The sequence below is a fragment of the Vigna angularis genome, chromosome 2 (genome assembly GCF_016808095.1).
Source record: "Vigna angularis cultivar LongXiaoDou No.4 chromosome 2, ASM1680809v1, whole genome shotgun sequence".
NCBI lineage: Eukaryota > Viridiplantae > Streptophyta > Magnoliopsida > Fabales > Fabaceae > Vigna > Vigna angularis.
The window spans coordinates 42,665,101-42,931,586 of NC_068971.1; the positions used below are offsets into that span (position 1 = coordinate 42,665,101).

Here is a 266,486-nt window from a genome sequence, read left to right on the forward strand (position 1 = left end):
TCAAGTTGATCAAATATTTGCTTAAACCGAGCCAATTGTTTCTCCTTCCCTTTAGCAGATGGGATTTTTGGGTAAGGAAGTTGTTTCACTATCTCCTTCTCTTTTTGGTTTTTCTCTTTTTCAGTTTTTTTATTTTCTTCTTCTCTTTCAACAATCTCTTCTTCTACTTCATTTTCTTTTTGATTTTCTTCTTCTGGCTTTTCTTCTTCTTCTTCTTTTCTTCCAACCACTTTCCCACTTCTAGTGAATATGACATTACATTCTTCCTTGGGATTGACTTGCGTATTTGCAGTAAATTGTCCACCTTGTTGGTTTGCTAATTGCTTGGCCAATTGACCAACTTGTACTTCCAGATTCTTTATAGATGCATCAGTGTTTTTCTGGTTTTGGATGGACTGCTGTATGAACATTTGCAAGGTATCTTCTAGCTTTGAAGTCCGATCATTTTGAGGTTGATAATGCTGAGCAGGTTGATACGGATTTTTACTGCTAGAAGCTTCTTGATTTTGTCTCCACCCTTGATTGGAAGGATTAGGGAAATGATTGTTGAAGAAGTGTTGTCGTCCTTGATTTCCCATATAGTTGACTTCTTCATGTTGTGAACTACTAGGACTTTGACAATGGCCATTGGGGTGGTTATCTCCACAGAAATCACATCTCATTACTTGATGATGTGGTTGAGGTTGAGCTTGCATTGCTTGTAACTGCTGAGGAAGCTTGGCCATATGTTGAGTCAGGAGCTCCATTTGTTGGGCCAGAATCTTATTTTGTGCAAGTAAAGCATCCTGGGCACTCAGTTCATACACTCCTCTCCTCTGTGCTGGAATTCTCCCATGTTGGCTCCTCAAATCAGTGGAAGCCATATTTTCTATCACAGCAATGGCTTCATCAGCAGTCTTAAAAAGTACTGAACCACCAAAGGATGCGTCTAATATCATCTTTGTATGAGGTTGCAAACCATTACAGAAAGTTTGCACTTGCATTTCTAGACTGAATCCATGGCTGGGACACTTTCTCAATAAAGACTTGAATCTTTCCCAGGCTTCACATAGTGGTTCCTCTACTCCTTGTACAAAAGTAGCAATGGCAGCCTTCACCTCTGTGCTCTTTGATGGTGGAAAGAAGCGTGCTAGAAATTTGTATTCGACATCCTCCCAGCTCGTAAGACTTTGATTAGGCTGTGACTGGAGCCAAGCCTTTGCTTTGCCATTCAGCGAGAATGGGAAGAGTCTCATGTATAATGCTTCTTCATCCTCCCCTTGTACACCCATAGTGCCACACAACTCATAGAAGGTGACCAAATGCGCATGAGGGTCTTCATTGTCCAGGCCAGAAAATTGGTTTGAACTAATGAGCTGGAGTAGAGCAGGCTTCATTTCTGCCAGCTTGTCACTCATAGTGGGCCTCACAATGCTTGAGAAATTTCTCGGGCTTGTGTAAGTGATTGAGTCCCCTATGGTTCTCCTTGGAGGTGGTCCTGCGCCAGCCATCCCGTTCACAGAAGAAGAATCAAAAGACTCTATGTCTTGATTGTTGAAATAAGATGAAGATTCAAGAGCCGCTTGTGCTGCTAGAGCTTTTCGTTTCCTAGTGTCACTATTGTTCCTTCTAGCTGCTTTCTCAATCTCAGGATCTACAAGGAGTGGTTCAGATGACACAGTCCTCCTTGTACGGATGTTTCCCTGCATACACTAGAAAACAACCAAACTCCTGCGCCACAAGTTAGCCCAAAAATAAAGATAATAATTACAACAAAATAGAAAATTATACACAAAAAGATAAAGTCTAAAACGGTTAAAAATCACACAAAAGTCTAGTTTAACACGGGTCCCCGGCAGCGGCGCCAAAAACTTGTTGTGACTTTGGCAAGTGTACCAAATCGTTCAAGTAATAAAACCGGTAAGACCGGATATCGTTTCCCAAGAGACTCGTGTCCTAGACAATCGTATAATATCTAACTAATTTAGACTAAAGAATGATTCCATGTTTTTGTGGTTTTAGTGCAATTAAATTAAAGATAAAACATGAAGTGTAAAAATGATCTTTGATAATGCAAACACTTAGGAAATGCAAGATTAGAAATGATATGGAATGGTATTGTTGGGGATATGATTTCACCTACTTCACTCTTATGTATAGAAAATCACTTCCTCTTCATTAATTAGCCAATGTCAATCTTCTAATTTACTCAAACCCAATCCCTTGGTAGAGAGAGCCTAGACTTACTTCTTAAACTCCAATCCCTTGGAAAACCTAACAAGTTCATCTGCTTTAAGAATTGAGATTCAAGACAACCAAAGGTCCTAGTTCTATCCCTAGATACAATTTCCTTTAGGTGTTTAATCCAGTTCTAGATTCACCCAATATTTCCCAATATCAAGCAAACCCTAAAATCATGAAATGGTTGAATCAATCATACAAGCTTTAAGCAAAGGAATTAAACACTAACAATTAATCAAAGAGGCATATAATCATTCAAAACAACTGTAATTTACATAAGAGATCCGTGGTTACATCAATCCCCAACAATAATGAAACTAGCTCTCCATGAATGGAGAGCTTGATCTTACAACAAAGGTGGAAATGGAAGAAGGAGGAGGACCCAAGGATGAAGAAGGGCTGTTCCCACAGCTCCTAGCTCGCCTCTGGACGCTCCAATTGAGAGAATTTGTGTCTGGGATGCCAAAGATGCAAACCCCTTCGCGTTCCAGAACTAAATAAGCTGTTTCTGCCAGATCAGCAAAAGTGGCGCCCGGCGGCCCGACAGACAGGCGCCAGGCGCGCTCTCGGTCAGCATTGTCACGCCCGGCGCCGCCTAGGTCAGTAGGCGCCCGGCGTGACTCTCTGCAGCAGCCTGGGTTCTTCATCTTTTCAGCTACTCTTCTCTCTTTTCTTGGGTTTTGGCAATGTTCTTTGGTGAGTATCTTCTCCCAGCTTCTTTGAATGGGGATTAGCCATCAAATGGGCTAATTACAACTTATAATGTAATCACATACAAATACAAGAAATTGAGTTAAACAAGACTAAAAGTAAAGGAAGAGTTGACAAATTCCATCAATTTGATGTTGGATAATGAAGTAAAATTGGTCATTATCAAGTACTGCGAGCGGGGTATTACTGGCCAACGATCGACCATGATTGTGAAACGTTCGTTAAGAAGTGTATATCTTGCCAGGCACACGACAATGATTTCCGAGTCCCCCCCGAAGAGTTGCATGGCATTGTCTTACCATGTTCGTTCGCCCAATGGGGAATGGATATAGTCGGGCCATTACTGATTGCGAAAGCTCAAAGTAAGTTCCTTCTGGTGGCGATCGATTACTTCACGAAATGGATAGAGGTTGAGGCATTAGCGGTCATAAGCGCTCAACGTGTACAAAAATTTATCTGGCACTTGATATGCCGATTCAGTTTGCCCCAGAAAATCGTCACTGATAACGACTAGCAATTCATCAAGAAGAAAATGGAAGATTTCCTCAAGAGCCTAGGAATCAAACATGTCACCAGCTCGGTGGAACACCCACAAACAAATGGACAGGCTGAAACTGCCTACAAAGCTATACTCACAGAATTGAAAAAGCGACTCGGTGAAGCTAAAAGCTTATGGGCAGAGGAGCTACCCGAAGTACTATGGGCATACAGATGCACCCCGCACGGATCTACTGGAGAAACTCCATTTAACACCCATACCTTTAAATGTCTGGAATAATCGCTCTTCCTCCAATGATATCAGCTGCTTACCTTCCTGTAACTTGTTCACACTGCTTCCACTGGTGTAATGCGCTCTCCTCAATAGAAGTGGGAGGGGTACCTGCAAAGATACTCCGATGCTAAAGTCAGATATGAGTTGTGGAACCTCAGTTCTTAAACAAGTGATCTTTTTCTCACAATATGGTTTTTTTAGTCTTAGAGCAAAACGTACCTTTTTTCCTTGGTCTCTGTTGTATTTAACATAAACAAAATGTAAAACAAACTGATTACCTTAAAATCCGGTTAGTTGTCGTGATACACGTTATTCTTAAAATCCGGTTAGTTGTCCACATAATCTACGTTATTAACGTTAGATATTTTTGATTATTTCCTCTTCTGGACTATTGGTCCAATTACTTAAAACTTAAAAGTCATAAATGAGATATTTTTATTAACTAGTACAAGTTTAATAAATTAAGTTAGGAAACCTTTTAAATTATTCATGTTAAAGAAGCTCAACATCATCTTCACGACTCTTAGAGAGCAGTTATTATTTCAAAAAAATTAAAATAGTGAAAGAAAATTTATTTAATATTTAAAATTTTAAAAAAATCCACTATTTAATAATAATAATATAATGTAATGTAATAATTAAAAATAACAACGTAATTCTGTCAATAATAATAACATATCTAAATTATTTAATAATTACATAATTAATAAACGAATAAGTAAAAGAGCAATGCTATTTATTATGAATATTACTAAATCCTAAATAATAATTTTATTTATTTTGAATCATTGTTATTTATATTTTTTACTATTTGTTATTTTTTATTTTTATATATTTATTAGAAATTATTTTACTATTATTTATATGATTGGTGTTTATTATATTTTATTACAAATCATTTTACTATTATTTATTATGTATATTTATATTATTTATTGCTGACACCTATTTTCATCTCTCGATTTTATGTTACCACCTATCATTACAATAATAAATTATATTATAATTCATACAAAAGTTATTTGTTCATTCCATTGGCTATGTATTCTTTCTAGTTTCGAATAAGACCTTTTTTTTCTTCTATGTAATTTATAAAAATTTAAACTAATTTTTATACATATAAGTTAACTTCAAAAATAATCATTAAACTAATTTTAAAATCCAATTTAAAAACATTAAATATATATATATATATTATTGATAACGAAATAAAACATCCATGTGATGATTAATTAGATAAATACAAAAAAATGTTCTGCCAAGGTTCTTGTAATAGAAGGAAAGGCCATAGAGTGAGCAAGTTAATGAAGGAATGTGTGCCAGAACTTAAATAAATTTGAAAAAGAAGGATTAGATGTCATTAAGCTATTTAATTAACCAATAAAGTCTAATAAATATGTATTGGGACGCATCTTCCTTCATTCTAATTCTTTTCGGGGTAATTTGGATGGCCCACGTGCCTTTATAAATGTATTTATTAGAATAATAAATTTATATTGAAATTGATGTAAAAAAATATCTTTTTCAAATGAGAATTGGTTCACTATTCTAACTTGTAGTTTACTTAACAAAAAAAATCGTTGAAATCTAATCTCAATTAATTTTTTATAAAGTTTTAAATAGAGCTCATTTTTGTACTTTAACGTTCAAACAACACCTTGAAAATCCAAGTGTAATTTATTTGGTAACACTTGAAATGAAAAAGAAACATTTAAAATAAATATAAATACAAATAAAACATACAAACAATACAATTAAGTCTTACTCTATACATCTAAAATATTCCACTGTTAAATATAAGCTATGAAATAAGGAACACTATGAAGCAATTTGCGTTGAAATGTTGGAAAAAAGAGAGTCAGAAACAACTCAATCTCCTAGCTACACTTACGTCCAGTTCCAAATTTGCCAAACCATTTATTTTGTATCAGCAATTTGATTTTTGTATCAGGTTATCTTTGCAAAAGTAATTAGCAAAGTCTAAAGGCAAATTCTGCCCAGAATATAAAAAATTAACATAAAAAATAAAATGAATCCAGTAAAATTAATTTAAATTTTAATAAATAATATAATCTATTATAATTTAATTATATTTAAATCAATATTTTTATATTATATAATTTTATTAAATAAAATATATAATATATAATTTAATACAATTATTTATTATAATTTATTTATTAATTTTATTAATTTCTTAAGAAAATAAACTTATAATATTTAATAAAGTAATATGCAATACATTCTATAAAATTTCAAACATAACAAAAAACACGGAGTCTACAAAATGTGAAAATATTAAATTAATTTTAATAAAAACACGGAGTCTACAAAATGTGAAAATATTAAATTAATTTTAATAAAGTAGGTTTAATGTCTTAATAGGTCCCTATTTTTGTTTCAAATTTGAAATAGGTCCCTGTTATATTTGAAGTCTCAATTAGATCCTTATTTTTGTTAATTTGATGCAAATAAATCCTTTCCGTCAATTTCAGAAAAAGGCGTTAAGGAGTGCGTGACGTGGCGTTTGTGAATTCAATTTTTTAAGGTTTAATGTCTCAATAGATCCCTATTTTCGTCCCAAATTTGAAATAGGTTCCTGTTATATTTGAAATAGGTCCCAAAATAGGTTCCAAATTTTGATGTGGCTTGTGTGAATTCATTTGTTTTACTCTCATTTCTTATTAGAATAACTAAAAAGAATAATTAAAAAGAAGTCTTTCTAATAAAATAAAATATTGTATTAAAATGGTGAGATTCCAATTTAACATATTTACACTAATAAGTGAACTATTATAAATTAGGTATTAAGTAATAACAAACCACGTAAATATATAATATGTATTTAGTCTCCATGAAACTTATGATACTTTTCTTAGAATTTATATATTTTTTAACAATCTATACAATACAAAACTATATATTTATGCAACAATTATATTTTAACTATATAGTTCAAAACATTTTTAGTAAAAATAAACCTAATGATCCAATTAAAGTAGGTTTATAAGACACCAATTATTTTGGTGTCATTATAATTTAATTCTGTGAATTGGAAAACTAGGGTTTATATGGTTCTAGTTAGATAATTATATGATTCATGAACCAATCGATTGAAGTAGGTTGCTTGTATCTATGTAAATTTTCTACACTTATACGTGTTTCTAATTTCGCTCACTTGAGGGATTAATATTTATAATTACGATTAAAGGGTTTAATGTCTAGAAAATTAAAGTTAAACTTAGAGATTAAATGTTAATCCCTCACAAATAAGAAGGGTTTAAAAGAAAAACATATTAAATTTCGAGAGATTGACAACCCACAGTGATACTTACACAATCCAATTTTTTAATATAATCATTGTATGACTAATTTCATAATTTTTTATTTAATAATTTAATTTATATTTTTATTAAATATCTCAATTCAATACTTTAAAAGATAGTTATTTGTGTAGATCACGTTTTTCTCAATAGTGGTATCATAACCCAAGTTCGGGTCTGGTGATCGAGCTCAAACGAGTATGTCCCTCCATGATCAGGTGAGCCATGCAGGTGGCCAGTGGCAGATGGCCAGATAAATCATGAGAGGTGGAGAGCAAGATATGTTCAGTGTTGACCATGGTGTGCCCATGGTGTACTCGAGGATTAAAAAAAACTTTCGCAATAGAGGATGGTGGAGAACCATAGTCCTTTGTTTGAGAGAGGATGTTGGAATACAAACAAAGTCACACATCAGATAAAAAAAGAGTTGAATATGAATTAAACAGAAAAACTCAAAAATTTTCAATTCTTACTTTATTATTATTCTGATATAAAAAAATAATTAAGCAATCATACTCTTACAAAGCATACATTACGAGTTATGACCTGTGCACATGATTACTTCTTCTAACTAACCCTTGCTTAGTTATTAAAATACCCTATTTTATATTAAAGTCCAATGGGGTTTACAATGTAAATATGCATTTGTATATGGGTTGTTGATAAATAAAAGAAAAATGTTTTTTATCCCCTTATTTGATTTATTTAATGTAATTCGTACAAGCTATTTTCTTAAATTTCGGTCAACAATATTTGATACCGGAACATTATATTTAATAAGACTTCAGTTTTTTAAACATATTTATTATTTGTCAACATATGAAAATATTATTAAAAATAAAAAATAAAGATAAACCGAAGAGTAAGATTCTGAGAGAAGGGAAGGAAAGTTGAACCTAACATATGTTTGTTTGGGATGTGTAGAAACTAAGTTCTTCTACCTTTCAAGAAGATATGGATCAAAACCAATGACAATGTTGATATGGATCAAATGTGTAGAATACAAATTTTATTATAGATGGAAATTTGTATTTTGAACTTTCTTAGTTTATCATGAAGTTATATAAATTAAAATAAATGAATTAATACATAAATAGTCGTGCAATACATTAAGTGTTTGATGAAATAATTTAGAAAGATAATTTGTTTATTTGAAGAATTTAAATTTTTTTCACACTAAAATGATTTATTTGGATAAATTAATTAAAAATAAATTTAAATTTAATAAATTTTAGAAGGTATTTCAAATAAATAAAATAGAAGAATTTCAAATACTTTCAAAAGTATAAGAAATTTAAAATTCTACTCATTTTCTCTCTTTTTTAGGTTGAAAGCTTAGTCGAGTTAAGTCGAATTGAAGGTTCAATTGAGTTGGTTTGGACCAAAGAGTTAATAGAGTTGACCTCGAACGAAAGTTGAATTAATTTGGTTCAGACTAAGTTTAAGATGAATTGACTCAAGTCGAAAGTTAAGTTGTGTCGATCGATCTTGACTAAATGTCGAGTCGAAAATTGAGCTTAGTCAATAAAAATAGAAGGTCGAGCCGAAATGACTTGCGTTGAAAGTCAAGTTGAAATAATCCAGGTCGAAAGTTGAATTGAGTCGATTTGGTCTAAACTGAAGATTAAAAACAATTAACCATAGTTAAAGATCAAAATAAATTAATTTAGACTAAAGGTCAAACATAGATCGAATTTTCTAAAATAAATTTAAACTTACACTTGTGTGGTTTTAGATCATAATTCAAATTAATTTAATTTGAGTTCAAAAATAAAGTTAAGTTTGCTTTAAAATAAGAATTAAATTCTTTTATAAGGAAAATTGAAATATAAAATATTTTAATTACTTCATATATATATATATATAATTATTTAAAAAATGAGAAAAAAAAATCAATTATAAGTTATTCAAATATTATATTTCAATTTCATGGGTGATATTCCTCCTCCAAACTCATAATAAGACAAATTGGAATTTCTTGAAGTCTAGGATTGTTTCTAGTGTCCTTTTGTCATTAATTTTCTCCTTTTATTTGTTTAAAACGTCAAACTTTATCATCATAACTTACATAAGGTGGTTGGAAATGTCAAATTTAAATTTGTATATCGACAACAATAACCATCTAATGACGTTTTAGAATAGTTAAAATAAAATTTGATAAATTTATTACACATGATATTAGACTGAAAGTGTAAAATCATTTATGTCTTTAAATATATATTAATATTACCATTTTAGCTCATTTTTTTTCCTGAAATAACATGATTGACAAGTTATTTTTCAAGAAATAACTCGAAACTTTTTATTGATATTTTAATTTACAGAGGTTCATGCAGTTTAATAGTAACTACTTAATAACTTAACTGATAATAATATTAAAATAATTAATCTGTTTAGACTAATTGATAATAATATTTAAATAACTTAATTGATACAATTTTAATTCCAAGACAAGATAATACAGAAAGCCATGTTTATTTCCTGCACAAATCACTATCATTGTAACCAAAAGATGAAGGCCTCATTCTTAATTAACGTCTTTGGAAATTAAGCAACTTAATTGCAATGGCAAAGATGCATGCAAAAGTTACTGCAAATACTATTAGTACAGCTGAAACCACTCCCAAAAACTCATGCCTAAAACCAAAGTACTTTCTCAAAAAGTCTTCCACTGTTGTACTTTTACCACTAAAATCAATAGTTCCTTGAATATCTCCATACTGTGATGCCACCAACCCATACAAAGTCCAAGCTACTGGATTTCCCCAATAGTACCATCTCCACCACACAGGAATCCTCTGTTCATCCATGCCCCCAAAACAACAAACATAAAGTTAATCTTGCTTAGGAAACTTAGTAACAACTCAAGAGTAGTAAGACAGACAAATAAGCATAACATGTTTTTTTAAATCACGGGACATGATAAATCACTAGAGACAGTTCATCCAGAAGTAATTGAAGTGTTATGCAATGTCCTGACATGAAAACATATCTGATACATCACACAATGAGAAATATCAGAGTGATATATCAAAGAACACGTTCTATCTTTAGTTGAAATTTGTATTAGGTGAGTCTGACATTATTTAATTCACATACTCGTGATTTTGTGATTTCAATCAGTGTATATAGAGTGTATTAGAGAGTGTTTAATAGCACTCTTCATGTCTCAAGGTTGTAAAGCAAATGTAAGAAACTGCATCAAACATCAAAGGAAGTTAAAGCTTACTGGCCGTGGGATTATGAATCCTGCGAAGAGATTCCACACTTCATAGATTCCAGTAGAAAATATAATCGCAATGATGGGGTTTGGGGTCAATGCAGCAGACATCATGCCATAATAGGTAAAGTAGAGGAAGGTGAGGTACATGAAGAAAAGGTACCAGAAAAATTTAGCTACAGTCCACTCAAAACCGATCATTGCGTACACTATAAGGCTATAAACCACACTTTGTACAAGAACATGAGGCAGTTCGATTACAACCTGCAAGAAAATATTATGATCAGAAAAGTTAGACCCTGAAATAAATTTTTACATCATTACATGCAAGGAAGTTAAAAGGTCAAATCTCTAATAAACAGCAAGTGTTTGCCTGAGCAAAAGCATATGCCAAAGCTGAATACATTCCAGCAGCTTTTTCCCTATAAAAAACAGTTCTTTCAACAGCCACCAACGGTTGTGATGAAAAAGCATTCTTAACACCAAGAAGGAGGACAGCAGAATACATGGATCCCATGGCATTGAAAAGATCTTGTTGCTTTTTGCTGCAACAGACATGGAAATACACCTTTAGAAAGAGCTACAGAAATATCTAACATGAGTTTGAGGCAACAAAATTTCCTATTTTTCCGTTTGATGACTTCATCTCACATTTTGGAGCCAAGGTCCCAATAAATGCTCCCAAACAACAAGGCCAAAGCGATTGTGTAGAGAATTCTTTGGGCAGTGTATTGATTATTGCGCCAGTAAGACAAATGTTGTTTCCATAAGCAAGCCATGCATTGAGTAATGATGGACCTTGAGTACTTTCTAGGAAAATGAAGGTCCTTTGAACCAGTGACTGGAGTACTCAATTCTTTGATCATTTCCTTGTTTTTCCTGAAAATATGCCACATGACAGTTTACCTCATTAACCTCTCTGTACTTTGAACAACTTACAATAATATTATAGCTCTAGTAGCATATTATTTTCATTTTCTAGAGTTTGATTAGACTTCAACGAATTCAATATACCTGTATAACTCTGAATTTTTATACACTTCAGCAAAATCAATCCCCATTTCCATTTCTGTTGCTGAAGTTGTGACTTCCAACATCCACGTTGCTGGATTGTAGCCATCCTCAATCCTAGTGACCCCTTTAATTTCCTTCATGAGAAATTTGTTCACAACAGTGAAATTTTTACTAAGACAGGTCTGAAGCAAAACATGCAGTTTAGTTTTCTTAACGTTTTACCTCAAAGTAACTGATTAAATTAGAAGAATGATGTCCAAGTGGCCCCACATATATTTCTTGCCCTCCTCGCTTCATAAGAAAAAGCTGCATGTAGTTGACACAAACAAGTTAGAAACTTCTTAATAGAATAACGATGCCAGTCACAGTTTTTTACTCTGCTTATTTTACCTCATCAAAAGATTCAAATATATCAATGCTAGGCTGATGGATTGTGCAGACAACGGTTCTTCCAGTGTCCACTATGTTTCTAACTGCTCTTATGACAATAGCAGCAGCTCTTGCATCTAGCCCAGAAGTTGGCTCATCCATGAATATGATAGAAGGATTAGCCACTAGCTCAACAGCAATAGTCAATCTTTTGCGTTGCTCGGTTGATAGACCGTTAACACCTGGCAATCCAACAATTGCATGCTTTAGAGAGTTCAGCTCCACAAGTCCAATGACTTCCTCAATGAACATCTGCCACCAACCATTGGTCATTTCAAAACTTAGTAACTTATAAGACATTTAAATGATGTTTTTGTAACACTGCAAGTGACACAGTAGTATATGTGAAATGTGCAAGAAATAGCTGAGAGGGAGACCTTGCATGGAATCAGGTAACTTGTACAGGATAACCTCACACCGAAAGTTATGACTATTAATTGGTAAAGCAAATGTTCATGTTGTGATAATAAATTACTTGTCCTCGTTAGATGAACTACTAAACTGGGATTAAGGTACTAACCTTCCTGGTTTCTGAATTGGTTTCTGCTGATAATCGAAGCCATGCTGAATAGAGCAAAGATTCATATACTGTGACATGGGGAGAGTGGATATCATTTTGTTCACAGTATCCAGAAATTCTTGCAAAGGTTTCTTGCTTCTTTGGATAGCCAGAAATTGTGATGTTCCCACCAATATAACCCCCGGTCTTTCTTCCAGCTAGTACATCCATCAGAGTTGTTTTGCCAGCACCAGTGGAACCCATTAATGCTGTGAGAACTCCTGGTCGGAAAGCGCCACTGACACCCTTCAAAAGCTCCAGCCTATCCTCAAGAACACCCTGATTCTTCATTTCCTGCAAATTTAGTTAATAATTCTCAGAAATCTTAATAATGCTCAGAAAGCTTAAAACAAGTTTTTTTTTTTTTTCCTTTACTCATTTATCTACATTACCTGTGGCATGTCAACAGAATATGTTACATCATCAAAGGTGATGGAATATGATTCAAACGGAAGAACCATTCCTCTTCTCTCAGCTTCTTTTCTTCTGGACGAAGAACTAGTAGAAATGCTTCCACCATCCCGTGGATTGCTTTGAGATTCCTCTGATTTAACAGCTTGATGCTGCTCTATTGCTGATAACCAATTTGTGACAGTATTAGTACACGAAAATTAAGCTTTCTTTCTGGGTTACAAAACATTTCGAAGGTGAAGAAGCTCACGGTTCAAGTAAGTGAGAGCGAGGATGTAAGCGATATTGAACACTACGGCATATCCAAACAGTGCCCCAACACCAATCCAATACCACTTCGGCTCAGTGAAGAACCCGCGAGATTTCAGAACTTCAACTCCTAATGGTGTAGTTGAGTTCGGTAGAACCTTTCATATGAAATATGTCCATACATTAGATTATCTAAACAAGGCAAGCACAAAATGTATACAAAGACTAATTCAGAGAAAAGCTTACATGTCTCCACCTCTTACCAAGGAACTCATTATTTACTAGGGCATTTTGTCCATACATCATAGGTGACGACCAAAAGCCCCATAGCCACCATTTTTTCACATTGTCTATAGAATGCAAACAAAGACAACAAAAGTAATAGTGTTATTGTAATGAAAAAAAGAAGAAGAAAGACTTCTTTTTGTATTAATGTTATGGTACCTTTTGACAAGACGAAGCCACTCATAGCAATGAGAATGGACAATAGATATGACCCAATGGTGAAACCTACTGTCAGTTCCCTACCAACTGCTCCTATAAACCGGAATAAGGATGAAGCCATCTGGCTAACAACTAACAGAAGAAGGAACTGCCTGAAGAGTCTGCTTAAGTAGAGATATATATACATGTCATTTCTCACTGAATAGTATTTTAACATGAGAGAAGGGGGGAGAGGGAAATAGTACAAAAACACGGTTCTTTTACCTTCCAACATATGGATCAAAACCAATAACATAGTAGGTGAGGAACACCCAGATTCCCACTTGCGCAATAGTCACGGGGATTTTCAGGATCCATCCAGGAAGAACATATATCCATGAAGGGAAGAAGAGAAGGTCCCTTTGCTTGTAAAAAACCGGAAGCTTAGAAATTGTCACGGTAAGATCAGTAAACCCATCTATCAAAGTTATGAGAAGGACATAGAACAATGCACCCACATATATACCACCATCAGTCACTGAATCATGGTGAATCTCAGTCCGAAAAAGAACAGTCATTGCAATAAAGGCCACTGTAGCAGTCTAAAAGATGTAGTAAAAGGTATTAGTAATGGAAATTATCACATAATGTCCTTGGACACGAAACATTGACATGAAAAGTTGCAAAGATCAAACCTACACGGCAAAGTTCGAAGATGTGAAGAAATGAATTACGCTTCATGAGTAAATATTCTCTTGACAAGCAAGCTTTAAACAGTTCCCACTTTCCTAACCCATAATTTTCGGTTGCCAAAGCTGCAGGGTGGCTTTTCGACTTGTCAAATTGAGTATCAAGTTCATTAGCCAGGCTTCTCGCAACATGAAATGATTGAAATGCCTCTACAAACTCTTTGGTTGTGACGAATCTGTAAGGCTCGTCTCTTTGTACCCAATATTGCTCCTGATCTTTCCTTGATGTTACCTTAAAGTAATAAATTTGTACATGTGAGAATCAAATAAAATTGCTATTAGTCTATGACGTTGAACATGTACTTATACTTTTTACCGCGTAGAAAGAAGTTAAACCACACTTACTTCTTGCAAAAAGTCTGCAACACCTTTCCTCTCAGGACATTTGAAACCCACAGAAGCGAAAAATTCAAGAACATGTTCACGGGGACCCTGATACACAATTTGCCCATCAGAGAGTAGAATAATGTCATCAAAAAGATTGTAAGTCTCTGGTGCTGGTTGTAAGAGTGAAACAACAGCAGTGCCTTTGAGAGAATGGATATAGTGCTTGAGTGAATTCACAACTTGAAAAGTTGTTGAACTATCCAAACCAGTAGATATTTCATCCATGAATAGAGCCTTTGCTGGTCCAACCAGAATCTCCCCTGTATTTACAGATATATATTTCGTGAAGATATTTGCACCACAGATTGCTTGAGTTAATTAGATATGATAAACTTCAAAATATGAAGCCAAAATAGTTTTACCTGTTGTAACACGTTTTCTTTGTCCTCCAGATATACCTCTTAACATTTCATTTCCCACAACAGTATCAGCACAGACCTCCAGTCCAAGAATCTGAAATATAAAGCAAATCAAACTGGGATTTAACTCAAAATGGCTTTAGAGTTATAAGAGAACGCTTGAGTACAGAAATTTTACCCTTAGAATATAATCTGTAATAAAATTTGCTTTCTGACCTTCGGTTGCTACAGCCTGAGCATTACAAAGTCAAAAGTTCAACCACTAAATTATCAATCATTCCATTTAGTTTTAAGAAATAGACATAAATAGATGGTTCACTCAAGTTCAACACAAATAAAAAAGAAAAGCTGGTGTGTAACAGATTTGTTCATAGTATCTGTATCCCCAAAAGGAAAATCCATTGCTTAATGAGCAGAAATAGAATTCCAAAATTTTAGTACATATGTTATTACTATTAAAAAGCACACATTTCTCTTCCATTGGTTTGAAAGCTTGTCATTCCGTCTGTTAAAACAGTATGAAAGGAAGTTCAAGGGAATCAAGCCAAATGGGTAAAACATATCTTTGATAGAAAATTATCTCTGTGTTAGTGTTACCTTCATATAGACATCTATATCATGATCAGGTGTAATATTTGCTTCTTTTTCTCTTCTGGACACCTCTGTTAGCAAATCTGCATAGATGGGAAATAATTTTGGTTAAAACTTGATTTTCTTATGAAATTTTTGCATATGATTTCGAAATTGTAGTGTGGGCTAACCATAACGAGGTCCAACTCCTTGGACTCGTGCTGAAAAGGCCATGGTTTCTCGGACTGTCATTTCTCCAGTATGAAGATCATTTTGACTGACATAAGCAGCAGTTCGTTGGGGTACAAACTCATTTATCCCATGGCCATTATAAGTCACCTTTCCATTGAACTGATCAAGAAGTTATAACTTGTTAGCCAAAAAAACAAATGGAAAATACGAGCACACGCATGACGCCATCAAAATATACCCTCAACCTTAAGTTTTGAATCAAGTCTTCCAGCCAAGGCCAACAGGAGAGTGGTCTTCCCAGAACTTGGAGGGCCCAACAGCAATGTCATTCTGGAGAAAAGAAAACAGTGACATGTTGTTTAAGATTGTTGTGTTGTCTTCCAAATAGTTAGAGAGATTTATAAATATGATTCGATACATTGGATAGAAAGACATGATATGATTTGATACAAAATGTTTTCATCATTAGATATCAAGTTTTGTTTCTTATTATAGTACTTCTTCATTATAAATAGGAATATTTGTGTGTACTATCCCTTGTGACCTGTTTCTGTCTGTAATCGTTTCAACACAAATGAAATGTAACATAATACAAGTATTTTCAAGGTTAGTTGTTAATTACCTGGCAGGCCTTATTATTCCACTAACATCCTGGATAATGTTTATATGCTGTTTTCTACTTGGGAGCAGATGTAGGAAGTTCAATAGCCCCTTTAAAAGCCAACAGAAGTAAACTGCATATGAAAATCTACTTGAAAGAGGTTAATACTGTTAATTAAGATCGGTATTGCTACACTTACCTCCACTTTGTTAACCATGTAGTTAGTGAGAGTTGGCACAGCTCTACTACCAACATGAACTTCTGCTCCAACGTTCATGCCCTCAAATCGGACCTCTATTGTAGGAATGGCAATTCCAACTCTGACACCATCCATTCCAAAAATGAAGTCATCAATAGTGCATTCTAAAAGCATTCAGTTAAACGTGTTTTATATTGTGTAATGATGACAATGAGATTTTAATCTGATGACAATAAGACCTGATGCAAACAATCCAAACCCCATTATTACACAGACTCTAGTGTGTTGCACTTACCTATCAATGCGTTCCCTGAGCTTGAGCATGAACTTCTCATTGTCCTCTTCAGCAACTCTGACAAGTCTTTCAAGCAAACCTCTCCTTTCTTGCAAGCCCAGTTGATGAACATCAATCTCATTGGCAACCCCTTGAGGTGAAGTCAGAAAGCCTGTCCTCAAACGTGCCATGGTAGGAAGTTTCTGAATGGCAGCCCATTTAAGAGCCTCTTCATCATCTTCCTGGTGGAAAGAGGTGCCAAACATTTCCACACCACTGTTCCTCCAAACTGATACACTCCCAATCCTCAAACTACTCCTAGTACTGCCTGCTCGGAGACTACTTCCTGCTTTCACACTACCCTCTTCCTCCATTTTCAAAAAACAATCCAAAGTTCCAGCCTTCAAGAATCAAAGAGCACAGAAAAAAGCCAATGCAGATTTCTCTCAATGTTTAACTCATGGTAACTGGACAAGGTTCTTACTCTGTGTTTAGTTTAATGTAAGACGAGATGATGATGTTGATGATGATGATGATGTGATATTTAAACATGTATATGAAGGATAGTGACAACCACATGGGCGGCTTAGGAGCAACGTTGTCACTGATGACGGGCACAGAGGAATTTCAAGTTCGCCACTATATCATCTGCTTCCTGTAATTCAGCTTTACTACTTCATTGGATTAAACAAAAGATTACGGGTGATATCATCAATTACGAGTCTTTTTGCAATATTTTAAGTAAATATTTTCTTACACTATCTTATATAACTAAAACATGGAAAGAAAATCAGAATGAATCCAAGTAAGACTTTGGATTTGGTTGACACATTTAGTAAAAATGAAAAATTTAAGGAACATATAAACCATGTTAACACTTCAATTAAACCATGTTAATATTTTTTTTCTTGTTCTTTCCTTTATTTAACTTCTAACCGGTTCTTTTGAAGATTTCTCTATTATCAATTTATCGTTTATGTGATAGACGATCTTCAATGAATTTGTTTGAGCTAGTCTACATCAGCAATAATTGCTCTATCAAACTCATTTTTCTTTCCTCAAATCTGAATAGGTTTTCTTCCCATTCTATTTACAATCACATCATTATTGCTATTATTCTTACTCCTCTCACAAGACTTAGTTTGTTTTCTTTCAAAATTCTTGTTCCTTTTTCCTTCGTTACACGATACCAACAGCAAATTTAATGTCACCATATAAAATAATGATTTATCTTTCCAAATTTTAAGATTGTAATATTGTCTAGCTTCTTCCATATACATCCAATAAGCAAGCATCACCTTTTAAGGTATTACTCCCCTACTTACAACCTCAGTCACTACACTCCATCGATTCTCCATAAACAAATAAGCATGGTGACTTCATTGCTTACCCTCCCACAAAAAAAAAAAAAAAACTAAAACAGATACGCAGCCACTAAATTACTATTACTATTTTTTTTTTTGTTTGTTACTTGATTGAAATTCGAAGAAAAATATATTTAACTTTCTTGTTGGTGTTGTGGACCTTTGCTTTGCTACTGCATTTTCCCATTTTGTGAACAAGAAGGGGCAAAAGACAAAAAAAGAGGGTGACGTTATTATATCTAATATCTAATTTGGGTCCATATATAGTATGTTAAATTTTTGGATTTTAATGGGACAAATTATTTCGATAAAAACTTAATCGAAAATTATCAACTTTATGAGACATTTCAAATTTAATTAAAAATTTAATTTTTTAATGAAAACATACCATGATACTATCCAACTAAAAAAATGTTTTTTTTTCAATATAATTATAATATGTGAAAAAATCACTTTCTTTGATTTCTCTTCCTTTACTAGTTTTGATATAAATTAAGTTAATAACAATAATCCTTACATGCTTAGCTTTGGTGTTTTATGGGTTGGTTTAATAGCTTTGTTATTATTATCGGTATAAGGAGTCTCCCATACATTCAAACTACTTGTATGATATTTGCGGAAGATACTTTGATGCTAAAGTTAGTAGGTGAACAAGCGAAAAAGCATTAGCTGCGATGATGCATGTGTTGTTCATGTATCCGGAAGCCTAAGGAGGTTGAGATTTTCAGGTCGCATAATCGAGGCCAGATGGATAGAACCTGAAAGCCAAAAGAGATTGTTGTGACTGTACGGTCTAGATTGAACGACTGAAGCAGGACAGGGAGACATTGAAGCCTAAAAAAGGTCATTAAGATTGCATGGTCGAGATTGAGCAGGCGGAACGTTGAAGCCTAAAGTTTGAAATGTTGAGACCGCACAATCAAGCCACACGGCCGAAACATTGAAGCAACTATTGAGATCGCATGGTCAAGACAAAACGACTGAGGCCAAACAAAGAAAATAGGTTAAGAGCGAAAAAGGTTGTGTGGTTGAGGTTGAACAAAGTCAAGAGATTGAGGTCGAAGGAGGCCATGCGATTGAAGTTGAACAAAGTTAAGAGGCAAAGGTCGAATGATTGGCCAACTGACTTCTTCCATTATACTGCTCATATGGTTTCTTATGGTTATAATGGGAATCAGAGAGACACTTGCTCGAATCCACTATAGGCGCCAAAATGTTTCAGGATGGGTCGAGCAAGTCTTTGTCAGATGGCTGAACTCCAAGTGATCTTCACGTCAACTAGCTAGTTTCCAACTGGTCACTTACAAATTAAAGTGTTGTTCGACTTGAGGAGCCTTTTGTGTGTCTAAATTGCTTGGATGGTACTATAAAAGGTACTCCATGCTAAAGCAATAGGTGACTAAGCGAAAAACATTAGCTACAATGATGTATATGTTGTGTTGTATTTGAAAGTTGTACCTTAAACTTTTATTTATAGTACTTGTCATGCGCTTTTACCTTTTTTTTACTTAACCACAACCAATTATATTTTAATCAGCAATAGTAGGTTGATTCATCATTAACCTTCGTGTTAATTTGACTTTCATTTGTAATCTTGTCGACCATGTCATTCGACCAAGGTGATCTCTCAAATGATGATTGACAAAAAATAATCGCTCAAAGGATGGTCGGTCAAAAGTAATAAATCCAAAATGGTTGACCAAGGATGATTAACCTAGATAAATCAACCAAAATTTATTAGTCTAAATAGATCAAACAAAATAATCGAACTCAAAGTAGTCCATTAATGGTAACTGAAACATATACAATACACTAGTATTACACTAGTATTTTAGCTTTATTAAATCATACTTATAATAATAATGATGATGTAAGGATGAAGTTATAGATCAAATTTATTAATTATTTATAATTGTGTTTAGATATAATTTAAGGAGAGTGACTTCATATGAGTGTTATTAGATTTAATTAATCAAAATGAAATCTATTATCTTGTTTCTTGAAAATAGAAAATAATAATTTAAACTAAATAAAGAAGTTAAATACTATTTATGTATAATAATTATTTTAAAAAAATATGTCTAAATGTCAAGAGTACAAGAGAATTTTTCAAAATAAAAAATCAATTAAATGAAGGGTATCTAAAATAAGGTAAAATTATTTGAATTGCTTATAATAATTAATCTAAAATAAATATATAATTTTAAATTTCTTGTCCGTATAAGATGGCTAACAATTCATTAAAATTAAACTTTTTTTTTTCTTATACAAAATGTTGTAGATTGGATAAAGGCTTGATTGTGTAATAAAAATTGGAGGGTTACTCCCTACACCACCTACATTACTTTCTACACCACCATATTTTTTTAAAATTTTAAAACTATCTTTTATATTATAAAATATCCTATATGTCGAAGAAAACAAAATGGGACGTTTTACTTCCTATACCCCTACAAATTCTTGATGCACGTCCTAATTTTCAAAATAACCCTTATACCTTTTACAAGAGTGACTTTTAGATTATCTGTTTTGGAAATTGTCTGCTATAAACATTTTGAAATTTTCAGAATATGATTAAAATGAAATTTCTATAATGAAGTTTTTAGAATAAGATTTTCTGAACGAGATTTTCATAACATATGAGACCCATTTAATAAAAAAATTTAGAACAAAATTTCCTTTCTATAACACGTGAAATATAATACTTTTCAAATCAAGTTGTTACAATAGGGGTGCGATTAGTAATGATGCGTTGTAGAAAAATAGAAGGACCAATAATAAAGTATATGAAAAAAATAGAGAATGAAACGTAGCAGTAGTAGAATTTTGTGTTGGTTTTTGTAGTGTGGGGAGAATGGAGGAGGAGGGTGACATATACGATGGTGCTAGAGCTCAGTTTCCTCTGTCGTTCGGGAAGCAATCGAAGCCTCAAACGCCTCTGGAATCCATCCACAATGCGACACGTCGTTCAACTTCCACTTCCAAAACCACCAACCAGCTTCCCTCTCTGTCCTCCTCTTCCAGGGAATGGCTCAATTCCCTCCGTCCTTCCAAAACCCCTATCCCACTGCCGCCTACCGATCACGACGATGCCCCTCTCGTGGGACCTCCTCCGCCTCCGCCCTCAGCTTCCCACGACGACGACGGGGACGGCGACATGATTGGCCCGCCCCCGCCGCCACCTAACGCGTCGGAGTCCGAAGATGATTCGGATGAAGACGAAGTAGGGACCCGCTTCCGGATTCCCCTTAGTAACGAAATTGTTCTCAAGGGCCATACCAAGGTATTGCTTCCTGAAATCAATGAAAAACGATATATATTTTTATTTCTGATTCCCAAACTCTAGGTTTTTGAATGCTAGCTTTGTTAGTCTCTAGAATTTCAATTCTTGGGCGCTTACCTTTATTTTAAGTCTTACGATAATCCATTGAAACCCCAAGGGTTCGCGAATATCGTGAATTACTTTAGCTTTTAGCTTAGCTATAAGTCGTGGTTTGGCTGCAATTAATTGTTCTTTTTTTAACGAGTGGGGCATGCTGGAAAGTATCAGCGCTGCAGCTACTGTAAACTATAAAGAGACTATGAAGAAGGTCAGATTGCTACTAGAAATAATTCATATTTTTTCATTGACTCCTTACTAGAACCCTAAATTAAATAGCTAGGTATTGGATAACAACCCTGTCAATGTCATCAACTTCTTTAGGGATTTATAATTAAAATTAAAATTGAAATACATAATATGCTAGGCCCATCCAATTTGATTTTTTCACCATTTAGGTTTATAGGCAGGTTTTCCCCTTCCTAGGCCAATCGTTTCAGGACACAACAACTATGTACTGAATTCGAACTAAGGTTTTAAATGACGTTTTGCAGCTGTGTCTGACGTATGTGACCAAAGTGGCCTAAATTGCAGTCATGGAGACTTGAAAAACCTTTAACCTTGATTATGCAACTGAAATTGTAGTCGTGTATCATTTTTAACAATTTGACTAGAACCCTAGAAGACAGGCCTCGGCTACCTAAATGAGCACCTGCTGCAGGTTCTCCAAATCTGAAAGTGATAGGAAAGGAAACCAGTTGTATATGAGAGTAATTTGTTAATGATAATTCCTGGGAAATATTAACAGGTTGTGTCAGCTCTTGCTGTGGATCATACGGGATCAAGAGTGCTTTCTGGAAGCTATGACTATACAGTACGAATGTATGACTTTCAAGGAATGAATGCTCGATTGGAATCTTTTCGTCAGCTGGAGCCATTTGAAGGTCATCAAGTTCGCAATTTAAGCTGGAGTCCGACTGCTGATCGCTTTTTGTGCGTCACTGGATCAGCTCAAGCAAAGGTAGGGATGGCATCACTTTCTGCTAATTTTTTGTGTTTGTCTGTGATCCTGCATTAATTCTGCCTTTTGTCCTACCACAGATTTATGACCGAGATGGGCTTACTTTGGGAGAGTTTGTGAAGGGAGACATGTATATTCGTGATTTAAAGAATACCAAGGGCCACATATCTGGATTGACATGCGGAGAGTGGCATCCAAAAACTAAAGAGACCATTTTAACATCATCAGAAGATGGCTCACTACGCATATGGGATGTTAATGACTTCAAAAGTCAGAAGCAGGTTTAGGAATTTTACCAGTCTTCTTCCATTGTAAATGTTTTCATTGGAGTAGCTTCATGCACTGTGATTTTGTTTGTACTTTTAATCACTTTAGGGGAAAAAGAGCCTTTTGAACATATATGGGGGGCTACTTGTATTTTCTTGAAATAAAACTTTAGCCTTCATACAGAAAAGTCGCTGAAAGCATCTCTCGCTTCTGGCATTACTTGTACCATTACTGACTGTTATTTTGCATGTGGTTTTGAGGAAATCATCGGCATTGTCTTAAAATCCTTTCTTCTGCCAGTGGAGTAAAGAGCCTTTCAAACATATATGGGGGGCTACTTGGATTTTCTTGAAATAAAACGTTGGCCTTCATACAGAAAAGTTGCTGAAGGCATCTCTTACTTGCTTCTCGTGTTACTTGTACTATTATTGACTTCTATTTTGCATGTGGTTATAAGGAAATCATCGGCATTGTCTTAAAATCCTTTCTTCTGCTCTGTTCTTGGTAAAGATGGGAAAAAATTATTGAAATTTTGATAAATTTATGCTTTTTTTTACAATTTTCTGATATTATTGAAGTTTTGTTGTTATCATTCAATGGTTAGGTCATTAAACCAAAGCTCGCAAGACCTGGAAGAGTTCCTGTAACCACATGTGCATGGGATCGTGATGGTAAATGCATTGCTGGTGGTATAGGAGATGGTTCGATCCAGGTATCATTTTTTTACTCTGATGTTACCAAGCAAGAAAGTCAATAGATGCTGATTTTAAGCTTACGCGGAAACAGTGTTAACAGTTAGTTTTCTCCTGAACGGTCATTAATTTTAACAGATTTGGAATATTAAGCCTGGTTGGGGGAGTAGGCCAGATCTACACATTGAAAAAGGACATGAAGATGATATTAGTGGTCTGAAATTTTCTAGTGATGGGAGAATCTTATTGTCAAGGAGTTTTGATGGTTCATTGAAGGTAAATAAAAGATCACATATCTGAAATCTTCTTAAAGGTTGTTGCTATTTTCTTTTAGGCATGCAGTACATCTGACGATCCTGACTATCTATTAATCAATGAATTATGTCTCAGGTTTGGGATCTACGCAAAATAAAAGAACCATTAAAGGTATTTGAGGATCTGCCAAATCACTATGGACAAACAAATATTTCCTTCAGTCCCGATGAGCAACTCTTTTTGACTGGAACATCTGTGGAAAGGGAGAGCTCGACAGGAGGTTTATTGTGCTTCTTCGATAGATTAAACCTTGAGCTTGTTTCAAGAGTTGGCATATCATCCACTTGCAGTGTTGTTCAGTGTTATTGGCATCCTAAACTGAATCAGGTAACTCAATATCACAGTTGTGTTAACAATTTTCTGTTATCGTCTTGCATTCTCTGAACTATATCTGTTTCTCGTGCTTATTACTTGTATCTGAACTATATCTTGTATAGATACTTGCAACTACTGGTGATAAAAGTCAAGGAGGGACTCACGTACTATATGATCCAACCCTAAGTGAGAGAGGAGCTCTTGTATGTGTTGCACGTGCACCAAGGAAAAAATCAATTGATGACTTTGAGGCAAAACCTGTCATTCACAATCCTCATGCTTTACCACTATTTAGAGATCAGCCAAGCCGAAAGCGACAGCGAGAGAAAGTGCTGAAGGATCCATTGAAGTCCCATAAACCTGAATTACCAATTACAGGTCCTGGATTTGGTGGACGAGTTGGTACTAGTCAAGGAAGCTTACTGACCCAGTATCTTCTAAAGGTGTGTTTGTATTTTTGAACACTTTTGTCTAATTTTTCTTGACTTCCGAGTTTTCATGCTTTAGATGAGAAAGTAGAATGTACTTACATTTAATGTAATTATTACAGAAAGGGGGCATGATTAAGGAGACATGGATGGAGGAAGATCCAAGGGAAGCTATCCTGAAATATGCTGATGCTGCAGCGAAGGATCCAAAATTCATTGCTCCAGCATACGCAGAAACCCAACCTGAGCCAGTTTTTGCCAAGTCAGATTCTGAGGATGAAGATAAATGATTAGTTATGTAGTTAGTGTATTACAAGGTTAACACACGATGGTAGGAAGAGTGTAATTTAGTTCGTGAGGTGGAGAGCCTACCTTTTCGGACTAATTCATGAAAGCGTCTGGAATGATGCTTCTGAAATAGTTAGCTCTCCAATGCTTTTAGTAATTTTATTGGGGAAAGGGGTTTTCATGTTTGTACATTAGTCATTTGTAAACTTGATTTTTGCAAACTATTAACATGCTACACTTACAAATTATAGATATTATGATATATTTCTAGTCTTCCAGATAACGAGTTTTGCCTTTTTATCAGAAACCATCTTGTCAATTTCACAAATGTTGAAAGTGGTTTCTAATGTCTAATTGGGAGGTTTAGATTGGTGTTACTAAATTCATTTATTTTCAGGTTTGTATTGTGTATACGAAGAGTGGTTCTCTATGCACCAAAAAATTGCAATTTTAACTTTCTGATACAGGAAGAGAATCTTTGACCAAATTTTTTTATTCTGATTCTTCTCTCATCTCTTCTTTCTTTAAACCCACGAAACCCTAGTGGCAGTCACGCAGCCACACTCCCTCTTCTCTTCCACGCCTCACTTGCACTGATTTCCCTATGTTGTCGTTGCACTTGTCCCCTTATGCCAATGGTGGTTGTTCTTTGCGCTCTTGTTTTGGTGGTCCAGTACTATCTTTCATTTTTCTCGGTGCACCTATTCTTTTTCGTCGTTCATGTAGAGGTCCTCGTTGTCCTGTTTTCGTTTGTGCTTCAAATGTATTGAATAATACATAGAGAGAATGTGTTTGTGCTTTTGATTGAAATATATTGAATAATGCATAAAGAGAATTCGTAGGAGGGTATGTTTGGAGTTGATCGTGAAAAGGAAAATGAAAACGCTGCGTTGAAACCTTCGTTGACGTTTGAAGACTGTCACGACCTTAATCAGTTTACGAAAGCTGATTAAATTTTCGTCGACTTTCAAAAGCTGGTTAACGCTTCATCAACATTCAAAATATGTTTATATTTTCTTTTTAATTTTTTATTTTTAGTTTTTTTATTATACATTTTGCTGGTTCTTTTAAATTTTGCAATTGTTTTTATTTGTTTTTTTTAATGTATGATTTTTTTTTAATTGCTTGTTTTATATTTTGTTGATTTTTCTATTAATGTTATTTTTGTTGGTTTTTAATTTTGTAATTTTATATATTTTAGTTAAAAGATATTGCTAAACTAAGATGTACATTTATCTATCGTGGTGATAATTCATCATAGAATGAAACAAGAAGAAGACCTACGACATCAGTTGACGAACTTAAGAAGTTGATGTTGATGTTATTGAGAAACATTTTATTACTGAAGAACAACATAAGTATGTTATTGAATAGGAGGATGTTGCTCAACAAAAAGATGAAGTAGATGGATTTTCAGGAGATCCATAAGAAACATTGACTCATTATACGTAGCATGTTTCATTTTCCTTCTAACAAGGTCATGTTAGTATACAACTTTAATTCGTCCTGAATTAGTTGCATTTTTTGTATGTATATATTTTTGTTGTTGTTATGTAGGATCAAGGGGAGATCAAGCATGAGAAAAAAATTAATAAATTTGACTTATATATCATGAGGCAATTGAACCTTTTGTTATTAATTCTTGTATAATGTTATTGGTTACCTTAATATCTTAAAAAGGATTAAAACAAATTTTAAAACTCACATCAATACGTAAACTTACACAATTGATAACAACTTGTATTTTTTAACTAAGTGATGAATGACTCTCAAATTATATTACTTCCAATGATAAATAATTTGTATCAATAATTTATGTTAAATTCACAATTACCATGTATTAGGAATAGTATAATTTTGTTTTCTCTTCACTTACTCAATATTTGTAGACTAAATTTTTTTTTTCTCAATTTTAGAAAATTTACTAGTGATTCCAAGCAAGCATTTAACCTAATTAGTAAATAGTCATCATGTGTTAGAAATTATTTATTCCCTGACAAATGTGTTCAATCCTTCCATATAAAGATGACTCTAGTTTAGAATTTTAATCATGGAGGAAAAGATCGAAATTAATAATCATTTTAAAATTCAAATTTTAGATATGAGGAAATTGAGCTTAAATTCAAATTTACTTATCATAAACTAAAAACATATGATGATAAAAAAAACTGAAAACATATACTTTACTTTTTCTTTAATACTATATACGCACTTAATTATTGCTTGAGTCAATCTTATATAACCATACTTACATTTATTAGTTAGTGAACCTGCGTGATGCATAAATTTTTAATAATATTGATTGAAAATTTTGTCAAATTAATTATAGTAAATAATAGAAGATGTCATTTTTCTTTCTTTGATGTAATGTTTACTTTAATGTGAACTACGGTTACTTATACGTTATAAGTTACAATATAATTATAATATGATCATTAATTTTAAATTAATAATGAAGATATTTTTCTTTCCCGCAAAACCATCACTATTCAGTGCCAAAAAATCAACTTGGTTTTGTTTCAATTTTTCGAAAACAATTTGTTTGCTTTGCTACAAGATGTCAGTTTTAGAAAATGAATGAGAAAAAGAGAACGTGCAACTAAGAATAAATAAAGGGTAATTTGAGAAAAAAAAGATAAATAAAAATAAATTTTCAGTCATCATTCATTAAAAAATACAAAAGAAAATTTATCAATACAAATATATTTCCTGTTGTTATAACATGTTATGTTCTTTCACCCTAGATTCTGTCCCTTCATTTATATAACATGCTGTCCCCTCCAATTATTTAGTTAGGCACACATCACTTAGAGCTTGAGAATCTATCATTATCAAGCCTCCATTGAACTTAGTCTGTCTCAATAATTACTTTAACATAAATAGGTTAAATAAAACATCACATCAAATAGGATTAATTTTCACAAGATATGTATCTTTAAGACCGAATAATTCTGAAAAATAAATAAATAATTATTGAATAGTTGCATTATTTATTGTGAAATTATTATGAAACTTGAGCCAACAACGAACAAATAAATGTTTTCAGTAAGTTACATTTAGATTGTACAAAAGTTTTTGAGAAGTTAATATAAGAGAATTTCACAAATTAGTTTATCTATGAAAGTTTATTGTTTTTCATTTTATAAAGGAAAATTTTACATGAATTCACTTGACACCTAATAGGAAAATAACATTTTAAAATTTGTAGTAGATTTTTCCTAAATTATTTTATATTTTAAAATAAAAATATGATAATTGGTGTTGGATAAGTGCTCATTAGAATGTGGGGTGCGTGTAGCACCACCACCCTTTTTATAAAGTTACAGAAAAAACCCATCTAAACTAAAGATCAATGAACTGCTACAAGTTGACAATATTGTTGACGAATAAAAGACGATGTTGAACTTTTCTCTACATTTTATAGAAACATATCACATTATTCAACATAGAGATTTGTCCACGTTGTTTCCTAACATGGTAAAATGTTGGATTTTCATGATTTGATCTTATCAAGAATTGCTTTGAGCGTATCAACAGTCAAGGGTTTTGTGTAGTACTCATCTAGTCCTGCTTCCATGAATTGTTGTACATTCTCTGCACCACGTGATGATGATGACACACCCACAATCATGTCACGAATTCCCATTGAACGAAGTTGCTTTGTTGCCTGATCAATAAGAACAAGCAGCAACAAAATCTAAGTATAACTTATACATGCATGCATGCACGACCAGATATCCATGTTGTGAAATTAGTTAACTTCGTACCTCAATTCCATTCATGACAGGCATGTCTTTATCCATGAGAATTAGGTCAAAACTTTCACCATTGCAGTAAAGGTCCACTGCTTTTTTCCCATTTTCCACTGAAGCAAGATTTTCCACCCCAACCTTTTTCAACAGCGCTTGATGAGTCATTCGGTTGACTCTGTCATCATCCACAACAAGTGCTTTCAATTGAGAACTTGAGTTCTTAGGTTTCATTGTATATATGCCTTTGTTACTTTCTCCCTGAACAAGAAAAAAAACATATATTTCAGCTCACGATCAGCAAAGAAGAAGATTTACAATACCTATGTATAACCTAGTACTACAAAATACACTATGCAGCACGCATAACCACAGACTAAACACCATAAGAATGTAAGAACCGTGTATATTTTCATCATCCCAACGCGTAAATATAATATCCTACCTGCTGTATACCAGTGACTTGGTTTCAGATCACTTCACAAGATATAAATATTCCAAGTATCATAGATGAAAACTGTGAAATTGTGCATGAATATGCATCTGCTAAATACATATTATGAAGATTTCAAGATGATGTGTGGGAGTAAATTGACCTGCACCAGAAATATCTTCTCACGATCTTGAAACTAGAGCAACAATGAGTAGGAGAGGAATGACTTAGGAGTAAAAATGAGTTTCAAGAAAGATATGGCAGAGCAAGAATGAGAGCGAAGAAACTATCAATGTGTGAATATAAAGCAAGTTTGTTTGAGTGTTATGCCTATTTATGGCTATCCCATGTAGTTAATATTCACACGTACACAAGATTCGGATTTTGTGCAGATTCTGAAAATCTGAGGATGTTTTTTTTTTTTTTTTTTTCTGTTTTAGCAAATAAAAGGAGACAATAAGACAAGGCTTAAACAGAAAAAATAAAAAGTCAAATTTCTAAATTAAGTTGAAAATATGTTTTCTTGCTCAAATATATCAGATTACATTAGTCTCCCGGTCTATTCGTTAAAGAAAAATCAGCAGCCTAAGACCAAGTTCTTTGAAACATGGTTGATTAAGTTGATTAAACACGCATTATTAAAGTAAATTGACACATAATTCACTGTTTTAGTATCAATTCAGAAGGAAGATTGGTTTCACAGTTGGCAATTAGTAAAGACAGATTTATGCAACAGCAATCATGAAAATTGGCTCACCTTTTCAACAGAATAAGATTTGGAAACTCAATTACAAAAACAAGAGTTGTGGAATATTGGACTTTGATGATGAATGAAAGAATAATAATGACATGTTTAGACTGCATCACTGTTACACGTATATGAACGAGTCAGCTTCATCTTATTCCATGCTCCCAAATACTGTCCAAGGGAAACCCTCTGTAAGACAGAAATACAAGGTCCATTGCACCGAATATAGAATTTTCATACCAGAAATACACACTGAATGAGGAATAATCTACGTCTTTACGTACGTAATCGACAAAGAGGATATTCTCCAAAGTGTGGCATGACCAATTTTTTCATGGGGTGGACCTCATGGTTTTTCAGCATATCCTGTCACTTAGCAAGGGAGTAATCTCGATCATGTAACAAAAAGTGGTTTTCTCTTTTTTCGAGGAGCACACATTACCACTTTGATTTTACAGGTTCCACCTAAAGCTATCAAATTCCGACACTGACATCTTCAATAGCTCGTAAATAATTGTGTTTGGATTTGGACTGCGACCATGAATAGGATTCTTGGACATCATTGGCTTCTAAAAATAATAATTATAATTGAAAGTAATATTAGAATGATTTTTTAGTAAAGTTAAAAATAATGATAGGATAATATACATTTAACACATGTTATTCTTACATAAATAAAATGGTAGTAAAAGATTAAATTTTGTATTTTTTTCATAAAAAGAAGTAAGTAAAAAGGAAGAATAGGTTAGCTTAAGAATACATTATGAATTGGAAACATGGACCCTACTGATCCATAACATTTTGTGTGTGTATATATATATATATATATATATATGAGTACAGCTTTGAGAGTTCTATTTACAGCTCACAAAGCATGTATCACATTGAGTGAAAAGTCATATATATTTTAACTGGTCATATAGAATATTTAATGTGCTGATATCTTGACTGGGTAAACTACAGATTACATGTGCAAAGTTGTTTAGTTAGGCACATATTGACCCAGTTTGAGAATCTATATCATTATTGAACCTGCATTGAACTTAGACCCTCTATTACAGAATAATTTGATTATACCCTTGAAATCTTATCCATGTAGAAAAGGAGAAAAGAACATATCATATTAATTAATTTTGACACTATATTTATGTTTAAGAACCCAGCATAGCTAGCTATGTGATTATTAAATGATCACTGTATTATTATGCAATTACTGTGAAACTTGACCCAATTAATAGATCAAACACCCAAAAACTATACAGTTGAAAACACATCAAAATCAGTTACATCTCGATCTAAAAGTTAGTTGGAACTTCGAAACAGAAAGCAGAATTGAATAAGGAACCCTTTGCAAGATTGATCAAGAATAACAAGTCATTTTGGAATTTTCTCCTTATTTTTGTACATACAAAACTTCTCTGTGTTCACAGTACTAACAAAAACTGACATTGTTTACTTACACTGCATCCATTACACAAAGTTTGGATTTTTCATGACTTAATCTTCTCAAGAATTTCACCAAGAATTTTAACAGTCAAGGGTTTTGTGTAGAAGCCATTCAGCCCTGCTTCAACAAATTCTTTTACATATATCTGATTAGAGGTTGATGACGACACACCAAAGATCTTGCAACTAACGCCCATTGAACGAAGTGTCCTTGTTGCCTGTGTAAAAGTTTCATCACACACACATGCACGTGCATCTCACTAAATAAATGTTTCATTACCACACACCAAACATTCAATAATATAAACAAAACCTAATCAAGAGAGTGTTTTGAATTCCCTACCCAGGAATCTGTCATGAAAATAATATTTACGTACCTCAGTTCCATTCATGACTGGCATGTCCTTGTCCATGAGAATCAGGTCAAAACTTTGACCATTGTTGTGAAGTTCAACTGCTTCTTTGCCATTTTCCACAGCAACGTGATCTTTTACCCCAACTCTGTCCAACAGCATTTTGTGAGTCAGTCGAACAACCTTATCATCATCTACAATAAGAACTTTTAATTGGGTCCCTGAGTTGTCAGATTTTGTTGCGTGTTTGTCTTTGTCTCTGCGTTCATCTTCCATGACTTGCACGTCCTTTCACCGCTTGATGTACCCAAAAATATTTCTTTAAAAGGAAAGTAAAAAGACAAGTATTTTAATGTCTCACTCGAACAAGAAAGAATTAATTAAGCTAATTAAACATGTGCACATTTGAATTCATGATTAAGCATCAGAAACACTACTCAGATGAAACTCTGTTAATTCTAAACCTCTGCAATGGATGAATATTAAAATATGTATGAAAGATTGTGATGACGTTGGAGTAACACTGACCTGCACCTGAAATCTTTATCGAGATTTTGAGGCTAGAGCATCATAATTTGGTAGGAGACGGAAAATGATGAATTACAAGAAATGATATGATACATTTTCAAGATAAACGGGACGCGCGTTATAGCAAAAATGGGTTCTAATTAAACTGAAGAAACTGGATGATGCCTCCGGATAAAATGAGACAAACGTAATTTCATTTTTTTAACACTAAGTAACCAAGTGATAGGACAATATTATAACCATATAATCAGAGAAAAATTAACCGACACAAACTCAGTTTAAAAAATATAAAAAATTTCAAAATTAATTACTTCCAAAAACGAGACAAAGGTGAGAGAAGACAAAGAAGAAAAATATACTCAATTTAAAAGAAAAACATAATGTATTTCTAAATAACTTTTTCAGATCTTACCACAATAAATTTTCTCACATCTACCAAAATTTTTATTTTCTCATATAATGAATCATATGATAATTAAAATTGTTATAATAGGATAATGGATTAACCTTTTGTTGAAGTGTGATTAGTTATATATTAGTGACTCTTTATAAACAAGAAATGGTCCTTAGGATATTAGAAACAAATGAAAAACTTACCATGTTGCTAATACTATAGAATTAAAAAAATATAAAATTACATGTGTATTTTAGATAACTGTTTATTAGTGTATATATATATATATATATAGGTTTTGATTTAACCTATAATCGAAACTTATATCACTATACCTAAAATAAAATATTTTAAAATAATAGAGACATTTTTTTAAATTATTAAAAACTTTTAAACTTTTGATTATTAGACTGTCCCAATTCTGTTCCTATATAAATTTCAATTTTAGAAACAATAAATATTTTTAAAAAGAATGATATATATTTTAAATTATTATAAATTTATAGGTTCGTTATTAAACCCGAGACATATTAGACGAAGTCAAAAACATCCTTTTACAACAGTGCTAAAACTTCGTTTGACACAAACAAATTAACAGAACTTGATTAGGAAGATTAATTTTAAAATTTGATAACCAAACTATATTAAAGTTTAAAATAATGACGAATTTTAACTTCACCACAAAGTTTAAAAAATAAAAACATAAATCTTACATAAATTTAAAAATAAATCTAAATAATTATAAAAGTTAAAAAAATTCCTGAGTTATCTAAAATATTATAATACAACCACTGTTATTAGAAGTCGTGAATCAAACCTAGAAATACACCATGTCACTTGTTGTATTCATAAAAAATCAATATAAACTCTTCTATAGCACACTTCCAAATGCTACATTGTATATTCCAAATGCTACATTGTATAACTCATATATAAGGTATTCTACTCATTCCACTAAACTTATCTTCCAAACTGGCATAGAAAAACAACTAATTATTTCTATCGATCTCTCCTAAAATTATAAGAGTAATGGATTCCAATTAAATTTGTACTACAAATGGAAAATCATGGATGGGCATTATAACATTGGATCAAGAGAACTTTTTTTTTTAACTTGCCATGTTTAATGAATAGCATAGTTGTAACAAAATAAAATACTACCAACAATAATTTTGTATGTAATGTGTTTGATGATGCAAACCTATTGAACAGAGAAACACAAACACAAACATATAAATACCCGAAACTGATTATACATTACTGTCTTGGAAAAGGGTATATCGGTGATTCAGACAGTAGCTATGTAGCATTGATCCATAATAGTTTAGTATTTTACCGTCTGTATAGTGAGGAAGCACATAAGGTGTTTCTATGCAGTGACTCGAGAGAATATTATTGTTTTCTATTTAAAAACAGATCAAACAGTTGCTTCAAATACCGGATTCCTTCCATTCTTTTCGTTATACTCATATGCCATTCCTCCATGGCTGGTTAAATCCAACCCCGCCATCTCCTCATCATGTGATATCCTCAGCAGGTCCAGTTTCAACAGCACAAAGAACACTGTTCCCATTGTGACACTCACCCAAGCAATGATGGACAAAATCTGAACAACATGTGCAGCCAACAACCTTGCACCTCCTCCCATGAACAACCCATAAGGTCTACTAGGTAGCCCTGGATAAACCTCATTCACATACTCCTTCTTAGCAAACAAAGCAGTGAAGATAATCCCCCATGTGCCACACCCGCCATGAAGTTGTGCAGCTTCAAGAGGGTCATCATACTTCAACTTCTCAGCAAGCATGTTGAAACCAATCAGCACCCAAGCAGCTACAAACCCACATATGATCGCCGCCCAAGGATCCACCACTGCACACCCTCCAGTAACAGCAGCAAACCCTCCAAGCAAACCATTGCACACATCAGTCACATTCCAATGTCCCGTTTGCATACGTTTCGCAAACAGTGTTGTCAGTGCTGCTGAACATCCAGCAAGAGTTGTGGTCACTGCAGTTCTCCCAACAGCACTCCATTGTCCATAATAAGAACCACTCTCTCCATAAGCCTTCAAAATATTCAGAAACGAACCAGGGTTGAAACCATACCAACCAAACCACAACAAGAACGTCCCCAAAATAACCAACGTTCCACTGTGTCCTTTCATTGGCACAGCCTTTCCACTATGATCAAACCTCCCAATTCTAGGGCCTTCAATCACAGCACCCCATAACCCAGCAACAGCACCAACCAAATGAACAACACCAGACCCAGCAAAATCAATAACCCCTGATCCAAACAACAAACCCTCCCCTCTCGCAGCACTACCCCACCCATCAGAACACCAAAACCAATGCGCCACAATAGGGTACACCAAACCAGTCAAAACCGACGAGTAAATCAAATAAGCCACAAACTGTGTTCTCTCCGCGATGGAACCACTTGTAATCCCCGCAGCAGCAATGGCAAAAGCCCATTGAAAGAGAAAGTACCCGTAGTCAAAACCCGACGACGGAATCTTATCGAGACCAAAGAAGTGTTTCCCAATGAAACCGTTGGAAGGGGTGCCAAAAGCAAAGGCAAAGCCAAACACGTAGAAGAAGATGCCACCGGTGGCGGCATCCAGGACATTCGTCAGCATAATGTTCATGGTGTTCTTGGCACGTACAGAACCAGCACAAAGCATGGCAAAGCCAAGTTGCATGGCGAATACAAGGTAAGCAGAGAAGAGAAGAAAAGTGTTGTCAACAGCATAAGTGGTGTCCACAAACTTGTTTGAAATAGCCTCAAAACGGCCGCAGATGTATTCTGCAGCAGCGGTGGCGTTGGCGCCGCCGCCAAGAAGAGGGTGGAGGTCGGTGGCAGAACAAGTGTAAGCAGCCATGATGGTGCTAATGGCGGTGTTGGAAACACCCTTTGATTTATATAACAATAAAACAACAATAGGGTTTGCTGTCAAGGTAGTTGTTTTATGTGGACCGGGTCGTTGGTGGTTTTGTTTTGTTTTGTTGTTTGGACAAGAAACGTTAATTGTGGCCTTAATTTCTCTCGCGTATTAGGGTTACCATTTCACACGTGTAAATTTCAACTGCTCAAGCTTATTTTGAGTTCCCTGTTGACATTAATTCCTATATAAATCTTCAATATGTTGTTTTTGCTTTTGAAGTTTAGTATATTTTCAAAACTATAAACTGTGTTTTCAGTTTGAATTCAGTTTTTGTCTTTGTTTTTAAAGAATGACTGTAAAAAAAATGAATAAAATGAGTTAACCAATATATTTTATCTCACTTCTAAAAAAACTGACCTACTAACATAAAAATAATTACATGTAATAAAAGATAATTAAACCTGTTAAAAATTAGAACAAATAATATTGTTTTTAAAATAACATGAACCTTGACAACAAAATAAATAGGAATCATAAAAATTGTAAAACTAATTAGAACAAGTGTTTGACCACAATAATAAATTTAATTAATGATAAAAAAATACATTTTGACAGCCATAATAAATTTAATTAATGAAAAAAGCACACATAGTAAAAGTATTGAAAAATATCATACGATTTCTGAACCACGCATAGGATAAAATGCAAGTAAACTTTCACAATACTACAACAGCTTACTAAAAAAATATGAAAAGAAATAGTTCTTAATTTAAAATTAATTTTATAAATCTAAATGGCACTTATCAGTTTTTAACGCGTTTTGTTTTTCTAAAGGAATCAAAATAATGTTCTAAAAATATATAATACTAAATTGAAAATTTTAAAACTTAATACATTAAAACGCGGAAATAGAACGTAATGAAGGACTAAAAATAATAGTTTTCTAAATTCATTTTTCATATTCTAACTTTTGGTTTTAAAATAAACTTCTTTAAGAAAAACCTATCATATTAAAGTTAGTTTAGAGATAAATTTATATGGTAGCTATTGGTTATAATACAAGTTTGAACTCTGTCTTAATTCTCTTTCGATATAGTTTTTAAGTGATCTACGTGAAAGGTTTTAAACATATCTTTAAAAACATTTAAAACTTAAAAATATTAAAATAACTAAAATAAAAATAAGTTATTAGTGTAAGATTATCTTTTGGTTTTAAAAAACAGTTCTCTTCTTCTAATTTTTAGTTTCAAAGCTTTAAAATTCTTCTATCATATTAAAATTAGTTTTAAGTGTGTTTGTGTGTGAGAAAAATAAAGGTGTGAATTAATCCCATGGTTCATACGTAAGTTCTAATGCATCTTTGAATAAGTATTGTTTTTATAGGGCCAACAAATGACAAGGTAAATAAAAAACCATACCGTAAAGCTCTTTCATAAAGTCGACTAAATTAAGGTCAAAGTAGGATTTGTCTTTTCAAAAGACTTTAATTATCTCTTTAAAACAATACCTTAACTTTGGATCAAAGGTTGAGATGGACCAGTCTGAATTGAAAATCGAGATAGATTGGCCCTCGTGGAAAGTTGAGGTGGGTCGACTCTGATCTAAGATCAAGAAGGATCAACCCAAGTTCAAGGTTGAAATGACCTACCCTAGGTCGAGACAAATCGGTTTTAGCCTAATATCAAGACAGGTTGTTATGGACCAAAAGTCGAAACAAGTCTTTCCGAGTCGAAAGTCGGGATAGGTAGTCCCATGTCAAAGGACAAGATGGGTCGACCGCTTAAAAGGTCAAAACTGGTCAATCTGGGTCGAAGGTTGGGATGTGTTATCCCTAACTGAAGGTCGAGACAAGTCATCCTAAACTAAAAGTTGAGACGGATAATTTCATATTGAAGGTCGAGACAGATTGTTCCTAATCCAATGAGATGGACCAAATTAACATCTATACGAGATAATGGCTAGTTTCGATATATAAAACTAAAACTCTATGTTATTAACATGTTTCAATAGTTTTTGAGTGATAAATATTAAAAGTTAAAACAAAACTTTTTAAAAAGTCCTAAAGATTAGATTCAATAACCAAGTTTAACAAACGAGTGATTACTTTTCTAATTAAAAACATTAATATAGATATATCAAAAGAACTAACTCAACTTATTTATAACCTATAAAGAAAGACTTTTTTTCTTTTCAACCATCTTTATAATTTCTTCTTACGTTTTCGTAAATTTGGGATGAGTAGATAGGATTGTGAATGCAATTCAAAAATGTATTTTGAGTTGCATGACCTAAAAATCTTGAAATATATTACATATTATTATTATGTAATCTATAAATGTATTATAGATTATATAATATGAAATATATTTACAAATTTGGTTAGTGCACAAAAGCATAATATATATTATAATAACATTAGTGCAGTTTTGAATTTTAAACTCACGTTATATGTTTCGGTTGTATAGGAAATGAAACATATAAGATGTGATGACAATTTTAAAATTTTTGACGAACTTATAAACTCTGATCTGTTGACTTAATTGAAGTTTATTTGTTTATATGTTTTAGTTGGTCAACAATCGGGACCTATAAGTTTGTGGAAATTTAAAAAATGTCATTTTTTTTTTAATTATTTTAATTTCACGTGGAGTCATAGGATTTGATTTCTAGATAACTGAGACCACAAATCCCATATGCGTGGTTTTTCTCCTTGCACAAGTCTCCTGCCGATCATCTTAGATAATTAATAGATTGGTAAGAGTATCAATGTTATAAATTTTCTTTGTTATAAAAGTGTATAGTAAAACATTCCTTTTTTTATAGTTTAATTGTTGGGCATAACATGTTGTTAGGAAAATCAACAACCAAGGCGGAAAAACTTGCATGATTGTCCCACTTAAGATTGAAACTGTAAAATAATTCTAGAGGGCTTGATTGATCCCTCTCACAATCTTCTATTTATAAGAATAAATTGATACACAAATACATGATAAATAGGGTAACCCTAGACACAATATAATCATGATAAATAGGGTAATCCTAGACATAATATAATCATGATAAATAGGGTAACCCTTGACACACTATAATGATGATAAAATAGGATAAATATCCTAACACTCCCCCTCAAGCTGGAGCATACAAATTGTATGTACCAAGCTTGGAACAAATAAACTCAATCCGAGGACCCCTTAATGACTTGGTCAATACATCTGCGAGTTGATCGTTTGACCCAATAAACTCAGTACATATTTCTTTGGTCAACAACTTTTCACGAACAAAATGACAATCAATTTCTATATGTTTAGTCCTCTCGTGAAACACTGGATTTGATGCAATGTGGAGAGCAGCTTGATTGTCGCAATACATCTTCATAGTATGGATGTCACAAAATTTAACCTCTTGAAGGAATTGTTTCACCCATATAAGTTCACATGTTAGTGATGCCATTGCCCTATACTCGGCTTCCGCGGTTGATCGAGCTACTACATTCTGTTTCTTACTTTTCCATGAAATAATGTTTCCTCCCAGAAAAACACAATATCCTGTTGTAGACCGTCTATCAATAGGTGAACCTGCCCAATCTGCATCACAATACCCAGAGACATGAATGCTTCCTTTATCTTCATATAACAATCCTTGCCCGGGAGCCTTCTTTACATACCTTAGAATGCGAATGAGAGCATTCCAATGGTCAATACATGGAGCCTGCATGAACTGACTAACCACTCCAACTGCAAAGGATAGATCTGGCCTTGTAATAGTGAGATAAATCAGTTTGCCAACTAGCCTCCTATACCTCTCTGGATCGGAGAATAATTCACCTTCTTCTGTCCTTAATTTCTGGTTTGGGTCCATGGGACTGTCTACCGGTCTACAATCAATCATGCCTGTTTCTTGTAATATATCAAGAGCATACTTCCTTTGGGAGATTACAACTCCATCTTTTGATTGCGCTACTTCAATGCCTAAGAAATATTTGAGACTTCCAAGATCCTTGGTTTGAAAATGTCTACACAAGTACTCTTTTAGTTGAGATATTCCAACAACATCATTTCCTGTAATGACAATATCATCAACATATACTATTAAGTAAACACATTTCCCGAGAGAAGAATGACAATAAAAAACTGAATGGTCTGCTTCACTGCGTTTTAGCCCAAATTTTTGAACAATGGAGCTAAACTTTCCAAACCAAGCACGTGGGGATTGCTTGAGGCCATATAGAGATCGATGCAATTTGCATACCATACCAGACTCCCCCTGAGCAACAAACCCTGGAGGTTGCTCCATATAAACTTCTTCCTCAAGATCACCATGTAGGAAGGCATTCTTGATATCCAATTGATGAAGTGGCCAGTGACGAATGGCTGCCATGGCAAAGAAGAGACGAATAGTAGTCATCTTGGCTACAGGAGAGAAAGTGTCACAATAATCAAGACCATAAACCTGAGTGTAACCTTTTGCAACAAGCCGAGCTTTAAGCCGATCAATTTCACCATCAGGGCCAACTTTAACTGCATACACCCATCGACAACCAACCGCCTTTTTTCCTGGGGGAAGGGGCACCAGCTCCCAAGTATTACTGTGGTCAAGAGCCTGCATTTCTGCAATCATAGCTTGTCGCCATCCAGGATGATCAAGTGCTTCTTTCACATTCTTGGGTATAACAATAGAGGACACTGAGGATAAAAGAGAAAAATAGGAGGGCGACAATCGATGATAGCTTAGAAAATTATAAATGGGATGAGGGTTCCGAGTGGAACGAGTACCTTTTCTGAGGGCAATAGGCCATGCTGAATCATTTGCACCAGGAGGCGTGGGAGGAGGTGACGAGGGAGAAGAATCTGAAGTAGGAGATTCACCATTGTCTTGGGGAGGTGGACTATCCATTGGGGCCCTGTGTGGGATGATCTCAGTATGTGGAGAAACAGGTGTAGAAGGATTGTGATCATGACTGGGAATGACAGAGACAGTGGAGCTATTTGACTCAACCATTGGAATAGGAAGGACCTGCTGGAGGATAGAAACATCCTGAACAGATGGAGAGAAGTAAGGAGTCTGTTCAAAGAATGTGACATTGGCAGACATGTAATACTTCTTAGTTTCAGGAGAGTAACACCGATATCCTTTTTGAAGTCGAGAATAGCCTAAGAAGACACATTTGAGAGCGCGAGCGGAGAGTTTGTCTAGACCTGGAGACATGTCATGAACAAAACATACACAGCCAAACACTCGGGGAGATGTATGAAAGAGAGGATCATTAGGAAACAAAATGGAGAAAGGGACTTTATTATCAAGAGAGGAGGAGGGCATCCTATTAATAAGATAACATGCAGTTAAGATGGCATCCCCCCAGTGATGGACAGGAATATGGGCACCAAGCAAAAGGGTACGAGCAGTTTCAACCAAGTGTCTATTTTTTCGTTCTGCTATACCATTTTGCTGTGGTGTATGAGGACAAGTAGACTGATGTAAGATACCATGGGAACTCAAGATGGCAGAAAAGGATGATGAAAAATACTCTTTGGCATTATCACTTCTTAATATTTTGATTACTTGACCAAATTGATTCTTGATTTCATTCAAAAAGGATGTAAAGATAGCTAACAATTCAGAACGATTTTTCATAAGATAAACCCAAGTACATCTTGAATATTCATCAATAAAGGTAACAAAATAGCTATAACCAAAGGAGGAGATACGACTAGGTCCCCATATATCAGAATGGATGATGGAAAAACTAGAATTACATATTGATTGAGACCTTTTATGAAAGGAAGATCTAACATGTTTTCCTAATTGACATGACTCACATTCTAAGGTTTGGAGACCACTAAGTTCAGGACACATCTTTTTTAATTTGGACAAATGAGGATGGCCAAGTCGATCATGTAGCACTTTAGGATTAAGAGCAGCAACACAAGACACCCTTGGACGAGATCCAAAATGGTATAATCCGCCAGCTTCATATCCTTCTCCAATCTGTCTCCCCGAACCACGCTCCTGTATAACAAAAGATTTATGATCAAAGGTTATTGAACAATTTAACATTTTAGTCAACTGGCTTAAGGAAATTAAATTAAAAGGACAATTAGGGACAAAAAGGACTGAGTTGAGATTGAGGGAGGGAGACAAAGAAACATGACCGACTCCTTTGGAAGAAGTTTTAGATCCATTTGCAAGGGTTATGAAATGAGGTTTTTCTCGAAAGGAAATAGATGAGAACAAAGAGGTATTACCAGAAATGTGATCAGAAGCACCTGAGTCAATTACCCATGAATTTTGACATTCCATAGATTGAGAAACGCAGGCTGTTGATGTATTGGGAGATTGAGATGGTTGTGCCAAGCTGTTAGACTTTAACCTTAAATACTCTTGATATTCATCCTCAGAAAACATAGAAGTAGAGGTTTCAGTTTTCAAAGTGGAAGTTTCAGTCTTCGAAATATTGGCGGTTTTGGAAGGGAAACCATGTAAGGAGTAACAATTCTCTTGAGTATGACCCATCCTTTTACAATATGTGCATTGAGTACGTCCCCGACCTCCTCGTCCTCCTCCTCTAGTGCCACGTCCTCCTCTTCCTCGTGTGGCAACCATGACAGATGGTTCCACTAGTTCATGCGCTTCTTGAGTTTGAGATACCGGGACACGCAGAAGGCGAGTGGTCAATGTTTCCATAGAGGGGACCTCATGACTAGTTAGAAGTTGATCTCTGAGATGATCAAAATCGGGATGTAGGGCACGAAGGATCAACACCATGTAGAATTTGTCTAGTTTCTTTTTTATATCCTCTAATGGATCTACTTCCAAAAACATCCTAAGTTCTTCGACAGCAGATTGGGCTTCAGTCATGAAGGACACCATATCATGGTCTGCCATTTTAAGAGATGCAAGTTTATTCGTAGTGTCATAGAGACGTTGAATATCGTTGGCATAAATGCTTTGGGCTTTCTTCCAAAAGGAGTGACAAGTTTTGAAAGCCCTCAAAGATACAAAAAGTTTGGGTTCCACTGATTGCCATAACAGGGCACACAACTGGAAATCTGCTTGTTTCCACTGATCAGCTTTTTCAGTAGGCACATGGCTTCCATCTCGCTCAAGGTGGTCATAATGCCCTTGGCCAAGGAACCACATTTCAACGGCAGCAGACCATGATAGATAATTTTTTCCATTTAGCTTCTCGGAGGTAATTGATGGACTTCCAGAGAAGGAAAGAGTACTGCCAGACGCCATTTCTGAAGAAGACGAATAGTACTAACGAAGAACAAGAAAACCCTAAGGGTTTAAACGAAGGAAACTTTGACAGTGATGGACGACGGTGGCCGGCAATGGCGGGCGGTGGCCGGCGGTGACGGTGGCCGGACGGTGGCCGGACGGTGGCCGGAGACGGTGGCCGGACGGTGGCCGGCGACGGCCGACGGTGGCCGACGGTTGACGGTGGCCGGCGGCGGGCAGCGGCGGGCGACAAAGAACTGTGGCGCCGGACAAATATATATTACGAGACAGAAACCAGAGCGGGATCGACCCGCTCTGATACCAACTTAAGATTGAAACTGTAAAATAATTCTAGAGGGCTTGATTGATCCCTCTCACAATCTTCTATTTATAAGAATAAATTGATACACAAATACATGATAAATAGGGTAACCCTAGACACAATATAATCATGATAAATAGGGTAATCCTAGACATAATATAATCATGATAAATAGGGTAACCCTTGACACACTATAATGATGATAAAATAGGATAAATATCCTAACAGTCCCTTCAGGTTTTGTAATTTGATCCATATATTTATAATTGTTTGATTCTTTTTCTTCTTCATTGTTTACAATTGTGCTAATATATTATAGTGTAATAAACAAATTGACGTATATAAATATGGATGGCTCATATAACAATTAATTAGAAAACTGGAATAATTGCATTAAATCAAATCTTTACAACTTTGTCTCTATATATACTAATTGAAATGATTGTCTTGTAAAAATTCAATAATCATACACCAATTATTAAAAAATTCATAAAGTATAGTAGGATAATTGTGCAAAATATATAATATAAACATTCAACGTATTTACTTGTTATAAGAATAATATATTATTATATAACAGTATTTTGACTGATTTCGGTTGTGATAAATATAATTTACTATTTATATGTTAGTTCCGAGATACCAAATACGCCCAAGAAAAAACGAAGACCAGTACAAGAATAACAAAGACATGGCTGGACAATTTTCTTATAAACTTAAAACAATTTTAAAAAAAATTAACTTCTTCCTAATTAAAATTATTTTATATATATATATATATATATATAGTATATCGAACTCTATCAGTTATATATCTAGAATTAGGAAGATCTAAGCTACTCTGTTTTTTTTCTATATTATGAGTACATTGACTTAAACATTGAAGTATAATTATTTCACTCCTAAGAATTCGGTCAAGTCAAAGTCAAAGTTCAATTTCCAAGAACTTCATCTAAATAATTCACTCCTAAGAATTAGTACAAAACACGTTCTGTTTTCCTTATTAATTATAGTAGTTTTTTAAAAACTATTTTACGTTACTATTGGGAATATAAATTGATTATCAAAATCTATAATATTAATTTTAGTTATAACATAATGTATATAAATATATTTATTTATTGTGAATTTTAATTATGTAAATCAACATTTATCCTGAAAAATACTAGTATATAAGAAAGTATAAAGTTTTTAAAAGATTAACGGTATATTTGAGTAAACCATTATTCAGTCATTGAAAGTGGAACTTACTGTTATATCCGTTTCTAAAATGAAAAATAAATCTAAAAAATGTCAACTTTGTCATTTAGTTCTTAAATTTTGATATTATCTCTCACAACACAACATATTTTTCAAAAGTGAAATGTTTGATGGAGACATACTTTTCAAAATTATATTAGCATAATAGGTGGATTTTCCTTTCAGGGATTTATTTAGAAATTTCTTTATTTTTACAGTGGTGTGATAGTAGGCACGGCCTTGAGCCATTAGAAGCAAATTAAATTAAAACAATTAATAACAATAATAATGATGATGTTGGTAATTTTTATGAACCTGAGAGGATATATTTGCACAGTCAACACTCCTAGGCTGCGTTTTTTAATATTATTTTTTATCTTTTCTTGCATTGGAAGGTAAAAAGAAAAAGATCTTTTATTTGAAGCACATGCATAATGGCCACAAAACTTGGTCCGATGAATTAAATAAAGTTGGGTTGCGTTCTTGGAATCAAATGGAGCAGTGTAGGATGATGCATGGTTAATGCAAGTTGAGGACCATGTTCGTCAATATATATATTCTCCTACGTTGTTGTGTTATCTGTTTTTATAACATGACACGAATAGTTTTTGTTTTAGTTTTCCATTCTCTCTTTTTTGTTTGTTCTAACTTCAAACAAAGGTTCATCCTCCACTCACTTAACCTTCTCCTTCCATTTCTATATTTGGCAACTCTTCTCTCTTCCCCCTCTCTCTCGCTTTGTTCCGTCAAGGACAAGGACCGAGCCTCAGGAGCCACGAAAAACAGGTACATCATCTGTCTTTGCCTCACCAAAACAACATGCAATGTTTTGAATGTCCCTGCATTTACTCACTGTTGTTTCCGTTACAAGTAATGTATGCATTCAAGGGTTATTCTTTCTGATTTCCCTCTTTCCTTCTCGGCATTCTCTTGCCATTAATGAGAATATTGATAACTCCGTCATTAATGAGAATATTGTTCTTTGGCTTAGAACCAGGTTGGTGCCCATTATTATTCGGGTGGAAAAATTTAAAACTTTGAGATTTTGAAAAGGGAAAAAGGTGGAATCTACCTGCCCAGAAGAATTATATGATTCTTTGATCATTAAATCGCGTAAAAAAACGCTTTTGGAGGGAGAAAGGAGGATCCCTGAAATAGTTTTGGTGATAATTTCCATCTGGGGTCTTCTCATCGGAATGAGTATGTGGTAGAATCGTGAAATTCGGTGGAATGATTCAAAAGGGTGGTTGTAGAGCAATGGAGTGGAGGCTGCAATTGATTGGTGAACTGAAAATTGAGAGCATGAGGTAGGTGCCTATCAACATGGACTCAAAAGGAGATGCTGAACCTCAGGAGGAGAGGCCTTCATCACCAATGAGGGTCCTGCAGCATTTTTCTGGGGGCGCATTCAAAGTTGCTGGGGAAGCATTGCATATGTCACCAATGGGGCCTGGTGGGCATAGACGTTGTCAAAGTGAGCTTGGTAGCAGAGGAGTTGAACGTAATAACAGCTTGCAGAAATTAAAATCTCACGTGAACAAGGCTTGGCGCTGGGGTGGCAAATCCCGCGAAGATGCCCTCGCGAATTTCAACCCCGAGGTCATGGCAAACCAGAAACGGCAGTGGTATCAGCTTCATCCTAAAAGTCTGGTATTCATTTTTTTTAGAATCCCTTCATGTGCTATATTTACTTTTGAAAGTATTCCTTGCTTCACTGATCCGAAAATGTTAATGGAATTTAATATATTTATGCTCTACATTGTACAGTACAGTAGTACATTGCTTTCAATGATGATAAATGTCAACAACTCATGGTGATTCATGTTTTGCCTCTGTAGAAAATCATTTTCCACCTTTCAATTACTTGTTCTTTATTGTTTTATCAACAAAATATACTACATTTACATGACTTCTTTATCATCTATGAAGTTTAACAACCTGTTTTCAAAATTATAAATTTTCTGCATTCAATATTTTAACATCACCGAATGGAATTGGTAGCAGTTGTTTCTGTATCTTAGTCCAGTCCTGTCGGAAGGAACTTTGAGCACGAGCTTTGAGGGTTTTAATATTTCTTACATATGTATAATTAACCATACCTATACTGGTATTTGAGTAATTGGTATGCTGTTAATGCTAAAAGTTATTTTGAAGGTTCTTCATGTAGACTGGGAACATTAACAATGATGCATTTTTGCACTAAATTTTAGGAGGTGACCTTTGTGTACCACGCACATATTTATCAGAAATGTAAGCTTATCATTTTGTTGAAGTAAGTCAATGTGAATATTACTGTAGGATTGTGTAAATAATAAGGAGCCGACATCGCTCTTTGAACATTTTGTGATTGTGGGGCTGCATCCAGATGCTAATTTGGAAGCCGTGGAGCATTCATTTGCAAGAAGGAAAAAGTGGGAAAAGGATAAGGGGAAACCTGAATTTCGAGATTGCAGAAAGTCTCAGCAGCAAAAAGTAATAGAACCAACTTTGGAACCTCAGGTTTGGTAGATATCAATATCTTTTTAATACATTCATTTGATACAGCTTGTTAACCTACTAGACGGGATCAACTACATGGGTCACACAATGGCATTAAGCTTGATAAAAAAAACCTACGAATATTTTTATCATGAGAGCCTTTTAACAAGTACATTTGACTGAAAATGAAGTTTTATCAGAGGAAAAGAAAGGAAGTACAATTAAAAGGAGGATAAGTTATCTCCGAAAACAGAGAAAATTTAAGGAAACATAGAATAAAAGAGATAATTGGCTGTCCAGTCTCTGCATATAAGAAACAGAATATTTCAATTGCCATTTCTCTGTTATTCTTCTTTGATAAATTTTTAAAATTAAATTCTTGAGTGTTATAGGCTAATACACGTTGTGAATATCTGGTGTCTCGGTCTCCTATGAATATAAAAGGAACTTCACAACATTTATGAAAGATGTTTTGGAATATTATATTTGTATTTTGAGGGTGAATGGGAATTATTTGAGTCTACAATGTGCTCCTACCATACAAATAATTGATCATGAAACTTCCTAGCAAGCAAACTTCAACCTATTCCTCCTTATTTATATTTACAATTTAGTCTATTGCTATGGATCTATGCGTTCTTTGTTGCTCTCATACCTTTTTGCAAACACGCAGTTATTGTTCAAATATCCTCCTGCAAAGAAGCTAACATTGCGTATGAAGGATTTAGCTCCCTTTTGCTTTCCTGAAGGTGTTAAGGTCTGTTTGATGCTATTTTATATGCTCAGAGTTGTCAAAGTCTTTTTTCATTTTAACTGCTGCCTTACAAATTGTTCTCTATTTCTTTCTAATGTTTGCATTTGGAGCTTCTACCATCATTGCATGTTTCTCTTTCCCTTTCCTTGATGTGTAAATTGTTTGATTTCTTAATGAATAAATATTTTGATTTATCTTGAAGTAAGAAATTTCTGTTCTCTTCTTTATCATTGAATTGCAGAATATATGAACATAATTTTTATCACTCTGGCAGATGACACAGTAAGAGCAGCTTTGAATGTAGTTGCTTATCCAATGTTATGATGATATGACAAGAAATAAGAAATTTTTAGATGCAGTTGCCTTTACAAGCAAGATTAATTAACAAATTAAACGTTGAAAAGTGAGGTCAGAGGAGGGAGAAACTAAGAAACAGTATATGCAATAAAGTTGTTCTAAGTGTATGGAATCTAGCAAAATTTTACTATACGGACATACATTTTAGTTTATTCAGATTAACTGATGTTCGTGCCTTTAATTGTTGAGATTTCTTAGTTGCAAATAATAAGTTGTCCATCTTTTATTTTTCTAGAATTTTACACTTTTGCAAGGATAAAAGTAACAGTTTTTTATAAACAATAGGTCTAGTTAAGTAATAAAATCTGCTTTCCCGCAAACTGTTTCATTTGTAAAGTGTTGATTTACAGGCATGGTTGTTGGAGAGGACTCCATCTCTTAGTGAACTAAACGAACTTGTCTATGGACAGGTATGAATGCCTAATCAATCTTGTAGTTCTTTTTTCATGAAAAAACATGTTTTTTCTTTTTGACAAGCTAGTTAAAGCAATATGTCATCTACTGTGTTAGATAACATAATTCATTCTAAGCATAACTTAATACTTGGTATAGATACTGTGACATGCATGTGTAGCAAACTATTGTCTTTCATTTTTGTGTCAAAGAAGCATTGACTAAATCCAATTTTCATTGTATTATTAACCTTCCATTGAGCCCTTATCAGCTTTGCAACCAAAGATAATATAATTTTCTTTTTGCTTTTATCCTCCACAGGAACATTTAGGAAAAGATGATCTTTCATTCGTCTTTGCTGTCAAGGTAATTTTTGTATTGATATTATATATCAAATTTAATTTGTTACCTTTAATGGTTAATGATTGTTCTATTGAATTTTTATTTGACTTACCTGTACTCTGGCTGACCTGTGCTAGATTAGATTATGCAGGATTCTGTATATGTGTACAGTTTCTGCATATTGTTATTTTCAATTTCATTTTTGAGAATTGTTGAGTGAGCCACAGGGGGACGGGGTAAATATCTTACAGTATATATTTTCCCTTAGCTACTCAGTATTTCGTTCTTTAGATAAAACTTCAGATGTGTCTATCAATTAACTCAACTCGACAGTTCAGAACATTTGTTGTTAAAGTGATTCCTAGTGTTATTGCTCAAAGCTGCAAGTGAGAACAGTAGAACCAAAAATAAATTTTAATTTTTAGCATAGTCCCTTATGAACAAACAAATAGAGCATAAAGCATGGATTATACATAAACTTACTGCATACTGTTAGGGGCTGGCGAGTTTACGAGAGAAGAAGATATAGGAGAGAGAGAGGAGGGGTCCGTACGGTAGAGGACAGCGACCGAACGGTTGAAAGGGGGGAGCACGAGGGCCGAACGGCTGAAAGTGGGGAGCACGATGGCCGAACGGTAGGAGAAAGAGAAAAAGGGCTGAGCGAGTGGGGCGACGACGAGCGTCCTAAGCAAGTGGAAGCAACAACGAGCGTCCTAATGGCCGAACGATACGAGGAAGAGAAAAAGAGGGCTGAGCGAGTGGGGGGACGACGAGCGTCCTAAGCGAGTGGAAGCAACAACGAGCGTCCTAACTGACAACAGTTAGGATAAGCGGGAAATTCAAAGGACGTATCTCAGGATAGTATAGAAGTAAATATAGTAAATAAGGATAGAAATATTCTTACCAGATAATTATAATAAATAGACATAATTACTATTATTCTTTACCTTTTTGGGGAAGGAGTAATTAGTATTAATAAAGGAGGAACCTAGGGTTTATGGGGAGCTTTTTTTGATTACGGAGTTTTGTAAGAGAGGTTAGGCTCTCAGGTAACTGACGGAGACCCTGCTCCCAGTTATTGGTTGTTTATTGTGATACCTATATTTCCATTTAATAAAGAGTTTCATTCAGTCAAATACCATTGTTTATTGCCTGTGGGAGTGTGAAAGAGTGTGAGTGGCAAGTTCACGTACTAAGGTACGTAACAATTGGTCCGACCTGCCGGATCCTAATAGAGACGAGTAAAAGACATCATGGAGGGAAGAGTGAATGCTGTCGAAGGAAGATTGGAGGTCATAGAAATCTCCATGGGAGGACTGGAGGCAGCAGTCCAGGAACTGGTGAAGGTGATGGGAGAGCGAGGTCGACGACATGAGGGAAATCCTGATGGAAGTCAGGGGTCTGTCAACGGGAGAAGGAATGAGGAGGACGAGAGAGATGGCAGCAGGCTAGATGGGGGACACCGAGAGGAGCAACCGTATTGGAAGAGAAGGGTAGACTTACCCATCTTCGAAGGAAGCGATCCTTTGAATTGGATCTATAGAGCGGACAAATTCTTTGAACTACAAGGAGTGTCGGAGGAAGAAAAGCTGCGCCTAGCCTATATCAGCATGGAGAGAATCGCGGGACACTGGTTCAGGTTTTGGAGGGAGAAGGCCAGGAACCGCTCATGGACCGGATTAAAGGAGTCGTTGGTGATCCGTTTCGGAGGCAGAAGCCGAGGAACGGTCTTCGAGAGACTGGCGGCCTGTAAACAATCAGGGACCGTGGAAGAATACATCCAAGAATTCGAAGTATTGATTGGCCAAGCAGAACAAATACCTGATGCACAGCTGATGGGATACTTCATGGCAGGATTGCAGGAGGGGATCCGTAATCAACTCAGATTGCTTGACCCGAGGGAATTGATGGACGTAATGAGACTAGCAAAGGACGTGGAAGAGTTCCAAGGGGGCACAAAGGCTGGAGGGGGAATCATAAGCAAGAGCCAGACGTGGGGAAAACCGAGCGGTTCAGTAATGAGGACGGACCCCAGTCGGCATAATCAGAACCGAACGGGAATCGCAGAGAGGGGACAGACAGGGGGGAAGGAAGGGGTCCCGAGGAGAGAAGGAGAACGATCGTTCTCAAACAACCAAGGAAGGAACGTGCGGGATTTATCGTACGCTGAATATGTCAAACGAAGGGAAGAAGGGAGGTGTTTCAGGTGTGGGGGATCGTTCGGTCCAGGCCATCGTTGTCCGGAAAGGAGTCTTCGGATGCTGGTACTGGCAAAAGACGAGGAATCAAGCGGGGAAGACGAAGCTGAGACCGAACTCGACCAAATGGAGCTATCGGCCTTCTCGGCAGGGGGGCTCACCCAGCCCAGAACGATGAAATTGCATGGACAGATAGGAACGAAACAGGTACTGATTTTGATCGACAGTGGCGCCAGCCACAACTTCATAAGAAAAGAATTGGTAGAGGAACTGGCATTACCCGTAGTAGATACACCACCCTATAGGGTGAGTTTGGGGGATGGGCAGAGAAAGGAGACGAGGGGTTGTTGTGAAGAAGTAATGATTCGCATGGGCGAGGCGGTGATCACCGACCGGTTCCACCTGTTTGAACTGGGCGGAGTTGACGTGATACTGGGGGTAGAATGGCTGGCTAAGCTGGGAGAAGTAACATTAAACTGGGGCAAGCTAACCATGGTGTTCGGTCAAGCAGGGAGGAACGTGACCATTAAAGGAGATCCTACTTTAACTCGGAGATTGGTGGAACCCGAGGCATTGTTCAAAATGAAAGAAGTAGAGGCCTGGTTGCTGGTGTGGGAGTTTGGGGAGGCAGAAAAGAACGAGGAAAGAAAACCGTTCGGTCAGGGAGAAGGACCGTTCGGTCCGGAGATGACAAAGAAGCAGACGCATGACATGAATAAAATTTTGGATCAGCACGCAAGCGTATTTCACGAGCCGAGCGGACTACCGCCAGATAGGGGCATGGTTCATCAAATTCCATTAAAAGAGGGTACGGATCCCGTGAATGTAAGGTCGTACCGTTACCCCCATGTGATGAAGGGGGAGATTGAGAAACAGGTGGCCGAAATGCTAAAAACGGGCGTCATAAGGTCGAGCAACAGTCCTTATTCGAGTCTGGTAATATTAGTGAAGAAGAAGGATGGCAGCTGGAGATTTTGTGTGGATTATAGGGCCCTTAACCGAGCCACAATACCCGATAAATTCCCTATCCCACTGATAGAGGAATTGCTAGACGAACTGAGAGGGGCCAAATACTTTTCGAAGGTGGATTTGAAGTCAGGCTACCACCAGATCCGAATGGGAGATGGAGACATAGAGAAAACGACCTTTCGGACGCACCAGGGTCACTACGAATTCATGGTGATGCCGTTCGGCCTCACCAACACACCAGCCACATTCCAGAGTGCAATGAACAGCCTGATGCAGCCTTACTTGCGGAAATTCGTACTGGTGTTCTTTGATGATATATTGGTGTATAGCCGATCTTGGGAGGAGCATTTAGAGCATGTGGGGACGGTGTTAAGGGAACTCGTGACAAATAGGTGGGTGGCCAACAAAAAAAAATGTGAGTTCGGCAAAACTCAAATAGGCTATTTGGGTCATCGGATATCCGCAAGGGGTGTAGAAATGGACGAAGACAAAGTAAGGGCCGTGATAGACTGGGAAAAACCTAAGACGGTGAAGGCTTTGAGGGGATTTCTGGGTCTGACAGGATACTATAGGAGGTTTGTGAAGGACTATGGGAAGATTGCCAAACCCTTGACCGACCTTCTTAAAAAGGGACAGTTTACATGGATGGAGCAAGCAGAGGAAGCTATGTCAAGGTTAAAGAAGGCCATCACTACTGCACCAGTGCTGGTTCTACCTGATTTTGACCAGCCTTTCCACATTGAGTGTGATGCATCGGGAAGAGGGGTAGGAGCGGTACTCATGCAAGGAAAGAAACCCATAGCTTTCTTTAGTAAAGCGTTATCAGAGGGGTCATTGAGTAAATCGATATATGAGAAGGAATTAATGGCGTTGGTTTTAGCCATACAACACTGGAGGCCCTACCTCTTGGGACAAAGGTTTGTGGTCCACACCGATCAAAGGAGCCTGAAGTACCTTTTGGAGCGGCGCATCACCACTCAGAATTAGCAGAATTGGATTGCGAAGCTCCTGGGTTATGACTTTGAAATTGTGTACAAATCAGGTGTCACCAACAAGGTAGCAGACGCCCTATCACGGAAGGAAGAGGATGATCCACAGGAAGAAAAGGAATTGAGGGTTGTGGCCAGACCTTACTGGCAAGACTTCAGGGAGATTCTGGAAGAAGTTGAGGCAGATGAGGAGTTAAAGAAGGTGATAGAAGATTTGAGAAAAGACCCCAACTCACATCCCTCGTTCACTCTGGAACACGAGAGGTTACACTATAAGGGGAGGCTTGTGTTGTCTGCCCGATCGGCCTGGGTGCCCAAGTTGATAGCCGAGTTTCATACCACGCAAACAGGAGGACACTCAGGGGTATATCGGACTTATCGCAAGGTGGCGTAATCTCTTTATTGGGTAGGAATGAAGAAAGCCGTAACTGACTTTGTTGCAAGCTGCCTGGTATGTCAACAACATAAATATTTGTCATCCTCTCCGCAGGGGTTGTTGCAACCTTTACCAATACCCAACGCCATTTGGGAGGAGATAAGCATGGATTTTATCGTTAAGTTGCCCAAGTCCCACGGGTATGATGCTGTGCTGGTAGTGGTAGACCGCCTCAGCAAATATGGACACTTCATACCGCTGAAACATCCCTATTCTGCTCGAACCGTAGCTGAAGTGTTTGTAAAGGAGATTGTCTGGTTGCATGGGGTGCCATTATCTATCCTGAGTGACCGGGATCCACTGTTCCTGAGTAATTTTTGGAAGGAGTTGTTTAAATTACAAGGAACTCAACTGAAGATGAGCACCGCCTATCATCCTGAATCCGATGGACAGACTGAGGTCGTGAATAGGGTATTGGAAGGTTATCTGAGATGCTTCTGCTCAGAACAACCAAAGGGATGGAGCATAGTGCTACCCTGGGCGGAATATTGGTATAATACCAGCTATCAAGAGTCGGCGAGATGCACCCCATTTGAAACAGTATATGGGAGGTCTCCTCCTTCACTGCACAGGTTCGTTCCGGGGGAAACCCTAGTGGAAGCCGTCGGCCAGGAGTTACAGACGAGGGATGAGGCACTCAACCAGCTAAAGTTCCATCTAGCCAGGGCTCAAGAACTAATGGTGAGGCAGGCCGACAAGGCAAGAAGACCATCCAATGTGGAGGTGGGAGATTGGGTGTATCTAAAGATCAGACCCCACCGACAGACGTCGATGCCGTCCACACTGCATTCTAAGCTAGCCGCTCGGTATTTTGGACCTTTCCCGGTCATACAGCAGATAGGAGAAGTGGCATTCAAGTTGCAACTACCCAAAGCCGCGCGGATACATCCAATGTTCCATGTGTCGCAATTAAAGAAGGCCGTGGGGAAGAACAGTGTGGAGAAAGAGTTACCCATAGCTTAGAGATGGAGGGACCGTCTCCCTGGCCGACCAGAGTTCTGGATAAAAGGCAGGTGCAACAAGGAGAGGACGAACGGCAGGAAGTGTTGATCGAATGGCAAGAGGGAGGACCGGACGGGGCAACATGGGAAGACGCCATAACCATCCGAGATCAATATCCAGACTTCAACCTTAAGGGCAAGGTTGATCTTCAGGAGGTGGGTAATGTTAGGGGCTGGCGAGTTTACGAGAGAAGAAGATATAGGAGAGAGAGAGGAGGGGTCCGTACGGTAGAGGACAGCGGCCGAACAGTTGAAAGGGGGGAGCACGAGGGTCGAACGGCTGAAAGTGGGGAGCATGATGGCCGAACGGTAGGAGAAAGAGAAAAAGGGCTGAGCGAGTGGGGCGACAACGAGCGTCCTAAGCAAGTGGAAACAACAACGAGCGTCCTAATGGCCGAACGGTACGAGGAAGAGAAAAAGAGGGTTGAGCGAGTGGGGCGACGACGAGCGTCCTAAGCGAGTGGAAGCAACAACGAGCGTCCTAACTGGCAACAGTTAGGATAGGCGGGAAATTCAAAGGACGTATCTCAGGATAGTATAGAAGTAAATATAGTAAATAAGGATAGAAATATTCTTACCAGATAATTATAATAAATAGGCATAATTACTATTATTCTTTACCTTTTTGGGGAAGGAGTAATTAGTATTAATAAAGGAGGAACCTAGGGTTTATGGGGAGCTTTTTTTTATTACGGAGTTTTGTAAGAGAGGTTAGGCTCTCAGGTAACTGACGGAGACCCTGCTCCCAGTTATTGGTTGTTTATTGTGATACCTATATTTCCATTTAATAAAGAGTTTCATTCAGTCAAATACCATTGTTTATTGCCTGTGGGAGTGTGAAAGAGTGAGTGGCAAGTTCACGTACTCAGGTACGTAACACATACCTTGTGCTACAATATAATTATGAGCATAGGGACATTCAATATATGTCTGTGTATGTTTGGATCAATTTTATTTAGTTGCTTCTCATTTATTTCTTACTGTAATGATTGCTGAAAATACATTCTGTTTACCTTGATGTCTTGATCAGGCAGCAGACAATACAACACTTTATGGAGTTTGTTTACATGTGCCTGAAATTGTTCAAAGGCCCCCTGGTATCTTAGGCATATCATCTCCTTTTTCTCATCCCTCCATGGGATGCAGCCGTTTTCTGGTTTCTGCACCTCGCTGCTATTGTCTTCTGACTAGAGTTCCCTTCTTTGAGTTACACTTTGAGATGTTAAACAGGTTAGCATTATTGTGGCTTATTGGTTTATACTCACTTACTTTTCTGGGAAAATATGGTTAATGTCCTTTGATTTTTCCTAGACACTGTAGAATTTATTACGCCTTACTTGGATGCAGTCTCATTGCACAGGAGCGCCTGAATCGGATAACAGAGTTTATAAATGAGATGAGTCTCAGTGGCAGCGTTCCATCATCTCCCAAACTAGATGATCAAATGAGGTCAAAGGAGGAAAAATCCCCAGAGAACGAGACATTCAGTGAATGGATGGATTCTGCAATTCCTCTTGATGGTGCAGCAGCTATTGCTGCTGCAGCTGCTGGGATTATATCAGATGATGAAAGCCAACAGTTATCACCTAAAATACGGGATTATCGCTGTCAATCTCCTGTAAGTGGGAGTGCCAGTGATGCTTCAGATTCGTCTCAGTTCAGGGATACAGATAAGGAGGACAGGAAGAATCTCCAAGTTCTAGATAATTGTGAGTTTAAGGCACCAGAAACTCTTGGTTCTATAAAAAGAATGCATGGAAATTGCAAAAATGACCAAGCTTCTCCGAAACCTGGAACACCTTTGTCTTCTCAGACTCGTGTCTTGGAGCGTCTTGGAAGTTTTGAATCACTTTTCAGGTAATAAATTTATAATTATAATATTTGTTTCAGTTTTACTTTTGGGTAGACTTCATTTTTCCCTTGTATTTACAGTGCTACATTTCTAGAAATTATGTTGCATAACTTTTTCAGATTTGATATAGTCCATCCATCTGTATAATTTTCTTGTGTTTTTGTGTGTCTATTTTTGACATTTATTGTTTACTTCCAATTCAATTTCAATCCATATTGTTTTCATTGGCAGTCCAGTTAGAAGCAGGGCATCAGAAGATGAGGACGATTTTTTCTCAAACAACGAAAGAGATTATGGGGATGAATTGTTAATGGAATGGGCTACGGTCAGTGTAAAATGGTTTTCGATTTGTTTTCATTGATTAAACTGAAGTGATGTTTGATTGACATTTTACATACTTTTTTGTGAATGCCTTTGATAGGAGAATAAGAATGATTTGCTACAGATAGTGTGTAGATACCATGCTCAACCTATTCCACCTCGAGGAAGTGATTTTGTCTTCCACCCTCTCGAACATCTACAAGCTATTCAGTACATACGACATTCAGTTGCTGCTCTTGGCTTCGGAGATGATTGTTCAAACTGTTCTGAAACAGCTCTGGTAATTCTTAAATGATTTTTAACAATACTGATCCAAAAAGTATGCATTCTCCTTACACATATACTTGGTAAAAGGACAATACGAAGCTGGCAGCGGCTGAGGAAGCCCTATCATTATCAGTATGGACAATGGCGACTACATGTCGAGTTCTCTCCCTTGATAGTGTAAGCATATATTCCACTTGACATACAACAATGTTAATGTCTGTATAACTCAGAAGTTCTATATAGAAACTATTCTAAGAATCCACTTCTCGTATTGTATGAATAAAATATTTTTTAACTATTCTTTTTCGTCTATTTTCTTTCTTTTACTGATTTGTATGCAGACAAATATTCAGTTTGACTTTTGTCCTCGCTCATGTTTCCTGTTCAGTTACTGCATTTTGCAGTTTAATTTTTCTAGTTCTTAATCTAGATAACATTATTTATCAAATTATTATAGTTTAGGGGTGTGCTTTGGTTCAACCAAACCCAACCCCGAAACTATTTTATATCCTCTAACCAAAATGATTCCAAATATTTTGTGAGAAAAGATTGAAGAAATAAGGTAAGAACAATAAATCGAATGGAGCTCCCCGAACATCTTCATTTTCCTATGTTTTTATTCACATAAATAAGAAGAGTCCTTGTGAGTATATAATGTCACTAGCATAAACAATTTAGCTCCTCAAAGAAGATGATTTACTATGCCTTCTTTGCATCATGTAAACTGTTTTCCATGTCCACTGCCTCTCCACTACCTATTGAAGATTTGACTCATTCCATTTACTAAATTAGATGCTAATATCTCGCTACTTTCTTCAATTACTAATGAAATTAGTTTTATCCACAATGTTACTGGCAGGTGATGACATTGATTACAGGAGTGTTGTTGGAAAAACAGGTAGTAATAGTGTGCCCAAATCTGGTAAGTCTTTAAAACCAACATGCCAATTGATGGTCTTTGACTTTCCTTAATGTGTTGTATGGTTAGAACCTAGTTGCTGCTGTTGATTAATTTGGACTGATGTAGAGTGGAATTGTAACCTGTCTTTGATTTTGACAATTTTTGACACAATGTAGGGTGTTCTATCTGCCACAGTGCTTTCTCTTATACCCATGATTCGTCCGTTTCAGTGGCAGAGTTTATTGCTCCCAGTAAGTCAAAGGATTCAACAAGCCCTGGTTTCAGATTTCCGTGTGAGATTGTCACATAGATCTAACAATATATTAGTCTTGCTTTTCAGGTTTTACCTGGGACAATGATGGATTTTCTTGATGCCCCAGTTCCATATATTGTGAGTGTCATTTTCTTTGATGTTTATTAAATATGTTGTTTAATATTATATATGTTTTGTTGGCTACTACTTTAGCATTCACTGTTGCTTAGCATTATAGAAGAAGAAATTAGTTTTTGCTTAAGTTAAAATTAGATTTTAGGATAAGCTAAATGATTTTAACGTGCACATAAACTAATTTTAATGTATGGTGAAAACTTTTTCATTTTTCTTCTTCTACTAGTGTTTATGGAAAAGCACATGGCAGAAGCTTATTTTAAGGTTTTTAATATTTGTATCTTTGTTGCCTTTAAGGATATAGACATACTCCCAATTTCATATTTGATTGATAAAGTCTGTGTGTTGCATTGAGAATTAGTATGTTCAAGTTAAAATGCTACTCTTTTCTCAATGTATGAAAATGATACCACTTGAAAGGAGTAATCTAAAAGAAAGAAGATTCTTATTTAATGGATTAATTTGAAACAGTACATAGGTCACTATCCAGTTTGTCTTTAATAAAATGTCAATCTTTCTCTATATATCTTGGCCACTAGGGAAAATGTCTCCTCATAATCAATGTTTGAGTATATCCTTTAACAGCTAACCTTGTGTAGTAACATTGCTCTGATTCCATGTTAAAAGGGGACTTTAAGCCTAACTCAACTCCACAAAACCGGCTTGTAGGGTGAGGTTTGCACCCACTTATAAACTATGAATTGACCTTATCTCTAGTCAATGTGGGACTTCTAACAATACAAAGTTCCTTTTCTCAAAGCAATGGGCAAGTCATCAAGGTCAGGTTCATAATTATTATTCAAGGATTTTTTCCAAAGATTCAAGGGTGTGAGAAGAAGGAGTACTTACCCCTGGCTCTAACGATTAGAGATGTTCTTGATCAAATTAGGTTATTTTTGTTTCCTCTGATATTGTGTACAGAAGAAACTCTCTAAACAACTAATTTGTGTAGTTGTACTTGACTTGGGAACAAAGATGCCCTTGTTAGGAGCAGCTTCAAAGACTCACCTAATTTTTGGAACTGACCCTGACTCAAGAATAGAGATGCCCTTGATAGAAGCAGCTTCATAGACATCCATACGAGATGTGTTAGGAGAAGTATTAGGAGTACCAAGAGTAGTATCAATTTGTGACGATTCTTGTATGAAAGGGACAAAAGATGACATAAGAGATTAAAAACACTCATCTTCGAAAGAAACCTCTCCTGAAGCTGAGGGTGCATGTAAAAAGATTTAGTTTCATTAAAAGTGAAATCTATGGAGGTTGTTAGATATTATTAGTTACAATATTATGTATATTTGGACTTAGCCCTTATTTGTTGTATTATTCTTTATTATAAATATATTACCTTATGTTTATTTTTTACACAAGTTTCTATACTTAGTTTTTCATTATTTCACATGATATCTAAAGCCAGGGTTTTCTAGCAATGATTGATGATATACTTGCTTCCGCTAATGATTCTTCTACTTAGGCATCTCAATGTGGTGAGCGCCCTTGCAAATCGGGCAAAGAGCGTCGCGAGTGTGAATATTTTCTTATACATTTTTAATTACATAATTAGGAGATTTAATTACATTTCATAATTAAGAGGGTAATTAGGATAATTAATAGGATAATAGTATATTTTATATTTATTGTACAAGATCATTGATCCTGAACTGTTGGAATAGATTATATCCATCACAAATTAGGATTTTCTGTTGCACCTCCAAGAATAATATCAGAAACAGTTTTTATGAGAATTTAATTTTTTTTATAAGCATTTGAATTTTAAAGAATCCCATCTCAATTGTTCATCAAAGTATCCATTGTTCTTGCAGGTTGGCATACAACATAAACCAGATTACTTGAATGCGAGAACTACTAATCGTGTTCTTGTTGATGTACAGAAGGACAAGGTTTGTAATGACATTTTAAAGATACGATATTCCACAAGAATTGTTGGGAGTCTGTTGGAAACTTGTTACACTTAATTTACGTTGTCATGTTTCTTGGCTATTTCCAAACTTTGGGCTTGTGTTAGACAATCATTGGCTATTTATGCTGTTCCATGCAGAATTTTTCTCATGTTTCTCTTCCATTTAATATTTCTTTTGTAGGTGACAATGTGTCCATTACCAAAACTTCCACAGCATAGAGAGCTTTTCTCTCAGTTGAGTTCAATTCATGCTAGACTTTCAAATCAACGATCAATTGCTAAAAAGCATCCTGTACATAGGTGCAACGAAGTCCAGGTTTTCTTAGTTCCCATACTAAAAGATCTCTTTCACACGCGCTATTTTTGGAAAAATAAATATTACTATTTTTTTTATGTATAAATAATTCATGCTTCACAAACCAGCAATTTTTCAGGTTCTAGCTTCTGAAACCATTAGAAGCAACTGCTAATCTTGAATTGTTTACAGGCCGAAGCTGCAACTCAGTTTTTGAATATATTGTGGCACTATTTGGAGTCTCTTTGTTTAAATCTGAAATCCCACACGATAACTAATGTACAATCTAATAAAGATAGGGTACGATAACTAAGTTAATGTGATATTTATTTCTGGAAATTCTTAAAGTACTAAGAATGAGTCATCTGCCCTAGCTCACCCTGCATTAATTTTTCAGGTTTCTTTACTTCTTAAAGATAGCTTCATTGATTCCTTTCCTCCTAGGGATCAACCTTTCATTAAGGTAACAAAATTTGATCGTTTTTTGCATTACATTTGGCTTAAGCTAAAAAGTTGGAATTAAAATCACTGAGGGTAGGGTGGAACATTAAATATTACTTCATGAATAGGCATAGTGAGGTTTTGTTTTATTTATTTTCTGAAGCAGCATAGGTCCTAGTGTAAAAAATATTTAAAATAGGATGGTAAAATTAATTTAGTTTCTCTCGAGTTAAAATCAACTTGTGTTAACTATAATAAAAGTTCTCTGATTTAACATGTTGAATGACAGAAGAGCATAATTCAATTTTAGTTGATGAAAGAATCTCAATTCATTTTTTGTTTATCTCTTGCAGACGTTTATGGAAAAAAAAAATTAACTATAAAAGGCCAATCTCTTTACTAATTACTGTTTCAGAGCTGATTTTGAATCCTTGGCTATGCAGCTTTTTGTAGATACACAGCTCTTCACTGTTTTATCAGACTCTCGTTTGACAAGCTTTGAGAGTGGAGAGTCATAGTCCCGTGCCACATTGGTTTTAGATCAAATTGTGCTATAGATCTGTTAGACATGTTTGTTGTCACTGTTGAAGATATAGCTCTTGATTTCATGGGAGGAACACCTCCAGTTCAGACCAGATGAAACTTTGCTAATCCGAGAATGACACAGAAAGTTGATATGTGGTCAAAAAAATTTGTATAATGTTCATAGTAAATGTCATGTACTAAATCATTGTGCTAACCCAGGGGAAAGAATCACTGTCCCTATTTTTTGTTGAGGGGTGTGTTCTTGGGTTCACCAGTTCATGTTTTGTAATTCAGTAATTGTGACCACTCTCCTTGTAGCATACGTGTCATAATCTTTTTATTGAGCAAACCACAGTTTTGCTTCCTAAAACTGTAATGTATTGTCGTATTAAAATCATGAAAATTCTAAGTTAATGAAAGTTTTTATTATTTGGTCCAAACCTTTGAACATAACTAGCTGGTATCATTTTGGTATTTAAACATACTTATCATTGAAGTTACATTCATTTGAATTTTGAACTGATAATGATGTAATACATATTCAAAGACCTATTTAATAGCTTTTTTAGTTTTGTACTTAAGGAGCTAAATATATCCTGTGAGAATTAACTTCACGAACTTCCTCAGTCTTTATTGCGTCAACTATTTTTTACCTCTAATACTCGTTCTTTCATAGTTAGATGAAAATGTGCTTCCAAAATTTACTTTGACATTTAAGTAAGTTGAGTGTGTAAAATATTAGTTAATGTTGTAAATATGAATGTAGATTATTTATATTGATGGTTGTACTATTTATAAGGTAATTACAATATTTGTGACTCTCACCTATAGGGACCAAGGTGGGTCCAATGATCCATTTACCTTATAATTCAGTTCTTTGATCCAGAATATGCTAAGTTAAAAAATAATACATTATTAAATTATGACAAATCGGTTTATGGCCAAGTAAAACTAGGAGGGCTTGTAGCCAAGTAGAAACATACTAGCTTGTAACCAAGTAAAAATAGGTTTACTTGCGGTTGAATAGAAACACGTCGACTTGTGGTTAGATAGAAACAGGTTGGTTTGTAGCGGGTAGAAACAAGCTAGCTTGTGCCATGTAGAAATAGGCTAGCTTATGGTCGAATAGAAACACGTCAGTTTATGACTGGATGAAAACAGGTCGAGAAGAACAGGTCGACTTGTGGTTGAATAGCAACAGAACAACTTCTGATGAGGTAGCATAGTCTAGCTTGTGACTAGATAGCATAGTCCGACTTGTGATTGGATCAAACAGGTCGATTAGTGATCAAGTAAAATAAATCAACTTATGACTGGATAGTTTATCTGTAATAATCGTCTGTGTTCAAGCACTAAGTGTTCAAACAGTGAGATTGAGAGCATTACACACTTATGGTTGTTGGTTTATTAATTATAATTATTTTCTATGCTTTCTTGTGCTACCATGTGTCATTTTTTTCATTTTTGGTTTCTTAAAAAAAGTTCCCTTCATAAAACTGATTGGTCCCACGTCCAATTGTTTCAATAAATACCTGTTTCAGCATCATTCTACCTACGTTTCATTACTGTAGATTTCATAAGAGCATGAACAGACTCCTTTTATTTAAAAAAAAAACATATTTTTTTTCTTTATATGATATTCCTAAGTCCTTTGACAAATTTATAATCAATAGCATCCTTTCCTTTCCATTATCTTAAACAAAGGCCTTTGCTTCCTGCACCCCACCATTACTAAATGCGCCTCCATACTAATGAAGAAAGAAAATCGTAATTATTTATGTTGTTGCGGGAGAAAAATAGAAACAAGAGTTGTCAATTTTAATGTTTGGAAGTTTGGTAAGAGGTTATTGAAAGAAGGTGAATGGATATGGGAAATTTGTGGCAGATGTGATGATTGGGTTGCATTTGTTGGTTTCGATGTGGTCGAATTAAGTACTAACATCATTAAGAATTATTATTTAATAAAAGAAATAAAAGTATAAATTTCGACTACATTTATAAATTTTTAACAAAAGTATTATTATTTAATATAATTTTTTTTTAAAAAATGACAAACCTTTATATAAATTCTTTTACAAATTTTTTAATAAAAATTGCAAATCATTTGAGCATTTCTTTTATATAGAAACCCTCCAATAATACAATTATCTAACTCTTCTGTGTATTCGAAAGATTCTCAAATAAACTCTTTAATTTTATAGTATTTTTTTTACTGTTTCTTTTTTTCACATTACTTAATTACTGAAAACCAACAAATTATAAAAAAAAAAATATCTCTGCCTAAGTTCTTTCACCTGGCTTTCCTAAATGTTTAATTTCATTAAGTTAATTGTTTCCTTGAGAACTTTTATCTAAGTAGTGTTTGGCCAACTTCTACTTCTAAGGAGAAAAAAAGAAAAAAGTAAATAAAGTCAAGTCACAACACTTGTTGTAGTTTGTGAGGACTAAAGAGATTAGTATGCGAAGATAATTGCTTAAAAAGTATTTAATTTTCTTGACATAGGATAAGAGATTGTGAATTCACTTTTTAGCATTAAAACCCTTTTTTTCGAGAGTAGTGGAAGTCCCTTCGATACTTTTCTTCCCCTTTTCTTAAACCAGTCTAATATAGACAAGTATAAGGCATGTTAAAGTTTAAAGGTTATCGAGAAAACTTATATAAAATATTGTTAGTCTATAAGGTGGAGAAGTTTCATTCTAATAATATAATATATTTAATAAAATAAATATTATCATACTAAAATATATTACTTTATTACGGGTCTAGGAAGAAGGGAAAGCATTCCATGAAAAAAATAAGTTACATATCAATTGAACCTTAGAAGAGTTTTTCTTTTTGTTAATGAGTTTATGAGTTTATTTATTTTCTGGTAGTAGAAGAATTCAAACTCACTAACTATCACTTATTTTTCCATATTATATCTCCCTTGATTTTACGAAAACTGTTGAGAATAATTAACTATATAAAGATTAACTCATTTCTTACACATTTCAGATTTTTTTTTTAGTAACATACTTACCTTTTTTATTTTCTTAGATAACATATTGTTCTCTATATTTACCCGCATAGCCCCGTTTTTATTTTAGATTATAATTTAGTTGTTGGGAAATTGGATTCTAACCTTCCATTTGGTTATTGGGTTGAAATACTAGTCAGAATTTGGTTATCGAATTATTTTCAATTATATCAATTCTATTAAATGTAATTGCTTTTATTCAATAAATAAATTTTCTATTAGCTTATACATTTTCAATTTCATTATTATAAATTTTCCAACTAAAAAATATATTAGAAAAAAAACAATAAATCTGTTAAAATGAAAAAAAAAAACTATAAAACTTCTTTACAGGTATAAGTAATTCTTTTACTTTTTTTTCTCCATATCTATTAACAACTAACATTTTGAATACTTAAATAATCAATTCCAAAATATACATTTATCTTATAAATATGCATTCATCAATTCCAAAATATACATTCATCTTATTATTAACTTTCAATAATTAAATTTTAATAACTACAAAAACATTACAAAAATTATATTTTACAAAATCCAATCACAAATATAAAATTTAGATCATCTTATATACATATAACTCTTTTTTATCTTCCAAAATTTTACAAAACACTACAAATATTACTACATTATTTTTTTCCCATCTTAAAATATTATGTTACTTTATTTAAAGTATATTATTTTTAATTAAAACAAAAAAAAAGCCAAAAAGCCAAATTCTGACTAATATTTCGATCAAAACACAAAGGTCAAAATTCGCTACCCTGAAAACTAAATTCTCACCTAAGAGAAGAACAATGTGGTACCTAGGAAATAAAAAAGGTAAGTGTGCTACCACAGGAAAAAAAATGGCACATCCAACTCAACTCAAACTATTCTATATATTCCAAGCCATAAATTCTAACGGCCAAAAAACTGTAAATTGCTCAGGACATTTCAATGTACAAGGTGAGCCTCTTGTTTTTTCTTTATTTTGTCGTATTCTTCTTTTTCTTGGTTTGTGTATTCTGCTTTGGTATGCAGAGAGATTACTGCAAAGGTTTTTCTTTTTTTGTATAAAGTTTAAAATGAAAAAAGTATGGTCTGCACAAAAATTATGAAAAATAAATGCAAAGTTTTCTTACACATTAGAGAGGGCGACAGAAGTTCATTAAGCACGTCAAAACTACTCATACGACGTTACAACGTGAAATACACCAAAAATCAGTGTTTTTCTTGAAAGATGTTTATGTTTTTTTTTTCTCATACAAAATTGAGTATGAAATAAAAATCTCAGGTATTTCAGCCTTCAAAACACTGATTGAGAATATTTGAATGAATTATTTGACGAGCAGAAAGGTCCTACGATTGGTTTGATAAACCCACGCCAGCTAAGGTTTCAATAATTAGATCAATAATTAAATCCACAGTTTAATCGTACATTACTTTGTGGAGAAAAAAAATAAAATTCCCTTTATTTATTCAAGTGAATGCCAATATAATACAGAATCAGAGACACTAAGGGACATCTAATCTGAAAAAAGTTTGCTGTGACTTAAATGGAAATATAAGAATAAAAGTAGAAAGAGATACTGAAAAGAGAAATGTATAAAAATTGTTTCTATTTATTTAGAAGGACTAAAATGGGTAAAAGTAAATATATAAATATTTTTAAGAAGTTACAATAATAAAATAAATTTAGCTAAAAAATTAAATTATTTACCATATTAAGTATAACACTGGGACACGATGGGGGCATGCCCCGTGCATATAAGCTTGATTAGAAGAAATTGTATGCAATGATTTGAGTCTTAACAAATATAAACTATTTGATATTATTTTTAATCTAAAATTTTAAGATTAAAAATTTATGGATCTTTCATTTTATATATTATTTAACTGTCTTTTTTATTTGTCGTTTTTTCTCAATGATGAAATTATTCCCATCAATAACACTTTAAGTCACCTCAAACCATCCATTTTGATATCATAAACTAATTATGTTGTAGAAGAAGATATTCCTTCGAAGATAATATATATATAACATTTAGTCTTATCTCACACACAAGACATTTAATATCACTTTTAACTTAAAACCACGAATTCATAAAAAAATTTATCTTGTATAAGGTTTAATTGTCTTTTTTAATTAATGTGAAACTTTGACTAATTGTTTATCATATGTAATAAACATGTCGTTTAAATAACTTCTTCTCTTTCTTTTTCAAATAACTAGCAAAAATGGACATTTTCACCCTATCTCACTTCTCTCTGCTTCTTCTTTCTATTTGATTGGAGGAATGATGTCATTTGATTTGCATTGTCATTTTCAAAATAACTTTATTTTAGACAGATACCTAAGATAAAATCACTCAGCAGAATAGAAAGTTAAAGCATCTGATCCACTTCGATAATTATCCAAGCGAACAACTGATAAAAAAAACATCAACATGTGCACATACATATTTATTTGATATACTTTTTTATGGTTAACACGTTAATGTCTTACGAAAGTTACCTGTTGGGAACAACAACCAAAATAATAATAATAATATTTACAATAGTTATCATTAAATTTTAATTAGTCAAAGTTACATTCTATGCAAAAGCAATAATTTTGACTCCAATTAAGACGTTTCAAACTTTGCTGAAATTCTTAAAAGGATGTTCGGATGCTAACTTGTAGGTTCAATATGACATGCCAGCTTCACGAGATGTAACCTAAATGTCAGTGCTTAAGAGATAGATTATTAGTGAAAGATTAAAAGATAGATTATTAGTGAAAGTGATAGATTACTAGTTTTCAAAATGAAGTATATTACTTGAAACCCGGTCATATGGCAGATTCATTGAAAAGTTTTTGAACTTCTTAACACCGCACAATAACAGCAAAAGTAAAACAGCTTTGGTGTCTGACACCCAAATGGAGAGGTAAATGAGAGGTAAAATAGGATAATACCATAGCCATACTCAAAAAGGATGATCAAGTGTTCACCGTGTGGCCCTTCTCAACACAAATTTGACCAACATGATCTTACTCACAAGCTATAACCACTCCAGATTTATTTGAAATTTAAACCACAATCACAACACGAAGGAACTGCAAACCAACACATCCATTTCTCATTAAACTAGCCCTGGATAGCATATATCACCTCATTCTTGTGTTGAAAGCACACAACGAAGGCACCCCCCTTCATGCAAAAGATCAAAAGCCTTGTTGATCTCAGAGAGAGTCAAAGTATGGGTAATGTATTCATCAACCTTGATTTCCTGCAAAACAAGTACTCGTAACAATCCATGCTTTCCAACAATACTGAATTAAATGAACAAAACACTGAAAAACCTTTACCTTCTTAAGGTACTTGTCTACGAGCCAAGGCACCTGTGACCTGCTCTTGAAGCCACCGAAAGCAGTCCCTTTCCAGACACGTCCACTCACCAACTGGAAAGGTCGGGTTGATATTTCCTGACCTGATGCTGCAACACCCACGATAACTGAGGTCCCCCAGCCCTGGGAATTTTCAAAGATTACTTCATGAGTACAACCATCATAGTGTAATGTATGAAAATGGAGTCAATGTGGCAGTAGCAGCATTCACCTTGTGGCAGGCTTCCAAAGCAGCTCTCATCACAGAAACATTTCCAATACACTCAAAGCTATAATCAACTCCACCATCAGTACGATCAATTATGACCTGCTGAATTGGTTTATCATGTTCATTTGGATTTATAAACTCGGTGACTCCAAAGTTCTTCGCTGCAGGTAAAAAGAGCAAAAGAAGACAAATCAATACATGAAAAAGTAATTATTGTTGTGAAGAATGTCCTCTGTAGTGCACTAACACTACACTAGCATTACAAAACCAAAACTGAGAAAACCACAAAAAGAAAGTAGCTCATAGTAAGACACTATGCACGTACCTATATTATATAGAGGTCACAGCACTTGGGACACAAGAAAAACGATGGAGCAAGAAATGAAATATACTAATATATACCAAAAGAACATACATATTAAGATCCCATTAAAACAGTATCATTATTCCGCAAGCATAATTCTTTAAAAGGATGGTAATCAATGCTACGAGAAACATGGCAATGAATCACTTCACAATATTAAAGACTTCCTGATTGGTGTAGAATAACCCAGTTCATTTTGTACCTGTATCAAACTTCTTGCTGTCAATATCTATGCCAATAATCCGGGATGCACCAGCAGTTTTTGCCCCCTCTGCAACCTGTCAAATACAAACTGCAAATCATGATGGCAAACCCAAAACGGCAAAAACATAACCGCCTACAATTGTAAATTCACAAACTTACAGCAAGCCCAACAGTCCCAAGGCCAAAAATAGCAACAATAGTCCCTGGTTCAACCTTTGCAGTGTTCCAGACAGCTCCAAGGCCTAAAAGGGGGGAAAGATAGATTTCACAATTTCATAATAATAAGTGAACTTGGTATGGAAGGACACAAGACCGAACATTTCATTGCATGAAAAAAGAAAGAATGAAGGAAGGAAAAAAAAAGGATCTTTAAAGAAAGATTTTCATTTCTCAAAAAAAGCCTTTTAATTGTTAAACTATCAAAATAAGAGCTGGAACTTGTAACTCAGATCAGAAACAGAGCTTAATATGATATACATTGGTATGGCAAAGACAGAAAAAATATACATTTCTATAGGCAAATGTAAGTATGTAACATCATTGCCCAACTCCAAACACATATCATGAATCATAAGACCCATACCATACAACTTACAAAAACTCAATATAGTGTTTATAAAGGAGAATGTTTACCAGTTGAAACACCACATCCAAGAAGACAAACTTTGTCCAGAGGAGCTAAGGGGTTAATCTTAGCTACACTAACATCATGGACAACTGTGTACTGACTAAAAGTGGAGGTTCCCATGAAATGATAAATGGGCTTTCCATTAATCGAGAACCGACTCTTGCCATCATTGAGCATGATCCCAACTCCAGTGGCAGAGCGAACCTTGCCGCAAAGGTTGGTCTTCCCTGATTTGCAAGTCTTGCACTCCCCACACTCAGCCTGGTAACAGGGAATGACATGATCCCCAGGCTTAACATCAGTAACACCTTCTCCAACACTCTCCACGATCCTGCAACAAAAATGAACAAACCCCTAAAACCCCTATCCATGCCAATAAATGCACATGCTCACATCATACATCACATGCAACAATTGCATCTTAAAAAATGTACTTTTCAAAATTCAATCTCATATTAACATTCATATATTATACATGCATACATACCCAGCAGCTTCATGACCGAGAATACAGGGGAAGAGACCTTCGGGGTCCTGCAACATTAACAATTTGCTCACTATGCAAATCCAAACAACTGAAAACACAAATTAATGGACTCCGAAACAGTTAAACAAAAAGAAAGAGAAAGAAAGTAGCTACCTTGCCGCCCCAAGTGTAAGCATCGGTGTGACAGAGAGCAGTGTAAAGGATTTGAACTCGAACCTCGCCGGCCTGAGGCGGAGCCACCTGAACGTCTTCTATTGTCAAGGGCTTATTGGGTTCCCAGGCCACCGCAGCTACATCAAAAGGAAGTCACGTGATGTTTAGATTACTGAGGTTTGTTTAATGTTAATTAGATCTGAAAGGAGAAGAAAAATGAAGAAGAGAATGGGTACCTTTGCAGGTGATGACTTGACCTTGAGTTGCCATTGAAAGGAAGAGATGAGACTCACACAAACAATACCTGTTTATCTCTCCACCCTGCCTTCTACCTATTTATATACTGAATAAGACATTACTAAAATTCAGGTTAATTTAATTTGTAAAATTCACACTCATAAACATGCTATTATTACATTACAAAAAATAATATTAATTTCTATTTTCATTGTCAGTGAGTTTGAATTGCAAGAATTGATTCTTATAAGAGGTCCATTTTGGAATCTACATAAATAACAAAATTATATATTTCAATCCATAATCAAATAAAACTATAGTGTCTACCATTGGACTTGTATTAAAGTAAAATTTACACTAAAAATTATGTGACACTTTAGAATTTAAGCAAAACTAAATTAAGACATTATCTTCCCGTAATAGATATCTCTTATTTTATATTTTAATGCTAATATTTTAAAAAATATTTATATTTGACTTTATTTTTAAAATTTAAAACAACATTCATTATTTTAACTTGTATACATTTATTTCTCATTTCAAAAATAATAAAATAAAAAATCTTATAAATACTGTTTTGAAGTTTGAAATCGAATTATATATCCATCAATTAAATCTGAAATTAAATATCAGTAATACAAACAAAAGAATAAATTGATATGGTTTAATTTTGAATTCATATAAACAACTTTTATTATATGTAACAGCAAATTTTTTATTTTGAGATGTCATATCAATTCGAACTTTAAAATTTATTATATTCACTTTTAACTAATGTTATACCCTATTTTTCTATAGCTCTTCTTCTTGAAATTATATATATATATATATATATATATATATATATATATATATATATATATATATATATATATATATATATATATATATATGTCAATACATACTAAAAACAATTAATCTTTTTCTTTTGTTTTTCCTTTTCAATTTCAGTAACATTTTTATTTGTTTTTATTTCATCCTAGTCCTTACAATAATTTGCACATGCATTTTTTATTTTAGGACTACAATAAAAAAAATTATATGATGATTTTATTATATTAAAAAATGTGTAGTGTATTTATTTGTTCCGGTAAAACATTTTATACATTTCTTTCTAAGTTGCATTAACAAAATATTTTTGTTTAACTATTATCTTTAAATTTTAAGTTAATATTATTTATTTTTCATATATTCACTTATCTTTTACTTAATTTTCAATATATGTATATATATGTAAAAAAATAAAATAGAATATTTTATAAATAATTTATTAAAATTAAGGAAATTCATTTGATTTATTAATTAATATACTTTAAAAAAAGGGATAAAACATATTAATTAAACTAAATAAATTAACACAACTTTAAATCTATAAAAAATACAATGAAACCTACATTTTCATTAGTAAAAGTAAAAGAAGTGACAGAAACATTATTTTATTTATTTAATAATGATAATAATAAAAATATTTTTCATATTAAAAAATCAATATTTTTTTTATTTTAATAAAATATATATAATATTTTTATTTTATCATTTTAATTTTTACATCAAAATAAATATATTTAATACGCTGTACTTAAAAGAAAAGGAATGTTAGTGTGAACTAAGAAAAGTAATTCCAAAAAACACTTTAATGTTTCTTTTTTTCAGCATTTTACAGATTCTTCTTTGCTTGGATAAAAGTCTATCTGTTTGGTCTGAAATGCACAATTTGAACTTATATTTTAAACTGTACATAAATTATATTATTTGTTTCACTTACTTTTTTAGAAATATTAATAGCAGTAGAATTATAAACTCTCCAACTCTAGTAAAAAAAACTATTATCAGCACTTTTGCCAAAATTTGAGCATATAAAATAGATCAGAATTTTCTTTCATATGAGAGAGAATTTACCATTAAATAAAACAACAGGCTTAGATTAAAATACTTTTTAAAAATTATTTTTTTTACAATATTATATCTGTAAATGTTAATAAAAGAGAATATAAAATGTTTTATTTAAAAAATCATGTGGAAGACAAAAATCTCTTTTAACAAAATAATTACTCGTACATAAAAATAAAATTACTAAAGTGAATTGTATCTCCCTAGTGGTGGTACTGATTACAAGTTAATAATTTGCATATATATATATATATATATATATATATATATATATATATATATATATATATATATATATATATATATATATATATATATATATCTAAAATATTAGTAGATTTACCTATAATGTAATTTTTTCGTGTAACCGGATAAAACTTAATTACACGTTTGTTTCTATCTTTTAATTAAATCATTATGTTCAGTTAATACATTCTCCTAATTCTGAGTGAAAGTATTAAAATTTCCATCAATATTAACAATGCTAGTTAATTATTTAAATAAAATATTAACTACAACATTTAATGATAAGCTGTAATGTAAGAAGGAGTTTTAACTCTTAAATTTAAGACTTAAATTTCGTAAAGAAATATATTAAAAGATGAGCATGATGATAATCTTAAATAACTCGGTATTGATTTCCTGTGTTATGAGAATAAAATAATATATTTAATTATAAAGTTAAATTATTTTTTTCCTATACAAAATATAAAATGTATTGAGCAAGAAAGAGTGTGGTGTGATAACAAAAATTAAAGGGAAACAGTACGTCGTCGAAAGCCGAAAGATATAAAAGGCGGGAGCGCGGAAGACTGAGGTTACTAGCTTAGCTTACTTCTTCAAGAGTGTGCGGTGCCGTTGGATTAGGGTTGTCGCACTTTCAATACACTCTATTCTCCACACCACGACGTCGTCCCGTCCCATTGCAATCCGACTAAACATACTCTGCAATCTTTCATTTCTTCAACTGTAAGTTCTCTCTCCTTCTTCTCCCAGTTCAATCTCTGGTTTCTACCGTTACAACAATAATTTTGTCACATTGCATTTTTTTTTTTAATTCCTTTTTTCAAATAGTTGTTACTGATGACATTGTTATCAAGTGCTTTGACTTTCTTTGTTGAATTTAAATGTTTTTCTCAAGAGATTAGAGGTTGCATGCGGAGTTCTTCCGTGAATGGTAGTTCCTGACTCTGTTAGGATACTTCATAACATTTATGAAGTGGTCAATTTTTGTTGCAACGTCAATTAGGTTATCATGCTGTGTCAAGAATTTTGATGAAACTATGATCTCGACCGCATACTAAAAGCTTAATGGTGAAAAATTGTGGATAAATGTGTTGCTCTGTGGTCATAAACACCTCAAAATCATTTTGTTCTGGACTATGTTTTAGATCCTTGGTGAATGATTATTTTCTTGCCTATTTTATGGATTCGAATTTGGATTTGGAGATGATGTGCATGAAAAGGATGCAATGAACGCTTTAAATTTGTATCCATTAGATGTTTTTGTGTTATTGTAGATGCTTTCATCAACTTTTGTTGTATTGATTGGATAGTTGATTGTGTATTTGTTGTGTTATGTGAGCAGGATATATTTGGATTCAAGGCTTAGGTGAAACGTAGTTATGGCAGATTTAGAAAATTTGCTCTTGGAGGCAGCTGGTAGAACCCGACACTCTCGGCCAACTTCAAGAGGAGGACATGGTAATGGTGAGAATGTCTCAAGTTCAGATGATGAACATGAATATCCTGGCCCAAATCACTCTGGCTCACGAGTTCCCCTAAAGAAGAGATTTGATCCAAAGGAAAGATATGATGGCAAGGGAAGTCAGGAAGAAGAGGATGGCCAATCTGATGACAATGGTGACAGCAGCGATGAATATGATTTTGGTGATGATCTTTATAAGAATGAAGATGATAGGCGTAAGCTTTCTGAGATGACTGAACTACAGAGAGAGATGATATTATCAGATAGGGCTACCAAGAAGTATGATAAAGACTTATTGGGGAAGATATCATCAAAGCGGGAGAAGGGAAAGACAACTGTACCTGGGACACATACTTCACCTCCTCCATCATCTCGTGTGCGGTCATCAGTCCGATCAGTTGACCGGTCAACTGCCAAGGATGGTGCTTTAAATGAATTGCGTGCGAAAAGATTAAAGCAGCAAGATTCAGAAACAAACCGCAGACTAAATGAGGCTTCTAAAAGTCCAGAACCGGGACGTCTTTCACCAAAGCACAAACCTTTCTCTTCAACAAGTCTCACTAGCTCAAGTGACAGTGAAAGTGAAAATAGATCCCTGAGTGATGATGGAGGGTTGAGTCATGATGACATTATCATTGACAGTGATGATGACAGGATAATTTTACGATCTGAAGGGCTTTCATTTGAGGATATAAAAGAAATTACTGTTTGCAGATCGAAACTAGCAAAATGGTTTATGGAGCCCTTTTTTGAGGAGTTAATTGCTGGTTGTTTTGTAAGAGTTGGTATTGGTAGATCAAAGTCAGGACCTATCTACAGACTCTGCTTGGTAAAAAATGTTGATGCCACCGATTGTGATCGGCAGTATAAATTAGAAAATAAAATGACACACAAGTACTTAAATCTTGTCTGGGGAAACGAAACTTCTGCTGCAAGGTGGCAAATGACTATGGTTAGCGACTCTCTTCCACTTGAGGAGGAGTTCATCCAGTGGGTTAAGGAAGTGGAACGAAGAGGCGGTCGGATGCCAACAAAGAAAGAAGTGGAAATTAAAAAGCAAGCTATACAAAATATCAACTCGTTTGTTTACTCAGCTGCTACGGTGAAGCAGATGTTACAAGAGAAAAAATCTGCCAAAATAAGACCACTGAATATTGCAGCTGAGAAGGATCGGTTAAGAACGCAATTAGAAATAGCACAGAGTAAGCAAAATAATACTGAAGTGAATAGGATCATAACAAGGTTGCAAGAATTGGAGGAAGCTCAGCAGTCTAAGGAGAAGGATGCCAGAGCTCTGAAGCTTTCTGAGATGAATAAAAAGAACAGGTTTGAGAACTTCAAAAATGCTTCTGAATTGAAGCCAATAAATACAGATTTGAAAGCAGGAGAGGCAGGTTATGATCCATTTTCAAGGAGATGGACTAGATCAAGAAATTACTATGCCGCAAAGCCAACTGAAGAGGCTGCAGCTGAAGATAATAGTGTCATTGATATGGTGGCTGATGAAGGCAGCTATCAAACAAGAACAGCTGTGACAGGGGTGGCTGGCATGGCTGCTACTGCTGCAGCAATAAAAGCTGCTGCCGGTGCTGGGAAGTTAGTAGATACAAGTGCTCCGGTGGATCAAGGGACGGTGTCAAATGTGCTGCACGATTTTGACCTGCCAATATCATTATCCGTACTCCACAACTTTGGTGGAGCCCAAGGAGTTCAGGCAGGGCTTATGGCAAAAAAACAAAGAATAGAAGCAACTACTGGACCTCAAGTTCCGGAAAAGGATGGTAGGAAGCATGCGAGGACATTATCAATTAGTGATTACAAGCGAAGAATAGGGGTTTTTTTGAATTCTGCCTAAATAGCAACTGTCATCAGGTACACACTTTTATACGATGAAGTTGGATTCCAATAGTACTGTTTTGCCCGTTGATAACTATATATCTCAACTTTTCAGGTGATCATGGAGTTCTCATTTTCTTTTACCTTCCCCAAAATTAAAGAAAATTGTTAGATCCAAGTTTTATCTTGTTCGTATGATTCAACATTGGTTCTTACTGGATGCTTGGAACAGAGCTGAATAGATGCAGAGATAGTCGGGTTTCGAGACAAAAATATGTTTGTTTGTTTCAATCTTTACTTTTTTAATACATTTCATATGCATTGTCTTAAGGATGATATCAAAGGTGCTCAATGACTTTAGTGTTTATTTTGTTTTTTCCTAAAAAAGATTATCACCTGAATATGTGTAGCCCCTTTACTAGGTTGTGAATGTGGTCATTTTAGGTAACATTAAAGTTTACGACATGAGGGTTAATATTTCGAAATATTGTAATTTTTAGTTCAAATCGTATGCAATTCACTAAAGCGCACTGCATAATCATACAGAAAATCAAATAATAGAGTTTTTGTCATTTTGCATGACTCTTGATAAAATTGATTTTGATGTAATATGATTCGAAATACAATATCTTATAAATCTAAAATTCTAGGTTACCTATAGTTATTTATGCTCCTGGTCAATTTTAATATAAAATTTTACAATGTTGAACCAATAATGTAATTTGTTTTTTGTAAAATCATCTTTATTGTTATTTCAAAGTGATAGGAAGAATCCAATATCAAATCAGATTGCAAGTCAAATTCCATCTCAAATCACGTCTTATTTCTTGTGTTACAAATGCTCAAATTGTTTTTCTCACCAACACGTTAAAATTTAAATTGTGTTCAATAATTGACAGTGAATTATATCCAACTTTAAGACCGACTTTCTCTTATTGGCATCTCCAGTCGGTCATTGCTGTTACGACTGATTATGCAACGGAAAAATAAGAGAGAAAACACATTGTGTAAAAAAAAAGCTCATTCCAGAAAGTTCTCATAAAAAATAATGTATTTGATGTGTTTTGGAAAGTTTGTTCTGAAAAGCTCAATAACCAATTCTGAAAAGTCTTATATACATTTCAGAAATTTTTTTCTGTAAAGCTTGTTCCAAAATGCTTGTGTTTTTGCAAATATCTGGAAAAAAAATTCCAAACATTTTGTTCTTAAAATTCTAGAAAGCTTATTTTAAAAAAAAAATCTATAAAAGAAAATCCCAATCTTACTTTTATAAAGGATAAAATGGTTATTTTGAAAATTGGGTGGGTATAGAAAGAAAAACTCTAATTTAAATTACGGATGTGAGTATCATCAATAGCTAGTTGGACCAAATTGATTTTTTTTTTAAATGGCGCATGCTATTCACATTTCACAATTTTTTGAAATCATTAACACTTCTTACTTTTTTTTCTTAACATTTTCAAAATACTCCTTTTCCTTCTCATTTTCACATATACTTTATCTTTCACAAACTGATTTCCATTGCATAATTTTTGTATACACTACATAAATTAGTTTCTGTGATGTATTAGAGTATACCGATTTAGGAAAAAATTTCACTTAAATATAGATAATACTAATAAATTTTAAAAAAATAGTCAATTAATAGATGCTGCTAAGAAAAATAAAAATTTATTTTGAATCAAAAATACAATATCATACATTACATAAAATATAACCTCCGTAATAATATAATTGTATAAAATTAAAAAAACAGTAAAAATATATTATTAAAATATATCTACTTTATTGTGTAATAATAATAATACTTAAAAAATCACATTTCAGAAATTAAAGTTAAATTAAGATTAAATAAAATAATTATCTAAAGTAGAACAATAATGATCCCATGATGATAATAAATAATTATAATATATATTTAAATAATAATTTTTTTATTAATATTTGTCATACGAAAATTTTAATTATATTCGAACTGTTATCCTCAACTAAATATAATACAGATATAAAATAACACTAGTAATGGATAATAACAGTACTAATTATTTAATAAAACAAAGAAAGATTATTGAACTCATATTGAAATATAATACAAAACAATTCTAGAAAAATATTACAACATTAAAATTTTAATACTATAAAATATTGCATATGATAAATTATTATATTACAAGTATACATTACATTTTAATAATTACTAAAAGAAATACCACATCTCCAATATTTAACAGAATATAATTCATATATATATATATATATATATAAATAATGGTTTTAATTAGAGATATACTACACTCATTCAAAAACATAATAAGATTTTTCAAAAGAGAATATAAACATGACAAAATCATTTCTACACAACACTATTGCATCACTCAGTCTTTCACTGGATCCACTACTACTTCCCCACCTACTCACATCATTAAAGGGATCATTGCAAACAAAGAGAACACACAAACAAATAAACACAAAAAGAAAGAGTAAGCTAATGTGCAAAAAGAGAAATTATGAAATAGATATAGAGATATTATCACATATAGTCATTCATAATCACAAATATATTAAATATAAAAAAGACTTATATTAGACTTCATGATCCGGATATGTGTATTGATATCAAACTCTAACGATTTATGCACTTGTGGTAACCTCTACTATTTAGCAGTCATTCCTAATGTGTTTCACTTTACCACACACAAAAATTAGTTTGTTAACATCTTTGGACAAGATAAAACCTCTAGATTAGGATTTTCTGCTCTTCTCACCATATACTCCATTCTTTTCTACTTGAGATTGAATGGTTATAAGAGCAGGACAACTCCCAATACAGAATAAATATATCAATACATACATTATTTTAACCACCATTAATCCTCCTTGGATAAGTACCAACCATTTTCAGATTACATTATATCACTATCATCATTTTAACATCCACAAAATCTCATACATTAAACATATCATAATAGACATATGAAAATTGGGTTAAACTCACACTTTCGCTTAGTGATAATATCTACTCGTTTAGCGAGAATATCTACTCGCTCAACAAGAAGTGTCGGAAAGCACACTTGTCTAGCGAATAGATAGCTTTCTTAGTGAGAGTATTACTGAAACTTACAAGTGAGAGTATCACTAGAACTTACAAAATTAATTTCTCACAAAAGTTGGCAAGCAAGACTTGAGTCGACAAACGACTATCAAGTCAGTGAGTGCTCTGACTTTAGTCTCACCCAACGAGAATATTCTCATCACACGACTACTAAGTCAATAGTTCTCCAACTTTGATATTGTTCAATAACTTTGTCCAATGAATATATTTTTGTTCAACTACGGTTAAGTTGATAAACCCTCTAACTTTAGTCTTGCCTAACGAGTTTATTATTGTCCAACTACTACCATACATTAACTTGGAATATGTTGATTTTGTTTTTTTAATCAAATTTTATTAAAGGTATTAATGTTTTAAATGTTTCATGAGGCGTGTTTGACTATATATCTCACACTTTGCATCTTTTCATATAGAAAATCGTTTTCCAAAAATATTCTCTTTTTTATTGAATATAATATTTTATATAATTATATTTTATATATTTTATATTAAGGTTAATTTTTTTCAAATTTTAACTCAATTTAATTTTTTAACTTGAAATATGTTGATTTTGTCTTTTTAATAAAATTTTATTAAAGTTAATAATGTTTTAAATGTGTTTAAAATATTAAATATTAAATGTGTTTAAAACAGAGTTTAATTAAATAATTAAATTGGTTTAAATTTCAAAAAATACTAATTTAAATTTGACTAAAAAACATATTTGACTTTTTATATTTAATTAGTTAAAAGTTCTGGAGGTGCTGGGGTCTTTTATTAGTATTACACATAACATATTTTTGTTTATTATATCAGTGAAGATATAAACAATTTTCTACGCGTAACATTGGCTTTGAACAATTATATATAGTCATATGTAACCTGTATTAGTTTTATATCAACTTTGAAAGATCAAACTTTAAAAATTATTGTTATTAATTACAGATAAAATTGCCCCACTTATTTCAATTAAATAACTATTAAATTTCTTTAATAACTTAATTACGGATACTTGATTTTATTTTTCTGAAAAGGTTATATTGACCATCGGTTAAATACATAACCATATTGTTTAATAGCTGTCAAAATGTTGTTTAATAGTAATATATTCGTATACAATTAATATTTTTTTAAAAGAAACTATAAGAAGTATCTATATATTTGACTGTTGACTGGATTTGATAATAGATTAGTTGAAATCAATAACGAGAGATAAGTTAAGTATGTTTTAATTAATTCGTAATTACCTTTTCTTAAAAACATAATAATAAAAATTGAAATTTTAATATTTGTAATAAAGTTAACACGGAAATAATTGTTTTGGATATATATCTTTCGTTAAATTTATTTGTAGACTCGTTCATAAATTCAATCTTAATAATGTGATTAATTTATTTTGAACAAAAAAACACATGTTTTCAGCAACTTAGGAAGAGAATTAAAGTAACATATTTTCAAAATTATTTTGAATTGTCACATTCATTCGAGTCAAATTTCTCACACAAATTCAGAACACTTTTTCTTTTGTCATTTTCAAATTACTTTATCCTGAAAAGGATAGTATGTAGTTTTTTAACGTAAAAATTTGAAAAACTACACCACTTTAAATTTTGAGGATATTTTTTCGAAAAAGGTATTTCCAATTCAAATTAATTACTGATTTGAAAAGTTGATTTTATATTAATGCGTGTGGATTTATCTCGATAGAAAATTAAAATAATTAAAACATAGTAAGTTAGCATATTCAGTACTGAGAAAATTAGAGTATTACTGTTTTTTCTTTAAGGCAGTGAAGTAATTAGAAACTCCCCTTAATTAATATATATATTACGTCAATTAATTATGTTTGGCTAAGTAACTATTCGTTCTTAGATTTAATCTCTATTTATTGTTATAATAATGGTAACGTATCATCACATTAGTAATTTTAATGGTAACAATTCACTTGCCACGTGCCAAACGTGTTAGCCTAGTCTGAATAAATTGGACAAAAATTCTATGTGCTGGGTTGAAACAATTTTTTATAGTTATAAAAACAAAATAAATTGAATGTTTCTAATGGTTAATTCTAAAAGGTGTAATAGCCTCTTTTGTCCCCAATTGTGCTTGATTGTGCCAATTTGGTCCTTGGTTTTAAAAAAGTGTCTACTTGGTCCTGACTTAGTAAATTTTGTATCAACGTTGTCCTTTCCGTTAAAAAGAAACAAACGAAGTTAATAATATGATGATATGGCAGTTTCTTTTTAATTTTTTTTTAATCTTTGGGCCACCTATTCCCTCCTGCCACGTCAGCATTCAGCAAAAACCCTAATTCCTCCACCGTCAGCCAAACCCTATCTGCCACCACCACCTTGCCACGCCGCAACAATGAAGTCCAAACCATATCCAATTGTGCCGCCACCACCCACACCGTCAATGCCGCAAAGAACCTGCAACCACCACATCGTCTTTCACCATCAATGCCACAACCACCCACACTGTGAAACCCATCCACCACCATGAACCATTCCGCGTCGTCACCACCATGTCACGTCGTCACCACGATGTCGTGTCGTCACCACGATGTCGTGTCGTCACCACGATGTCGCGTCGTCACCACCATGCCGCGTTGTCACCACCTTGCCAGAAATCGCACAACCAGGTTCGAACCTACCCTCCATCATCAATCTAGTGCAACCCAAATCACCAACAACAACATCATCTTCTTCCTCGCAATTAAGACCCAGAAAAATTCCCAATTTTCGAGCTCCCAATTCGCGCAGATCGGACAACCCTCACACCATCCCAATTCGCACCGCCACCATTGCGAGACCCATAAGCTTTTCCTAGCGTCACCATGACCTCGCAACACGCCACCATGCCACAAAACCATTAAAATAGTCAAATCTAAATCGAGCTCAACGTCTAAACACTAGAAAACTAACATATCTGAAAAAAGAAAAAAAAGCAAAAAAAAAACAATACCTTGCTCTTGGTGACAGAGTCATTAACATTAATAGCAGGGAACAAAAGAGTCCCATTGGCCTGCATATGATACAGCCTCTTCACACCAGTGGTAGTCTATTCAGAAACCCCAACAATACGCTCCTTCATCTTGCGGTACTTGGTGGGGTCGGTCTTCAACCCATCTTTGGTGATGGTAAGCACGATCTGGAACTCAACCTTGTCAGTGGAAGCGGGGTCGAGGAACGCGTCGATTTTCTCATAGAGCTCCTCGGCCTTGACACCCTTGTGGATGAGGAGGGTGGCGTCACCACCGTCGTCGATGATGAGGTCAGGACCGCCGTCGGGGCCCTAATCAAGGTGTTGTCGCAGGCGATGACAGCGGCGGCGTGGTCCTGGGTGGAGAAGATGTTGTAGGAGCACCAGCGAACCTCGGCGTCCCGTGCCCTAACTCAATGTTTTCCCAAATTCTATAACCCAATTTGTAAAATCCACCTCAACCTCTCATTGCTTACCAAGTCATCACGCAGATAACTTAAAATTGACATGTTACCAATTTATACTGTCATATCATCAATTCATTAACATCGTTAGTGTTTTTTAACGAAAGGGATAAAATTGACACAAAATTTACTAAGTCAGGACCAAGTAGACATTTTTTTTAAAACCAATAACCAAATTGACACAACCGAGCACAATTGGGACAAAAGAGGCTATTAAGCCATTCTAAAAACCTTATACCAATTAATAAATAAATAATAATAATAATAATAATAATAATAATAATAATAATAGAATGTGATTGATAGCACATAGACACAAATATCACACGAGGTTTACATTTGAAAAACTGTATATTATGAATTTACGTGGCGCGATGTGATAGGTGAATAGTACTTTTTAAAATTGCAAGTACCAACCATAAATCGTGATAATTATTTTGTGTGAGAAAGTCTTATATAAATATAAAGTCTTCTTATTATCCTGTTATAAAACACTGCTCATGTTCACTTCTTTTTCATTCTCATTCTCTCCAAAGCCACACAAGAGTGCATGAAACAACTTCAAAAATTCAATTATCATCCATGGCTGCAGATTCCAACTCAAACTTCGGAATCACCATTGAAAGAAATCCTCCACAGTCACGCCTAGCTGAGCTGAACATCAAGTGCTGGCCCAAGTACATGCCCTTCCTTCTCTGATTCTCTTTTGCTATGTATTGTGAAAAGGAATAATGAACTTGTATATGTAGATTGTGTAGCTTTGACTGTTATATTCTTTAACAAGAATTGAGTTTCAGTGTAAAACAATTGTTGTGTTTATGATGTTTAAATTTGACAGAAAAATAGTATGAGAGGCAGTTGATATATGGCATGTGTGTTTTTGGCTTGTGAAAAAATAGAATGATGGAATGCACTGACACTGTGAAAACTGTAATGAAAGGTGGGGTTGTTCTCCAGGGAAGTACCAGTTGAAATTTGATGCAGAAGAGACATGTTACTTGGTGAAAGGGAAGGTGAAGGCTTACCTAAAAGGATCATCAGAGTTTGTAGAGTTTGGAGCTGGGGACCTTGTGACCATTCCAAAGGGACTCAGTTGCACTTGGGATGTGTCTCTTGCAGTGGATAAGTACTACAAATTTGAATCAAATTCTTCTGCTACATCATCATCTTCTTAAGTACTCATTTCGACAAATTATTATGATTAATTAGGTTAATTTTAGCTTGTATGATTCATCAACTTGCTATCATTCATTGAAAAGAAGAAGAAAAAAAAGATAAAAAATGGTTGTCTGATTGCTGTTGTTTGAACGTGGGGGGAATCGAATTGAGATGCTATGGCTGACAGAAAGAAAGAGAGAGACTGAAATGAATGATAATTATTTTAGTCAAAGAAGGAGAAAACATATCGGTCAATGCATGAAGTCCTGTATCTACGTGTAAAAATATAAAAGACAGCTTTTATTGTTCCTTTGACTGGTCAACGATTTTGGATGGAATTTTAATTGAATAATGAATGTTGATTTTGCTAAAGAAAAGAAACAATGGATATGATTTGGACACGTGAATCGATGTGTTCTGCTCTGTCATACTTTCTCATCTCATGACTACGACCGATTCCACTTTCTTCTTTTTTTTTTTTTCTCTTCATTTCATTTCACTTCCTTCTTTTTATTCTTCCATTTTCCATGTTTTAACCATTCATCGTTTTAATCACATCAAGTTATTGCCTTTGTGTTGTGATTTGATTTTTTATTAAAAAATATTAGTAAGATATATTAAGGGTCCATTTAAGTTACACGTGAAGAATATATAAGTTTTGTTAAACTTATCTTCGTTAACATTTTTTTCCCTTTAAATTTTTAAATAATATATCATATAGAATAATTACATGAAATATTTTAACTAAACTAAGGAATAAAAATAAAAAGTTTTCAAATCTAATAATGTTTATTGTTTAATTAAATGTTTTTAAATAAATATTTATCATTATTGATGCCTCGTTTTTAACTTCTCTAGTTTGAAAATAATATTTCAAGATAATTTCCTTCCTATGAAGTGGAATATAGGAGGAGTCCACGACATGAGGATAAGTACAGGGTTTTAAGATATTGTATTTAGGGAAAAAGATTTGCACATGGCCCTTTATAATGGCTACATTCTTTTCTTCTTTGGAATTTATCGTGTTCATCCTTTTCCTTCAATTCTTTCTTATTTTTTTAAAGGGAGAGTATCTTTTGTTTCAGCAGTTTAGCAACCATCTATTTGGATTCTTATTCATTTAGACGTTCTATCTTGTTGTACTCCCCAAAGCAGGGACCAAATTTATAATTGATACGAGTTGAAATTTGAAAAGATGTTACAACTCAAAGAAAATGAAATATAAAAAAATAAAAACCGACCACATTAAAGAGGCAAAAGCCAATTCAAACTTTTCTCATTTAGGAGGGAAGACCAACGACAACTTCTGCCGTGCCCCACAATTACCACACACCATGACATGTATCTCTATCCGCTCATTTTCACTTCGGGTGTTGCTCCCTCCACCACCACTCCTTCTCCCTCCACCTCCTTAACTCTCTACAAAAAAAATTTAATTATAAAAAATAGTCTTTTTACTTTTAATCCTATTTATTTATTTTATTCTGAAACTCTAAATTCCTACTTACTTTTATTCACCTATTTTCACTCACGCAGCCCTACCCTTCCACTCTCCCAATTCTCACTTTCTCTCTTTTCATATTCTCATCCCCTCAAACTCTCACCGGATCCGTTTCTTCTCATCTCCCAACTCTTACTTCTCTTCTCCATATCAATTTGATTCTTTTTCATATTCCTGTCTCCATATCTGTTTGGTTTCGTCATGCGGTGGTGTGACTTTTCATGGTGCGGCGATGCAGGATGTTTGCGGTGGTCATTCTGTGCTGCAGCAGATCCAAACGATAATGAATATTTTATGACTAACATCATAAAGAAATAATTATATTGACATTGATAAAAAATTATAAATAACATCCATGGAAACATATATTATTAATGTTGATAAAAAAAATGATTGCAAAATAAATCTGAAAATTAACCACAATCGATTTTTAACACGAGAGAAATATTGATTATTATTAGTAAAATGTGTTAAAGTATTTGTATCACAATTTCAAAACGACAACGAAATAAAAAAAATGAAAAATGTATACATGAAATAATTAAAAAAAATGAAAAATGTATACATGAAATAATTAAAAAAAATTCAAAAGTTCAAAATTCTTACTATTTAATTATAATTTAAAATTTTCTAAATTTAAATGATCAAATTCCTCCCTTAAAGTTTTAAATTTTCAATATTTTAATTTTTTTATTTAAATAATTATATAAAATGTTTCAACCTTTTATAAAATTAACTATCCTCCACAATATTTTTTCTGACACATTACGACATATATTTTTTCTCCATTAATCAACATTTTTTATGTGAGATTGCTTAACTCATTGGTGTGGATAAGATAAACAATCAGAAAGTTCAAAAGATACAATAATAAAAAGAAACATAAAAGAGAGAAAGAAACAGAAGAAAATGAAACATAGAAACATAGTTCCACTGTTAAAATGGTTGTGTTGTTTGGATGATGAGATCGAAAAGAGAAAAAAACAGCATAACTGTCAATAACAAATGCTTATTGGTTAAGCATAAACCAGACCATCGCATTAGAAAATATTAACTCTAGAAATAAAATTTTATTGAAAGGTAAAGCAAGAATAGAAAAGTAGAGAGAGGAATAAAACAGGAATAAGGAGGTGGAGGAAGCAAGAAGTGGTGGTAAAGAATGCAACTCAATATTTATCAAATTCAATAATGGAACGTACATTCAGCAATTGAAACTCCTTCGAAAACAGGAAGTTTCAAGAACAATCGGTTTCTCTCGAACATCTAAAAAAAGAAATTATTTCTTTAAAATAAACAGATTTATATTACAGTGAATGTGCTTAGAGATTAGTATATGCATTCAGCGACATTTGGAATTAGTATACCTAGAATAGCAAAATTACCTATGACCTCGATAGTATGTTATTTTTGTCTACATACAGAGGTTTCAACAAATTCCATAAGAAAAAACTTAAAATGAGCTTGTTAACATTGACAGTGTGTATCTACCCAAAGCTTAAATGTAAAAATATCTAGGATCCACACTCGTAGGACAGGACCTACATAACATGGATATATTAAATGTTTGGCGTCCGCATGGTGTAATTTAGTGGCATGTCGTGTTGCTAGAGAATTTCCCGGAGACGAAGAAGGAAAAAGAAAAAGAAAAAAAAACAAACATTTTCTTTCACTACTAACGTTACACAGGTAGAAACGGAGATTCCCACTTATGGGTTGAAGGAGGGAGGGGGTTGGAGAGGAAAATAAGAAATACAAACATGTTAACAAAGGAAAATGTTAGTACATACTCATACATGGATAATACAAAAATATACATTTGGTACTGCAGTGAGTGAAGTTCCACCATCGGTTGCATGGGCTCAGCACTGGATATGGTTATGTTTGGGCAGATCATCAGCAGAGAGCTGCATGGGGATAAGAAATACATTTTAAAACCTCATGCACGTGAAAAGAAGGATAATTTCTATCAGAGTATGTACCTCCCAAGAGTTGAGCTTTAAATGGTTGAATTGTTTTTTCAATAACTTCACTGGTTGAGTTGTTGATTAAAAATCAAGGTGAGAGAATCTCTACTCTGAATATATAGTACATCTTATGGTGAGAAAGCTCAACTCCTTGAGAGGTCCACCTCTCCCTATAATTATCCTGAAACAAAAAATATTTCGTATCCACTACTTGCATAAAAAAGCTTATCCTGTATGGGTTTATATATTTTACATAACCACAAACGCAACCAAAGGACTGGGGCTGGCGTAGAAGGCTTACCATGTGAGTTGCACTGTAATGTGAATCAAATCTTTGAGTTCCATGTCCAATCATTTATGTAAACCTAAAACAGGCAGTAAATTTGTAAGGATAAATAAACTAAACGTCAATAATTATGATCCAAATGCATATTAACGTAAAGGAATGCCATTGTAAAAACAAAAGCTAGCATGTTCCTTAATTCACTCTTCCGAAGAGTTGAATAAGGAGATGTAATTCCTACAAGCGAATACTCAAAAAAGTCAAAATGATTATTCTTTGAAACAATCAAACAAATTTTCATTCAACTCTTCGGAAACCATTCTGACATTTACTCCAACCAAGTTCACTCTACTTCAAAGATACCACCACTCATCACAGATCCGTCACCTTTTTACACTTAACGTGGGTCAATCCTCCAATATTCATAGGCAACACGCTTTTCATATGAAGGCAATGAATCACGCAAAATCCAATATGTACTCTTTTAACCACTAAAAACCTTACCAAATATCGTATGGTTTCAGAAAAAGGATTGACTTGTAGTTATTGGCAAATGCTGATCCAAAAGCACAAGCGAGAGACTCAAACTTTGACAACTACTTAAGTAAAACATATTTTAAAAACCAATTTGGCTTATATTCTTTAAAGTAAAAATAAAACTGTCATGCTGCATCATCCCACCAAAAAAACATGATGTCGCTTTGGCGTGATCATCACATCAGAGTTTAAGTGATTGTATCATCAGCATAGTCTAGCCTTAATCCTCCTCTGACATTGACTATTTTACTCATCAAAACATAGACAAAAATCAAACCACGCGTAACTTCCTAGTTGTCAAATAAACTATAAATCCTAAAAGAATCATTATATAACCTTGCTCACTGACTGACTCCAATAATGGTCTCCTCAGGAAAGTAACTTGGTCCGTTGCCATTCACTGCATGGGCACCGTCATACTGGAGGACCCTAAGCTTTCCTTCCTACAACCACAGGCAAAAGATTACCACTTAACTAATATAAGCTAAAGCATACATCATTGGTCACCCCAGTAAAACCGTACCTTTGTTCCATAAACTAGTCCTCCCCCAGCAAAAGGATGAAAGCATGCCACATTGACCTCGTCTTCTGCACTAGGAAGCACCCTAACAAGTTCCATATCTGACACCCTATATACCTGAAAAATAAAGCAAATTCATAGACATGAAATTCAGACCAAAACCATTTCAAAACAATAAGAGAACAGACAATATGAATGACAACAATTAGAGTCAGCCCATAGATTAAGCATAACTAGTTGAACAGTTGTCTATACAACAGTTTAGGCAGATAGATGTCATGATCCAAAACCAGCAAATGCAATTCATACTAAAGATTATACAGATTACAAAGGGCTTGTACATGTGAGAGAATTCACATTGGAAAAATTTTAATTAAGAGCTTTTTACCTCTAGCACTGTGTATATAGGTAATGTTGTTTCTCCATCAATAACAATACTTTTAAGAAGAGAACCATGACGTCGACCATAGGCAAGTAGTATGTGCTCAGATGTAGGAGAGAACTACACACCAAACAGCAATTGCACAAAAGTTATTATAAGAATAAATTTAAAAACATGTATCACTAAAAGGGGGAACATATCTCTAATAAGGCAGCGCGTGGAGAGAGAAGAAACAATTTATAAAACACGAATATCAAAATAGTGGTACAATTGTATGCAGAAAAGGAAAGATAGTGTAATAAGAAAATATTGATCACATCTTAGAATATCCTTCAGGATCGGATTTTCATCATCTCATAGACTGATTACCATATTTTCTGATATCATTATTTGTTTCCTAGTTATTTATTTGTTAGGAATATGATTAGAGAAAATAAGGGTTAAAGCTCTAGGTTTGATGAACACATCAATACGTTGTAAATATATCACAATTAATTTCAACTTGTGCTTCATTCTCTTCTTTATATCTTCCTCCCTTTACACCTAAACCTCACAATTTCAACAAAGAAAATTATGAATGGGAAAGCACTCTGTTCAGAGTTAATAAAGGTTGGTCCAAAAAAGTGTCAAGTTGTCAACAAGATTGCCCTACCAATAGTCAATTTGGAAGAAAAACAAATCCTCAACGGACTAATTTCAATATATGAAAACTGAGAGACCAAAGCAATACAAGTTGTTCAGGGACCAAATTGTGCGTATGTGTGTTAGTTGCATAAAACGTAGGGCACACAGACTAACATAAAGATAAAGTAATGAACCTGAATTGATGTCAGACAATGAGCTGCTCTAATTGCCCGTGATGCAAGCACCAACCCAAATCTGTTCAACATAAATAAACAAAAAAACCAACTGAGTATGTGAATGATTTCAATTGGAAGCAATAAATGAAGTAAACAAGCCTTACGTTGCCTCCTCAAGGGAATATATCCGCAACTCATACATAACTTGGTGTGCTGAGATTGGATGTCGGGTTGGTGATGTTGCAACACCCGGCTCTTGGTGTACTGGAGTTATTAAGCCTGGATCAGCCTCTATATGAGGAAGCATACATGCAACACAGGCGGCCAAAAATCTACCACATGGTGAAAAATGAGCACCCATTTCACTGCAGAAAGGAAAATATACAACTTTGTGAGTTGAAAATAAAAATATAAGCACAGTTAAATATAGGATACAGTTTGAATTCAATCTCTGAGGTAAGAATGCCAAATGAACATAGTTATGACTAAATTAAGTATAACACCATTACTATTAAGGGACAAATAGTGAGTTCATAATCATTCACCACGAAAAATGAAAAAAGAAGTTATCAACCCACATTATGCACACAAACTAAATTTTCTAAAATAACAATTTGACACGAAAGAATTACACTATTTCAACAAGGAGATATAATAACATCAGAAGGTACCTGCAGAGGACAGCATGTGGTATGTTCAGACGACATCTGTCGGCATTAAGTGGGACACAAGGATTTTTTATGTCATGTGACCACACTCTTAACTTCACAGTGCAGGGCAACTCTGCCGCTGCTGCAGCAGCCACTGATGTAGCGGCAAGTTCTGATTGAATTCGACTCATGATTGTTTGGATATCGGATCCATCATGTGAATTATTAATAGAAGTAGCAAGATTGCCTGATTCAGATACAGGTTGACGGGATTGTGAAAAATGATTCCGTAAACCTGATCTCGTTGAAGAACCTGGTATGCTGATGCTGCCAGTTATTGCTGAAGATGGAATTGCTGCATCATTATTAGAACCGGAAAGATTAGATGGCATTATGGAAGAACCAATCTGTTGGGCTAGAATGTCACGGCTAGCACCCATGTGAGGAAGCATTGAAGGAACACCAACTTGGCTTTGACCCATTAACCATCCTTGCAGAAAAGGCAACTCCCATGCACTTGGATCTCTTGAACTAGAAGGAAAAAACTGGTTAAATTGACCCAACTCAGAGGGAACCCCACGGTTGGCAGTTTGCCTAGACAGTCCATGTAGCACACCATTAAAAGAATAGGTATTAGTAGAGTTTCCATGTTGGCTTCCTTCAGCAGGTCTGGTTTCATCCGTCTCCATACCATCCATTGTGAGATTACTGAGGCCAATTCCCATTCCATTAGAGAAAGAAGTATGGGTGGGATATTCTGTAGCAGTGTGAGAACTAGTGGGCATCTCAGAGAATGTATCCATGGGAGACACAGTGGCCTCATGTTGCTCTGTTGCACTTGTATCTGCTTGTAACTGTACCATGGCAGAAGACTCAATTTGCATGCTACCTGAGCCCACATCATGACTAGAATGTTGTAGTTCTGTTCTTGACTCGTCAAGAGTATATGAGGGCATAAAAAAGAAAGGGAATGACACATAAGGTAGTTCGGTGGACAAACTAATATGTTCTGTAGGCTGAATATTTGTGACAAAAACAGCAGGTGGAGGATATTGTAAATAGCCAAGAGATGTTGCCTCTGTCATTGAGGAATCTGAAGAGTCAAGATCATTGACCTGCGCATCAATACAAAGTATGTTAACCAAAAGGAAAATCCAAAAAGTAGCATTCTGAATAGCATGGACATACACAACCAAAATCGTTCACCTCGGCAGTTAAAAGATATGGTGCGGCATGTGGGTGAAAATGCACAGCCCGAAGTGAGCGCTTTGTCTTCAACACAAATATAGGAGAGGATGCTTCACCTTTTTTGTTGTGGTGCCATATGTACAACTGAGACAGTATTTCACAAAGCGGTATAAAAAAACAGACTCCAAAATGTGAGATCAAAACACAACAGTTCATCTAAGATATAAAAACATGGGAGAAAAAGTAGTACCTTGTGGCCAGATGCAACAGCAATTATTTCACCTTTGGCATGAAAAGCAATAGATGCAATGGGGCGGTCTGTGAGAAAAAAAATCCACTCAATTCATGAGAGAAACCAATATACAAAAGAAAGGGACAAAGAACATATTTAGTAACAGTTAAAGAATAATTTAGAAAGGTAAGAGAGATTGTCAATGAGTAAACATACAGAAATGATGAGATATTATGCACTCTGATGTGTTGGCATCCCATAAACGAACTTCTTGATCCAAGCTCCCACTCGCAAGTATATGTGGATGCAATGGATGGAACCTAACCTGTACCATTAACACAAAGGTCAAATTTTGGGTATGATTAGCACATAGTTAAAAACAATTGGGGGCGGGGAGTGCATCATGAAACACAAGAATATTTCCAACAGGAGAGAGGGAGGATTACAATAGTTACACCTGGTTGGGTTACACAAGGTACAATTTTAGACAAAAGGGCCTAATGTATTGGAAATGACACATGCACCATTTATTGGCAAATCAACTGGAGTGGAATCACCAGTCTCGTATTCCTTTTTCTAATTAAAACTTGCAAAATTGGAAATGAGATACACATAATTGATTATAGAAATTGTTAAAACCCTGACAACAGTTAATGATATTTTCAACCAACACTGTGTGGCAAAAGTTCACATATTATTAAGCTTCAAGCAATGGTCATGGGTCTTGGTGAATGGATTCATAAGGAAAGGAAGGATTTTGTGGCACAAACCAAAGTGGTAAACGGTAAAAAGGGAATAAACGGTACATGTACAACTTCCGCTGTACCCATTGATTTTAGGAGGAGTTTTTGAGACGTGTGTTTATGAAAAGGATAAAGTATTTGAGAAATAAAGACAATTATATACATTGTTGTCTACGGTGTCAACTATTTTATGTTCAAATAATTGAACAATCAAAAATATTTTCTTTATGTAGTAGTATCCTACATGCCCTGTTTTGCACAATGTTGATACGACAGAATTTTCTTCCCCGGATGCAAGTTCCCTTGTCTCTCAATTAAAACTTACCCACTCAAGTACAAATAACAGTTCATCCTTCCACCCACCCACACCTAAAGACTCGTTGCACACAAATATTTTCGTAACAAATAAATAGCTACATAAATTGAATGGTGGGATATCACCTAATTGAATACCAACGAGAATTTTAATAACTCAATTTCATTAAATTGTCACTTCAGAGAAAAGTACATTTCATCAAACTTCGTGCAAAAAAGATTCCTTCCATAAACCACAATCATTACCAAAAGATACTACAAAAGAAAGATTAAACAAAAACACAGGAAATGAAGGCAAATGGCAAGCAGACATATTTGAAACTTACCACCCAAGGCGTTCTCCTATGGCCAACTAACACCTTTAAGCAACTTCCAGTTTCACAATCAATTATCTTCACTGTATGGTCACCACTGTGCATGGCACATAACAAGATCAGATTCAAACATAAAAGTTCTTAAACTAAAACTAGCAAAGAGGTGATCAGCCTGTTAAAACTTACTGTGTAGAGGCAAGAACCTTCCCATCGGAACTAAATGCCGCTGCAATAGTAGACCGAGGAGGAGGCAATAAGGGACAATACTTAGCTGACAAATGCCGTAATGATTCAGCCTCAACCCTGATAATCATTGTCAGAGAAGTTAGCCCCCAAAATAGACTATTCTTGAAAACAAAATTTCACATTCTCAAGAGGCTTATTTTTTGCCGATAAAACTTATGGACTAAAGTAGTGTAAATACCATGAGAGGAGACCGCGTCTTGCATCTCTCACAACCTCATTCTTGGGACGAGAATAAGGACTAGACTTTGACTTAGAAGCTTCAACCCAGTGCCATTTGGCCACATATTTGGTTCGGGGTGAGATTTCTCTCCTTGCGAGCAAATTGAATACATTGCTACCACTGGCCAAATTCAACACATCAGGTAAGAGAAATATTTTACAGTAAAACATGTAGCTTCAAATTCAACTTAAAAGAAGGAAAGTGCATTTCTGTAATTCAGCCTCAGTTGACGAACACAAACTTCAAAATCCAAGTATTGACAAACGTATGGATTCTCAGCTTATAGCAGTATGATAGATCATCATGGTAAGCTCACGCACAGTCTAAACATGTCCAATATTCAAGGTCAGAAACTACAAAATTTCGACAAGAAACTCCCATTCTCCATGATCATCCATTAAAATCATGCCCAAACTCTCCAACAAGTACTGCACCACCAGGCATCTATAATCAACAAAAACCCAACCACTATGGCCCATATTGATCATAACCTCACAACACCACGATCTCATCTCAAAACCTAGCTAACTCCACACGACTCAAACAGACCTCTAGACCAAACAAAACAAAACTCAACTCTGGACAGTTTCCAAGCCAGCAGCCACGAATTGATGTTAACCAACACCTAAAACCACTCTACAGCAGAACAGGATCCAACCTAAAAACCATGCAGCAGCCCCAGAAATCGAGCCTCGGGAACATCAATCACATGAACAAAGCTCAATTCCAGCTGCCTCCAACATATAACAACACTATTATTTCACTATCCTAATCAGAAAGCAACACGAACACGCCGCCACAATAACAGGCCAAAGGAACAAAACCGAATTAGGCGTAATTGAAAACTCCAGCAAAATCAGAAAAAGAAACAATCCGATACTGACTTCCGGTCGCGGATTCGGCGAGAAATTGGAAGAAAGATTGCTAAGAGGCGTAAGATTAAAATGAATTTCCATTAGAAAAAGGAATCGACGGAAAGAAAATGGACCTGCTGTTGGAATTGTGCGAAGAGGAAGAAGCGTGATCGCGCGAGCGAGAAAATCCCGTCATTTTGGGGGAGGAGGCGAAATTGGAAGAAGAGAAGAGAGGATCGAATCTGAGAGGAGTTATAGGGAAGAGAAGAGATTCATGGTTTCGAACGAAGACAGAGACAGAGACAAACACACACTGCTCTCTTCTTTTATTTTTCTTCTTCTTCTTCTTCTCTCTCTTTCTCTCGAAAGCCTTTGTTTCAGAGCCTCCGTCTTTGTTTCATTTCGAAGACAGACCTAACCCAACCAGACCACGCTAAAAGGAATTCCCATCTTTTGGGCCTTCTCCTACAATTTCCAACACTTTTCGGGGAGGAAAGTCTGATTAATGGAAGTACGTGGGTTTTGTTTTTTTATGCCCTTCCATGCCATCAGATCTCTCCACCTACACTGTTGGATCTCAGACCCGTAGGGATTTGTGAAACCAACTTAGGTTTAGGACCAAAATGAAGACTGTGATAGGAAGGACAAAGAAAGAATATGAAATTTATGAAAGATGGATAAACATTATTAATTAACTCATTAATAATGTATTATCCAATAAACTCTTTTTCAAGTGTCATATTCTTTAGATTGTTTATTTCTATTTCTATTTTCTTCTTTGAAATTTAAGATTAAAACAATTAAATTAATATCTAATAAATATTTTATTGAAGTAAGATATGTTATGAGAATTGTTGATTGACTAGTTAGGATAACACATTCATATTTGGTCATGTTTTAATTGTTATTCTTCCCTTCTAAAGTTTTAGTATTCTTTATTTTTTTTAATTATTTATACTATTTATTATTGTGAGCTGCTAAAAAATATAGAAATGTGTAGAATAATTTATAACAGAAATAGTTTTAAAAAAATGATAATATTTTATTCTAGATTTACATAAATTGAATATTTCTCTAGCTGTGTTTCATAATCTTAAAACTAATATTTCATAACGGGAACTATGGAATGAAGGATAATTTTGGGTACAGTAGTTATAGTTATTGATTAATGTGCGGAGAAAATAGAAAATATAAAAAAAATGATGATATAGAAAATGTAAAAGATAGGTAAATTTTAATTTTTAAGTCGTTGAAAATATCTATTCAATCTTAACGTAAGTATTTCATACATAACATTAAACACGCAAAACAACGTGAAAAACTTTGTTTTCATTTAATTAGGCTTCCATAGTAAATGTGGTATATGCTTTAAATGGTAATGGGTCAGTATTCTTTATATTTAGACTTATAATTTATTTATTTTTATTTAATTAAGTTTTAATATATGTTAAATAAAGTTAATTTGGTTTCTTCAATTGAATCAATGCTATAATTATTTTAAAGTAACATTTGTCAAAATATGATTTATTTCCTATCCGAAAACTTTTATTTTATTTTTGTTTTTTTCTTTTATTTTCCTCTATCTCTTATCATCTTTCATTAGACATATTTAATGACTTTTTTTTTCTAAGAAAAGTAATTGTAATTTTAGTTCATTTTCATATGTTACGTTATTTCTTTCTGAAAAAAAAAAGTCAAGAACGGATTCAGTAATTTCTTTTCAGAAAAATAACAAAATTTTAGTTAATTTTATTACTTAATTTTTAACTGGTTTCTTATATATATATATATATATATATATATATATATATATATATATATATATATATATATATATATATATATTGAAAATTTGAAGTTCGTCATTCAACATATAAAAATTACCTAAAGTTATAGTGACTTTTCTTGAAAATAAAAAAAGTCACTAAATCTATTTTTCATTTCTTACCATCTTTCCCACCTTTTTCAACTACAGTTAAGAAAACAAGATTGAAATTTTAAAGTTTGATAATAACACTTTCAAATAACATTAATATAAATTTAATAAATTTACTAATTAAATTACTTTAGTTCCAAAACCTTTATTTTTAAATTAAACTTGTCACTAATACTTTAACCCCCAAAAATACACTCCTGAACTCATATTTGTGAGTTCAACTGCAAAATTAGATCATGAACAACGTATGTATATAAAAGGGTACATAAAGGATAACCTTTTCTACATTGTTTGATAAGTCGTTGAAAGTCATCTCACATAAACTCTAGAGATTTAGTTATTCCATATTTAAAATATTTTATGATGAATCCGTTTTCCATTTTCTTATTAATAATAATTTGTTTTCATTTCTTACAAATTTGACTTGTAATTTCTAGAATTTTAAGATAGAGAAGAATTAGATCTTACATATTCAGCTATGACATTGTCTATCCAAATAAAATTTGGTTTGAAGGTGTCCGGGTTATTCGTTTATGAACTTTAATAAAATATTATATATTTTTTCTGAATATATTATTATTAAAGTATATTGTTTAAAACGATCAAATATCCTGTTAGGATCTACGGAAAAAGAAAAGTTAATATCTTTTAATTAAAAGTAACATAAAAAGCATTTTATAAACTAAAGTAAAAGTTATGAAAGAAATACATTCCTACAAAGTTACATATTACAACGTTACTAGTGCGTAATATTAGAAATCAAGAAAATTAAAAATTTTCAAAGGTTAAAGAGTTATAAGACAATTGGAATATCACTTTTGAGACCTTATACATTGAATTTATTGAAAATTTAGATGGAAGAATTTTATCTTTTTTGCGTGAAACTTTTTTCTGAAAAAAAAGTTTAAACTCTTTTTGGGTGAAGTTTTCGGTGATCAACATACACATGTAATCTTTCTTTCATTTTACACAAATGTATTTTGATTAATTACTTTATGTATGATTTTCTTGGGTTTTAAGGGATTGGTTTCATGCATATGTATTCTTTGGAGCCTAGGTTGTTTTCCTTTCTCCCTCACTGGCGGCAACACTTTATTCCAACTGCGAACACACTTTCAAGAAGGTTAGTTTCATTTTAGATTTTTGATGAACTTTCATTTTCATTCTTTATGGGTTATGAATTAGTTGAATATTGTTGAGATTGATATTGTTAAACTTGTTTGTATACATCCAAACTTAGAGTAAAAGTAAAACTCACAGTACATTCAAAGGAACTCCAAATGATCCAAAAAAATTTTGAAAGCACCAAAAAATCATGAAAGCCCCCACAAAAAATTTTAGATCAAAATTCAAAGTCTAAGTATGTGAAATATTTTTGCAAAGTTTGAAAAACATAAAATAAATTGACGAAAAATAGAAAACTATCTGTTTTTGAAAATGTAGAAGGAACAACCAGTTACGCAGGCTACCACGGGCTTGAAAAATCTTTTCTACCTCAAATTGATACGTAATAATGCTAAATCTACAAACGAGAGTAAAAGTTATAGTCGTTTAGGCTTTGTTCACTTGAAAGAATTTGGAGGAGAGTGATTTAGTGGATTTGAGAGGATTTGAAGTTAAACTTTTTGTTGTTTACTTCCAAATCCACTCTCACTTACCTCCAAATTCACTCAAATAAACAACAAAAAATTTACCTTCAAATCCACTAAATCAATGTCTCCCAAATTCATTCAAGTGAACAAAGTATTAAAGATTCGCAACAAACGACTTTCCAAATAATTTTTAAACTTAAAAAAAAATCAAAGTAAGAGCTCCTAGGGTTTTTCCCTGAAATAAGGGTTCCAAGGAGTGCTAAAAAAAATTCAACCAGAAATAATAACTATAACTATCAAAACCAAAAATTACAAGTAAATAGTCAATATACACTACTTGTTATAACATCATTAACTTGTCATAACTTTAGTTTATAGTTTATATTTCATACAAATTTGAAAATAATTTATAAATATATAAAATTTGTTGGTTTTTTACTTTTCAAATTTAATAAAACTGCAAAAATACATTATTATTTATTAAAAAAACAAAGGAGGAAGGATGATCATTTTAGGTCAATTAAGGTCGAAAAAAATGAGTATTTTCACTTTAAAACATTTTCAACCTCAATTAATGTCAGCAAAATGGTCATTTCCAACGTTTTTTTTTGTCAATCAATGTGTCCCACTATAAAATTAATGTTTTTACAGATATTAAAGATAAAAAATAACATACGTTAAAGTTTTTTTTACTAGTGGCGATACTATTAAGGATAATAACAATTTGTAGAATTCATAATTCGCATTTGATTTCATTATCAAAACTCTTTTGATACTTATTTCTAATTAACTATTTTTATAAGACTGAGACAAAGATTTGAAATATACTAGACTTAGTTTTCGTAATATATGCCCATATTATCTCATTACGATTATCAATAAAAAAACAAAATCATTTTATCCCAAAGATAGATGCTTAAACAAGACCTCAAACATCATAATGAATTATATAAAAATGCAAATTAATCTTTTTATCATCATGAGACTAAGATGTACGGTAATGCTTTAACATTTGACAAACAATTGAAGGACTCAACAATTTCTTTGGGACAAAGGAACAAAGATTTAATAAGATTAAATGAGAAATGTACAAAACTCTTTTACGATGAAACCATATTTGAGAATATATAATTTTATTGTTGCTACTTGACTCATGATTTTTTCTTATTTTGTTACGAATCAAATTAAACCCAAACCCCAATAAAAATACAGCACACTAAACACAACTTGAAGAAAAAATTAAGGCAAAACCAATTAAGACCATCATATTTGAACTTAAGGGAAATTACCAACAAACATAAAATTCTCAAATCAATTAACTATAAATAAAACTAATTTATAATATATAAGTTAAATTAAATTTAAAATTCACCCGGTTTGGAGGCCGCAAAGTGCTGAATGCAGATGTGATGATCATAATGCGCGTATGTGCGAACAGGGACCTACAGCCCATTCTGCAACTGATTAGTATACTGCAACTGATTAGTATACATATTATTGGGGAAGAAAAGGAATATGCTGCTACCATTTCAAATCATAGAGTTAAAAGAGTAATGGTAAATCTTAAGCTTAAATCCATCACTTTCAGCACACAATGTGACAAATTTAGAAGTTTAATAGCTGTCCTATACCAGATAGTCTTCCACAAAAGCCAAATATATATTTGGAAGAGATTGGTAGTAAAAACAAATTATCTCTCCTTCAAATTGCTAGACAAAATTTCGGTCATGATAACTCAATGGAGTCTTCTTCTTCCAGTAATAGTGTTAGGTTAACTCAATGGACATCTGGACCAATCCTAATGATGTTACATTTTCTGTGAAAACACTGCCACCTTACTGTAAGTAAATGTGAGTTTGCTGACACTTTTTTCTCCTTCATAATGGTAGCTAAAACACAAGTTGACATTCCCCAAAAAGCAATTAATAATGGATGAATGTTATAAAACTAAAATATTATATACACCACCAGATACCTTCCATGTGATGGCTGTGAAATCATTGGATGAAGATGCTAGGTACTCCCCATTATTTGAAGATTCAACAAACCAAACTTCATATATGTGCCCAGTCAATCTGCAACATAGAAAGAAAAAGAAATTTTATTAAGGACGTAAAAGATTTCAGGGATAGTGGATAAATTAGAAAAAGAAATTTTATTAAGGACGTAAAAGATTTAAGGGAAAGATAGTGGATAAATTTGAGAGAATTTGAAAATAAATTATGAATTATTTTTTAAAATAATTCAAAATAAATTTATAAATAAAGTCTCTGAAAATTTATATAGAATTTGATTAATATAATAGATTTAAGAAATATTTTAATGAATAAAAGTTAAAAATTATCTAATTGTCTTTAGTGATAACAATAATATAAAATGATATTTATAAATAACATATTTTTTTATTAAAAATAATTTTAAATAATAAAATTTTAAAAATGTTAAATAATTAATACAATTTTTTTCACATGCTTAAAATAATGTCTAGCTAAGTGTTTGGACAAACATTTAAATTATAAAAAATATCTATTGAATATATATATATATATATATATATATATATATATATATAATCACAAACAAAAAAAATATTTAACGAAAATAACCTTTTTATACTTAACTTAACAAAAGCAATTTGAATAAAAACATGTAATACAATAATGTGCATTCTACAAAATAACAATTTATTAAAGCCATTCTGGCATTGTCTCCAACTTCACTCTCTCCTCACATGTTTTGGAGGATACATATATTTATCACAATCACTACATACTAGAAAGCCAACAAAATCATATTCATTCTACTAAGGTGATAAACAGTAGAATCAGATACAGAAATATTAGAAATTGATTACGTTAGACCATGAAATTGGTTAATAGGTTACTCCATCAAGCAACCAATATGAATGGGTTACGATTTCATTTTATTTATTGTCTCATCTTACATTAGTATTATTTAAAATCATGAAATTGATTTAGAATCTATTAGAGGAGATCATGACAAATGTGCACGAGATGGAAATTATATTGAGACAAAAACGAAATTTCTCTTTCAATTCTTTCAAATCTCATCGTGTGCAAATCAATAAAATCAAATGCAAATTCAGTCCACAATCCGTCTACACAAATTTACCTAAAAAATAAATTAATTCCAAGTTAACATAATCTTAATGTTTAAGGTACAATATCACATGTTAGAAAAGATTAATTTGGAATCTACTTTCATGATTCAAAATCTGATTTATCTTCTTTTGCCATGCAAAAGCTTTCACCCAACTCAATCTCTTGACATACACCTAAAAAATAAATCCATATTAGGGATCAGAAAAACAATACCTTATATATCGATTTTCAAGTAGGTTGATGACCTTAACCGGAATAGCATACATAAGTGATTTGATTATGACTGTACCCATAACAGATCCTGTTCCCAATTTTACCGGTCGGACCAACATTGTTTTCATTTATCTCATGGCCGAAAAGAAAAAACCTGTCGAATTCTAAAAATTAATATTTTAACCAAAGAAAAAAATTAAAATTCTTACATTTGTTCTTTCTTCTTATATCTATCTGGAATTTTAGTTTCAAAGTCATACCTATCAAAATTCTAAAAATCTATTTACTTTATTATAACAAAAAATAAGTGTGTATGCGTGTGTCTGAGTAATATTCTACAATCCTGCTCGTAGGCAAACAACATATGATGATGACATCCCCAAGCATTAACTGTTCCAACACTAAAATGACTATAAAATTCAGTTCCTCACGGGTTAATAGGCATTAACTGATCCAACTCTGGGCTAACAATCCAGAGCTAATATATAATAACATCAAATGACAACATTAGATGGTCATTGAAGCAATTTAACAGGAATTACTGTCAACTATCAGGGGATTCTGTTAGGTCTTCACAAGCAATCTAGAGAACCTAAGAAATTAAGATCGATGTAAATATAGCAGAAAATAAAATATTCATGAAATTATTTTGGCCCAAAAGTGCAGAAAAAAATCACTTTTTTTTCTTAAGTTGTTTAACATTTTTGGCATTGGCTTGTTCTCTGGCCTTGCGCTTCCTGGTGAGAGCAAACTCTCCAAACTTGTGACCTACTTTTCCCTCAGTGATCTTACAACGGATAGTGGTTTTCCCATTGTAAATCTTGACAGTAGTATCAACAAACTCTGGCAATATAGTGGATCTTCGTGACCAAATGGTCTTGTTCGACAAAAGACTTGGGTTCTTCTTCATCTTGTACAAGAATGCATCAATGAAGGCCGGTTTGCGCGATACTACAGGAGGTGGGGGTGGCTTCTTAGCGACAGCAGTAGCTGCATCACCAACAATTCCAAGAAACTGCTTGTTCAGAACCCTGAGCATCATTGTGGGCCTCATTCTTCCTGATCAGACGCAAAAGATAACGTTAAACTTCAGGAAATCAAACCAATTTGAGGTCATTTACAGATGTATAAAGGAAATGGAATGCAATTTTTGCTTCAATTTGGTTTTATTCATTAAATATAATCATCAATAGGAGAGGCTCGAGGTAGTTTGTTTAGCCCCAAAATCTCTTTCTTTACCACCATAAAGAATAGTACACAGTCAAGTTAGTCCTTAAATGATGCGATGTAGGTCATATTAATTCCTGAATGATAGAAATTATAGTTAAACTTCTTGAATGTGTATTTCACAGGTTAAGTCAGACTTCATATCACAATCTAACTTGACTAACAGAACATATATTGAGGGATTAAGTGGACAACTAATACTAGCCTGTTCTGTTCCCTGCTGGCGCACTCTCCAAAGCAATTAAACATGAAAGCAATTAAGAGTTGCTTCGAAACCAATGTTCATTTGAGTACTTATAAGTTTGTAACATTAAATCAAGTATGTTATGAGTTATAAATGCATATTTGGGGAACATATATGTAAACGTCATCATTCAATATTAAAACTTGACTTTAACTTTTTTGGGATACAAAAAGAAGGCTCCCGAGTCCTGACATAGTAACATTTAGATACTCTTGTACGACACCGACTTAAAGTAACTAAGCAAACTGTGTGAAGGAGGGTAGAAAGGAGAGATGGAAAGTAGCCAACAAGGGAGACAAATTGTACAATTTAAATCAAACAAAAATTAAAAGATAAGTTGTTAAATAGGGATTCTACAAATTTAATAATCAAAATATAACTACATGGAGGGAAAACATGGCACTAGCATTCCAATCTTCGCAGCTTGAAAGATTTAAACTTAATTTAGCAAATAGAATTTGAAAGACAAAGCTAAAATCATACGCATATCCATGGCAACCTTGATTCCTAAAACTGACCTGGAACAATGCTCATATCAGCCCCATGGAAAGCCCCAGCAACATACTCATGGACTACAATCCCCCCATTCATATACATGCCAAAATTCATGTATTGGTAAACCAATCATAATGACAAGGGACTGCAGTGAGTTAGTTGCCCATCTTGGTTAAAAAAATTGACATGGAACAAGCCTCAAGCATAGCCCTACAGCAACTACCCATTACAAATCCCCCATCTATATATATAACCAAAATTTACAGCAATAAACAAACCACGGAAACAGAGCACCCAAGATGGAAGCAATAAACAAAGAAGTTAAGACTGCAAAACAATCCATTACAGGGCAAACAAATGGGGCTAACAAAGCTCCAAATCTCTATCTGAATTCTCAAACATGTAGTCTATGTTGTAATAAGATTAGTGATACGCAAAGAAACCGAATGAGATCCCAAATTAGGTCACCAAAGCACATATTTATCAAAAGGGGGTCACAATATAATGAAAGCGGCGTCACCAATTTGTACAAATTGCCTTCAGAATTTAAAAACCACCTCATTAGAGATTGCTTTGGAAACTACTTTAAACTGTTAGTCCTAAGAACACTAAGTAAAATAAATGAAAAGAATTAGGACCTGGTTAGAGAAGGAGAAGCGCTAATAAGCAGCGTATGCGGGAGAAGCCGCCGTAAAGGTTGCCGGCGGGAAGAATTACAACCACGGGCTTCTTTAGGGTTCGGAATGACGCACAGTTTTCACTAAGTTATACAAAACAGGGACATAGGGACATAGTAAAGTGAACTGATGAATCTAAATCAGGTCTTGCTTACAGCATTTAGTTAGAAAATATTATATATCACACGAAAACAATGTAATTGAAAAATTATATAAATAAAAATTTTAAATATAGTTTAAGTTATTTTTATGTTTATTAGATTTTTTTGAAAAAGATAATAAAATGATGGCAGAAAAATCAGAGACGTTTTCTACGTGAATATAATATTATTATAAAATTAATTATTAAATTTATTATTTATTTGCATCATATACTTTTTTTTCCTTTCTTCTTTATTCTTACTGGCCAAAGGAAAATTATATCAAACTATCATTTTCATTTACAAAAAAAAAATGTTTTACACTTCAATAAACAAAGAGATACACATAGATGAAATAACAACACTTCTTACAAAATTATCTTATGCAATTATGATGAAAGTAAATATACATTTCAAATATTTAAAACTAGTTATTGTTACATAGACAACAAATTAGATTGCAGGAAGTTACTCGCTTCGTATGTACTAATATATTTTCCTGTATGCTGCAAAGGTTCTTTTTAATATGTTTTATATAATAAAAATTTATTTTATTTATAAAATTATATGTTATAAATAATTGAAATTTGTTTATTATGATTAAAACATGACAAATGAAAAGTACAAATTAATAATTTCGTATTTTTAAGTGAAATTGGTAATTATAATTAGTTTTTCTCATAAGATAAATATTGTTTTTAGTATCTATAGAGTTTTTTGCCACTTTTTATTAACTATAAATTCATTTTACGTTAGTATAATACTGCCTGGTAGTATTGATTTGTGAATACTTTCGTATGTAATACTGTATTTATTATTTTTTATTAAACAATACTTCTATAATTTATATTTATGTTTGACTTTAACGAATTATTTTACGAGCTTATTGTGATTATAATATTATTTTCTTATTATTAATATTCATGCTTTGTATTATTTTACTATCAATATTCATGCTTTGTAGATACTGGATGAAGTTTTTTTCTGTCTTTATTCATTAAAGTTCAAATGATTTTGAACGAAATTCACTACCATTTTTCTAACACTTTGTTCATTTAAATAGATCTCGAGTGAGAAAAATAATGAAATAAATTTGAAAAGATTTGAAAATAAATTTTTTATTATTTATTTGAATAAATTTAGAGATAAGTGAGAGTAAACTTAAAAAGTAAATTTTTTTAATCTCTCACATCAATTAAATTCTACATTAATTCTCACAAACTTTATTTTCAAATCCACTCTCGTTTACCTCCAAATTCACTCAAATAAACAACCAAAAATTTTCTTTCAAATTCATTTAATCACTTTCTCCCAAATCTATTTAAGTGAACAAAGCCTAAGAGTAAATCTTAACTAAAACCCATCAGTTTGAGCACACGATCTGTCTGACAAATTGTGGGTTTAATATCAAATGAAGGAAAGTGAGATATACAGATGGGAAATGTATGTCCAAAATTCCAAAATTCTTGCATGGGTAAACTAGGACTTTACAAACTCATGCTCTGTAACCTGAACAGACTTTGCGTGGGGAAGAAAAGAATATAAAACAAAACTAGTATACGAATACGCTACACTAAACTGGAAATTTTAATATCCAACGTCCTCATCTAATCTACTCAACTTGGCCTTCGTTTTTTTGGAAGCTGGGTCCCCATATACGAATCGTATAATCATCACTGGCAGATGCCAGCATTTGTGGTATTTTGGGGTTCCAGCTCACACAGTTCACAGTCATGGAATGTCCGGATAGAACTTCTATAGGCGTCGGATTCCGACGGTTCCAAATGTATACCTGTATTAAAGAAAATTTAAAGGTGATTTAACCGAATGTTTTACTAACAAAAAAGAATAACAATGTCTTGCAAAACAGATGGGTGGCTTATAGGGAATGTCTATATAAACCCACAAGAACAGGGGATTACCTGTGAATTTTCACTACCACTGGCGATAAAAGTGTTGTTTAATCCACCAAAGCATGACCTTATCACATACTTGTGTTGCTCGTGACCATTAAACCTGGATGGCTTATCCCATTTCCCATCCACATCCCACATATGAATCTCCTGACTGTTGAGATTGACAATGAAGAACTTACTATCTCCTGAGACTGAAAGAGATGTGATTGGGTGCTCCTCTGAAATAACTCGCTCTGCATTTGTTCCCATATGCAGAATACGAATTTCTTTATCCATAAAGACGCTGATAAGATACTCACCGTCTGGAGTAACGGCAAGATCTACAACCTTGGGCATCCTCATTCCTCTCCATGATTTGATCACGTTTCCATCACAATCCCACATGCAGACTCCCTTTTCAGGGTCAGAACTGCCACACGCAAACTGTTTTGAGTTGGGAAACCAGGCGCAAGAGCTGACAACAAAGCCTTGATTCCCAAATGTGCGCTTGCATGTACCTGTTTCAACATCCCATAGCTTCAAAACTTCTGTGTTCCCACATGTTAGTAACTTGGTGTCATCAGGACTCCATGCTACAAAAGATACAGCATGTTGGTGACCATTAAGTGTGTGTTTCAGTGTCAATATCCCATCCTCCAGCACCTGACAAGTTTTTAGAACATTTGAAATGTTTCAACGTGTCAGAATTGTACTTTATTTGAGCTCTCGAGCTAGACACGTGTTCCGGTATTGATTAATTGATTTCCAGACAATTAGAGTGCTATCTTAGTTTACAAAAAGTTGACCTCTATCAAGCTTAGTAATCAATAATTGATTATTCTAATTAATCAACATAAATATAATTAATTATATTCTAAGATGAATGTTAATATTCTAAGAAACTTCACAGCTTTAATGCCAATGAATTTGTCCTTGCTAGGCAATCTGTATTCCGTTAAGCGAAATAAACCTAGATTCTTTATAACCATGAAACTATGACCTACTTATTCACGCCGAAAAAGAACCACAATAGTGTAACGTACATCCTACAAGTATTGTCCATTGGTCAACTGTATTCATAGTCAAATGTTTAAAATGAAGTTGAAACCGGATAATTTTGAGGGCAGTATTACCCCACTTGGATAATTTCACAGTTAACTAACATATATAACTCTGATCTTATAGTAGGATTCTGGTATTTAAGATGTAGAACAGAGACCTAAAATGAAAATTTTCAGATAGGAACAGCTAAATCTCCAAATTCTGATATCTGCCCAGTCATCTCTTAAAATAATTGTCATACACCAAAAAGTGAGCATTAAGTATGGGCTTCATGCCAGTAAAGTAGCCATGTTAGTTAGGGCTTTCTATTAGTCTCACTATCCTCCTCTTTCCAGCCAACTTGTTAGTATAAATAAGATCTTAACTGGCCTATTCCATTCTGGTTTATATTCTGTATCTGAACAAACCCAATTTAACTTTCCTTCTTATTAATTTTCCATAATTACAGCTGTAAATGGAAAAGGTCAAACAAATTTATAAAAATCCCCACCATTTAAATGAAGGTTGCAAATATTTTTCCTTGGCGTGGGAAATGACAGCCTTCTTTTTTCAATAGAATAAAAGCTTGACATATGATGAAGAAAGAAATATAAAATTTTGGATTAAGACATCATCCAAGGTAGAGAGAATAAAAAGGCACGTCTGCACAATAAATCCCTCAAATCCCCATCTTTTTTTATTTATCTTATGAATAACATATCTGAAGATGCAACGTTCTCAGGGATTGATCATTTTGCAGTCTGCATGACTCTATGCTTCTAGCAACAGCATATTAAACATATATAGAAAATGATACAGGAAAAAAACAAATTATGTGGTCCTACAATCAAGATTATTTCTTTTACATTCAACAAGATAATGGTAATGTCACTCTTAGGGTTCCACCCTAATGTTAATAGTGTAAGATTAACTCAGAATGGACATTTGGACCAATCCCACTGATGTTCACTTCTCCAAAGAATTTGCAAATCTTGTTCCATTAACATTTTCTGACCTACCAGTAACCACCACATCAAGACCACAAACCCTTAAATGTAACCGTGATTTATACACGGATCAAAGATGCAGGACATTGCACCCAATAAGGGGATAAAAAGAGCATTGGAAGATTATTAGTGTTTTATTCCTTTTAACTGACATCGTGATATTCCCTTCAAAATCATCCAAATTCTTCACATCCATGAGATCCCGGGTTTTACAGACACAAGCACTAGTATGTAGTTGTTTCCTGATTTGCAATTTTCACAACATTGACCATGGCCGGCCTTGTCCAATTGAAGAAAAAAGACACTTAAAATATATATTTCAAATTTTGAAGTTATACCACTAATTCAGATTGCAAAAATCAACAAAATCACTAGCATTCTATCCTCTACAATAATTCTATTGATTATTCATTTCTAGCTATCCTATAATAATGAGGACTAAGACATTCATGGAGCCTTATAACAAACCTCCAGTAACCGAACTAAGAAATATATGAGCTGGACAAGAATGTAAGAAAATCCATTTCAGTGGTGATAGCATCCATCTTTTCATCGTTCTAAATTAGATTCTAACAAGGTCCTGACATCCATTTATTTCCTATTCAAGTTAGCACCTGTTCTAGCTCAAAGTTGTGAGTAGCTTAAGATAGAGCAGCACCAAACAAAAACAAGAAACATATTCTCTCTTCTTTAAATAAACTCCAGAGTCCAGTCATGATGATGAACTCTACGTATCCTTTTGTCCTAAGCTCCAAAGCACTAACCTATCAATAGATGAATCACACATATCTCCAACCATTTAAATAATATTATAAATACATATATTATTTTCCACTCAATCTGAATGATATTTAGGGAGGGTTTGCCATGAAATGAACCTAAATTACAGTGAATATAAATAGAGGTGAGTTTGCTGAAACTTTTTTCTCGAACATTTGGGAGCTAAAACACAAATTGGCATTTCCAAAGAAGCAATTAATATTCGATGAATCTTATAAAGCTAAAATAAATACTTCATCAGATTACAACAGCACGATACCTTCCATATGATGGCTGTGCAATCATTGGATGAAGAGGCCAGGTACTCTCCATTATTTGAAAATTGAACAAACCAAACTTCATTTTTGTGTCCAGTCAATATCTGCAGCAATAGAAAGAAAAAATTGTTATTAAATATGTAATGCATGCAATATCACATGTTAGCAAAGATTAATTTGGAACCTATGTTCATGATTCAAAATCTGATTTATCTTCTTTTGCCATGCAAAACCTGCTACCCTACTCAATCTCTTGCCATATACCCCCCCAAAAAAACTTCAAATTAGGGATCAGATGATCAGGAAAACAGAGTCTTGTCATACCAGTACTAGATATATCAAAAAACCGTTACCAGTATCATGACTGCCTACTATGTATAAAATCTTAGAGGGGGAGAATATAAAATCTGAAAGTGAAAGTGTATTGTAATTATTTGATATAAGACAGCTGGTATTTTATATACGAGGTGTAATACTCTAGAAGAGTCTGCAGTGAGCTATACGATGTGCCGAGTCAGAACAGTTACGACAGAGATTAAAAAACCTAACTAAATGAGAGAACAGAACAGTGATAGGTGTGGAGACTATATATCTAACAATGTAGATATATAAAAGAAAATGCCATCAAACTATGGTGCAAGAAAAAGGGTGGTGGCTTCGAGTAAGCATAGTATAAGCATTTTTCCTCCCTTTTAAAATATATAACTGAAACTCGTAAGGGGAGCTGGCTTGACCAGTTACATAGTATCCATCCTTTCCTTTGTATAATAGTTTTCCCTTTTGCATAATTTCTAAAGGGGAAGTCCAAAAGATAATCTAAGCCCAAAACTGACCATAAAGGCAAAAAAAACAAAGATTCTTAAAAGCCCATAGCCAACAGATGATATAAATAGAACACTTGCACACGTCACACACACACATACCCTGAAAGGACTTAAAAAGAAGCCCATTACATCATCTTCCAGAATTTTTTTTTCTAAAATAGAGGAACTGCTACAAATGACAGTAGACATGATGAATAAACTGAATAGGACATATAAATCAATCTAAACGCCAAACTCAATGCTGTGACAACTCACCTGAGTCGTTCTAGTAGGAATCCGATCCCTGCTGCAGCGATGATCCTCATAAAGCGATATCTGATTCGACGAACTATGATACATACACGAATCGACCCAGGCCGTAACAGTAGATTCTACCAAGCGCTCCAGCCTTGCTTCAGGCACTGATATGGGAGGAGGCAACAAACTTTCCAAATCTGCCAACAACTTTCTTCTCAGATCATGTACAACAACATCGTTTTCATCAACAACAGCTAACTCCCTATCCTTAAATGAGAGCATGCACATAGCCAGACTGTGAACTTTGCACCTGTCCACATCCAAGGCAGAAACCTGTTTCCTTAACACCGCCAAAGCTAGCTCATCTTCCCCGCAATTCAAGTACTCCCTAACACACTGTCTGGAAACAAGAAGCAAGGCAGATTCCCTTGTTTCCCCCAACACATCCTTTATCGAATTAAGATATTCAATGCTATCGTCCCAATTCCCATTCAATATAAATGATTCAAGCAACTTAAGCTCATTGGACTTGTACGAAATGTCAGATTCTAATTCCAAACAAGCCGCAGAGCTACTGTAACCTAATGAATATAGACACTGAATTATGATCCTCACAAATTCATGCCTTCTAATCAACCCTTCGGTACCTAGTACCTCGCAAGGATTCTCCATACACGAATAAGATGCATGAATAAATCAGAACAAATAGAAACGCAACAATTTGGTGTTAAAAAATCGGAGAATCGAGAAAGGAAAACCCAAAGAGTAAACCCTAGATGCCAAACTGAGTGACACCGTATCGGAAAGGATTAAACAGTTCAAAACTAGAAGCAACGCAACAGAGTGTGTAACTAGAAGTGTCTACAAGATAACGAAAAGAATAAAGATCCAAGTTAAGAATGGGATCAAGAGTAGTAGAACTCAACCGAACTTCAAACCCAAATTAGAATGAAACAAAGAAATGTGAAGGCTGGTTCTCTCTTATCAGTAAGTGATAAGTGACTGATAAGTGACGTGTGCCAGGGTTTAGATCCACCACTTTGAATTTTAATTTATTTTTATTAACTAATATTTAGGACTTTGTTCACTATTAAAGAAAAAAAATACCTTGACACACACAAAATTATTTAGATATTAATTTTAAAAAAATATATAATATTTTTTTTATTTTTTTGTAATTTTTTTTTATAATATGTGTTAAATAAATATAAATATATGTCAGTTCTTGTTACTCTTAATCAAATTCTATCATCAATAGTTCCAACTATCATAAAAGAATCTCTTTTTATATTTCTTTATCCCTAAATTCAAACTAGTTATATCTCAATGCATGTAACATTCTTGACATGTGAAAGTGTGGTGAAGGTAACATATGGTGATTTGACTATGGAAGATTCATAATCTCTCATGATAAGGGTGAATCTTCATCATGTGTATTCTTAAGGCAAAGGTTTGAAAATAGTAGGATACCTTAGAGGGTGACATCATAAAGGATTTTATTATGTCTCAATCATCATAGATAACAAAGAATAAGGCATTGAATAGTGGTTGTAAATTCAGAAAACAAAACAAATGAAAAAAGAGATGCCTTTCAATAAAGTGGATATATGATAAACAACATATGTGTACCATGTACCACCAAAAGTGGTAGTTACACTAGAACCTTTGTCCAAAATTAATAAAAAAAATATTTGGACTATAATCAGATACACACTAATTGGTCAAAAAATGTTAGTCTTATATACAAGTTGATTTTATTTTTATTTTTGGTATAATTTTACTTATAAAATGTATTATTTCATTTTGATTAAATTTATTTCAATAGTTTTACTTTATTATTTTAAAAAATAAAATGTAATAAATTTTGAATCAATTAATTTAACCACCTAACTCAAATAAATTAAAATCTAAAGTCATATTTCTTAATTAGGATTTCTCAGAAACAAAAAGAGACAAACTTTTATCTGAATGCATTCTGTTGGTTTGGGTGTGAAATTCATTCTATCTTTCAATTACTGTAATGTTTTCCACCAAATTATTTAACATTAACAGAGCATAACATATCAATGTCAATATTGCCGGTCCAAAATAGAGAATAGTCTTAATTTAAAACTTATTTTACAAAAAATATTTCAAAAGAAAATAATATCATTATAAATATAATATGGTGTCCTATAAAATGCCATATATACTTAATTAAATTGTTTTATTAGTAAAAAAACAATCCTACTATGTTTTAAGAAGATGAAATGCATCAAATATTGGGATAACTAAAAACATAAGTCTAATTTGTTTTCAAAATGCATTAGGTCTAGTTAGAATGCACAAACATCTTTAAATCAATCTGAATGGAACATGTTGGATCATTCTCATCCTCACTTTCTTTGCTATATATTTATAAAGCATTCAAACTTTATAGTATAGCACATGTTATATCAAAATAAGTTATAAGAGTTTATAAATTATTTCTTAGCTTTAATTTTCTAAAATAACTTATAGGTTAATTTTTTTTACCTACTTTTATCAAGTTTTGAAAACTATTTTTAATATTTTATTAAACAATTATTGGATATAAGTATTTGTTACCTCACGTGGTCCCTTATCCTTCTCTCAGTTTCCTGTATCATCCTTACATTGTTTTTTTTTAAATAATGGTCTCAATCCCAAGACAAAATAAAATTAAAATTAATCTGGGTACATGAGTGTGCATAATTTTTAATTAGCACATTTCACAAAAGTAATTTCTTCAATAAATCTAAATTATGTTATCTTTTATCAATCATTATATAAAATTTTATTAAAATAACTAAATAATTATAAAGTATGAGAAAATCAGACAAAATTTCACAAAAAACATAATATATTTATTATAAAAAATATATAAATAAGTACATATACTCAAAACATTAATTTATCTATTAAAATTGTTTTCTCAAATATATAAAAGTTCACTCTTGATAATAACTTATACAATGATTGGCATTCAATGCGTGAGCATGTCCAATCTAATTCAGATTGTAAGAAAAAATAAATTATGTTATTTTTTTCAGTGTGCCCAGATGAAATTGAGATGGGTAAAGATCTATGAATTTAAAATTTGATTTTAGAATTTGATCACTTGCATAATAAAAATATGGATGATTTAATAATTTACTAAAAAATTATATTTAACAGTATGAAAAAATATTATATAGGTGTATGGGAATGAAACAACATGGGAATGACGTTTAAATTTTCAATCAGAATATTACTTACAACTTTGATGCACTTCATCATGATTGAAAGGACAACAAAATTCATCAGCAATGTGTAACTACCCATTCACTCTAGTTCATGTTTCTAAAGAAAAAAATAAAACTTCCTTAAATGCAGTAAAATAGTTCAAAAATATTAAATGTTTTATCTATATATCTTATTTATAATACTCTCTGGATTTTTACTTTCTTATTTATAATACTCTTAGTAGATTTTTACACTCTTAGTTGATTTTTACTTTTTGAGAGGTGTAATCATAGTTCAATTGTACTCAAACCTGTCTTAATATGGTAATCCATGACTTGTCTTCGTAATTAACTTAACATACTTATCAATATGCAATATCAATATTGACAATAACTATCTTTAAATTAATCAACTTAATAAATAAACTAACTATTTTAGATGCAATAGTTATTATAATTTTAATAAAATTGTTATTTATTGTTTTTTTTCTTTGTCTGTTTATTGGCATACTTTACTTGATTTTATTATTTGATTGGTTATTTATCTGTGTAACCTAATTGTTTTGGGACTATTACTTGAAATAATTCATATTTTAATAAATTCAAGCATAGGAATAACAATAGTAGTTCTAGCCATAGTGATCGTGTGATAGTCAAATTTTAATAAGTATTATCTATAAAATTCTTTGATTTTAATATAATATTAATTTGGTTTAATGTCTTAATAGGTCCTTATTTTTGTCTAGAATTTGAAATATGTCCTTTTTATTTTTTGGCGTCTCAATAGAGTTCTTATTTTTGTTAATTTGATGCAAATAAATCTTTTTCGTCAATTTCATCAAACGGTGTTAATGAGTGTGTGACGTGGCCTGGGGACAGTGCAGTTTTATTACACGTGTCAATAAAAACGTGTGTGAATTCGATTTTTTTAAATTTAAAATTAAAGAATTAAGTAAATATATTATAAATTTTGCTGAAATTAATTAAAGAAAGGGCAAAGATGTACAATGGTATTATTGTTTTTGTTGAAACATCCATTTTTTGTGCAACTGGGAAATCAAAATCAAATTGGGTGCAAATCATTTAGCTATGAGTTCGTTCCAGCAGAAGACCAAAGGAGTGAGAAATCCTTCTATTTCCCCTTCTTATCAGAAACCTTGGACATTGACGAAAACAATCTCTACCCTCTCGTCCATCTTTCCACCGACGGTAACCTCTTCATCTTCTCCAACAACCGCTCCGTTCTTCTCAACCCCATCTCCCACAAAATCGTTCGCACCTTCCCCGTCTTACTCGGTGGCAGCCGCAACTACCCCGCCTCTGGCATGTCCGCCCTCCTCCCCATTAACCTCGATGACCCAAACCCCAAGGCCGAGGTCATGGTTTGTGGCGGCAACGTTCCCGACGCCTTCCACGTTGTCAAGACAACCAAAGTCTTCCTTCCAGCTCTTTAAGACTGTAATAGGTATCACACATTAAACATCACATCTACATGTCTCTCTCAACAATTTTCCCCCCAATTTTTTCCCCAACGAGCCATAAAATACAAAATTCCTCCAATTTGATTTTGATTTCCTAGTTGCACAGAAAATGGATGTTTCAGCAAAATGATTTTGATTTCCCAGTCTTCCTTCCCAATTTTTCCCCAACGAGCCCTAAAATACAAAATACATCTTTGCCCTTTCTTTAATTAATTTCAGCAAAATATATAATATATTTACTTAATTCTTTAATTTTAAATTTAAAAAAATCGAATTCACACACGTTTTTATTGACACGTGTAATAAAACTGCATTGTCCCCAGGCCACGTCACATACTCATTAACGCCTTAACGCCGTTTGATGAAATTGACGGAAAAGATTTATTTGTATCAAATTAACAAAAATAAGGATCCAATTGAGATGCCAAAAAATAAAGGGACCTATTTCAAATTCTGGACAAAAATAGAAACCTACATTAAACCTATTAATTTTTAACATTTGTACATGTTACTTTTAACTCAAAGTTAATCTAGTGTGAATTGATGAAAAAATATTATGAAATTTTAAGTATATTTTTCGCATCATATTTAACTTATATTTTTTTATTTTATTTTATTATATATATAAAAATTAAAACAATAATCTAAAAAAACCAATTATTACCTTCTAACGTCAAAATCTATTAAAGAATTACAACAAAATTAATTTAGAAACCTAACACTCCACTGAATATATAAATAAATTCAAAACTTAATAAAAATAATAGATTAAAAAATATTAAATTACCTACACATTTATATTTATAGACTCTTTACCTCAATGACAATTTAATAAAAATTAAATTATTTTTTAATTTTATTTAACATGGTAATCTCATAGATAATTACCAATTTTGTTTTTCTCATAGCCTATCAGTCATGAAACATCAAATCGGATAGTATAAAACTAACGAGATTCATCAGTATATTTCTCATCTCAACTCACAATTTTTGTAAAGAGAATTAAAATACTATAATGTTAAGTTGTTCATTTAATAAGCTTTATAAGAAACCAGTCTTTCACAAATGAAATCACTTGATAAATCCACTAAAATTTAAACTTATGTTTAATGGTATCTTTTTATGTCTTAGTAATAATTATATATGAAATCTAATCATATAGGAAATCCTTTAAGTATCTAAAGTAACTTAGTTTTATTGTAATGCAACTAGTTGTATTGTGCTTTTATATTCTGGCAACATTTTACAAAAACATTCAGAACCTCGATTGAAAATTCAGTAGGTTACATATTAAATTTTTAAACACTTACATGTATTAAATTTATTTTATTAAAATAAAAAAAGTTATAACATAATTTTTTATATATATTTAAAAATATGACCACACAATAGTATTGATTTAATTCAAATAGAGTGACTTATAAATGAATTGCTATTATAAGTTATAACATATACTGAACTATCCTGAACGGTCTAATATCATGAGATCTAATTTTATAGCTAAGTTATAACGAGTGTTTGCTATCTAATTTGTTTCTGACAAGTTAAGAAACGAGAAGATCTAAACATAACTATTTGTAAAAGTTTAATTCCAAAGTTAATTTTAAATTATATGAATATATTCACTTATATTTTTCTCTGTAATTATAAAACTAACTATCTCGGAAAAAGAATTCATAATAAATAACCCTGAAGTAGTTCATCCGCATCATGAAAACAAAGAAAACCCTCTAAGTATTAGTTTTGGATTTTGAAATAGAAGATTCCCCTTATGATTTAGAAAGAACACACGTGTGTGAGCAGTCTTCGTCAGTAAAAGAAAAGAAACAGAAAAGAAGGGTTCCATAGCAAATGAAATAAAAAAAAACAACTAAAACTTTATTTTTTTCATCGATTCACAAACATTAGCACGAGTAAGACACTCTTTCTTTTTGTAACATTAAGATTGTCACCACAAAATTATCAAGACAACATTTTATAAACTCTACCTAATTTTTTATTTTAAAGTAAATGTAAAATAAATACAAAAGTAAGGTAATATTGTTATTATTATTATATGGTAAGGGACTAGGAGGTCCCACCACGAAGAGATGTTCCCCAATGGCGCGTTTTGAAAAGAGGAATGGACATTTGAGAAGCGAATGAAACGGGCGGGGCAGTGTCGTTTCGTTAATAAGCCTTTTGTCCGAGGCACGCCGAAGAGAGTGTGTGTGAATGAATGATGAAGTTAGCACAACTCAAAAACTGAATGCATCATCACTCAGTGTATCACTGTCAACAACACTCCCACCAGCATTAAAAGCTCTCAACTCCCCCACCCCACTCTTCTTCTTCTTCCATTCTTCACTCACTTCCTTCTCTTCCGTTTCCAAATCCTCTCTCGAGATCTCTTCCTCTCTCTGACTTTCCGCATGCACACCGCTTTCGTCGGCTAGATCTTCCACCGCGTTTCATGGATCCGGAAACACACTCTCCTGCATTGCCTTCTCTCTCCTAGGGTTTTGCGTGTCACGTTTTGCGTTTTTTTTCAAGCGATGCTTTCTCTCCCTTGCGGTTCGGCCTGCTGCTGCCGTATCCGTCATGACAGCAGTTGCCGGACGCCCTGCCGGAATCTGGCCGTTTGCCTCTTGCTCTCTCACCTTTCTCTCTCCTCCTGATGATGCTAAACGTAGACTGCGGCTAGAGAGAATGCCGGTGTCGGTCGTCTTCCTCTTTGCTTTTCTCAACTTGCTTTCCTCTTCCCAAGGTACTTTACTTTCATTTCTTTCCCCTTTCACTCTCTTAATTTTCTACTGTAAACCGTACAAGTTAAAATAGAAGTAAGTGTGGAGTGATGGACGAACAGCTTAAGTTAAGGAGTTTGTCTTATTTGGTTCTTTAGCTCTAATTCTGTGTTACTGTTGCTTTTTTTATTCGTTGCTGGCACGTGTGTTTTGTTGACTAGATGTTGATGCTTTCTCTGGGCTGACTGGTAGTTAATATGTAGCAGTACCCTACCAGGTTCAATGTCACTGAACTTGAGACTGGATTTATACATTTTTGCTTGTTGTAGTATGGGGGTAACTGAATTCTTGAATGTTATAGTTTTTATCTGTTGTGTTTTTTGAATTTTAGTTAGTTGGTTGTTTTATTGTGCTAAATTACTTACTAAATTAGGCTTTGTTTCAATACACTTTTACATAGGAGAAGAAAATAAGAAAATGAAGTAAATTGAACTTTTACCATAAGCTAAAATCAACATTTGGAAAAGTGAAATGGGAGAGTGTATATGAAAGTTAAGTGTATAAGTTTGTTTTGGCTTGAGAGAGAAGCTCAAATTATTTTGCCTTCATTCTGTACATGTGGCATATCATTGTTTCCTCCTAGCATCTCATATGTCCACAACCTGGACTTCATTTGCTAAACTTAATTCTTTAATGCACCATTATGCCATATTCTTCTTATTGGTCACTGTATTTTTGTTCGTTAGGCACATAGTTTATGCTGATATACAATCATGGCATCTATCTTCTTTATGTCGTATGCTACTCAACCGAGCATTGAATTGCACAGTCAAGTAACACATCTTATTTGCTTATCAAATTTTTAAGAATGAACAGTAATCTAATCACTTTTTATAACTATTTCTTTGTGACTAATCTGGTTAGCATGTGTTCAGTCCCTGTTATTAATTGTTACAAAAAGGTCATTTTTGTGAATTGGTTCTTTTCTTGTATATTACGAAGTATACTTGGGTATTGCTGAAGTCTTGGAGGATAATACTGTAAAAAATATTTCCCCTTTTGATTGATAAGCTTCTGTCAGTATAGTATGAATCCAATGTGATATTTATGTGTGCTTATGCTCCAGTATATGTTGGATTGGATTGTATTGGTTGTACAAATGGTAAGAGAAAGAAAACTAATCCCAATGTAACTACAGCCAGCAAAATCAGTGGAAAACATTCTCTCATACCCAGATTCTCCAGGTCTCATCATTTTGAGCCCCTCATTTAGCTAGAAAATCCACAAACCAATTGTTTTCCTAGAAAACACACTTCAAACTCACGATCGCACTTTCTGCTATTAATGAAAACAATTATCAGTTGCTATTGTTCCTAGAGGTCCGCTATGGACGTTACTGTTGAGTGTTATGTATGACGTAATAGGTTCTTTGCATGCAGTGAATTCGTTTTCTTTGAGTGTGTCATTTGCTTCATCAGAACAAGCTAAAATGTGGTTTGCTAAACCTTCTTTTGGACCTTCTTCTGCACCCATTCCATCTCCACATCATCAAGGTATATTATTTTATAATATATTTCAATAGCTTCTTGTTGTAAACATAAATTAGCGGTGTATAAGGACTAATATTCTTTTATTTTAGGTCCTTACATGACTCCAAGACAGAGACATCATTATCGGCACCGTCACCATCACAGCATGAGACCTTATGTAGTGGCTCCACCCCCTTCAAAAGACCAAGGTAGCTTTTCAGTCATTCCCCCTTCCCGCTACACTTTTGAGGGCAGAAATAGCTATATGGTAATATTCCCACCTCTGCAGTGGTGGCCTTCTCTTTTCCTTAAAAAGAGAAGCTGGTCAATGACCAAACAGAATTCTGGGGAATCTCTAATATTAAAGTATATTTTCTTAATAAAGGTTAAAGCAAAAAAGTAGACTGGAGGAGATTTTAAGAAGAGAAAAAAAAAAGTTTGGCAAAACACTACTTTATTTGTAATATTTAATCTACTATTGTTCTTTACACTTTTGTAGTTATTATATATATATTTTTCTCTATATGTTTTTCTGAACTCTTTATTTAGTGGAATAAGATGATCAACAGAAGTGATTCTTCATTATGTAGTAATCCAAATTCTATAGTTATGTTGCTTTCTCAGTGTTTTTGGTGTATGTCAAGAATGTTAAGAATAGGGGTGACAAAGTGGGTTGAGCTGCCAGTCCTCCTCTAATTTATCGGGGCAGGTTTACATTTTGAACCTGTCAGCCACTTTGACTGGTGGGGCAGAGGCAGGACAGGGTCTGGTAGGCTGTCCTGCCAGCCCTTTTTTGTATAAAACATTAAATAAAAATATAGTTTAAAGGATTAAACTTTTTTATATTTGTATTATTTGAAGGATATGAATATGCAATAATATTATAGTTTAAATTATAACTTACAAATGAAGTTCCAATTATTAATTATAACATAGTAATTTAATATGTAAAGGATATAATCCTCTTAATTTATTTGATTAGAGACCTTAATTAACCAATTAAAAACATAGAAAACATTACATGATTAAGTGTGTTTTTCAATATATATATATATATTTAAAAAATAAAAAATATCAATTAAAGAAACTAATGAGCTGACCTGTCAGCCCGCCTAGTCATGGTGGGCCATCCTGCCCTGTCCTCTTTTTGAAGGGCCCCATTAGTAGGAGGGGCTTAAACGGATTGCATTGGCCCGGTTTGTCACTTAAAAATAATGTCTAGCACATAATATTTGGAAGGAAATTCTTACTGGATCAGTTCTCTTTTTTACAGTGTTTGCCTCTTGATTTTTTTTCAAGCTTTCTGGGTGTCTCAAAATTACAGAATGGTTTTTAATGATTAAATTAATACCATAGGCCTAAATATTCGTTTTCTGTGCAAAGTCAAATTAGTGATTTCTGTTAAAATAAATCCTTTCACTGATTGATTAGATTTCAAAATTAACGGTTGATGATTTCGGCTTTCCCAATTAGTGTCTCGTACTATATACTCATTTATACTGAAAACTCTGGCAGTGTGACCAAATCTGCCCTGAACCACTTACATCAACTCCCTTTGGTTCACCTTGCGCTTGTGACCAAATTTGCATTGGCCCGGTTTGTCACTTAAAAATGATGTCTAGCACATAATATTTGGAAGGAAATTCTTACTGGATCAGTTCTCTTTTTTACAGTGTTTGCCTCTTGATTTTTTTCAAGCTTTCTGGGTGTCTCAAAATTACAGAATGGTTTTTAATGATTAAATTAATACCATAGGCCTAAATATTCGTTTTCTGTGCAAAGTCAAATTAGTGATTTCTGTTAAAATAAATCCTTTCACTGATTGATTAGATTTCAAAATTAATGGTTGATGTTTTCGGCTTTCCCAGTTAGTGTCTTGTACTATATACTCATTTATACTGAAAACTCTGGCAGCTTGTGACCAAATCTGCACTGAACCACTTACATCAACTCCCTTTGGTTCACCTTGCGGTTGTGTATTTCCCATGAAGGTCCGACTTACACTGGATGTAGCACCTTATGCTGTTTTTCCAGTAATGACTGAGTTAGAGACAGAAATTGCGTTAGGCACGTATCTAGAACAGAGTCAGGTGAAGATAATGGGTGCCACTGCTGACAGTCAAAATCAGGGAAGAACTGTTGTTGATATTAATTTGGTTCCTCTGGGAGAGAAATTTGACAATACAACCGCAGCTTTGACATATGAGAGGTTTTGGCACAAGAAGGTTCCTCTAAATAGGAGCCTTTTTGGTGATTATGCTGTTGTGTACATTACTTATCCAGGTAGTTGTGTTTCTCTTCATAACATTTTACTTTACTGGTATCTTGTTTCTGTTTGAGTCTAAAGCTATTGATATCAGGAATGCCATCTTCACCTCCATATGGATCTGTAGTTGGGAGTGGTCCCAGTCAAAGTGTTCAGGGAATTCTTCCGGTCAGTGCCAACTTTGTCGGCAGAAACCAGAAAATGAATGTCAGAACCATAATCATCATTGCTTTATCTTCCTTTGTACTCTTGCTGGTTTTAGTGGGAGCATTTTCAATTATTTTGAAATGGAAGAAGAGTAGGAGACCATCGAATGCTGTTGGCCCTGCATTCACATCATCTTTGAACAAGAGATCAGGTATACTTCTGAAAATATTTTCACATTTAAAAATAATTTTATGATGTTTAAATTGGCAGATCATTTTCTTTGTTTATTAATCATTTATTGTTTACAGGACTATGCCAAAAGCCTGAATAATTTTTCTCTGATTGATTGTGGCTGCTTTTTTAGTTTCTTTTTCTTATTCTCTATGCTACTCTTGTATGTGAAAACAATTATATTTGTTAAGCTCTATTTTGGGCAAGTAAATTTGTGATGTTTATACAATACCGAGTTTGCAGTGTGGTGATCTCTTTTACTTGGAAAATATTTCTACTTTCACTTCTGATTGGTGTTACATTTGTACTACACATCAACTAGATTGATTATGCGTTAACTTCTGTGTGCGTTGTAATTTTTTATATCAAAATTGGACAGCTGTAAATTACGTTTGTTATACCAAATTCATCCTATTATTGTTGTGTACAGAATCAATATATGGATGAGATGTTCTCTACCCTTGGTGGTTACTGATTGACATACATATCTGCTGTATTTACTTGTTCTTGTGTAATTTTTAGTAATTTTATTATTTTATTAGCTATATTTTTTTTTGTTAGTTATATCATAAAATTTAAGTAAGATGGGTTGATGCATCATGCACTGCAGGCTTGGGGTCTATGTTGTCAAGCAGCATTACTAGCTCAACATCAGTGTCACTTATGTCCACAATGGCTACTTCCATTCTCTCTGTTAAAACATTTTCTCTTTCTGAGCTTGAGAAAGCAACAGATAAGTTTAATTCAAAGCGAATACTGGGCGAAGGAGGATTTGGACGTGTTTATAGTGGAACATTGGAAGATGGGGCTGAAGTTGCAGTTAAGCTTCTAACAAGAGATAATCAGAATGGAGACCGTGAATTTATTGCAGAGGTTGAGATGCTTAGCCGTTTGCATCACCGTAATCTAGTGAAACTGATTGGTATATGCATTGAGGGGCGCAGGCATTGCTTGGTGTATGAACTTGTTCGCAATGGCAGTGTCGAGTCCCATCTGCATGGTAGAATTTTCATCAGCTCACAACGCTCAGCCCATGTACTAGTCTTTCTGTTATCTCTATTAAATCATTTAAATACTTTTTATGATATTATAGGTGATGACAAGATAAAGGGGATGCTAGATTGGGAAGCACGGATGAAAATTGCCCTAGGAGCTGCAAGAGGATTGGCATATCTTCACGAGGATTCCAATCCCCGTGTAATTCATCGAGACTTTAAAGCTAGTAACGTGTTACTAGAAGATGACTTTACTCCCAAAGTTTCTGATTTTGGATTGGCAAGAGAAGCAACTGAAGGAAGTAATCATATTTCAACACGAGTGATGGGAACTTTTGGGTGAGTGTATAAACAGACATTGTCTACAGAATTTGGTTAAGTACGGTCCAAAACATTTTTTAGTGCCAGATTGTAAAGTTCTTCAATGACTTCCAGTGTAAATATTGTTAAGCACTAATTTTCTACGTACTTCATATTACCATGCAGAGATTTATCTCCCCTTTAAATAATTCTTTCGCCTAATAAATTGGGGTTCAGTGCTTTTTTTTTCGCTCATTGCAAATTCCAGGCTTTAATTTGATGCCTTTTCTATGTTATGTTTTCATTTTTGTAGGTATGTTGCTCCCGAATATGCAATGACAGGGCACTTACTCGTCAAAAGTGATGTTTATAGTTATGGTGTTGTGCTGCTTGAACTTCTCACAGGCAGAAAGCCAGTGGATATGTCTCAACCTCAGGGACAGGAGAATCTTGTAACTTGGGCACGGCCAATGTTGACCAGTAGAGAAGGTCTAGAACAGCTGGTGGATCCATCTTTGGCTGGAAGTTACAACTTTGATGACATGGCAAAGGTTGCTGCAATCGCTTCAATGTGTGTTCACACGGAGGTTACACAGAGACCTTTTATGGGTGAAGTTGTTCAGGCTCTTAAGTTAATATACAATGACACAGATGAGACGTGTGGAGATTGTTGTAGTCAGAAGGATTCCTCTGCTCAGGAGTCCGATTTTAGAGGTGATCTTGCCCCTTCTGATAGCAGTTGGTGGAATGCGGGAGGGTTAACCCCTCGATTAACTTATGGGCAAGCATCTTCCTTCATAACTATGGAATACAGTTCTGGTCCACTTGAAGAAATGGAAAACAGACCGTTTTCAACATCAAGCTTGATTGGAGATGAGATATCGTTACCGATTAGGCATGGGAATAGATCCGGCCCCTTAAGAACAGTCCGAAACAAACTTTCTTTACATAGATTTACAGGAAGTCGGAGTGAGCATGGAGGACCTTCTTCGAAGCGTAATTGGAACGATGGTTACTGGGTTTAAGAGGTTTGGGGGATTTTCCACTGTTTTTTAAATGTACAGTTTCTAAAGGGTTCAGAACTAATGATTAAGTGACTGATTTAGTTTAGGGATCTCAAATTTCTGCAGTTTTCATGTTATGGTTGGAGAGATACAGAGACGTTGACAAATTTTGAAATATTGATTCATTATACAAGGAGGAAGTGTAATTTAAACAGTGTTGTAAATGCCTTGAATTGTATCTCATGGTGTCTTTCCATTTCCGTTACCATGTCTATCACAAAGGAAGTTCCATGTAGCCAAAATGAGCTCACTATGACAATTCCCTTGATACTTATTTAATTTGAACTCTTGTGTATCTTCAATGTTAGATGTTAGAGTTTATTTAATTTGAACTGGAGTATCTCTAATATAACATGTTATAATCTAATTTAAGTTCTTAATTTTTTTATTTGGGTTCACGTCTTATTTTCAGTGAGTTACATTTTTTTTATTTGGGCAGGAACTTCATTTTTATTTAACACCCTCCTTTTTATCTCTGCCATTGCACGTCGAATCATCCCCAATTCTGTTTCTTCCAGATATATAAGTTAATATATTATTACTCTCACTAATTATAACGTTGAATAAATAAGAAAATCTAAAAATTAATCTATAAAGATTTTTTTATATGATTTTTAATTTCTACGAAGGTTAAGTTTATCTTATGGAACAATTTTTTATATTATTTTATTTCTTTTAATAATATTCTTGGAGAAACTTGTTTTCTAAATTCTTAGTCTCTTAAAATTTATTGTGTATATCTTGTCTCTTACTTTTTTTTTGTAATTATTTATTGATATAAATTTCTTATGATAATTCTTATAAAATTAAATGAGTTATTATTTTTGAAAGTCAAAATATGTTTTTTTTTTCAATTCTCGTTATAAACTTAAACTACTCATATAGCAGTTAATTACAAAGTTTTAATTATAGCAGTTAACGTTTAAAAATATTATAACAATATATATACAAATTTAAGTCTATAATAGAAAGTTTAAGTTATAGTAGTCAACGCTTAAAAATATTATAATAAAATTTTCTTCTTCCTTAAAAAAGGCTAATATTAACATTTTGATACTGGAATAATTATAATTACGTGATATGTTCAATTACTTAAATCATCATTTGTCTCTTCTCCTTGTTAATTAGACAAATATCCCAGAGACATTAACTAAATAATTAGTGAGAGATGATTTCAATTTTTATTCATTAAAAAAACACAATGGGATATACAATCATATACCAAATACTGTTTTTAACAAAAACTTTTTTCTTACATGAACATAAAAAATTTGAGGTAACAATGACGGCAAATATTTTAAGGCAAAGTGATACTGACTTTGGACTGTAGAAAGTTGTCAATGAATGTGATATTCAGTTGGAGCCAACTAACAGTGCTTCTCAGACAAAAACCATGTCCCGTGCCTGTGAAAATACCGTTGTTGTGCGTCCTCTTTCTTTACTCTGCGTCTACCCTTTTCATTTCTTAAGCTGAAAAATGGAATCTTGGTTTGTAATCCTGCGTGAATGTGTGTGCAGGTGGGGTGTGGAGCGGTGTCGGTGGATTTCTTGGCTATTGTTGCTGCATATCCAAAGCCAGATGAAAAAATCAGAACCACTTCCTTCAAGGTCTTTTCGGTTTTCTTTTCATCTCATCTTGTTATGATAATCAATAGCTATAGCACCTCTTTCTTCTTTGGAGTTGAATATGTGCGTTGTTTGTGTAGGTTCAAGGAGGTGGCAATACAGGCAATGCCTTAACCTGCGCCTCTCGCTTAGGACTCAAACCAAGAATAATTTCCAAGGTTTTTACCTACAACACGTACACACAGAAAGTGGGCATGTCCTTTTTTTTTCTTTTTTTTCATTTTTGTATTATGATGTTTCATTTCCATAAGGTTGCCGATGATACTCAAGGCAGGGAAGTATTACGTGAGCTAGAAGCCGATGGGGTAGATACATCCTTCATGGCTGTAATTTTCTCACACTTTCAATCTTCTCTTTTTCTTTTTTTGCATTATAGTGGCTTAATATTGTTGGATTCGCTCAGTAATAACAAGAAAAATACAAGAACTAAATTATAGAGGAAACCTTTCTGGAATAAGAGAACAAATATCAGCACACCACCGTACTCCTCGTAAGAGTATAGCATGTCTTTATATATAAAACTAGCAATAATAGAAAACCCATTAAACAGTATACGGTCAAATTAAACTTAACACTGTTAGATGTTCTCTTAACAATATATCACACTTTCAATCTTCTCTTTTTTTCTTTTATAGCATTGTAGTGGTCTAATATGATTGTGTCTTTGACTGTTTGGCTTTCACATGCGATTTTTTTAGTGTAGATGTTGATTGTTGAACATGTATTAACCTTTTACTTCTTTTAGAGTTTTGACCATACTGTTCACTCAAGAATGTAATGAAAAGAAGGAGTGTGTTTTTTGTTTATCGCTTGCTGTTAGATATTGTCTGCGTTGAATTTGCTATCATTGCTATAGCAGCCAGTGTGATCCGAAAACTTCTTGCAGTTGCTTTTTTCATCCATTCACACAATCGGTATCTCAATCATTGGATGGAAGGTCGGACGACTAATACTTTAGCTCACAAAAAGAACTTAGCTTTTGAAATATGAGCTGTGCGGTTTTCATCCACTAGTTAATATGGCTGACTGTGTGAATGTATGGAAAAGCTGACTGCACCAAATCTGGTTCCTTCTGTAATCTGCTGCACCAATATAGCCTTTTTTGAAGCTGATTGAGCTACTATATGGAATTGACTTTCCGTGCTCTTCAATTTTTAAACACTCTGATCAGAGTTTACTGTTTAGCCCCTTTCTTTTTTTTTTGTTTGTTTTTATTATAATTTTCATGTATATATTGTTGTTCACTTATTGCTGTCGTTATAATTTTATCTATTTATAGTGCTTGTTCTTATGCACAGGTTTCTCTGGAGGGCACTTCACCTTTTACGTATGTCATTGTGGACAGCCAAACGTAATGATCATTGACTTATCGTTCCTCTTACTTTTATTAACTCCCCCTTCCTAGAAGAAATTCTCATGAAATACAATAAACATGATGTCTATATTTTCATTTGTTACATGAAAATCACTTGACATGAGGTTTCTGCTCTGGTTGTTTCATTATAGTTGTTTAGCCCTTACTTTTAGCTATATTTTCCTGATCCTTTTCGGTACTGTGGTCGATGAATTTTTCTATAATACAGCTAGTTCTTTACACTCACCTGTGCGAAGTTTAATTCATAGTTACATGGTTTCATCATATTCATTGTCTCCATTGAGAAATATAATGAGCCAAATTTCAGAAGTGAAATCAGTTAGGTGGAATAGATTCTGGCGACAACCTCCTGCTTGGTATTGAGCATAAAAATTGTGGACACTGCAGTATAATTAAAACGAAAATGAAATGAGCTAAACCTCCTAACCCATACTTCTCTATTTATTTCCCCTTTGTTCGTCTGTTTATCAACTTGCATACCGAGACTGTTGTTTTACACAGCAGTCAGTGCATGCATGAGAAGGAAAAATAGGTTATCCTTAACAAGGATAAAACATAATGGTTCATAATAGTAAGATCTTCATGCAGTTGTTTATAATGAGAAATTATATTTGTAACTTGACTAATTTCTATTCTATTTTTTCAGTAAGTCCCGTACTTGTATTCATACCCCAGGATATCCACCAATGAAGCCAGTTGATCTTCCCAAGTCAAGTTTGTTAACTGCATTGCATGGGGCAAAAATTGTTTATTTTGATGGAAGATTGCATGAAACGGCTCTAGTTGTTGCACATGAGGTTATTACTTTTATAATTTATTCGATTCGCGTTGTGAAATCTATGTCTAATCATCACCATATTTAGAAGTTGAAGTTTCTAATCCCCCATTCTCTCGAAAATAAATAAAATAAAAGAAAGAAGGTGAAGCATGAAAAACTTTCTGTATTGAATTCAGTGAAAAAATCAACTTTGAACTTTGAACTTTGAATAATATATTATTAAAACGGTACCAATCATTTTATCACTAATGGTTGAACATGATATAACGACAGCTTAAATGGTGGACAAATTTATAAGGGAAAACGCTGCCAGGGGTAATAGATTTTGGAAGTCCATCAATTGATATAAATGATTTGTTATTTTTCAACTGTGTTTAATGTTGAAATATCCACTTAATGTCTCTTAGTTTGTTTTCTTCCGGTAAAGGAGGTTCAGAATGAAAGGGAGCATCATCTGATGGGAAATAAACAAATTCTCATATTTTCCAGTACAGGCAGTTAAGAAGAATATACCTATCTTAATGGACGCAGAAAGGCTGAGAGAAGGGTTGGATGATATACTGAAATTAGCAGATTATGTTGTGTGCGCTGCACAGTTTCCACAGGTATGTGCATTGTTTTCTCTGGAAGTGATATACTGTAAGAATGTGCAATATAGAGGTCTCCCATGAACCTTGTATTTGATGTTCAGAAATGAATTGATTTTAATACGCTGCCCATTCATTTTACTGGTCTATCAATAAATGCGTTTTTAACAGTGTCAACTTGATCTAAGCATCCGACGTCTTTGAGTTGTTCTAAAGTAGTTTTGTGTATTTTTATATGGATATGTTCTTGCATATGCCATGTTTTCCTTAATCGTATTTTCCTTTTTGTGAAGATGAAGGGATATCGCCTTCTGATACCAAGTTTAAATGCATGTTCCTTTTCTACTTGCTTTAACTAGTATAGTATTGGATAAATTTCTGTCCCTTACTTTTGCTGAAACCTTGTTTCATTTCCTCTTAAGCATCACTGTACACATCTGATGTACCTTTCTCTTATGACAGGCATGGACAGAGGCATCAACAGTTCCTAAAGCATTAGTTTGTATGCTTTTAAGGTTGTCCAACATCAAATTTGTGATTGTAACTTTGGGAAAAGATGGTTGCATAATGCTCGAGAGAAGTTTTAATGGTACATTCCCATTTCTTCCATTTTTTAATTTTCTTTTAATGTTAGGTTTTCAAGTGTGGAGGGTGTTGAAAAGGTTATCTTGAAGAAGCTGGTCTTATGCCAGAACTGGACAGAATTAGAATGTTTACATTGCATATTAAGTGTATGTTGCTTTTTCTTTTAATTTAAACAAGTTCACAGTTACTATGATATTTTTTTTTCTGAAAGAGGGCCCTTCCACTGAAGAAATGGAAGTTGACCGATTACTGGAATCCCTGGAGACGAGAAAGAACAGAAGCTCGCACATCCCAACCTGCATAACATCAGTATTCACAATGAAACTTTAAATACTTTTTCTCTGCTTTGGTATTAGTATTACTGATTTGAAATCCAGTTTGAAATAATGCAGCAGATGCTAGAAACTATTACTATTACTGATGTATGTTTTCTTTGGACAGTAATAAGGTCCTCATGGGTGTCTTAGGCCATTTAGCACAAACATACCCCTTTTTTCAATAAACTAATCTTATAATAACCTGTGTAACTCATTATTTGTTTCTTTATGGTACTAAAAAAGAGAAGTCTATTTTGGTTAAAATATAGACGGTAATGATCTAGCAAAATTGGAAAGGCATTCAAATGATACCAGTAAAACCTTTGCACAAGAAGTCGGTCCTTTTATCAGCCCTGCATTCATTTGCTAATATTTGACATGTATTCTGAAATTTTTAACAGCTAAGGTGATTGTTTTAGAAAAATGTACATCGTATGCAAGCTTAAGGAAATTCCAGTAAAATTAGCATTTATTTTTCCTTGTTATGGTCTTTGTTTTAGTATATCAACCAGTTACAATTATAACTGTTTTACTGAGTTATATAATTTTTTTCCAAGCCAAATAGTCAACTACCTAAACTGATGAATGAGAGTATGCCAAAGAGCAAAGTCATTTCTCTGGATTAGTTGTGATATAGTCAATCACTTGAAACTATGGAAGGGGTTGTAAGTTGTGACTTAAACATCATATGCTTATTTGCATTTGCTAAACTTTTTGTTTATATCTTTCTTTTCCATTTACTTCCAGTCAGTGACAAAATTGCATGCAGAAGGTATAGGAACAGTTTGTGGTAAGTTATACGTTGGAACAGCTGAGAATGTACCTCCATCAGAGCTCATTGATACAACTGGTGCTGGAGATGCATTTATTGGATCTGTTCTCTATGGTAATTTACCAAATTTATTCTATATCTTTTCCTCGTGTCCTCCAAAGGGACACATGCAAATTTTATACTTGCCATTCTTGCTACATCCTTTGCATTTCTATAGTAACTTGTCAGTCTTTCATTAATGTGTGCTGTTTTTTATTGGTTTCAGCGATCTGTGCAAACTTCACGCCAGAGAAAATGCTGTGTTTTGCTGCCACTGTGGTAAATACTCATACATTTAAGAATATATAATTAATAGAAACGGACAGTGCATTCCTGTTTTGTTACAATGGAATGATGGGTTCAATTTAGTGCAAGAGGCTTATGCATTCATTTTAATGGTAATTGCAGGCAGCTTCCAAGTGCAGAGCTATAGGAGCAAGAACTGGTCTGCCTTACCACACAGATCCACGCCTGGCAACCTTCATGAAATAGCATTCTTTACCACTGAAGTGAGCCATATGGTTTAGAATAAAGTTTTTGGTCAGAAGAATGATGCAATATTGGACATTTCTGCTGCATTCTTCTTTGTTTCCTCAAATGTCAATTTTGAATGTAAATAAAGTCAACTTTAACAACACCCTTCTTTGGGGTGCACAAAATTTACATTATAGAATGCATGATATCCCTTTTCAAAGTTCCATTTTCACGTTAATTAATTTTTTCACGAATATATTGAAGAAAAAGTACAAACATCGCCGTTGCCGGGGATCGAACCCGGGTCACCCGCGTGACAGGCGGGAATACTTACCACTATACTACAACGACCTTGATGCTTAAATTTAAAATAGAAAATATGATGAAAGGAAACAAAATCTCCTCAGTTTTGCACAGCAACGAGTCGCCTTCTTACTGAACTCGAACTCAATCGCTTCTCTCTGTTGCGATGATGGCGTGCATGTCGAATACGTTCGGCGTAACCAATGGCAGCGTCCTCCACAATCTCGACTCACATCTTCGCTTCCAGCGCCGTTTCAATTTAATCAAAATGTCTTCCGACGCGCTTCCTCCTCTTCCTGAAAATCGCATCGTCGTGCGTTGTTTCGTCCATCACATAGTATCTCTCTATATAAGTACATTGGTTTGTTATGTATATTTGATGTACAGGTCGGGTACAGAATGACGGCGGTGGATTTCTTGGCTACGGTGGACCGATTTCCGAACCCCGACGATAAGGCCGAAGCAGTTCGCTAAAGGTTGAAGGAGGCGGGAATGCCGGTAATGCGCTCACTTGCGCTGCTCGGCTTGGCTTGAAGCCGAAGCTGATCTCCAAGATTGCGGACGATGCGCACGGCTTCGCTATATTGAAGGAGTTAGAAGCAGATGGCGTCGATACTAATTTCATTGTTGTAAGATCAAACTTCTTTACTAGTTTCTTCTTTGCTTCTGCCGTTCCAAATTTGAATTAATCATGCGAGCAAGTAGAACTGTTTTTCCTGTTTCTACAAGGCGTGCAGTTTGTTGCGTCACTAATGCTTTATCTTCGTATTAATAATAATGATAAAATCCCCTGAGCACGAAGATCAATTAACACATTGCATGGCTTTAGCATAGTTAATGGTTCTGAATTTGAGTCTTGGTGAGTAGCTAGGTCATATACTAGGTGAGAGAGTTTTGTTGTGCATTGTTTTATAAGTTGACAAATTCATTTTCATCTATGTATGGAAAATCTCTACATTTTAGGAATTGATCTTAGTGTTTGTCAAAGTTGGATCATTGTTAGCTTTAGTGTTCATGCTTGACATCGTTTTTCTTTTATTCAGTACCTGAAAACATTTACACTTAATTGTAGTCTATGTATAAAAAAGAAAGAAAAAAAATCTTCTATGTTTTAATTCCTACATTTGATGTATAAAAAAAAATTCTTTGTTGAATTTTTAATTTCAACGTAATGATTGGACCTTGTTCTGTATTATTGTAAAATTGTCTGTTGAAGAAGAATTGTCATGCTTAACTGTTTGCAATTTTAACCTAATTAGTTCTCGTGCATTGAATTGAATTTTTTTTCCTTTATTTTTCAGGTATCCAAGGGTGGTAGCTCAACGTTTTCTTATGTACTAGTGGATAACCAAACGTAAGAGTTTTTGGATGTTTTTCCCCTGACTTTTTTGGCATGATTAACATTTATTTTTGTATCTTTAACAATATGAAGAAACATGCTGCTTTAAGGCATAAAAAGGTATATGATGATCTCAGGAAAAGATTTTCAGAAAAAAATAGTCTCATGACCTGATGCCTGGACTCAAGGGTATTTCAGCCACTTCCTCCCTTGTTCATTGTGTTCTGAACATGATATTATGCATAAAGGTTTATTAGTTTGTTAATATTATTACAAAGACTTGCGTTGTTTTAAATTACTTGTGCAAGTTCTGTTTAAGTATTTTTCACTACCGCCCCGTGTGAAATGCATTTCAATTTGTTTATCACATCATGACTATTACTAGTGACTATTGGTTTTAGAACGGCTGCCACAATCCTGGAAGTATATGAACTTCTTGTATCCTTTATTTTCAATTGCTTTTTTTTTGGCAGAATTAAGTGTGTGTGATTAAGCTTATGCTTTAAAATAGAAAATTAGAAACATGTGCTTACACTTGAGGTAATCTGCCTAGGATTTCTCTAATTTAATTTAGTTAACAAATTATAAGTAATAATTCCAGAAAAACTCGCACCAGTATCTACACCCCTGGAGATCCTCCGATGATGCTAGATGACCTACCCCAGTCAAAATTGTTATCTGCATTTGATGGAGCAAGATTAGTTTATTTTGATGGAATGTTTCCCGAAACTGCTCTATTTGTTGCACAAGAGGTAATGATTATCTTTTTCTTTCTTACAGTTTTTTCATAATTGTAGGACAAGTATTTTAGGCATGCATACTGGTAAGTGATAAATTACTTTTGGTTAGCAGTTGATGCATCCCCCGTGGTGGGTTTGGTTTTTCTTGGAAGTGAACTTTTTTTATTTTCACCCAACTTAGTGAATGGTAATTATGATATTGGGATGTAAAAAATACTTTATACGCTTAGTCTGCCTGGATCTGATCTGCCCCAGGTGCTAGGGAAGGTGTGATGTTTTTGATGGAGTCATTTTCAACATCAGACCTTCGTTTTCTTTTTTAATAAAGAAACACTTGATAAATTAATAAATGTGTAAAAGTAGTAGCTCTTGAAAGCAAGCCCTAAAATAAGTTGAATCATAGAATCACACCTTTTAAAGCTTAAACAAATGAACCATAGTCTTAGTCATTGGATTTTCAATTGCAGGCAGCTCGTAATAATATTCCTATTTTAGTTGAGGCAGAATCACCAAGGGAAGGGTTGGATGAGCTCATGAAGCTAGCTGATTTTGTTGTATGCTCTTCCGGATTTCCACAGGTAGTGTAAATATGAGGAACTTATTCCTCATCTTTAATCAACTTATCTTTTGGGTTAGATGCATTTTGAATTGGTTTGAACTATGCGAGTTTGATTCATTAGAAGTTTGACAGTACGACTTACTAGAAAATGTTTCTCTTGTCAACTTTAAAAAAAAAGGAGATATTTCTATTTGAAGGCCATAGTTTGAAAATACATTTCATTGTGTTTTCAAAATGTTCCTATTCTCAATCATCAGCTCCCCAAAAACAAATATTCTATTTACATATACTTTGAATTTCGTTTTTATGCCATGATTAGCTTTAATTGTTTTAACCTTGTCTGCTCCTCCAATTATGTAAATGATGTGTCCATATGCTTCTACTTTTGCTTGTAGTTTATTTAGGATTTGTTTGTATTTATGTGTCAGGCTTGGACGCAAGCACCATCTATCCTGAGTGCACTGGTTGTCATGCTTTTAAGATTTCCAAATATCAACTTTGTAATTGTGACTTTGGGTGAAGATGGTTGTCTAATGTTAGAAAGAAGTGATAATGGTAAAGGCTCTACTGGCCTTCCAATTTAACTTCTTGAAGGATACCATAATGCTCTTAAGTTATTCCGATAGATTGCACTTTTTTCTTTCAAGAAGCATATGCAACTTACAAGTCTAATACTCTTTTTTGCAGAGGATGCTGACATAGAAGAAATGGATGTAGAGAGTTTCTTAGAATTCTTATATAAAGGGAAAGGTGATAGCTTGACTATCCCAACCTGCATACCATTGGTAAAATATTGTTTAGCCTAAACTTCTACAACTTTTATTTTAACGTTAAGATATATTATACAATTTTGCATTGAGTATACAAATATACATTTATGTTCTTCTGATAAGAAGAAATTTACTGTATTTAAGAGAAAAAAATTACCAAGAGAAAGGAAAATCATGGGTAGTATAAAAACGATTTGTGGTATTTCACAACCTAGAGTGTGTAAAGCAAACATCCATGATTTATCGTAGCATATAAAATCATGTAAAAGAAAGCATGAGAATAGAACCATGGGCTTATTTATCTGTCTTACGATAAATGCTAGAAATAAAAAATAGTGATTTCGAAATTTTGAGAGATAAACAATAAAGAAAAATATTTAACAGGACTAAAATAAAATATAAAAAAATGTCATTTATAAGGATAAAAATACTTATTTCAATTTTACAAGGATGACAAACAAAGAAAAGTGTTTGTAGTGACTGTACCCTCAAGCTTTTTATGGCTAACCTTTATTGACTCGCGTGGTCGACCCTGGGGTGCATTACTCCAATCAACTTAGTAGCAGGATTCAGTGTTGTGTTTCCTTTGTCTTTAAGGTCGATCTAAATCTGATAACTACATAGCTAACGATTAATCAACCTCTGAAAATTGGAGTTCCTTCCTATCTGACAGGATGCTTAGGTATTGGTCCCTGGGTGATTGGGAGAAATATATAGGTACTGGGATTGCAACGAATTATCAACTTGGTTATCCGAGTCATAGATTGCAATTACTCAAGTAATGAGGGTGACCTCTTTTCTTTAAATAAGCTTGGAATTATCATATGAAGAACGGACCACCTGGATGCTTTAGTCCAGCGCTAGCAGATTAGATTAGAAAGTGATTAAAATCAAAAGTTACTCATGCTCCAATGATTAATGGCGTAATTAAGTCTTTTCAATATAACAACGGAAGTCAAGGTTTATCCTTGTAAGCTATGTAGTCTAATTGACATCAAATTTTTTTTATACATGGGTAAAAGTGATTAAATGCAACATGTGTTTTTGTTATTAGCTTCATATGAATTATCTAGAAGTTAAATGTGTATTAATTAAAAAAATAATGAACTGAAAGAACATTGAAAAATAATAACTGAATTTGCAATAAACATATTTGTGGATTACAATGCTATTCTAATTTGACAGTTAAAATGGAAATATACTAATATGAATTGGGAGACTGTATACATTATAGATAGACATAAAATAAGTCCAATTCCATGTCAAATAGATAATGAAAAAAATTAAAAATTGTAGATATTTCTCCCCTTATCTTTACCGGTTGAGTTTCTCAGGCAGTGAAGAAATTCAGAGCAGATGGAATTGGAACAATTTGTGGGAGATTCTATATTGGAACAGCAGAGAGATACCAGATTCTGAGCTGGTTGATACAACTGGTGTTGGGGATGCATTTATTGGAGCGATTATGTATGGTAGGTGTTGGATAAAAACAAAACTGGGACCCATCCACATGTTGAAAAGAAGGGTCAATGTTTTCATATACCATATATTGAGGAAGAATGTCTTCCACCTTCGCTAAAGCTCCGTAAATTGCTCCAATGCACCAACCATGTTTCTTGTCCTTTCTTCCTTCATTCATTATAAAATGAATGCAAAATGTGCAGCAAAACACAACTCACCAAGAATCAAACGGTGAAGAAAGCATTCAAGAGGAGAAAGAGAGAAAGCCACGGGTACTACCGTGAAGAGAGAAACATCACCGAGAGGTGAAAGACACTGTGTAGTAGAAACTGTGAGTGTGCAAAAAGAGAGTTTTTTTGTATGCCATCCGAGAGGGTGAGATTTATTGAGAGATTCTCAGAGAGTGAGAGAAACACTGTAATCCTACTTTCATAGTGGAGATAATTTTCTGGACTAGGTCCCGTGGTTTTTTCCGAGAGGATTTTCCACGTTAAAATTTTTCGGTGTTATTTTTCCCTAAGCATACACTTTTATTTTTATGCTTCCGCATAGTGTCCATTTTGGGTTAGTAGAGGAGGGAACAAATACCGCTGTTTCCCAACAGTAGGTGTGGTCAAGGACCTGAAAAGTTGTTTCTTTTTCTGTCTAACCTTCTTACTTGAGACTTCAACTAGGTTTTCCTATTATCTTTTGTTCTTGTGTTTGTGTCACCATTTAGGCTAGAAATGTAGAAAGTAACAAAAACATCCCCATCAGGCCACGCAAGTGGTGTACCTACAATGTTTTCTGGGGTCCAATCACGTCATTTAATCTAGACCCAAGCTTGTCATTTTCCCCATATATCTGCAAGTTTTCTGTCTTAAACTGGGGTCCTTCCCACATTTTCCTCTCAGAAATCTTAATGGGGCATAGAACCAGTTTTATTAGCAACTTTGCTGTAGTATCTATTCAGTTGACATTATTTTGTTGTCTGAAGTACCATAGAAAATCAGATTATGTGACTTTGCTCGTATTTTTTAGGAGGCTATGTGGTTAGCATACAGATCTAAACCTGTAATACAGTAATAGATGAATGGTATCAATGGTTAGAGACAGACGGGAATTTTTCGTTCAAAAGTAATACACTCCTATCTAATCACTTAAACTTGGATTAGCAGATGTACAGAACCAAGAAATTAATGTTAGTCCCCCAGGTGAAAGACGGTGATGAAGTTAAGCTTAACATGATTGCCATTTTCCTATGTTTTGGGTTACTGAAAGTTCTTTTCTTTGTTGCTTTGGATTTAAAACATTTTGGGTAATTGATTATGCTCCCTGACTTATTTTTTAGCTATCTGTGCAAACATGGTACCAGAGAAAATGTTGCCACTTGCTGCTCAAGTGTTAAGTTGCCTCAAGATAAAAGGACATCCTATTCTCAGAGTAGTATTTCAAACTAAAATGGGAAAATTGAATGAATTTTTTCTCCTTTAATACTAATTTCATGGTAATTACTTCAGGCAGCTACAAAGTGTAGATCTTTGGGCGCTCGAAGTGGTCTTCCATATCGGTTAGATCCTCGATTGGCATCCTTTTTATGATAGACAGAGACAACTGGTATTCCCCATCAAAGAAGCTCAACGCTCTTGTTTTTTAAGGCACGTTTACTGTGTGTGGTTCTGTGTATGTCTTGTTCTAAGATGCCCTATAGTTTGTACAGAATTATGAGTTGTGTGATTTTACTTCCCTATTGGTGTTGGAATTGTTCTTTTGCAGAGGGAAACTTTTCTTGTAACCATTTTTCTTTATTACACCTCCTATTGTATCTTGGGTATGAGACTCATCCGGTTGTTACTTTCCGGGTATAAGAACTCTTCTTAAGAAACAATATCACATGGTCAAAAGATAAACTCGAGTTTGGAAAAATGAGTTCATATGGCCATAATGTAATTTTCATTGTGAGTACTACTCACTCGCACAAGTTATTGGAAAATTACCCATCTTATTCTCATTTGACCTTTCCTTTTTCACATTGTAGCTGAAGGCCCGAAAGGTCTTCTGACCAGGCTGTGGAATTTGGTATATTTCGGGATTACCATGATAATCAGTGTTCAACTTCTCACTTTTGCAATTTGCAGACAATACCATCATGTAGGGAGAAGCTGATTGTGGAAAAATTTGGATGATTAAAGCAATTCTTAAAAGCTCGAGTTGGTTTCAACCCTAAAGATCAATTTTAGCGTCTTGAAATTTGTTAAAGGAATTTTGGAACCTTGTATGGACAGGTTAATTTTTTTTAACAATGATATCAGAATTTTGTAACGAACCCAACGTCTTGAGTTCGACTACTCCAACGAAGAGGAGTTCCGAATTCACTCAAGTGCCAACTTGTGTCGCTTAGTCGGCAACTTGTACTTGATATTACGAGAAGAAAGTTATAACGTTTTGGAAGGGCGAATAATTGTCTTTTTGGGGCACGAATTCTTTTAATTATGTACGTCTTAACTAGGCTGTCCTTATTTTATTTTTCTTTTTTCAGAGCTCTTAAAAAGGTATTGAACATCTTGTTGGTTGGCACATACAGAAAATTGGCCAGGAGCTGAGGTCACTTGTAAAGTCCCAAGGGTGAGTTGGGATTGGATACCCAAACCAAAAAATGGTTGTTTTAGAATTAAGAATACTGATTTCTCTAACTTGAGTTTGTTGGGTAGGTAATGCCCCTTTAAAGGAAGATTCTTCCCGTTTATATCAAATTACTCAATACAAGTATATTGTGTCTGGGAAGGATGGTCACTGGGAGTAAGTTTGGAGATTGCAACATTCACTTTTTGTTTGAGAAAAGGATATTTTACATAACTTGAAACAACTTCCCTATAATGTAGTTCTGTACAAGGGATAAAGAGAGAAATGTGTGTGGAAAGGAGATGATTCTCGTGCTTGGATTATCAAATCAGCCTAGCTAGTATCATCTACAATCTCAACGTGTTTAGCCTCATTGAATCCAAATCAGTGTTCAATTTTTCAGTATGTTGTGGAATTTTTCTTCTCCTCTGATGTGAAAACTTGTCTTAGGTCGATTACCAACACGGACTTAATTACGCGAAGAGGTATCATTCCTTATGCAGACGAAAGTTCTTGTGTATTTTGTTGCTCAAGAAAAGGATCCAAGTCGATTATATTTTAAGTGATATTTTTCACATCATATCTAGTCTTCAAATTTATGCTTGGTTACGCTTTTTGGACTGTTTTACACCATTAAGCCATATGCTCACTTCTTATAAAAAAATAAAAATAAAAAAAACTCAAGGAAGGATTTTTTTTATTTATCCACACCGTGAACATGATTACAACTCTATCTGTTTGGTTTGTCTTGACAATGGTTTATTATGTGAGACTCGAATGTTAACGCAATGCTTTACATTTGGCAACTTGATAGTTTGGGCGATTGCCTTTTGTACAAAGGTTGGATATTCGTAATGAAAAAGAAAAGCGTAGATCTGTTGAAAATCTAAGGAGTCATTTGGTTTAAGAATACATTTCTTGTTTCCATTTTTTTTCACTTTATTTTATATTGTTCGAAGTTGATAATTCAAAATTAAAAATAGAAAATAAAAAAATTATATAATTTGCTAAATTGGCTTTATTCTCTCAAAAAATTTGAAATTTTTATTTAGTGGAAATATAAACATTCATATAATTTATCTGAAAGTTAAAAATGCAAATTAATATTTTATTACAAATTAAAAACATCAACTAATTGAAAAATTGAAAATGGAAAATAAGTAATTTTAGAAGAAAAATATGTAGTTTTTAGACATTGTTCATTAAGAGTGCTGGGTGGGTCCCTTTTTGTTTTGCAGGCTAGTTATACTTGCCTAAACAGCTAACACCAAAAAATGAAAAATTATTGTTATTTATGGTTTGATGATTGCCTATACGCAGTCGATACTCCCTTATTAAATATACAAAAGGTGCAATTCACGTTCTGTGACACTCTTTAATAATAACTTGTTCAGAAGAAAACTTAAACAATAAGAAAATGATGATGCATGATAATGATTAATGAGAACATAATCACTTGTTTCAATGCATGTATTCAACCTTAAAATATTTCAATGCAATTATGCAAATATGGAACCAAAACTATCCTTTAGATGCCCACACGTCGTCCACTTGGTTTAAAGAAATAATTAGATTTATGTAATCAATGTTTGTTTATTTGTTCTGGATTCTTTTTCAAGAAATTTACTAATTCAATCCTATTTATGATTTTTTAAATTGAGTGTTCAATCGTCAAATAGAATTAAAAGAAAACATAGGAAATCATAATAAAAATTGAAAAACTGATAAGAAATAAAATTGCAGAATTACACTTTGTAAAATTATAAATATAATAGATTAACCGTTTCTTCTCCCTACTTTATTGTGACTTGACCCAAAATCATGGGATGTAAATGAAGTGAGGTGTTTATTACTATAAAAATGTGGAACACGATAGAGAGAAGCAAAAGCAAATTGACTTTTCCACTCAATCAAATGGAAAACAAACAAAAGAAGAAAACACAATTCTCAAACGTGGTCCATGTAATTGGAAAATAAGAAATTTATACTCTTTTTATTGTTATTTCTGAAAACAATAGCTGCATAAGCCAAATGATAAAAATGTTATGATCCTTCAAACATACTATTTGAACGTAATTGGATTGGAGCCTTCTAACAAATACGTACAATCTATAGGATAATGATAGCAAAATAAGATTTGAAAAAAAATATATAATTTGTTGTAAATCTTATATCAATTAAAAACAAAATCAATTTAAAATATATAAGTAATCTAAATTTTAATTTAGAAGTCAGTTTATAATTTTGAGTTATATTTAAAGTTTATATTTTAATATAGTGTCATAATTAAGAATTACAATTTATCATAACAAAGTTTTTTTTAATCTATGATATATATATATATATATATATATATATATATATATATATATATATATATATATATATATATATATATATATATATATATATATATATTTAGGTTTAAATTTTAAGTTTCGCATTATAAAATCTTACAAAGTTAAAAAAATAACACATCAATAAATACACAAAAGCACACATCTTAAATAACGAATGGAAATAAATGATGTTAATGATTATGATTTTGCTTCATATTTTCTAAAAGTAATTTTCTCCGTTCACACTAAAAGAATCGGAATCTAACAATCTAAGAAATAAGTTAAAATTATTAATTGACTTTTAACTTTACAATGTGATTGGTTTTAGTTTTTAGTACGAAATTCTTTTTAGTTTTCAAATAAACTTTGTTATGGACTTTTACAACTCAAAGTCTATAATTATGTATTATAAAATTTTATTAAAAAATTACAAAAACATGTGAGACCATACAAAATCTATAATAAAAATTAATAAAATATAAATAAATTAAATCGATCATAAAAAATTAAATAAATATATAAAAATAAAATATTAAATCTATTTTATTTTGTGTCGTGGTTATATTTTATAAATGCTTAAGAAAACTAACTAAAGAAATTTAATATTTTTTTTCTGTTGTTCATTTTATGAAATAGAAGAAAAAAAATGGATAATGAGCATCATCTAAGTTATGAATTTTGCTCCATTATCGCCAAGTGCATGTTCATACCATATGGCCAGACAAACATTAAATATTTGTAAGCATTTTTCTGAGTTTTTTAAAACACGTTGCCTTTTGGCCACATGTTATCTCAAATTTCCATTTTGGTTTTTTTCCTTTTATGGCAACGTTATGGAAGATTTTATATTACTTTTAATTTATTTTGATATGAAAAACAATTAATATGGGAAGTTCTGAATTAAAAATTTAGGGTTCAGACATTTATTTCTTTGTACAAGTACAATAAATTCTCTAACGTGAAATCATTACGATTCAGCTTGCAATTTACCTAGTAATAATTGGGAAGCATATTATTGTAAAAAAAAACAAACTAAGAAGCATCTTATATACTATTAAATTTGAAGGGAGAGAATAATAAATACGATAAAAAAATTATACTGCAACGAATTAATTTATGAAGTGAGATACTGCCAATAACTCTTCTCATTCTCCAAGACTCGATGGCAAATAAGTAATATTGAAAAATATTACTGTATTTTGATATCCACGTTCACATTAGATATATAAAGTATATTTAAAAGGAAACCAAACATTAATTTTTGAAATTAAACAATAAAATATTTAAAAAAAGAAAAAATTCTCAGTGAAGAGAAGAACAAAGATACCTCATTGTGTGAATAGTGTCAAAAACTCTGAAGAAAGCATATTGACACTAGGAATAACTTTAAACAAATGTGAAGGAAGTTGTCGTATTATGTATTTATATACAACACAAAGATAAATATTATTAAAGTTAATAATTAGAATTGTTATTGTGTGCATTTATGATAATGATTATTTGAATAACTCTAATGTTAAAGACATGTCACAAGAGTTATATTTATAATAATCATGATAAACTTAGAAAAGTTATATCTTCCCAGTATAATTCACGTAGTTTAATGTGAGAATCTATAGTATAATAAGTATAATTCACGTAGTTTTATGTGAGAATCTATAGTATAATAGTAAATAAAATAAATTTCTTCCAATGTCTACATTCTAGTTTTATATTACCAAAAGTATATTACTAATTTTGAAATGCATTACTCTTAATTTTAAGTGGACGTTGATATTATATGTATGAGAATATATATATTATTTTGAATATGATCAAGGTTAATTGTTATAATATATTATTCTTTTTAATATTGCAACTAGATACATAAATTTTACTTCATAGATATATTTCTTTAAGTTTAATATTAGTAGAGTCATGATAATTTTATAATATAACTATCTTTTAATATATCACTTTGTATTTCGGTTGGAAGTTCCACGTCTATTAGAAATAAGACTAATTTATAGTATATAAATGAATACAAACTTTACCTTACAAGTTAGTTTGGTGGGATTAAGTCATGCTTAGAGTCCATTTCTTAACCCCTCTATCTATATCATCCACACAATCATACATCACATCTCAAATATTTTAACTTTATTAAATCATACGTATAAATACAATATTTTCCCTTAGAGATTTTTTTGTTCTTGTCTAACATCTTATTTTGTGGAAGACAATTTTACCTTTCTCACTCGACAAGGGAATGACTTGCTCAGAGAAAAGAAAGTATAGAGTTTTCTTGAAGTAAAATTTTCTATTGCACCCAATAAATATGATGTTTCACCAACAAAATTGCATAATTAAAAAATGAATATATGTGTATCAAATTAGTCTATCATGTTTATTTTATCCAAAACAAGTTTAATCTAGTGCAAAACAAATTTAGATAGTCTAATTGACAATATGTATATATCATAAATCAATTTACTCAAATTATGAAATCGAATGTAATTAAGTATGAGAAAAAGAAAATTATAGACCAAATGAAAACATTCTCTATTTGAATTTTTTATTGGTCCAAACTGATCATAATCTCCTAAGATAATCAAGATAAATGAATAACGATTGACAGCTAAAAAAGCGAAAGAAAAAGAAGATAAATACAAAGGGTCAAATTTATTTTCTCTATTGTATATTTTGTTTCTTTTATTTTTAAACACTTTGCACAAACATTATTGATGACATTTTGCAATTCTTTTACTTTATACAATCATCAATTAATTAATGACATTCAAGTAAATATTTAATTGCAATTTTAGTTTTTTTTATCATGATTATGGTGTAGAGTTAGTCTTTATTAAATATTCACAAATTCGGTATTCTAATCATCTTACCCAACAGAAACATAGGTGTTGTCGCACTTGAGTATCAACATTTTTTAAATATTTGTATTATAACACATACATGCACACATTCATACACGCACACACTTGCACATACTAAACATTACTCAAAAAGCCACAACATCGTCGGTCCTGAATTCTGCCATCGCTCCTACTCGTGAGGAGCATTCTAAGAAGGGCGTACCTCCTCCTTAAGTGGTGGACTTAACTATAGGTGATGTGTCGGAGGAGACTGTTGAAGAGATAACTGGTGGGAATCATGATGAGGGTCCTTGTGCTGAAAAGAATCTTAGAGAGTCAAGGACCTCGGGAGGAGCTTCCCCTAATGGCGCTTCTTCTCCTCCACCTTTGAACCTCAGGGATCTTTCTAGATTGTCCTACCGAGATTCTCCTCTCAGCCCTTATGATTTCGAGTTACTGAAGAGAGTTTGTCTAGAGAGATGCATGGATTTGACAGAAGTCATGATGACTTGGTGTATTGCCATCATGCCTTATTGCAAGTGCTATATGGATGAGAGGAGGAAGTGGATGGCCAAACTTGTAGAGGCTGAGATGGAGAAGGTGAGGTTCTTGACTAACATTATTGTTGACATTTTGTAATTCTTTTAATTTATACAATCATTAATTAATTAATGAACATTTAAGTAAATTTTTAATTGTAATTTTACTTTATTTTATTATGATTATGGTGTAAAGTTAGTCTTTATTAAATATTCATAAATTGAATATTTTAATCATTTTATCAAGCAGAAACACACTTGTTGTTGCATTTTAGTGTCCACATTTTTTAAATGTTTGTATTATAACACATACACACATCCACACACTTGCACACATTCGCACATACATTCACGCACTACGCATCAACACTATTTTTTCTAATTATTAATTTTATTTGAGTTTTATTTAAAAAATTCATAGTAAAATTAAAATACGAATTATGTATATAAAAGATAGAAATCTCTTTATGTATAACTATAAATTACATAATGATATTTAATATTTAATAAAATGTCAACTTCATATTCATGAAGGTAACATGTGAATGAAGGTATAATATTGCAAAAGTAAAGCAAGATAGGAAAGAAAATGTAATAAGATCAAAATATAGCTAAATCTAAAATATATATGATCTTTAACATTAATAATTATTAATCATTGGTATTGAAAATCACTACTGCCGTTTAATTTTATTTATAAACTTTAGTTCTGCGCCAAATTTTGGTTCTCAACCTCACTAAATTAGTCAAAAGCTTTTACTTATTTTTTTTATGCAATATTTTGCTTGTTATTGATTAATGTTTTGTTTAGTTCGATTTATTTGAATTACTTAAATGAACCGTAATTTTAAATTAAGCAATTGATAGAGAAACAATACACTCCTGAGCAAATGCGTGTTCCAATATATCCTTGAATTGGCATTTTATGTTTAGGTTAAATTTTCCATAAAAACATTTTTTTTCCTTAATTTCTACAACATACTTTTGTCAAGCTTCAACTACAACACTATCTAAATTTCTCAAATAAATTATTTATTAAATATTTTAACAAAAATAACTCATGTCACGTGTTGAAATCACACACTTTTATAATATTATTTTGATCACTTTAAATAAATTAACTATTTCTGATAAACCCATACGGTACCCAGTACTCTAATAGTTTGATATTCATTTTACTTTTAATTCAGTGCATTTTATTTTAAAGTATGACCTACAAAAGTCTGTGAAAAGATGCTAAACATTAAAAAAACACATTCATACTACATTAAAATAGAAGTAAGATCCAAAGAAAATAGGAAGCAACAGTTGTTGAACGAAGCCACTTGTTATTTTCTGAATTTTTCTCCACAGAATTGCAAACTACTTACTACACAGAATTGAGAGAACAACTCCATCTGGTTTGGACCTGTCTTCAGTGTGACTCAACCACCCAAATTTTTGCTCTTTCTACTCCTTAAATCCCCACATAATGCTGAAAGGTCTTTTTCTTCTGTCAAGAAAAATCTTCAATATAGATAAAATGACAAATGAGTCAAATAATTAGTTTGGTCTTATAACTTTTTCTAATTTTATTAATTTATACCTACAGTTTAACAAAATTTATGTATATTATTATGAAGTTGCTAATGCAGTTTAAAACATCATTAAATTGATGTCTATCATTAATGATATCATACTGTTTCAACTCCAATGTGAATTCTTAGAATTTATAGACTGAACATTCATGATAGATAACATAACATCTATGACTAGTTACATAGAATATATTAAATAATATCCCAAAGCCTTGAATGTAGATAATATTAGTATTTCTCTCTTAATCATTACCACGATTAGAACTTTTAAAATAAACAAATAGTTATCACTTGTACCCATCAGTGTTGATAAAAAAAAACAATTTTTATGTAACCCTTTTATTCCATCACTTCTTCTGCACCTAATTTAATCTGATATAGTCTAACACAACACAAAAATTTGGAAATTTTACCGCTGAAGGAAAGAAAAAGAAAGGTTTAATACCTATTTTGGTTCCTTCGTTTATTAGATGTGTTTAAATTGGTTTTTTTTTCTCAAAAATTCATAAACGTCTTATGTTTTGTAAAAAATAGTTCAAGTTGATCTTTTTTGCCTACGGCGTTAAAAAATTAACGGCAGAGTTGCTCTCCTGGCAACTATTGAATGAGTTGTCCAATTTATCATTACGTGGCACTCTGAAATGAATTGAGGTGTCGATTTTAAAAATAAAACTTAATGATGTGGATTACCATAAGTGAAGTGCTGAAGGCCAGTGTTATCACGACGGGAAAGAAGCCGGTGGAGTGGAGCACGCTGATCCTAAAATGCTCATTCTTTCATAAACTGGTTTGGACTTAAACTAAAAGATCCATTAACATGTCAACATTGATTCCACTATGCAGTTTGTGCTTAGAACTGAATAATAATACAATATAATCGCAAGTGCAAAACTTCACTGTCTCCAATTTTTCTCATCAAAATTTCATTGCCTTCTTTGCTGGAATTCGATTTGTACCTTCAATGAGCCACAAATCACGAATTGATTTTAACCTAAAGGTAATGAGGAGAAGTTGCGATGAAGGCTGCAGTATGGTTCGATATTTAATATGACTGGTTAATGGTAATAAGGGTTACAGTGATGGCAGAAGAAGGAGAAGTGTGATGAAGCTTCCAGTTTTGAGTGGGAAGGGGACTGCCACGTGGTAGTCTCTCATTGGCTGAGCTTGCCACACAATGACTAACTGGACAGGTCATTCAGTTTTGACCAGGGGAACAACTCTGCCGTTAATATTTTTAACGCCGTAAACAGAAAGGATCAACTTGAACTATTTTTTACAAAACATGGAACGTTTATGAATTTTTTAGAAAAGAAGAATCAATTTAAATACATCTAATAAACCCAGGAATCAAAATAGGTATTAAAAAAGAAAACAATATCCATGCAAGTAAGGACAAAAGAAGAGGATTGAGGCCACTAAAGTGGCATCCGAAGATATTGGCGACCGAGACAGGCGCCTCAAATATTTTGATTTTATAATGTAACATTGACACAATAACGTTTGTCAAAGGTACCGTAATTCAAAGCGACATCAGGGGCAATTATGAAATGCCACCCACATTGGAAAACATTTCATTTACCTACGATGCTGTGCTTCTGAATACAAATGTCACCAAAGTCATCATCTTCTTTGTTTTTTTTACCAATAAACTATAAACTATTTGCCCTTAAAGGCAACAAAAAGAAGAGAATACATATTACAAACAGAGAGTGTAAACAACACAGCATAACATAAAACCCATAACCAAAGCAAGGTCTGCCGTTGAACGCAGCAGACCAGGGCTTAATCTCTTCTTCAAAAGTTTTGGTCTTGTTGAAGGGTTTTAAGCTTCTCCGTGTTTTCTTTTCTTCGCATTGTCTTTCAGTTGACATATATATAAATATATAGATATATTTTTTCTGCATTTGGAGTTGCAAAGCACGTCTTTTTGTGGAAGTGGTGGTGAAGGGGGAGGGGAAAGATCTTTCATTTTGATAGGTGGAGTAGCCGTTGGCTGTGTTGGCAGTAGATCGGGTTGCAAGCTGAGATTTTGATCCGATCTCTCTCAGAAATGGTATTCATTTCTCATTTATTTGCATTTTGTCTGGTGTCTTGGTGGAGTCAATTTCAAGTCCTCCATTCGCTTTCAGTGACGTGAAGCTCACTTTCTTGAAATGAGATTGTTTTCTTTCTTTGGTTAATGAAATTGGGGTTCTTGTTTTTCTATGTTAGTGGACTGATCTGCTATAGCATAGAAAGTAGGTTTCGGCGATTCTTTTACTTATAACCGATTACTTTTAGTTTTTATGAATGTGTTGTTTTTACCAGCAGACATTGTTGGAGTCTAATTCTATGGCGGATATTTTTTTTATGTTAATTTTGTTCTTTGAAGAAACATGACGCCGCAAGGTCTAAATCTGGGAAGATCATAATCTATTTCAATTTTCTGTTATTTTAACTGGACTTGTAGCGAAAAATAAGCTTATTGTGAATGCTATCTTCTGAATCTTCTGTTCTGAACTAAGTACTGCAAAATTGCTATCATTATATTTCTTGCAATGTATCATTGATTGACATAGATGATTTTGCAATGATTGTTTTGAATTTGGTTCAAAATTATAACAAAACCTTACTGTTTATTGTGTTGAGTAAACTTAATCGAGTAGATCTGACCTTATTATGACAATGTAGGTGCTTCACTTCAAAGCAGCGTAGTTAATGGGTTAATGTGCATGTCTGCGTGATTGAGGAAGACTAGTTTATTCCCTTTCCTATGTTGTTACTATTTATGCGGTGTAGCTATTGCTTATTATCCTCCTTGGTTTATAGTTTCAATTAATAAATTTAATTGGATGATAGTAGTTTTTGAGTGTTTCCCGAGTTACTAATGTTTCAGTTAATATAAGTTCTTTAGTGTTTCCTACCTTAGTATCTGAGAAGTTTGACTAATCCATGAATCTTTAGCTTGTTTATCATCTATTTCACTAGCATTGTTTTATATTTTGGTCAATATCAATATTGAGTTCAATAGTAGTTGTGTATGTTTTCTTCTAATTATGTTGCAACATGCCCTTTCATGTTGCTGTTAGTCAAGCAACTTTGACTGACCTCCTTCGTTGAATTTATTATTTTCTACTGCTGAAATATTAAAATTTCATAGACGCTATTCCACAATAGGAAGTAGTTAAGCGCATGTTTGGTTTCAAGTTTACAATTCGTGCGAATGAAAAAAGTTCATGTCAAATCCTTCAATAATGAAAAAACTACTCTCTTTTGCTTCACCTTTGACTTGAATCCTTCCTTGTTGTACTTGCAACTAGACAAGCTATGATACACAGATGAACTGTGAGGAAGAACTAGAATTTCAGTGGTCTTTTCAAGCACATAATGAAATAGTGCTGAATGTTTCTAACAATGGGGTGTTAGTTACATTTTCGACCATGTGGGTTTCAACTAAACCCATATTACAACTTCAGTCTAAGGAAAACTATGGAATGGTTACATTACATGCTGGTTGAGTCATTCCTGTTTTGACTTTCTGCAGCAAAGTCAGGGGATGTCTGGTTTGAGAAAATGTTTCTTGTTTTACTTTTAATTAAAAAATTATAAAGGGCCAACTTATTATTTTCGTTTCCTTTTTTTTTTTGTTTCCGAAGATTTGTATACCAAATATAAAAAAATAACATTTTTACTGTTTACACCATTTTTTATTTTTTAATGCGAAATTTTGGAAAAAGGTTGTTTAAACATGCTCTTTCCTTTGCAAACTTTGGAAACAGGAAGCAAAGCTAAAACAAGGTGATATTTGTGAATTAAAATTGAAAATAGAAAATAAAGATAAAAACATATTTTCTCACAACAGCGAACCCTTACATTTTTGTAATAAACTAGCAATTGTGTTGTATTACTATTTCTAGTTTGCATGTATAGACTTATATTTCAACTGTGGGGAATTTAAGACTTTAAAAGAGAGAATTTTACTTTTCATTTACCCACTGTTTGAGTCTCACTCTAGTTATTTGATTATGTGTAAACAATTATTTGATAGGTACTTAATTCTTTGTAGTTAGTGCAGTTAAGTTGTGATACTCTTCATTGTAGGCTGCTACTGCCAATCCTATAGTTGGGTCCCAGATTTGGGTGGAGGATCCTGTCGTGGCTTGGATAGATGGTGAGGTCTTGGAGGTTAAAGGAGAAGTAATTAAAGTCCTTTGTTCTTCAGGGAAGACGGTGAGTGTACTTTGTAATATTTGCTAAAAGCTAATCCTTAGTAATGCATTTTCATTTTCTTGGGAACGTGTCGTTTTTATTTTGAGTGCTTTGATTTCTCGAACATGAATAACTGGTGCAAATCTTTGAAGCACAGTTTAATGAAGATATGTGCCTTATTGAACATTTTAAACTGTCTGTTCTTGTCTTACATTTTTATTCTGTATGATAGATATACCTTTTTAATTTAATCCTAAATTTGTAACTCTCAAATGTTTTAAATATCTGAAATTTTAACACACCCTTTTTTGTCTTGAAATTTGCAGGTTGTTGTTGAAGCTTCCAGTATTTATCATAAAGATACCGAAGTTCCACCAAGTGGAGTGGATGATATGACAAAGCTTGCATACCTCCATGAACCTGGAGTCCTGGATAATCTGAGATCAAGATATGATATAAATGAAATTTATGTATGCATTACAGTTTCCAGCTCTTCAAAGCGTGTGTCTGATGCATGGGGGGAATAGTTCCCTTCATTTAGCATTTGTTAGTGTCTAAATACTTTCGCGCTGCATCAATAAGTGCTGACTAATATTTTGCTTCCAGACTTACACTGGGAATATTTTGATTGCTGTGAACCCTTTCATAAAGCTCCCGCATTTATATGACAGCCATATGATGGCCCAATATAAAGGAGCAGCTTTTGGCGAGCTAAGTCCACATCCCTTTGCTGTTGCAGATGCAGCATATAGGTAGTTTTCATATCTTTCCTGCAGAAGGATCGTGCTAACAGTTTAGGAGTCTGACTACACTAATTACTGTGTATTTGTTTAGGCTTATGATAAATGAGGGAATCAGCCAATCAATATTGGTTAGTGGTGAAAGTGGAGCTGGTAAAACAGAAAGTACCAAGCTACTCATGAGGTATCTTGCTTACATGGGTGGCAGAGCTGCTGCTGAAGGTAGAACTATCGAGCAAAAGGTCCTGGAGGTAAGAGAATTTGGCATTTACAAATCTGATTTATTTTGTTAACCTTTTTTCTGCATCTAAATTTCTTACAATCGTAAATTCTGTTCATTCAACTTTACCCTTATGTTTCCCCTTCATTGATTTGCAGTCCAATCCTGTTTTAGAAGCCTTTGGCAATGCAAAGACTGTTAGGAACAATAATTCAAGGTGGGAAATAATAGTAAGTTATCTGCTTATGTAGTTATATTGCAATTATCTTGCTATGTTGTCTTATTTTATTTTTTCTCACCTGTGACTTCTGCAGTCGTTTTGGTAAGTTTGTGGAGATTCAATTTGACCAGAGGGGAAGAATATCAGGGGCTGCTATCAGGACTTATCTGCTTGAAAGGTCACGTGTTTGCCAGGTGTCTGATCCAGAGAGGAACTATCATTGTTTCTACATGCTCTGTGCTGCCCCTCCTGAGGTACTGGGGCTATTTTTCTTAAATTAATTTGTTTCCGGATTCAATCATAATTGTAAGTAAATTACCATTGGAAAAAACTGTCTGAAAATTGACTTATAAAGGACTTTGATAGAATATAAGAGCTGATTTCCTTGACACTCATAATCATTATGTATACTCATTTATGGTTTTTTTATTGTAAGATATGTGTTTGCATTGGCAAAATGTTTTCAAAGTTATTTATAGGTAAGTTTGTGCTCAGTTTTTTTTTTCTTTGTTGCTTCTAATTACCTGGTCTTCTCTTTCTGACAGGATGTTAAAAAGTATAAATTAGGAAATCCAAGAATGTTTCATTATCTGAATCAATCAAATTGCTTTGAGTTAGAGGGGCTTGATGAATCTAAGGAATATAGGGATACAAGGAGAGCAATGGATATTGTTGGAATAAGTTCTGAGGAGCAGGTACTTTATAGAGATTTTGTTTATGTTTGTTTTCAGGTTCCTAAAGCTTTACCATGATTCAATGCTTCATTTTTCATTTTCCCGCATTGCTCTTTAGGATGCAATTTTTAAAGTTGTCGCTGCAATTTTACATCTTGGGAACGTCGAATTTAAGAAAGGGAAGGAGGTAGACTCATCTTTGCCCAGAGATGAAAAATCTTGGTTCCATCTAGAGACTGCTGCTGAGCTTTTCATGTGAGAAAGCATTGTGCACTTGCACTGTTTTAAGGTTTTGCATTTCCACCTTTTGACCTTGACTCATAATTTTTATTCAGGTGTGATGTAAAGGCACTTGAAGATTCTCTTTGCAAACGAGTAATTGTTACTAGAGATGAAACAATTACGAAATGGCTCGATCCAGAAGCTGCTGCACTCAGTCGAGATGCCTTGGCTAAGATTGTGTACTCAAGATTGTTTGATTGGTAAGCCTGTAAGAAGATTCCTAAAAATATATATTTTTGAACCTTGTTACAGTTACCATGTTAATCTGGTTCTTTAATTTTGTGTCTTGGTTCTGTAGGTTGGTTGATAAAATTAATAATTCTATTGGGCAAGATCCTGAGTCAAAATCCTTAATTGGTGTGCTGGATATTTATGGTTTTGAGAGTTTCAAGACTAACAGGTTTGTAATTGGCGCACCTTTTGTTGTGTAACTAACATCTGTGAGTTTTCATGTGAACACTCTCGCCAAGAAACTTAGAGATTGTTTGGGAGTCGATGATGTTCTCCTCCACTAGTTTTCACATTGTAAGATGCTAGATTGAATTTGTGATGCCATTGATCCATCCTTTGTTCATTATAAACTTGTTTTGTACAAGCAATGTTTGTGATAAATCCATTTGTTATTTTGGTTTGCTGTTTGAACTACATTTTCAGGAAATGTCATTACTTCTTCATTCCTTTCTTATAGACATAAGCTGTAGTTCTACCTTTTTTTTTTTATTGTAAAGATGCTGATTCTGTATGTTATGCCTGGTTGTTATGTGTACGTGCAGTTTTGAGCAATTTTGTATTAATTTGACCAATGAAAAGCTCCAGCAACATTTTAACCAGGTTTGTTGTTGAAAGAGATATCTTTTTCTTTATAATTGAGAATACCTTTTGCTTGTATATTTGAAATTGTTGGAAATCTTGTATCAACTAGAGATCTGATCAATTATAGTATATAAGTGAATGCAAAACTTGTTTTATGAGTTAGTTTATGAAATTTGAGTTAAACTTAAAGTTTACTTTTTAAGATAATGGTTAAATTTGTTTTAAGTCCCTAAACTTTAATGCAAAATTGGAAGTCATTCATGTCCAAAAGTTTGATACAGATTGGTTCCCAAACTTTAAAAATGAATAAATATAGTCCTTCTAACCCAATTGCATTATGTTTTTTTGACTTGTCAAATGAAGTTTCAAACTGCGTTGTTTACACCGTTTGACACATTCTAGTTCAAATGCTAGTCTGGAACATTGTTTAACATTAAAAAAAAAAATCTAATGTCACTGTGTTAAGAGATATTTATTCATTTTTAAAGTTTGGGGACTAAAATGTATTAAAGTTTGGGACAGAGACGATGTCCAATTTCGCATCCAAGTTTAGGGATATGAACATATTTGATCCTTAAGATAATATTAAATCGTGGCACCTGCTATCAAACTACCCACAAATATTTAGTCCTTGGTATGATTGTGTGTGTTGGAGATTTTACATCGTCTAAATATTTCATTAAATTATAGTATATAAATGGGTGCAAACTTTATTTTATAAGTCAGTTTTGTAAGATTGAGTTAAGTTTAAAGTCTAATTTCTAAAAGAAACAAACAATAATCTTTCTCTCTTTTTTAATTTACTTTCGTGCTCTTGTAATGCCCAAATATATTTTTCTGCAGCATGTTTTCAAAATGGAGCAAGAAGAATACAAAAAAGAGGAAATTGATTGGAGTTACATTGAATTTGTGGACAATCAAGATATTCTGGATCTCATTGAAAAGGTTTCCTTTCTGACTCTGCAATCCTTGGCTTGGTCTCTTGTAGGTTGCTTGGTTAAGTCAAAGATATTCATTCATTTCGGTTAAAAATTATATATTAATTGTGGTGGTGTACAGAAATATAATTGGTAAATTAAATTGGCTTATGGTCAGACGTTGCAGTAGTGTATTTTCATTGATTGAGGCATAGCTTGTCTTAAAATTGTCAGTGATGTTTCTGTTGCTATATTGGTTACTACATTCTAACAGTAGTTAAACTGAATAACATCAAATATCAGTATGTGAGATGTTAACTAGTACTAGCTTAAGTGAAAATAAAATATCATGACATAGCCTAGGTTGCTTGAGCTAGTTTTCTAACATATATCATTCAAAGTGATATAAAAATAAAGAGATGTAAACCTCAGGAGTCAATTTGGGTGGATGAAATGATATAGTTGGTATTGCTGATTGAAGTGTCCCTAAATGGTACACTCTGTTCTAGTAAATCTAATTATTATTATACATAATACTGGAAGTCTTAACTGGCTTGTGTCCAAACTGTTGCAAACCTAATCAATAGGTTTGTGGAGCATAAGCTAAGTGTTGTCATTAAAATATTGCATTGGTGGGTGGACATACAAATCAAGGTTATAGAGAAAGAAGCACTACATGAGGGGAATCATTTTGAAAATATGTTGATGTGGAAAGAAGCTGCTTGAAAATTTTCCGAAAATTTTCCCTGAAAGCAAATGAGACATGAAAGGGAGAATGTATTTTGTTTATGGGGGTTTAAATGAATGAAAACATTGAATGTGTTTTTTCTGTCGTTTTAGGGACTAGGTTGAATTTTTAATGAAACAGAAAAGGTAAATCTAATTACCTTCGAAATGATAACTGCTAGTTGAGTTCATCCAAATTGACCTTTTTTTATTGCATTCCTTACATAGAAAAATATCATGTACTTTATCAATGCATTATTTTGCCATTGTTTCTTTTAGCACACTGATATCATAGTTGTCTTTGTGCAGGTTGCTATTAGTGAATTTATTATTACAAATTTATTTTGAGTCTTGAATTATCTTGTATTCATTTGCAGAAACCTGGTGGCATTATTGCTCTTCTGGATGAAGCTTGGTATATTTTATGCTGATAGCCCACATATTCTATCGGTTATTTTTACTGAGGCTCTGATAGCTGTGTTTTTGTTCTATGCAGCATGTTTCCTAGATCTACAAATGAAACTTTTGCCCAAAAGCTGTATCAGACCTTCAAAAACCATAAAAGGTTTAGCAAGCCTAAATTATCACGTAGTGACTTTACAATTTGCCATTATGCTGGAGATGTAAGTTGGTTATATTGTTATTTTTTGATCCAGATATAATAAGTAAATAAATAAGATACATTTATAATATAAACACATGCTGGAATGCTGTATGTGATTTAATCTGTAATTTGTAGGTCACTTATCAAACTGAATTTTTCCTCGACAAGAATAAAGATTATATGGTTGCAGAGCACCAGGCACTTCTTTGTGCTTCAAAATGCCCCTTTGTATCGGGTCTGTTTCCTCCTTCACCTGAGGAATCTTCAAAACAATCAAAGTTCTCCTCCATTGGCTCACGATTTAAGGTTGGTTATTTGGAAACCAACTCTTTTTGTCTTTCTTGCTTAACCTATGTGTTTGACAAAACACTTCGTATGTCTTGCAGCAACAATTGCAAGCTTTACTTGAAACTCTCAGTTCCACTGAGCCACATTACATTCGTTGTGTAAAACCCAATAATCTTCTCAAGCCAGCAATTTTTGAGAATAAAAATGTTTTGCTGCAACTACGTTGTGGGGTAAGACTGCTAGTATTTTATTGTTTTTCTTTTATGATAATATTTGTTGTACTGTAATAGAAGTTAAACCTGGTATCGTGCAAGTTTATGCTTATTGGCATAGTTCGTTTGGTTGTAGGGAGTTATGGAGGCAATTAGGATAAGTTGTGCCGGGTATCCTACAAGAAAAACCTTTGATGAATTTGTGGATCGATTTAGTCTTCTTGCACCTGAAGCATTGGATGGAAGGTATCTGAATCGTCATCCTTCTTACTAGTCATTATTCTGAAAGTGCTTACCTTTTTATGTATTTTTATTTTTAGTTCTGATGAGGTAACTGCTTGCAAGAGGATTCTAAAGAATGTTGGACTTGAAGGTTGTCAGGTAACTATTATTATGTGAGAGAATCTTTTATCCTTTGGGAGTCTTTTTCTTTCCACTGGAGGAAGTGGTATCATTTCCTTTTCTCCCATCCTTGTGTAATTGACTCCTACCATTATATCGCCAGTAGATTTGGAAGAGGTGTAGTTTAGGTTTAGGAATGATCCCTAAGGCATGTGATTGTCAAGCATATACAAAAATGAATTGCTATTAATGTTCATCTGTACTCACTGTAATGATATCCACCATTGCATTAGATAATTGCATATTGGCGATACAAGGCTTAAATTATCTTTTTCTAATTTAGTGGTCTTTGTTATTGCCACAGATTGGTAAGACAAAGGTGTTTCTCCGAGCTGGCCAGATGGCAGAACTAGATACCCGTAGAAGTGAAATCTTAGGAAGGTCAGCAAGCATTATTCAGAGAAAAGTTCGGTCATATTTGCAACGCCGAAGTTTCATATTGCTTCGTCTGTCGGCTTTGAGGATTCAAACTGCATGCAGAGGTATCTGCTAATTGCTTCTTGAAATATTAGCTCATAGGTTGGATTTGGGAAGAAATTTTGTACTTTGTGAAGTATGATGACTTTCTTTTGTACTGACTGCAGGACAACTTGCTCGGCAAGTGTACGAGGAAATGCGGCAGGAGGCTTCTAGTTTGGTGATTCAGAGGTGCTTCCGCATGCATATTGCTAGGAAGGCATACAATGATTTGTATGCTACTGCTGTCACTGTCCAGACTGGTATGAGGGGAATGGCTGCGCGTTGTGAGCTATACTTTAGAAAGAGGACTAAAGCAGCAATTGTCATTCAGGTATTTTGAGCACTTTTACTATTTCTGGTCATGGATTCTATTGCAAAACATTGTTACTGAGCTTGGCATTTTTACTTTGGGTTCAAATAGCATGTTATTCCAACACTGATGATTGTCTATTGTAGAGCCACTGCCAGAAATACTTGGCACAACTTCATTTCACCGAACTAAAGAAGGCAGCAATTACAACACAATGTGCATGGAGAGGAAAAGTTGCTCGGCAAGAGTTGCGAAAGCTCAAGATGGTATGTACTTATGTTTTGCTCCTTAATCCTTTGAATCCATGTATGAAAATATGTTTGAAAGTTGTGACTTGTGAGCTCATAAATATCATATCACTGATAGGACCTAGGATAATAGTTATTACGGAAATTGAATTCAGATTTCAGGGAATTCATAGGTCTATTGACAATTGGTTAGCGGCATATCCCCTTTAGAATTTGTAGTATAATGTTCTTTAAGTAGAAAGTAACTACTTTTGAGTCATAGTCAATCAAAAACAATGTCGAGTTTTGATATGTAGAATTGAGTTGTACATAAAAGCTTTGTTATGGTTCTCTCATCACATTCTAAGCTAACCCATAATCATTTAGTACTGTACAAAACTTCATTAGCCTGCACGAAATTTTCACTTCATGTAGCAACATTGTAAAGCTACATTAATTATACTCCTCCAAGCAGAGGTTTTACCTTTACTGCAAATTTCTCATTTTCACTACTCTATGCCTACAACCAATAATATCCCACTTTGCTTTGATCCATTTTATCTATGATATGGGTAACGTCTAGTTGACAGCCTCGATTATGAAAAATGTTATCTAATCTAATATTCGTATCTCAAACTACTCATGCTTGTTTGAATTAAAGCTTCAAAAATACTTTTATTTCAGAAGCAACAAATCTTTCCTTTTCCATTCATGAATTGAAATTCACAAAAGCATTTTGTAACTTTAAACTAAACATTCACCACCTATAAAACTTTTTCAGAATGCAGTCAAATATCATGCATAGTAGGGATATTGTAAAATGACTCTACCCAAAAGCTTTTCTGGTTCTTGTCTGTGAGTCTATATGCCTTTTCATTTTGAGTTTAGTTAGCAAATAGGAAATTTATAAAATGTTGACGAGGGAGCTAATCTAAGGATGCACTGGGCGTATTTTAGGGCTCTATTAATCCTAAAGGCCAAAAAGGAATGGATGCTTTACACCAGGAAAAATTTCACTGAAAATGTGGATGACAGTAAAATCTAACATGGGACACCATTATGCTACTAAAACTCTCGATTCAACTTCAGCTTCAGAAGTAGAATTATTTGAATATTCCTCTTAGGCTGTTGATTACTCAATTTCCCCTTCATGTAGTTTTTATTCACTGCCTTTAATGTCACTGGCATATACTTCGCTTTAAGTAATTTAAAATGTTATCATACTTCAAAGTCCAAAGTAGTTCAACCGCGGACCTTTATTCATCTTTGTCCCAACTCTACTATATGCTTGCATCTAACAAGATTTATAATCAGATTGCATATCTCAGCAAGCAGTATGGCTGCATATATTGTTTGGGTTTACTTTGTTGTATGAAGAGATAATGTTAGGATTACAACTATATGTGATTGTTGAACCTTAAAAGTGCTAGCTCAATTTTAAACACATTTTGCATGCAGAAAAAAAGTGAATAGACTTAGTGATTGAGATGTTTAATTTTATGCAGGCTGCAAGAGAAACAGGAGCTCTCCAAGCTGCCAAAAGTAAGCTTGAAAAACAAGTTGAAGACCTTACATTAAGGTTGCAGCTGGAAAAACGTTTGAGGGTAAAATACTATGGATTTTTCTTTACTAGCTGCTAACTAAAGCAACTTTAATGTGGTCAACTGGCAATTTTCCGTTGCATGAATTGATCCTGTCCAATTAATAATAGCAAAATATCGTAGTGTGCTTTTTAGCACCGTAGCAATACTTGTTTTAGAAACTTTTCTTACTGGAGTGAAATTGATTTGTGTAATTGATGAGAAGGAGCTTTTTTTCTGCATTTTCTGAGAAAGATGTAAGAAATTGATAAATATTATTTAGTTAGTATCTTGAAAGGCTTCTTAAGCCTGCATTATTACACATAGGTTGACATGGAAGAAGCAAGAGCTCAAGAAAATCAAAGATTACAATCTGCTTTGCAAGAGATGCAACTTCAGTTTAAAGAAACTAAGTTACTTCTTGAAAAGGAGAAAGAGGCTACAAAAATAGCAGCAGAGAGAGCTCCCGTTATACAGGAGATTCCAGTTGTTGACCATGCTTTGTTGGAGAAGCTCAGTAGTGAGAATGAGAAACTCAAGGTAAAGTGGTTATGGCATGGATATCTGTGCTTCATTTCAAGAAAGTATTTGTATATTGATACATTTTGTGGAAGATATATTGTCATATTGTATTATTAAGATAGTACTTCATAAATTCTGTTACAGAACATGGTGAGTTCACTGGAAAAGAAAATTGATGAAACAGAAAAAAAGTTCGAAGAAGCTAGCAAAATTGGTGAAGAAAGGTTAAAGCAAGCTTTGGATGCGGAATCAAAAGTAATCCAGTTGAAGACAGCTATGCAAAGGTTGTATTTGTGATTAAACTTTGTTGATTTAAGATAAATATCTTATTGACATCATTTGATGTTTTAAACCCTTTTTTTGTCTCCTGAGTTGTAAAGGTTATCGTTCATGCTCTACTGTAACGGGTTTCTATCATCATGGCCATTTTTTTACTTTAATTATTATTTATAGGCTTGAAGAGAAATTCATAGACATGGAATCTGCAAACCATATTCTTCAGAAACAATCACTACTAAACTCATCTGTGAAAACAATAGCAGAACACCTGTCTTCCCCAGTAGACGAGGTAATTTATTGTAGCTAAGGTATACAAGTTCTCATGCTCTCAATGTAAATATACATCTATTGAAATAATGACATTTTTTTATGCAGAAATTAGAAAATGGTCACCATGTGGCAGAAGAGCTGAAACCTGTTGTAAGTATTCTTTTCAACTGTTTTTGTGTGCCTTCTGTAACACTTGACCGTTTTCAATGGAGTATAAATTGAGTGACCTTTGCAGGATACATTTGTTACGCCTGTGAAACAATTTGGTACAGAATCTGACTTCAAACTGAGGAGATCTTACATTGAACGACAACATGTATGTACTTAAAATTAGGGACTTAATTCTGTTTATTGTCGTGGTGTTTCATGCAAAAATATCATTCTCACGTAAACTCTTGTTTACTGTAGGAGAGTGTTGATTCACTTGTTAACTGTGTTATGAAAAATATTGGCTTCAGTCATGGAAAACCCATTGCTGCATTCACCATTTACAAGTGTCTTCTCCACTGGAAATCTTTTGAAGCTGAAAGAACCAGTGTATTTGATCGCCTGATCCAAATGATTGGTTCTGAAATTGAGGTAGTGTAATTACATTAGTCTAAATTATATTTTGTGGCACATGATAATGAGATGATATGTGCTGTGGATTATGCATTACCACAAAATGGAGATTTCTTTCTTTCTTCCATAACCAATAAAACTAACTAGTTAATAAGAAACTCTTAGAAAATAAACTTTAAACTTAACTCGATTTCTGTAAAATAAGATTTGTACTCACTTGTATTCTACAATTTTAACATTTCAAGCATGAGAATAGAGGGGAGCAAAATATGAATGACATGATAGGCCCAACAAAATTCGTTGAGATTAATTGATACCATATTAGTAGACTTTAAATTTAATTTAACATTTTAACACCGACTTGAAAGGTAAAGTTTGAACCCACTAATATAATTTTAGTCATATCCCTAATTGATTTAATATTTCAAACAGAAACTGATCACTTTCAGTGGCCATTTTAATAATGTATTTTTTTTAATGCTTTAAACTAGAGTAGGTTTTGTTAGAAATGTAGGTTTGAAGATCTAGAACTGCTAAAGATGTTAAAATCTGCAGGAAGCCTGACCACTAAAATTGAGTTGTCAACAAAATGAAGTAATAACTCAATGTTTCTGGGTACAAAGAAGCTTCAGCTAGATAATCCAAAAATTGAAAACTTGAGGCCAGGGAAAGCAAGTGCATTTTAGTGAGAAAAATCGTACTTATATTGAAAAGATTGTTTTGTCATCAACTCCTCATCTTGATGAGGGTGTTTCATGGATTAATGCAGCCTAGGGAAAACTCTTTTAGATTCTCACTGCACATCATAATTATGCCGATAATTCTAATGTGGTCTATTACAAAAATTATTGAATATGCAGTCTAGTGGAGTGTAATGTTCATTATTAGTTAACAACTATTGTATTGGAGGAAGGATTGTCTCGGTTTTTAGTTTAATTCTCGTTCCAGGATATTGTTTCTGTGAAATTACTGGCAGTTTAATAGTTTATTGTTGTAGTTATCCTCCCCTCCATTTCTTTGTAGACTTTATGTCTTTATGAATCTGTTTGTATTGTTCATGGAGCAATAAATTATTTTGTGGGTACTGTAATGTTAAATGGTGTGAATCTAGTTTTTGTTATATTCAATATTAATTGTGTTTTTGTTAACAAAAGTGTTAGACCACTCTTCAAAAGTAAATTTTTGGCTTTCTTCTTCCTTACTCTTTCTTACCATACAGAATCAAGATGGCAATGATCATATGGCCTACTGGCTGTCGAATACATCTGCGTTACTGTTTTTACTTGAACAAAGTCTTAAATCTGGGAGTTCAACAAATGCTACCCCAGTTAGAAAACCACCTAATCCAACATCTCTCTTTGGAAGAATGACTATGGTAATGGATATTTCTTAAACTGTATTCAAACTGGTTTTCATCTAACACTTGAATATTATAATGATTAATTCAAGGGTAAATTGCAGAGTTTTCTTTCATCCCCTTCTTCTGCCAACCTTGCTGCCCCTCCATCCGATGTTGTACGCAAGGTAGAAGCTAAGTACCCTGCCTTGCTTTTCAAGCAGCAGTTGACAGCGTATTTGGAGAAAATATATGGCATCATTCGGGATAATTTGAAGAAGGATTTAACTGCGGTCCTTGCATTATGCATCCAGGTGTGTTGAAATCTATTTATCAATTGTTCTAATTCAAGTTTCCTGGACAACCTATATATCTCGTTCATGTAGTTATAATTGTTTACCAGATATATTTTCTAGAAATTCCCAATGATTATGGGCCTAATATTATCTTTGTTGTATATTTTTCTTTCTTCATTTTCCTTGTGCAAATCTCATGTTGATTTTAGGCACCAAGAACTTCAAAGGGAGGGTTACGTTCTGGCCGATCCTTAGCTAAAGATTCCCCAATGGTTCACTGGCAGAGTACTATTGAATCCCTAAATACCCTCCTCTGTACATTGAAAGAGAACTTTGTACGAAGATAAATCTCTATTTATCGACTTCTAATTACCGAGCAATTACCTCTGTTAGCCACCTCCGTTTTATCTCTGAAAATTGCTAAAATGTGGTATATTCCTTTTCTGTTTCAGGTGCCATCAGTTCTTATTCAAAAGATCTTCAGTCAGACATTCTCATATATTAATGTGCAACTTTTCAATAGGTAAGTAGTTTTTGCATAAATCTATTTGAACATTTTCTTTTTGCATCATAATTGTTTTATTTTTCCTTGAAATGTGGAAAGGCTAACACCTCTTTTTCTCAAATGATTACAGTCTTCTTCTTCGACGTGATTGTTGTACATTCAGCAACGGGGAATATGTGAAAGCTGGATTAGCTGAATTAGAGCTGTGGTGCTGCCAAGCAAAGGAAGAGGTAAACTGTTTTTTCTTTAACCGTAAAGTGTTTCTCTCAAGTTATTGTTTCGACGTCCTTTTGAGCTGTACACGTTTTAGTAAAAGCTCCTACTAATTGCCTAGAGCACAAATTTGCAGTATGCAGGATCATCATGGGATGAACTTAAGCACATAAGACAGGCTGTTGGATTCTTGGTAAGGGTTTACCATTTGACAGTTTAGAATCTTTTCACGGTTTTAATGTGCTCACATTTTGCCGGTGGTTCATTATTTTTATGGTAAATGATGATTCTCTGTTGCAATTTCTTTTGTTTTTACCTTATAAAAAAAATATGGAAGTTTCATGAAATGATTAGTTATAGTAACAGGATAAATCTGGCAAAAATAAAGGACAGAAGACATGTGCTTTTATTTTTAGATCAAGATTATCTCTAAATGCTTTTCCATGTTTGAAGTAACTACTGTATTGGTAAAAAATGCTTCTTATATTGGTTCTAGAAAGAAAATCATCCCCCAACAATTCCCTTTGGAGACTTGATCAGATAGATTTAAATTTAACCATAAGCAAACAGGATGAACACATAAGACAGGTTTTGGAAATACATGGATTATTCATCAAATCCGTAGGGATCTATGCAATATGCTCTATTTCATGAGAACAACACTGTATTATATACAAGACCAAGAGAATCAATCCTGTGGATTTAGGAATTAGAATCATTTTAGCGACAGAAATAATGGAAAGATGATAGAAAGGAGAATAAGAAGAGACATGGAAAATCTACTATAGAAAGAAATGTAAAAATTAAGTGAGTTGTTTTGCAGCTGCTGGGGTAGAGGGCGAAGGCTTTCTAAAGCAAAGCCTTTTATTCCGTTATGGAGAAGGTTCGGGAGTTAGGAAGAAAGATAGTTTTGAACAAGTTAAGCCTTGTGGTAGAGGAGGTGTTCTCTCCTATGGATGCTGGTGTTTGAGACATTTGTGGGAAACTGCATTTCTGATTTCTATCGTGTTTTGCTTATTCTTGTGAAGGGATCTAACAAAAGATAGCAGACTTTTTCTAATTAATAAATGGAAAATATTTCCCTAATTATACCATATATCTCAACAGTATTTCTCACAATATCTTGCAACCCACACGAGCTAAATTTTACTAAGATCTAAGCTTGCTACAATTAAAGCTATTTCTTTTAATAGAAAACAAGCAAGCCCTGAACATTGAGGTTGGGGCAACAATTTAGAAACTGAGCACAACCACCAAACAACGAAAGGACAACAAACCAAGTAAACCACTAAACAAGGAGAGAAGTATAGTAATTAAAGCACGATAGCCAAAGAAGAAGATCGATGTAACAGCCCAAGCGTAGTTGCAAAACAAGTAGAAGGGTGCAGCAAATCAAGTGCAGCCGCCAAACTAGTCACCAAGCTAGGAGAAGGGCAGAACAAACCAAGTGCAGCTGCCAAAAACAGCAAAGAAAAATCCAATGGCATGGCCAAAAATCCATTGGATGCAGCGGATGTTGTTGAGCAGGATAGATTTGAAAACGTGATACACCCAAATAAACATTATTTCCATGACCATACCAAATATATTAACAATATTTCCTTAAATATCTTCACGGTAACCATTGGAAACTCTAACCATACTTGTTTATAACCGTGCACATCACGAGTTTTAACTTCAAGAGATAAACATTATACCTTCTTGCAACAGGCTTGGAATAAATATGTTGAATAAGACAAGACTACTTATTGTATTTTCTTTTCTTCATGAATATGTCTTTTATATGAAGTGATTGTCTTAATTGTTCCCATCTTGTTTGATTGTTGTCTATGTTTATATACAGGTTATTCATCAGAAGTACAGGATTTCCTACGATGAAATCATCAACGATTTATGTCCTGTAAGTCTTTATCCATCTCAAACTTTCGTGTGAGTGAATGATGTAATTGTCTATGGAGTTTTTTTTTTTTTTTTTGAACTTTGGAGATGCAAGCACCTGGGTAGCTGAGTGGTGATGGTGGAAATCGCACCTAACCCATGGCTTGTCTATGGATTCACTTGTCTGTTTCTTCTAGTAGCTTTTGACATGGTTGCCCAGGTTGTTAGTTTGTTCAACCAGGGGAGTGAATGAGGTTACTTGTAGGACTGAAATTCAGATGCTTTAGTTGTTGTAACGGGTGGATAAAGGAGACTAGGGATATTGATATGTGCATCATGCATGGTCTCAAGCATGTTTTCTTTGTTCTCGTTTTTTGCTGATTAACTGTAAATGTCTTTTATAGTGTATATGTTTCTTTGATGTCTTTTCCTTTACATTTTTCTCCCCCTTATCTTCTGCTTTTCCAGATCTTGAGTGTTCAACAGCTATACAGAATATGTACACTTTACTGGGATGGTAACTACAATACTCGAAGTGTATCTCCAGATGTAAGTTTGTGTGTATATTTTCCAAAAAAAAGTAAAAGTAATTGCTGAAATTGTACATGCTTGACTAATGCGCTCAAATCTCCCTCCAGGTGCTTTCAAGCATGAGGATGCTAATGGCTGAGGACTCCAATAATGCTCAGAGTGATTCTTTCTTGTTGGATGACAGTTCTAGGTGAGAGCTCTCTTAATAACATGTACTTTTGCCATTAGAATACAAACTGTGTAGTGGGGAAATATGATCTTTTGATTATATTGGATAATCAAAATAAGGTCAAGTAAATTAATAAACTTTTATTCACAAGAAATATGTTACATGTTCAACAAGCGGTTTTTGCTTCTTTACAGCATCCCCTTCTCAGTGGATGATCTTTCTACATCACTGCAAGAGAAGGACTTCTCAGACATGAAACCAGCGGATGAGCTTCTTGAAAATCCAGCCTTCCAATTTTTGAACGAGTAGGCGGATAAAACTTAGTATACCTCCTTCTAAATTTGTCTTCTCAAGCCTGACAACAAAATCAGTTGTTGGTCCTTGCCATTGTTGGTTGTAAATGCCATTCAATTATTCTCTCTACACTAGAAAGAAAAAAAGAAAAACTTGACACCCTTTTGGTCATATCCCTGCATTATGTAAATTTATTTTTTCATTCTTTTGTTAAGCATTCAATTGTAAAATGTTAGTTGATAATAGGGCAAGGGATATTTTTAGCATCAGTTAGCTTGCCTTGTATTTTCCTTGCCTCTTTTCTTATCCTTCTGATGAATTTAAGCATTTCACTCTTTTGTTCTGTGGGACCAAGCTCACTATAATTTTTGACTTTGTTATATAGAAACACTTGCATGTTAGTATATCCTAGAATCTGAACTCTAGCGTCATAGTGTCACGTTGCTAGTAACTTCTGGAGGTGACATTTTCTACGTCATCCTTAGCAGAGATATCTTAAATTTCATGTAAAAAGAGGTTAGTCACCATGCATCATTAAATGTACTAAATAGCCTCTTTTTGTACATTCTGATGAAAAGTTGCCTAACTGTACTATAGCTGTTATTGAAGAGTACTTCAAACTGTACTGTGCTTTATTCAAGTGATTTATTTTTAAAGCTTTTTTTTTTTTTGTGTTTTGTTATTTACATATCTATATGGATATTTTTGTCCATCTCACGTTAAAATGAACTATTTGAGATTGCCCTTCTATTATTTTATTTGTCTTCTACCCAGTGTTTCATCCCGGATGACCTTCGTACATTAACAAACAAAATATGGTCAAATCATGACTTAAAAGTAAAAACTTGATTTGGAAATAAAAAAGAACAAATGGGTTTAACTAAAAGATAACTCAATTTCAGGGTTTAAGGTGTGGCCATATGTAATAGTATTTCAAAGACTTAATTTTTTATATACTGTTAACGTAAAATATGTAAAACTTCTCTTCACCTAAAATATGTAAAACCATACAAACGAAATTATGTAAAACTTGAGAATGGAATTTGAATTTTTCCCATAATTTTTGGATTGCATAGTTGAAACGAAATGGTGGAGTGGGTTGATTTGTTTACGTGTTGTTTATTTGTAAGGAAAGTGCAAGCCCACGTTTTTCCCCTGTTAGGGAGTCAACACAAAATTAATGAAAGGAATCCGTTTGATGACGTAAAACATGTTTGCTACAATAATCTGCACATTTAATTTTTGAAAAACTAATTATGAAAAAGTCTTTGGATTGAAACTTTTTTCGGCCAACCCATTTGGAATTCACATGGCTCTGGCCCCAAAATTTTCCCCCTATTGTGCTGGCGCAAGGGTTGCAACCCTAGTAGCTCTGCCCCAACAAAGGGTTTGGGACCATTATTCAATTGGACCACCCTATGGCTAAATTTCATTAACTATTCTTATTGTATAAACTGATGGTCTCAATGATGGGCATTAAGATCAACCACATTGGATTTTTTGGATTTGGATAAGCTTTGTTGTCAATGAACAAATGAAAAGAGTTGGTTTGTTCTAGGTTAAGATTTTGGTCCACCATTGTTGTTCCACGAGGTTCCCCTCAAATGCTACCAACATTTTCGTCCATTCCCATTGCCTTCAAGGTCCTCCCCCTATTCTACCTATAACTTCTATATCGCTCACTATCCTACCATCTTTACTTCTTCAAACTCCCTCCATATTATCATCAATTTTTATTCACTATATTATAGATTAATCTCATTCATTTTATTGTAACATCACCACTAACATGCTTATTTCATGTAAAGAAATTAAGTCATACACTAATTGTTCTAACCAAAAGTACTTCGGTATGATTTCTTTCTAGGGTTTCTTGTTATATAACCTTCAGAATTGAGTAAGTTTTTTCATGGTGAAAAGTGTATTTTATAAGTCTTAATTAATTATTTACTTATCCTTGGATCTTAACTAATATTATGTATTTCTTGAAGATTCTCTTTTAAAAAAATATCATACTAGCCATCGATACACATTACTTAGAAGTGATCAACAATTTGTTTATGGGATGACTTAACGATTCTAATGAAGATTTCAAATACAGATATTAAATTATGAGGACTGAATTTTGGTCTTATTAACTGATACAATTTATATTGTCAATGATGACATTATGACGTAGTTAAATTTGTTGACTTATATATTTTTAAAATTATGATAACATGTACAATTTTTTAAAGATTTATTGGAAGAGAATGTTCCTATTAATATTTAGACAGAAAATGATTATGGGAAACAAATGTCGACAAGTCTTAAATACTATCCATCGATCCGATGAAGTTCAGCCAACCACAATTGTCTGTAATAATTTCTTGTCATTGAATTAGAGAAATGCGAAAATTACATGAGCCAATGGAAAAAGATTAGACATTACATCTATCAAAAAAGTTTTCATATTGGTCGACATGCTATCGACAATTTATCATTCATAAACGATGAAATTTCTCGAGTTGGACCATCATAGATGATGTTCAAGCTTAATTTCACGAGGATAAAGAGTTTTGCAAGCATCAAGAAAATCGCAGAAATGAATGATAAGGAAAAACAAACACAAGTTATGAAAATGACACCGATTGTAAGATTATATATGTTTTACTAATTAGTTCACATCTACATAAGGGAAAAAAAGATTTATTTCACTTTCAGAATGCATTTTATTTTTGTGAGAAGTAATTGTTAAGGAAAAAATTAGGTAGTGGATTAAAAAAAAGAGTATAAAGTAGTAGGTGTCTAAAATTGTGGTATGATGAAAGTGGAAAAATATGATTGAAGTAGGGTTGTGCTTAGGGTTTGTGAAAATGATGGGAGCATAATCTATAATGAACTAGGTAGAGAGAAAAAACAATCAGTGTCATGAAATTCCTTATCACAATAATAAGAGATGCAATCGTTTTGATCACTTAGCTTTTGTCTTATGTGTGATATTAATTAATATGGTGATGGGAAAGTCCAAGTTGGTCATTTTCAATCTTTAAAAACCACGACTTTCCGTAATACATTTATGAAAGATATATCTCTATCTATATAAGCACACACATTCACAAAATTTGTGGCTTAGCGTCCAAAACAAATTCAGAAAGTTAATATGTTCCCATTTTTTTTCAGTATCAGGATTTGACTTGAAATGCATGCATGAAGAGTTCTCCATCCACCTTTCTCTTCCACTTTCATCAACTGGTAAACCTTTTTATCACACACTGATCATTCACTTTTTATAATATTCAGTGTACTCACAAAGAAAGATCGAGAAAGTTGCATAACATCTTATCACATATTGGTTACTTTTTAATATAAGCTCAAGTTAAGATATAAGAAGAATGGGTTTCAAAAATCAAATATTCCATTATTCATCTTATAGCTAATATCAATGTATCTCAAATCTATCGTCGAGTGACATCGTTAACTCAGTCACTATATATTTGAAGTATAATTAGTTTTAGTGTATGAAATTCTGTCACAATTCTATCTTTACAAAACATATTGAATGGAAGGAAAAGAAATACTTAAACTGAACTCCTAATTGTGAGATTATATTAGGTGTGATAGAAACAATAATATATGAGTCAAAATAAACCTCATCACCATACATTAAATCAATTACCATAGATTAAAGTATTATTAGCTTTGATGCATAGAACTCTCTTACAATTTTGTCCTTAACATATAGAATGAAAGGAAAAAAATATTTAAACTAAACTCCTAAACATAAAATTATATTGGATGCGATGAAATATAAATGAAAACAAACCTCGAATCATTTTAAAAATTAAATTAAAAATAAATTTTATAATAAAATACAAGTCATTTTAAGTTTATAACCGTTATTTATCGAAATTATTACGTTATATATTATTATATGGTTATTAGAACATCTACCAATATTCAGTAACATATTTAATATATAAATATTTTATTATTAGAAGTATGCTACAAATTTTATATTTCTACGTTCGATGTATAAATACGATAAAAGATCTCAAAAATCTTATACAGACTAGAAATAAAATTAGTATATATTATTGAATTGATTTAACTAAAATTATTGAAAAGTTCACACACAAGAGATATTTTTAAAACTATTTAGGTAAGTAAAAATTGTGAATAAGAAATTGTGGAGTATATAAACAATCGTAATGTAAGGTTTTGTGACGAACAGTATTTATGAAAATAAGTATACTTCATGCAACAGTAAATATGAATTCTGTAACAAAAATTGCATATGTTAATCAATAGTATTGACTTAATAATAACGCTATTTTTCGAACTTAAGGCACATAAATATGATTGAAAAACAAGTTGATCTCAGATGTAATTTCATGTCTAAGCATTTAATTAATTAATTTTGAGAAAATAAGTTAAGTTACTATAGCAAAATAGTCTTCCCATCATCTCGGTAGCCATATTAGACAAGCCCGTGCACAAATTCTAAAGTTTTTATAAATAAAATAAAACAAAAGTCTGGGCAAAAAAAGGTAAAAAAGTTAACATAGACCTAAAATCTCTAAAATTTGCCTTCAAAAAGTAAAGAAGAGGATTACAAACTTAAGTTAATAAATATGGAAGCAAAACATGATGTGAAATATCAAAACTTGGAACAAAGAGTAACAATTTGAATATTATTATAAATAATTAATATAACAATTATACATTAAATTTTGTATTTTATATTTAACAAGCTTTTAAGTAAATGATGATTGTTGATCCAGATTATATTTTGTATCTATACATAGAAATCGTTTGGTAAAAATAGATTAAGGAAATTGTGTGTTCTTTTTTATATTTTTATGCATGTTATCTATATAAATAACTCGTATTTTCTAATTTTTATTTTGAGGTAGTTTATCATTTTCAAATTTCTTTTTAACATATTATTTTAATTTCTTTTAAATACTTAAATTCATTTATTATTTAAATTTTATATTAAATTATTAATTTAGTAATGATTATTATTATGAATCATTTGCAACAAATCAAACAAAGTTAGTTATAAATTTTGACTCACCCAAATTGCTTTACTTCACTCCCATAAGTGAATGTAACAATATAAGATTTTTATGATAGTATTTGATATTAAAATTATGCTTGTCGATATAATTTGGAAGGAAGTTATAAAAAAACTTTTCTCAAAAAAGAAATATAAAAATAACATTGGAAGAAAAAGGTGTAGAGAATAACATGATAAAAATATACGTTTTTTGTTATAGTAGTAAATGTTATTAGTACTAGCCAACAACAAAAAATTGTGTTGGACTTTACTAATAATTATTAGAAAAATATGAAAGCACACATTACCTATGAATAAGGTGATTTTGATTAAGATTATATGTAAGCTGTTAATTTTGATTTTTCTGATAATTAATATTGATCAAAATCAAAATTTGTTCATTCTAAGAAATTTGAGACTATTAAAATATATGAAATGTGACAAGGGTTTCAAAAAATAAAAAGATAATATAAAATTGTTAATAAATAAGACATTATTGTATTGACTTTTTATTTTACAGTTAAATTTCTTTTACATTTTAATATTATTAAATTTTGTGTCAATTATTCAATAGAATAACTATTTTAATATGTAATAAATAACTATTTTGTGTCAATCAATCCTCATAAACATAATTACAAATTCAAAAGATAAGTAATTTACCAATATTACATAACTAATTACCAAATATGTATTTAATGAAGATAATTAAGTCACATATATAATTGTTAATTTTTGGAATAGAATTAATATCAATATTAAACAAGCTAATATAGAAAATAGATTTTTGAATTACAAATAATTTGTAATTTTTTTTATTTTAAAAAAAATCTGAAATTAAAAAAATCTGTGATGGATCAGGTTGGGTTTGAATTTTTTTTACTAGCTAATAAGTGAGATGGGATAAGTTGACTCACTAAGTGGTCAACCCATGGTGGGTCAGGTCGGGTGGTTCGTTTTGACAATACTAGTTGCATGAATCCTAAAGATGTCTATCTATAAATTTTGAAATGAAAAATCTTGGTGACGCTTAATTCAAATACACCGAGAACGATCTTGAGGTGTTCGAGAATTATCATAAAGGAATTATATCAATAAGGTGCTTAAAAGGTTTGGCATGCAGGATTGTAAGCAAGAGATACTCTAGTTGCTAAGGGAGACAAGTTCAGTCTCAATCAATGTCCAAAAAGAAATTTAGAAATTCATGAAATGTAAAATATTCCTTATATATTAGTATTAGGTATTTTGATGTATGCCCAAGTATGTACACCTCCGGATATAGCATACATAGTTGGGGTTTTAGACGAATATTTAAGAAATCCATTAATGGATCATTGAAAAGCAACAAAAAAAGTTATAAGTTATTTATAAATAACAAAGAGTTATATGCTCACATATAAAACGTCAGACCATTTAGAGATGACTGGAAATTTTGATTCAAACTTTGCAGGATGCCAAGATAGTTTGACATCCACTTCAGGTTACATTTTCATGCTACCTAGTGATGGGTTTCTTGGTGTAGTTCTAAGAAAACCCTTACGGCTTCATCCACTATACGGTTGCAGAATTTGTAACATGCTATGAGACATTAAATCAATGAATATGGTTGAGAAACTTTTCACTTGAAGGAATTGAAAGACCACTTAAGTTATACTATGATAACAAATCACTTGTATTGTATTCTGACAATTATAGGAGCTTGAGCAAGTCAAAGCAAAGCACATTGTCATTAAGTTTTTTGTTGTTAAAGAAATGGTACAGAGCGGACATATTTCTATAAAATACTTAGGGACAAACACCATGATTCTTGCAAAGAGACTTACACCCAAGGTATTTCATGAGCATGTTGCCCATATGAGTGTTTTACTTTTCGAGAAATTTTTGGTTTAGTGGGAGTTAGTCACTTTTATGTGTTTTGTGTTCTATGTTTAATTTTCTATATGCATATATTGTCTTTTGGTAATATTTGGTTAAATAAATATATGGTTTATTATTCAGAACTACATTATGTATATTGAGGTTATTATATTGATCTCATTGAGATAAAGTAAAGACTATTTAAAAATAGACATGTACATGTCATATTCACTTAATTTTCATACTACACATTTCATTATGAATCCATGTCATTTGGTTCTATTATAGCATTTGTGATCACTATCAGTAGTGCTGTCAAAATGGGTTAAAACCTCTGGATCAACCCAACTAACCATGGGTTGGGTTTGAAAAAATTGAAATTTTTTTATACGGGCCAATTTTCAACCTGGCTTATGTAAAACCCGAGTTGAACTCGTGGTGAGCCGGGTTGGCTCACCAACTCACCTAGTTTAATTTAATTATTTATTATTTTTATGTTTCAATATTATTAGTTTAATATTTTTTTTATTGTATTGTAAATAGGAATAAAGAAGAATGTGTTTCAAGAGAGCAAAATATTATAAATTTATCTATTCAAGACTCTAATCTTATAAATTGATAAATGACACAAAAATTATCAATATCGTAAACTTATTTATTCGCTTTTTGGGTTTGCTTTTAAATTATATTTTAATTGTATGTTAATATTTTTATTTTGAATTGTCTTTAGAATTCACTAGTACACTATCAGGATATGACACCGATTACTTTTGGTTATAGGCACCGGTTCTACAACCGGTGTATATACCAGCGAGGTAAAAAAGAGTAGATTTTATGCCTCGGCTGTGAACTGGGTTAAAAAGATAGAATTTATGCCTCGGTTTTTGAATAACCGAGGCAGTTACGTGTTTGTTTTTTAATTTTTTCCACCAGCCTCTGTTCCTGGAACTCTCCCGCATAAACCCAAAAATTGAACAGTCAAAAATTTGAAGTAAACAAGCAGATTCAGATACCAAAAATTGAAATAAAAATTGAATCAGGAAATAGGGAACAAGCAAATTGATTGTTCTTGTGATCTTCATCATAGATGAATGTTTTTGAATCAGTAATACATGAATCCTGTTCAAATCCCTAACCCCCAATCCAGTCAAAACCCCTTCAAATCCCTAACCCCCAAATCCAATCAAAACCCCATTGAAATCCCTAACCCCCAAATCGGTTTGTCGTGACCACCACTGGCACCAGAAGAGGGCTGGACCGGAAGGGGGCTGGACCGGGTGGAGTGAGATCTGAGATCGTGTCCGGTGCTGGAGATGAGATCTGAGATCGCGTCATGGGTTGGGGTTGCGGGGTGGGATGCAGCCATGGCTTTGGGCAGCGAAAACGGAGCGGCAGTGTTGAAGGAGAGGTGGCGACGGCAGAGCAACGAAGTGGTGGCGACGAAGAGGCGGAACGACGGAGCGGATCTGGAGCGGATCGACGAAGCTGGCGGTGGATCTGGACGAAGCAGATCTGGAGCGGATCTGTAGTGGATCGACGACGGTGAGGCAGCAACGGGGAGGCCGCGGCGGTGAGGGAGCAGTAGTGGGGAAGCGCGAGCAGGGGTTGGATGGCAGCGGGAGAGAATCGCATCGCCTTGCAGCAGTTCGCTTTTGCTCTGGTCGAAGAGAAAGAAAGGCTGGTGCTGGTGGAAGAGAAACTCTCAGAAACGAGAGTGGAAGACAGAACTGTAAATGGCTTTGGTAAAAATAAAGCAAAGGATATTACCTCGGTTTCATAGAAAACCGAAGCTGTATGCGACTACTAAAGCGGTTCTCCGCAAACCCGATGCCTAAACATCTTTAAAAAAATTCAAAATAATTATATATGCCTCGGTTTCCTTGTAGACCGAAGTCGTATACCCTTTAGACACCGGTTCTGCAAAGGACCGAGACGGTATCACGTATAGGCACCGGGTGTGCCAAAACCGAGGCATATCAGACGCGTTCTAAAGCTGTTTTTTTACTGGTGATTTAACATCTTTTTAGATTGAAATTATTTAAATTTAAATTAAAAAAAAATTATAATTTTTTTGGATTTAAAAAAAACTTGTAATTAAGGGAGTTAGTAAGTCAACCCGTTTAATCCACCAACCCATGGACCGAGTTTGAATTTTTTCAACTCACTAATAAACGAGTCACGTTAGGTTGACTCACTAAGTGTCAATCCGTGGTCGGCCGGGTCGGATAACTATTATGGTTTTACATACAGAAATAATCAATGGATAGGATCTTTTGAATATCCTCAAGGCATATATTGACAATTTTGAATTCATAAAGTCTAACACATTTATAAAAGTTATATATATATATATATATATATATATATATATATATATATATATATATATATATATATATATATATATATATATAACATCCTTAAATATGTTAAAGACTATTATATTTTATTAACCAATTTATTAGAGTGGTCTAATTAATTAAATTAGAGCTAAAGGCATATGAATGTAGAAACCATTAAGAGGTGAAATTAAAATACTAAAACTTAATAAAAAATAACCAACAAATATTACTTGGATCATAATTTCCATATGTAAAAACATACAATTTTTTGTTTGATTTTCTCCATCCCTTAGAAAGAACAAAACAAGAGAGAATCTTAAGATACTCTTCAATTGAAAAATCATATACATGTTAATTTATATTGTTTTCAATTACCAATTCATAGCAAAAGAAGAGAATCTTAAGATATTCTACGGTTGAAAAACTATATACATGTTAATCTATATTTTTTTTCTTTGATACATTTCCGTTTACTATTCTAAAGAATTTAGAAACTACTCTATTCATGAATAGTGTATTGCTTATTTATTATTGATCTACATAATCTAACAATTAGGTCACAAAAAGCATAATATTTTATGAGAATAGTGGAACTACTGAGTCCACATGTAGTTTCTTGATTAGTTTAAAATGAATGGTTTATAATAAGCTTAAATATTCCAAATTGTAATTTAATTAAGCAGCTCTTCCATGTGATCTCGTGTTTCTCCGGAGAGTCATCAAATCTCCGCATATGTCTATATGGTCAAACACCTTTCATAATTAACATGCATTTAATATTTAATATATAATTAATTAGTTCACAACCATCTAATCCTTCACCCATGTTCTTTCTTTTCTTTTGGTAAACGCCTGGTCATGTTCTAACCATATTCAATTCCTTTCATCTTAACTAGTTCAGACATGGATCATTAAATACTACACAAGTCATGTTCATGCTTCTTATTATTTTTCTATAAATGTCTTTGCCGTTATGGTGGTTATTTTCTGATTAGTAAAGAGTGTTCTATGATTAGTAATATATTTATCATACTGTTCCCGGATAACCCCTTCTATTTCAATTAATTAAATAGAAGTAAATCAACTTCAAATTTCAATCAATTATTATATATGCATTTGGTCAAATTCTCCAACAAATTCAACTAGACGTATTTATTTTCTGCTTGTTTGTATCCTTGTTGCATGAATATATAAAATTGAATCGCTTTACATAAATCAAATTATCATTATATATTTACTTAGCTTACTGTGGAATGAGAAGAGAAAATAAATAAAAATTGAAATTAGTGTATAAAAGAAATAAAGAATAATAAAGTCAAAAGGAATATGAAATACAATACAATTATCCGAATGTTATTATTATATAAACTGTCGGTCTATACATTTATATTTTTGCATACCAATAATGAAAAGGAAGATTATGAGTCTAAGTTTGACCGTTGAACTATATCATACACACTTTTATGAATTTGAGCATATCTCCAAGTTAAGGGGCTTTTTTCACCAATTGATTTGTTATACTGTTTAATTTTCTTTGGTTATTTTTTTTTTCTAGATCAAAAGTTGCTTTCTTAATTTGTGTATTAAAAGCGAGTTAGGAGTGTTAAAGCAAATAAATTGATGGAAGAAAATAAGAAAAAAAATAGATTAATTCGATTAGAGTGTTAAAACATATGACGGAAAGACACGTGGAATAGGATCTATCATACGATGGCTAGTGATGTGTTAACACTTATATTACTTTCGCCGTCGGTATTATTATTATTATTATAATATTATAATTAAAATTTTATTTTAAAAGAAGCTTTTTATTCATACACGTTGAATATTTATTTGTCCACATTCTTCGTTCTTTTTGACAATGAATCAATATGAGAAGTTTGAACGATTGGATTCATTCACACTACTTTCTATCTCGAAGCAGTTTTTTTTTTAATCCATTAAAATATTAATTTTAATGAAATATTACTTAGTAATCTTTCATGGAAAATTAATTTATAACGAGTTTTACATATTTCAAGAAGACACAACTGAATACATCTTCCGTTTCCACGATGAATGTTGTACGTGATTTTAATATTTTTAAAATATACTTTTTTTCATATATATATATATATATATATATATATATATATATATCATAATATTAGAAAAATCGAATTAATATTAATAAAAATATTAAAATAATTAGATAATATATAATACATTATTAAAAAAAATACAATATCGTAATTATAATGTTAAAAATTAAAATTAAACTCAAATATACAGTTTTATTAATATGTTAAAATATATATCATGAGATACACAATTTGATAAATTATCTTATATGGAATAATTCTATCTTTTAATAAATACAAATGATTTATTTATTTAACGAAATAAGTAACAAAACATTTTCTCTTTTAAAATAATTCTATAACTATTTTTAAAATAACCATCCCGTAATTTTGTAAATATTATTTTCATAAAATTATATAGTTTTTGAACTTACATTATTTTAATATTTTCAAATGTTATTATTTTTTAAAATAATATTATTTAATGTAATAAAAATGTGACTACACTTATTCGAAATTGAAATCCAATTTAAAATAGAAATTCAACTATTCTATCTTGTCTTGAAGAGCGACACACTCATAAGTAGTATGACTATTATTATGATGATACTTGTAGTTCTTAGTCATATCCTCTTTGACGAGTTTTATGATTTCTTGACGAGGTCCACATGAAGTGTTTCCTCCAACACTCATGACTTGAGTATATTAGTGGGGTATATCGCGAGAACCTGGTTGCCTTGGAATCTCTCAGCTAGGGATCGTTCTTCCTACGGGTATTTTGGTCATTGCTCTTCTTTTTAACGGACTGCAATGACGACTTGCATGTTTTATGCTCTTACCTTAACATGGTACTCCTCAACCTCCTCTAGACGCATGAACTTTGTAGCAACCTCATCTCCTACATGCTCGTTGAAGGTTTCATGCATAGATAATTAATGAACGGTCCCTACTTCAACGCCATGATCAAGTAATGAAGAATAACCTCGGGATTTAGATTCATTATTTTCAATATGCAACTTTGTTGAACCTTTCAATGAAGGTTTGCACCAATTCATCCTTCTTCGGCCTAAACGTTTAGGAGAGCCAGCAATGTGAGGTTGTGACGAAAACTTGTGACAAAATGGGTAGTGAAAGTCTTTGTTAGGATATCAAATCAATCAATTGTGTAAGGAGGGAGATCGGTCCACCACTTCAGGACCACCTCCTTGAGGGTTGTGGGAAAAACCTTACAGATGACGACATTACTAGTGAAGTACAAGTTGATCTAGGTGAAATAAACATAAATGTGCTCATATGGATTTGTGATACCATCATAATGGTCTAGAGCCAAGGACTTATAGTGCTTCGAAAGAGAGGTTTCGGTAATGTCATTGATGAATGGATAACGAGGCTTCTCACTCACTTCCAAAGAGTGGTGAAACTTCGAGATGGGATGGTATTCCTTTTCTGCCTCATTCTTGGGAGTAGGGTAGGTACAAGAGGTTCTCAATATTGAGACTACATTGTCTACAACATCCTTCTCCTTTAGGCATAGAGCGACTTGAATATTCTGTCTCAACCTAGCGTTCTCTTCATTCAAAGTGTCCATCTCTTCAACACTTCTCTTCTTGAAAATTGTAACCTCGATTGAGCTTCAAGGATTGCAGCTATGTCAACCATAGAAGGGTTGACCTCTCCAACAACTCTACTCTTGGTAGAAACCATGTTTGTTATACTTTTGTCCTTCTTCAAACAATAAACACATTTACACGTAATATTACTCGGCCCCACGGTGGACACCAATTGTACTTACAAAGCCGAAGGTACCCTACAAAGAGTCTTCTTCCACTTCATGAACGTCTTGTACTTGGTACTCGTCCTCCACACTAGAAGATTTTTCAACACTCAAGTCATTTCTCTAAGTCTGAGATTTTGGTTAAAGTATGATTAATGCAAAAATGTGAAGTCAAAACTCGATTAAAATTATATTTATAGCAATATTTTACTAACCTTGATGGACATCGATTATGGATCCATTGGCCCATTGATGCAATGGTCATTTTACTTGTGACTATCTATAATCAATTTTTGCTAAGTTATGTGGTATGCTGATGTCTTTGATAGGTAAGAATAGGTATCGGTAGGTGACACCCGAATCTAATAAGAAGCGCGTCCATCAATAAATGACACATAGTCTTTGGTTGAATGAACATGGTACTCAATGTTTGATTATCAGTACCTATTATGTTACATATTGAGCTTATTTCTTTGGGATACAATCCTTAGTCTTATGCAAATAGTTTATCCTTTATAGAGTATTCAGTAACTAACATGCGACCTTTGTTGAATATAAAGTATCCTATATCGGATATTTCAACATCAAGTATCTACATGTATTTAATTAATCAATAATCTTTACTCAAAAAGTCTTCAACAGTTTATAATATAAAAATTAAGAGTAATGAGTATAGTTTATGAAAGATACTAATTATCCACTCACTAAGCACTCATTAGGTTAAAATTATGCGGAAAAAAAAAACAGTAATATTAAAGTAGGTTGTAAAAGAAACATGTTAATGAAGATAATAATTGAGTTAAGAATACAAGTATAAAATTGAATTTGTATTTGGGAAGTGTGAAAATGAATGGTGTTGGCAACTATGAAGGAAATGGATCACATGCATATGAAAGGGAAAATGAAAGGACGGTTAAGATTGTTCCTCGGATAATGCCCTTCCATGTGCTTCCAAAAATTACGCCTCCTTCTTCTAAATATATCCTTTTATATGTAAAAGTTAAATATGTAGCAAATGTTGACATTAAATCACAAAACTAAACCCTCTAACCAAAATTTCAATAAAAGATGCAAGTCTATTCTAATCCAAACAAAATTAATTCTTATATATGAGAAAAATATAAAAATTAAAATTTTAAAAAAATTAGTTAAAATTAATTGGTTTTTATTGTTTGATGTTATTTTGTAAAAAAAATTATTATATCTTGTAATTAACCGTTATTAATTTTTTTTTAATAAGAAAAACGAAAATTTTCATCGTTAAATATTTCAAATATTAATTAAATAATTTTTTAAAAGATAAAAATCACAAAAAGAGAAAATATAATATAATTATTTTGCCGAAATATAAAAAGGATAAATATTTTCTTTTTCTTATATCAAATAATAAATAAAGATAAAATAATCAATATGTACCCAAAGAGGTTCGTGTTTTACACAGGAGATTCACGTTTCGTGTATACTTTTTTTTTTCTAATTCTTTTTCTTTCTTAACTTTTATAAATACTATATTACATAAAGAGTATCATCTTTTTAGTATCACATTTTTTTTCAACTTTACTTATCTAGTGACTTTTTAAAAAAAAAAATTGACCTATTATTTAATCAATTTCTTATTAAATTAAATAAACAAAGATCATCTACAAAATAAATAAAAATATATATGGTCAATAAGTAAACACATGTATGTAATATATGCGTTTTCACTAGTTTTAAATTAAAATAATTATATTTTTATTCTCTAAATGACAGTGAGTTTAAATTTAATTATATTTAAATTAAATTACTAATTTCATTATTTTATATTTTTTGAATAACTGTTTATTTAAATTCAGTTATTTTTTAAAATTAAATGAATTTCTTATAGTAAAAAAATATTGACACTACGCGTAAACACATGTTTTTCCATTAGTATCACTAAAATAAATATATCCATACTCAAATCCATCTCATATCCCATTAAAAGAATTAAATAGTACGTATACTCATATCCATATCTAATTAATACAATTTTTTTTATTAAAATCAAAACTTTTTAATATAATGTTAGATCCATTTATCATAATTATTAAAGTTAAATATATTTTAGTCTTTCAACTTAAACATTATTCATATATCAAATTTTGATACAATTTTATCTCAAAACTATAAAAATAAATGAATATAATTTTGTTAACTTGTCAAAATTATATTTTAAACAAACATTTAAATTAAAATATGTCAAAAAAATAACTCAAACGCCATTCAAAAAGTATTTAAAAAGTCAAAATTAATAATTTCACAGAAATTGGATTAAAATAATGGTATTTATTTGTTTTCAAAATTTAATAATCAAAATTTAAAAGAAAAAGTATTATAATTTTACACAAAACTAAAATATATTTGACTACTAGTATTATTCTCTTCCACACTTGATAGAAAATTAAAGTACTATGTTGGTAACGTCACCACCCCTGGAGGTCAACTCCTTTGGTGTGTAGTATTAGTCAAACGTATGTATGTTGTTCTCATCCATATACATTATTATTTTATCATAATCTCGATTGACTCCGATATTAAATTCCTAATAACTGCCATTACCCCACTTAGTGTGCTCCCTCCAAATCAAAATTCAACCAATCAACAAATACTCCTTTTTTTTTTAATTATAACCTACAAAAACTCCTAATCAATAGTATATATATCATTATTTTGCTAATCGATAATGTGGTGATGCTGAATTTAGTTATTAACTAATGAAATCGTCTTATTTGGTGAACATGTTGTGTAATTGGAAAAAATATAGTTTGAATATAGCACCGAACAAAATGATGACGATGGTGATAATAAAAATTAAAGCAAGTGCATGAAAGTGGGTAGGAATACGTGGAACGTGCATGAATCTGCTGGCACTTATAACAGCCACGTAGACATCATGGACTTCCAAACTTTCCTTTTCTCGAAACACAGCCTTGAGATTCTACCACTCTTTCACTCTCTTCGTTCTGACACAAGGAATTTTCTAGGGAAACTCGATTTTTTTTTTCTTACGGATCGAAAAACTATAATCTATTGGTAATGGTGATAAGCTATGCATCGGTCTTATGAGTCTGCACATGTTATACACAAATTAACCTAACGTCTACCAAAAACATACACTCATAAACACACACTAACCTAACCTGTTAAGTACTGCTCCCGATATGTGGGAACATTAATCAATAATAAACAGACTCTAATATTGTATTAAAATATCTTACTCAATTTTAAAAAATAAACTAATCAAATAAGATGATGCATTATCCTATTTTTAGAGGTCTTTTTAATATTAAAAATATAAATAAATTTTAAAAAAGTAAAGATTAAACACGGAAGTTTGAGCATAGATTAATCGAAAAAGTGGATGATTTGAAATGTGTGCGATAGAACGTGAGGGTTTTGCTACAACCATGGAAGAGGGTCTACGAGGGCGGCACCTAGGATACAGTGACGAAGGATTTAGATAAAACAAAATTAAAATAAATAAATAAATAAACATTTTATGGAATATATATGAATGAAAGGTTAAAATAATGGCAATGGCTGCCACATGCAGAGCCATGGTTGTGCCAGGTGCAATGCCCCTAACGTGCTAATGCTTATCGCTAACTGCAACAACACTTCAAACTTACTTCAAAACATTAACATTAATTACCATATGTCACCAAACTCAATATGTATATATAAATTATAATAATTTCAAGGAATATTCATTTTAAATTATCACTCTCACTTTCGCATTTCTTTTCACCAACTTTCTCCTGCTTATGTCATTTCCACTCATGTCATCGTCAAAAAATTCCCGACTCATGCTACATTTCATAATAATTTTCCTATTACAAACGAAATGTATATAATGTTGTTTTTTTGAAAATATGAAATATAATTTGTTGCGTATTGCTCTAACTATGAGAGCATTAATTAATTCGCTTTTAAAATAATTAAACTTCATAAATTATTTTTTATCTTATTTTATTTATTTGTTGGTATCATTTTTTTTCCCACCGCTCATCTTCTTTCTTACTTCAAGTTGCATAATTCTTTCAAATCTATTTGGTTGAAATAATCATATGCTCCTTTTGACTTTTACAGACATAATCAATGTAAATATTTGGCATATGATTGCACAACCGAAATATGTAGACAACTCTATTTAAAAAAGGGGAAAGTTTTGAGCCAAAGAGACTTTTACCACTATCTGTTGGAATTAAATATATACCAAGCAATGAATCCTAAATTGTTTTCATGATGACAAATACTTCAAATCTGAGCAACAATATTAAGCTATATATATATATATATATATATATATATATATATATATATATATATATATATATATATATATATAAGTATTTTCACAATGACAACATCCATAAAATGTTTTTTTATATAATTAAAGTGTCAATGTAGCTAGGCGTCAAACCATTTTATTTTACAAAAAAAAAACACGTAGAAGAGATCAAATCTTAACATGTCTTATTGAAAAAATAGCATAAGTTTTAATATATATCTTGTCATTTCCTTTTTAACATTTGTTTACATTCAATACTTTTGAAGTGAAAAAGAAAACCAAATTATTAGAAAATAGTACAAAAATAACTCGAAAGAGGGAAAATGTGAGAATGTATAGCACGCGTGTTAGTGAAAAGAAAATTCATTTTATTATAATTAATTATCTTTACGTGAATATGTTTTTGTTGTAGAAAAGAAACTTTCTATCATGATTATACCGCACTAACGTGAAAATATAAAGTGGCATATTCTATTACTATTTTTTCACTATAAAAGTAGTAATTAAAAACTTGTATTATCATTGAGATGAATTCTAATTCTAGTGACGGAAACAAATCGGTTTAAAATAATCTATTACGTCATTCGTTTAGTTATCTGTAAAAAGTATATGTAACTTTTTTATATTTGGGAATATATATGGATATTCACAAATATTTTTATATTTTATTTTTCTAATTTTAAATAAAACTGTTTAAAAATAAATTCTTAAAATATATAATTAATTAAAAAATAATTTTAAAATACAATTAAAATTAAATTACTCACTAAAATATTAATGCAATTCAAATTCGAATGAATTTCACAAAAATGTAGATTTAAAAGTTAATAATTTAAAAATAACTTCAATTGTATAAACACCTATATGAGAAATAAAAGATATATATAGTCGAATTTTAATAATTCATATATAATTAACATTTTTTAGTAATAATATTTATTTTAATTACTTATTTTTTAAAATATTAAAATAAAATTCACTAATAATTATTATCCAAAAAAAATTGAACAGTAAATATTCGTAAATTGATATAATGATATTTATATCTCTTCTATTAGTAAACAAGTAATTAAATATTCGTAATTATTACATACAAATATCCATTAAGAATATAAATTGAATATCTATACGAATTTTATTCACAAATCTCCACGAATTTGAATTTTTCTTTTATCCCTAATAAAATTACTTAAAACATTGTATGTAAATTTGATCAAAATAACTTTAAAAAAAAGAAAATGTATAAATTGAAAAGGCATGTAGCCTATCTTCCATGCCTTTATTATTGTTCTAGGTAAGGAAAAAGTAAGGGGGGGAAATCGTATATGCTCATGATAACAAATAAAAGATAAAGATATTAAAATAATTAGGGTTTGAATTTGTTTGACGACGTGGTCTAATTAATGGGTAAGCATTACATTAATCTTCATACCAATCTGATTGATAATGGTTTCCATGACAAAAATCCCAAGCAATTATATTTTAATAGCAATCATATTTACTAAGATTTTGTTCTCTCATTTCACATATCCAAACACATGCCAGAAAATATTCCGTTCCAGAAAAGGTCGGTATAATTTCTCACTACAACAAACATTGTAAGTTTTTGGTTTGTCACGAGATAAAAGAACAACAAATCATATTTTGAGAAAACGAAGATCTTCTAAAATCTTTTTAAGGTTCTTATTATGACTTCATAGATTTCTTAAGATCTTCTTCCTATTTCTTCGCTTCGTTTTTATGTCACTTCTCATTACGATCATATGCTGTTCTACCATGTGAGACTCTATTGCTTCCCATAATAATATTTTTTTTAGTGTTTGTTCTCACCACCATGAAACTAGGACGTCAGATTCTCTCTTGTTGCCACCATTTTTTCATAAATAAATATAAATATTAGTTAAATGTGGTTATAATTTTTTTAATTTGCCTCATTCTTTTCTTTCAAAGTCAAGTTAATGCAAATCGTTAAATTATTTTTAACAAGAGTAAACCTTACTTAAGAAACTAAAGTTTTTCTTTTGCCATTTGAACTAATGGATATATCTTATACCAATTTTAAAGAAGTTTTTATTTTGGGTCAAGTTGTTTAGTTTTTATTGGTAGATTCTTCATGGTATTATTATTTTTCGATAATGGTGGCAGTAAAAGCTAGAATCTCACCTTCGACTTTAATTCCGAATTAATGAATTATTATTCTAAATTATCACTAACCTTCAGAGAAAAATGTGCCATTGATTGGATAATTGATATTTTTCGCGGGAATATTTTATTTTATAGATTGTAGATGCAATTGGTAAATAATTTAATTAATTAATCTCTTAAAAATTATTCTATAAAATTTTATGTTATAAGCTTCGCTATAAAGTTTAATAAAATAAATTACAAAATGTCTTATAAACTATTTTCGGGCATTTAAATAAGCTTTTGAGAAAGCACATTAATCACCATCTTTTATTTTTAGATATATTCCAAGTTATCAATTAATGCTTAATTTCAGTATGTTATTAGTATAAAAGTAATTACGTTATCAGCCAACTAAAAATCATACCATGAACATGTGTTTTGTTTAGATAAAGTTCACATACGTTTATAAAAGAATCCAATTTTCTCAATATTGGCTTTTAAACCAATTTATAAAATTAACAGAAAAATTCAACTTATGAACTCTAATTTTATATAAGGCTTTTATATAATTTTGTAAGAAATCTGATTTAATTTATACAAAAATTAATTTAATTCACGAGAAAAACAAAATGTATCTTTAACTTTTTCACTCTTACTAATATTTTATATTTTATTTTATTTTCTTCTAAGCCTTTATAGGTATATTTATTTAGATGTTTGTCTATACTATACCATAATATTGGAACAATTATTGCAAATGCTAACAATACTATGATACATCACAATTCATAATTTGATAAAGTGTTGAAATTTTAATTCTAACTGAATCATATTATAATTAATATTTGACATATTAAAAAAATGTATTTTGAAATAAAAAGGTTATTATGCATTAGCATGTGTTGGGACCCTTTGTTAATGATGAATTGAACCTAACCAAAGTCTTTTTTAGTATGTTCTGATTGAACTCTAACGTTTAAAATATTATACGTCATGTCTGTTTTCCTAACTAGCATGCCTAAAAAAATAGCCAAAATGGGATATTTATATTCCCTAGTTGACCTAGAACAAATGTGTGGGTAATATCATCACACTACCTAACAATATGTCACAAAAATAACTCTAAATTTTATAAACCAAAGAAAAGACAGATATCCAATTCTCTCAAAATTCACACCTACTACTTACTGTTACATTCTTCCAACAACGTCACTGTTCACTATTTTTTATGTCTAATTCTTTTATATTTTTTCTTTTTCATTTAATTGTCATTGTTTTCTATTTTAATTCACTAATTACTATTTATGTTTATTTTCCAATTAACAATGTTAATAAAATTCATGAGTTATTTTTAAGTCACCCGTTAAAACATTTTTATCCACTAAACTAATTCTGAAACTTTTAAACTTAAAGTTTTATGCACTTACGATACCGAATTTTATACAGTACGTGACTATTGATTATTTCATGCAATGTTTAAAATTTATAGGTGTATGTAAAATTGAATCTTAATATTTTTTGTGGATTACTGTTAATTCTTAACTTTTGGCTAAGGAGTTACTCATCAAATTTGTGATGTACATCTTTTGACAATCCATACTAAATCCTTTACTTTGGTTCAAATTGTCTTGGTAACTCGTTCATTTTAATTTTGAACCAGATTAATAATAGTTAGTTTACTTTCTTATATTATTGTTTTTCAAACCGATATATTTAAATTTGTAAAGTTCGCATAATATTCTTAACTTTCACTTGCGTAAATTTTATACTTTAGCATTTAATAATAAATTCGTATTTCATTTCTTTTATATTATTCATTCACTTTAATCTCTAATCACTTTATTTAGTCTTATATTAGACTGAATAGACTTGTCATTGCCATATTTATTGTGCATAATTTGCATTTGAACATTAAATGGAACAAATTACTTATGTTAAATTAGTGTCTTACACTATTTTTATTATGTATTTATACAAAGTGACATACATGAACATTTTGTAATTAATATATAAATATAATATAAGTTAATATAATATAGTAATTTTTATTTGAGAAGGAGTGAGTGAATATATTCTGGTGGATTTAAGAATAAAGTGTATGTTGTTTCTTTTAGAAGATTTAAAAGTAACTGAGAGTGAATTTTGAAGTAAATTTCTAAAAATTTGTGAATTAATTTTTAATAGATTAAAATATAAAATTACTAGTTTTCCTTTATAATAAAAAGGAATATATTATTATTATTAAAAAAAGTAAAAGAAAATGAAAATAAAGACTATTGAATTGTGTTGAAACATTGAAGTGATGATGACTCTTCAATTTCCAATTATAATGAGTCTTTAATCCTTTTCTTTCTTTTTTTTTATCTTTACCAACTTAAGTCCAACATCATGAATCATCCATTTCAAGAGTCATAGCAAAACCATGTCATACAAAAATAACAACGTAAAATCACTACAAATCCTCATTCTTCAACAAAATCTAAGATAGAAGTGATCCTACAACTCATCGTTTCCATTTTTTTTCTCTCAAAATCCACATATCCGAACATGAAAAATTAACATATATTCATATGTGATAATCTTTCTCAAGAGTAAATCCGTTCAATCTAATATAATAGTTGTCATTTAATAGAAATATTAAACACTATTTTTTACACATATTTGAATAAAGCATTTTTTATATTTTTATTTTGTATTTTAAACATATTTATTGAGCCAAAACTATTACACAAAATTTGAAACATGAATTTAAGAAAAACCTTATTTATTCAACATACAAATGTTTCTTGATACTTTCTACAATTTATAATAAGGATTATTAGAGTTTAATTGATCTTAATCTTTGATATTTTCTTTATCATCAACAAAATTATGAATTAGATCATAACAATAATCCTTAGTATATATATATATATATATATATATATATATATATATATATATATATATATATATATATATATATATATATAATCAATATGATGGATCTTTCAAAAGGAGTTATATTGAGAACAGTGACATATCTTCTAAAGAGAGTCATTTTGTCCCCCAAATTTTTTTTGAAATTTTTAAAATTTATATATTAGGATTTTTTTTTTCTTCAAATTATATGTAGTATATATTGAGAGTGGGTGGAAATTAAATTATATATCTTTTATTTTTTTTTTATAAAGTATTTTAATGTTAAGAAATAATAAAATATAAAATTAAATATAGTAAAAAATAAAAATAATTCTTTTCTTTTCCATTATTTTTCTTAGTTTTACACGTATTATACTTATCTTCCACTTTCACCTAATTTCTTTTTTTTTTTCTAAACAAAAACTTACTATTTTTGTTCTCATTTTTCACTTGTTCTATCTCATTCTGAAAAGAAAAGAAAAAGTAATTTTCTCTTATCACTTAATATTAAAATATTGGTTTAATAATAATTATTTTTTTATCTAATGAGCCTTTATATACTATTTTTTTATGAATATAGAATAAAAAGTAATGTATCATCTGTTTTTTCATAACCAGCTTTCTATTGTAACTTATTTATGATAGAGATTTCTTTTAGCAATTACATATTTGAGTATTTATTAAATTATGATAAATTATTATATTTTTAATTTAAACAAAAAAAAATAAGTATATCAACGAAGAATAAAATAATAGATTATTTTTTAAGAGTGATTAAAAGAAAATTATCATTGAAAATGAAAATAAAACAAATTCAACTTCTTTACCTATTCCAAAACATGAGACTAAAGAGTTTGACAATAATTATTTAGAAAGTGATTTAGAAATTCAAATATGAAAATATCCCACTAATACAAAAGATGAAATTAGAAAAACTTAACTAAAATGGAATCCTTATCAATACAACTAGAAAACTATAAATTTTAATTATATTATTTTGATTTCTCCAAAATTATTTATCAATATATACATTGATTGGAAATATACAACATAATTAAGACCTGAGTCATAGTTTAAATAATTCTAATATAAAATTTTAAGATAATAAGTTTATGAATTTTTTATTTTATAGATATTCAACTTTCTCGTTATATTTAATATGAAATTTAGATTCATACTTAAATTTTCAACGATGTTACTTTCAAGGTTGAATTTATTCTATTTTGGTACACTATATATCTTTTGTTGAAAACATTTCCAACTATGAATGTCTCGTATGGTAACTCTTTTATATCATCACAAAAAAAATATAAAAGAATATTCCTTCAGTGAAAACATTTTCAACTATGAAAAGCTGATTATATGGTGACTCTCTTACAATGCTTAAAACTCCTATCAAAAATACTTTTGATACGAGAAATTTGATTTATATATACGGTGTACTCGTTCAAATTAATTATCAAGATAAATCATGAACTTTATATATATTAAATTTTATAAAATAATGACATTTAAACGGGATAAATACATTTTACATAAAAGTTATTCATCACTTAATTAAGAGCAAGGTTTTTTATTCTGAACAAGTACGATATCCTTGTAGCCATGCATGTGTCAGCCACATAAATAGTTGATTGATAAAAATGTTGATGACATCAATCTGGTATGCTAAAGTTAAAATTGAAAGGAATGGCGTCCGATTTTTTATTTTATTTTCTCCAGAACTATCATTATATCTTCGAGTACATGGCTAATTTTTTTTCAAATGCCGTGTTGTTTCGGCCACATGCCTTTGATTGAGGTTTACCAAATTCACAATTGCATCTTTTTAGGAAGTGCCACTATTTTCTTAATAAAAACTAAAAGTATTGAGTAATTGTTACAAATTTAATTTATACATATTTAAATAAAAAAACTTAAATACATTAATATTTAGATATTAAATATATTTTTAGTTTATAAACTGATGAAAATAAAATTTGTTTTTCTTTAAAATTTTATTTCCAAATTTCCACAGTAACATCATAAGAAGGTATTATTTCCAAAGTTACATGATTATAACTAAACTTGGACATGGACATGGACATCCTTTCAAGCAAAGCAACCTTCGGCTATGACTAAGAACAAAAACATCCACACCTTGTACACTTTTTGCAAGAAAACACAACACCTTCTTCTCATCCTTCTCCAACTCCAACATCGATCCACTCACTCATTCAGAAATTTCATGCCAGCACTTGGGAAGTGGGACTACAAACTCAAAAATTCATAAACAAATACTCTCATGCACCGCCATAGCCATATTCCAAAGCAAATTCTTTAACTTTATGAAGTTGGCAATTCCGATTTCAGTAATCAAAAGTGACCAGACCTTAAACTTCGAAGAAGCCAGCTACATACATATATCATTTCGCCATTCTTGACCTTTTCTTTAATTCCGCGTGGCTCATATCACTCATTATGGTCTACTTTTCATGCAACTATACTTTTATATTACTTAGCCAGTGGCCTCTAGCTATCACTCACACACACACACACACACACCAAATAAAGCTTACATACATATTCCAAAAACAACAGAAACAAAACCGCGTTTATTCTCTTAGTGAACGAACAATTATTAAGTTGTTAAGGAGATGACCCTCGCCGACTACATAAAGTTTCTATATGAACTTGTTAATTAGAAAAGAAAAAAAAAAACCTAGGAAGCAATGAAAATGGGTTAAATTAAAGAGAAAAAGAGAGAATCAATAATTGAAGGATCTCACATAGTAACAGAAGAAAAGGGTTTGTGAAATATGGGGGGCTCTCCCAAAGGGTGGTGTTAGGGATAAGAAATATAAAAACACATATCCCTATCATATCATGCATGAGATATGGGTGGCTGGCTAAAAGGAACATATATATATCTTTGGTGTGTAGCCTTTTGGAGGATTGCTTGTTGGAGCATTATATTTGATATATATAGGATCATATATTTATATAGTATATAGTTGTGATGAATAAATGAAGGAAAGGAAATTTAATAATAATATAGAGAAGAGCTTTTGAGAAACGCCAAGGTCGTAGCTTACAATCTTTTCATGAAAAGGAGAGACTCGTATGATGTTGAAGGGGTGATGCACATGCATCCCTCTCTCCCATCAAACTTTAACCACTTCTCAAATCATTTTCCCTAATAAATCTCTTCATATGCAGCCACAAACTTGTACTTTCTTCTCTCTCGCCCTAATCAATTAAGCTAACTACACCTATAGTTAGGTATTAATTACTTCTTTATATTAACACCTTTCTTATTAACTTAATCAGCTATGTAGTATATATATCACTGCTACTTTATCATTACCGGGGACGTTGAATTATACCATATATATGTATAATGATTTTACAAGACACCGAAAGTGACATTCTTCAATGATTTCTAAAGTTTCCTTGTAGATGAATATATGCATATGAGAAGCACATTAATTCAGAGATTCATGTGTCCTTTCATGGCAAGTACATGAGGGAGAAACTATACGTGCAACTAGCCCATAGGATAACTGCATTATGTCGTAAAAAGCTAATAGTCCAAAATCCAAACTGAAGAACTATCTAATCTACACTGTTCCACTACTGGGTCTAGTGCTTGTTTCTTTTTAATCATTTTCTTCGTTTTCCCACCATCAAATAATGTATATTTTCTCAATCTTTCCTACTCTCTCAATAAATATAAGATATTTAATACTTTATATTTCCAATCATTAAGGATTTTATCAGATGCTTTAGAAATAAATAAACGATGCTTTGTACTTATTTTTTCTGTAAGATATGACCAACAATATCAAATGTTAAACTAAACTTTGATATAGACTTATATTCATTTGTTTTGTTTTATTTAAAAGCTAATATCAACATCATCTGTTAAATTAGAATGAAAGACTGAAATTGAAGTAGTTAATCAAGACTATATATTAATTACTATAACTTACAATTCCACTGATGTTATTGAAACATTATTGATAGATAAATTCTGCTATTATATTAGAAAATAAATTCAAATCTAATTCATTCTTACTAAATTACCAACTTAAAATAAGAATTAATTTTATTTATATATTTTAAATTAATATTATTTTTAATTAATATGATATTTTATTGTTAATCTTTAAGTAAAGAAATTTGTAGCAAATCCATATTGAAAACAAATATTACAAGAGTGAGTGTTGTAAAAGAGTGAAGAAAGAAAAGTTGCGATAGTGAGAAAAGGTAATGGTTTAATACATGCTGGTCCAGCCTATTAACTCTCCTTTGCCTCTCATTTCTCCACCCGGTTCCACTTCATCATAATCTCTCATTATCATCATTTTTCTATAACAATGCATTTATGTATATTACCTTCCCCTTTTATAATTTATGTTTTACTTAAATAAATGTTTAATCCTTGGAAATTTTCCAATTTTCACATGAATTTCAATATTGTTTTTCTTATTTTGTTCATGGAATATTTTACCTTTACTTTTATTGATATTACATAAATGATAAGTTGAGTAAGACTATATACATTTGTTATGGTTTTTATTTATTTATTTTCTTCATTTTAGTCATCCATAATTTTGTTTGCCTTTTATCTTTGCCATTTATTGACAATTTTAAGTGGCTAATAAGTTACCCACGCGTGCTTTTTGAAGCTATTTTATTTAAAGAAAAAATTAATTAATATCAACGAAAATAATATAGTTGCTACTTAGTTAGGATTTTCCTTTTGGTCATAGTTATTTAATGAATTGACAGATATAATTTTTTTTCCCAAATTCTTCATATGTTTTTATTTCACTGCAAAATAAAAAAATGTTAAAAGAAATAAAAGATGATGACATTTACTTAATGAAGTAGTATTTTTTGCACATCACATTAATTGTTTTTCTAGAAACAAAAATATTGGTCAAAATATTGAAACAAAAAATAAAATATTAAAATTTATGAACGAAAAAAAAAGTAAATACGTATATATAGTACCGAGTCATATGTTTTCTTATTTTTTTTATTATTGTGTTACATGAAGAAAAGTATTGATCATTGAACAATATATAAAATCATGGACTTAATTATGTTTTAAGTTTTCAATAATAAATTTAGGTATTTTTAGTTGAGCTTTTATTAATTTTTTCTACGTTATTGATTACTTAATTTATTTTTTATATTTTTTAATTAAGTTTTTGTCAACTAAGTTAAGTGATCGCATCTTGCTTACTATTTTTATGTTGTGTTAAAAAGAAATACGAAATTTTATTATTAATATGAAATGATGTTGATAAAATGATAAATATTTTTTACTGTTTAAACATGTTGAATAATTACATATTTCTTAACTTTTACATTATCATGTACCTAATCAAAAGAATATTTCATTAGCACCATTGATAAGGATATATTAACTATAATCATCCAACACATTTTTAATAAAAAAATATTTATTATCTTATATTAATAATAAAATATTATATTTTTTAATATATAAAACAAAATAAATAAAATAACAGCTACATCATATAATCAGTAAAATAATTTAATTAAAAATATAGAAATATAAGTATTTAACATATACAAAAATCTAATAAAACCTTAATTAAAAACAGCTGAATTTATCATACAACATAAAACTTAATTATACCTAGATAATATCTACATATCGGTACAGAAATATTTACGCGTTATTTGCTGTATAACAACTTTTTTTTTATTTTGCTGATTCATTGAGCTTTCTTTCACTGTTGTGGACCCCAAGAATCAGATGGGATGACATGTCATCATCATTGCCTCCTAATTCTCCTTCCATTATGTTTGAACATTTCGTTATTACCAAACACCCCTTCCCTTTCCAAAATCAATTTTCTAAATCGACCACTTATATTTTCCAATTTTACCCATTCACCCCTGCCAATCAATAAACACCATCATCAGCTCCTACCAAACTTAATTTTCATACATCCAAAACAATTTTATTTTTTATAAAAAGGAAAAGAAAAGGAAGCCCTTGCGAGTGTGATGATGGAAGAATAAATTGCACATAATTATTTCCCAATCCTTGCTCAATTTTTTTAACAAAAAGGTTACAAACTAGGATCTAATAAAATAATGGCACAGAATATAATGGTATAAAATACATAAAGTATTGACATACCCAAAACAAAAACAAGGCTCTAAAATGCCCAAAAACAACTGCCTTATCATGATTTGACAATCAAAAACGATATTTGCACATTAAAAAGTTTAACACTTGAATCATATTATAAAAAAAAAAGTAGTCTAAACTAAAATATGCCTTTTTGATTATTTAAAAATGACGTAATAATATTTTAATGTAGAAGAGAGAAGAAAGAGCATTAACTCCCTCAGTCCATCACATGCACCTATCATGGCCAATCCCCTATTTAAGCTCTTCAATCCCTTCTCATTCTCCATTCATTCCAAAACTCACATTCTCATTTCACTTCATTTCTAAATCCAACTTCAACTTAACTTTCTCTGTCTCAAACTTCTTCGTAGAAGCAAAACCAAACCACTTTCAAAACACAACACAACAGAAACAATCCAAACAGCAGAAAAATGGAGAACTTTTTTCGCCTAGTGGACAACGAAGACTTCTTCTCTCGTCGTTGCATTTGGGTGAACGGCCCTATAATCGTAGGGGCAGGTCCCTCGGGGCTTGCCACAGCAGCATGCCTTAGAGAACAAGGGGTGCCCTTCATGGTTCTCGAACGAGCAGATTGCATAGCTTCTCTGTGGCAGAAACGAACCTATGACAGACTCAAGCTTCACCTCCCTAAGCAATTCTGCCAGCTCCCCAAGCTCCCTTTCCCTGAAGACTTCCCCGAATACCCCACAAAGAAACAGTTCATAGAGTACCTAGAGTCCTACGCCACCCACTTCCAGATCAACCCTCAGTTCAACGAGTGTGTTCAGTCCGCAAGGTACGACGAGACAAGCGGATTGTGGCGGGTGAAGAGCGTTTCCTCCACTGGCGCCACACGCAACGAGGTGGAGTACATTTGCAGGTGGCTCGTGGTGGCCACTGGGGAGAATGCCGAGTGTGTGATGCCGGATATTGAAGGGTTGAGTGACTTCAAAGGTGAGGTCATCCATGCTTGTGATTACAAGTCAGGGGAAAGCTTCAGGGGAAAAAAGGTTCTTGTTGTTGGCTGTGGCAATTCCGGCATGGAGCTCTCTCTTGATCTTTGCAACCACCATGCTTCTCCTTCCATGGTTGTTCGCAGCTCGGTAAGTTTAATTTTCATGCTAGCGTCAGTATATGAAAGATTTACACTGTCATTCAATCACAAATCGTACACCGGATGATATCTCCTACAGCTGGTACTGTAAAAGTAAAGAAAATATCAACAGATGTGGATGATATGCGTTTGAATGACAGTTGTTTTTGTCTGTGATGAAAAAGAACATGTTTTGGTAATGGAATCTAACAGGGGTGTTCTGTTTTTTTGGATATAGGTTCACGTGTTGCCCAGAGAAGTATTTGGGAAATCAACTTTTGAATTTGCGGTTATGATGCTGCAATGGCTGCCCCTTTGGCTTGTTGACAAGATTATCTTGTTGTTGGCATGGTTTGTTTTTGGGAACGTGGAGAAGTTGGGGCTGAAAAGGCCTTCGACGGGTCCTTTGGAGCTGAAAAACACAAAGGGAAAGACCCCGGTTTTGGATCTTGGTGCCTTGGCGAAGATTAGATCCGGTGATATAAAAGTGGTGCCAGGAGTCAAGAGGTTCAATAATGGAGAAGCTGAGCTTGTCAATGGTGAAAAGCTCGATGTCGATGCAGTGGTGCTGGCAACCGGTTACCGCAGTAACGTGCCTTATTGGCTTCAGGTGAGAATATGTTCTAGATCTTTTTTAAAAAAATGTTTTTTTTTTCCATCACAGAAGATTGTCAGATCAGAAAGGCTTTTGGGGGCAGCTTGGTTTTGTCCTTTTTTAAACTTTCTTTTGGGGCTGTTTTGGAAGCTTCTTTTTTCAGAAATTTAATAGTAGATGTTTTTATACATGTTGAGAAGTGAATTAACGTTGTTTGGGATTTATTACGTGCAGGAAGGTGAATTTTTCTCAAAGAATGGATTCCCGAAGATGCCATTCCCTCATGGTTGGAAGGGAAATGCTGGACTTTATGCTGTGGGGTTCACGAAGAGAGGGCTCTCTGGTGCTTCTTCTGATGCTGTGAAAATCGCTCAAGATATTGGCAAAGTTTGGAAAGACGAGACTAAGCAAAAGAAACAGCGCACTACTGCTTGTCATAGAAGATGCATTTCTCAGTTCTAAATGCCTAAAATAAAAGCACATGACATCATGACATGACCACTAGCTAGTGCTGCTTTCTTTCTTTTTATTAGTCGCAGGAAATTTGTTCTTGTATAAACAAAATTACAGTATCTTGTAAAAAGAACACACAGCAGAAGAAAAAAAAAATTAGCACAGAGACACAGAGACAGAGCCCTCTCCGACGACCAAGTTTTTTATATGGTTGGTCGTTTTGTTTTTAAAACTAAGGATGATGAGGCTTTTATTTTACCTTGTTTTCATTTCATCTCATTTTTCCTCTAATGTTGAAGTCCTTATGATATAAATAAAGATGTAACTAGACAAGTACATGAAGTACTTGAATGCTGAATTTCAATGCTAGAGTTTCAACTTTTGAAGTTCAGTTCCAATCTCTCTTCCCCTTTTGTGACAGTAGAGTTTCCATTTTTAGGCAGAGAAGTTAATGTGATCGATTATTGAGTAGCGAATATACTGTTGGATACTACGTGAGCCTGCATTGGAGTTTAACAAGAAATAGTTTTTCTAATGCAAAAAGTAATTCCAACATTTGATGAAAAGAGAGTTTGAAAGGTCAATAACTGCTTCCTACTTTGAGGCCTTATCTTAGATTATGGAATCGTTTTGTTTCTATATTTGCACTCGATTCCAACCCAAGCAGTGATCTTGAATAAGCAAGGAAAGTGGTGAATAACTGGTGCAAATTTTTCTTTGTGTGTTGGATGAGTATTGCATTAAATGGTTCATGTGATGTAAGGTTTATTATCCTGTTCATCTGACACAATAGCAAATATAGATGTTGTAACTTTCATTGTCTTTTCTGAAAATAGCAGAGTTCCTATATCCTGCAATGGCCCACAGATTGAATGCTTGCGATTGACAACTCCTTCATCAAAACTCTTTTTCTTTTATTTTCTGTGTCTCTGAGCCCAAAGATTGTTGCACTGCGTTGCATAAATATTCCTTTTAAAATTTCTATATTGGGTTAATGGGTTCCATCATCGACTTATAGAGAGAAATGGTGTTTCCGATATCATACAAATACTGCTACACTGCACATGCTTAAAGGCCAAAGCCACAAGTATGTCATAAATTACAGTGAAATCATTGTTCTACACATTATTTCCAAACTGTAATACAGTTCACATCCCTTCGAAACTAATTAATTATTAAGCCATATCAACACCATCAATTGTTTTTCAATAAAATTAATATCTTTTTAATCAACAAAAAATAAAATAAAATTCTCTATCTCAGATATGCTTGTTTGGAAGAGAGAGAGAGAGATATGACACAACCAGAAACAAACGAAATAGATGTAATGCGAAAGAGAAAAACATCTATATATAGGATATCTTTTCTCCTTCTTATAATATTCCATATATTTTACTATATTATTTAATAAGTAGTTAAAGTATATATTTTTATATAACGTGATAATTAAATATACTACTTCATGAAATCTTATTTAAAAGTGTTAAAATAACACCCTTGATAACTACAAGTGAATATTATTGTCTAAGCAAGGAAAGAGCATTATGGTAAGAAAAATACGTGTTTAGCCAATAATAATGATAATAATTGTTAAAAGAAATAGTTATAGATTCCTTTTTGAGATTTTGAGTGTGAAAAATACGTGTTTAGCCAATAATAATGATAATAATTGTTAAAAGAAATAGTTATAGATTCCTTTTTGAGATTTTGAGTGTTGTTTGACAAATAAGTTAATAATGGGCTAATAAACAGAGTCCATCAACCTTCCAACCGCAAATAGACAACAACGGACACCAACAAGAGCATCATCGTCATCAATTATTTGTTACATATAACAATTATTTTAACATTTTATGATCAAGACATTTTCCATATACCTATCTCTGTTCAATCATAATGCTAAAACAACAAATTAAACAAATATAAATTGTTTTGATTTTAAATCCCCTAAGACTTTGTTCACTTGAATGAATTTGGGGAAGAGTAATTGAAGAGATTTGAGAGGATTTGAAGGTAAAAAATTTTTGTTGTTTATTTGAGTGAATTTGGAGGTAAATAAGAGTGGATTTGGAAGTAAATTTTTTTAATGTGTCACGTCAATCAAATCCTTCATTAATTCTCACACATTTTACTTCCAAATTTACTGTCACTTGCTTCCAAATCCACTCAAATAAATAATAAAAAAAATTTACTTTCAAATCCTCTCAAATCCCCTCAATCACTCTCTCCCAAATTCATTATAATGAACAAGGCCTAAGTGACATTACGAGATCATTCACGTACATTTAAGGTTGTTTTGAAACATAAATAAATTAAACATGTTATTATTAAAGTCAATCATCATACATTTAAGATCTTGTTTACTTAAAAACATGAGACTTCGTTATGATTTTTGTCAATTTTTTAGAACAAGAAACTTCATCACAATTTTGTCATATTTTATTTAAAATATGAGATCTAGTCATAATTTTATTCTTAAAAATTACAAGGAATTTTTAAACTACCTTAAGTATTTCTTCCTAAATAATATGAAATTATTATAAACATAAATAAATCTTAATCGTTCTTTTAATTTTAATCCTTCATTTATATCCTATATATGCTACAGCTAAAAACCCTAAACTAACACAGATATAAAAATATGAAGTAATTTAAATTTAATTTTTTTTGTCTGAAAATTGGCCATTGACAAGACTGAAGAAAAGAGTTGGTCTTTGATGCGAAAACCTAAAAGTGTGACCGATTGCTCTATAGCTAGGCAATGAACATGAAGTTATGGTAATGAAACCTCATTTTACCTGTTATTGACTTGTTATGAATGAGTCAAAAGACTGAATCAAAGTCAAATAAACAGTAAATAATTTAAACAGGAAAGAACATGAAAATGGAGCGAATACACTGCATATGTAAATATATGTGACATGCAACCCTAAAGAATTTCAGCAGCCCTACAAGTTTATAGGGTATATGACTAAGTTCTTAAGACTCCAATTCTTAGAGAGTTGAGTTTGCACGTAAAAAAACAATTCTCATTACATAACTCATAATCAATTAAATCAAATCACCCACCTTTCAACTTTATTCCTATATCTTTCACTTCGTCAATACCAATTCTAACAATTCCTTTTACCCACTCATTGTTTTAGGGAAAATAACATAAAACTATTAATGTTGTTTTATTTATTTATTATTATTATTATTGGTAATCGATAAATAAAACTATAGAAAAATAATCGATAATTAACCTACTAATAATATTTGGTGACATATGCTCTCTTTCTTTTCGTCAATTTGAATATTGACAAAACCTACTTAAACTTTTATATAAAAGAATAAGTGAAATTATTAAAATATTTAAAGTGATTTGATCTTTGATTTCCATAAATCCTATATATCTCGGAATGTCTGTTTTGCGAAGTTTGAAACTACAATAATGAGTGCCAAATTTAATTTTTGGAGTATTGTTAGATTCGGATAGAGACCACTTATTATCAAATTATTGATTTTTTTGTCCTTCACCTATAAATTTGCAAAAAAAAATCAAATATTAAAAATGTATATTTTCATAATTGAGTATCAAACTAATAGATATACTAACCTTGTTAATAATCATTTGTTAGAATAAGAGATAAAAAATCAATCTTGATCTTTTTTTTTTCTTACCAAAAAATACAATATTTTTCTATTTTATTTATTAAGCGTGAATTATGCAATGTGTTGAAGAATTTGTTTTCTTGTAGTTGATTGATAACAGTGTCGTACACCCCTCAGAATTTGAATTGTACAGTTATTAGAACATATTTAGCAATCACGTAAGTACGTAAAACCTAAAAATTCAGATACGTAAATTTAGAGCTGAATGAATGGTATAGTAGATACCAAGTTCTTTTAAAATTTATGTACCTCACCATACAACCACCTACACTGCTATAGATTAAGCTTTGACTACATATATATCTACAATTCATAGACCATACAATATAATCTAAAAATTCATATTCACAACACTTACATAAAATAAGTACATTTTAATTCAAGTTTCATGTCCTATATTTATACATATAATGTTTCATTAAATATTATCACAAACATAATCAAAGAACAACAATACATATAATACTCTATCAAAATTTAGAAGTTGATTGTTGGTATATATATCCTTGTTAAGCTTGGAACAAACAGAATGTAGCATGCAAAAGCAGCCCATATGAGTGGCCATACTGAGTTATTATAAAGAGTAGAAAAAAAAGTTTAAACCGAATGGGTTGTCTAAGCTCTAAACCAGAATACAACCATCCTTAATTTAGAATCCCAAGTACATGTCCTGGTTTTATTTTCAAACTTGACAGCCTAATTTGTCTTCTTTCCCTTTGCCTGTATTAGATATTTGAAACCTTTTACTCTGTTATAAAAAACATTAAAAAAAAAAAAAACATAGGGTGGCCAGGATTCTTCTCCTCCACAAGGAGCCATCATTCTTGTGTTTCCTCATACTATGGCTGCTACTTCTTCTCTTCACATGCCAATGTTCACAATGGACTTGTGCACTTGGGCCTACAATTTCAAAAACATACTTCTATGGCCTAAATGCACTTTCTTTAAATATATTTTAAGTAACTACATATCTATTATACATACCAACAACACCATATATATATATATATATATATATATATATATATATATATATATATATATATATATATATATATATATATATATATATATATATATATATATATATATATATATATATGACTATAAAATTACACTCCCTAATTAGACATCTCAAATTGTTCAAACTTGTGACTTAAGTAAATTCACCAGGGGTTTGAGTTTGAGATTGAAAATATTTAACTTTTTTAGATTTAGTTAAACTAATTTTGAATGGGTTTGAGCACACTAATAGCAATTTTTTATAATTTTTACAATTTTTCAATATTTTTTTTTGTTATAACTATGTATTATTTCTAATTATTTAAGTTTGACAGTTTGATATTTTTATAAAGATTACGATATTGTTTTATAATGTTTGAATAATTTAAATATTTAATTAAATATAAATTGATATTTAATTTTTTTAACTATGATTTTAATAGCAATATTTGATAAAATATGTTTCATTGCATTAATATAAAAGAAAATGAATCGAATGAATTCATTTTTATTATAATATAATAAATACATTAAATAAATTAAAAAGTAAAATATTTTTAAGTAAATTAATATATATAAATTCTGAACCCATAATAAATTGAATTATGTTACAAAATTTTGACTCAATTAAATTGTGTTCAACCAATATTTGTCAGTGAATTTGACTCACTTTAACGTTCTTATACTAAATATCATGCTTTTGTCATATATAATATTGTATTTTTTGTATTAATGGAGTGTTATTTTGTATTATTATTATTTAAGGAGTGTTCAACTTTATTCTTCATTAGTTATACCAAAATTATATAATTAATGCAACAACAAACTTTTGATTGTTACTATTTGAGATTCATACATGACAAGGCTCTAATTAGTTGGACATGACAAAAAAAATTATATAAGACAAACTCTACTTAGTAGTACTCTATTGTTCTAACACTTTCCCCTTTACTCTATTAGTTCTTACATGTTGCTACCTTCTTATCAACTTTACATATATTTTAGAAATTAATGGCAAGATAATAAGATTCTAATTTCTTCAATATAATATCCTGCACTCTCAATTTAAGAAATTAAAAAATAAATGCGTTTTGAATTTCAGCTTTGTATTAGATCTATTTTTAATTCAATCCTATACGTAGCTCATCGTTAATCTCATTCCTCTACAATCAAACATGTTTCTGCCCAATTCTTCCTGCACCTCCCTTTTTTTTCTTTCCGTCATAAAATTTTCAAACTTCAAATTACTCCATACCAAAGTTATAATAAAAAGATAAAATTTATAATAAACAAATTAGGTGAAGGAATACTTTTTATCTTTTTATTATAATTTTCATAAGGGTTTATGAATTTTATGGTGTTGCAGAAAGAAGAAAAGGAGACTGCAGTAAGAAAAAACCCTTGTTTCTTAGTCTTGGCCAAGCCCAACCACTGGCGCCATCTAATAATACACGTGTCATTTCAGATATAAGATTTGTTAATACTTATGTTAGAAATAAATAAGCGGATAGTAAAATTAGACCTTGATAACAACCATATCTTTTTATGAAGTCTCTATTAATTATTTTCAACAAATAATCTTAGTTGGAATTTTTTATTAACTATCTTGAGTGATTTATTTTTATTATTTATTTTTCGTTTATATACCAGACCTTATTTTAAAAAAAATTAACTCAGTTTCAATATATATATATATATATATAAAAGGAAAATAAACTATGGAAAAATTATTTTAATTGAACAATTTATCTTTTTTTAAGTATGTTTAATACTATAAAAAGACGTATAAAGACATTTTTTTTAAGTTCATGAATAGGGAGAATTTGACGTCAATAAACTAACTAAACTGAGTATTTTTTAAAATAATAGTATTTTATTTATAAAAAATGCATGATCATGTCATAATACATGTTCCTATTGAAAAGTAAGATTAACAAGGTGATACTAAATAAACTTTCCTTTTATACATGTTATTAAATAAATAAATAAATAATAATAATAATAATATTTTAAAAAAAAGAAAATATATAGGTATCTAACTTAACTAGTATATTTCAAATTTATTAGGTTAATAAAGTGACACGTTTTAATTAACATGTCTCATATTGTAAAAGAACGATCACTATACATCGCATTTGCTCACTCACTCTCAAATACGCATGAATAGTTATTTCTGCTCAATAGTTATTTCTGCTCAAGTGAACACCGTGTAAATGAAAAGAAATCAATTTAAAACATCAGGACAATCAAATCCCAAAAAGTTATATTATTTTGAACTCAACAATTTAAAAAGTCAGGACCATCAATTCATCAAAATTCGAAAAGTAATATATTTTGGCACTGAACAATTTTTTTATAAATTCAAAAGTTAATATTTTAAATGATCAAAATATCTTTAAAAGTATATTATTAAATATAAAAAATATTTTTCAAATTTAAATTATATTTATTTTATTAAATCCATAGCTAAATTGATCCACTATCTAATATATTTAAAAATAAAAAATAAAAAATAAAAACAGTTTTTAATGAAAGGTAATCAATTATCTGGTGGAAAAAAAACATAAGCAAATGGTAAAACAACTGATTTAGTTTCTATAGTTAAGATATGTGAAATATTCTATTAACTGCTATTAAGCAATCAAATATTGTGTTAGTTATAATTTAGATATTATTATAATTTGTGCAGATTTGTGTACCTGTCAAACACTGATATCCTCTATAATATAGGAATTAGTGTTTTTTTTCATTGAATATTCCTGATGGCTTCTTCCGATAGTTATATTCCTATGGTTGCCGGATTTATGACCAAGTCATGTATATCTAACTATGCTCTTAATCTTTCTATTGTTACTCAGGACAGTGATTGGATAACTGATTCAGGTGTTACTGATCATATGACTTGTGATTCTTATATATTTACTAATTTTTACTCTAATTGTTCTAAAATTGTTATTAATGTCAATGAGGTCTCATCTCCTATTGAAGGTATAGGTATTGTATCCCTCTCACCCTCCTTATCGATTCCTGATGTTTTATTTGTTCCCACATTAAATTGTAATCTTATCTCTGTCAGCAAGTTAACCAAATCACATTCTTGTGTTGCCTTATTTTATCCAACCCATTGTCTTTTTCACAACATTCATTTTAAGGAGAATATTGTCAATGGTAGAGAGAGTAACAGATCGTATTATCTTGAAAATGTCTCACAACAAACCCATAAAAGAGGGTTGGCTTGTCTTACGAATGATCACATACAAGATAAGAACAAAAAGAAAATTTGGTTATGGCATAGACGGTTGGGACATCCCTCTTTTGGTTATTTAAAAATTATTTCCATCATTATTTCATAAATGCAATATTTCTGATTTTTTTTTGAAACTTGTGTTATGGCAAAAAATCATCGTGTTGTGTTTCCTTTAAGCAATAAAAAAATTGATTTTCCTTCTTTTTCATTAATTCACACAGATGTTTGAGGTCCTGCCCCACAATCTACACATAATGGAAAAAAATGGTTTATCAGTTTTGTTGATGATTGTACTCGGGTAACCTGGGTATATTTGCTTAAACATAAAAGTGATGTGTGATGTGGTTCGTTCCTTCTATCATCTGATCATTACACAGTTTAACACATCTATTAAGGTTATTCGATCAGACAATGGAGGGGAATATTTTAAGACTGGATTAATAGAGTTCATGAACTCTAAAGGCATTTTGCATCAAACTACATGTCCTTATTCACCACAATAAAATGGAGTGGCTGAGAGGAAAAATAGACATATATTAGAGGTGACAATATCACTTTTGATAGATGGTAATGTCCCATCTCATTTATGGGGTGAGGTTGTGAGCTCTGCCGTTTATTTAATTAATCGAACCCCTTCTAGTGTGCTTAACTTTCAAAGGCCTTTTGATGTGTTATCTGATAATTATATTCTTCCTCCCATAGTTTATTTACCACCTCATATTTTTGGATGTGTTATATATGTTCACTTACACCCACATCAACGTACAGAGTTGAAGAACGAGCGATCAAATGTGTTTTTGTTGGGTATGGATCAACTCAAAAAGGTTATCGTGCTTACCATCCACCATCCAAGAAATTTTATATTTCTATGAATGTGACATTTAATGAGCATGAATTTTTTTATGTTGATTCTCCACTTCAGGGAGGCAATGAAAGTGAAGTGTATAATCACGATGTTAGTATGTTTGATATTTCAAATATAAAATTATATTGTGAAGATAAATTATCGTGTGAGGATCATTCTGCGGAAAGTGAGCCAATCCTAAATATGGACACTTCTTTTCTAGATGATACAGTGTCTTCTGATCATAACCAATTGACTCAATCTTCTCCACAGGTTCAGCTTGACTCTCTAGAGGTACCTTCTGATCCTATCTCTGATAATACTAATTTCGATGAAATTGATCATGGAATTGATTATTGTATGTGTGAGACCACTAGCACACCAAACATTGAGTTTACTACTGTTCAATATATTCTTTCACCTCGTTCTAACCGTGGTCAACCTCTAGCTAAATATAAACCAAACCTCCAAACTAAAGTTAAATATCCCATTAGTAAATATGTGTCATCTCACAGGTTATCCCAGTCATATGCATAATTTGTATCTCAATTATCTTCAATTTCTATTCCTAATAATATATAGGAAGCTTTGACAGATCCTAGATGGACTAAAACAATGGTTGAGGAGATGTCATCTTTAGAAAAAAATAACACTTGAGATCTTGTGTCCTTACCAAGAGGAAAGAAAACTGTGGGTTGCAAATGAGTCTTTACAATTAATCATAAAGTTGATGGAACTATTGAGAGGTATAAAGCACGACTTGTGGCTAAAGGTTACAGTCAGTCTTAAGGTGTAGATTACCAAGAGACGTTCGCATTGGTAGACAAACTCAACATTGTGAGAATGCTTTTGTCGCTAGCTGCAAACCAAGATTGGCCTCTTCTACAATTTGATGTGAAAAATGTTTTCTTACATGGAGAAATTTTAGAAGAAATTTATATGGATTCTTCACCAAGCATGACAGATTCAATTGGAATGAATGTTTGCAAATTAAAGCAGACTCTATATGGATTAAAACAATCCCCAAGAGCATGGCTTGGAAGGTTTACAAGTTTATGAAGGCTTTTGGCTATTGAGCAAGTAACTCTGATCACACCTTATTTTTGAAGAGAGGAAAAGGAAAAATTACTGCTTTGATTATATGTAGATGACATGATTGTTACAGGAAATGACCAAGATGAGATTTCTAGCTTACAATAATACCTTGCATCTGAATTTGAGATGAAACAACTTGAAAACCTCAAATATTTTTTGGGTATTGAAGTAGCTAGATCAAAACATGGTATTTTTATATGCCAAAGAAAAATATACTATTAACTTACTATCAGAAATTGGGCTGCTTGGGAGTAAACCAGTTGATACACCAATTGAACAAAATCATAAACTCTTTCAATGCTCAAATTCAGCATGCATAGACAAAGGAAAATACCAAAGGCTAGTGGGAAAATTAATTTATTTGTGTCATACACGTCCAGATATCACCTATACAGTGAATGTTGTTAGTCAATTTATGCATGACCCACGAAAGATTCATATGGATGTTGTTGAGAGGATTTTGATATATTTGAAGTCCGCTCCTGGGAAAGAAATTTTGTTCTCAAATAATGGAAACTTAAAGGTAGAAGGGTACACTGATGCATATTGGACAGGTTCAAAAGATGATAGAAGATCTACCTCTGGATACTTTACTTTTGTAGGATGGAATCTTGTAACTTGGAGGAGTAAAAAACCACCTGTAGTAGCAAGATCTGGTGTTGAAGCAGAATTCAGAGACATGACACTAGGTGTATGTGAACTTTTGTGGATTAAAACTGTGCTATAATATTTGGGCTTTAAACCAAATGAAGCTATGAGTTTGTACAGAGACAATACTTCGACTATAGTAATTGCTCAATATCCTGTGCAACATGATAGAACAAAGCATATGGAGATTGATAGACATTTCATCAAAGAGAAGCTTGAAGCTGGAATAATTTCATTTCCTTTTATAAGATCCTAATTGTAGTTGGCTGATGTTCTACCAAAGGAGTGTCAAGAAGATTGTTTAATGAGTCTTTATTCAAGTTGGGAATGTGTGATATTCATGCACCAACTTGAGTGGGGATGTTAAGATATGTCAAATATTCTATTAATGGATATTGGCAATCAAATATTGTGTTAGTTATAATTTAAATATTATTATAATTTGTGCAAATTTGTGCACTTGTCATTCCTTTAATAGATTAAGGTTTACAGGATCCTTGTATGTATATATATGGTACTCTACTCTTTAAAATAATACATCAAAATTATTCTTTAAACCTTTTAATATGTTTCAATAAGTCAGATTAGACTAGAATGCAGCATGACTGAAATGGTTAAACTAAAATGAATAAGCCTAAAAGATAGTAAAAGGCATATCATTTAGGGTGTGTTCCTTTGAAAGGAATTTACTGTTTACGTAGATTCAAAAGGATGGATTCGTAAAAGTAAGGGTGTTCTCATGGCATGATTTGTGGCGATTTGCGACGACGGATTAGGAAGGATTTCCAAAAAATCACTGTGCATTTCATCTGGCCAAAAGTGCGACGATTTGCGGTGATTCAGGGCACAAAGTCTTATATGCCCCTTGAAGTACGAATACTGTTGTTGCAAAGATCTTTCCAAAAATATTAACGTGGTTATATCGTTATTCGAATCTCATTTATAAGTAACCGATTCCAAGCATAATAAAAGGTTTAATTGCTTCCTTTGTCCCCAGTTTGGTTGAATTGTGTCAAATTCATCCTCATTTTTAAAAAAGTTCCATTGTTGTCCTCACGTGGTATAAAAGTGTCAATTGAATCCAAACATAGAAAAAATTTGTGTCAAAGTAGTCATTTTTCCTATATCTCTGTGTCTTCCTTTCATATGTCACTTCTCTGGAGCTATGAAAAGCCTTAAATTGGATAAGGTAAAATGAATATCTGTACTTGATTGTATGAAAGGAAGACACAGAGATATAGGAAAAATGACTATTTTGACACAAATTTTTTCTATGTTTGGATTCAATTGACATTTTTACACCACGTGAGGACGACAATGAAACTTTTACACCACGTGAGGACGACAATGAAACTTTTTTAAAAATGAGGATGAATTTGACACAATTCAACCAAACTGGGGACAAAGGAAGCAATTAAACCCATAATAAAATAAACAAAAGTATCATCTCCTCAATCACTGTTGCTTCACGAGAAAGAAGCTATGTACAGTTTGACGAATACAGTGGATTGTGGATGTCCATGTGATGACCCAGTGTGCAGGCATGCGTTTCTTTGCTTTTGAGAGTGCTTTTGCAGCCCATTTGCAGTGGCCAGATTCCCTACTTGACAGAACCATTCACTGCCATGTACTGCATAGTAGAGTATCATGGGAAAGATGTTTGAATTATATTACAATGCTTTCACCATCCACACCATTAATAAGAAGGTGGTTGGTGGATAAGTTTGGTGTGTGTATTAAGCGATGTGTGTGTTTACATAGAGAGACATCGAACTTTGAAGATACGGAACTGGAAAGCAACTTTTCGCAAGTGTGTGTGGTGAAGTAGTGCCTTCAGAGGGAGGTTCTGTGGAGTAGATATAGGTAATGTTTGTTTTGGATTTTGTTGTGGTTGTTGCAGGAAAAAGTTGTGTCATGTGGTTGAAGAGGAAGAGAGTTGGAGGAGGAAGAAGGTTGTTGTTCATGATGAGGAAGCGGATGAAGATGAGAAATGAAGGAAGGAGCAGTGGTTGAAGATAACTTGGAAGAAGCCATGTTCACTGTTCGAAGAAGAGGGTGTGTAGACTATGCATGGCTCGAACGTAATCGGTTACAAGTGCCGTAACCGGTTACTCATTTAGAAGCAAGCGTAATCGGTTACACATCCCGTAACCGGTTAAAGCTTCAATGGTGTTTTGCAAATGGATGCGTATTCGGTTACAGTTGCCGTAACCGATTAAAGGTTCAACATCACCTCAGTTTTCCGGTTCAGGCGTGTGGTCAGAGCGTTGTTGTGGCGTCGTCTCCGGTTGGCCAGGATTTGGTGTCTGTATTATTTGCACTTGGATAGGTGCATCGTTGAAAATCTGCAGCGACCTAACCTTGTTGCATGACAGCGTTGGTGGCTATGGGGTGGACAAGTACGGTGCACATCATGGAGGTGGGGTCCGAGCACTACCTATGGAGGCATACTCATACGCACCGAAGAGGGGGAGGAGGGAGATGTAGATGCACAACACAAGGCCGAGAGTAATAGGCAGTTAAAGAATATGGTATTTTTTTGAATTTAAGCTTAACCAATTATTTCTGTTGCAGGTATATGTAAGCTGAAGAAGCATTTGGTGAGGTATTGATAAGCTACGGAGGTGCTTGATTTGGTAAGGTACAGAGAATGTTAGTGATACAAAACACACCCATTCCATTTTATTAATAAGTTTGCTGAATTTTAAGGTTGTTGTTTGACAGTTTCCCTAGCCACAACAACACCAGCTGTGCAGCAGTTGATAGTGGCATATTTTACTATGAATTCAGTATTGAATTAGAGAAAATATCAACTCTTTCTCATCCTTTTTACCTTGTAAATCCTAGTTTTCATTTAGTTTAAGAAGTGGTTTAATCTTAAGCTTTAATTAGATAAAATGATCATTAACCCCTTTATTTATACAAGTTAATTAGTTGGAAGAAGTCTCTGCATCAAATGAAGAGTGCTGGAACCAGAGAAAACAAGAAAACAGCAAAAACAGCAAAAATATGAAGAACCAGAATCTGGAAAAAAGTTAGCTGGAGCGCCCTTTTTCCATGGGCGCTGGAGCGGGCTCTGCACCAGGACTGGAGCTAGCTGGAGCGCCCCCTACAAAAGGGCGCTGGAGCGCCCTTTTTCCTGTTTTCGCGCGCTGGAGCGCGGTCTCAAGCGTGCCTGCTGCTGATTTGGCAGATTGGGTTTATTTAACCCCAAATTAGAAGGGCTTTGATATCTTTGGCATCCCAGACACAAATTCTCTCAATTGGAGCGTCCAGAGGCGAGCTAGGAGCTGTGGGAACAGCCCTTCTTCATCCTTGGGTCCTCCTCCTTCTTCCATTTCCACCATTGTTGTAAGCTCAAGCTCTCCATTCATGGAGAGCTAGTTTCATTCTTGTTGGGGATTGATGTAACCACGGATCTCTTATGTAATTACAGTTGTTTTGAATGATTATATGCCTCTTTCATTGATTGTTAGTGTTTAATTCCTCTACTTAAAGCTTGTATGAGTAATTCAACCATATCATGATTTTAGGGTTTGCTTGATATTGGGAAATATTGGGTGAATCTAGAACTGGATTAAACACCTAAAGGAAATAGTATCTAGGGATAGAACTAGGACCTTTGGTTGTCTTGAATCTCAATTCTTAAAGCGGATGAACTTGTTAGGTTTTCCAAGGGATTGGAGTTTAAGAAGTAATTCTAGGCTCTCTCTACCAAGGGATTGGGTTTGAGTAAATTAGAAGATTGACATTGGCTAATTAATGAAGAGGAAGTGATTTTCTATACATAAGAGTGAAGTAGGTGAAATCATCCCCCAACAATATCATTCCATAGCATTTCTAATCTTTCCATTCCTAAGTGTTTGCGTTATCAAAGATCACTTTTACCCTTTACTTTTTATCTTTACTTTAATTGCATGAAAAGCCCAAAAACATGGAATCATTCTTTAGTCTAAATTAGTTAGATATTATACGATTGTCTAGGACACGAGTCTCTTGGGAAACGATATCCGGTCTTACCAGTTTTATTACTTGAACGATTTGGTACACTTGCCAAAGTCTCAACAAGTTTTTGGCGCCGTTGCCGGGGACCCGTGTTAAACTAGACTTTTGTGTGATTTTTAACCGATTTAGGCTTTATCTTTGTGTATAATTTTCTATTTTGTTGTAATTGTTATCTTTATTTTTGGGCTGACTTGTGGCACGAGTTTGGTTGTTTTCTAGTGTATGCAGGGAAACATCCGTACAAGGAGGACTGTGTCATCTGAACCACTCCTTGTGGATCCTGAGATCGAGAAAACAGCTCGTAGAAACAATAGTGACACCAGGAGACAACGAGCTCTAAGTCAACAAGCTGCCCCGCAATCTTCATTTCCTTTCAACAATCAAGTCATAGAATCATTTGATTCTTCTTCTGTGAACGGGATGGCTGGCGCAGGACCACCTCCAAGGAGAACCATAGGGGACTCAATAACCTATACAAGCCCGAGGAATTTCTCAAGCATTGTGAGGCCCACTATGAGTGACAAGCTGGCAGAAATGAAGCCTACTCTACTCCAGCTCATCAGTTCAAACCAATTTTCTGGCCTGGACAATGAAGACCCTCATGCACATTTGGTCACCTTCTATGAGTTGTGTGGCACTATGGGTGTACAAGGGGAGGATGAAGAAGCATTGTACATGAGACTCTTCCCATTTTCTCTGAATGGCAAAGCAAAGGCTTGGCTCCAGTCACAGCCTAATCAAAGTCTTACGAGCTGGGAGGATGTGGAATACAAATTTCTAGCACGCTTCTTTCCACCATCAAAGAGCACAGAGGTGAAGGCTGCCATTGCTACTTTCGTACAAGGAGTAGAGGAACCACTATGTGAAGCCTGGGAAAGATTCAAGTCTTTATTGAGAAAGTGTCCCAGTCATGGATTTAGCCTAGAGATGCAAGTGCAGACCTTCTGTAATGGTTTGCAACCTCATACAAAGATGATATTGGACGCCTCCTTTGGTGGTTCAGTACTTTTTAAGACTGCTGATGAAGCCATTGCTGTGATAGAAAATATGGCTTCCACTGATTTGAGGAGCCAACATGGGAGAATTCCAGCACAGAGGAGAGGAGTGTATGAACTGAGTGCCCAGGATGCTTTACTTGCACAAAATAAGATTCTGGCCCAACAGATGGAACTCCTAACTCAACATATGGTCAAACTACCTCAGCAGTTGCAAGCAATGCAAGCTCAACCTCAACCACATCATCAAGCAATGAGATGTGATTTCTGTGGAGATAGCCACCCCAACGGCCATTGTCAAAGTCCTAGTAGTTCCCAACATGAAGAAGTCAACTATATGGGAAATCAAGGACGACAACACTTCTTCAACAATCATTTTCCTAATCCTTCCAATCAAGGGTGGAGACAAAATCAAGAAGCTTCTAGCAGTAAAAATCCGTATCAACTTGCTCAACATTATCCACCTCAAAATGATCGGACTTCAAAGCTAGAAGATACCTTGCAAATGTTCATACAACAGTCCATCCAAAACCAGAAAAACACTGATGCATCTATAAAGAATCTGGAAGTGCAAGTTGGTCAATTGGCCAAGCAATTAGCAAACCAACAGGGTGGACAATTTACTGCAAATACGCAAGTCAACCCCAAGGAAGAATGTAATGTAATATTCACAAGAAGTGGGAAAGAGGTTGGAAGAAAAGAAGAAGAAAAAGAAAAGCCAGAAGAAGAAGATCAGAAAGAAAATGAAGAAGAAGAAGACATGGTTGGAAGTGAAGAAGAGAATAAAAAGAAAGAAAAAGAGAAAAATAAAAAAGAGAAAGAGATTGTGAAACACCTTCCTTACCCAAAAATCCCATCTACTGAAGGGAAGGAGAAACAATTGGCTCGGTTTAAGCAAATATTTGATCAACTTGAGATTACCATGCCATTGACCGAAGCACTACAACAAATTCCGGCTTACGCAAAGTACATGAAGCAAATCCTCAACAAGAAGAATAAGTATTTAGATGAGGAAACAATTGAAGTGCAGGGAAATTGCAGTGCCATCATGCAGAAGACTCTTCCTCCAAAATTTAAAGATCCAGGGAGTTTCACCATTCCATGCACTATTGGAAACCAGGAGATAGGTAGAGCTCTCGTTGACTTGGGGGCTAGTATCAATATGATACCCCTATCTATGCTTAAGAAGATTGGTGGTCTTGAAGTCAAGCCTACGAGAATGATGCTGCAGCTGGCAGATAGATCCATCAAGTATCCTTATGGTGTTGTGGAAGATGTGGTGGTCAAAATAGATAAACTCCAATTCCCGGTGGATTTTGTAGTTATGGACATGGAGGAATCTGCAGATATGCCACTCATCCTTGGAAGACCTTTCATGAAGACAGCCAAGGTTGTCATTCATGTGGAAGAAGGAACAGTGAAATTGAAAGACCAAGATGAGGAGGTGACTTTCAACGTCTTTGGGGTTGAGCAGCAAAATCATGAAAAAGAGACTAGTCTTGAAGCTACAGATGAACTTCTATCAATTACTAGTCTAACAGAGCAAGCTGCCAAGTTGGTAAAGAGGAGCCTTAGTTGTTTATCTCCAAGAGTAAAGGGAGAAGAAGAAGAAAAGGAAGAGGAACTAGTTCACCAAAATCCTGTGATGGCAAGCGATGAGCCCAAACCTGGCAAACCAGTGAGATTCAAGAATAGGTTATGGGTCATCAAGAACATAAAGATAAATGGAGTGCTTGAGATAGAGGCTCCATATTCTAGGAGAGTCAAGTTGGTGACTAGGAAATTACTGAGAGGATGTTGGTGTCATGACAAGAAGATGCATTCCAACATCAAAAATCAAACTTGAGCTTAATGGAGTCAAGCTAATGACGTTAAACAAGCGCTTACTGGGAGGCAACCCAGCTTTCAAACCCTTTCTCTTTGTGTGATTTTGTTATTTGAGTGTGTTTTGATTGTTTGAATTTGCTTTAGAATGTTTTTTATTTGATTTGGTTATTTTGGAGCATGTTAGTTTCAATTGTAGTTTATGTGTTGTTAATGGTTAACTAGTGTAATGTTGAGTTTTATTATGTATTGATGTGTTTTAGAATTGTTCAATCTGTTTTTATGTGTTCTAGTGTGATTGTGTATGTTCTGAATGGTTATGTTGAGTTTTGGTATGTTTAAAGTGTAAAATTTGAAGCCTTGAGTTGTAGAATTAGAAAGCCTTGGAAGTGTGCACCTAAATTGGCATTCTTGCACTCAATTTCAATCCTTATGGATTTGATCAAGTTTGTATAGTGAAAACATGTTAATCTGGGCTGAATTGAGCATCAAGAAGTGCCAAATTCCAAAAATCGTAGGTGTAGTTGTGAAATTCTGCAAATCTGCAATCTGGTATGGCGCTCCAGCGCCCTCTGCTCAGGGGCGCTCCAGCGCGCTCAGCACGAATCCAGTTTTCTGGCATTCTGACCCATAGCTAGCTCCAGCGCCCTCTGTTTAGGGGCGCTCCAGCTAACTTTTTCCAACCTGACCAGATTTTTCAGCAACTCTATTTTTCTCTTCTGCTTCAAATTTTTCATGCTCCAGGCTGTGTTTTGTGATTTTTCTTGCATATTTAGTGTGCGTTTGACCTTGTGAACTCATGATCATGTGATCTAATGATTGTTTGTTACAAATACATACATTGTGAGCTCACATTTGCAAACTTTATTTTCAATCTTTTGTGCAGAAATGACTTCTTCATCCAACTCCAAGAGAATAAAAACAAACGCCGCCACAAAGTAGAGTTGTCAACAGAGGAATATGCGACCCAAGTAGCATGGCTTGGGGACCAACCCAATTTATTGGGGGAGGTGGTGCAGAAAATGAAGGAGTCTGACAATGAGCTACAAATCATGAGTCACAGGACCTTTTATTTTGCTTTCTTTTACTTTGGTTGCTAGTTAGCTTTTGTTTTTCGATTTTAGTTAAGTTGTTTTAGTTATCTGGCTTGTTAGACTTATGCTGATTCATAATGCTTATGGTTTGATTTGAAATGATGCTTGAGATGGGTTAATTTAGTTCAAATTGTTTTGCTTCCTTCATGAAAAAGTCTGAGAATGCTGTATGCTTAACTGAGATCATTATTCATGGCAGTTGCTTGATGTTATTGTGGAACCTCGAGTTGACCTTGTGAGATGTTGTGCCTTAGAATTTTCTTGTGAATGCTATCATATTTGATCACAATTGACTTTGCCTGAGTTTCTCTGATATGAACCATTTGCTTGTTAGTTGCACATGATCAAGGCCATCTTGCTCTCCTACTTCTTCCACATATTTCCAAAAGAAACCAATTCAAAACCTTTCGACCTTGATTGATAAATGACTCTTTTTGAACCTTAAAGCCCAAATAAAAATTCCCTATTTTCCTTACCTTGAGCTAAATTGAGAAATCATTTGTACTGCAGGAGAATGGTTTAAGTTTGGGGGAGTTGTTATGAAAGGATGAATTGATAAAAATTTAAAAGATACAAAAGTAACAAAAAGGAAGAAAGAAAAAGAGAGAAGGAAAAGTACTGAATGAAAAACAGTTGGGTGTAAGTTCGACATTGGTGGTAATCTAAGTGAAGCAAAAGAGAACTTTTATTCATGTTTGTAATTGTTTGATCTCTTAGCTCAAGGTGCTTTGTTATCCAGAAAAACCATGTTCCTTCTTAGCCCAGCCACAATACAAGCCAATGAAAGTCCTTGTGATGTTGACTTACTTGTGAATGTGTTTAATTTGGTTGAAACAAATGGCAAAGTTGATTTGTGTGACAATTTGATAGTAGAGTGATAGACACACATCCTTATACACCAGTGCATTAGAGTGAAATACTATCTTAAGTGAGGATTGGTTCTACATAATTCAGTAAAGCATCATGCCATGACTGTTGATCTCTTATAAACTATGACATTTGATTGATTGATTGTGTTGTAAGCATCATAGTGGAAAACTAACATGATACACATTTCTAGTTGTTTCAAGTTAAGCAATGTATTATGAATCCAGATGTTATCTTTAAAAAATATGTTTTGTTTGACAGTCAGATACCTTTTTCTTGAGGACAAGCAAGGTTCTAAGTTTGGGGGAGTTGATAGTGGCATATTTTACTATGAATTCAGTATTGAATTAGAGAAAATATCAACTCTTTCTCATCCTTTTTACCTTGTAAATCCTAGTTTTCATTTAGTTTAAGAAGTGGTTTAATCTTAAGCTTTAATTAGATAAATTGATCATTAACCCCTTTATTTATACAAGTTAATTAGTTGGAAGAAGTCTCTGCATCAAATGAAGAGTGCTGGAACCAGAGAAAACAAGAAAACAGCAAAAACAGCAAAAATATGAAGAACCAGAATCTGGAAAAAAGTTAGCTGGAGCGCCCTTTTTCCATGGGCGCTGGAGCGGGCTCTGCACCAGGACTGGAGCTAGCTGGAGCGCCCCCTACAAAAGGGCGCTGGAGCGCCCTTTTTCCTGTTTTCGCGCGCTGGAGCGCGGTCTCAAGCGTGCCTGCTGCTGATTTGGCAGATTGGGTTTATTTAACCCCAAATTAGAAGGGCTTTGATATCTTTGGCATCCCAGACACAAATTCTCTCAATTGGAGCGTCCAGAGGCGAGCTAGGAGCTGTGGGAACAGCCCTTCTTCATCCTTGGGTCCTCCTCCTTCTTCCATTTCCACCATTGTTGTAAGCTCAAGCTCTCCATTCATGGAGAGCTAGTTTCATTCTTGTTGGGGATTGATGTAACCACGGATCTCTTATGTAATTACAGTTGTTTTGAATGATTATATGCCTCTTTCATTGATTGTTAGTGTTTAATTCCTCTACTTAAAGCTTGTATGAGTAATTCAACCATATCATGATTTTAGGGTTTGCTTGATATTGGGAAATATTGGGTGAATCTAGAACTGGATTAAACACCTAAAGGAAATAGTATCTAGGGATAGAACTAGGACCTTTGGTTGTCTTGAATCTCAATTCTTAAAGCGGATGAACTTGTTAGGTTTTCCAAGGGATTGGAGTTTAAGAAGTAATTCTAGGCTCTCTCTACCAAGGGATTGGGTTTGAGTAAATTAGAAGATTGACATTGGCTAATTAATGAAGAGGAAGTGATTTTCTATACATAAGAGTGAAGTAGGTGAAATCATCCCCCAACAATATCATTCCATAGCATTTCTAATCTTTCCATTCCTAAGTGTTTGCGTTATCAAAGATCACTTTTACCCTTTACTTTTTATCTTTACTTTAATTGCATGAAAAGCCCAAAAACATGGAATCATTCTTTAGTCTAAATTAGTTAGATATTATACGATTGTCTAGGACACGAGTCTCTTGGGAAACGATATCCGGTCTTACCGGTTTTATTACTTGAACGATTTGGTACACTTGCCAAAGTCTCAACAGCAGTATTACAGAAAGGTTGCCCAAGTTTGTTGTGGTGATGATTTTCCAACGACGAATTTGATCACATTTACTGGTATAGACTGTGTTGAAGGTAAATGTCAGACAAAATATTGTAATTTATTTTAACCATTATTTGATATAAGATATGGGTGTCCTTTATTTAACAGGTTGCATTTGGATGTTGCATTTGGATTATCCACTCATTGTATTTCAATATTGAGACTTGAAAGTACTATCATCTTGGGATCTTACTCTGAAGACGTATTCAATCTTGGCTGAAGTGTTCCTTGAAACCTTTCTTCAAAGCTTCACAACTTTCTTGAATAGGTATAATACATATGATCTGGTGTTAATCAAAGTATTAATGTGGTTTATTTACTGAATAAATATAATGTTATTTATTAATTATTATATGAATGTATAAATATTGTTAAATAAGATATGATTTGTTCAGTACATGAATTCAATGATGTTCATGATTTTTAAATTTATGTATGTATAAAGTTGTTAATGTTTGGTTTATTAGGATGAGAGTTTGAAGTTTATCATTTGACGTCGTGAAATTGGTGGAGAAATTATCAGCATTTGAGGATCATATTAATTGTATTCAATCAATCTTCATTACATCAAACATAAGGCTTCAAGAGGTATTTTTTAATCACTGTTCGAACTAATTATTTATAATGAATATATGATTGCATGTTATTTTACTTGTATTTTTTTAAAAGTTATTATGTTAATATAGATACCTTTTATATTTTTGTATTGTTGCAATGTATTATGTTTATTTAATGTATAATATTTATTTATTGTAGTGATGTTGATGTATAATATTTTTGGTATATATTAAGATATGATATATGAATGTTTGAATGAATGAATTATGTGTAATGAACATATGAATGCATGATTTTATTAATAGTATGTAATTTTGTTTAAGTACATATAGATGGAAGAAAATATAGATTTATCATATTTGGATCGTGAAGATATAGATGATGATGTGGTCGGTGTAGACTTCAATATTATCGCAATGATACGTCAACAATTACAAATAACCACTTCATTGGGTGCATTGACAATGTTATGCATTGTTGCACACGCATTGCATATCTTGAATATGTACACGAGTGATTCGAGTAGTGTAAGCAATTACCTACCAGACAGAGACCGTCGAAGGGAGCAATTGATGTCATATCTTGTGCATACTAATCGGTGTCGCGACATTATAAGGATGGGTCCAGAGGCATTTATTACTCTTTGTCAGACCATAAGATCAACTGGGTTAGTGAAGGACGCGATTCGGTCCACAGTTGAGCAATAAGTTGCTCAATTTCTTCATATAATTGGCCATAATGTTAAGAATCGAAGTGTCGCATTTTTCTTTCATCGATCGGGTTCGACGGTTAGCAGACACTTTCACAATGTATTGGATGCTATCTTAAGTTTGGAATCTGAATTTCTAATTCAACTCTTAGGAAATGAGGTTCATCCATATGTCTTGAACAATAATCGATTTTACCCGTACTTTAAGGTACTCATGAAAAATATTTGTAGATGTTCTTTCATAAATGGATGATAAGAAATTGTTTAGTGTTATGATGACTTGATATTTTTATGTTTAGGATTGTTTAGGGGCCATAGACGGTACTCATGTTCGTGTTAACGTTCCAACAAGTGATGCTCCGAGATTTCGAGGAAGAAAAGATTGGCCAACTCAAAATGTGTTTGCGGCGTGTGATTTTGACATGAAATTCACATACGTTCTTGCTGGGTGGGAAGGCACTGCATCTGATTCAAGAATTTTAAAAAATGCTATTGAACGAGATGATCCGTTGGTCATCCCTGAAGGTCAGTGTGTACATTGTGATGTTCACTGTTTTCTGAAGTAATGACTAATCATGAGTATATGTGGAAATTTGTAGGAAAATATTACATAGGTGATGTTGGATTTATGTTGAAAAGCACAGTGTTGACTCCATATAGAGGCGTCAGATATCACCTTAAAGAATATACACGTAGAGGACCACAAAATGCACGCGAGTTGTTTAATCATCGACATTCATCGTTGAGAAATGTTATAGAAAGAACTTTTGGTGTGTTGAAGAAACGATTCCCTATCATTGCAAGTGGCACTGAACCACACTATGGATTGCAGACAATGACAGACATAATATTAGCTTGTTGTATCTTACATAACTTCCTTCGTGGTGTTGATAATGATGACTCGTTACTTGATGAAGTTGACAATGAGTTAAATGAAAGGGAAGATCATAATGTTTCATTATCTCAAGTTAGAGAAGAGGACCATAGGATTGGTAGTAGTATCAGGGATTCTATAGCAGATCATATGTGGCAAGAGTATCAAAACTCATAGTTATTGTATTTTATTGTGTTGTAATAGTATTTGGTGTTATGTGTATGACAAGAACATAATATTAATAATGTTTAATGTTAACTTGTTACTATTTTGTGCATGAAATAGGTATAAAATGAACAGAGGTAAGGCAGCCGCGATTCAGTCTTCTGCTCCTACTAGAGAGTTCATGAAGTGGACAGAGGATATGGATGCACTTCTTCTACACTGTATGATTGACGAATCACGAATCGGTAATAGGGTTGACGGAAGCTGGACAACCCAAGCCTATAGTAACATAGTTGATCATCTTAATAGCGTTGGGTATGTCGCCATTACAAAAAATAATGTTAAAAATCGTCAGAAAGTCTTGAAAGATAAATGGCGTGAGGTACATGATTTGTTTTCTGGATTGAGTGGATTTGCGTGGAACCCGGTTAGTATGACATTTCATGCTGAGGACGAAGTTTGGATGGACCTGATTCAGGTATTTAAAAACATACTAACATTTTGTCCATTCGTTATTATACTTAATATGAACCTTTTTTTTTTGAATCAGTCGAGGCCAGCTGCGGCAAAGTGGAGAGTCACTAGCATAAAACATTACGATTTGATGGTGGAGTTATGGGCAGCTGACCGAGCTACCGGGAGTGGTGTTCGAACTGCTCGTCAGGCACGTCGACAGCGGGTTGGTCCTCGTGTCAGTGTTGACTTGAATCAAAATGTTGAGTACATCCCAGAACAACCTCAGTGGACGGGGTATAGAGACCCAACTCCACCATCACCTCCTCCATCTGTGGATGAATATAGTCCAGGACAGACTCAATCTGTGCCTTCCGTCCCATCCGGTGGAACTTCATCTTCACGGGGCTCGAAAAGGAAGGCACCTATGGTCGATGTTATTGATTCTCAGTTTGATAAGTTGACCACCAGCCTGAATGGTTTCGCAAATGTGCTTAACTCATCAAATGTTCATTTTGGTGTGATCTTTGATGCAGCCGTGCGTCAAGTGTCAGCAATGGAAGATAGAAATAAAATACTCCGTCGCAACCCGAATTACACATATACAGAGGCGGACATTTATGAAATGTTGACTTCTATGAACATTGCTGACGAGAATTTGCTGGACCAATGTTATGATTTCTTATGTGGAAACCCCACATGTACAAAGAGGTTGATGGGACTGCCACCACATAAGCGGTGGAATAAATTATGTAAAATGATATCGGGCGGTGACTGTTAGGAATCTTCATATCAGACTTACTTGTATTAGTATTAAATGAAATTCTGTATCAGTAATTTAGTTATGAATTATTATATTTGTATGGTCGATGTCATTTTGTAGTTCTGTTAATGGTTACGATGTATGACATTTGTTCTTATGTGTTGTTATGCAATGTTATTATGAAATATAAGTAATATCTTATGATGTACTTTCTTCTTATTTTAATGAAATGATTTGTTGAAGAAATTATCAGATGGCCTCATCATCAACAAAAAGGCCAAGAAAAAGCCGTAAGGGCAAAGAAACTCTCACTGAGGCAGAAGATGCATCCCTTGTAATACCATCTGTAGAGGAGCAATTAGATCAGCGTCGTTTTTTCACACACAGTCATCAAATGGAAAACTATGCAGCTGATTTCTGTACAAGGACTATAGTTGCTCCTAAGATAATGAATTTTGATTCTTTTACCGGTTCAGGGTTATTTTTCCAGCAGCATCTTCTATTTCAAGGGTTGAGCCAATTTCTCACATTACAGGGACCCTACTATCCGAATTTAATCAAGGTATTTTATTCAAATCTGAAGATATCATCAAATGGATATATGCTCAGTGAGGTAAACAAGAGAAAAATTAGATTCAAACCTGCTGATTGGTTCAATGTAGCCAACTTGAAGTACGACGGTCAGAAATTGTGTTATTCAAATATCCCACAGGACTTTTCATATGACCGCGACATGGCATTAGCTACTATGATCATACCAGATTTGCAGGGTGGTCAAGGTGTTTTAACGGTTGGTTGTTTGAATATCAATGATAGGCTTCTGCATTATATTATTGTGCATATGTTGACTCCACGACCAGGGAATTTTGCTAGGTTATTGCATGAAGATATTTTTATGATATGGGTGCTTAAAAATAATATAGCAATCAATTGGCCTCATCACATCATGCAGCATATGCTTAAATGCAAGGTCAGTGACACACCCCTCCCATACGGTGTCCTTATTACACAGATCATGCAATATTGTGGAGTTCACGTCGATGCCGATGCTTGCACTCATATAGGGTCCCGACGTCACTTTTCTATCAATTCTTTTAAGAGGATGAAAATTATTAATGTCAACGGTGTTTGGCAACACGATCTGGATGATGATGAAGAAGAAGACCAACCAGACCCTCATCACCACACTGTGCAGCCTCCTCCACCTCTATATAATGCTAACATGATCACTCAAATGTGGGAAGGAGTACAAGACTTGAGACACAGAATGCAGGGTATGGAACAAATGGAGGTGCGGGTTCAACGTATTGAAGATAACTTGGCAAACATTTCCCTAGACATGAACCGCCAATTTGCTCACCTCAATCAAAATGTGAACTCGATTCTTCACCATTTAGATGATTAAGTTCATTATATTTCCGATAATGTATTACATGACTTTAATATATATAAGTTTCTTTCTATGTGACTTTCAAAAATTACATTATATATTAATGTTATTTTCCTTGACACGAGCATTGGTAGTTTATTTAATTCTGTACTTTCTTGTCTGCAAATTAGATGGACTCTGGAATCATTGATGAAGTGCAAAAACAAATTAATTTATCAACAAGACTGTCTGTTGTTCTTGAACGACATACACAGGCCATGGAGCGTCGAATCACCCTGGTAAATGCCACGATTCAATCATCTAATCCAACTACAGAACAAATTCAAAACTTGTTACGGACTATGAACATTCAAGACCATGATTTAATCAGACAGTGCTTCGATTTTTTAACTTCGCATCCATCTCATACAAGACGTCTAATAGGGATGCCAATACAATATCGTTTCAATGCATTGCAACGATACCTTGCTGAATCAACGTCATGATGAACTATTAAAAGGATATTTGTATGTTCAATTTTTAAATTTCTTTTTTAGGTCATGTAATATTATAACTTGCTACTTAATTGTGGTTGTTTGATTAATGTTAATCATTCTCACTTCAATGACTTATAAATTCATATCACTTCGTACTAAATTATATTACAATTTAAAATTACATTTTAAAATACATTCATTTTACTACATTATAACTTTTATAATTTTTAAACATTAATTTTAATAATTAATTTAATTTTTTCCTCTTCATAAACATTTTTAAAATTAAATATAACATTACAAAATAACATTTTATAATACTTTTATAACTAGGGGCAATTTGGTCATCTTTATTTTCTACCAATTAAATTAATTTTTAAAATCTATCACATCAATCAAATCCTACACTAATTCTCATAAACTTTACTTCCAAATCCACTCTCAATTACCCACAAATCCACTCAAAAAAACAACTAACAAAATTACCCTCAAATTCACACAAATCCATTCAAATCATCTCCCCCAAATTACCCCAAAAGAACACACCCTTAGACACCAACCTTTCTGGTTTGAGCATTGATGTCTGGAGACAATCGGAGCCAAGCTGAATAAACCAAGGATTCATACATAGTGACATGAGGAGAGTGGATGTCGTTTTGCTTGCAGTATCCTGAAATTCTTGCAAATGTTTCTTGCTTCTTCTGATACCCAGAGATTGTGATGTTCCCTCCAACATATCCTCCAATTTTTCTACCAGCAAGAACATCCATCAGAGTTTTTTTGCCTGCTCCAGTGACACCCATTAGAGCAGTGAGAACACCTGGCCTGAAGGATCCACTGACACCCTTCAAAAGAACCCATTTATTCTCAACAACTCCTTGGTTCCTCATTTCCTGCAAGTGTTTGATAATTTTTAATCACAGTAAATGCAAGAGTTTTCAAATGGTTTGTTATGTTTCTAAATTACCTGTGGCATGTCCATGTCATATGTTACTTCATCAAAGGTGCAAATATGTTATAATTTAGATATTATTATGTTATAATTTAAATATTATTATAATTTGTACAAATTTGTGCACTTGTTATTCCTTTAATAGATGAAGGATTATAGGATCTATATATATGGTATTCTACTATTTAAAATAATACATCAGAATTATTCTTTAAATCTTTTAATATCTATTAATCACATTACACTACCATGGTTATCACTTTCAACATTGTAGTCATTGCTAAGGAGAAGAAGAAGAGAAGAAGTTTACCACAAAAAAAAAAAAAACTTGTTTTGGAAATTAAATTATGTGTGTTTATCTTAAATTTAAACGTTGTCCAGAGATTCATATTAGATTAAATCATTCTTCCAAAATTTTTGAAGGGTATCTGTAAAAAAACATTTTGATGAAAGAGCAACTAACCTATGGTCTTATATAAACTTTTATTTATAAGTTTTGGAATGGACTTTTAATTAATATTGGTCTAATTATAATTGCAGATAATCACACTATTTTGAGTTGATCAATATTAAAATTAATGTATATTAATTAATGATTAATTTTGCTTGATGACTAACCAAATTCACTAATAATTTATTAGATGATTTGAATTTTTATTAACTATTTGGTTTGTGATTTATCAATGTGATATAGTAAGTTTTTTCTCCAAACATATTTAATGTGTTTTGAAAAGTTATCTTCAAAACACATTTTATATATGGATATATTCAAAAAAATTCATTCTTTGATAAGTTTTGGAGAGTTTTTTTTTTTCTTAAATACCATTCCATAAAAATTATTTCGAAAGACATCTCATATATTTTAAAAAGTTTGTTTTGGAAGTCATATTTGAATTTTTTGTTTCAAAAATTATGACAAGCTATGTAATCCAGAAGTCACTTTTTGGAATAGCAAAATAGTCATTTTGAAAGTTTGAGGGGTGCATGAGGAAATTATTGGGAACAAGAAAAAGCCCTAACCAATACACGAAAAGCTCAATTTCCAAAAGTAACCTTTTTAAGAGTTTTTTCATTTGTCCATTTTGAAAATGTGCAATCGAAAAATAAATAATATTCCCGAATTATAAAATTTGAAATTTTTTCGGATTATAGAATTTATAAACTTTCTAAATGGTGCAAAATATGGAAGTAAAAAAAATACTTTTAAATTTCACAATTCGGAAGTAAATTTCTTTATAAAAAAATGACTTTCGAATTACATATTTTTTTATAAAGTTAAAAAACTTATGGATGGTACATTAAAATTAACCTCAAATTTATGCAATACATCATTTGTTTCTCAAAAGAATTGTTTATAGATAACATAATCCGAAAATCATTTGAGTTTTGGACGAAAGTTTTTAGCTTCTGGAGCATCTGAAAGTCTTTTTTCAAGGGGAAAATTACTTTCAAATCACTCAATTTAAAAGTTATTTCTAGTTTCTAGATTGTATAACATAAATTTAAAAAATAACTTTCGAATTGTACATAAAAGACCGAATGGGATTTTTTTTTATATGGAAGTGCAAGACTAAAACTTATAAGGTGCAGTAAGAAACTGCCAACGGATAAACGGAAACATACTTCCACCCCAATATTTTCAAAGGCCTAGTTCAAATTACTAATCGGGCCTTGACCCAAAATTGCTAAGACCTCTATCATAAAAAAAAAAAGATAATTATAAATTATAATATTTATTTCTATACCATTCAAATATAAATTTACGTTATTGTTTTAGACAGTAACAGTCTTTCTTACCATTCTCACTTCAGGTTAGTTCTCTTTTTAAATTCCTTTTATCTTCCCTCATCAATTGGCATTTTACTGCATCAAACGTGTACATGAGTGGAATAAAGAATGAAAATAAATAATAAAACTTAAATTTGTTTATCTTTAATGAAAATAATAATAACCACAATTTATCTTGAACTTGAAACAAACTAAGTTACTTTTGATGTTAATAACGAGACGACTAAAATGTGTCTTTTTCATGAGCTTCCCTGGAATTTGAAATTGTTCTTTAATATAAAGAATAGTAGCTCGTGATCTTCCAAAAAAGACAAGTGATTATTACCGTTAATAGATTATTGATTTCGTTTGTCACCATTATACTTTTTTTCCATAAAAGACACAATCCGTGTTTCAAAGTCTAAATCATAACATTTATTTTAATATTTCAAAAACAACAGTAAGTTTTTCCCTTTTGCCTGAGGCTACTGTTATTTTTCCCCCAATTATTACTAAAATTTAATAATGAACAAACGCTATTGAAGAACTATTATGGATACTCATTGCGTTGTTAATGATTTACTTCTATTATAACCGTTACTTAAGGAGTCAATAAATAAAAAATTATTAAAAATATATAAAAGTATTGAAAATCACTAAAACACTTTTTCATTGATCCCTGTTGAAAGTGTTTCCGATGATTAGGTAACATAGAATTCAATGATTAAATATACCTTTATATTAAATATCTTAATAAATAGTAGATAGCGATCCAATAAACAAAAATTATAATGTAAAAGATATACAGAATATATATATATATATATATATATATATATATATATATATATATATATATATATATATAATTATGTCCCATACATATTCAAAAATAAGTTATTGTATTGGATGTATCAATTATAAAATATTAATAATTTGTTAAAAAATAAATTCAATTGTATAATGTTTCAATAACATTGTTAGTATATTATTGCATGCAAAATATTATTGATTTTAGAGTTTTTAGAGTTCTTAAAATGTGCTTTCAAAATTTTAAAAAATAGGTTAAATATGTTTTTAGTCCCTAAACTATTCGCCGTTTCTGATTTTCGTCCCTCTTTCAAAATAAGGTACAATTTAGTCCTCATTCTTTTCGAAACTTTGGTTTTAGTCCTCGAAAACTAACACCGTTAAAAATGTGCTGACGTAGCTAACTGTAGACTGACACAATTTTTTTTCTTGCGTTGAGTCAGTCTTTCTCACCTTTTCTCCCTCTCTCTCCCTCGTCTCTTCCTTCCATCTTCCACCCAACCTCCCCACCCTCTGCAAAAAGGGATACCCTCTCCCTCTCCTTCGAGTTCTAAGACTGCCGCCACCCACGAAGCTAACCGCCGTTGCCTCTGCCAAACCGACCTGAAGCGACGCTGGAGGGATGTTAAAGGATTTGGTGAGATGGGTGTCAATGGCCCTCCCTTGTTGGACTGAGAATGTCTGCGGTTATGCTAAGATTGTGTTGAAAACGATGGTGCACGAGAAAATGGGAATAACCGATAGCAATATCTTCACTTGCTCAACTTGCCCAACACTGCATAATCTCCATGCGCTTTCCTTTGTGTTTGTCCCCTCTTGGACTCTGATACAAGCCTTGTTCAAGAACCTGATCAAACGTAGTGCGTGTACAAAATTTATTATAAAATTGATCAGCAAAGATGCATGTACTTCGTATTTCTCTCTGTAAGTGAAAATAAAATACAAGAAAGTATTTCATTAAACATTCTTAATCTGCAGACATTGCTAACAACGTCTAACTGATTATCCAACTGCACTTTTAAGTTGCATTATCTCTTCTAAATCCTTTGCTTTGGCCTCCCTCTCTGCATATTGTCTCTAACATTCTTCAAATAATTTTGCATCCATTTCTATGAACATTTTCTGAACATTCACGGTCATTCCGTGAACAGCCTGGTTCCAATGACTCTGGATATTTTTCTCCAATGCTTCGAATATGATTGGTAATACTACAGTCCTGTTTTGGGCAATTAAGCTGACAATGTGCTCATTATTCCACAAAAAGAGAGTTCGTTCTGCAACCTGCATTGCCATGTATGCTTAAGTATAGGGTTCAAAAGGATTATATAAAGCTAAAAGCATCAATAGACCAAGAATTACAAAACAAAAAATAAATAGAGATTCAAAGCACTCAGGATTCTCACTTCCATATTTTGATTATGACTGGAAAGATAAGATTTATAAGAAACAAATAATTTAAAAAAAAGAAACGTGAAGACATTGTTGATCCTGTAATGATAAAAGACCATAATTATAGCACCTTAATGGAAGAAATCATGGAAAGTAATTAACATTTAGCTTGAACTTTGGAGGCAGACCAAATGTTTCTATTTTAAATATTTGGGATCTGTAATACAAATGAGGAGGGTGAACCCTAGCATAATAATAAAGTTGTACCTTAGTGACCAATTGGTCATGGGCTCAATAAAAAAAGTTGGGTTTTTAAAGAGATAACCTCACAGAAAGGTGGGAGGTGACACCTGTGGGGAGGTTGGAGGGGAGATGGAAGGAAGAGACGAGGGAGAGAGAGAGGGAGCAAAGGTTCAATGCAAGAAAAAAAATTGTGTCAGTCTATCGTTAGCCACGTCAGCACATTTTTAAGGCTGTTAGTTTTCGAGGACTAAAACCAAAGTTTCGAAAAGAATGAGGATTAAATTGTACCTTATTTTGAAAGAGGGACGAAAACCAGAAACGGCCAATAGGTTAGGGACTAAAAACATATTTAACCCTAAAAAATATTGTTATTCTTAACATCAACTCTTAAATAAATAAGTGTCAAAACATACAAAAATAGAAAATTAATATTTTTTCTTTTATAATAATGAAATAAGGGTTGGTCTAAATATATATAAGGGTTGTTTTATTTTTCTTAGTAAACTAATAGAAAGTGAAACAAAAATGATTGGACTAACAATAATGATACTTGACACATAAGTTTTTTATGTTTATTTTTATTGTGTCAAATGGATATAAAAATATATAAACTTATCTTTATACTAAAAGTTTGCATAGGAATGAAATACGAAAGACGAAAAGGCAGAGATTGTGGAGTAAATGAGTGGTTTTGTTTTTGAATTAAGGCAGCAATGATGGATACTTGTTGGTACATTATTAGCATATTATAATTTAAGTGACATTTAGATACAGGTGTTGTGTAGAATAGTATTGAATTATTAATATTATTATTGGAATTTAGAGGGTGATTATGAGTGCATGCATGTGCCACTCTTTGACAAAGACAAGAAAGTGACGTGTACAATATCGTGGCCCATTGAAGATTTTCTCTCCGGATTAAGGGCTAACTTATGGTCCAACCTTTTTGTTAATGTTTCGGCGCATTACGAAAGGTAACATCAAACAATAATCATTAAAAAGTCAAACTATCAAAATGAACAAATTTTTTATTGTTTCTTTCCTTTCCCCTTATCTTGTTGGGATGAATATATGCTGCGTGGAAAATAAAATGCCTTCATTACATAACGCTAACCTAATCGTTTATGTATTTATGTTGTGTGTGGGGTGCTTGAGAATGAGATGACCACATTCTGTTGTGATTTTTATCCAAGCATGTTGTTTTCAAGGTTCAACATATACCAATGGTCACTCTCTTTTTTATGTGGTTGGGATTTTATGCATACAACTAATGGTGAAGATAATAATGCTTTTATTATAGTTGTAGTCAATCATAAATGTGTGGGTTTCCCCTTCCTGATATTTATAACATTCTTAGATTCTCGAGTTTTATAAGATTATAAGGTCCAAGAGAGATATTGATGGATTTTTGTTTTTTTAAGGGAATTAATTATTAAAAGATTATATATATATATATATATATATATATATATAATTTCAGTTTAATTCATACAAGGTATTACGTCATTTCTTAAAAGTTCTTTTGTATATGATATTTTTTCCCTTTAAGTATATGGTGATATTTACTTAAATTCATAAGTTTTTGTTACTTTCTTTTCTAAGAATGTTTATTACAAATATTATATATATATATAATTTTAATTTAATCCAAGATTATCATCACTTTTAATTGAAAATCTCAAAACGTTGAATTTATTGATTTTTTAATACAATATTTAACTTTGTCAATATAAAAATTAATTTATATTTAAATTATTCTCAATAAATATTTATTTATTTATTCTGATATTATCACAATATGTTTCTACTTTTTTTTATATTTATTAAGATAATGTAGTCCTTAAATGATGGTATTGGCTTCGATCGATGTGAGAGGGTGAGTTAATCTTTCATTTGGACAATGATGTTTTGTTGGACATTTACTTTTGAAAATAAAAAGACAAATTCGGCGTTTTATTTTAAACTTTGATAAAGTAATATTGATAGAATATTTTTTGTCTGTTCGTTTAGATATACAATTTTTAAGGTGGAGATAATTGATTTTGTTAGAGTGGTGGTTTATAATTGCTTTTAAGATTTTAAATTTAATCCTCTACATTAAAATAAATAATTTAGAAGGATTTTTATGTTCTTGCATCAATCATTCTCCATAATATCTCACTTTTCCTATAAACGTATATTATCTATATGAAACTACTAAAATAGAACTCTCAAATTAGCTTTTATTTTAATTTTTTTTCGTATATACCATGTTTAATTGTTATCCTTTTTATTCGATCGCCTCTTTTCTTTTTTTTTCTCTATCTTTAAATTTAATTTCAGTTTTTTCCTTGAAAAAAATTGTCAATTTTAATTATTTATTTTTAATTCAAATACAACTCCTATAATTAAAGATATTTATTTATCGAACGCTTTGACTATAAAATATTAAAAAAAATGTTAATAAACTCTATATACTTTTGCAATAAAAAATTTAAATTCATTATTGAAATGAATAAACTAATGAAGTGATCCTTGAAATTATAAATCATCGATTCATTTATTCATTGAAATTGTAATAATAAAACAAATGGAACCCTAATTATAAAGAGTTCGTGATATTTTTTCCTCCTAAATATTTGATCATGAAATGGAAAAGTTTAAGTGCAATTAAACTCTTAAGCATCAATTTATGTTACTATCATATTTGATATTAGTGGATAGTTTATAATTTTAACAAGGATTTATTTATTTGATATTGTCTCGATCATAATTTTAAGGACTAAATTGAGTGGTGATGGCCAATTTCAGGACTAATTTACCAATTATTAAATTCAAAGTTTAATTTCATAACTCATAACTTAATAATTTACTACTATAATGAAATAAATAATTATTGTATTCAAGATGTAGGAACAAACTTTTTAAGCCAATACAACATTGTTCTATCTTCATATTCCTCGATCAAACAATTTAATAAGAAAACATATAATTAAGCCGTATGAAATAGATTGTAATATAATTAAGATAATTTAAGAAAGAATTTAGCACCACTAGTGCAGAAAGGGCTATAGACGTCCGTTCTTTAGGCTTTTTAACGTCCGACCTCCAACGGACGTCTATGCGAGTGACGTCTATATAGACGTCCGTTGTGTCAGGCCGGACGTCTATATGGACGTCCGCTGTGTCAGGCCGGACGTCTATATAGACGTCCGCTGTGAACCTCTCGGACGTCTATACACTACTGCAGAAAGGGCTTTATTAGACGGCTTATTTAGGGTTATTTACGGATTATTTAGGATTACAGGGTTTGGACGTTTGTTTGTGCACTGCAACACGTCTGAAGAACAGATTCAAAATGAAAATGGAGGAAGATGGAGGAGTAAACGACCTAAAACGTAGGCCAAAAAACGCCGCCCAAGAACACGCAACAAACTGCACCAAAATGCACCGAAAACGATTTTTAATCGGTCCAAATGAAAGATATTTCATCACTGAACAATTTAATCGGAACAAAAGTAAGATTAAATGGTCCAAAACACATAAAAACCAACCTGGAAATGCAAGGCGCAGAGGGAACTCTCAGGGGTTCGCATAACTCCTCGCGGGTTCGCGTTTTGGTGTGTATGTCCTTATTTTAAAGGTCTTTTGAACGTCAGTTGTGGCGGGGGCCAGACGTCTATAATATAGTAGACGTCCGGCCCCCTCCAGAACGGACGTTCAAGGGGCTGACAGCGTTGAACCCGTCAGCCCCTTGAACGTCCGTCCTGGAGGGAGACGGACGTTTACTATGTATAGACTGATGGGTTCAACTACCCTGTCAGCCTCTTGAACGTCCGTCCTGGAGGGGGACAGACGTCTATATATAGTAAACGTCCGGCCCCCTCCAGAACGGACGTTCAAGAGACTGATGGGTTCAACTACCCTGTCAGCCTCTTGAACGTCTGTCCTAGAGGGGGACGGACGTTTACTATATATAGACGTCTGTCCCCCTCCAGGACGGACGTTCAAGAGACTGATGGGTTCAACTACCTTGTCAGCCTCTTGAACGTCCGTCCTAGAGGGGGACGGACGTCTATATATAGGAAACGTCTGTCCCCCTCCAGGACGGACGTTCAAGAGGCTGACAGAGTAGTTCAACCCGTCAGCCTCTTGAACGTCCGTCCTGGAGGGGGACGGACGTTTAAGAGGCTAACAAGGTAGTTTAACCCGTCAGTCTTTTGAACGTCCGTCCTTGAGGGGGCCGGACGTTTACTAAATATAGACGTCCGGCCCCCTCTAGGACGGATGTTCAAAAGGCTGAATCTTCAACTCTCCCATCAGGCTTTTGAACGTCCGTTAGAGGGGTCGGACGTCTACTATATTATAGACGTCCGACCCCCTCTAGAACGGACGTCTCCACACTCAATTATTTACATTTATGCCACCGGTCAATTATTTACGTTGGGATTTTGGTGAACGGATGTCTATGGGGTGACGTTAAAGATCAATTATGCACTAGTGCACTAGTTAATAGCTATTGAGATCAAATATTACATGGTTGGATTTTTTTATATTAAAAAATAAATTTGAAGTCTAATAAGTTAATATTACCAAATCAACTAGTTTATAATATGACATTATATAGGTAAATTGATTTAATATATACATATACCCTTCCAGCTAAGAATTAAACATTTCGAATGTAAAACTTGTGTAGGTGGTTCAATAAAAAGTAACCCTGTAACTATTATTTAGATAAATTCTGACATTATATTAAGAAATGAAGCTTAATTATAACTTAGTATTACAAAATGACTTGACATACAAAACTTTTATCCGCAAGTGCAAGTTACTTTAAACTGTATCATCCAAAACATTGCATAATTTTATACGATCAGACACTGCTTAAATATGTTTACTTAGTCCTTTACAAAACAATGATTGGCATGATCACAAAGCTTGGCAGTGGAAAGTTGTTAGGCAGAAACCTTTGTTGTATTATTAAAATTGTCGACTGAAATTAATATAGTTGTTGCTTTTGGTTTTTTTTTTCCCTGTCTGTGTTAAGGTTTTACGGTTATAGAAGAGTGAAGAGAAAGAGGATGACCTCATTACAGTGATGAAAAGGTGAAAGTAGTTGGTGGTAGGTCGCTACCATGCTAACTCGTATAATATGCGTATTCACATTTTATCTACCCTGCAATTTCTTTCACAAAAAGTATTACCAACTCATTCCATTTCAACTTCATGCTTCAATCATTTGTTTAATATATTATATGACTGGAATCTTAAATTGCACAGTGTGAATGGTCTCAAACATAATTACATACTATTCCTAAAACTGTATAATCGTGATCAGTAGACCGAATGATAAAACTTATCTCTAAATTTAAAACAAAGTAGGATTTTATTATTAATTGGGTCGTAATTATATCGTCATTAATTCAAAACTCATTCTGAAATATATAAATACTTAACATAAAACGTTCAATGATAACATTTAATATACATTAAGTTTGTTGAAATTTTTACTAACTTTAATATCAAAATATTTTTTAAGTAACTTTTAACTATAACGCACGAACAACAAGAACAAAGAATAACATGATGATGAGAATAAATATTTGAACCATTAACCACTTGTACAAATATAAATTGTTAACTTCAACTCTCAGTCCCGAAATACTTAATTTTTATAGAAAAATAAAACTTATGTTTATCAAACATTTGAAGTTAGTAATTAATATATTAATTTTGGACAAAAACTTAAACTTTATTTCATGTTGTTTTACTATATTAACGGTATCAATGTGAGTACTCGATGATATATTCATTTCAAACACTAATATTTCATCAGATTTTATGGTTTTACTTTACTATAGATATATTGGGAGATGGAAGAGAATTACAAATATTAGGTTGCTTTTATCATAAGAGAAAATATTATTTAATTTGGTCTTAGTAAACATAAGAAATTACTATTTTAATACAATATGAGAATTGATCGTGTACCTTCAGCTAAAAAATAATTTCCTATAATGACATAATCATTTTTATTTTGGTGCTGTTAGATAAGGATTTGAAGAACAACCATTTTTCATATGAGCAGGAGTTTCGTAACTAATGTGAGTTAATGCTACAATTCCATATGTTAAGTTACATTATATAATTAACGTACAGAGAAAACAAGTTTAAAACTCAATTAATATATCTATCTATATTTGTAATCTTTTATTATTTTGAAATTCCTAATATATAAAAAATTAAGAAATAAATAAGTCTCGACATGAAGGTGCGGTTTATAAATAGAGCTAGCACATTCCTCATACCAAAATAAAGATCTATATGTGAAAGAACCATATTGTAGTGCAACAAGAGTGGTAAATAAGAAATAAACAGTAAAAATTTATTCTTCAAATATCCATGTAAAAAAAGATGAGAGGTTTTTTTAAGTAGGCTACCCTATTTTATTTATCTATTTATATTTATTTGATATTTAATTAGGTGTTTATAATCCTCCTAGGTTATCTTATTTGTTTATTATGTACTTCTTCCTACTATAATAATTACACGTGATATTTTTAAATATTATCCAATGAATGTAAATATAGTGGATACTATTTTAACTAGATTCATAATTTAACTATTAATTACTTGCTGAAAGTTTTACATCAAATAAATAAAGAATAATTGAATTTAATATATATAGATAAGTGTAATTTTCATCTTATAATTTAATTTTTTAAGATTGAGTTAATTTAAAATTTATCTTTTTAGATGATACATAGTTATGAAATTTATTTTAACAAAATATATTACTTTATGAACCTGGTAATACTCGCTATCACAATTATATTGAATCACTATTAATTAATGTTTAGTTTCAAACTATATATATATATATATATATATATATATATATATATATATATATATATATATATTAAAATTTAAATTCATAGTATTTTGTGTTAAATTTTAAATAATTTATAGTTGAAGATTTTTATATATTTTTAATATTAATAAAACTTATTTATTATAACTAATTATTTCGTATTAAAATTAAAAATAAAAATATAGATGTGCATATTTTTTTAATTATCAAATTTATTCACATATTATTTGTTTTCACTTCCTAAATATCAAATTACATATATTATCAAAATTATTTTATACATAGTGTCCATTATTAAATATTGGTGAAGAAAAAAAAAGAAGAGTACCATTTCTTTAATGTGAAATTTTACATATGACAATGGAGGTAAATGAAAATAAAAATAAGTTGAGTTTGGTGATAAAGAAAAGTACACTATCTTAGAGAGGTGCTATGTGATTACCATATATATATATATAGGAAACTAAACATTATGTCGGTAATTTAAAAAAAAAGGACATTAATCAAACCAAAAATAGGGGATTAAGATATAATTTACTAAAAATAAAATTAAAGTTAAAAAGAATAGTTTGGTCTGTTTATTTCTTCTTCTTTTTTATCAAAGTATATCACTTGTCACATTTATTCTTCTTTTTTCTTTTATCTTATTGATTGTCAAGTAGGGTTCTTTTTATAATATAATAAAAATGAAATTTGAATTGATCTTGCGTAAAATACCGAGATCCTTAAAGTTTTCCTTTCGTTAGACAATTAACCTGATAAGTGTTAAAATAATAAATAAAGTTACGAATTTTCACACAAAAATTAGTGTAAATGAATATAATTGGTGTTCTTTATATAATATATATTGTATTAAATTTCTTGGAAGCATCTTTTCATGACTGGAGTCCACACGTCCTCGTAACGAGGTAGCAACCTTCGCCGTTAGGTGTGATTTGTGTAGTACAATCATCAATGACCAACTGGCTATAATACTAAAAATATATTGTTATTATTATTATTATTATTTATCAACAATAACTAAAACACATGTGCTATTCTATCTATTAATAATAATATCTTATTTAAATAATTTAACATTTAATGTTACTTTTTTTAAATAATTAATTACCTTTCAGACATATTTCCTCTTTACTTTTTTCTCTCTCAACATTTTATAATATTTTATTTAGTTTTTCGTTTTAAGACTCCTTTTATGAAGTGCAATAATACCACGGTGATTTTGAGAATAAACGATATGCATCAAACAAGAATAATCCGCTTAATATTTTTGGTATAAAAACAGTTATATTTATAATTTTTATATTTTATTGTGTTAAAGTTAATTATTGGCATGTTTTTAATCATTTATATATTAATGCATATATCATTGTTAAATTTTGATAATACATATTTATTTATTTTACGTGCGTTGTTTAAATCTAAAATATTTAAATGTAAGATTAAATAAATTTGAAGTTATCAACTAAAAGAGGGTGAGAATAGAGTGAGACCAAAGATAACTTGAATGTGAAGAATTCAGCAATTACCCAAAATAAATAAGGCTAGAAAATTAAAAAAAAAAGTATTATGTAGATTAAGAGAATTATTGAAAAAGTAAAACTTGTTAAAAAAAGAGTAATATATAGTTGTAAATTTAATGTGTATTGTAGATTATTATTATATACTCAAATTGTCAAAATATTCATTTTTTGTTTGATCCGAACCAAAACATTCCCTGGTCCACATAGGCTCCAGCTATTTATTGCATGTAAATTATCTTCATTTTTCTATTCCATTCAATAATAAAAAATCAGACTTTCAATAATCATGATTGGACTGAATAATGCTGTGGATTCTGATTATACTTTTTCTTTATTTAGTTTTATTTATTTATTATTTTGTCTTGAACAAATTTCTTTTTTATGTTAAGTGTTTGTGGCATGACTGATGTAGTATCTGTATTTGGAGTATATTAATCCCAAATGCCGTGATTGAGATGAGATGTCTAAGTATTTATTTTATTATGAGGTGGCAACTATACTTTTGTTTTGAGGCAGTTTGTTCCTTATTTATTATCACACTATCGAAAAGTTTGACATCATATATTTTATATTTGATATTATTATTAAAACCTTTTAAACGTTATATTAACGAAGCATTATTATGTCATAACTTTAAAGTAATATTCAAAGTTGTCCTAATAAATTAATAGTCAAGTTGTTGGTTCACTACAAAAATGTTTTAGTACGGTTAAAGTAATTTTTCTATTACAGTTTTTGAATTATGGTTAATTCAGCTATCATTAAAAGTTTAAAGTTTGCTTGAAACAAGACAGTTACTAAACTGTTGTTATACCCTAAATGTTAATAAAGCTAGTTAAGAGAGAAAAAAATAAAAATTTGCAAAAAATATATAACAACGGCTATCAAACATAATCGTGCTTAATAAAATATGTTTTTACTTTTTAAATGTAGGATCTACAATAGTGTTCTATCACAGTCCTATTATAAAGCTTTTAACAATAACTATCTAATCTTTTAATAAAGTAGAAAGAAAATACTTTGTACATGTTTTTTTTAGCATAATGTTTTTAAATTCAATGGTTATTGGTCAACAAAATTATGCAAAGTAAGTTGAAGTTAAAATTAATATATATGAAAATAAATTATTTTATAGTAAAACATATAACATTATCTCGTAATAACTACTTTCATAAACTAGTTTGTACTAAAGTTGTCATTCACTGTATGTAATAGTCACACTCACAATCATTAACTTGTTAATTGCACTACACTGTAGTAAAACTATTTAGATAAATTAAATGATAATACAAAAAGTAAATGAATGAGATGGTATTACAAATACCTCGAGAAGCTAATGTGTGACCTGTTGAGATGTGACACTTTTTCTACCAATTAATATACTTTGTCTAGTAAATATAATATCATTTAATATTAAAAAACATAACATTTTATATTCAAGGTTAATGAAGTAGTAGGCTTTTCTTAAAACAAACTTACATATCTACTATATTTTTCAAGTGATTGTGGGGTTTTTTTATGTAAGGAGCAAAATCAATACGATTTAGTACTGATATAACCAACAATTATTAATGACGACTGTATTGAAAATTGGTTAAAACATATTTAAAATGCAAAAAGTATAACTTATCAAATAAGGATAAACTTCCTTAACTATATATGAAGCAATGTAAATTTGTTTATTTTCATCTATATGATATTGTTGATGTACATTCATCTTTTTGTAGCGTTGTTACTGACTCATATGTTTCATCCTTTTCCACTTCCAAGCACAAATCTTGGAAGTACCTAAATTTTATACATTAATAACACGTATATAATAAGGTAACGAATAAAAATTATTAAAAGTTAACTTACATAATCCATAATTGCACAACATTTTATTTTAACTCCTGATTGTCTGCTAAAATCTCCATCAAATCAAAATTATATATGTATAATGGAGCTCACTTTATCTGCCAAAAATAGTGGCATCCCATGGAATCTCCATCAGGTCTGTTCCTATGGACGTATCAACCTCCCTCAATGTGGCTAGTGTATCCTCGAAAGACAATATTTTTATCTTATTCAATTACAACTGTGTTTCATGTTGTTACCCACAAAACAAACATGTCATTAGTCACAACACTAAATACTACATATGTAACAATATTTGTGTAGATACAAATCAAAGTTTGTGGTGTTATCCTCGCGAGATTTTTGAGCCAGACAATGAAGTTTTGCAATGATTCCCATAGAATTTCAACCTCCATTGTTGGTATGAGAATTGCAACATCACCATAATGTATTGTCTTCATCATAACCTTTACCAAATGAGAAGGGATAATCTGACCATGTAACATGGTGGAAGTTTCAAAGCTCTTCCTATGGGCCACCAATTGGGGGGAGATACATACTACACTAATGTGTACAACTCACATTGGCAACTGAAGCCAATGTCAACCCTGCTTCAGTTGTAACTTAACAACTCCCTTTAGTGCTAACTCTGAAAACGAGAGAAAGGTCAACATTTACTAAAGTGGAGAGCTTTTGTGAGAGTAGTAAGTCCTCCATCCACTTGTCAAACACTTCCATCATCTCATGTCACTCTTATCTCATTTATTGTCGCTCTTATCTCATCTCCTCCCGTAACTTTTCTTTGAGATCAAACTTCATTTTTTGCATGTACTCATCCAGAGGTACATAAGCGAATCAAACAAATTGGTTTTGTGATGAGACTCTAAAGGAAGATTATCCTCATACCATATTCAACAATATGAGCACATCCAGAATGTTTGTGTTATCCAATAACAAAAGAAGATCACGAGAGAAATATTGAGACACGCAATACACGGTTTGTGGGAACGAACGAGAATTGTAGAAAACCTCATAAATAAAAATGTATTTTTTAAGAACTTAAAGAATAACTCATATAGCTATTTATTTATTCTATTTTATCTGTATAATACATGTTCTTAATTAAAAAATTAATAGTTAAAAATAATCACAGTTTAAACTATTTTTAATATTTAAAATAAATTTTATAACCGAAGTATATTAATTTGTAATAAATTTGGATTTACATTTTTTTGTTAGAAACTAATTATAATATAAGTTAAAATATTAGAAGATCTTTATAATAGTTTGATTAGAAAAATGAATGATCACTTCTACTGATAATTTAAATTTCCATTGTGTTTAATTTCCATATTTTTTTATTTTCATTTTCTCTTTTACCAAACAAGTAATTAACCTTATTATACCATTTTTGTTTTGATCTCACTTTCTTTCCTTTACCTGTGTTTTAGGTAAACTTTGGTTAGGGTAGTTGTTGCCTCATCCATAAGTCTGATATTTAGAACATCCCTTACTATTCCCTTATTACCCATAAATAAAAAAAAGGTAAATATTAATTAGAACATTGTTAAAAAAAATTAAACGTAAATATTTTTAAAATTTAGAAAAATTATAGAAAACAATTTTTTTCACATGCTTTGATGTGACCTGTTATAAAAACTTTTACTAAGAATACAGATCACCAAGACCTAATTAATAAATAGGAATAATAATAATTAAAAGAAAAACTAGAATTGAAACTCTCCAGTGAGTTGTTGTAGCTACAAGAATTCCTTTGCACATTTGAAATTGTTGGTTTGAATTAATCCAAATTGAAGTGAACAACTACTGGAACATTAACATATATTGTCCTTCATGAGACAAACATTTGAATTTGGTGCTTCTGAGTCTGCTTTACTTACCTACCTCAACAATAATTACAAGACATTTTCACAAATGCTCAACTGCAACATTCAGTTTTCTTTTATTGTCTAAGAGTTAGTTGAATTCCGATGTTACAATCCAACTTAGTTCACATATTTTCTACATTTTTTTAAAACTTTCTTTCTTATATTCTTACATGATCAATTTCCAATGAATGAAAAAGTTTTCTTTGCTTCTTCTCATCTAAACCTCTGATATTCTCATAAGTTATTTTGATGAATTTATTCAAAATAAGCTAAAATTACCTCATAAATATATCGAAGCTTATTTCCATTCACTTTCTTACGTTCAAAAAAAAAAAAAAATACATTCATTAGTGTGAATTTATCATAACTTTATAGCAAATAAAAAAGTTGAACACAACCATGTTAATCCACAACTAATAAGATCAATCTATATGCTAATTAAGTATAACATTTTTGTGTAAGGACTAAAATCAATTTAGTCTAATTAAGTATAACATTTTTCTGTAAGGACTTGGTGTGATTTGTTGGTCAAAACTACTTATGGTATGGAGTGGGACTAAGATAGATAATTTTCCTTTTACTTTTTAAAGAGATTTATATATTAGACTGAATATTAAGTTAATTATAAGAAAATAAGTCTTAATTAGTTGATTTTTTTTTTCTGTTTCTTTGCGTAACTTTCTGATAAAACAAATTTAGAAAATAATATGAAACAAAAATCTAATGCTAACTATTTTTTTTATATATCATATATAATATGAAAAAATAATTCCACAATAAATTATTTTAGTTATTTGATGAGACATACTCTTCGAAGCATTAAAGTTTTTGTCTTCTAAATTAACTACTAACTATGGAATTTTTTTATATTTTTTTTAGAATTGAATTTTTTCATTTTAAGAACTTAAGCAACTATATTTTTTATGAGCACTTAGCTACATCATAATATTCGCATAATATCATCTACGATCCAATTTCATAAAATGAAAATAAGAAATTGAAACATTTTTAATAGTAAATGTTATCGGAAAAATTTAACATTTTTTTTGATAAGTGTTTCGACCGGATCCGGGGGATCCTGTTAAAATATATAAGTTTGTCGAAGGCCGGGCGGACAATCACGAACGGTAAAGGCTGGCGGACGAATGATGACGCTGCTACGGACCGGGCGGACGCTTTCTCACCAGCTGAAGCAGATCGAGCGGCTCTGGCGCCTGGGACACTAGAAGCTAATGAAAACCGGACGGTCGTTGCTGAATCCCACGAACTGAAGAAGGTCGGGCCATGCGTGTGGTGGACGATACAGTGACAGACTGTCGCTGCTATACACTCCAAGCCGGGCGGTCATCCTCCTACTCGAGGCCGGGCAGGTTTCTTCCTACAGACTGGCGGCGGTCGTCCTCCTACTCCAAGCCGGGCGGTCGGGTACCTGTTAAAGGCACTCTGACGCTCAAGTCAGTAATATGACAGAGCGGTCTGTGATGCATGTATATGTTGCATCGTAAAGAATCTGTCTAGAAATCATACCTGGGACCTTTATTTATACTGATTGTAATGGACTTTTACCTTTTGTGGGCCTGAAAGTGGCCCAATCATACCTTAATCTTCATTAAGGGCTTTAATGAGTCATTAGTGTTTAATCGCGTAGTCGACATAGTGAATGACGGTCGTGACGGCAGGTCAGCAGGGTGACCGGCCGAGGATGTCAATCCTGGGAGGGACGGTCGAAACGGCCGGCCAGCAGGATGACCGGCCAAGGATGTTCTCCTGGGAGGGACGGGCGAAACGACCGGCCAGCAGGATGACCGACCAAGGATGTGAACCTGGGAGGGACGGTCTAGCGACCGGTCAGTAGGGTGACCGGCCAATAATGTCAACCTGGGAGGGAGGGTTGTGGCGGCCGCCCAGCAGGATAACCGGCCCAGGGTGTCAACCTGGGAGGGACGGTCGAGACGGCCGGCCAGCAGGGTAACCGGTCACGATGGACACTCGGTGAGTCGGCCTGGATGGACGACCTTGGCGGACCGCTCGTTCTTGATGGTCGACCTGGATGGACGACCTTGGAGGACCGTTCGGTCTATGTCGGCTCGGACAACGTTAGTTTGGACGCTCGGTCTGATGGCCGTCTTGGCTGGACGCTCAGTCTATGTGTCAGAAAGACCGGTCGGTACAATAAGGAATCCTTACATCAGTTTTAAGAATTTAATAATTAACTTCCTATAGATAATATAGTTATTTAAGATCTTAAAATTGATTTATATTTCGTAAAAATAAGTTTGGAAATTGAGATGTTAATTATTAAAAAAAATTGTTCTCTATTCAGGTAGTTATTTTTAAGACTCCATGTAAAATTAGTGACTTGCCTTTATTTTTGGACAATGCATCAGTTTGTAGGGTAAATGTTTTTAGTTAAGCTGTGGATAAAATGGCACAATCATGCAACAACAAAGACGAAACCTAATCATATACACAACAACCAAATATGAACCTAATGAAGAAAATCCTACCAGAACAACCACGTATGTCACAGTTCAGAGTAACCTAATCAAAATGAAAAAATATAAATAAATTTGCATAATAAAAAACTCATAATACACCTGACAATATATAAATATATATATATATATATATATATATATATATATATATATATATATATATATATATATATAATTTACATTATCAAATTATATATCAATTAGATTTAAAATTCAATTTATTACACTAATATTATAATATATCAATATATGCTGCTTGTTATTAACTTTTCTTATTTATACACTTGATACCCTTAATGTATGATTAAATATTTTAAATTATCCAAAAATATAACTAAATAATAATACATAGATTAAATATAATCTACTAATTTTCTAAAATTAAATTAGATTTACAATTGGAAACAATAATTCAAATATAATATACCTACATGATATATAAAGATGAATAGAAGTTTCATCTTACCAACCTGATTTTATGGGATTGAAAATATGTTAGAACTTGATATTAAAACATAGTATATAAAGTTTTGAAAATTCTTAAATAAGGTAGATATTTATACCATTTTGAGATTGAAAACATAATAGTAAAAAATGGTTGATATAGGAAAACCAATTATTTAAAATAGAAAAATAATTAGATTTGTAAACCTATGAACATTGTGAACTCCCTGGAACATATAATTTAACCAACTTTATAATTTGATCATTAATTTTTATTTTAAGAAAACTATCTAAAATTTACTTAAAAACGAAGCATCTAAAAATAATTTTTTTCAGAACTAAAATTAATTTAGATTCAAACTTGAGTAATTTTTGAAATTACAAAAATATCTTGTTTTTTAAGTAAAAAAAAAACTCCTGTCATTGATAAAGGGTCTAAATCTAATAAAGGTGGATACTAGACAGAAATGTGGATAAAACTAAAATATTAAATATAGAATGAGTAATATAAGAAACTAACTACTTAGCTAAGTGGAGTCTCCCTGAAAAATACTTCTGTAAGAATGAATCTTCCTTTGTACTTCAGAAGAGGAATTAAAAAATAAAAAGGAGAATTATTTTGTTATTAATAATTAATGTTAATTAACTATGTTTAGGGAAGGAAGAGGAAAGTGATTATTATTCTGCATGTTACTCGTAATCCAAAAATGATATATTAGGAATCGTAGTTCAGAAGAAAGGCTTTGAAGTCCGACAAAGAGAGTCGGTGAACGACGCGCATACCTAAACTTACTCCACTCGCCAGAGCCACTTCTCTCATTTACTTTCTCTCGCCGTCGCTTCCACCACTGTCTCCGCCGGGGGAATGCCACCGTCGCCGGCTGCCTCTCGCCAGGTCCGTTCTCTCTCCTTTTTCTGCTCTATACAGCCACTTTCTTTCCCTTTTCAAGTTGCCTCGATCTCGCCGTTCTCGATTGCTCTGCTTTTCTCTTTCCAGATTTGCTTTTCTGGCAGCTTTTCAATTACCCCGACCGAGATTCCGCTTTCATCATTTCTCTCTTTTTTGGTTGTTCGGGATTCGGGAAGAGGAACTACCTCCTCTCGCGTTTTTGGGAGCAATTACTGTTAATATAGACCTATCATGGCTGTGCCGAGTGTGTGTTCTGTTTTAACCATTTTTTGTTTTATTCTACTGCTGACGCATGAGGTGATTTAATTTTTCATGTGAATTCGCTATGGTGTTTGAACAATACTGGCTATTGTGTTTGGGGAAGGTCTTGTCTGTGTTCTCTACTCACTTTCTCTTTGGGGCATGTTTCTATTTAGGGATATTTATTGAAAATCACTTGAAGTTCACACTCATCACTTCTGTAACACTTGTTCTAGTTGTTTTACTGTTACCCCGAAATTCTTCGCATTAGTGTTTGGATCTTTGATTTTCTGTTGATTGCATCTTATTCTACTTTGATGCATTAGTTATGTGTGTGTTTTCGTTATGGGATGTTGTGTTTCAGTGTTCTTCAGCTTACAGATCTAGGTGATTTGTATGTGCAGCTGTTGAAATGAATGGGGCGCAGAACAGGAAGGTTCACAATGTTGAGAAACCTTTTCCAGGATGTTTGGGAAGAATGGTGAACCTCTTTGATTTGACTGGGGGCGTCAATGGAAACAAGCTACTCACGGACAGGCCTCACCGCGATGGTGATCCCTCTCTTTCTCTATCTGTGTTAACTCTTTTTGTTTTTCCACTTTGCCCTGGGTTGTTTTCTTTTTTAACCCCTAAAATCCCCGCCTTGTTTGGTCGAGGATTTTCTGTATGATCTGCTATTTTGTCATATTGACTCTCTGTTTGGAATTGTCTCTAATGGTTATCTTAACCTTGCTTTTTGTCAATTTCTTGTTAGTTTTGGGGTTTGGTAGAGTGCAGGGTTGACTATAATTCCCTGTGTGCCTGGTAGTTTTTATTTGGAGCTTGTTGCCTTTGGGTTTTTGTTGACCGAATTTCAGATAGACATATCTCTCTTCGTGATCTGTCCGGTTTTATATATTCTTGGACATAATGAAACCCAGCTGGAGGTTTCTCTAAATTTTCGAGTGCTTTTCTTTACTGCCAATCTGACTGGAATGATTTTACTTACAATTTCTAGTGTTGAAAATTTTCTATGCCATTTTATTATCAAATCTGAGTCTCACTAAATTATACCTAAATTGCAGCATCATCACTTTCAAGAAGTCAATCAGATGTTGCAAGGATCGCAAGTCCTACTTTGGGTGATCAGATAGAGGATAAGCTGGTAATTTTGGAGGCATGAATTTTTTTATTGTCATTCAAGCTAACTGAAATCCAAATTAATTGCAATGCAATATGGAATGTTCTTCACCTTTTCAATTTATGATGTGCTTTCTGTACTTGTTTTTATTTATCTATGTATATTCCGTTTTCACGGACTTTGCAGATTGTTTCTGACTCAATGAGAGCTTTGTCAAATAAGAAAATAAATGGAACACCCATTAAGATGCTCATAGACCAAGAAATGTCCAAAGAAGTTGTTTCAAAGCACAACCCACCACCAAATGTAGTTGCAAAATTAATGGGGCTTGAAGCCCTCCCACGGGGAGATCCTAATTTATCTGTGGAGAGAAGCCATAGAGGAGATTATTCTCAACATATGTGTGATCATTCAGGGACACCATTTAAACACTGGCAGATGCATGATAGATTTATGGACAAGGAAATGCTTCATGAAGTTCATCTGAACACAGAACAGATTGCTTACAAGGATATTTATGACATATGGTTGCAATCACAAAGAACAGGCAATGTAAGAGACAAGACACCCGAGAGAGAAAAGTGGACTGAAGATGTTAATGGGAAGAAAATGGCTCTCATTCGTCAAAAATTTATGGAAGCTAAACGTCTGTCCACAGATGAGAAACTACGTCAGTCCAAGGAGTTTGATGATGCCTTGGAAGTTTTGAGTTCAAATAATGATCTGTTAATCAGGTTATTGGATTCTCAAAATCTTTATGAACTTCAGTCCACTCCAGTAGCAGAGACAAAGCGCATTACTGTTCTTAAGCCTTCGAAGATGGTTGATAATGAAAAATCTGTTGGTAAGGGGAAGAAAAATGATAAGCAGATTAAGAAACCGGCAAATGTTGGTACTGCATGGGAGAGATACAGTCCTGGATACACTCCTCCCAATCAGAAAGTGGACGAGTTTCCAGTACAACCTACTCGTATAGTGGTATTGAAGCCAAGCCCTGGCAAGGCACATGAGATTAAGGCAGTGGTTTCTCCAACAATGTCGTCACCTCGGAATTTGCCAAGTGGAAATTTCTACCAGGAACCTGAAGATGATGATGTACTTGAATCAAGAAAAGTAGATAGTGAGATTACACAGCAATTGCATGAAGATATGAGGAGCCATCAAAGAGATGAAACATTCTATTCTTCAGTATTTTCAAATGGCTATACTGGTGATGAGAGTTCATTCAACAAATCGGATCATGAGTGTAATGCAGGGAACTTTAGTGATTTGGAAGTCATGTCACCATCTCCAAGGCATTCTTGGGATTACATCAATCGCTGTGGCAGTCCTTTTTCTTCATCATCCTTCAGCCGTGCATCCTGTTCTCCTGAGTCGTCGGTATGCAGAGAGGCCAAGAAACGACTTTCTGAAAGATGGGCCATGATGGCATCAAGTAAAGGCCTTCAAGAACAAAGGCACATGCGCAGAAGCTCTACCTTAGGTGAGATGCTTGCTCTCTCGGATATAAAGAAATCTGAAATATCCGAGCTTGAGGGTATTAATAAAGAACAGGAACCAAATGAATCTGTTTCTTGTAGTCGAAATTTTAATGCTGAAACATGTGTGGATGGTTCTCCTAGAAATCTCTCTAGGTCAAAATCTGTTCCAACATCTTCCACTGTCTTTGATAATGGTCTCAGTGTTGAAGTTTGTGATAGTGATGCTGGCAAAATACATGTGTCTGGGGAGCTGACAAAGTCAAAGAGTATGAAATCATCATTTAAAGGGAAAGTTACCAGTTTCTTCTTCTCGAGGAGCAAGAAACCAACCAGAGAAAAATCTTGTCCATCTCAATCTAAAATTGAATCCCAATCTACACTCACTGGAACATCAGATTCTCCAGTAAGTTCGTCTGGTGTCCTTAGGGAGGATGTGTCTCAAAGCTTCAATAGTGGATCCATTGGAGAGTGTTCTCTTACAGCACCAAATGAATCATCAGGAAAAATGTTCTCAGATTCTATCTCTAACGGACAAGGCGCCATACCTCTGGAGGTAATAGCTTCTATTTTTGCGTATATTATGATCTACTTCTTTTACCGTGCATTATACACATTTTCTTTCTGTCTATATTGGCTTAAGGTATCTCATCAATGCTTTATAAATTTTCCACCAACTCTCAGTCCCTTACTTGTCTCCCCATTTGCAAAGGAAAGAATGGAAAAACAACAAAAAAGAGAAAAACAGTATTGAATATATATTGATTCTTATTGTGACGCATTTGGTTGGGTTGTACTGCTGTTTTCCATTGTTTTTTTTTTCTTTTCTATACCAATATCTTGCTAAATAAATAAAAATCGTCTTTTAATTCCAGCTTGTGCCTTGTCTACCTAACTAATGAAATTAGTCACTTGAAACTTATGTATGAGTTGGAGGCTGCTTGGTGTAGTGGAACAAATGAAATCTTCACCCGCCTTTGAACGTCATTGAGTCCTAATAGCTATTTGATAAATAATAGAACTAGCTTTTTTCAGCCAGCATACGTAGTACACCCAAAACCTCTATGATTTCTTGTTATTGCAGATTATGGAATTGTAAACTGAATTTCTCATGTTTGTTTACAGTCTGGATTGACACTGTCAAAGCCCGTGGTGCCTGGGATTTCAAGTGAAAACCAGGGTCAGCCGAGTCCGATATCAGTTTTAGAGCCTCCATTTGAAGATGATAATGGTGCTAACGAGGCCTTGGGCTATGGGAAGGGTGGTCACCTGGGTACTGCCTGGTCCTTTCTCTCTATACTCTCACTATTTCAAGATGTTCATATTGGACTGTCTTTACTGTTTTATTATCTGACTTGAATATTTTTTTAGGATCACGGGGCCCTCTGAAGTCTAATTTAATTGACAAATCACCACCTATAGAATCAATAGCTCGGACCCTCTCATGGGATGATTCTTGTGTAGAGGTGGCAAGTCCATACCCATTAAAGCCCTCGTTGGGCTCCTTAGACACCAAGGTAGAGGATCAAGACTGGCTTGTGTTTGTCGAGAAACTACTATCAGCTGCTGGAATTGATGATCAAGTGCAGTCTGACTCGTTTTACTCTAGATGGCATTCCCTCGAAAGCCCATTGGATCCATCATTGAGGGACAATTATGCCAATCTGAATGACAAGGAGCCTCAGCAACTCCATGAGGCGAAGCGAAGGCAGAGGAGATCCAATCAGAAGCTTGTATTCGATTGTGTTAACTTTTCACTGATAGAAATTACTGGTTATGGATCAGAGAATTACTTGATGGGTAGGTTATGGAGTGGGAGCCACAGCAGATTCCAAGTCCCAGAGGGTGAAGCTCACCCTTTGGTAGACCTTGTTGTGGCCCAGATGAAGGAGTTAATATCTGGTGCTATGAGGTCTGTTTGGGGAGATTGTGGGGACAGTAACAGCCTGGGGGTAGAAAGTGTTGTCAGAAAAGAGGTTGTGGGGAAAGGGTGGGTTGAGCTTATGGCATTAGAGATGGATATTTTGGTGAAGGAAGTAGAGGGGAAGTTGCTACAAGAACTTGTGGAGGATGCGGTAGTTGATTTGACTGGCAGGGCCTGAATCGTTGAAACCCTGACATGGCGTTTTCGCTTTGGCTTCGCTTTTTTTAATATTGTAACTCTATTATTGTTGTATTCGATTATCAACACACGGCCCTACTTACCTAATTTTATTAAATGCTACTGAAAAATTATTTCAACTTGCTGCTACTTCACATCACTGAAACTGTAATAAATTAATCACCTATTCGACTGCACCGAGAAAGAATATAAGGAATCGCACATCTCATAAAAGATCGTGCATCTTGGTGTTTAAGACGTTTCACAAGATTGTTCTATAATTGAACAATAGATGTCTTTTCTCATCCTAGAAAAATAGGATTTTGTTCTACGAAATTTGGTTAGTTCAGAAGAAGTCTATTAGTGTGGCGTCTAGAGTTGCCACAGTCCATAACTTTAACCCAGAAAAGGAAATTCAGATTCTGCAAATGGCTACCCTGAAAAGGCTGCAGGAGGAAAGAAGCATCAAAGTAGATTGATACACTGTAACAATTCACATTGCAATAAGTGAGTCTGACAGTAGAATAAATTAGTAATACGCACCCGGTTTTGAGTACTGAATGACGAAGAGTGTATATGGAGTTACGTAACTTTGTCACAGTCTGTTTCAGCGAGTACAAGCGTAGGCATATGTGTGGGCCTATGATGCTGCACCATTTGTACAAGCTGTATGGGGAACAAGGACCCACCATAACCCCAAACAGATCAATCCTCTATTTCCTTGTCTCCCCCTTCCAATTATCTGCTGGCTCCCATTAAATCACAATGCGCGATGAATGATGGAATGGCATTCACGAGTCACAACATAACTCTTGGACATGCTAACAATAATGGTTTTTCCTTCACCTAAAGCTAATCTCTTCTCAATTATAATTTCCAAAAATCACAACAAAGCCAAACTCAGACCACGACCAATTTGCCTGTTCTAAAAGAATTGATACCCACCTTTTTGTGATGACTGATGCCTATAATAGCAGTAAGTTACAAAAAAACAATATACAGTACTCACACTGTCTCGTCAACATTCCCTTTTGGCCTAATAGGTGTCTACAATCTTGTCATTAATGACAACCTAATTCAATCACACCCTTCTGTATTATATTTTGTGTTCAAACTATAATATAACAGATTCTGTCTATGCAAATTTCGAGGGATGATACGTTATTTTTAACGTACACATTTTCAAAATACGTGAAAGGCTTGTGCAGCACAATAAAATAAAAATACAAGACAATTTGTTAATTGTTTTATTCACTGTTCCGATATATATATTTTCTTTTAGCTACATCTTAACAAGATTCTCCTATAGCCCTACAACAACTCACGCAGTTTACTAAGAAAAGTACGTGGTCCATGAAACAGGTCACAAATTGAAGTAACTATTTCCTCTATCTCTTTCATTGTTTTAATCTCTTTGTCATATTATAGAAAAAGTGGGTTATTTAGGATCAAACTGATCAAAGCAGGAGTTTTGCCAAATAAACAAAACCGTTACTCTCTGATGTTTCATTGCATATGATAAAATGTGCACCCATCAAAGTCAACAATTGAAAGGAATTCAAAAAATCACATATGGATGTCAAATTCAACAAGTTGGCAAATTGCAAAACTTTCTTTCAAAAATAATGATAGTGTTATAGAGGTGATCAACTTGCATATTATTTTTCACTCGTGGAAGGCAAAGAAAGAGAAACAGAGAAAAAAAGATTCTGGGGGTGCGTGCATATGATAAGAGCCAGGTAATAGTCACACAGTAGCTGAGTCTAAAACACGAATCAGAAAAGGACAAATAATTTGAAAATGTAAAAGGGTAGCAGCAAGAGGCATTTGTCAACACGGAAGAAAAGTGAAAAAAAGGAAGAGAATATTCGGTGATGGCAGCCAATGGCAGATGTTGTGTTGTTAGTATGCACATTCTAAGGAGACTAGAAGCCAAAAGTATGACATCTTCTGCTTCAAAATTGAAGCTTGCACAACCCAGAAAACCCGTGACAGCTTTATCTATTACACTGTGTTCAATACATACACAAGATAAGCTTTTAATATGATCAGCATACATATGTAGAATAATCAACTTGTGGCCATTCTTGAGATCCAAAAACTACGGAAAAACCCACAGAGTAAGCATGATTCTTGAAAGGGACTAAGGTTTCTTTCTTGCTTGTCATTTCACTGTCAAATTGAAAAAGAAAAAAGATACAAAGATGCCTCTGAGTCACACTGATATAAAAAACTTTTGCTTTTGTTCATTTTAAGGACTTATAGCTTCAGTGTCTTGCATGAACTTTGTCTTCATGGAATCTAAGCCATCACAAGATGTTAAGCACAAACACACCTTTGTGTCCCCAACCATTTTCACATGCAAGTTACTTCAAATACTCCACAAAAAATAAAGCTTTTGTTAAAGTTTAATCACTCCTATAACATGAGTTAATCACAGTTCAAACTTTCCTTCAATCAAAAATCATCCTTCAAACTTTTCTCAAAGCAGTTCTAATAATAAAGACAACAAACTTATTATCAGTGTCAAATTCAGTTGGATTTTTTTTTCTGTCAAAGTGTTTTGCTATTGTTGTTTGTAGTTTTCAATTAAATCGTAGAATTCAATTTTAATAGTTATGAAATATATTATGAGTTTTACTATTAAAAATAAGTTTTATAGAAACTTCTATAAGACAATGAGGATGAACTTTGAGTGTTTAGTTATCACGAAAATTGTTTCATCAAATCAATAATTTTCTCATGCTAATCTTATTTTAGTTAAGTTACAAATATTTGACTTTTAAGTATCTTTCTTATTTTTATGTAATTTCCAAATTAAGACATTCACACAACTTTTACAGGATTTTGATTTTTTCTTATTTTATTTGTTTATTTGGATTCTTATAGCATCAACTTATTTTCTTTTTTAATTTGTAAATAAAATGTAGCTCAAATCCGTTATACATTTCTAAATCTATTTTTTTATATATTTCGAAATATATATTGAATTTTGTTTTAAGTTTAAAATATGGAGATGCGAAGATAAATTTTAATTTTTATTATAATTTTAATGAAAAATAATTTCAGGTATGAAGAAAGAAAAGAGATATGCAGGAATAACCGGCCCAACACAGCCCAACACAAATCATAGAAAAAGGAAAGTGGGCTCAGTACACAATAGATAAGTCAGATGAATAATAATAGAACGGGTGTTGCTCCCTCCACCACCACCCTATACTTCCTTCACCTTCCCACATTATTTTAAATACAATTATATCCTTAAGTTAAAAAGATTTTTACTTATACCCTATTTTAAATAATTTGAAACCCTAATTTTACTTTCCCAGCACCCACCCACGGAACTCTTTTCCCCTTTTCCATTTCCGTTTCACCTCCCCACCTCCCGCACTTCTATTCTTTTTTCTTTCTAGTTTTCTTTTTGGTTTGAAAGCTTCCATTGCCGCCGTGGTGTGAAGGAGCGTCGCCGCCGTGGTGTGGAGGAACATCGAGGAGCGTCTAGAGCATCAACCAGCGTGAAGAAGTATACATCAACGGAGGTGACATCCTTCAACGAATGTCCCCTAATAAAACAAACCCTAAAATAAAAAATGTAACCTTTTAAACGGAGGTGACATTTTCAACGGATGTCAAGATCCGTTTAAGGAAAAACGGATTTTTTTCAGAAATATAAATAAGAATATTTTTAACATAAAAATATATCTATACAATTTAAATTAGATATTTTTTAAATAAAAATCAAACCGATTTAATAACTACAATTTTATTTGAAAGTGATAAATAAAAAAACTGAAAATAACGTTTTTTCAGTTAAGTAAAATTATTTTTATAAAGATGATTATCATCTATGCTTAGAAGCTTCATCACAAAAAAGAGGTCTCCAACTTTAATCATATTCTTTATTACAAAATAGACACTACTCAGTGTGAAATATGATACATATCTTCACTTACAAATTAATTTCTTAAACAAGAATATTGGAAGTCTAAAAATGGCAATTCAAACATATGCCATTTGTATGTTGTACTACAAGAATTTCATGAGATGTCACAATAAATTAAGAGAATAACTGTAGTTAAAGAGAGGTTGTAGATTAATTAAAATTTTCATGTAAAAGATTTTGTATTTTTTTATTTTATGTATGATTTTGTAATATTGAATTACATTTAAAATTAAAATTTTAAGATGATATATAAACAATTTAAAACTTATCATATAAAATTTATTGTTTATTAAATTTGTTGTATTATTTACTATTCAATCACTGTTAATATATAATTTCATATTCGTGTGAGAAGCTATAAACTTATATATTTTGAGATGGTTTATTTGTATAAGAAGTGAAGAGTTTATAAGAGACATTTTTCATCTAAACAACCTACACTTGACACTTGAGTTTATTGTGAATGTCATATTTAAAACTGGATACTAAACAGAAATTTATCTCAATATAGGACGAAATAAGCATTTAAGTCTAACTTTTTTTTAAACAAGATTACAGTTATGATTGTTTGCATTTTTATGCTTTAATTTCACCAATAAATTAAGTTTTTACAACACAATGTGCAAGATGACGAGTACTTCAAAGCCTCACATATAGCTATACCAACTTCCAAAATTAAATTTCAGAAAGTAATTTTTTACATTATTTTGAAACTTAACTTATGAAATAAGAAAATTACACTGATGGCTAAAATAAGAAAACTGAAGGGGTGCAATTAGAAGAGAGAGAAGTGCTAAAAGTTCTATCCTAGTGAAAGTACTTAGTCATCCCTTATTAAAAGTTTTGCATCGACTTCCAAATTTCTTACAATCTAAAATATAAATTTATATCATACATTCTACAATCTAAAATATAATTTACATTCTAAAATATATTTCAAACTTTCATATTACATCCTCTAAAATATAAATTTACATTATAAATCATATAATTTGAAAGATAATTTATCTTCTTAATTATTTTTTAAATTTCATTACAAATTTAAATTTAGAATATAAATTTATATTACGAATTATAAATCTAAAATTTAAATTTACTTTCCATATGGTACAATTCAAAATATATATGGAGAAATTATAATTGAATTTCAAATTTTGTAATCCTGATTACTCTGTCCAAAACTATAATTAAAAGATGAAAAAAATCTTAAACTATCACTTTTTATTTATTACTAGAAAAGGTATAATAGGAATTTAAAAAAAAATATGAAGGTGCAAGAAGAATGGGCTCTCAAAGAGGCTTGGTTATGGCATATTTTCATATCCTCACCCCGTATTTTCCTCTTTGCACCTCAAAATTTTAGAAAATGTCTATTTCCCTTTTTGTTTTATAATTTATTCAACCTTCCAAACATGCATTGTTGTCCTCTATTGGTGTGACCTGTTGCTTTTAACATTGAATTTAGCAAAGAATATGGTTGGAGGTAAATGTTCTGTAGGGGTAAATGTTGGATAATTTTTTTTTTGAGGATTTAAGCAACAATGGAGATAATATCGATTTTCAAGTTACTTTTGAACTGTGCAATCTGTAAATCATTTATGAAAATAATATTTTTATAGTAAATGAAGTTCCAAATCATAAGATTTAGAAATTGAAACATTTTGAATTGTATAATTCTCAATTATAATAGATTTTCTCGAATTGCATAATTTGGAAGGAATATACTATTTGGAATTTCTTAATTATGTAATCTGAAATTGTAATTTTAATTTATAGGATTGGAAAATTCACGAGCCATTTCTAAAACACCTGATATAGAATATATAATTATGAATTCCAAATTATATAATATGAAAATATATCATATAAATAAGTTGAACTTTTCTGACATTCATAGGGGTATAGGAAGAAATTAGCCTTTCAGTAAAACCATGGGTGCAGGAAGAAATCTGCTCTTTCCATTGCCTTTGTCTAGTGTGAAATAGAATTTTTGCTGTGTGGTTGGGCAGTGAGAGCAGAATGGCGGAGGAGACTCCATCTCTGATCAGTCTCTGCATGGACGCTCTGACGCAACAACTTCTCCGTCCATTCGACGATCTTCTTCTGCCTTCCATCTACCATCTTCCTTCTCACTTACTCAACACCTTCATCGCGCGCTTGCCTCCTTTCGCTCTCCGCATATTCCAACAGCACCTGTACCTTCCCTCACTCTAACATTCCACCTTCAAACCTTTTTCTCTTTCCCTTCTAACTAACCGTTTTCCATTTTCTGTTGTTGCCGAACAGGCCGTTCGACGAGGATGGCTTTTCGCTCGACCACTCAACCAACAAGAGGAAACGCGCGGGGTTTGTAGGATAAATTGCGTTCTGTAAGTGAATTGCGTTCTGGTTGTTGGTGATGGAGAATGTTGTTTCGTTTCAGGGATTGGAATCTGAATTCAGCTTGGCAGAGGCTGTTTCACCGGCGCTGGCCTCAGCGCGTTCAGCCGATTCAGCCAACGGATTGGCAGCAAATCTACTGGGAGATGCATTTGCAAGAGTATGTTAAATGCCATGTACACATTAAGTGTTATGAAATGGTTTTGTTCAGATGAACATCTCTGGAAGAAAAAAAAAACGAGGAAGAACAAATGAAACGTGTTTTTCTACAAGTTAAGATTAAACGGAGCATGTGTTAATTTGTAAAAGTTATTTCGTATTAGTTTTTTCAGAAACAAAATTTTTACTTGAATACGAGCTAGTTTTAGTTTGAAGAGAAATTTATGCTACTTTATTCTCTTTATTTTCATCTTCTAGAAGTGTCTGAAGTTTACCTAAGTAGGCCCTATGTTGATTTCGTTCCAAATTTAATCTACTTGAAATAACAGTTGTTTAGATGAAGCGGCGGAGGTAGCACTACTCCCATCGTTTAATGGGTATATTGGTGACATACAGATTTCAGGTACTTATCATTATGGAATTTTATTTACGTTATTGAAAATTTAAGTCTGAATTTGCCTTCCACTTCCAGCTTAGGCACAAGTATTTTCTTTTTTGAAAGTTGTGATTGAATGATTTAAGTTTGCTACTCCTTTGATACTGTTGCCTTTCCTGTTATCCACGAAGAAGAAATGTGATTGTGAGTATGTGGGGCATTTGAGGATGAAATGTTATTGTTGTAGTAACTTTTAGGCATACAGATAATCTGTGTCACTTTGACGTATTGAATGTGGTCAGGATGTTGTTGACTGATGATATAGAATGATTGAGTAATTTGGATGATTGGAAGTTTCTTGAATTGCCTGATCATCCTTTTTTGCATCAACCTTTAATTGTTTAAATAATTTTTGATACACCTCCTGCATTTTGGGAGAAACTAAGCATTTGCTTTTCATGAATACCATTACAGTTTCTTTAAGGTGTCCTCAACTTTGTTCGTAAATAATCTTATTATCAGGCTGCCCAACCAACCCACTTCATTCTCTCTTTCTATCCTTAGTTTTTTTTTTGACAATTTACTGGATTTTATTTACTTTGGCCCTCTTTTTTCCAGAGAGTACTCTGAAACATATTGGTTTTGTGGGGGATACAAGCCCTTCAACATGTGGCCATTCAAAATTGTCTTACCATTGCCGACAGTTTGGTAGCTATGCGAGGTTAGATGTAATTTTACACGGTCATAATTTATTTGGAAATGATTGGTTAGGGTTTCCTTTAATAAATGGGAGAGCCATGGATTTAACTTTTCTGTTCTTTGATACAGTGAAATACTTTAAAAGTTTAAGTGTTGAATGGTTAGTTCCATCATTCCTTACTTATCTGTTTCAGATTCATCTCACTGGCTAAGCTGAGTTTTCAGTTAGTGTTGTCACTCAGTGATAAGTAGGATATGATGGATAACCCCCAAACTACATCGATCACTTTGATGAGGTGAACCAGTGTAGTTTTGTTGTATCATTGTAGTGATTTGTATTTCTGCACATAAAAAAATCTAAAATCACTCATAAGATCATTGATAACTCACTTATGATTTAAATGCAAATTAAGTCAACAATTCTTTAGAAGCGTAATCTAGTCCAAATTGACTAGAGCTATAACTGTTGAAGAACCCACATCAACTAGAGGTAAAGTCAAATTATAGTATATAAGAAGGTGTAAACCTCACCTTACAACTAGTTTTGTAAGGATGAGTTAGACTTAAAGTTCACTTTCTTAAGATGGTAACAAATTCATTTAGAGCCTATCCTAGTCAAGTTTATTGGGTCTCATGTCACATGCTATCAGGTTCCCTCTGTCACACGATTGAGATATCCAGTTTTAGAATTGTGGGAGTGTGTTGAAAAGCTCACATCGATTAGAGATAAAACAAAATTATAGTATATAAGTGAGTGTAAAGCTCATTTTACAAACTGATTTTGTAAAAATGAGTTAGGCTTAAAGTCTGCTTTCTTAAAATGGTATTAAAGTCATTCAAAGTCTATCCCAGTCAAATTTGTTGCACCTCACACTATCAAGTTCCCCTTGTCACACGCTTGAGATATCCAATTCTCAGCGTGAATGAGTGTATTGAAGAGTTCATATTAATTAGAGATAATGTCAAATTATAAGTGTATGTAAATCTTACCTTAGGAGTTGGTTTTATAAGGATGAGTTAGACTTAAAGTCTGCTTTCTTAAAATAACAATGAAAAGGCACACCCAGATCCAGCCAAATTCAAGTCAAGAGGCCAAATATTAAAGAATAAAGGGAGATGTTGCAGACCAACTCTCCCAAAACATTAATTGATAAGTGAATGGTTTTAATCTAACACCCACTCACACAGGATTCCTTTTGGGATACCAAAGTCCACCCTGCCTTTGGGCAATGATGATCGACTTCCTCAGACTTCAATACTTTCACGAATCAACTCTCCTAAAAGCACAAGATATTCAACGAGGATCATGAATGATTTTACGTCTAACATCTAAATGGAGCAAAAGGAGAAAATCAGTAGTTTCGGTCCATAACAGGGCTATGAATAAAGATCATGGAAATTAGAGGATAAAAAGGGAGCTTTGAATTGTGGACTGTGGGTCACACACAATATAAATTCAGATCCTGTTTTTAGGGCTTTTTCTTTGATTGATCGGAGGTATAAAGTTTAGATGGTATTAGCAGACCAGAGTACCCCTTTATATTAGATACCATTGGCTGCATAGTATTTTAGACGAGTAAAGGGACAAGATATCTGAAATAGTAGGATCTGGTCTGGTCCCATTAGGCACATCATCAAGCTGGTTTCCCTCAGTCTGCCAGAGGCACTGGCTGTTTTCTGCCCTGCCTAGATGATGAGATGAACCACTTACAATACTGTTTTCGTCATTAGTTCAAAGTTTAATTCTGTCTTTTGTCTGTAGTAACAATGTATGATTATAGCCACGCTAGTAACTATGTTATATATTCTGAATTTTATCTTGGCCAATTATTCTGCACCTTATATTACTTCGTCTTAATGCAGTTGTCTGAGGCTGCAAAATGTTCTATGTACTGCAGAAGCTAGTGTAAGTTGTATTTTATAGAATATTACATAGTTCATTTGGCTTTTATCTATTTGGAGTTATGGTCATTATATTTTCATACGGTCAACACATGTGTAGCTTTTACAAACTTACAACAAATGATAACATTTATTATTGTCAATGTAAAAAATTAACATCAACAATCAATTAGAAATCGGCACTTTAATAACTTTAAAAGTAGTTATTTAAATGTTTACAGCTTAGCATACATGATAGTTTAGACAATAAAAAACCTTTACGTTGATACATTAGTTACTCTTTATATTATAAAATTCATAATCTTTTGTAGTTTATTCATTTAGGATATGTTACTGTGTTAGTAAAACAGTGTGTTGTCTTATACTCTGACTTGTAGGTTTTGTTGCAAGAGTGTAAGCTGCAGAGTCTGATACTAAGATGTATCAGATCCAAGGAACAAGTAGGCTTCCTTCCTCCTATAGAGCTATATAATCCATATTAAAGAATTTGTAATTTTGTACTTGCCTATACATGATATATCTATCAAAATCTTTAATTGATTGTATTTTTTTCAAGATTTTGTCTTCCTTTGAAAAATCCTAATCCCTAAAGCAGGATGTTCTTAGAGCATCTTTAGAAGTAAATCTCAACAAAGATCTTAAAGATAAGATCTCTTATTTACAAGAACTTGTGTTAGAAGGAGATATAAAATTTCCTGTATGGAGAATTTGTTCTTCTACAAGAACCCTAAAGATCTCCAAAATAATAAAAGAAATCATACTTTAAATTCTCTCGTACTACAAAATATTTCATAGGAGGACCTACAAGAAATTACTTACAATCCTAAAGTGAGATATATCGTTAATGTAAAATTTGAATGAGATTTTGAGAAATATTATATCTTATGTGGCATAACGGACCTACCAAAAAGTAATGCAAGATCCCAAAATAAGAACTTGCACTAAAGATTGTCATGATACTATTATCTTGGATGTAAGGATTTTGGGCTTTGTGTGAATGGTTAGATTATCTATGTTCAAGTTACTTGAATTAATTGGGTTGTCATATATATTATATGCTGACTGTAGTAAAGGTGAGATACCATGACCCTTTTATGAATAGTTCCTATTGATGGTTACGATTAAGTAGAAAGACATATATGCTGATAAAAAAACAGAAAAAATAGAAAGACATATGTTTCTCTCTCTCAATGGGACCAGATGATGATTTATATATTGAAATTCAACACCGTTTGCACAAAGAGGAGAATGTTCAAGTTTCATACTTGATGCAGCACCTTCCAGATCCGGTGTTAAAATATATCTTACTTTGTAAATATGATTGATTATATCAATATTTTTTCAAAGTGTATAAAGTGCATCTTTATGACCTTATCTATTCTTTTCACAGATTGATGGATTATGCAAACTTCTTGCGCAACATTCTAGAACGTTAACATCTCTGGTCTTTGTTCACTGCACATTCTCCACAGACTTTATTAATGCAATATTTGGTTCTTTCGTCATAGAGGGCGTGCAAAAACATGGGATCCAACATTTGTCAATCATCTCTTCAAGTTTTCTTGAACCATGTGCAGTTTCTTTACCCAGTGGACTTGTGTCATTTTTGTCTTCAGGAAGGTAGATGAGTGTAAATTCACTTTTTTATTATTGGCAACTTTATTACACTTTGTAGTTTTATTGATGGTTGATGTATTCCCTGAGTATTAATAACTACTTCAAAGACTTAATTTGATTTTAATGTAACTTGTTCGGAGGTTTTGCTAAGAATAAAGGGTTTTAGTATATATCCAGGCTTGGCCCATATGTTTGTATATACTTAATGTAGTCATATAATGAGAGAGATGCTCACATTGTAGTGTATCCAATTACATTTTAATCATATACCTCTATTTTTTTTCTCACTTTCCATAATCTGCATAACTAAACATCTGCTGATGCATCTATTTCTCAAGGAATTCCGTGTCTAGTTGTTTCTTCATCTTTAATGTTTCAGTTTTTAATTTTTTACTTAATCAATAAGTAGTGGTTGCTACACTTAAACAGCAAATAGTAGGTTATCCAAGATAACTAAAATCTTGGTAATCTTAATTTTTCTGTTTCTATATAATTATTTATTAATGTATTGTTGCTGATGAATAACAAGTGCATTCCCTCATTCATATTTTTTTTTTTGCATACTATAACCTCTTTGTTTTACATAAAACCAACACTAACATTAGATCAAACACTAACATTACATAAAACCCACTATGTTTTTTCTCATTGCAAAGGATTCACTGGAATTTACAGAGTTTAATAACTAGTTTCTAACAGTATTCTAGAAGGTGCTTATTTATTTTTATCGTAAATGTCATATGGTATTTAATTGTTCAATGTGTATAATAATCTTAAGTGTGTTGAGTGCAATTCACTCCATCAATTTTAGAAGTCTCTAAGCATATGTTTGTGTATGAAGTGTATTGTAGGGGCCATAATTGTGGGGAAAACATGGAAAAAGGCAGTGAAGGAGAGTTGTTTCACTAGGACATGGAAACGTAATTGTGATACAAATATAATTTTAAAGGAGAAAGGACAAAGTGGGAAGTTCAGTGAGGTGTATGAAAGGAAGAAGTGGAAACCTGTTTCGTGGGATACACCTACACACACCCAATGCTTAGGATTGTAACAAAAAGAATTCTTTCTTTATTTTGAGAGAGAGAAAGGGAGAATATAGAGGGTAAGGGTGAGCACGTGTTGGGGGGTTGGCATTTGGGGTAATTGGGAATGAGGTTAGGCTATCTCATGTGGTGAGTGTTTCTTTTCCTCTGTTTTGTTTAGGCAGAGTGAGCAATAATACAAGAATTTCTTTTATCTTTTCTCCTTCTCTGTGTTCATTGTTATCAATTGGTATTTAGAGCACGGTTCTGAGAGTGCATGGTCTTCACCCGCAACGCCATGGAGAAACGCATGGATGGGCTCGAACAACAACTGGAGGAGCTGAAAAACTTGATTATCTCCCGCGACTGGTCTCGCAATGGCAAACCACACCGGCCGCCAATCACATCGAAGACAAAAGAGGAATGCAGATGTGGATGCAGAGGTTGAAAAGTAAGGAGGGTTTAACCTCTAATTAATCCTTCAAGGTTCTGGGAAAATTAAGAAGATTGGATGTGCTAGTGTTGGTGGATTGTGGGGCTTTCGCTAATTTTATTTCAAAAACATTGGTCACTCTCTTGGAGTTTGAAGTGGAGATGGTAACAGGAGAAAAAGTAAAGAATAAAGGAATGTATAAGCACCTGAATTTAGAAGTGCAAAGGGTGTTAATTCAGCAAAAAAAAAAATATATAATGGAGTTGGGAGGTACGGATGTGGTGTTGGGAATGGATTGATTATCAAGTTTGGGAGAAGTGAAGGCCAATTTCAGAAATTTGGAGCTGTCTTGGGGTCCTCAGAGGGAGAAGAGGGTGCTAAGAGGTGACCCTTCCCTATGCAAGTCTCAAGTATCATGGGAAGCACTGAAAAAAGCCCTTCACCTTGTGAAGGATAAGTACTCTCATGCCAAGCTAATGGGTTGACTGAAATAGAAGGAGGAAATTTGGAAAATCCAACAGTAGTATTTTGGAAGAATTTACAGATTTCTTTTAAGAATCTGTAGGGCTACCTCCTAGAGCTTGCGACCATGCCATCATTCTTAAAGAGGGAGCACATGTCCCTAACATAAGACCTTACAGGTACCCTATTATCAAAAGAATGAGATAGAGAAGTTTGTGAAGGAGATGCTGATTGATTGCTGTAGTTATAAGGCCCAACAATAGGCCTGACAATAGTCCGTATAGTAGCCTAATTATTTTTTTGGTTAAGAAAAAAGATGGATGATGTAGATTTTGTGTGGATTATAGGGCCTTGAACTAGTTCACGGTGCCTGACAAATTCCCCATTCCAGTGATAGACGAATTGTTGGATGAACTAGGAGGGGCATAAATATTTACTAAATTAGATTTGAAGTTTGGTTATCACTAGATTCAAATGAAGGAGGAGGATGTGACAAAGATAGCATTTAGAACTCATGAAGGGCATTATGAGTTTTTGGTGATGCCATTTGGACTCACCAAAGCTCCTTCAACCTTCCGAGCTCTCATGAATCAAGTATTGCGACCTTATTTGAGAAGTTTTACCCTTGTATTTTTTTTATGATATCCTAATTTACAGCAAGGAGATAGATAGTTATTGGGGTCAAGTGAGACAAGTATTGACAACTTTAAGAGAGCATGGTTTGGTGGTGAATAAGAAGTGTTCCTTTGGCCAAAAGAGTATTGAATATCTGGTCATGTCATCTCAGGCCAAGGAGTGGTAGTTGACCCAAACAAAATCCAAGCTATGTTGGACTGGCTTACTCCTAAAGATGTGAAGGGATTGAGAGGATTCTTGGGCTTGACGGGTTACTACAAAAATTTGTGGAAAACTATGGAAAAATATCTTGGCCTCGAACTCAACAATTAAAGAAAGACCAATTTCAGTGGAAAGAGAAAGGGAGAATATAGAGGGGAGGGATGAGCACGTGTTGAGGGGGCTGACATTCGGGATAATTGGGAATGAGGTTAGGCCATCTCGTGTTTGTGAGTGTTGTTTTTACTCTGTTTTGTTTATAGAGTGAGCAATAATACCAGAATTTCTTTTATCTTTTCTCCTTCTCTGTGTTCATTGTTATCAAATTGATTTTCTGAACACCACTCCAACACACACTGTTTATTAATCTCTTCAAAAGTATTATTTTAAACATTCGCAACTGTTTGCATAATATTTTTTATGTCGTTTGCTGTATTTCACTTGGACATGTAACTGGATAATAGTTTTTCTGTCTATTGAGTATTTGTATTCATTCATGTTACATTCTTGCTAATGCTGTTAATAGGTCCTTATGCTCATTAAAATTATCTGACAACCACCATGGACGGACTTTTGCCAAAGATCTTTTAGTGACGCTTCTCAATCTTTCCTCTAGCCTATCTGTCCTCGACCTTTCTGATAATAAAGTAAGGATTTCATCAGCATTTGCATTCTATATTTTGTCGTTGTTACTGTTGGCTGACAGAAAGTTCCGTGCACATGCATCAAGATAGCTGGATGGCTTTCTGACTTTAACAGGAGATTCTTGAGTGATTCACATTTGTGTTTTGGAAGTGGAAAGTCGTTGAAAATGCTGCGAGTACTCACTCTGAGGTAGCACCGTACTAAATAATATAATTGTATTTTTTTGTGTAATGTTAGAACTATAAAATCATCTTTTATTGGCTGTGATGAATAATAGAACGTGTATTAAAAATTAATGAAGTTGTTTCTCTATAAGCTTGTTGCATATATATTTTCATGGCCGTCAGTATATGATGAAGAAAAAGATTTTTTAATCCGTTTATAGTGTTGTAGGGAAAACAATTTAGGAAAAGATGATGCAGAAAGTCTTAGGTATGCTCTTGAACATTTGCCAAACTTGGAGGAGCTGGATATAAGTGAAAATTCAATTGAAGATGAAGGAATCAGGTCAATTGAATTTCTATTTCTAGTTATAGTTTGAAGTTATGAAATTAGACTATAGATCTAATTTTGTATCATCTTACAGGAATTTAATTCCCTATCTTGTTGGAGCATCTGAAACGTGTCATCCCATTAAGTGTTTGAAGTTAGATAACTGTGATTTGTCCAGCTTTGGAGTGAATCATCTTCTACATGTCCTTTCTTCTTTCAAAGGGCCATTGAAGTCTCTTTCTATTGCTGACAATTACCTTGGCAGGTTTGTGTACAGCACTAAGATCTCATTTTATCACCGAATTCATCCATACATTTATATTTTGGCTTTTCTTACATAGTCAAGTAACCGAAGCATTGGGAAAATTTTTTAGTACCCCAATCGAAGTACTTGACATTGCAGGCATTGGCTTGGGTTCTGAGGGTTTTCAAGAGCTTCAAAATCTAACAAAAGAGGAGCTTAAACTGGTGAAAATTAATATAAGGTAAAGATTTATTTGTAATGTTCTGCCAATTGCTTTTAACGTTGCACATACAATCACGTGACATGTTTTCTTATTTGTTCAGCAAAAACCGTGGTGGGATTGAAACTGCCAAATTTTTGTCCAAACTTTTCTCTCTGGCTCCACAACTAGTTGAAGTGAATGCAGCCTGTAATCTTATGCCAATGGAATCACTGGCTATCGTCTGCTCTGCATTAAAGTGTGCAAAAGGTATGTTAGTGTCAGTTCTTCTGGGTGACCACTTGCCTCATTTATCCTTGCCGGTGGTTGTAACTTTGTGTTTATAGTTTGATAAGCTACTTAAATTTACCCACTAAACTCCCATTTCTGCCTACGTGGCCACTATCACTGGTATATATTATGGTCAAAAGAAGCTACTAACTTCTGATAAAACATTACTCCTAGTTCAACCTAGGCTTTTACTAGAAGAGAGTACTTGATGTATGTTCTTCTTCTCGGACAATGAAGCCATTTTAAATCTAGATAGCCTAAGTATGCTTTGAAGTCAATAATTTATGTTTTCTTCTGATTAACTCTTCTAGTTATCTTGCTTTAGGTAAGGTTCAGCATGTGGACTTGACAGGACATATATGGGACTATAAGCCAGAGCACATTTCCCTATGCACTGAATTTCTACATAATGAATTACCTATATTGATTCTTCCATCATCATCAATCTCTGCTGCACCTCACGACCATGATCCGTAGTATTAGAATTTTGAGAGAGTTCAATTTATGTTGCTGGGTGCAATCAATAGTTGTTTTTATTTTATTTTTCTTTATAACTTTGTATGTTAGCCCAGTTTTATGCATAATGCTTTCAAATATTCTATTAGCTGTTCCGTGCCTTGATGGTTCACTTCACTGTACAAACAAGTTAGGGAAGGGAAGTTTAACTTCTGTATATATTGATTTAGCCCTTGTGTTTTTGTAATTTTAATGTATATTGTAGCTCATTGGAAGCTGTGTAACATAACATGCACAATCTGATGTATCAACTCACAAGATGCAACAAAAGCACTTGTTTCGGGGTTATTTTTATATGAACAGTTGTCGTGGTGATTAGGAAATTTACAGCTCGTTTCTATTTGAACAATTACTCTTGTTGCATTTGTTTTGTTTCAAAGCATGTGACTGGTTTCCTATCTCCCGAAATTGCAATGTATCCCTTCCTGGATAGCAAATCAGTCCGTAAACTGATTTAGAGGAAGTTGCCATGATGTCAAATCACAGGCTCAGATCCATTTGCGTTGGAATGTAAGTGTCAATGTTACATGCTTTCTAATACATGTGAATGTGGCCCTGCTGGTTTGTTATTTTGTGCGGTTTGTTGAAGTTTTTTCCCTCCCTCTCCCCACACTTGTATTTGGAAATACTCACGTATCCTTGTCTGTGATCTCAACGCATATTTGGAAAGTTTTGGAAAATCATGTGGAATTTTTTCACTTTGGTTTTGGCCTGAGATTAATTTGTAATGTCATATCTTGCACCAACCAGACCACCACCACCCATGCAATAATTGAATTGCTGCACATTGATAGTGACATTTTAGATATTTAGGAATCTTAATTAGCAACAAATTAGATCTTTAACAACTAATGCTGTGATTAAGCTCTTAAAAACTCTGATATGACAAGCATTCAATTTGACAAGGATAAATTTGTTTTTTTTTAATGTCTTCTGTACAGTGATAATGTCGGAATCTAGGTATTTCCCCCCGGGTAAAGGGGGTTTCTTAAATGTGAGTTTTAACTTTAACATTCGTGCGGGTCCCCTCAAAGTTATTGGTTTCATAATAGACCTCACCTCATTATCCTTCATTGTCGGATCTGGACCTGCATCATCACAGTAGCAGAAGAAAGTAACTATCTTAGTCATTGTGATATGAAAGATGAAAAAGACATCCTACCCATGAATGGGTGGACAGCGGAATCCCTGAAGAACAGTACGAGGAAGCAGGTGCACTGTGACATTAATTGTGCTCTTACACTTTAGTCCTCTCATTATACCAATGTAAACATTCCTTCGTTAAACTTAATTAGACTGACTCAACTATACATATGTGGGTGGGTCATAATCGAATGGAGAGTAACAATTGTTCAAGTACCTAACTTTTATGTGTCGTCACTTTCTTTTTATTGTATAATTCTTTTTCCCCTCAAACCAAGTGAATTGCATGAAGGCTATGAAGTAGGTGTATGAAAGGTCAATAAGGTCACTTTTGTCCCTTGCAATATCATCAATGTGCAGTTTCAATCTCTACTTTTGTATATAACAATCAAATTTCTCCCCATTCACATGTCTACTGTCTAATTCGGCATGGTAGGTAAATTATATATACTTCTGACAAACGTGGAATGACTTTTTAAATAGGTTAAATCAAGTCCTCTATTATCATGATATGCAGGAAAATCATTGACCTCATTAATGAAGTCTGTTAGTAATTGAACAATGGAGTAATAGAGGAAAGTGATATTTCAGATATAAAAAAAAAATTAGAAAATCTGATTCCTGTAAAAAAAATATTGGAGAATAAAAATGACCAAATGGGATATGTCAAAAGTGTAACGAAGTAATATGATTATTTCATAAAGTCCAGATTTCACGTATACAGGTTTTGGATCACAACTTACCAACTATACAGATTCTTAAATCATAAGGAATTAGTTTGAACATAGTAGACAACAAATGTCTCATTCCAATTTTACGAGATGCCACAAAAGACTGTAACATGGTGTCCCTACACCTTAAAATACACAACACTCCCAAGCACTCGCTTCAGCCACCCTGTAAAGATGACAACTTTATTTATTTATTCGCTTTATTTTGGGTTTAATTTAATTGAACTCAAACATTGCTACTATATAAAAGCTAACGACTAACGTGATCAAGCAAAAGCAAAAGTGGACAACTCTTTTTACAAAAAAATAATAATAATAAAAATCAAATATTCTTTTAATTTTCTAAAATCTTGAAGTATGTCCAAAACGGGTTGTTAACTAGGCTCTGTCACGAAGCTATCCCACCTTTTTTTTTCTTGGCTGTTTTCATCATCCAATGTCAATACTCATTCCTCGTGAAAAATTCCATTCAACATTTAACAAACTTTATATAATAATGGCATTGAGAGACCCGTGAACAAACATTTTTATGTTTTTTCTTTGTTTTCTCTTTTGTTTATCTGGTGGAACTTCTTATCTGTTTTAATTGGAGTGCTAACCATCATTACGTTGTGAAAATAAGAAGATGATGCAATGAATAAAGGAATCATCTCAATGTCTAGTTTACACGCTGCCATTACACGACAAGAACAAGTGAGACTAATTTTCCATGTTTGCATGTTCCAATAAATTCCATGAAATCATCACCTACTACAAACAAATCACACACAAACTTCTCTTCTATTGGAAACAGAAGTTGCACCACAGTTCAAGAGATGTGAAATCTAACATCTCCAACAACGAGTAATGTTCTTGAAATTGAAAAGGTAAATTGAGTGAGTAAAATGATGTGAGTAATGGATGATTATTAGGTGAGGCTCCATAGTCAGATGTTGTTGA

The 266,486-nt window shown here is 32.8% G+C and overlaps 19 protein-coding genes, 1 non-coding gene and 1 pseudogene across 30 annotated transcripts; 11 read left to right on the plus strand and 10 right to left on the minus strand.

Annotated features, from left to right (window-relative positions):
- Window positions 1-9,435: 9,435 nt before the first annotated feature.
- Window positions 9,436-17,254, minus strand: LOC108322989 (pleiotropic drug resistance protein 1-like). Of its 2 annotated transcripts, none has more exons than XM_017555310.2 (23): window positions 16,684-17,254; window positions 16,389-16,509; window positions 16,211-16,299; window positions 15,834-15,918; window positions 15,588-15,747; window positions 15,424-15,500; window positions 15,005-15,058; window positions 14,830-14,920; window positions 14,426-14,727; window positions 14,031-14,312; window positions 13,617-13,933; window positions 13,353-13,513; window positions 13,155-13,258; window positions 12,910-13,066; window positions 12,641-12,822; window positions 12,210-12,542; window positions 11,651-11,941; window positions 11,483-11,566; window positions 11,261-11,394; window positions 10,898-11,125; window positions 10,620-10,791; window positions 10,256-10,510; window positions 9,436-9,824 (listed from the first exon to the last, which is right to left on the minus strand). In XM_017555310.2, the coding sequence occupies exons 1-23, from the start codon at window positions 17,034-17,036 to the stop codon at window positions 9,558-9,560; spliced, it is 4,299 nt and encodes a 1,432-aa protein (XP_017410799.1). In that variant the 5' UTR covers window positions 17,037-17,254; the 3' UTR covers window positions 9,436-9,557. The 2 variants fall into 2 exon arrangements, with proteins under 2 accessions (XP_017410799.1, XP_052729929.1); XM_052873969.1 differs by having other exon boundaries at window positions 9,742-9,824; window positions 10,410-10,510.
- Window positions 17,255-20,828: 3,574 nt separating this feature from the next.
- On the plus strand, window positions 20,829-24,952 carry LOC108323014 (uncharacterized). The gene is made up of 8 exons (XM_017555342.2): window positions 20,829-21,309; window positions 22,154-22,366; window positions 22,447-22,647; window positions 23,238-23,345; window positions 23,464-23,601; window positions 23,716-23,967; window positions 24,078-24,398; window positions 24,506-24,952. Exons 1-8 carry the CDS (start codon window positions 20,881-20,883, stop codon window positions 24,671-24,673), a joined length of 1,830 nt encoding a protein of 609 aa, XP_017410831.1. The 5' UTR covers window positions 20,829-20,880; the 3' UTR covers window positions 24,674-24,952.
- Window positions 24,953-27,988: 3,036 nt separating this feature from the next.
- LOC108322984 (two-component response regulator 24) lies at window positions 27,989-28,675 on the minus strand. The gene is made up of 2 exons (XM_017555299.2): window positions 28,439-28,675; window positions 27,989-28,338 (listed from the first exon to the last, which is right to left on the minus strand). The coding sequence occupies exons 1-2, from the start codon at window positions 28,652-28,654 to the stop codon at window positions 28,165-28,167; spliced, it is 390 nt and encodes a 129-aa protein (XP_017410788.2). The 5' UTR covers window positions 28,655-28,675; the 3' UTR covers window positions 27,989-28,164.
- A 2,416-nt stretch (window positions 28,676-31,091) lies between these two features.
- Window positions 31,092-31,676, minus strand: LOC128195364 (two-component response regulator 24-like). Its single transcript, XM_052872640.1, has 2 exons — window positions 31,425-31,676; window positions 31,092-31,265 (listed from the first exon to the last, which is right to left on the minus strand). The coding sequence occupies exons 1-2, from the start codon at window positions 31,674-31,676 to the stop codon at window positions 31,092-31,094; spliced, it is 426 nt and encodes a 141-aa protein (XP_052728600.1).
- A 1,837-nt stretch (window positions 31,677-33,513) lies between these two features.
- LOC108322983 (ammonium transporter 1 member 2-like) lies at window positions 33,514-35,206 on the minus strand. The gene has a single exon (XM_052873496.1). The coding sequence runs from the start codon at window positions 35,204-35,206 to the stop codon at window positions 33,740-33,742; it is 1,467 nt and encodes a 488-aa protein (XP_052729456.1). The 3' UTR covers window positions 33,514-33,739.
- Window positions 35,207-44,593: 9,387 nt separating this feature from the next.
- LOC108322986 (uncharacterized) lies at window positions 44,594-61,245 on the plus strand. Of its 2 annotated transcripts, XM_017555303.2 has the most exons (19): window positions 44,594-44,774; window positions 44,980-45,638; window positions 46,287-46,487; window positions 47,140-47,223; window positions 47,928-47,987; window positions 48,292-48,336; window positions 54,936-55,135; window positions 55,253-55,762; window positions 55,989-56,082; window positions 56,179-56,358; window positions 56,433-56,522; window positions 57,205-57,267; window positions 57,423-57,497; window positions 57,587-57,637; window positions 59,458-59,535; window positions 59,737-59,871; window positions 60,043-60,150; window positions 60,248-60,313; window positions 60,735-61,245. In XM_017555303.2, the coding sequence occupies exons 2-19, from the start codon at window positions 45,312-45,314 to the stop codon at window positions 60,807-60,809; spliced, it is 2,442 nt and encodes an 813-aa protein (XP_017410792.1). In that variant the 5' UTR covers window positions 44,594-44,774; window positions 44,980-45,311; the 3' UTR covers window positions 60,810-61,245. The 2 variants fall into 2 exon arrangements, 1 of the variants encoding a protein (XP_017410792.1); XR_008247441.1 differs by lacking the exon at window positions 60,735-61,245 and having other exon boundaries at window positions 59,737-59,855.
- A 5,503-nt stretch (window positions 61,246-66,748) lies between these two features.
- LOC108323015 (alcohol dehydrogenase class-3) lies at window positions 66,749-69,601 on the minus strand. Its single transcript, XM_017555343.2, has 9 exons — window positions 69,484-69,601; window positions 69,248-69,384; window positions 69,095-69,141; window positions 68,613-68,938; window positions 68,139-68,221; window positions 67,978-68,053; window positions 67,415-67,572; window positions 67,165-67,326; window positions 66,749-67,085 (listed from the first exon to the last, which is right to left on the minus strand). Exons 1-9 carry the CDS (start codon window positions 69,515-69,517, stop codon window positions 66,969-66,971), a joined length of 1,140 nt encoding a protein of 379 aa, XP_017410832.1. The 5' UTR covers window positions 69,518-69,601; the 3' UTR covers window positions 66,749-66,968.
- Window positions 69,602-72,127: 2,526 nt separating this feature from the next.
- Window positions 72,128-75,392, plus strand: LOC108322988 (protein RTF1 homolog). The gene is made up of 3 exons (XM_017555309.2): window positions 72,128-72,343; window positions 72,963-74,954; window positions 75,034-75,392. The coding sequence occupies exon 2, from the start codon at window positions 73,000-73,002 to the stop codon at window positions 74,935-74,937; it is 1,938 nt and encodes a 645-aa protein (XP_017410798.1). The 5' UTR covers window positions 72,128-72,343; window positions 72,963-72,999; the 3' UTR covers window positions 74,938-74,954; window positions 75,034-75,392.
- A 6,608-nt stretch (window positions 75,393-82,000) lies between these two features.
- On the plus strand, window positions 82,001-83,025 carry LOC108322993 (uncharacterized). The gene is made up of 2 exons (XM_017555314.2): window positions 82,001-82,132; window positions 82,396-83,025. The coding sequence occupies exons 1-2, from the start codon at window positions 82,038-82,040 to the stop codon at window positions 82,628-82,630; spliced, it is 330 nt and encodes a 109-aa protein (XP_017410803.1). The 5' UTR covers window positions 82,001-82,037; the 3' UTR covers window positions 82,631-83,025.
- Window positions 83,026-85,757: 2,732 nt separating this feature from the next.
- LOC108323001 (uncharacterized) lies at window positions 85,758-93,958 on the minus strand. Of its 2 annotated transcripts, XM_017555327.2 has the most exons (16): window positions 93,497-93,958; window positions 92,467-92,628; window positions 92,229-92,345; window positions 92,055-92,139; window positions 90,887-90,995; window positions 90,689-90,756; window positions 90,457-90,582; window positions 89,272-90,365; window positions 88,765-88,965; window positions 88,619-88,679; window positions 87,807-87,920; window positions 87,422-87,535; window positions 87,235-87,341; window positions 86,380-86,443; window positions 86,094-86,259; window positions 85,758-86,018 (listed from the first exon to the last, which is right to left on the minus strand). In XM_017555327.2, exons 1-13 carry the CDS (start codon window positions 93,556-93,558, stop codon window positions 87,240-87,242), a joined length of 2,415 nt encoding a protein of 804 aa, XP_017410816.1. In that variant the 5' UTR covers window positions 93,559-93,958; the 3' UTR covers window positions 85,758-86,018; window positions 86,094-86,259; window positions 86,380-86,443; window positions 87,235-87,239. The 2 variants fall into 2 exon arrangements, with proteins under 2 accessions (XP_017410816.1, XP_017410815.1); XM_017555326.2 differs by lacking the exon at window positions 86,094-86,259.
- Window positions 93,959-100,651: 6,693 nt separating this feature from the next.
- On the minus strand, window positions 100,652-102,711 carry LOC108322987 (ribosomal protein S19, mitochondrial). Its single transcript, XM_052873726.1, has 2 exons — window positions 102,215-102,711; window positions 100,652-101,284 (listed from the first exon to the last, which is right to left on the minus strand). Exons 1-2 carry the CDS (start codon window positions 102,303-102,305, stop codon window positions 100,899-100,901), a joined length of 477 nt encoding a protein of 158 aa, XP_052729686.1. The 5' UTR covers window positions 102,306-102,711; the 3' UTR covers window positions 100,652-100,898.
- Window positions 102,712-104,390: 1,679 nt separating this feature from the next.
- LOC108323009 (WD repeat-containing protein WDS homolog) lies at window positions 104,391-110,020 on the minus strand. Its single transcript, XM_017555336.2, has 4 exons — window positions 109,068-110,020; window positions 107,991-108,092; window positions 104,931-105,566; window positions 104,391-104,800 (listed from the first exon to the last, which is right to left on the minus strand). The coding sequence occupies exons 1-4, from the start codon at window positions 109,719-109,721 to the stop codon at window positions 104,621-104,623; spliced, it is 1,572 nt and encodes a 523-aa protein (XP_017410825.1). The 5' UTR covers window positions 109,722-110,020; the 3' UTR covers window positions 104,391-104,620.
- A 5,849-nt stretch (window positions 110,021-115,869) lies between these two features.
- On the plus strand, window positions 115,870-123,215 carry LOC108323006 (receptor-like serine/threonine-protein kinase ALE2). The gene is made up of 8 exons (XM_052873514.1): window positions 115,870-116,497; window positions 117,914-118,027; window positions 118,114-118,212; window positions 119,918-120,286; window positions 120,364-120,627; window positions 121,258-121,647; window positions 121,741-121,981; window positions 122,256-123,215. The coding sequence occupies exons 1-8, from the start codon at window positions 116,332-116,334 to the stop codon at window positions 122,965-122,967; spliced, it is 2,355 nt and encodes a 784-aa protein (XP_052729474.1). The 5' UTR covers window positions 115,870-116,331; the 3' UTR covers window positions 122,968-123,215.
- A 1,110-nt stretch (window positions 123,216-124,325) lies between these two features.
- Window positions 124,326-129,770, plus strand: LOC108323004 (uncharacterized). 4 transcript variants are annotated; one of them, XM_017555330.2, is made up of 12 exons: window positions 124,326-124,429; window positions 124,525-124,614; window positions 124,713-124,790; window positions 124,884-124,958; window positions 125,931-125,983; window positions 126,654-126,804; window positions 127,280-127,390; window positions 127,835-127,961; window positions 128,169-128,266; window positions 129,022-129,160; window positions 129,312-129,364; window positions 129,494-129,770. In XM_017555330.2, the coding sequence occupies exons 1-12, from the start codon at window positions 124,400-124,402 to the stop codon at window positions 129,575-129,577; spliced, it is 1,089 nt and encodes a 362-aa protein (XP_017410819.1). In that variant the 5' UTR covers window positions 124,326-124,399; the 3' UTR covers window positions 129,578-129,770. The 4 variants fall into 4 exon arrangements, with proteins under 4 accessions (XP_017410819.1, XP_052729186.1, XP_052729187.1 ...); XM_052873226.1 differs by having other exon boundaries at window positions 124,884-124,937; XM_052873227.1 differs by lacking the exons at window positions 129,312-129,364; window positions 129,494-129,770 and adding an exon at window positions 128,832-128,939 and having other exon boundaries at window positions 129,022-129,137.
- Window positions 129,771-129,838: 68 nt separating this feature from the next.
- On the minus strand, window positions 129,839-129,910 carry TRNAD-GUC (transfer RNA aspartic acid (anticodon GUC)). Its single transcript has one exon. It is a non-coding gene; the product is annotated as a tRNA-Asp (tRNA).
- LOC108323003 (uncharacterized) lies at window positions 129,844-137,161 on the plus strand (annotated as a pseudogene).
- Window positions 137,162-146,241: 9,080 nt separating this feature from the next.
- Window positions 146,242-164,695, plus strand: LOC108322998 (myosin-6). Its single transcript, XM_017555319.2, has 39 exons — window positions 146,242-146,689; window positions 148,717-148,845; window positions 149,151-149,294; window positions 149,431-149,576; window positions 149,659-149,815; window positions 149,943-150,001; window positions 150,099-150,258; window positions 150,550-150,699; window positions 150,797-150,933; window positions 151,014-151,160; window positions 151,259-151,360; window positions 151,734-151,791; window positions 152,617-152,718; window positions 153,794-153,831; window positions 153,913-154,039; window positions 154,156-154,326; window positions 154,407-154,538; window positions 154,657-154,766; window positions 154,841-154,901; window positions 155,227-155,404; window positions 155,507-155,712; window positions 155,838-155,957; window positions 157,424-157,522; window positions 157,826-158,038; window positions 158,165-158,304; window positions 158,474-158,588; window positions 158,675-158,719; window positions 158,805-158,885; window positions 158,978-159,148; window positions 160,350-160,505; window positions 160,592-160,780; window positions 160,972-161,097; window positions 161,215-161,285; window positions 161,398-161,497; window positions 161,617-161,673; window positions 163,324-163,380; window positions 163,827-163,907; window positions 163,997-164,079; window positions 164,253-164,695. Exons 1-39 carry the CDS (start codon window positions 146,687-146,689, stop codon window positions 164,365-164,367), a joined length of 4,536 nt encoding a protein of 1,511 aa, XP_017410808.1. The 5' UTR covers window positions 146,242-146,686; the 3' UTR covers window positions 164,368-164,695.
- A 28,532-nt stretch (window positions 164,696-193,227) lies between these two features.
- Window positions 193,228-195,462, plus strand: LOC108322990 (probable indole-3-pyruvate monooxygenase YUCCA8). Its single transcript, XM_017555312.2, has 3 exons — window positions 193,228-194,026; window positions 194,255-194,626; window positions 194,846-195,462. The coding sequence occupies exons 1-3, from the start codon at window positions 193,355-193,357 to the stop codon at window positions 195,071-195,073; spliced, it is 1,272 nt and encodes a 423-aa protein (XP_017410801.2). The 5' UTR covers window positions 193,228-193,354; the 3' UTR covers window positions 195,074-195,462.
- A 26,490-nt stretch (window positions 195,463-221,952) lies between these two features.
- On the minus strand, window positions 221,953-222,294 carry LOC128195203 (ABC transporter G family member 32-like). The gene has a single exon (XM_052872278.1). The coding sequence runs from the start codon at window positions 222,292-222,294 to the stop codon at window positions 221,953-221,955; it is 342 nt and encodes a 113-aa protein (XP_052728238.1).
- A 20,042-nt stretch (window positions 222,295-242,336) lies between these two features.
- Window positions 242,337-247,600, plus strand: LOC108322999 (uncharacterized). Of its 4 annotated transcripts, none has more exons than XM_017555323.2 (7): window positions 242,337-242,506; window positions 242,609-242,818; window positions 243,166-243,312; window positions 243,826-243,905; window positions 244,068-245,915; window positions 246,485-246,632; window positions 246,731-247,600. In XM_017555323.2, exons 3-7 carry the CDS (start codon window positions 243,174-243,176, stop codon window positions 247,459-247,461), a joined length of 2,946 nt encoding a protein of 981 aa, XP_017410812.1. In that variant the 5' UTR covers window positions 242,337-242,506; window positions 242,609-242,818; window positions 243,166-243,173; the 3' UTR covers window positions 247,462-247,600. The 4 variants fall into 4 exon arrangements, with proteins under 4 accessions (XP_017410812.1, XP_017410809.1, XP_017410813.1 ...); XM_017555320.2 differs by having other exon boundaries at window positions 242,609-242,765; XM_017555324.2 differs by lacking the exon at window positions 242,609-242,818 and having other exon boundaries at window positions 243,126-243,312.
- Window positions 247,601-253,361: 5,761 nt separating this feature from the next.
- LOC108323008 (uncharacterized) lies at window positions 253,362-263,989 on the plus strand. Of its 2 annotated transcripts, XM_017555335.2 has the most exons (15): window positions 253,363-253,598; window positions 253,690-253,749; window positions 253,826-253,942; window positions 254,271-254,344; window positions 254,936-255,038; window positions 256,880-256,922; window positions 257,296-257,358; window positions 258,309-258,538; window positions 261,813-261,933; window positions 262,017-262,120; window positions 262,325-262,438; window positions 262,518-262,688; window positions 262,765-262,908; window positions 262,991-263,136; window positions 263,483-263,989. In XM_017555335.2, the coding sequence occupies exons 1-15, from the start codon at window positions 253,423-253,425 to the stop codon at window positions 263,632-263,634; spliced, it is 1,818 nt and encodes a 605-aa protein (XP_017410824.2). In that variant the 5' UTR covers window positions 253,363-253,422; the 3' UTR covers window positions 263,635-263,989. The 2 variants fall into 2 exon arrangements, with proteins under 2 accessions (XP_052729401.1, XP_017410824.2); XM_052873441.1 differs by lacking the exon at window positions 257,296-257,358 and having other exon boundaries at window positions 253,362-253,598.
- The last annotated feature ends 2,497 nt before the right edge of the window (window positions 263,990-266,486 follow it).

Coding starts and splice junctions, on each gene's coding strand:
- LOC108323001 (XM_017555326.2), bottom strand. CDS start 93,558: ATGACGGGATTTTCTCGCTCGCGCGATCACGCTTCTTCCTCTTCGCAC. Junction 92,346..92,466: donor AGACGCGGTCTCCTCTCATG/GTATTTACACTA, acceptor AATGATTATCAG/GGTTGAGGCTGAATCATTAC. Junction 88,680..88,764: donor TATTCCCTTGAGGAGGCAAC/GTAAGGCTTGTT, acceptor TATGTTGAACAG/ATTTGGGTTGGTGCTTGCAT.
- LOC108322993 (XM_017555314.2), top strand. CDS start 82,038: ATGGCTGCAGATTCCAACTCAAACTTCGGAATCACCATTGAAAGAAAT. Junction 82,133..82,395: donor AACATCAAGTGCTGGCCCAA/GTACATGCCCTT, acceptor CTGTAATGAAAG/GTGGGGTTGTTCTCCAGGGA.
- LOC108322987 (XM_052873726.1), bottom strand. CDS start 102,305: ATGAATTTTGGCATGTATATGAATGGGGGGATTGTAGTCCATGAGTAT. Junction 101,285..102,214: donor TGATATGAGCATTGTTCCAG/GTCAGTTTTAGG, acceptor GCGTCTGATCAG/GAAGAATGAGGCCCACAATG.
- LOC108323009 (XM_017555336.2), bottom strand. CDS start 109,721: ATGGAGAATCCTTGCGAGGTACTAGGTACCGAAGGGTTGATTAGAAGG. Junction 108,093..109,067: donor TTCCTACTAGAACGACTCAG/GTGAGTTGTCAC, acceptor CTATTGCTGCAG/ATATTGACTGGACACAAAAA. Junction 104,801..104,930: donor GTGGTAGTGAAAATTCACAG/GTAATCCCCTGT, acceptor TCTTTAATACAG/GTATACATTTGGAACCGTCG.
- LOC108323015 (XM_017555343.2), bottom strand. CDS start 69,517: ATGGCAACTCAAGGTCAAGTCATCACCTGCAAAG. Junction 68,054..68,138: donor TTGGGACTGTTGGGCTTGCT/GTAAGTTTGTGA, acceptor TGTATTTGACAG/GTTGCAGAGGGGGCAAAAAC. Junction 67,327..67,414: donor CTTTGGAAGCCTGCCACAAG/GTGAATGCTGCT, acceptor GAAAATTCCCAG/GGCTGGGGGACCTCAGTTAT.
- LOC128195203 (XM_052872278.1), bottom strand. CDS start 222,294: ATGAGGAACCAAGGAGTTGTTGAGAATAAATGGGTTCTTTTGAAGGGT.
- LOC108322989 (XM_017555310.2), bottom strand. CDS start 17,036: ATGGAGGAAGAGGGTAGTGTGAAAGCAGGAAGTAGTCTCCGAGCAGGC. Junction 15,919..16,210: donor GGAATAATAAGGCCTGCCAG/GTAATTAACAAC, acceptor TCTTTTCTCCAG/AATGACATTGCTGTTGGGCC. Junction 13,514..13,616: donor TTTGATCCATATGTTGGAAG/GTAAAAGAACCG, acceptor CTACTTAAGCAG/ACTCTTCAGGCAGTTCCTTC.
- LOC108322983 (XM_052873496.1), bottom strand. CDS start 35,206: ATGGCTGCTTACACTTGTTCTGCCACCGACCTCCACCCTCTTCTTGGC.
- LOC128195364 (XM_052872640.1), bottom strand. CDS start 31,676: ATGGAAGATGAACGCAGAGACAAAGACAAACACGCAACAAAATCTGAC. Junction 31,266..31,424: donor CAGTCATGAATGGAACTGAG/GTACGTAAATAT, acceptor ACTTTTACACAG/GCAACAAGGACACTTCGTTC.
- LOC108322986 (XM_017555303.2), top strand. CDS start 45,312: ATGGACTCAAAAGGAGATGCTGAACCTCAGGAGGAGAGGCCTTCATCA. Junction 56,523..57,204: donor GAGTTCTCTCCCTTGATAGT/GTAAGCATATAT, acceptor TGTTACTGGCAG/GTGATGACATTGATTACAGG. Junction 59,536..59,736: donor TTGATGTACAGAAGGACAAG/GTTTGTAATGAC, acceptor TTTCTTTTGTAG/GTGACAATGTGTCCATTACC.
- LOC108322984 (XM_017555299.2), bottom strand. CDS start 28,654: ATGAAACCTAAGAACTCAAGTTCTCAATTGAAAGCACTTGTTGTGGAT. Junction 28,339..28,438: donor CTGTCATGAATGGAATTGAG/GTACGAAGTTAA, acceptor CTTATTGATCAG/GCAACAAAGCAACTTCGTTC.
- LOC108323006 (XM_052873514.1), top strand. CDS start 116,332: ATGACAGCAGTTGCCGGACGCCCTGCCGGAATCTGGCCGTTTGCCTCT. Junction 118,213..119,917: donor ACCCCCTTCAAAAGACCAAG/GTAGCTTTTCAG, acceptor AAACTCTGGCAG/CTTGTGACCAAATCTGCACT. Junction 121,982..122,255: donor CGAGTGATGGGAACTTTTGG/GTGAGTGTATAA, acceptor TCATTTTTGTAG/GTATGTTGCTCCCGAATATG.
- LOC108323004 (XM_017555330.2), top strand. CDS start 124,400: ATGTCCCGTGCCTGTGAAAATACCGTTGTT. Junction 124,615..124,712: donor TCAGAACCACTTCCTTCAAG/GTCTTTTCGGTT, acceptor TTGTTTGTGTAG/GTTCAAGGAGGTGGCAATAC. Junction 124,959..125,930: donor TAGATACATCCTTCATGGCT/GTAATTTTCTCA, acceptor TCTTATGCACAG/GTTTCTCTGGAGGGCACTTC.
- LOC108322998 (XM_017555319.2), top strand. Junction 161,498..161,616: donor GCTGCCAAGCAAAGGAAGAG/GTAAACTGTTTT, acceptor ACAAATTTGCAG/TATGCAGGATCATCATGGGA. Junction 163,908..163,996: donor CTCGAAGTGTATCTCCAGAT/GTAAGTTTGTGT, acceptor ATCTCCCTCCAG/GTGCTTTCAAGCATGAGGAT.
- LOC108322990 (XM_017555312.2), top strand. CDS start 193,355: ATGGAGAACTTTTTTCGCCTAGTGGACAACGAAGACTTCTTCTCTCGT. Junction 194,027..194,254: donor CCATGGTTGTTCGCAGCTCG/GTAAGTTTAATT, acceptor TTTTGGATATAG/GTTCACGTGTTGCCCAGAGA. Junction 194,627..194,845: donor ACGTGCCTTATTGGCTTCAG/GTGAGAATATGT, acceptor TATTACGTGCAG/GAAGGTGAATTTTTCTCAAA.
- LOC108322999 (XM_017555320.2), top strand. Junction 243,906..244,067: donor ATCAGATAGAGGATAAGCTG/GTAATTTTGGAG, acceptor CGGACTTTGCAG/ATTGTTTCTGACTCAATGAG. Junction 245,916..246,484: donor AAGGCGCCATACCTCTGGAG/GTAATAGCTTCT, acceptor GTTTGTTTACAG/TCTGGATTGACACTGTCAAA.
- LOC108323008 (XM_017555335.2), top strand. CDS start 253,423: ATGGCGGAGGAGACTCCATCTCTGATCAGTCTCTGCATGGACGCTCTG. Junction 254,345..254,935: donor TGGTGACATACAGATTTCAG/GTACTTATCATT, acceptor TCTTTTTTCCAG/AGAGTACTCTGAAACATATT. Junction 262,439..262,517: donor ATTGAAGATGAAGGAATCAG/GTCAATTGAATT, acceptor ATCATCTTACAG/GAATTTAATTCCCTATCTTG.
- LOC108323014 (XM_017555342.2), top strand. CDS start 20,881: ATGGAGGAGGAGGGTGACATATACGATGGTGCTAGAGCTCAGTTTCCT. Junction 23,346..23,463: donor TAGGAGATGGTTCGATCCAG/GTATCATTTTTT, acceptor TAATTTTAACAG/ATTTGGAATATTAAGCCTGG. Junction 24,399..24,505: donor TGACCCAGTATCTTCTAAAG/GTGTGTTTGTAT, acceptor TAATTATTACAG/AAAGGGGGCATGATTAAGGA.
- LOC108322988 (XM_017555309.2), top strand. CDS start 73,000: ATGGCAGATTTAGAAAATTTGCTCTTGGAGGCAGCTGGTAGAACCCGA.